Here is a 288,358-nt window from a genome sequence, read left to right as displayed (position 1 = left end):
CTACACAACAAGATACGAATAATACAAACATCAAGTCTGTCCTTCTATATGGTTCAGAAACTTGGAGAGTCACTAAAACAAATATGGAAAAGCTCCAGACCTTTGTTAACAGATGCCTTTCCCAGATATTAGGAATTAGGTGGCCAGAAAAGATAACTACTATCGATTTGTGAGAGAGAACTAGACAAAAGCCCATAGCCCAAGACATCACAAAACGAAAATGGAGCTGGATAGGACACACCCAGCGAAAACCAGCTACCAATGTTGCAAGGCAGGCACTTGACTGGAATCCACAAGGAAAGAGGAAAGTGGGCAGACCCAAGCAAACCTGGAAAAGGTCAGTCATCAGTGAAGCTGAGGGTACTGGAATGACATGGGAGCAAATGAAGAAAGCTGCTCAGAACTGATTTCGGTGGAGAGGTGTGGTTGCTTCCCTATGCTCCCCTGGGAGTGCACAGGATTAAGTCAAGTAAGTCAATATAACTACAGTTAATTTGCGAAGCCATTAATGACTTCATTTATCCACGATAAACCAATGTCATTACAGATATTCTTCTTCTAGCCAGCAGACTGTGCCAAGGACAAAAAGTGTGCTGTTTTCTTCAGTTGTTCAGCACTGCCATACAGGGTGTTGGTTATGTTGGGCTGTAGTGGAAGTAGGGTCTGCCTAAGGTGGATTAGAGAGGGGCATTCAAAGAGGATATGGTTTCAGGTTTCATAAGGGTGGGCGCAGTGTCTGCAAAGGGGGAGTTGTGTGGAGTTTATTTTGTTCAGATGGTAATTTAATAGAGGTGTGTGTCCTGTTCTTAGTTGGAAAATTGTAGATTGTTCTTTGCGGGGGAGGAAGTTAATACTGTCCAGTTTGTTAGGCATAGTCATTTCTTTGTACACATTACAGATATAGATATGTAATGTTTTTATACAAAAACTTTATAAAACTGGTCTGAAACTGTATTCAGTTGATTGCTTCTCCTGTAAATTTATACACCACTTCTCTGGCACTTGGAAACAAAAGACAGCCCACTTTCTATGTTTTAGCATACAAAATAGTATTCTTGTATAATAATATGCAAATAAAAATAAAGAAAAAATATTTAACTTACTTCATCTAGACGGTCAGAATATTTATAATTTTTCACTAGAAAATCCATAAAATCATAAGTTTCCTGCCTTCTCTTGACATAGTCAGCACCATCCTGTTAAATATATACATATATATTCAAACTACTTTAAGGGAAATATTTAGTGTTCATCAACAAATAGAACTAGAACTTATCGTCACAGTATTCAACTAACACTTATTTGACTTATTTTTATTGTAAATAAAATCTTCAATTAAAACATCAATTAACATAAACTTTTTTTTCAAGAAAAAAATTAGTTTAATCCTACAAAATGTGACAACTGACTAGAGTGTGCTTGGCTGGCATAATAAGATCCCTGGTTTCCAAGCTTGGCGAAGAGTGTCATTTTCATTCAGGAATTAAGAACAAAAGAAATGTGAAAAGTTTAAACAGCACTGATGAGTAACTGATTTTCTTTCAAAAGTAATTTGAGTTAGCAAGTGCAATTGCCTAATTTGCCTTCATAAACTGTCCTGAGATCTATCATACTTTACAGATCTTCAAATGTGTTGGTATGGTAACTTTCGTTAATTACACTGACCAGTACATGCTATCTAATTGACTTTACTTGACACCTATCCAATGCTTAACAACAAGGTACACATACTTGTCTGGGAGTAAACTCAGAATGTATCTGATCTAATTTTTGTTGCAGCACTTCTTTATTTTTCTCCATAACTTCATGAGAAGGTGAAAACAGAAGGAATGTTTCAGCTACCTCAGCAGATTTCTCAAACTCACTTTCTGTAATGAGAAAATTAAATTGTTCAAATGTCAGAATACTAGAAATATTTTATTTTGAACCAATCTAGTCTACTAATAACAAAGAATGTCAAAAAATAACTTTTTTTTTTATCAAAATGTTAGAGTGTACACTATTAATAATACTACAATATCACCAGTGTCTATGAATACAACGTATAACTAAAGAAATTCAGGCTTTTTCTTTGCTTGTCAGATCAATATACATATACCAACCTTGAAAATAACTAAACTGAAGGTAATGATACAAGTCACGCAGGAAAAATGGAATAGGCTCTGTGTACACAGTGCTGAGTTTATCTTCACACTGGATGCGACAATTTAAAAGGCCAATAATCAAATCTGTAAAAAAAAAATGCATAATTGATATTCATGATGACAAAGAAATAACTTGAATACAGAAAAGAAGAAACTATTTAAAACTTCTTAAATGTATTGTTGCACACCAGTATTCACAAAGCATATAATGCACTCTAGCCGCTGTGTGGGACAAAACATATAATGCCCTAAAGATTTCTAACCAAAAGTTAAGGCAAAGAAGAAAAAAACAACAGTGTAAAAGTAATGGTTCAGGGATGAGGTCAACTTCGTTAAGAACTTTTGTGAATGGTCTGAATGGTACATTTTTTATTGTTTTGAAGTCATTCAATGAGAGAGGGAGAGAACATTTGTGTAGTAGTAGTGTAGGAGTCTGTGAGACTCATTCCAGATGACTGCTTAGTCATGTGGTATGCGATCTGTGGGGGGTTTGGGCTAAGATTTCATAATCTTCAAATCTAAAGGAACTTCCTAAACAATTTATAAAAATGCATTTCTTGTGTGGTAGTGGAGAAGAGGAGGCAGCCGAGACTGAGATCTATTCAACCTGCATGGCAGAAGCTAGCTGCTATATTTTTGTTTTCTTTCTGAATTTCCTTCAGAAATGAAGATTATTACGTCTTAGCCGAGACCTACTGCATGATGGCAGATAGCGGCAGCAGACAGGGTTCAAACTCCAGACCATTGTGATGTCAAACCAGAGCGCATACCACATGACCATTGTCTTATTGTCATTCTCCCTTTCAGATAATCCTCTAAACAAGGATCCTCATCCACCTTGGATCACCTTCATTGAGTCTGTTTGTCCTACATTTACAACTGGATGTTCTTTTTTTTTATTTATTTGGTAAAAGCAGTGTTAAGACATGAACACATTGCAGAAGAAGAAAAAATACATAACCAACATGAAGGAATGAAGTAAAAGTGCTACCCAAACAGTAAAAGTGATACAGGCTGAGAAGACAGTGCCAAGAGTGGAACAAAGTAGTTAATAGAACACTTGTTACATTTGTTAGACACCTTATTTGCATATTGAACGGGACTAGTGACGTTTGGGATATGTTGGGTTAGAGACCGGAAAATCAGTTAGCGATAGAACACTCCAGGGTAACGACGTGTTTAGTGACAGAGACTTCTACTGTGGCCTTTTATCAGAATAAACCTATGTACAATTGTTCATCAGCGTTGACTACATCTCTTCACTTGTTAAAAACAGGTGTTGTTTTATTCTATATGTTTTTGTTGTTCAACTACACGGAATACACCCGAACATCTATACTCAAACGCTTGCAGAGTAATTTGGTTGAAATCCAACAGTCATCCATAGTTGACTTCAAGACAGCCTGAATAAGCAACATCACAGTGGCGACCCCCGACGCCCGAAGCCCGGATTAACCGAACCTCGAACCGGACCTCGAAGCTGAACGTTTACTCAGGTGAGGGTCGTGCACTCGAAGATATAAGATTTCATCGGAGTACGGCTGAACACAGAATCATCGCAGAGTGACTTTGTTCTAGATCTACATGTTCTTGATCGTACGTTCAACGAGCCGTTAACTCAGGGTGACCTTCGTCAGGACAGTAATCATCGCAACGTCTGGTCTACTTAACCAGTATATTATCAACGCCTGATCTTCATATGCTGAATCGACCTACAACCAGAGAAACCGTTCATTCATAACGGGTGAGAGATCGTTAGTGAACTTGTTGGACATATTTTTTCTTCGTCGTAGGAGCCACATCGAGTATCAAGTTTTACCTCGTCAGTTTCGAGAAGGACAGTTTGCCCGCTGTCAGAAGTATTGTGAGTACTACAAGTTTGGTAGCTAACTAATTCGCTCTGTCGTCTTACCCTTGGAGAGATTCTTGTGGAGCAGTTTGCTCATTGAACCGGTTGCTTGCCACTTTTATAACGGTCACTGTGTTTAACCTTTGGAAGGTTAGTGAAGTAATATTTATCAGTACTGAACATTGATCTATTTAGTATTCGTTGGTCTAGACGATATCTAGACGTGCTGATAGTGAAGTTGTGGAAACAGCTACATCCACTTAATTTCGTAAAAAACCGTTAATCGTGTAACGGAACGTCGTCGGAGGTGACCTTGGTTTCACCTAGTCTACATTGGACAGTTTGGTCTAGTGAAGCAGAGTACAACAGCAAACTTCGTCGTACTACCAGAGTAGCAGCAGAAGCAGTGAACTATTTTAGAAAACCATTATTCGTCAGCCCAGATCGATTCATCGTCAAGAAAGTCGTTATTCGTCAGTCGTCCAGATCAAGTTGCCGTCAAGAGACTGTTATTTGTCAGTAGTCGTCTACACAAGTCAAGTCGTCGCCAGAAGAACCGTTAACCTATTCGTCAGTAACTGTGTACACAAAGTCGTCGGAACTACACATACGGTCATCAACAGTCGTCGAAGAAACTGGGACATTTTGCTGTGGCATATCAGGACATCTGTGGCATTACGTGGGATACTGGTAGCACCGGAGAACAGAGTCAGAACTGGAAGAGAGGCAGTGGAATTTGTTGTGATCTAACATATTCGGGAGTCCGAACAAAGGGATCTTTCTTATCAAAAGCTAAGTGCCATTTTTCTTATTAGTATATGTTTAGATTGCCCTTAGAAATAGATTTTGTCTAAATTTGGTATGTTAGCCTGAGTAAAATTCAGGTGGTGCTGAAGCCTTAAACCCGTTCGGGGTAAAGACATAATTTAGATGAAAAGCTATATTATACGTTTAGGGTTGTAATTTTTGTTTGTGTAAACGTCATATCCGTTGTTGCCTAGTTACTTCGTGACGTTATCATTGTGTGTCATATTGTCATATCCCAACCCATAGCGATAGTCTCATTTAATTATTTCATTTGTTTATATTATTTTAAATTATTTATTTTTATTAATTTAATTAGATCTGTATTTTTTTTTCACTTAATGATAGAAAGTACGGGTAGGATTCTTTTATTGTGAATCAGACTAAAATAATTTTAGTTTGAGCGGTTAAAATCAAATATGATTTTGCCATGAGAATAATGCCGAAACTGGCTATGTAGTCAAACACTGTCGTCTGGCTAAATTTAGATCTACAAATTGTACATCTCTTTGATACATTTGATTATCTAGACTCTAATTTGAGAATATTATTATTAATTGAAAGATGAATGAAGGTAGTACATTCTAGATATATATATCTTGTTGAAGATATATTTGACATTGTATACATATATTTATTTCGTATGGTTGAATAGAACCATAATCTACTCTAGATCTAGACTCTAGACAGTCTTTGAATTTACTCTGGACATTTCAGTCACATCAAATTTTAAAATTGATCATAGTTATTCATACTAATAGTCATAGTGCTCTTGATAACTATAGATCTGAATGGGGTTACCCTGAATGGTATTATTATACATACTATAATATACTAAATTTAAATTTGTGTGATACTAGATCTAATATACAGATTTGAATATAACTCAGACTAGATTTACACATTTACTAAATCTATAGATAGAGACATAACACTTAAAACTTGTATAAAAGTGTGGAAAAACTTAAATATAAAATAAGTTTAAAGTATAGCCATAACCAATATAGGCTAAGTAAAAATATATATAAAATATAAAACACAATGGCTACATCATCATATGTGGACCTTAAGGAAGTTAAGGAAGCAGCTATGCAGGATGGAAAGGCCATGGAGCTAAAAGGAAAGGACTTAGCAGCTTATGTACAGCAAGTTGTGAAGGAAGAAATGGAGAGACAGAAAGAAGAAATAGAAAGGCAAGACAAAGAAAGAGAAAAAATTAGAGAACATGAAGCTAAAATGGAGAAGATGAGATTGGACGCAGCACAAGCCAGAGCCCAAACTGAACAAGGAAATAACACAAATAATTATACCACTCAAAGAGACAACCCTAATTCGCAGACATGGCTAAAGAGAAAGATACAAAGTTTTGATGAACAGAAGGATGGCATTGGTGATTTCCTGAAAAGATATGAGGCAAAAATGTCTACATTTAATATGCCTGAAGAAGAATGGTCTGAAATACTGATAGACTTTGTTCATGGTCAAGCTCTAACAATATGCCAAAATCATGACCATCATATTGATGATAGCTATCAAGTATTAAAGAGAGAGTTGTTGAATGCCTATGGTCATAATGCTACAACTTTTAGAAAGAAATACTTTGACAATATACCATCATTAGGAATAGAACCCCAAACTACTATTAATATGGAAAAGGATTTTTTCAATAAGTGGGTAAAATTAGAAAAAGTGACAAACTCTTATGAGGGATTAAAAAATTTTATTCTAGTGGACAACTTTGTAAATAAATGTGATCCTCAATTACAATCTTTTATTAGAGAAAGAAACCCCAAAACTATAGATGAAATAACAGAGATAATGAGAGTATACAAAAATGCCTATCCAAATAAACCATTTTCTGATAGAGATAAGAGCAAAGTAGATTTAATAGGATACACCAAAGAAAATGTTGATAGAAGTAAAAATAGAAACAGATCAAATAGTGGAAATAGAAAATATAGTGAAATAACCTGTTTTAAATGTCAAGGAAAAGGTCATATAGCAGCTAACTGTAGAAGAGGGAATAGTAGGTCTGGAAGTAGAAATAGATACAATGAACAAAATAACAGTAGATATAGGAGTAGAGATAGAAATGACAGGGGAAATTATAGAAATAGGAGTTACAGTAGGGAATACAAAAATAAAGGTGCAGATAGGGTATATTTCATGGAAGGAAATAGGAACAATTTTGCAGTGTACCCAGGGTTTGTAGATAGAATTCCGGTGGAATTAATCAGGGATTCAGGTTGTAACACTTTGGCAGTAAAAACTAAATTTGTCAAACCTCATTGGTATAAAGGGTTTACTAAGAAAGTAGAATTAGCAGATGGCACTGTAAGGGAATTTAAAGCTATAAGAGTATACATTGAAACTCCATTTTTCACTGGTTATTGTGATGGCATTGCAAGACCAGAAATGAGATATGATATGTTGGTAGGAAACATAAAAGGAGTTAAAGAATGTTCAAGAAAAGAATTAGAAGACTGGCAAAACAAATACAAAAACATAAGACAAAATCATGAAAACATAGAAACACAAAATATAACAAGTATGATAATAACAAGATCAATGGATAAACAAGATGAGAAACAGAAAAATACAATAAATGTAATAAGTAATGATAAAGAAAAAGAAACCAGTAATGTAATACAAATAGAAAATACAGATGTTAAGGAAAGAGAGATAGAAAATGAAACACAAAATAGTCTTGAAACACAAATATCTCAAAGTGAAAAAGAAACAATACCCAAATTTGCATTAGAACAAATGAATGACAATATTATTGGGAAAATTTATTCAAGAATATCAGATAAAAACAATAATAATCCAATGGAGAAATTTTGTATAGAGAATAAAATATTATTTAGACAAACAAGTAATGATAACAAGAAAATAAAACAACTAGTCTTACCACAGAAATATTGGAAAGATGTTTTAATCATGACACATGATAATAATTTAGCAGCACATAGGGGAGTAAAGAAATGTTATAGGAATTTGTCAAAACAAGTATTTTGGCCCAAAATGAAAGCAACAATCAATAAATACATAAACTCATGTGACATATGTCAAAAGAGATCTAACAAAAGCCTAGTGAATAAAGCACCCATTCAAGAAATGGATGAACCTACAGAACCATTTCAGAAAGTATCTATTGATTTAATAGGTCCTTTAATTCAAACTGAAAATAATAACAAATACATTCTAACAGTAATAGACATGTTTAGTAGATATCCAGAGGCAATCCCATTATCAAATACAAGTGCAGAAAATATCATTAATGCCATAACTCAAAAAGTAATTACAAGACATGGTATACCTAAAATTATATTGAGTGATCAGGGATCTCAGTTTAAGTCAGAACAATTTAAGAAATGGACTAAACAATATAACATACAACACATATACTCTTCGGTTTACCACCCAGAGAGTAATGGTTTATGTGAACGATATGGTGGTTCATTAAAAAGATCACTAACAAAAATAATTCAGAATAATCAGAACAAGTGGGATCATTACATTAACTATGTACTATTTGCTCATAGAAACAACATCCATGAAGCAACACAATTTTCACCATATGAAATAATACATGGAAGAAAACCCAGAGATGAATTAAATGTTTTTAAAGAAAATCTAATAGACAATGAGAATAAATTAAATAATGACAGTGAAACAACAATCACAACAGAACTGAAAGAAATATGGACTCAAGCATATAACAACAATAAGAAATACAAACAAAGTGTTCATAAGAATCTAAATAAGAAAAGACAATTGAAAACACTAGAAGTAGGAAACAATGTATTAATATTGATAAATGACCTGAAAAATAAAATTGGTAAACAATGGAAAGGTCCATTTAAGGTGATAAAGCAAATTAGTGATGTGAATTATCAAATTGAAATAAATGGGAAAAGTAAAACATATCACATAAATAATTTGAAACTGTATCATGATAGAGAAGATGAGTTAATACAAAACATTCAGGAGGAAATAGAAAATACATTTTCAGAAAGAGAAGAATGCTTGATGATAATAACAAATGAAAATCACAATGAAAATGATATTAAAGAAATACCTGTAATAGAAACAAAAGAGAATCAAACTTGGCAAAAGATTAATCTTAATAATTTAACTAAGGAAAAGTCAAAAGATATAACTAAAATAATACAGGAATACAAAGAAATTTTTTCCAGCATACCAGGAAAAACAAATATTATTAAACATGACATTAAAGTAACAGACCCAAAACCTATCAAGCTTAAGCCATATAGAATACCGCTACATTTACAAGACAAAGTAAAGAAAGAAATAGACAATTTACTAGAATCAGGTATAATTGAACCATCAACATCTCCTTATGCTTCACCAATTGTGATAGCCAAAAAGAAGAATGGAGATATACGGTTATGTATTGATTATAGGAAACTTAACAACATCACAGAATTTGACCCATATCCAATGCCAAATATAGAGGATATTTTACATAAATTAAATGGAGCAAAATTTTTTACTAAATTGGATTTAACTAAAGGTTATTGGCAAATACCTTTAACAGAAAATGCAAAACCTTACACAGCATTTGTAACACCATATGGTATTTTTCAATGGAATTATATGAGTTTTGGATTAGTAAATGCACCAGCCACATTTAATAGAATGATGAACATGATAATTGGAAACAAAGAAAATGTTATTTGCTATTTGGATGACATATGTATTTTTAATAATAGTTGGGAGGAACATTTGGTAGATGTAAAAGAAGTGTTCAAAATAATAAAAGAAAGTGGACTTACAATTCAAGCAGAAAAAGTAGAAATAGGATTGGAGGAAATAATTTTCTTAGGACATAAAGTAAATAACAACATGATTAGCCCTATTGAAGATAACATAAAGAAAGTACTTAATATTGAAATACCTACAACAAAAAGACAAATTAAAAGCATATAAGGAATAGTAATTTATTACAGAAAGTTTATAAAGAACTTAGCAGAAATAGTGAATCCATTAAATGACTTACTTAAAAAAGGAAAACCTCAAAAAGTAGTTTGCAATGAGGAATGTGTGAAAGCTATTGACAGAATTAAAGATGTTTTTAGTCATGAACTAATATTAAGGCTGCCTGATAAAGACAAAATATTTTATGTCACAACTGATGCATCTGGTAATGCTATTGGTGGTTGTTTAATGCAGAACTATGATAACTTACATCCTATATTATATGTAAGTAGAAAATTGTCAGAGGCCGAGAAAAAATATAGTGTCATTGAAAGAGAAGCCTTAGCTGTAATATGGGTAATTACTAAGCTAGAGAGCTATCTAATAGGAAGGAAATTCATACTATTAACTGATCATAAACCTATTCAGTATATACAGCAAAAGAGCATGAAAAACAGTCGTGTTTATAGATGGTTCTTATCACTACAGGAATATAAATTTGAAGTGAAAGCTATTAGTGGATCTGTGAATATTGTAGCTGATCTATTGTCTAGAATGACATTGAAATGAAATAAGTTTGTAAATAAACTATGATTATATTGATTATGTAATATATATTAATATATTGACACCATTTATATGTTATGGAAAAGGGAGATAAGTAAATTTGATGTTAAGCATTTAAAAGTAAGTATGGATATTTTTTTTTTGTGTGAATCATTTCATATATCATTGACGAAAGTTAGTTCTATGGAAAAGGGTGAGTATAAAAGAAAAATGGACAAAAGCGTATAAAAGGGTGGTAAGAAAAAATTTATTGAATGTGTAAATAAAGTCTATAATTGTTTTTTTTTTAAATATTGTATTTTATCAGATTACTGCCAGTGAAGAACATTTGTGAGTGTATGACGTGCCCATAAGATGCCACATTTTCCTCCATGATGAACTGTGTACTAATGAAGATGATTCTGGAATGTTATGATGAACTGTGTACTAATGATGATGATTCTGGAATGTTATGAACATTGACATTGAATATAAGGAACTGTCAAGTCAAGATGAAGATGTCAAGATTTTATGTTTGTTTGTCTTCCCCTTAAATTGAAAATGCCCTTGTAAGACTTGACAGTAGTGGAAAAATATTGACATATTTTTTTTTCAAGGGGGGGAGGAATCTGTTAGACACCTTATTTATATAGGTTAGTTATTTAGCGACGCACCATAGAAGACGCATATTGAACGGGACTAGTGACGTTTGGGATATGTTGGGTTAGAGACCGGAAAATCAGTTAGCGATAGAACACTCCAGGGTAACGACGTGTTTAGTGACAGAGACTTCTACTGTGGCCTTTTATCAGAATAAACCTATGTACAATTGTTCATCAGCGTTGACTACATCTCTTCACTTGTTAAAAACAGGTGTTGTTTTATTCTATATGTTTTTGTTGTTCAACTACACGGAATACACCCGAACATCTATACTCAAACGCTTGCAGAGTAATTTGGTTGAAATCCAACAGTCATCCATAGTTGACTTCAAGACAGCCTGAATAAGCAACATCACACATTACAGGCTAAAGCACATGTCATTAATTCTATTTCTACCAAATTAGTGTGTTTATTACATAGAAGTGAAAACAACCTAAATGAAAAACACTAACATATTTATATAAATGAAATCTTTCAATTGACAAACAATGGCAATAAATCAAAATGGTAAGAAAGTATATCTTGATGTACATAACAGCAGTACTTGTTGTTTTTTTTAATGACATCTGTTAATAATTCTTAACAACCATATTAAAAGTCTGGAACATTGAAATCTTACAAATAAAACACATTTTTTAAATTTATTTTTGTATAACTCCTCTTTCATGATACAGCATGTTTAGTGAGCTATGGTCCAATCTCTTTTGTGGACATGTGGGTAGAGGGACTTTCTTGGAGAAAGGTTTCTACGCTGCATATAGGAGCTCAGCAAACACAACATTGGCATTCAAACTCAAATCCCTATGATAGGTAGCCAAGCAGTTTATGCCACTCAGTGCACATCACTTAATTACAAAGAGAAGGGAATTTATTAAAGGCTATACAAGATAAAAATCTAATGAGGTATTTTCTTACTTGCAACTGTTGTAGCAAAATCATGACTGGTAATCTCCCCGTGAGCGTCACAATTGGCATTACATTTTTCATCTTGTTTCCAGTAGTCATCCAAGCATTGCTCTATCCAGTAAATCACATCTTTCCACTGCTCAGTTTTATAAGCATGCAGACCTCGTATGTAATATTCCTTGTAAATGAAACATGTTAAATTGGTGTAGAATTGTTTGCCAAAATAAATAAAGTAACATTTTTCAAAATCTTCTGAAATCATTTTTTTTTTTATAATTTGGGCAACTGATTTGAAAAATTTTAGAATATATTTTTTTAAGGGAAAAAAAAAAGGGGGGGGTCAAATAAAATGTCTTGAATTAAAAGATATTAGTTAAATTTGCAGAAGAAATAGATAACACATTTTTGCATTTCTGGATTGAGCAAATTTTGAACAGCCTCTCACCTATTGATTCTATTAATAACTGCTTCTAGAGTTTTGATTTACTTTTTGTGAATTTGTAAGTATAAAAATGAGATTATGAGCACAAACATCAAACAGGTTAATCCTAAAGAAAGAATTATTGTGGGATTATTGTTATAGAACTCATCTACTACTGCCAAACTGAAAGTCACTATTAAATAATCCGCTAACTGAGTTTCAGTTTAGTATATTGTATATTAATAAATAGAATATATATTTTTTCTTTCAAATTATTAACTTATTTTCAACAAAGGTAAATGATATTAAAAAAAAAAGAAAAAAAAAAAAGAAAATTTTTTTGAAAGCATTATTATATTACTAAAGTCTCCATTAATCCCAAGTCCAGGGTAAAGAGACAGAAAAAGAACAAAAAAGAGGGTTTGAAGAAACAAAAAATATATTCCTTTACTGAAATTCCTTTTTTTATGTTATCATATTTCTTAATCATTAATACAGAAGTGAAATAGTGATCCTAAAAAAATGTTTCTTTTCTTACTTTGTAAGGTAACATTTCTAAGTCAATAAAATCATCTTCTGGAACTTTCACTGTATCTCTATAGAACACAATATTCTTTGTTGTATCAGGATCATCAGGGTTTGCTAAATAGTATGTATAAGCAGCCGAAGCAGCTTGACTGAAGCGATCCAGCTGACAACAAAAACAAACAACATGTACAGCTTATGTTATTTATAAATAAATATTGCCTAATGGTAATTTTTTTTTAATAGGATGTATTCTTCAGCATATAAATTTTACATTAAAAACGTAAATAAAAACATTTAACATTCTATATATAAATTTCTCAAAAGATACGTTTTGGGGAAATTGAGTTTTCCAATGAAGTAAAACCCAGCTTTTTCAATATACATAAAACTAGCCTTAAACAATGGCTAACCCCCTTGAGTTGTTACCAGGCTTAATATTGTTTACTATGGCTGAAACATCTCCATTTTTTGTTTTTTAATTTCCAATAATCAAACCACATTTTAACAGTCCCCCTAACATACTTTTTAGCCCGCAAATCATTATAGGTCCTATCTGTTACAATGAAATGAAACAGCCTGCTCTCTTTCTCTCTCTCTCCCTGTTCCATCAGTTTCAGATCTAGAGGGAAAAAATGCATTTTTTAAAGGTCCCAAGTGAATTTACCCTTCCTGTTCCCCAACTACACTTTATTTAGGCAACATGTCCTCAAAAAAAAATATTAATTTGGTTTGATTAATTTATATTGTTTATTTGACCCTTTTTGAATGTAAAGAGAAGACTGTGCTTTAGAGAACAGTACTCTTATCTAGACATGTACATGCAAGATGTCATTATCATTCCTTTCTCTCTCTCTCTCGAAAAAAAAAGAAATAGACTCTAGACTTATCCTTTTGATGCAATTAGGCTAAGTTTTGTATTTTAATTTAGACAGTGCCTAAAAAAGTAGAAATGATGTAAGGCAAACTAAAATAAATTGACTTGGGAAAAAGAAAGAAAATATGCTTTTAAAATACAGGAAGTCTTGTTATTTGATTATTTTTATTTATGCTTTAAATATAGACTGCATCTTTTGGGGGAAAAACCTGAAAAAAAAAATACAAAGGTTTAATAGAAAGCTTGCGGTTTGTCACATATAGTGGTGCTTACGTTGTAAATCTGCCAAAACTATGTCTTAGTGAGCACCTAAGAGGTAAAAGGAACCCGTGTACGAGGATTCTTGAGAATATGTTTGACAGTTTTTTTTAAGAGATCTCTTGATAGGTGCATACATAGATGAGTGTTTTATATGTTGTGATTGTGATCAAAATGTTTGAGAATGGGCTATTAGTAAGGGAATTCTAGTAAAGCATTACAAGTTCATCTTTAAACATGAATTTAATGACTAGGTCTGAGTCAATGCTGGTAGCAAGAAATCATGGACTTGCGATACAAAAAATCATAAGTTTGCTTAATTCTTTAATTAAAAACTATCTTACTAGAAATAATATCTAAGAGCAAAATGTAATGGTGTTGGTTGAGGGTAAGTCGTAAGAACAGACCCTATAAATATATATGCCTTCTATTCTAGAAACCAACCATGGTTAGAATGGATTTTTTGTTTACTTTTTTTCCTAAAAGGTATATATATATATATATATATATATAGCTTAGTATTAAATTTTGATGTATATAGAAAGTAGAGAAGGTGATCATTTTTAAATTATCTTTGTACTAAACAGTAATACACATCCTAGATTTGTTCTGCAGGATTATAAAGAAATGACCAAAAAAAAAATTATTTTAGATTAAAAATTTTAATTATTTCATGAAAATTAGCAAAATTTTACAAAAGAGTTTATTACAAAAAAAAAGTTTGTTTTCTAATGTTTATAATAACTTATTGAAAACTTAATAGTTATGGGGTCTGGTGTTGGAGAGAGAAAAGGTGCTTGCTTGATAAACTGAAGAGCTCAAGTTCAAACCCTGCTGTAAGCCTGGGCTTTTATTTCTGGAATTTAATACCTTTTTTTCAAGTTCCCCTTGCTCTTTCTTATCTTGATTAAAAAATATAAAGCAACATGGAATTTCACAGGCTGCATACCCTCAAAAAGTAGAAAACTGCTTGCCACAGAAATAAAAGGTTATCTTTAATTTATCTGCTCCAAAGACCTTCACTCTCAAAAAACAACATTACATTTCCTTTTTTTTCAGTCCTAACCCCCCATAACCTCCTGTGACATGATACATTATATGTAAAAAGCTCATTCTCATTTTAAAAAAAGCCGAATTTTCAACCCATCTTAGTAATTCGCTATTTTCTTTTTACTTGATTAGATCAAGTACTGTAGCATGATGTGGTCATGTGATAGGCACTTTGGACTGTTGTCTCGATGGTTCTGGGTTCAAACCCTGCCTGCTGACATTGCAGAAGGTTTGAATATAACAATCTTTAACTCTGCAGGAACATACGAAACATTTTAAAACAAAATAATAAATCAGAGTCTAATGTAAAACTAATGTTATCATACTTGATGTTCTTCAAACTCACCTTATAATTACAATACTGTAAATACATGTAAGGTTTTCGTAACTCAAAAGCAGTTTCCAACTTCTTTGTAATTTTTGGATGTGTTTTTAATGTTTCATTTTTACATCGTCTGTAACAATCTGCTAATGTCAGAAATTTAACATACGAAGCATACTCTGGAATATTAACTGTAAGATTTGACAGTTTGTAGGAGCGCAAACCTTTGCTACAATTAAGTCTGCAGTTTGTTAAAACTGATTTGTAATTTTTATAATCTTTTATAGCTCTTTCTATTTTGCTTGCACAGGAGTACCAAAGCTGATCTTCATAAGCTATTACACCATCTAAATAAAGTTTATCAAATGATAGTTCTGTTTCTTGTAAAACTAAAACAGTTTTTACTTCATCAATATCTTGATTATCATTCTGATTCTGTATTTCATTGTTTACTTCTAGACTCTCTAGATCTTGGTCTAGGTCTCGATCTGCATTTTCTACAGCTATATTATTGTTTTTTTCATCTACTTGTAAAACAACTTCATCTCCTAGTTTAGCTGTAGCATCAATGCCAGTTAAATCAAGGTCTAGATCCGTCTCTTCACCTTTATCAGATAGCTTTTCAACTTCAATTTCAAGAATTTCTTGCTGAGGTTCGGGTTGTTCAACTTGGTCTTCTTGAATTTGAAGTTCTTCGACTTCGTCTGCTGCCAAGACCATGACCGAAGAAAACACAACCAGAACAAAAAAGACAGAGAAAGACTTAAAAACAAACATATTTAATAAATAGATCTAGATCTCTATTTATCTATTTGTATAATTAAAATAATATTGAGTAGATCTAGATTTGTTCATTTAGTCTAGATTTAAATTTTAACAAAAAATCACTCCTTTTAGAACTTTCTGTCGAGACTTTTTTTTTTCTATGGATAGTCTCCCCTTTCAAAGCCCACGTCAGCCACTCACTGACATATAGAAAGTGTAAAAAAAGAAATCACACCTCTAAAAAGTGTATTACCACCCACTGACACTTAATTTGCCCTGGACAAGGAGTGTTTGAGACTAGATCTGTTACTCTAAATGCTCTAATAATAGACTAAGAAATATTGCGACACTTTAAGAACCGCTAAGAATAAAAACACTGATAAATCTTCAACCAAGTAATATTAAGTGCTCCCCCCGGTTTTTTTTTTTACCTGTCCGTCTTTGGACTGTTTGTCACATTTAATCTATAAAAACAAAAAAACTAAATAAGCACCGCCGAAACACAAGCTCACGTTTGTTTCTGTCGTAGATCTTCTCGATATAGGTTAGCCTTTTTTTTTTCAAACAGTAAACACCTTTACTTTTAAAACTAAGTAGACGAATGCATTTTATTTCTTATTATTTCTTAAATTGCAGCCGTAAATGTTTTCTTGATTTGACGGGCCCCAACCAGAAGACGCATATTTTAATATTGGTCTAAACAGGGTTAAATAGCATCTCGGTTTTATTATTTGTTTAGCAAATGTTTCTTTTAGTAAACTCTATAGCTTTGTTGTTTGTTTGTTGTTTTTTTTTTGTTTTGTTTTTTAATTATTTCATTAATATGGGATTGCCTCTCATTTATTGTAAGCACATAATTTTAAGAGGCCAACATGAACATGTAAACCCTTTTTTTTTACGTATGATCTTTTCTCAAAGATATATTGGACTACCCTGAGTTACCATTTAGAGCACTTGTTGTGCTTTTATATGGAGTATATATATATATATATATATATATATATATATATATATATATATATATATATATATATATATATATGGAGGCCAATTCTACACGGTTGAAAATCCATTTTCACTGCATATCCTCGTCTTGTGTGAAATTGGTGCAAAAGCAAAGGCTACCTCCTGGTATTCTAAAAACACTGCATGTTTTCTGAGAACGAATGTATAGTAGACCTGTACAATTAATTTTTAAAAGTATAAAAGTGCTAGTTTCGCCATTACATTATCTTGCAATTGTTTACGTTTTGTTGTAGTTTGAACTATGACATCAATGTATGTAAAATGTGTCCATATATAATAGTCTTCAGCAAGGGCGGACTGGGTGTCAATATCGGTCTGGGCTTTTATGTACGCCAACAATCCAGCCCATAAATTGTATAGGCCTATCATATGATGGGTATCTATTATAACCAACTGACCTCAAAATCATTAGGTTTAAGTTTGATTATGTATCGATAAATGTACGCATCCATACAGTGAACTCTATATCTTTAAAAGAAGCATAGGCCTTATGTTGCTTTTTAATCGCTCAGTGTTTATAGGCCCTAAATAAAAGGATTGAAACTACAGTGTTATAGTGGCATCCATTCGGTGCTTTTGGTGGCCCTACCGTCCCATTTGGATTCCGGTTCATCGGGCATTTGCCCCAATGCCCAAATAGCCAGTGCGCCTCTGGTCTTCAGATGAAATAGGCTACATCAGCTCAGAAAGACACAAATTTCTATTACTGATGCCGTCTTACAATTTGTGCATTACACCAAACAAAAAACATTATAACTATAAGAAACCAAAGTGTACATTCACACCAGACTCACTCATAGTTTACATGTGACAAAGTTTATACCAGATTGTTCTTATTTAATGATTTGATTGCCAGGGGAACAAAAGAGTGTTTGTGTCTGTTTGTCTTTGCTATCGGTGTCTTGTATCTCTTTTGTGATGGTAAAATCACAAAATCCTGACACAAAGGGTGATTCTTTATTTCGAAGATCTTGTTAGCTTTTTTATAGATGTTTGTTTCAAACAACTGCCCAAATGGGTTTTGTTTTTTGCCAATGATTTGACCAGCAGCATTTAGGATTCTATAAAGTTTATTTTTATTTTTGATGCTCAGATTGCCATATCAGGCAGTGATATTGAAACTTAAAATATTGCAGATATGAGCGTGATAAAACATAGCCAAGGTCTTTTCGCTAACATTAAACGAGGACAGTTTTCTCAGAAATCGTAATCTTTGCTGCCCTTTTTTGCTTATATAATCAGTATTTGCAGTAAAATTTAGTTTATTGTCTAGGATAGTACCAAGGTATTTAAAGGTTTACACTATTTCAATAGTCTCTCCAGCTACAGAAACAATATCATTTTCCTTCTTTTCCCTACAAAAATCGATTATCATTTCTTTGGGGTTTTTTTTACATTTAATAATAAAAAATTTATCTTTACAGTATTTTTCAATGTGTTCTATTTCTCTGAAATACTCATTTACGTCTGAGCTCTCTTCTCTGACAGTCACAGAGCAGAAAGGGAAGCACTAGCACTAGCTGCTACCATGCTAGCAAATCATCCAAGTTCCCCTCACAGTCAGATTGTCTTTCTAACAGACGCGAAAACAACCCTCCAAAGCTTGCAAAACTCTGATTCCCCTTATATTAAAAACCTCAGAACAGCACTTATAAAGCTCAACAACAACAGCAAAAAAACTGTTATTCAATGGATACCAGCTCACATACAACTAGCAGGAAATGAGAAGGCTGACACACTCGCCAAGAGTGGGAGAACAAACTCACAAGTAAACTCTGCACTCTATCCAGAAGAAATGAAGAAATTAATTGTACATAAAATTCACAAGAAAGATGACGCTTACTATAAGCTATCCCGACAAGACCAACGTCTAATCTTTCGACTCAGGACCGGACACAACAGAATGCGACAACACATGTTCCGGAAGCTCAAAATTGGAACCAGTGAAATCTGCCCATGTGGAGTATCACCAGAAAATGCCGACCACGTCCTCCAAAACTGCTCTCTCTACCAAGAGGCCCGTATAAGACATTGGCCCCAAATCACCCCAATAGAAAGAAAACTATATGGAGAGCTCCCTGATTTGGAAACCACTGCGCAGTTGATCTCATGTATTGGTCTAGTCATATGAACTCTCCAACATAACAATGAGAACGATGAAGAAGAAGAAGAAGTCTGAGCTCTCTGAGAGCAGGGCAAGAAGAGCCGCATCATCAGCGAATTTTGTGAAGGAGCAAAAAGGACTATCGGATTGAAAATTATTGGTGTACAAAATGAACCACAATGGCGATGTCACAGCCCCCTGGGGCTCCCCTGTGTTAACTATGCGTGCATTTGATATAACATTGTTTACCCTAACCCTCTGAGATCGCTGGGTCAAAAATTCATTAGCCCATAGTATTAGACTATGTATGGACTAATCTTCAACGATTTCATCTTTTCAATCAGTAAATGAAGTTGTATAGTGTTAAAAGCTGATGAGAAATCAATAAAGAACAATCTTATATAAGTGTTCGGTAAGTCCAGATGTTTGTAGAGACAATTTAAAATATTTAGGATGGCATCATCTACACCTTTATCCTTTTGGTAAGCAAATTGTAAAGTGTCTAACTTACTACAAAGATCATTCAGAAGAAACATTTTAACCAATTTCTCTAAACATTTAGACACAATGGAAGTAAGTGAAAAGGTCTATAGTCATTCATTTCCTTGGGTTTGGAAACTTTTGGCACAGGTACAATTATAGATGACTTCCACACAGGTGGTATCTCATGGTTTAGTAATGAAGTAGAAAAAATATCTTGGAAAGATTCAGCTAGTTGTTCAGAACCTTCTTCTAAGATTCGCCCTTTTATTCCATCAGGCCCACCAGCTTTCATTGGGTTGACGTTTTTGAAAATGTTACAGATTTGCTCTTTAGTAATCGCTAATTCTAAACAGTTGTTAACATTGACATCCCCAAGGACTTTGAGTCTTAGATAATTAAAATATTTCGTGTCGAAGCGACAATAGAAATCATTTAACTCGTTGGCTAATGTTTTTTCGTCTCTTGTAGCAAGATTATTTTTACTTTTGACTTGTGCTCCTGACATTTTGTTCATGATGCCCCACGCCTGTCTCATTTCACTTGTCTTAATCGAGTCTTCCAGCCTGGTGCGGTAGTTTCTCCTCCCTTCCTCAAGAACGACGTTGAGCTTTCCTTGAGCTCTTTTCCTTGTCTGTTATGTATCTGAAGCAATTGTTCCTGTTTGTACCTGTTACCAGTAGCCTACCTCAAAGAGCCGGACGGATCTTGACAAAGTCGGATCTGCGTCCGAGCCTGTTGCTGTGGACCTTAAAGACCTCTGCCTATCTGCTGGTGCTTACGAGGGAAATTCGAGGCTTGACAATTGCATCCAGAGGCTAAGCATAAACTGTACGTGTGGCGCATCACACAGAGACTTTAGATGCCAAGAAAACCACCAACAAAGTATGTGTACTTCTGCCATCATCATCGACATTGCCATAGACGAATGTCAGTCAATCCAGGTTAAATCTGAGCTGGCAAGACCGAATTTGAACTTGAAGCGACCTATCTCCTGGACGTGAGACTGTTAGATGAGGATGACCGCGGCGCATTGGACTTCGTTTGCAACGTGGCTGCATGTGAACCTGATCCTCCCTTGAGAGGCGTCTGTCGGGAGGATCTGCTGAAACAGTGTGTCCGATCAACGGCTGTGTTGAAGAAAACAGTGCTGGACTTTATATCTTTGTTTGTCAAACTGCCATGCCATCGTCTCAAGAACAGCCTGATCAATTGGAGAAAGAGAAAACGGCACTAAAGGAAATCAGTGCGGATGACTTCGTGGGAAACACGTTCCGTCTGTGGCTCCCACCGATCGACCGCCACCTGAACTGTCAAACCTCTACTGCACTGTTTCTTTTCGGGAGGAAAAGTGCTAAGAAGTGGGCAATGTTACAATCCCGCTATGCACACCGCCATCTAAGATAGGGCAGAAGGTGCTCACTATTAGAGACTAGACGGATGTTGACAGTAGAAGAGAGAACGATTTCCGACCAAGTGTAGAGCTGATGAAGATGCTGTGTTCAAGGCAGATGTCCTATGTGTTTGCCATGTCTCCATAAATAAACACCTATACCTCGTTGAGTTGCCTCCCTTTTTTCAGTTATTGCAATATATATATATATTGTAATAACTGAAAAATATCTTATATAATACAGACGTTACTTCAAAAAAGAAGATGATTACGTCCTACGCGTCATGCATTTAGTCATGCATATTAACCAATGACTTAAATTCTGTCAAGTCACTGGTTTTCCTGGCTAGCTCAGGCAACCCATTCCATGCTCTAATAGCACTAGGGAAGAAGGAGTATTTGTACAAATTTGTCCTAGCATATGGGACGAGGAATGTGCCTTTATCTTTGTGTCTTTCAGAGTATTTTATTAAATTTTGTTTTTGTATTTGAAGATTATGGTTCAGTGTTTTATGTATGGTTGCTACTTTACTTTTGAGCCTTCTGTCCTAAAGGCTTTCTAAATTTAGTGATTTTACTAAAGGTGTTACTCTAGTCCAGTGGTTCCCAAACTTTTTTGTCTGGTAGACCCCTTGTCATGTTTTCTGGTTTTCGGTAGACCCCCTACTTAACTTGTATTGGATTTCTGCAAATTCATCCAAACATTTTGAAATCAAATTTCTAACTGTAGTGAGTTAAAGACTGAAAAAGAAATTTAAAACTACACATTAAGTTATAGAGATCTATTTTTATTGATAAAATTCAAATTTAAAGTAATTAAAATAACAATTTATATTTTTTTGCACATCTATTATCCGTTGCTACGGACAAATGTTTCATGTAGGATTTTTTTTTGTTCTATGAAGTAGTCTTTCAAACATTAAATATTATTCAATCAATTTATTAATTTGCCTTATGTATCATTGTAAAAGTTTTCGCAAAGAGCAGTTTCTCGTGTATTTCTTGATCTTTCACGTGTGGCTAAAATATTGTTGCGCAGAACTGTTTTCACTAACAGGAGAAGGGGTGAAGGTGAGTACCTAGTGAATATCTAAACCAGTAAGCTTTCGGCAGGAAGGGCTCATTAGACTTGGCTTGCAGCCTATCTAGCAGAAGGAAAACTGAATTCAAACTGTGCTGCCTTGCAGCTATACCCGAACATTGGAAAGGTTTCGTGGGTCCACCCTGTTAAAAATAAGGAGCCGTCCACCCTTAGGCAGTTTGCAGCACACAGCGCTACACCCTTCCAGAGTCTGTGACGCCGATGACCCCAAACTGTATATATGTCATTTGCAAAGAAGCTTTTAATTTTATAACTCACGCCACAGATGGGACCTTGAACTGTATTGTTGCTTTAAGAAATTCGTTTAATATTATCAGATGTAGGTTTTTGTAACTACAACGGTTGGTAAAATCAATGTTTTACATTTAGTGTTTTCTGTATTTTGATATAAGTAAAGATATATTGTACGACTCTCGCAAACCATCATCTTCTTTAAATGATGTCGACGAGAGATTTTGTGGGTCTATTCTTTATCTTTGAGTGTTCTAAAGTTTATCAAATCTTCATCTATTTTGTTAGGGTGGAATTGTCTCAAATGATCTTCCTGCGTCATTGGTTTCAAATCGTTATAAAAAGGCAATTAGTATGACGAGAAAAGAATAAATACCAATTTTAAATAATCAATGCTGTACAGTCTACATTCTTTTTGTTAGACACTAGTTACATGTAAAAAAAAATTAAGCTAGTTAAATAAGTATTGAAATTAAATATAACAATTTTTCGTTTGAATAGCAGGATAAATGTTTAAAGGATTAACTCGGGTACAAATCAACAAATCATATATTAGTGTATAAAAGAATTACATTAACTTGATGTTAAATTATCGTAGACCCCCGTGGACATCCCATAGACCCCCAATTTATGTTTTCTCTTTCGTAGACCCCTTGGAAGTCTTCGTAGACCACTTTGGGAATCACTGCTCTAGTCAAATGTGAATATTCGTTTGTTATGAATCTCACTGCTCTATTTTGTGTCTGTTCCAGTTTCTTAATGTTTTCTTGAGTTGAGGGGTCCCAAACGAAGGATGCATATTCTATTATTGGCCTAACCAAGGTTAAATAACATTTTAGTTTTATGTTCTTATTTGATTTATAGAAATTTCTTTTAATAAATCCTAATGCTTTGTTTGATTTTTTTTTTGTAGTTTCATCAATATGTGGATTCCATGACAGTTTTTCATTTATTATAACACCTAGGTATTTTGCGTTTTTAGTCTGTGTTACTGGTTTGCCATGAATACGATAAGTGGAATTAATTTGTTTTAGTTTTTTTTTTTTTACTCTTAACAACTGACATTTTTCTGGGTGGCAAGACATGCTCCAATTTGATTCCCATTTCTGTAATTCATCTAATTCTCTTTGTAAATTATCTGTGTCTTGTGTTGTTTTTATTGTTCTATATATTATGCAATCGTCTGCAAATAATCTGACTTTTGTTCCTGAAGTATTACTTTGGTGTGAGGACATTATGTTTGTCTAAGTGGTTTATGATGTTGCTACATATTATGTGTTCTAGGATTTTACATGTGATGCTGGTAAGTGATTCTGGTCTGTAGTTTCCTTGGTCAGATTTTTCTCCTTTTTTAAATAGGGGGGTGACATTAGCTTCTTTCCAGTCCTTTGGTACTCTGCCCTGGTTAAGTGAAGCCTGAAAGAGTATTTTGAACACTGGGGCTAGCTCATTGCTTAGTTCTTTGAGTAATCTAGCTGGATATACCATCAGGTCCAGACGCTTTATTTGGTTTGGTGTTGGCTAATAGTTTTTGAATTCCATTTTCTAATACTACTATATCTTCTATGTTGTCTACTTAGTTCAAATTCAGTAATATGTCTTTGTCTCCTGGGGCTAAGAATGCTGATGCAAAGTATTTGTTTAGGATGTTTGCTTTAGTTTCATTATCATTATGTATTATGTTATGTTCATCTTTTAATGGCGCTATGCCTGTTGTTTCCATTTTCTTAGACTTAATGTATGACCATAGGTTTTTGTTGTTATCTTTAGATATTAAATTGTTTATGTATTCACTCTGCAGCTGTCTGCTTACTTTTTGGGTTAAGTGTTTAATTTTTATATACTTTTTGTAAACTCTTTCTGCATTAATTTCTTTAAATTTTCTATATTATATATATATATATATATTATATATATATAATGGCGCCTTTTTCAATGTGGGTAAAAAATTATTACTTTTCTTGTATTTTAACGTTTATTAACCCTTAAGATGCGTGTGGTAGTTTAGCCTCTAACCATGAACATTGTAATTTCATTTTGTATGTCTTCATTGCCAAACAGCTCAGCACTTTAAGGGTTAAAAAAAGCACTATATATATATATATATATATATATATATATATATATATGCCTATATATATATATATATATATATATATATATATTATATATATATATATATATATATAATTTTTTTCGCCCGGGGGGTAGGTCGGGGGGGGGGGAGACCCCCCAAAACCCTCCCCGAAAAAAAATCCTGGCTACGCCCATGTATATATATATATATATATATATATATATATATATATATATATATATATATATATATATATATATATATATATATATGCCCTATATATACATAGAGAGAGAGAGAGAGAGACTAGATTTATAAGCCAATGTTAACTAGGATTTTTACAACGCTGTTCTATTTAAAATCTTATCTGTAACGTGTGTGTATCCATGTGAATCGTAGGGGTAGATCCGGCACCGTTATAATAGCTTTTTATTGCAGGTCAGAGTTTATCCATTTCTCCAATCCTGTTGTTGGTTTTTAATTATCCTACACACGTACTTCTTCCTGTTTACACGGAGATACCCTGCCCCTCCCATCCTGCGTATGCGAATTAGCGGTGCACTAATCTAAGCCGACTATTTTTTAAGTAGGATTTTAGAATTCACTTTGATTAGATACAATTGGCAATTCTAGATCTAATTTTTAAATTAACCACACAATTTTGAACTGGTAAGTTTATCTAGATGTAGATCTAACTTAAAAACTTACAAGATCTAGGCAATCTAGTTATCTAGCCAATTTACTAATACTAGACTACTAGACTAGACCTAAAAGTCCTAAGACTAGTAAGTAATACTAATCTAATAGTAACTAGTGATTACTAGTGTCAGTAGTGACTAGACTGTCACTAGACTACTCTTATTAATTATTAATGATAATAATATTAATGTTATTACTTATAGTGACTATAACTTATACTTTATAGTCACTTATTATGAGTATGACTTATTATACTCTAGACTAGTTGTAGTTAAAGTTAAGTTAGTAAGTTTGTAGTAAATCTAGATCTAGACTAGATCTAATAACTAATATAATATTTAAATTTAATTTAAGATCTATTAACTATTATAATTATAGTAAGACTACAAGATCTAGATTACTAGATATATCTTTAGCTAAGTATTCTTTGTCTAAGTCAATCTAAGATTCTAAGACTTAGTCATCTTAGTCCTAAGAGATTCAGATTCTAAAGACTCTAGTCTAAGTCCTCTCAAATGACTAAGAATCTCACTTACTCACTACTATGGACACTATGGTCCATGGCCATGGTAGTAGATCTAGAATCTAGTGTCACTAGTGACACTAGTCTCTCTCATTCTACTAGTTACTAGTGTTACAGTGTGACACAGTGACAGTGAGTCAGTGGAGTGGTCAGTCACCCAGTGATGCCCAGTGTTATGGTGAAAATATTAATATTATGTGATCATGATATATTGTATCTAGATCTATATTATTTATAATGTATATATATATTATTATATTATAATCCATGTGGCAAGTTTGGCACAGAAGAAATAAATGATGAAGACAACTTGTAGGCCAATTTAGATATATTTATTGTACACAAAAGTCTTGTGAAATTCTACATATGTTGTCACTTTCTTTATTCCGTTTGTCAGGAAGCAAGCCTTTCCTTTTTATATTTCATATATATTTATTGTCTGGTATATCTGATAAGTAGCAGTATATAGATCTAGTGACAATCTAGTCATTGTATGATTGTAGTCTACATCTAGATTAAAGATAGTATGAGTAGATATAGAGCTAGATATATTATAATACTATATATGTGTGTTTGTATATATATTTGGTGTGTCTCTAATTTACAGTTTAATTTTAGTGATTAGTCTGTCCACTAATACTACTATCTTAGAGACATCGTTATAGATTTAAATATGTCTACATTACTCTAGCCTAGACCTATAAAGACCTCTGATGATATGATCTGATCTTTTAACTTAGTTTATTAAAATTGAGTCTGTCAACTACTAGATTTAACTAGAGTCTATATCTAACAACTAGATCTAAATTTTAGAGATCAAAAGTCTAATAATACACAAGTGAATGACAAGTGCTAGCTAGACTCCTGGTGGTCTCACTATCCAAGTTACTCTACTAGCCTAGTCTAGCAAGACTGAAACTATTTAAATAGCACTATAGTTATAATAGATATAGAACTAAGGCTTCAAATGGTGTAGAGTTGTTTCACTTTAGGGTTGTAGTGTCCCAATCCTTTCTTTATTGACAGAGTGGCTTCTGCTTCAGCTGTGAAGGAATGTTTTCTTTTGACTTGTGTGAGACATAGAACTGGATTCTCAGACCATATAGACCAAGTAGATAGTTTTATATACATTGGGAGTGTAGTCAGTGTATCAGGTGGAACAGATGAAGACATTCATATAAATCTAGCGCATCAGGTATTTACACACCTAAAACCAATCTGGAAATCTCCCCACATCTGTAACAAGACTAAAATAAGAATCCTTAAGGCAGTCCTACTGTATGGTTCTGAAACATGGAGAACAACTGAAGCAACAACAAAAAAGCACAGACCTTCATCAACAAATGTCTAAGAAGAATCCTAAAAATACACTGGTACGACAAAGTAGAAAACACCAAACTGTGGGAGATGAGTGGGCAGAAAATTATAGAGGTGCAGATCTTAGAGAGAAAGTGGAGATGGATTGGTCACACCTTTAGAAAAGATACCAACAATAAAGCTAGACAGGCCTTAGAGTGGAACCCCCAGGGCACAAGATGTAGAGGAAGACCGAAAAGAATGTGGTGACACAGTGTACTAGATGAAGCCGGAAACCATTTAAAAACTAGCAAGAGACTGTTTAGAGTGTTTTTACTGAGGCCCTATGCTCCATGAGGAACGCAAAGGAAAGATGATGATCATCATTCACTAGCATCACATGTAAAATACTAGAACACATAATATGTAGCAACATCATAATACACTTAGATAATGTTCTTATTCCATACCAACATGATTTTAGGACATAGGTAATGAGAAACTCAACTAATAGGTCTAATTGAGGATTTTTTTTATTTAAGGCTTAGATAATAATGAGCTAATAGAAGCCATTTTATTTGACTTTTCATTTGACAAAGTTAATCACCATAGCTTGCTTTAAAAAAAAATATTTTGATATAACTGAATTCAGGATTTCCTGAGAACAAACATAATAATAAATGGCTTAAACACCAGTAACAATTAACTTATGAGTATCTCGAGAAACAGTCTTTTGCACCCTTTCTCTTTCTGATTTATATAAATAGCCTACCAAACTGCATAAGTTCAAGAACAAAAGTTAGATTATGTGTAGATATATATTGCATAACATATAGAACAATGAAAACAACACAAGGTACTGAAACTGTATAAAAAGAATTAGAGAAAAGGGCGTGATGTGGCTGAAAGTGTTATTCTTTATTTTCTTTTCTTGTTTAAACTTAGACTTCAAATGGTGTAGAGTTGTTTCACTTTAGGGTTGTAGTGTCCCAATCCTTTCCTTATTGACAGAGTGGCTTCTGCTTCAGCTGTGAAGGAATGTTTTCTTTTGGCTTGTGTGTACATAAAATCTGGCAGCTGAGCCTGCTGTGTGCTATAGGTCTGCTCTAAGATTTGTGTTCTTCCAACAGTCAAGTGATAATTCGTACTGAACTTGGTGATTTTGAAGCTAGTTGTTTAAATATTTTCATTTTTTTTTTTCATTCATATCTTCTCATCAATTTTGTTTCTGGGATAAATTATTGGAAAATATTATTAGTGAGTAACATTGATGATTACATAATTAGAATCTAATGCACACTTAACTTTAATACTTTGCAAGAGTTTTCACTCTAGGAGGCAGAATAGTAGAGCTTGGTTGACGAGGCATGGGTCTTTAAGTGTAATTTTTGTATGGCGACAATGATTATGTTTTTCTCTTTAAATTTTAGTAAGCCATTGCAGAATTCATTCAGCCAAAATGCACAACGGGCATTTTAGTAGGAAAATAAAAATGGCTTTCCATTAAGATAAACAATGAGTGATTTATAATGAAAGAAGAACCACGTAATTGATAAAATTAACGAAAACCTTACTTTGCTGTGAATTAGCGGTTGGGGCATGCTGGCTGAGTGTTAAAGTGTTTGGTTTCCAAATCAAGAGTTCTCGAGTTTAAATCCCAATGAAGACTGGGATTATCATGTTTCTATGACCGACGATTAACGATGGTGTCATGTGGCTAGCACGACGACCACCCGCCTTTACTTCCCTAGTGTATGACAGGACCAAAAAAAAGTATTGTTAAATCAATTACCTTCTCAATACTTTCATAGCGTAGCTTAGCAAGACTTTATTAGCATTGTCTTTCTGTTATTATTCAGACTAAAATAATTGCATCACAAAAACAGAATCCTGCAAAAGCCCTGGTCGCAGAAATCTGGAATAGACCACCTACCTCTTCGCTTTACATTGAGGCTAATGAGGTTGAGTAGCTTTGTTGATGAGATGGTGCAGTTTCTTTGAGTCTCTCATATTCATGTAGGTCAATATAGGATGCGGTGCAGACTTGTAGCTCGTGCAAAGTGTGCACTGGACTCATGCGCCTTAAATTATAGCTTTTATATAGCGCTACTTTCATGCTTATAGCATGGTCAGAGCGCTATGGTCCAATCTCGATGGTGGATCAGTGGGGGGAGAGGGTATCTGGTAGGTTTTTTCATGCTGCCTTTAGGCGCTCAGTAAACACAACTCTGCTCGAGACGGGTGTCGAACCTCAAGCCCCCTTTATAGGTGCCAAGCCACGTTCTCGACCACGCTTCCCACTTCTACAGATAGGAATTACCGAACGACACCTACAAATGGCGAGCATCATTTTGAGTTGCAGTTTTTGTTTGTTTGTTTTTATTTACAATCACGTTTGGCACCCAACCCTCTTGGCACACATGACTAAAAAAAACAACAACACACTACTTGCCAACTCTGTATGCATGAACTGACTTTAAAACAGTGATGCAATGTGTGTGTATGATTCATATTTATTTTTATAACCGGAGGACCTCGTCGTCATCAAAGTATTATCATGTATGATCTTGACATAATGTCTTGGCATACCTCTTGTCAGTGGTTCTTCATTGGCCTAGATTATGCTGTAGGATAGTTTAGTAAAGTTCCATGGTTGATTTATCTTGGCAGATTTGTGCCATCGTAAACAATGAAATAATTATTATTATGTAGACGCTCGCGTCATCAGAGCTGATGCGATTTTATGGTTTTAGGCCAAAAGATGACACCTGTGACTCAAAGTTTATGAACTTACACACGAATGAATTGCCAAATATAGACATGTGATATTTTTTCTTGGAGGGGACGAGAAGACGGACTTACATGTTAGTAAGTTTCTGTTCACTGCATTGATGCGTCACGTTGTCCAAAAAAAAAAAAAGATGAAGATGTTCGCTGACAATACGGACGAGTTAAACGTCACTGGGGTCAGTATCAGTCGATGCCCCCCCCCTCCCTTTTTTTTAGAGGCGCCACTGCCCCCCTCCCTTTTCCAGTCCACATCAATGCAAAATGAAAGCTACTGCCAATGTTCACAACAAACAAAGTCACACCAATCGCCTTCTTGGGATAATCTCTACCGACCTAATTTCTTCTACATCTGATAACGCCAAGAGGGGCACTTGACTTAACCCTTTAACATTAATTGACCATTATGACTCGTCTTTACTCACACCGATGCACACACACAAATGTTGTTGTTTTTTATTACTACAATTGATATCTACATTTTTTCTTTCTGAAATAATTGTATTGTTACTAAATGTAGCAGTGGTGTAGCTAGGAATTTGCCTCATTTGGAGCACGGGGGTGGGGGCTTGACCTCTTTGGGGTTCTGCATTTTGCTTAATATTTAATGTAAAAAAAAATTCGCACACTCATTTGGGGGCCACATTAGTGAGGAACCGGAAGATTTTCAAATCCCCCCCCCCCAAATCCTAGCTACGCCACTGGAACGTATTTTTTTTTTTAAGATTATGGATAGGAAAGGAGAATTAGTGGTTGAAAGTAGTATTGAAGAATAATTTACGAACGTACTGGTTAATATTGTTGTCATTCACTGACCTTTCAAAGATCGAGATTCATAAAAGGGGAAAATATCATTGTAACCCCTTCCCCCAACTGGACCGCGTAAGCAGCGGCGTTATTAGAGGGTGCGGTCCGCACCGCGTGTCACCCATATGGGTATATTTAGGGCCTGTGAGGTACGTTCTGTAGAAATATTATTTTACTCAACTTCCAAATTCTCGATTTCTCAGCGAAGTTGATCTTTTCCCCTTCTTTTTCTTTAACGATATTATAATGACAGCTAACGGTAATGATATGATACTAAATTGTTAATAACTAATGCGGATTTATTTATTTTTTGGTCATTTGTAGGTAGTATTATCCTCTCTTGTATTTTGAGATAAATATATTGCATCATAAAATATATCTGTCCGTGAACTTAGTTTGCAGTTCAAGGGTTCTAATACATTTACAAATAATTGCATCGCCTTTCGCCCAGCGGAAGCATTTTTTTTTTTAAATTACCGTAATGCGTCGGTGTATTAATTCTTGCTATTAAGAAAGCACGCAAAAAAAGTACTTGATGTTACGGTGCATAAAATAGCTTTTCTTTTGTGTCTTAATGATTGAGCCGTCGCTGTATGTTATTTGTTTAAAATGAGTGTTTTTATAGTCTCCGTAATGCTCATTCCACAAAGCTCTGCTGCCCCTCGCCCAAAACCCCCTGGGCGTATCAGTGTTATGAGGACTGGAAACTTTATGGGGTCTTGCCCTATTCCCCCCCCCCTCCCAAAAAAAAAATCACTTTTCCGTAGCCTACCTTCGATGGGTGCCGAACAACACACCATTACGTTCAAATCTATAGAGACACTAAACATGTTTCCGTCATATGACTCCATTGACCTGTGACCTGCGTCATTGTAAACAGCTGTTAAAGTACAGTCATGTGGCTTGCTCACTCTCAAGTCTCCTCGTGATGGGCTCTTAAAACCCGTTGTTGGCATTGTTGTATAACTTCACACAGAGTCATTATGTTGTTATGATTGCTCTATTTCTTTCTTACATGAAATTATTTCACTGGCTGAGAAACTAAATGTTGGTATCAAGGTAATCACACATTTTATACTAGATAGCAACATTTAAGGATAGAATTAGGACCACATTTTGTCCTCGAATGGAAACAAGATTTCGAAGAATTCCTTGAAATATAATTGATTTTAAGTATTATTATTAAGTATTATTATGTCACTTTGGAAATATCCTTCAGATGTGCTTACAGCGAGCCACCCCTGTTGGAGTATGGGCCGCCAACAATAGATCTCCTTAGCCTCCTGTCTTTGACAATCCTTTCCATCTTGTTCCAGGTGTGACCAAACTTTCAAGTTCACGCCTCTAGTTTCACTCTCTCCTGCCCTATGGTTTTGTTTTTTTATGCTTAAATACAGCACATCTTGATCTGATAGGCCACTGGGTCGTCATTAGTTTATTATTTTTAAAAAGTATTGCCTTGTTCGTGACTAGATATAGATTTTAATCAGATTGTGAAGTACCACTGGTTTCATTGCCATTTATCATCCAGGAAGTAAACATAACAGGTATACGAAGGCTAAGTGTGCAACGAATAGGAAGGGGGTTGGGTAGTACACTGCCATTGATACAAGTCATAACATATTATACAATTCTTAGCAGGCCTTCTCTTTATTGTGTCTGATAACGACTCTTGGTATACAGTACCCGGTACTTAAGTTTATCAGTTTTATAACCATCAGATTTGATAGAGCTACGTGCACCAAGTAACTGAGGCCAAAAGAGAATAAGAATCCGTGGCACTTTTTTTTTAACGCGAGGAATGCGACAGATGGATTATTATGGCAGCACTTCTGTCTCTCCTTTGTCGCACATCCCACTTCGAGACATCTATCCCTGTAGTTTTAAGGCAGTGTTTCTCAAACTTTAAACTTGTGATGCCCCCCTCCCCAAGACAACAAAAAGTACGTTTTCGCCCCTTCCCCTTTTTTTGACCAGCATTTTTTTTGTGTGTTTTAGAAATGTATTATCTTGGCATTGTTGTTAGTCTAGATTTATTACAAATGTAATTACATGACTTATCCAAACTAATTAATACAATTACACTTCGTATAAGCTTTGTTTTATTTTTTAAGTTTTTAAAATGTTTTTCTTGACAATGCTGAACATGTTATCAAATCAACCGATTATATTTCTGATTCTTTCGTTAGCTAATTCACTTGTACAACCTTGGTAATAAGCCTATTGTGACATCCTATTAGGCCAGAATTAATCTCTTCCGATAGAGCCAGATTCTCCTCGCTCAGGGCGTCCATCACATCAGCTTGAGCTGGTATGGAATTTCAATCAGGGCTGGCCTTAGGCCACTGCAACGTATGCGGCCGCAGTGGGCCCCTCACTATCATAGGCCCCGCGCTAATTCTTGGTGTCAATTTTTAAATTAAACCATTATAACGGGGTTTTAGAAGCCTCCTGATTTTCCAGGAGTTCCTGGAAATCTCCTGAAAGTACTAAAATCTCCTGAAAACACATAAAAGTCTCCTAAAAAAAAAATTGTGATCATTAAGGCATATTCTACCAAATACCACCAAAACTACGGTAGAAATTTTAGCTAATCTGTCCACTAATGGAAGATACACTGCTTTCCCAAACTACTTTGTTGGAGAGTATTTTTAACAATACCCGTAACAATAGCATCTGGTGAAAGAAACTTTTCGCGCCTCAAACTAATAGAAAATTACTTGAGGTCAACAAATCGCGAAGATGGATTGAAAAATTCGGAAATTCTTGCTATTCAGCGTGATATGTTATAAACATAGCTTTGATGATATACTGTATGACAGTGTTTCTTTTGTAACAAAATTGGTTGCCGGTACTCAGTGATTAGGTGCCGGTACTCAGTGATGGATCGCCTAAATTTTAACAACTAATAGATTAATAATATACGTTAAAATACAAGAAAAGTAATATTTTTTTTAACCGGTGCGTACCGTCACAAAACAAGCACTGCTGTATGACTTCGCTACATGCAAAGCTGTAAAATTTGATCATGATTTTGTAATTAGTAAAGAATGAATAAAATATAAAGACGAATTTATTTTCTAATACAGAATCTTAATTTTCACTTATTATCTTTATCCCTACCCAGACTTGGCCCTGCGCAATCCGTTTCACATAGGGCCCCGAACTTGTTAAGACCTGCCCTGATTTCAATGAAGTCAATCTATTGTTGGATGTGCTAATTAATATTAACTTATTTTTTGGTCTGCTTTTGCTTAAAAGATTGTTATTTTTCAATATACATTTGTTTTGCTTGTGTACACTCTTAGTTGTAATGGTGTTTCTTACAACCACCATAGTGAAATGGCCAGACCTTGTTTTTAATGACTTAACTGTATAAAATTTAGCTCTTGTGATATGAAGAGAGAATAACCCTTGAGGGATTACGGGCACGACATGGCCTAAATTGTGCCGATGTGCCAAAATACCAAATACCAAGCTGCAGGATTTTAACAGCTGTTGGCTAGACATAGTCGATAAGGAAAAATATTTTTTAAATGTATTTTTGAGTTTTGGAAATGCAAACAAGAAATGGTCTGAGTCATTGGCGTAGCTGGCCATGTGCGGGCCATTAAGGGGTGAGGGACATCAGGCTAAGGATAAATTCTCTCAGTAAAAAAACAACACATTCTATTATGTATTTAGTTTAGGGCATTTTGAAAAGAATTCACTGCTTCTTAAAGACCACTGTGTGCAATGACATTAATATCAATATTTTGTTTTATTCAAAGTATCTTTTTTTACGTTTTTTCTTCTTTACTAATTAGTTAATGGTAATACTTTCATGTCAACAAAATTAAGGGCGTTGATCAAAGTCTGGAAAAATCTGGGTGGCTCGCATAGTAGATGTAGAAATCGGCATCTCAGGCTGAAATGGTTGGTAGGTAGGGATTGAAGGGCACGAAAAAAGTTAGAAATCTGAAAAGAATCTTGGATATCATTCCTTACAAAGCCTACAAATACTGACTACTGTGACTAAATCAGCTGCGAAGTAGGTTACCTGACCCACTGGTAAGAAAACAAAAGACAAGTCAAAGCCTACAAATACTGACTACTGTGACTCAAAAATAAATTGCTATCAACGATGACATATTTGCGACTCTCTCATTTGGAAATGGATGGGGAAAAAATAATTTGTAAAAAATTGTTTATAGTTGATAGTTTTGCGAGCAAGAAAGCACGTAAGATGTATTTCTAGTATATTTTGTTAATATTTTTGTTGCAAATTAGTCATACTTTAACAATGGATACACAATAGCTCGAAAAAAAAGCATGTCTTTTCGTTGCTTCGTTTATTTTATTTTATTTTAGGGTACAGGGGGGTGGGCATATTAAGGATCTGCCGCACTGGGCATCATATAACCTAGCTACGCCACTGGTCTGAGTGTCTAGAATGAATTCTTTTGAGCATGCAAATATAGACTTGTTGAACAGTGTCATAGTACACAGCTAAATAAAAAATACTTTTTTTCCCCGTTGTACACAGAAATGTTTAAAAAAAAAACATATTTCACTACTTATTACTAAATCAAGTCAAAGTTCAGGCTAAAGTATGTGTTGGTCCTTTTTTTTTTAACTTGCCATCATTTATCTGTAAGATAAATTGAATTTGGGATTAGATAGACAATGAATAGTTTCTCCTAACATGGGCTTCATAACTTTGAATGTGTGCCTTTGTGTAGGTGTATGTAGTTCATAAATACATTTAAACCTGAGGAACAAAACAAAATCTAGAACAGAAACATGTCTAGCTGTTACACTGCTGGTAGATGTCGAGCGTGTGTGAACCTGTCTTCTTTGTGATGTATTAAGTTTCCCTTTCAGACAGTGCGATCTATTGGGCAGATGATGTAAACGTCATCTGTTTCTGTGGCCCACGGTTAATGAGGGTGTCTACTGGCTAGCACAACGACCAACCGCCTTTACTTTTCCCCCAACTAACGTCAGTTAGGCCTACCCGTTAGGGCTGGATGGATTTAGAGGCGTCCTAATGATCCCGAAAGTAAAAATCCCAGTCTTCCCCAGGATTCGAACTTGGGACTCAACGTACTTTGACCAAAACAAAAACCAAAAAAAAAAAAAAAGCATTGATGTTTGTGTTTGAAAATGAAAATCAACTTCCACTGTGCACCAGTACAGAAAACGTATGGGCAGACCAGGTCAAGGAATGGACAGAAATGTGAGGGTGCTTTTTGTCGAACCTTTAGTTTGATTGGACTGTTCAATGATGGAATTATTTTTTTTTTAATTTAACTGTTCTGTATTTGTGTATGTCTGCCTTGACACTCAGTCTGCATGTATGTCTGCCTTGACACTCAGTCTGCATGTATGTCTGCCTTGACACTCAGTCTGCATGTATGTCTGCCTTGACACTCAAGTCTGTATGTATGTCTGCCTTGGCACTCAAGTCTGCATGTATGTCTGCCTTGACACTCAGTTTGCATGTATGTCTGCCTTGACACTCAGTCTGCATGTATGTCTGACTTGACACTCAAGTCTGCATGTATGTCTGTCTTAACACTCAGTCTGCATGTATGTCTGCCTTGACACTCAAGTCTGCATGTATGTCTGCCTTAACACTCAGTTTGCATGTATGTCTGCCTTGACACTCAGTCTGTATGTATGTCTGCCTTGACACTCAGTCTGCATGTATGTCTGCCTTGACACTCAGTCTGCATGTATGTCTGCCTTGACACTCAGTTTGCACGTATGTCTGCCTTGACACTCAGTCTGCATGTATGTCTGCCTTGACACTCAGTCTGCATGTATGTCTGCCTTGACACTCAGTCTGCATGTATGTCTGCCTTGACACTCAGTCTGTATGTGTAACTGTTTTGAAACTCAGTCTGTATGTATGTCTGCCTTGACACTCAGTCTGTATGTGTAACTGTTTTGAAACTCAGTCTGTATGTATTTCTGCCTTGACACTCATAATGGGGGGGGGTCTTTTCTGTTTTTGTCTCTCTACTGATAGATATGTTCTCTGCCTCCAAACGTCTTGTCATTCCAAGCTAACACATCGCCATTTCATTGTCAAACAAAGACTCTTGTCAGACAGTTACAAAAACCTGCTTTTATAAAAATGATTCATAAATAAATTGAGAAGGGGCGTGTCCAAATCTAAATAACCACATACTTCAATAGTTTCATGTTGAGGTTGTAAGTAAATATGGCGACATTTGAAAGACACTGTAATGCTCTTGTGAGTGATGTGCGTGTATGTGTGTGTGTGTGTTTGTCTTTGTCAGCTGTTTCTGGAAAGCTTCCTTGTTCAGTCATTGATTACATATTTGTATTGGATTAGGATTCCATTCACTGGAACAGCTCTTCATTTTTCACTTCACGAGTATACTTGTGTACTCAAGTTAATCTTGGTCTTTTAATTAGTTTTTATATATTGGCATTGCATGTCAAACGCCTGGAAGTAACTGTACACAATTTTAAAACGTAAACTTTTCCAATCGCTGGCTTATCTTTCTGATCAGGTTCCTGGTTGGTAATGCTTCTGGTCATTCGTCTCGAATAAATTTCTACCTAGTGCAAGATAAAAGAAAGTTTTAAACGTGATTCCATGTGTCTGGTATGCTGTTGTTGTTTTTTTTTTAGGCATTGAACACAGGTCGACGTTACTGTATTAAATGAAAACAAACTATCCAGTTTTTACAAAGCTTATATGAACTCAGAACTCACTCTTTCTGTCTGGTCAAAAGTTTGTACACGTTATTTCTCCGACACCCAATCTCGGATCAAGATGAAATTTCGAACAATTACATGCATTTCTTTTACCTGATAACACAAGAATCAATTAAAAAAAAAAGTTAATTAATTATTGGTAATAAATTACTTTGTTTTGTATCTCAAATAAGGGAATGAAATAGTACTTGACTGAAATGGTGGTATAAGCTGAATTAGTCCCCTTTATATTAGGCTTCCATGTTCATAGACTCTACGTTAGTAGAGTGGTCGCTGTGTTGGCTTGAGTTCACGCGATAATATAAAAAAAAAACTACTTGTTACTTGTCGTTTTAAATTATTTTCCACTTATATGCATAGTAAATATATTTTTTCTCTTTAAAAAAATAAATTAAACATTTATTTATTTATTTTGTAAATGTAGTAGTTAGTATGACAGAACTTATATAACTTAGAAATAAAATTGTAAATTTTTTTTTTGATTAAAGATCTAAAACCATTTGCATATATGTACTGATAGAAATTGTAAGTGTTGCATTCCATTACTAAAAAGAATGTCATGCTTGTTACTATTAATAGTGAATAGTTGTAAAAATGGTGTATTATTTATGAAAAAAAAAACTGCTTGCATAATTGATTGTAAAAATTAGATTTTTGGCTTTCAGAAAAGAAAAAAGTAGCCGTTACTTCAGAACTTTGAATGGTCTAAAATATTATGATGTCGAATTTTCACTATTTTTTCTAGTTTACGAGATCTAAACGGGACGGACTGACAGACATTCCACACAAAACTAATAGCGTCTTCTCACCTTTCAGGGGCCGCTAAAAATAGTATTAATCGTACAGATTTATTGTTGTTAGTCTAGATTCTAGATCTATTACAAATTTAATTACATGAATGATCCAAACTTTGATGCAAGTACGCTTAATATAAGCTTTGGGTTTTTTTTTAAGTATTTTGTTGTTGTTGTTTTTCTTGTTTTTACAGTTCGTTTATGTAAAGAAAAAAAATGCATCATAAGCGAAAGACAAGATGGTCACTTCAATTTAAACCAAGCTGGCGAAATTTACTTATATGTCAAAACTGATCTTAAGTCTTTCAAGTATTATAATGAATACTTAGTGACCAACTGAATAGCTCCTTTATTACCAAGCTTGTATCAACTCCTTCCGACTGTCTGTGTCTTTGGTCAAAATCTTGTCCATGTTATTTCTCCCACTTCCCATTCTCGTATCAAGTTGAAACTTTGCACAATTATTCATTGCCGATGACAACACATAAATCAATTTAAAAAAAAAAAATTACGAGAGATAAGCCTTCCAATAGCGAGAGATATGGCAGCGATTGTACAGTGCTCCTACCTCGCCACATCGCGAATGGGACTCTTGTCCCAAGATAGCAGGCGCGTTGAAGTCGCAAGACCAGGGGATTTACTTACGCAATTGTGTTCGGTAATGATGGATTCAAAATAATGGATGCAATTTTACTCATGATAAACGATGTTTAAAAATATATAATTTAGCTTGTTTTTGTGGGTGTCTCATTATACATTTGAATGTTTGTATTCTCTTATCCTAGTATCATGTTAATAAACTATTGCTTGCTTTGAGTATCACTCAGACAGCTAGAATTTCGTCTTTGGATAATGTAACGCTAATTTCTGAAGTACATAAGCATTTACTTACTTGTTGGCTTCACTTGCCAGTTTCTGTTCTATGTATTTATTATCATACGAGTTCGCTTACTATCTACATTTAGATTGTAAAATTTATTTTAAAACGGTTTTTACACACAAGTTAATACCTTAATTTGTCAAAATTATTTTTTTGTGTCAAATGGAACTTATGTTTAATATTTCTGTGTACTCTTGATCAAGTAGCGGTGTCATGTAACACATTTAGAATCATTACATTTTAGGGTGTCATGTAACAGACTTAGAATCACTGCATTTTGTGGTGTCATGTTACCGACTTAGAATCACTGCATTTTGTGTAAAAGACTTAGAATCACTGCATTTTGTGTAAAAGACTTAGAATCACTGCATTTTGTGTAAAAGACTTAGAATCACTGCATTTTGTGTAAAAGACTTAGAATCACTGCATTTTGTGTAAAAGACTTAGAATCACTGCATTTTGTGTAAAAGACTTAGAATCACTGCATTTTGTGTAAAAGACTTAGAATCACTGCATTTTGTGTAAAAGACTTAGAATCACTGCATTTTGTGTAAAAGACTTAGAATCACTGCATTTTGTGTAAAAGACTTAGAATCACTGCATTTTGTGTAAAAGACTTAGAATCACTGCATTTTGTGTAAAAGACTTAGAATCACTGCATTTTGTGTAAAAGACTTAGAATCACTGCATTTTGTGTAAAAGACTTAGAATCACTGCATTTTGTGTAAAAGACTTAGAATCACTGCATTTTGTGGTGTCGTGTAACAGAATCACTGCATTTTGTGGTGTTGTACAACAGACTTAGAATCCCTGAATTTTTGTAGTGTTGTATGACCAACTTAGAATCACTGAATCTTGTGAAGTCGTGTAACAGACTTAGATCACTGTATTTTGTGGTGTTCCGTTGTGACTGAGAACCACTGCATGAAATGATAGATTGCTGAAAGTAATTGATTCAATATTTAAAAACATAACAGTTTCATTTATCTTTAATATTGATCCATGGCTTTCATATGATTTTAATATTTTTTCAGCCACTAGCGCTTGAGGCCAGAGTGCGTTCTTAGTTGAAATTAATTTATGCTAAATTAATTGCAATCCTTTTTAGTTTCTGAAGTCTAATTATAGATCACACCCTAACCTGTCGTGTCTAATTTTAGATTATTTTTTTTATAGAAATGAAAGGTAGGGCAGTGTCATTATTATTCAACAACTTCTGTTTTGTCTAGACTTCGAGACTTGTGAAGCTCTGACTTAAATGTATGATTATGTCCTCCTGAACTGTATTTCATCGTCATCCAATCTCTCTCTCTCTCTCTCTCTCTCTTCCTCTTCCTTAATTCATTCAGTTCTGCTACAAGAAGTACAGATAAGTGTTATCGTTCTTTGATGACCGTGCAATGTACACACACACACACACACAGTCATTCTGTACGATTACGTCACGACGACGAGTTCCGCATGTCTGCGATACGAGGAAGTGTCTGCTGATACCGTCACACAATAGTCTGTCTACAACTCTTAGTCCACATTCAAGTTAGCCAGACGTGAATACGTTCACGAATCACGAGTCTGTAGAAAACGATTTGTTGCCTTGTATTTTGTAAGCTATAAACTTGACATTCCCTGCGAAGTTTTATAGATAATGTCTAGGGCTAACATAGACTATTTCAAAAACTAAGTACTGTAAATAGTTTTAATTAATATATACGGTTACGTTCGTGTTAGTATACACTTGCTACAATGTTATAAAAATATATTAATTTTTGACGTGTATATGCTATAATAGTTTTAACACACGCTATGTTAGTTTTAACATATGCTGTATTAGTTTTTAACATATAGGGTCTTCTACAGTCGTTATAAAAATATGCTATTATTTTTAAACATACGCCATATAAGCTTTAACATATGCTACATTAGTTTTAACGTGTAGGTCCTTGTTGCATTCGCTTTAACATAATCTATATTCGTTTGTCCTCCTACATTGATCTTAAAATAGATTACATCCTTAAAGGATATATTTGAGAGTCCCAAGAAATCGAGGGTCTCTGTGTGTCAAATTTCACAGTTATCTAACACAGGACGTAACACTTGTGTCCGTCACACGTTAGGGCTTCCCCCCCCCCCTCCTGTATTCTCAATGATGTGAAGATAAAGATTGCTTTTGGAGTGGCCCGGTTTTGATTGTCTGCGTTTAAAGCTTCTGGGCTGGATTAGTTTGGAGTGGCTCCGTACAGGGGAAACCATAATATAAGACAGAACGTTAGCGTGTTTCGTTTGGACTTAGGGATTTAAAAAAAAAAAAGGTATGGCTTTCTTTCTTTCATCGTTTACATACCGCTATTAACCTTTTCTTAACTGATATTTTTTTTTGTAATTTTAAAACCATTTTTGAATTGTTCACTATTACATATAGATCTCGATAGAATTAGGATTAAATAGTTATAGATATATTGAATTGACTTGGGGCTTTTTTTTTCCCCTCTTGCTTATAGTAGTCTTCCTTTTTAAAATTACAATAATAACAAGTGTTTGTTCGGAAATAAGACAACCTGTCATAAAGTTAAATATACTTGATTATGCTCAAATCTAGATCTTGAACCTGGCACTTCTCAGCCAATGCAGTTTTAAAGATTTATCTGTCCATCTATACTATAAGATAATATAGATTGATCAATTTTCTTTTCAGTTCATTTTCAATTCAATTAATACCATGAAGAATTTATACGCCTTGTAAATGTGTATATAGATTTTTTTCCCGCCGTGTGGGGTTGTTTCCTCTCTTGAGGTGTAAAGACAACACAAAAAAATATCTCACAAACTTAGAGCCCAATTAGTTCGGTCCAAACTTTCGAAGTTCTTGAATCCTAATCTTGTTCATGATGAAACTGTTAATTTTAATTTAAAAAGAAAATAGCTTGCATCAATATTCAAACATACATAGTGTTCTAGTTTGTTAGTTTGTTGTTGTTTTTTTTTCTTTAAAAATATAAAGGTCAATGAGGTTGTTGAATTAGACTAGAAAATCGCACACGTTTCTATGAGAACGGCATCGAATGGTCTTATATGGTCATCACAAGGGCCAACACCCGAAACGTTTCTTACCCAAATACAGGTGCCGGTACTCAGTGATGGATCGCCTAACTTTTAACTATAATAAACGGTAAAATACAAGAAAAGTAATATTTTTTCCCCACGTTGAAAAAGGTGCCGGAACGCCGTACCGGTGCGTACCGTCACAAAAAAAAAAAAGCACTGCCCAAATATATGTTGTTGTTTTTTGTAGTTTGGTACTGGCATAGCTCATAGTCCTGACCACAGTGTCTTCATCGGGCCTCGAACCATTATACTTTCAATTAAAAGATAAAAGCTTTTTTCTCCGCTCGACCACACCCAATGTTGTGGTAATTATATTATAGTAAGAAATATTACACATGGCATATTTTCCTAGACGCATGCTCCTCTATTTGTTGTGCAGCGTTTTGAACTCAGTTGAAAGTGAGTTAGTATAGTTTAGATGTAAAGGTCAACACTGTGTCTTGGCCATAGGATAAAAGAGGTGAGGCTTTACGAAGTTTTACCTTTAAAAAAAACTGGGACATGAATATGCGTGTGTGTTTGGTGTAAAAGGGGGCGCAAGACAGAGTAGGTCACATACCAGACAGTGTGTGCATGCCTGCGTTTGTTTGTTTGTTTGTTATTTGTTTAGTTGGTTTGTCCGATTATATTTTTAGTTGTTTTTTTTTAGACACACACACACAGACACGCAAAAACGATGACTCATAATGTCGGCCTATTTCACAATAGAAATGTCTACCTTGAGTACACGGGAGACCAAGCATGACAAGAAAATGTATCAAGTTTAAATCTAAACAATTCAGGCCTTATCCTTGATCCTTGTGGATTCTTTTAGAAGATTAAAACGTAGTTTAACAAAACGTTTTGAATATATTTTTAATTGCATCAGTCTTTTTTTTTTCCTCTCCCTTTTTTTTTCTTTCTTTCTCACTTTTTCTTTCTTTCTCACATTTTCTTTCTTTCTCACTTTTTCTTTCTCTCTCACTATTTCTCTTTTTATTTCTCAGTATGTCTGTTTAAGTAGACTAGAGCATTCATTGTTTGCCTCTAACCTTTCATTGGGTTTCCCTATTTGAATGCCTCTATCCATTAAGTGGGACAGCCCACGAGAGAGGATTGCACTCAAATTCTCTGTCAAAATCCTTTAACTATGGCATGAATTCATTCTATCATGCAGCAGTCTGAGCACTGCACCAATGCTGACTGTCCATCAATTAAGTCTGATAACTGCAGCAATGCTGACTCTCCATCAATTAAGTCTGATCACTGCACCAATGCTGACTCTCCATCAATTAAGTCTGATCACTGCACCAATGCTGACTCTCCATCAATTAAGTCTGATCACTGCAGCAATGCTGACTCTCCTTCAATTAAGTCTGATCACTGCACCAATGCTGACTCTCCATCAATTAAGTCTGATCACTGCACCAATGCTGACTCTCCATCAATTAAGTCTGATCACTGCACCAATGCTGACTATCCATCAATTAAGTCTGATCACTGCACCAATGCTGACTGTCCATCAATTAAGTCTGATCACTGCACCAATGTTGACTGTCCATCAATTAAGTCCGATCACTGCACCAATGCTGACTCTCCATCAATTAAGTCTGATCACTGCACCAATGCTGACTCTCCATCAATTAAGTCCGATCACTGCACCAATGCTGACTCTCCATCAATTAAGTCTGATCACTGCACCAATGCTGACTCTCCATCAATTAAGTCTGATCACTGCACCAATGCTGACTGTCCATCAATTAAGTCCGATCACTGCACCAATGCTGACTCTCCATCAATTAAGTCCGATCACTGCACCAATGCTGACTGTCCATCAATTAAGTCCGATCACTGCACCAATGCTGACTCTCCATCAATTAAGTCTGATCACTGCACCAATGCTGACTGTCCATCAGTTAAGTCTGAGCACTGCACCAATGCTGACTGTCCATCAATTAAGTCCGATCACTGCACCAATGCTGACTGTCCATCAATTAAGTCTGATCACTGCATCAATGCTGACTGTCCATCTATTAAGTCTGATCACTGCACCAATGCTGACTCTCCATCAATTAAGTCCGATCACTGCACCAATGCTGACTCTCCATCAATTAAGTCCCTGCTTTCAATGTGTTTGCGAAAGAAGGGGGTGGTTTAACTTATTTCTCTTATCTGCTCATCTCATCAATTCACTTCTGTATAGACTTGTATGACTTTAAAAAAAAACCACACGTTTTAGCATGAGAGAAATATGAATTCTGTGTTGAGAATGTATTATTCCAATAGAAACAATGGAGCGGGATGTCCCTCTCCCCCCCCCCAACATCTTTTGTTTCAAATTGTAAAGCGATGCATGGAGTTAATAGTCATGTTTCTTGTTATGGATTCATACTGCATAGTACAAATATTATTCGCGTCTCTGTGGGAGTATATGTATGAGATTTGCCATCCCTTGCTGTTAGGAGACATCCTACTAGACTTATGACGCATTCTTTTTAGTTGGCATAATATAAGAGTAACATTTGACAGGCATCAAAATGAAAATGTATACAGACATCAGCGGAAGGGGGCGGGGGTACAAATGAATTAAAATGAAATGATCTTCAATCAAAAAAAATATGATCGCGATTCCGCTGAGCTAGATTATGTAATCATTTGAATGTACGACGGTGTAACAATATGAAGGGAAATCGTGAGGAAAGAAGTGTGATATGTTAGAAAAAATAGTCCAACAAAAAAAAACTTACGAAGGAACTTTTCTTTAAAAAAGGTAGTCGTGTTACAACTCTCAATGTCTTGTTGTTTATGTTTCACTTTCGGTATTTTTTGTGAATGTTGACTGACAGCTGTCATCGATTGGTCAATACTTGTCGCTTGTATGATGCTCAATACACACGTGCATCAGCACACAGGCACGCGCAGAGAGGAATGAATCTACAGCGAATGTGTTTGTGTACAAATACCTGAAATATGTTACCGACGATGTGTATTGTGTGTGTGTGTACACTTTGTGGTCTGCAGTAAGCTTGAGAATTCTAGTCCACACTTCTCATGGTGTCAACACAGTTTTGTTATTGTTTTAGTTATGTGTTGTCTAGGATAGTGACGTTGCGTTTCTTTTAAAGCATACATTCTAATGTACACTGAAAGCATACATTATAATGTACATTGAAAGCATACATTCTAATGTACATTGAAAGCATACATTCTAATGTACATTGAAAGCATACATTCTAATGTACATTGAAAGCATACATTCTAATGTACATTGAAAGCATACATTCTAATGTACACTGAAATCATACATTCTAATGTACACTGAAAGCATACATTCTAATGTACACTGAAAGCATACATTCTAATGTACATTGAAAGCATACATTCTAATGTACATTGAAAGCATACATTCTAATGTACACTGAAAGCATACATTCTAATGTACATTGAAAGCATACATTCTAATGTACACTGAAAGCATACATTCTAATGTACACTGAAAGCATACATTCTAATGTACACTGAAAGCATACATTCTAATGTACACTGAAAGCATACATTCTAATGTACATTGAAAGCATACATTCTAATGTACACTGAAAGCATACAATCTAATACATGTCATAGCAGATGCAACATAAAGCTTGACAGATGAAAGAGTGCACTAAGTGATACGACCTAATCAATAGAAATGATTTCGTGAAAGCAAAGAGCTATTGCCTGTTTCGAACACTGCGATTTTTTTTCTCTAACATATTTAGTTGCCTTTAATGGAAAGGAATAGAGAAAGACGGTCAACGAATCATGTATGGTGCCCCAACGGTTCAGCAGACTAAGGAATAGGTAAAGGTGAATGGAGCTTTAAAGGGTCTATTTAAACTAAAGTCCTGATTTTTATATCCAGAATATTGGCGTTTATTTTTTTTTTTAAATTGGAGAAGTAAGGTGGTTTAGATTTGTTTCCAGGCTTTCTATTGTTTTTATAACCAGAACATCCCCATTCCGTTTTTTTATTTCAATAAACGCGTTCATAATTTAAGGATCCCCCTAACATACTTTTTAGCCCGTGAATTAGTCTTCTGTTACACCAGGACTGGATGTAAGACACTGCAAGACTACGGCTACAAGGGGGCTTCCACATTTCAAAAGTATACTTTTTTTTTTAAATTAATGTGCAATAAGAAAATATGAGAAACGAAACGAAATTTGCAAGAACCCTATTTACTTTATCCCAAATGTTGCATGCTTTTAGATTAATTCATATTAGATTAAATGCAGCAAGAAGGTTAGGGGCCTCCACAACAATTCTACCCAACATCCCCACTTACTAGAACCCGGCGCTAGGTACACCAATTCTTTTTGTGTTCGAAATTTTCGTATGCACATCGGTTGCATATGTATATGTCCCTTGTGTTTGCTATTATTGGTCTTGTCCTCCCACTTGCTTCAGATGTCTGTTGGGTTCTTCACACTGCGCCGCCCCTCGATATGCTGGTTTTTCCCTGTTGAGGAATGCCAGGTTCAGATCATGCGTTGGGTCAGGCTATTGATGAGCCGGCGTGAGACTAAATGAGGCAACCGACCTGCGGTGTAAAGGGAGCCCCTACTGGCATATTGCTTCCCGAGTTATTGCTGTGAGGCGTGGCTTTTCATTTCATAACTTACTTGTATTTTTAATCACGTAAATGATGTAATCGCCGTGTATGTCATTGATACCCGCTACATGTTTGAAACCGATCATCTCAATACATTTCATGAATTAAATAGTTAAAGGCGTTCCATGTGTGGTCGTGTGCGTTCCGAACTGTCGTCCCGGGTTCGAACTCTGCCCGCCGCCAACCCCCGGAGTCCTGCAGGAGGTTTGGGCTAGGGTGACGTCATCTTCATTTCTGAAGGAATGCTTGAAACTCAATTCACGTTTGTTAGTCGTTGAAACTTCAGAAAGCTGTCAGGCCCAGGACGCAAGCCTTAGGTACGTGAGAGCTAACCTGAGAGATACATTCTGTCATGTTGGGGGCACAGAATTTTTTTGGTTTATTTACTGTGTGTATTGGAAAGGGGGGGGGAGTATAAATGGCATGACTTTGTTGAATAAACTGGTACCACTGTGTACATATCATTTAGGCTTTACCCAGTGATAGGCCTTCTTGTCTTTTAAGGCTAGTACCTTGCTTTTTTTTTTTTTGCCCGTAGCCTATACACGTTTTACTTAGTACGAGGTGCAATCTTACATTCATGGAATCAAAATGTCAAGGACGCGTTCATAATGCATTTTTTCTCTTTATCACTAATGATTATCTTGAAGTGGTTGTAATGGGTTTGAGATAATTGGGCCGCTCGTGTTTGGTCCGCAGTCCGGCCTCGCCGTTTGTTGTGTGTTGTCAGCTATTGGAATACTGGGGTTTTGTCTTTGTTTTATTCCAAATTCTCAACACGGACTGATCATAAACACATGGTTTGTCATTTAGCGCTTCCTTGAACTTTTTTGTTTGTTTTTTTTACTCCGCAGACTTCTAAATCTAGTGCTTTTTTTGTTCATGTAAAAGCTGGATAGATTTATTACAGTTTGCATCATTTGCAAGTCTCGTCGCCAATCATTAGTGTCATTATTGTAAAATGTATACCGCTTCTTTGTTCGTTTACGAGATATTCCTCTACTTCGTTCTGATTTTAGTTGGATATAAGTTTATCTTTGTTTTTTTGTAACTTTTTTTACTATACTTTTTTTAAGCTAACAATAACCAAAGATAATTAAAATATGCTATAGTTCTAGATCAATTTACTGGAGACTTATGCAGTGACTTAAAAAAAATATTCTTTTTTGTGTGGGACTACTAAAAGCTTACCGAACTTACGATTGCAGATTCTATGAACTTTTTGTTGAAGATTATTTCCACCGTGAATATTTTTCTTTGTTTTAGATGTTTTGGACATTCTTTCAGAATTTGTAAAATTATTACATGCTAGTCCAAACCTCCTACAGGTTGGCAGGGACGACAGTGGGTAGTATTTGAACCATATTTTTTTTTACAAATTAATATTAATAGCAATTATCCACTCACTATGCATGCTTTCTTTATATAAAATAAGTCTGTGGGAGTATTATTAGGGGAAGCAGGTCATAATTGTCTAATACTTTCCCCGTTTTTCTTTTAAAATAGTAGACACCACGGTTGTTAAATGTATGGCATAGATCTCTTTTGTTTTTTTGTATAATTATAGCTAGGCCTTCTGTCAATAAATTATTTCCTTTTTTTTTTTCCTTTAACAGTTTTAAAGCTCTGGAAAACAATAATTTGAACAAATAAAAAGAGAAATGGACTTTGAAAGCTTGAAGAAGAGATGTGAGGCTGCAGGTCAAGGTCATCTCCTACAGTTTTGGGACAAACTTAATGAAGAGCAGCAGCAGTCACTGGCATCTGAAATATCTCACATCAATTTAGAAGTTAGTCATACATCATGTAACACTCAAACATCAATTTAGAAGTTAGTCATACATCATATAACACTCAAACATCAATTTAGAAGTTAGTCATACATCATACAACACTCAAACATCAATTTAGAAGTTAGTCATACATCATATAACACTCAAACATCAATTTAGAAGTTAGTCATACATCATATAACACTCAAACATCAATTTAGAAGTTAGTCATACATCATATAACACTCAAACATCAATTTAGAAGTTAGTCATACATCATATAACACTCAAACATCAATTTAAAAGTTAGTCATACATCATATAACACTCAAACATCAATTTAGAAGTTAGTCATACATCATATAACACTCAAACATCAATTTAGAAGTTAGTCATACATCATATAACACTCAAACATCAATTTAAAAGTTAGTCATACATCATATAACACTCAAACATCAATTTAGAAGTTAGTCATACATCATATAACACTCAAACATCAATTTAGAAGTTAGTCATACATCATATAACACTCAAACATCAATTTAAAAGTTAGTCATACATCATGTAACACTCAAACATCAATTTAGAAGTTAGTCATACATCATATAACACTCAAACATCAATTTAGAAGTTAGTCATACATAATATAACATTCAAACATCAATTTAAAAGTTAGTCATACATCATGTAACACTCAAACATCAATTTAGAAGTTAGTCATACATCATATAACACTCAAACATCAATTTAGAAGTTAGTCATACATCATATAACACTCAAACATCAATTTAGAAGTTAGTCATACATCATATAACACTCAAACATCAATTTAGAAGTTAGTCATACATCATATAACACTCAAACATCAATTTAAAAGCTAGTCATACATAATATAACACTCAAACATCAATTTAGAAGTTAGTCATACATAATATAACACTCAAACATCAATGTAGAAGTTAGTCATACATAATATAACACTCAAACATCAATTTAGAAGTTAGTCATACATCATATAACACTCAAACATCAATTTAGAAGTTAGTCATACATCATATTACACTCAAACATCAATTTAGAAGTAAGTCATAAGAAAAACATATTCTAAGGAAAAAAGTTTTATAAAATATTTTTTTTTCCTTGCTTCTTTTGTTCCTAATATACAAGTTTTTATGATGTAATCTGAATGTTTTCCATAGAGAATTTTAAGTTTTCAATAGTATTTTATTTGATATTGATATTTGATATTGATATTTGATATTGATATTTGATATTGATATTTGATATTGATATTTGATATTGATATTTGATATTGATATTTGATATTGTGTTGACCAGGAGGCCAATGAATATTTCCAAGAAGCTGACCAATCCCTCAAAGAAAACAATGAGAAAATAGATGAACATCTTCAACCCTTGGAGCCAGCTGTTTGTGGTAGTGTAGCCAGAAGTACAGACGAGGTCTTAGACAAATACAGAAAAATTGGTATGCTCATTTTAGAGATTCAGTCTAAACAAAAAAATATAAAATATATTTTAACAAGAATTCTAAGTAATCTTGGGCATGATGGCCAAGTGCTTAAGTACTTGCCTTCTGAACTGAGTGGGTCTCAAGTTGGAATCCCAGTTTTGACTTTGATTTGATTCAGGATTTTTAGGACGCTCCTGAGTCCTCCATACCGTACATACATTGGGGAAGTAGTGGCGGTTGGTCATTACAAACAGATGAGCTTTACATCATCTACCCCATAGTTTGCAAGGTCTGAAAGGGGTTCCTTTACCTTTACCCTTTACTAGTAAGTAATAAAATTAATACACCTAAAGATCATCAGTCTTGGCACCACTGCTTTAGATGTTATGGAATAAAGTGTAAACCCTAGGTATTTTATTAGACATTAGATAGTAAAGTAAAGTTTCTTTTTCAGACCTTGCTATCCACGGGGCAGATGATATTAAGGTCATCTGTTTCTGTGGCTAATGGTTAACAAGCTGGGTGTCATGTGGCCATAACAACATCCAACCGCCTTTACTTTCCCCAACTAAAGTCAGATACCCATTGGAGTTGTGTGGACTCAGGGGTGCCCTGAAAATCCTGAAATTCAAACTCCCAGTCTTCACCAAGATTCAAACACAGGACTCCAGGTTCAGAAGCCAAGTGCTTAACAACTCAGCCACTGCACCCCCATATGTTTTAGAAGCTCTGTGTAAATAGGTTGCCTATTATTTATATGCATTTTATATTTACTCGAGGAAGAGAATTGATTTGGTTGCTTCAGATTATCACTCTGTTTGAGATAAAATATGATATGCAGAATAAGGATTTTCGTCCATATTTCCTTATTCGCTGTTGTAGGTCTGACGGCTATAGGCAACAATGAAGTTGCTGTACTACTGCTAGCTGGAGGTCAGGGCACAAGACTGGGAGTTCCATACCCGAAAGGAATGTATGATGTGGGTCTCCCTTCTGGGAAAACTCTGTACCAATTACAAGCAGAAAGAATATTCAAGCTGGAACAGCTGGCCAAACGAGAAACTGGTCAAACCTGTTATGTCCCTTGGTAAGCTAAAAACTGATATCATTCACAAGAAACCTTTTTATGTAGTTTTATTGTATTTCAAGCTGCTTATAAATTCAATTTTAATAATGTATGTATTGTTAGGCGCTTCCGCACTGTGTTTCATGAAGATAAATCAAACGAAGGTAACATTCAAAATAACGAAATCCAATAATACAGGCAATATAAGATAGTCGACGGTGATAGCAATTGTCGAACATGACATTTAATAATAATGAAAGGAACTGTTAAATATCATCAAGCTAAATCTCTACTTCAATTACTAAAGCCGACCCAAAAGTCTTCTGTTTACTTCCTAAATGCTAGTCTTGTTTTTTAATTCATTCAGTCATTGTCTCTTGGTCAAAACTTCACTTTACTTTAATAAAGTTCCTTTAACCTTGAAGCCTAGTAACATGTGCGTGCAGCTCAACTAAAAGAACAGGTTATAACAAAAAGAATTAGTATGTTCTTATAAATGATCAATTGACTGTCACTTTCATATAATAGTCCTGGCCATTTCCCTAATGTTGAGGGGAATAAAAGTTGCATAAAAAACAAAATGCACAGATTAGAAAACACAAGTTAGGAAACAAGAGAAGATTGGCAGACTAGATAAGAAGTTGGTAAACAATTTTTTTTTTTAAATGGCCCCTATGCACATATAGTGCATTTACTTTAGCAATGTACAGCTTTAGACCATGATCTTTTGACCAATTTATGAGGTTCTACTTTAAATATTATAGATCCAACTTATCTGGTGATCAGTGGCATAACTAGGGATTTGGGGGCTTGACCTATTTAGGGGCCCCTGCATCCTGACATTCGACATTGGTGCAGTAAATAAGTAAAATTACTGAAAAATAATTATTAAGACTCTTAATGAATAATACCTTTGTTTATTGTCGAGATAATGCACAAGCTAGACATCTTAATTTATATCGCCTCAGATCGTGCATTCTGTGCAGCAAAGGTATCTATAACATCATCTAGATTAACGCTGTCTAGCAAGATCGCATGGCAGTGGCATATTATATATTATTAGCTAAGCCATTGTTTCTGATATCCACAAGATTCACACTATGATGAATCAAACAGAAAGAATAAAAGTATTTCTTTGAAGCAAGTTTACAGCTCTCCTACATCATTTCTATTGTCATGAAAGCCTCTTGATGCAAACTAACTTTAAAACTGTTTATTGAGTACAGACATGAATATTTATCCTATTGAGTCAACACATCAATGTTTGCCAATTTTGAACTTCCTTCTTCAGGTACATCATGACCAGTGAACACACCAAAGAAGCCACAGAGAAATTCTTCCATAAAAACAATTACTTTGGTCTGCAGAAGGAAAACATTATCTTATTTGAACAGAGTCTGCTCCCTTGCTTTGACTTCAATGGGAAAATTATATTAGAATCTCAGTCCAAAGTAGCCCTGGCACCAGGTATAGTACAGTGGAAGAATTGTGAGGTACATTTTAGTCCACTTTGGACTAGAAAATTGTTCTTTTCTAGATCCACACATCACAAAAATACTAAAGACTACTTATTGATATTAAGCAAATAGTTTTTATTTGGTTTCTTCTCTGGGCCACACCATCATGTGTCAATTCAGATAGCTGCATCTCATATTGAGGAAGGAACATAAAGTGCTGTTGGTCACCCAACACTCACAGATTTTTAGAAAATGATTCAGAAACTACAAAATTTCTGCTAAATTTGTTAATTTCTTGAAGCAATATACATGTTTGTCATCCTTTCACTTGAAAAAAAAAAGCACTAAAATTTGACCCATTTCCCCCCTCATGTTTCCCAAAGAAAAAGAGCTACACAAATAGTTGTGTGGTCCTTAATTATACAGATAGCTGTGTAGTCCATAATTTTACAAATAGTTGTGTGGTCCTTAACTATACAGATAGTTGTTTGGTTCTCAATTTTACAAATAGTGGTGGGGTCCTTAACTTATGCTAATAGTTGTCTGTGCTTAAGATGGCTGCCTGGTCATGTGGTATGCACACTGGACAATCGCTCAGTCCTCTCAACGGTTCTTGGTTCATACTCTAGCTGCTGCCATCTCCCATGGTCTTGTGGGTTTGGGCTAGGATGTAGATTATCTTCAATTCTGAAGGAACATCTGAAACATGTAAAACATTTTACAAACAAATAGTTGTGTGGTCCTTAACATAAAATCATTTGTTAATACTTTTAATCAACTTGTAATTAATCATTGCAATTATCTGTTCGTTATCTCCGCTTAAAATCTCTCTCTAAAAAACATTTGTTGATTTGTAGTTACTTTTGTCTATCAACCTTGTTGAAAAACAGCTTTGTTGAATTCCCGACAGCCAAAAAAATAAATAACATGACACTTAAGTTTACTTTAGTTTTACCAAATACAAAGATTAGTCCTATTAATATTTCTTTTAGCTCATCAAGTTTCATTAAAGGTGGGAACATCTGTTTATATTGTTTTGAAGTCAAATGATAAAACTGTTATAGAGAACAGACTTCTTCAGTGTTTGGGATGTTATAGTCTTCTCACATTTTCTCATTGTTTCTCTCTTCAGCTGGTAATGGAGGCTTGTACCAAGCCCTCAGGAACCAAGGAATGCTTGATGAAATGTCTGCCCGGGGGTTGAAGTATGTTCATGTTTACTGTGTGGACAATATACTGGTCAAAATGGCTGACCCAGTGTTTGTGGGCTTCTGTCTGTCAAAGGATGTTGAATGTGGAGCCAAAGTAAGATTCTTTGTTTGATTGGAATTTTTTTTTTTTTTGGGGGGGGGGGGGGGGTTACACATTTCTCTGTGTGAATTAAATGTTAAAAAAGAATCATTATGTAACTAAGATTAGGAAAATGCTAGTAACAGTTTTACAAAAAAAGATTGTTAAACATTTTCAGAACGTATATTATTGTAATAAAAATTAATAAAGATTTTTAAAAATTTGATTTATAACTGTTGGGAAACAGCTGAAATGTAGTCCCTGTAAAAAAAAAGGGTACTCATTTTTTAGCGTAAAAGAATAGGGGAGCAGATGATATAAAGCTCATCTTTTTATGGCCAGCACAACAACCAACCTCCTTTACGTCCTCGATGTATGTTAAGTAACCATTAAAGTTCTGTCAACTCAGGGGCGTACTAAAATCCCAATGCTGAAAATCCAACTCTTCACTGATTTTCAAATACTTTACATGTCAGCCACCATCACCATGCCCCATAAGTAAAGCAAAAGATAAAACATTAAAATGTCAAAAATGAGTTCAAAAACATCAGTCAGTTTTGAAGTTTATTGTGATTCAACTGAAATAATACAATGATGTTTCTGGATTGTAATTTAGCCGACTTGATGTTTCAGGTAGTAGAGAAAACTCTACCCAAAGAAGCTGTGGGTGTTGTGTGTAAAGTGAATGGCAAGTACCAAGTGGTAGAATACAGTGAGATTACTCTCAAGACTGCTGAGAAGAGGACAGCAGACGGCAGACTTTTGTTCAATGCTGGAAACATCTGCAATCATTTCTTTAAGGTTGATTTCCTAAAATTTGTTTGCAAGTAAGTGACCATGATAATGCTGTCAAATTAGCTTAACAATATTTTTTTTAGAAAGAGAGCCTTGACTTTTAAGTTGTAGAACTAAAGCTCTGGTTATGAGTTCTTATAGAGACTAGAATTTTGAGTTCAGATTTCAACTTCTGTGGCTTCTGGTTTCTGTTAGAAAGATTAAAAGAGGTTGGTCATTGTACAGGCAATATGACACTTAGTAATTGTTGGTCACAGAAATGTCACCTGTCCACCTAAAATCAGTCAATAGAAGGCATTAAGCCATGAACAGTTACACTTGCTTTAAAGACTCAAGCTCTGACCCTTACTGCCTATGAGTGCTTGGGGCTAAACCTGACAGCTGTGTGTTTCTCATCGTAATATAAATAAATGTACTAGAGCATTTGGGAATCCAGTTGTTGGTTTCATTATAATTTGTACAGATATAGAATAAAACCTCAACAACATGTTATTTCATTGTTCCACTTTTGCTATTGTTTATTGACATGAAGAGATGAAGAAGGAGTGGTGACCTTTGCACTTAGTACTCTTGAGAATTTAGTTAGAGTAAACAAAATCTTTCTTTGGGTTAATAGCACATTAGGAATCATTAATTGAAATTGGTTACAAACATTAAAGTTTAAAAAAAAAAAGGAAGAATATTATGTACTTACATAAGTTAACATATAACATTAGCCATTAGTTGTTTTTTTTTTTATATTTTAGAAAAGAAAATGAATCCCAGCTAAAACATCACGTGGCTAAAAAGAAAATCCCATACATTGACAGTAATGGCCAGTTACAGAAACCAGATTCTCCTAATGGAATTAAAATGGAGAAATTTGTCTTTGATGTTTTCCATTTTGCTCAGTAAGTTTGAGCCATAGTTTAATTTTGAAGTTAAAAATAACAAATAGTTACATTTTATTTTAGGTGTCTCTTAGGTTTGATCTTTTATTGATTTCATACTATCCAAACTCAAAGCATATTTCATCATCATCCGTAAATGAGGCTTGTGTAATTTCTTGTTGTTTGGTGATTTTTTATTGTCAGGAATAGCTTTAATTCCTTGGCCTCTGCAGACTCCAATATCAACTTAAAATAACAGTTACACCCATTCTGTAACTCAACCTGTGAGTTTCTGCAGACTCCAATATCAACTTACAAGTAATAATTACACCCATTCTGTAACTCAGCCTGAGTTACTGCCCTTGATAATTTTAATCCCCATGTTATACAGTTAGTAAAAAGAGCAATTCTAGTCAAAATAAAATTTAAAAAAAAAACACAATAAATAGATGATCTTGAAAATCAGTGTTTCTCAAACATTTACAATTGGCATTTTCAGAAACAAAACAAAAATAGTTTCAAAATTCTGATGTATGAAAGAGATCTAGACTAGAATTGTATTGGCAAATAGGTTTTGAAATTTCCTCTTTAACAGAGCTTTTTATATTTTCATGATATGTCAATTGATTTAGAATACAATTTATGAAACATTGGTTTCACATATGAATTTAAGCCAGACTGCAAATACAAATAATTTTAGGCCCCTTAAAAAAAAATTCTGCCCTTTGTGGCAGAAATTCACACCCCACAGTTTGAGAAATGCTGAAGTAAAGTTTATCTCCATAAAGATATTCATCAAACTATTGTTTCAATAACAGTAGATTTCTGAAGGCCCATCCCCTCACAATAAAATGAGTAGTTGATCTACAACGCATCATATCTAAAGACAAAAACATGAATAGGTGATCATTTTTTTGGAGGGTTGGGGGGTTTGTCACTGAAATCAACATTGCAACTGCTTTGAGAATTTAAAAGGTCACATATTATTTATTGGCCCTATCTGAATTATTATTGGTATGCATAAATCTACTTTCATGTAAACATAAGTTTGGTGAATGTTGAGTTGGCATAACTTTATGTATACACATAAATATTGGTGAATTGTAGACAATGGTAGAATGGGTTACATATTTGTCTTGTAGTTTGTAGTATAATCATTTGGGAAGGAGCGCAGCTTTTCTGACACATTGTTTTGTAAACTTCCCTAGTAAAACCACAAAATCTCTAGTATGAACATATTGAATTTCTTTTTTTTTCTCTTTCTTTTGATTTAATTTCTTTTTTGTCTTTTTGGTTTTATGACATTAAAAAGAGAGGGAACAATCGTAACATAACATGTATTAAATATATGTTATATGAGCTTTTTAATGCAGATACGCTTATACATATAAATAGATAAATTATTGATTATCATAGTTAATAAAAACAGTGGTAAATTTCAGGCATACAAAAGACTGCCTCGATTAAAAATTCAAACTTTAACTATTGAACATCCATGATGAATCTGCCGTAGTTACCACTGTTTTGAAATGCTTTCATTAAACATTCATATACACTTTTAGCTGGTTTATTTTTTACTAACGGGGTTTTTTTTCTTTTTTTTTTTTTTTGTTTGTCTGTCTGTGGTTTGTTTTATGTTTTATCTGCATTGTTGTTTTTTGTTGTTGTTTTTTTTTTCTGCTTAATTTTTATGCCTGCTTTATTCTGCATGGACCACAACTAATCATTAACTCATCACCTTCTTATTTGCTAATATCACATAATTTGATTTGATGCTTGAATTTTAATCCATTTTTGGGGGGTGGTTGGTTTGTGCTTGTTGGTGAATTTAATTTTGTTTAACAATTTTGGAAATTCTTTCTTTTTGTTCTAACCCTGCATAATCAACTACTAAAATTTTTTATTTCTTCCAACTTCCGTTTTTTTTTTTTGTTAATTTAATTGTGGTTTAAATTGAAAATAATTTTTTTTATTGTAAAAACAAAAATGATGAAATTTGTAAAATATTTGCATTTTGGTCTTGACTGTTGATTCTGCTAACACAACAACAAATGCCGACACCTTCTCTCTCGTTCTTGTTAACCCTGCCCCCACCCTTTTCACCTTGACCTTGTTGTGCTTGGTTTTGTTTTGTGTTTGTGTGTTTTCACCAATGTGCTAGGAATTTTGCTGTCTGGGAGGTGCTTAGAGAGGATGAGTTCTCTCCCCTGAAGAATGCAGATGGGCAGCCAAAAGACACACCCACGACATGCAGAAATGACCTAATGAGCTTGCACCATAGGTTTGTGCTTGCCGCTGGAGGGACATTTGTCCATTCTGATGGAACACCCTATACAGACATACAAAGGTTAGCAATTATTTTTATTTATTCTTTGTTGTATCTGTTTCTCTTGTGTCTTCATATATTAAATGTCATTGCTGAACATATTCTAACATAATAAATTTTTATTTGATCAATATTTTATAGCTTTTCAGTTAAGAAATTTTTTTTGTTGTTTAATTGGTACCACTAAATATTTTTGCTAATTTAATTTTTTGTTTCATTTCTAAAATGTTTGTTAAATACTTATAAATTATTAGTAAAAATTAAATGAATCAACAATTATTAGAGAATAAAGAGTCCCTGTAATAAATCAGGTCACTTATAGAAGTGGCTGTGTGTCATTTTGTGCTATAGATCAGAACATTTAGGATATGTCAGTATGACCCATATTTTGTTTCTTTGTCACTTCATCTGGGATCAAAATTCTTTTTAATGTTTTTATGGCTGTATTAATTATAGATACAAGTCTTGCATATTAAGTCATTTAATTTTAAACTTATATCATTACCATTCCAACATCTAATCTAAATCTTTTTTTTTTTGACATATCCTTTTTATCTGCTGTGCCAAAATGTAACTTTATTGAACAAATGTTTTGCATTTGATGCATTCTGATATAGAAACATCTTTATGATAAAAATATATATAATGTTTTATAGAACGTATAAAATAAATGCATATTAATGCTCTTGGTTTATTTATTTTTAGATATATTAAAAGTGTATGGAAATGGGTAAATAAATATCTGTCAGCCATTAGATAAAATTTTCAAACAAAATGTTTTTCTGAGAAAATTTTTTATTTAAAGTTTGCTTTAGTAGACAAAAATCAAGAGTACATAAAGCAATAAATAATAGATTTATGGATGAGTAAATTACACAATTGTTTGAAGAAATGTGATCCTTTTTTTTTCTCCTGTGATATGCTTTCAGTGAGAGCCAATCATTGTTGGAAGTTTCAATATGTTGTTGTTTCATGTCTTTCAAATTGTTACTATACTAGATCTCTGTTAACTTTCCAAAATTAATTATTAAATTAAACCAGTTCTTCATTAGAAATTTGATTAAAGGACCAACTTTATTTTTTAAGATAACTGGTGCTTATCATTTAGAATTTATTACTTTGCCAACTGGCTATTTAGAACAGGACACATAATAAGTTAATACTTGTTTATTAGTATAAATCAAAGCTGTTATAATTGATTGATTCACATCACAGTTTAAAAGAAAATTTGACAGCATAATTCAAGTCTTAACTTCCTGTAGTTTAAAATGTTAATTTAATACGAGACAAATGTTGACTATTAACTTTTAACCTTGTTGTATTTGTTAACACAAAATGCATGTGCATGGTTTGTTGTATATTTTATTGTCTTGATTCTTCAGAAATAATAACGTTGAAGAAAATGGGTGCAAGAGGTAAGTATCTCTTCTGTTTTTCTTTTAACATGTGATGCTCCCCAAAACTATATATATCGTGTGTTATGATACTGACCTAAACTACAGAGATGTCATTCAACATTAAACATTATGTCATTGGTCTATCAAACTTGAACAATGTATAAGATCAAGTATATTAAACAAAAATTCAATTAACTGCTAAAGCTCTGACCATTTATAAGTTGGTATATTTATGTATTTATTAAGTTAGGGTTATGGTTAATTATCCTAGTACAGATAATTTCTGTCTATAGTCTATAACTTAATTATGAAAATGTATTTATAAGTATTAAATTAAAGATTTCTTAATCACTTTCTGTCCCTTTTGTTCTGCCCACTTTTAATTTGAAGAAAAGTTTATGTAAAACCCACTTTAAATAAATGAGAGAGTTTACACACATAATTATTATTTCTAAAGCTAATTTTACTTTTCACTAATTATGACATTTAAATTAGAAAAATGTACGTGTCCTTAAAAATTTGCTTATGTTTTAGGAAGCATTACAACTCAAGAAAACAATGACTTAAAACTAAACAAAATACTTTTAAAATTGCATTGTATTGTTTTAAATTTATTTTTATAAAGCAATTGAATGTTTCATAATGATGATATATTGGTAAATTAATTGTAAAATAAGAGGCGCTATTATTATAATGTTAGCTGAACTGAATTCAACCAACTCTCTAATATGGAATCATGTTTAACTTTTGACTTTTCTTGTGTGCATAGTCAGCAAAGTCAAGATGAAGAAGATACCATTATAGTTGAAGTGTCCCCTCTGGTCTCGTGTTATGGAGAGGTTAGTAATGATCCTTCATTATCTATTTGTAGACAAAGTTTTATCATAGTTTTATTACATTGAATTATCCAAGTTCCTTCCCCCTAACCACCTTCTCCATCCTTTCCATTCTATATATAGCATAGTCTATCAATAACTAGTTGGGAGGCATCTTGAGGTGTGTAAATACTTATAATGCTGTCAATTCAATGGTCTTGATTTGGAATGAATCCCATTTCAGTTTGAAACATGGATGTTTGTTTCAGTTACCACCTCTGATACATGGCTCATATGATATTAATAAGGGAAAGTAAAAGTCTGTTTGTTCATCATTAGCCTAGGCACTCTGATTAATTGGATGCAGTTTGACATGAGACTCGAGTCATCTTTGAGTCATCTTTTCTAATGTTAAAGTCAACACACAACTAGTCTAGTCCTATTTTAAACATAATTCCTTTGATGCTAATACATTTTCTGGCTTCCTCTGCTTTGACGTCATTTCCATTCAAAACATGCATTAGCATCACTCTACACTCATTCTGCACTGTACGCCAAGTATGACTTATTTAATTCTGATTTACTTACGGGCAATAAAGATTATTATTATTATTATTATTATTACATATATCACTAGTATGCATTTATCGAGATTATTATACTATCCATTTATCTCTACTTTATAGAATGTTTTTTATTTAGTACTTTCCCCATGCTAGCTTCTTCTTCTTCTTGAAACTGTCAGGTAGAGTTGAGCCTTTGGCTCTTGGATCTCTAGGCCTGAATGAGAACAATGTACACTGTTCTGTCTAGCGGGTGGGTAAGAGGCCGCGTACACTAAGACCCCCCTCCATTTTTTCTTTTCTATACCAGGCTAACCGTACGGGAGATGCCATTTATGTAACAGCGCCTGGATTGTGACAAGGTTGTGGGAGCTTTTTTACAACTCTGTGCAGTGCAATGAGGATGCTCTTGCACCCCCTTAGACACCCCCACGGGAGTCTTGTTTTGCTACCCTTTAGCCTAATCGTTTCCTCTTACGATCGTTTCCACCCGGGCGCCACTATGAGGCAGGGTAGCATGCCCGGGCATGCTAGCTTAATGAAGTCTGACCTTCAAGCTCCTTTGAATTTAGTCATCTACATTCTACTCTCCCTTGCTAAGTTGACTTGGTAGTCTCTCTAGTTACTTTCTGTATAAAATATTTTATACATTAATTTCTATGAAGTGAATTTTCAAAATAGTACAAATGTATATATGAGTAAATAGCCAGTCTTCCGTGATGCCCATGTAAGAAAATAAAGGAAGAAAACAAAGTTTGGGTAAAAGTAGTTCACACATTGATTGGGCTCAAAAATCTGCCCTTGGGTTAGGAAATCTTCTTCTTCATTCTCATTTTACATATTTGGAGGGTTCAGATCAGTAGTCCTATATCTGAGATGAACCATGCAGTGGCTTCCAGGTCAGGCAGTTCTCAGTATCTTTTTTGTTCTGTAGGAGGGTTTTTTTGGCCAGAGTCTTGTTCGGGCCTCTTGATATAGTTGGGTTAGTAAATTATTATTCCCATTTTTTTTTTGTTTTTTGTATACATTATTACTTCTTAGCCCAGACTTCCTGTGGGACAGCAAGTTGTGGCAGCAAGCATGTTTGATATTGGGAATCCTTTGCATATATGAACCAAGTGATAAAGATTATCCAGTCTTGGGGTCTAGCTTTAAGATATCAATCTTAAATATTTGGGGGGATGGCACAGTTATAGATCCTGAATTTACCTAGCTCAAATCAGGTACCTAGCCTCATCTAGGGAAAGTAAATTCAGTTGGTTATTTAGCTGTCTGCAGAACACCCTCAAAAATAAACATCATCTGTCATGCAGAACTCTTAGGTGCATGGTGGTCTTGTGGTAGCTGAGTGGTAAAGCATTTGGCTTCCAAACTAAGGTGTTTTTAAAACACCCCTGATCCCAGTCAAATCTAATAGGTACCTGACAGCATTTGAGTAAAGTGTAGGTGGTGTGTCATTGTGTAGGCTGCATGACACCCTCGTAGAAACAGGTGACCTTTACATCATCTGCCCTATAAATTTCATGGTCTGAAAGGAGTACTTTTACTTTATGGACGTCAATATCTCAAATGAGATTCGACTTACATTATACACCATATGGAAGTTAGTGAGTTGCAAACATTTAAATTTCTTAATTCAGTCTCAAATAAAATGCTTATGTTCTCAAAATTCTATATTTATGATTTGCATAAATGTATGTCTCGAATTAATTTTGTTCTCAAACAGGACTTGGATGAGATAGTTAAAGGCAAGCACTTCAAACCACCACTAGTCATAGAGCTCGGTGAGGACAAAAAGGTTGTCATTAAGGAAGGAACCAGTTAACAGCATTTGGATCTTAGATTTCATTTAACTTGTACATGTAGTAGCATCAACTAATTGGAAAGGAGTTTAGATTTGATTGGTTCAGTATTTGGCTAAATTTTGTGCTTGTTATTCTACCATTGTTGCTTATTAAGTTAACCTCAGATTTACAAATATACATGTATCAGTGGATCATTACATGAAAGCGTATCTTGCTATGTTCATAAATTTCTGAACTTAAAGTATTAAATTTACTAATTATGCACAATGATGCTGGCAAAGACTGCTGTATTTATTTATTTATTGACTGTGTATCACATTGTTTTAAATTTGTCAAGCAAGTTTATTTGGTCAATTATACATTGTACCTTATGTACCTAAGGCAGGCGAGTTTTGTGATCCCTGCTAGGTTGTCGAGGCCACATTAGTTAAATGATGCCACTTAAATAGCTATTTCCACATTTTATGTATGTTCAGTTCTAAAACATTGTGAAAAATGTTAAACTTTATATTTTATAGATAAAAACTATATGAGATTATCAATTTTATCTAATGGAAACACTATAGCAGGAAGTTTTTATCTTTAGTGGTGCTTCTGATTTTGGTTTGAAACCTATGGTGTGGCTCAACTTGTCCATGATGAAGACAGAAGTGGAAAATGAAAAATTATGTTTTTCTGTTATGCTTAATGTAACTAAAAACCATATTTATAATTGTACCTTTAATCCTTTTCTTTTGCTGTTATAGAACATACCTATCTGTTAGAGTCAAAGATAATCTTTCAATTTTTTATAGTTAATCTCTTCTTTGTATCTCTAAAGAAACAAACAAAACATGTCAGTAGCGTAGAATAGAAGTTATATAAATTCCTATTATTTATTAATCTCTGAAATTTTTCCTTGTTTCCATTTTACCTTCATTTTCATACTGATGGATCTATTTTTTTATTTTAAAAAATTAAATAATCCTTTAACCAATTTAAATACCATAAGCTAAATCATTTTTATTAATAACTGGAGCTATGCATTAGCATGTTTAAATGTTGAAAATCCTTGTCTAGAAAAGATTAACTAGACCAGTTCTGTGGGACTTTGGGTGAACTGCTTCATTTGGCACTGTTTGAGACATGACAGTCTGCATTTGACTCCTGTTGTTACCTTTCTTCTTTCCTGCATGAAGTTTGGGTTATATGGTTCTGCCATCTTTATTTTGTAGCTTTGCTTTTTAAGGTGATAGGAAACATTGGAGTAGTACATTTTATCTTTTTATTAGAAACGATAGGGTCAAGGAAATTTCCTGTCCATTCAGCTTAATGCATTTGCACAGTCTATCTGGGATTGTAAAAAAAAAAATGGTTGGGTTTTTGCCATGATTTGCTTTTAGGTAAAATACTAGCTTATCAAATTATTTCTTTATCATTTCAAACCATTAAAAATCAGCTGGAATTTTTATATCACAAGTGTAAAATATTCACTATTAAGCTTAGCTTTCAAGGCTTGGTTGTCATATATTTTTTTTTAATCAGAAATCTACATTCAGTGCTCATTATTCATTGCTAAATGTATGCTGCAAGCCCATCTCTTTATTAAAAACAAAATGTTTGTCACAAACTATTTTCTCGCCTAATGCTTAAAGTCTTTTACAGGCCTGTTGTCAAATTTTTTAATATATTTTTCATATGTCATGGAATTTATGGTGTACCATATGGGGGACCAACTGTTGACTACGTTGTTATAATAGCAAAGAGATAAATCTGCCTTTGACCACCAGCATCTGGACAATTATTAAGATGTCATGTTACTAATTGTTGTACATAGTAATCAAGGACACAACATGACCTTTTTATTTTTTTTGTATGTTACATTTTTAAATGTTTATATTTATATCTATTTATGATGAACCATTTTTTAGTTGTTGTTGTTTTTTTATATATATTTTGGACTAATGTCTTAATTCAGTTTATTTTTAATTCTGAGATGATTAAAAGAAAATGTTTTAATGCCTAGAAGGAATGCAATATAGTTTGTTGCTGATTTTTTTTTTTCAATATTTATATAAAAAAAACTCCATAGTGCTATTTCAAGTTTATAAGATATATTGTCAAAGTAATAAAAAAGAGCTATATAAATGCTTTTTATGTTAGTCGTGTATTGAATTGAATGACTTTCAGAAGTGTATTGAATTGAATGACTCTATCAGAAGTATATTGAATTGAATGACTCTATCAGAAGTATATTGAATTGAATGACTCCATCCGAAGTGTATTGAATCGAATGACACTATCAGAATATCATTTTGAGAATACAAAGAAAATATTATGACAATTTAAAAAAGAAAAACTTCATTTTAATTAACATTTTATTTAATTAGTTGTTTGGGATTTTTTAGAAATCCACAATTTCGTTGCATTGGCAAAGTCACTTTTCTACTTCGGTGTCCCTCTCCCCCCCCCCCTCCCCCCAATTTTCTACTTTTCTAGAATCTGATGAGGAAATTTCATAATTTGTTTGCTTATTTTCATTATTTAGTGGATAATTTGTGTAATTCTTAGATTTCTGTTTGTTTTTAGACATTAATAATTTTTTTATAGTCAGTAAATCTTGTATAGAAAAATGAAAAGAAAATTATGTTAAACAACAAAAATGATTTTTTTTTAAATATATATTTTTATTTCCTTGACTGACTTTATTTATTTTTGCTTCAAGCTAAGACCTATGTTACCAGAATGGGTCACATTTCTAGAAACTTATTGAAGCTAAGTTTTTGAAGGTTTTTAGTTTGATAGGATCATTGTTTAACCTTTGCTCAAGTCAATATGTTGCTTATGTGTAACTTTATATGTATCTTTGTACTTTGAAAGACAAAAGATCAATATCATACCAATAAAAATTAAATAAAAGATTTGTTTGTATAAAATTTATAACTTTAAATATTCCACAATCATTGTTTTTGAATCATTGAGAAGCTTTTACATTATATAATCTCTTCTGTTCTTGTAAAAGATTCTTGGGTAGAGTTCTTTATGTTAGTGAGAAACCTGGTATAGTGCAGTTTTGATTCCATTAATTAATAAATGTTTGAGGTGGGGCATTACCCTTGAAACCTGATTAAAAAGTCTTCAAAAGGCTACAATGGGTAACAGGAATGTTCTAATGTGGATTTTGCTTATAAAGTGTAGAAATTGTGCTATAACATGAGGAAAAAAACTGAAGTCACTTAGCTCTTTTGCAAGCCATACAACATGCTTGCCACAGAAATAAGAATTTCTATATGGGTTGACCCTTCACTCCATAGATAAAACATAATTTTTTTTTCTTTTTAAAGACTAGCATCCTCTCACATCTCTTGACATGCTAGAGTGGTGTTCACTCTTCTTTCAATGTTCATACCAAAAATTTAATACCTGTTTTAAAAAGTTACAATGAGAAGTTTCTTGTTTTCTTTGTTTTTTAATTATTTTATTTTGCTATTTGGAGCCTTGGCTGTATAAAGTATATCTACTAAATAGTTATTTATATTTTGTCTTTGGCATGACATGCCTGAACAAGGGGTTGGTGATACATTTGTAACAGTTCAAGAGTTCAGATGTATGCTATTGTGTTAGTTATTTTAAAATTGTTTGTATATTTCGGAACTGTGAAAGATTTTTTTTCCACACTTAATTGTTTGATCTGTATTTTGTATGCTGTTGAAATACATTTTGTTTCCATTTATTTTTTTTATTGATAATTGTATTTATAATTTTGTGGGCAAATGATTAAACTATAAAATATCTATATTTCTTTAAAGTGTATTTCTAACTTATTGATGCATTAGCTTATTTCATCCTAAAAATCACAAATTAAAAATCCCAGTCTTCATCAAGGCTCAAACCCAAGACCTCTTGTTTCAGAAGTCAGGCACTACAACACTCAGACACCATGCTCCTTGCATCTTATTGCTAATCTAAAATAATTCAACAATTTAATTCTAGTGATCTTATAGATCAGGATCATGACTAACTAGACTAAGCAGAGATAATGAGGGACTGACATAGTGATTGTGGTATTATACTTTGCTGTCCAATCCAGAAAGTAAACCATAGTCCAGCCAACTAGAATGGATTAAGCCAGGGGTGGGAAAATTACGCCACATGCGGCCCGCCAGAATGTTTTAAGCGGCCTAGTTTCCCTTTCAGACCTTGCGGTTTATAGGGCAGATGATGTTAAGGTCATCTGTTTCTGTGGCCTATGGTTAACGACTAACCGCTTTTACTTTTCCCCAACTAATGTGAGGTAACCATTAGAGCTGGGTGGACTCAGAGGCACCCAAAGATCCTGAAATTAAAATTCCCAGTCTTCACCAGGATTCGAACCCAGAAACCCCAGTTCAGAAGCCAAGCGCTTTACGAATCACCCATCGTGCCTTCTTTTATGTGGCCTGCTGACACTTAAAGAAATCAGGTATACTCACACATTAAATATATAAAAATAAATAATTGTAAATATCTGTAGAAATTATTGAAACTTCTGATTCTTATCACTTATAAAGAAGAGGCTAAAAAAACAATGTCTCTAAACATCATTCTAAAAAGTTTTAAGTAAGCAAAGATTTTTCTTATAGGCAATATTTTGAAACATTCAGTGAAAGACACAAACTCAGGCTAAGGTTGGCTTGGAACATGATGGCAAGTGTAACAACTGATGGAACCCGTGCTTCGACTGAGAAATTGAAGGTTTTTAATAAAATAAAGAACAATATCCCAACCATAAACTCAAAATGAGAAAGTTTACACAAAGCTGCATTGAATATCATATATATTTCTTGCACAGTGATGAAATAGCAAAACTTGTACTCTATGTTATTGTTGAAGTACACTAGGTAATTAATAAATTGCATAATTTTTATTTTTTTTTGGAAAATTATTTTTTTAATATTTTATTTGGGGCAACCAAATTCACTTTGCCTATGGCTTCCAATCATCTAAGGCTGACCCTGACTGGCAGTTCCCAGAAGTACTTGAAGATATGGAAACAAAACATTCTGATGTTTGGTAACACAGTAGTATCCACTGGCCTTGCATGGGCAAGGTATTAAGAAGAATATGGAATCTCAAGGAAGACATTATGTTCCATGAAGGACATTGACTGTGACCTTGTTACTAATAATGAAGAGTTGAAGACAGATTTCATGTGTATCATCGGAAGCATAGCAATGTGGTGTTTGCACTTTTCAAACAAAGCTATTCCATTTCTTTAGGCAAGTGATAACAAGTTTTATCATTTTCCTTTGCTGAAAGGTGAAACTATTTCTAGTGTGCAAGACTTATTTGGATTCCTTGATTGTAGAATTTGAAAGCAAATTTTGATACTTCAACAACTAGGAACCAGTTTTCAATACCCCAGCTCACCATTTAATGCAGACGCTGATTCAACTCCAGAGGACATACCTCCAAGCAAATTATGACCTGAAAGAGGAGTTTCAGTCAGTTCTTCCGCAGGAGTTTCATGGATGCCAGAAGCTGTATATCCACACTTGAAATTACTTTGCTGCTAAACTTTCATATTATTTGGGACCACATTCATCTGTGAACAAGCTTATTGTTCAAGTGATAGAACACTGATGCTGAGTGAAAGTAATTTAACAACTGTGACAAAAAAACAACAACTAGTATGCTAACTCCAATGTTTCAGAACTGTCATTTGTAGTGAATTGTGATGTAAAAAGAAAATAACAAAATTCAAAAAAAATATTATTAAAATTAGTTCAAGAATTAGCTAGCTCTTATTGTAATTCCTCAACTGGGAGTGTAAAAATATATATGTGACCCCCCCAGTCGCAATATTTTGTTTATGAGGCCCTCGATAGAAAAAAAGGTTGCCCACCCCTGGATTAAGCCATTGTAAACTGTGTTAGCCACAGTTTCTTAAATCCAGAACTAGGTGATTTAGATCTTCACTTTTTGAAAGGGGTAGCTGATAATGTCACGAATACCCTAGAAAGTAGTTTAAAAAACAAAGTCAATTTCACTCATCATACTGGTTTTTTATGGATACCAGTATTCACAATGTGTAACATTAGCCACAGGAAATACTGCATTTCTCATTAATTTTCAGACTTGAAGACAAGCCTTATAATTATTATTATTAACCAATGTAGCAATGCCTAAATCAAAACTATATTTAAAGTCACAAAAATACTTTGAAAATGAGTTCTAATGTCTTCAATTTAAAAGTAAAATGTTTCAAATTATTTATTTACAGTTTTCAATATTAAATGTTTGAATTAAAGAACCAGATACTTAATGACAGATGACTCACTAAACACCTAACTTTTTGACCTAATGTTAAGTTTTTTGCAATTAGACATGAATCTCTGACTTTGCCAATGTAAACAATACTGCGAATGAAATTATTTCAAAATTTCAGGTTCTGGTACACGTCAACAAATTGGTATTGGTTTCAGTTTGATTCTGTGGATCATTATCACATTTTATACAACTAAACCTTTGTATTACTGGATCTATGAAATGTAACATTTTTGTCAATTACACTTTCCTCAGAAAGACTCTATAAATAAACAAAATATGTCAATATTATTTTAGGTTTGATTGTTATGTATGCAAAACTTCAAGATCTATTTTGAAATAAAAAAGAAAACTTTGAAATTCATTTGTAACTTTATTGCACAAAAGATAACAGGCATTCATCTATTAGACCAGACTAAATGAAATCCAGTCACTCAAACAGCACAACAAAACTTTGATGAAAAAACTACTTCAATCATGCCATACAACAACAGACGAGGCTTCCAACATGCCTACTTCTATCACATAAAGAGAAGGAAAAAAAAGCTTTTTCTGTACAAGACAAAAATATAACAAACTGATTAGTGATGCAAGTTGTTCACTCAGCAATAACTTTGCAAGCTTTCAATACTTTCACAAAAAGAAATTTTAAGCATGTACAATATGTCCTTATCTTCTTGACCTGTCAGGATAACTTGCCTAAAAAGAAATACTATTTGTTAGAATCATAGGTGCTAGAACCATAGAACACTAATTGTATTCTAAGGCATAAAAAAACCTTCACAACATTAAGATTTATAAATTCATTTATAAGTTAGTCAAGGGCTTGTATCTCTTTCTTTAAGTTTAAAGGAAATGACCTAAAAAAAACAACAAAGTTAAGCCCTTAGAACTACTACAATTTGAGAAAAATGAAAGTTTTATTTGATATGGAATGTTTTACATTGAGTTCAGTAATAAAAGTTTCAGCATAATAGTCATCATTAAACAATAATACAAAACTTCCTCTGCATGTACCTTTAACCTGATAAATACATTTGTCTATGGGACAAGCTGTGTGTGACACTAAAGCGGCTCCAAGCTGAACCCTGTATTTCATGGAAGAACTATATACCTTAGTTAAAAACTGTCATTAATGACCAAGGTCAATCATGAAATAGTTCAAGATGAAAACATTTGTTTCTTGACTGAATATAGTCAGATGACAGTTAGTAACATTTAATGTAGAGAGCACATTTCCTCATTTAGGTCCACAAATACATACTAAGATAATATATATAAATATCTGTGCTAATGATCGACAAATATTGAAGATAATTCAAAAAGTGAGTGAATTGGTGCCAAATGTAATGCTTAGCCTTCTTTTGAAACACATCAGCAGGGTAAATAGAGGGACCATGACCCCTTAATCCCCTGAAGAGGAATCCTTTGGGTGCATCCATTGTCTCTCTACACAGGAGCAATCATTTCATTAATTGATGAATTCGACTACTTCTAAGAAATCATAACATGAACACAAAAGATCCAGAGAACAAAACTTGTACACAGTTGAAATTGAAAAAGAAAAAAATGATTGCATACTTTTCTAAATCTAAAGGTCTTATACAAAACAAATTGGTTGTGATCAGCCACTTAAAATGATCATTAAAATGATACAAGCATGCCTAACATGAGCAAAGTTTAATTGATGATAGATTTTAAATAAAAAAGTAAACAAATGTCATTAGTAGTCCCTAGTTCTTGGGCTTTTTTTTTTTTTTTTTTTTTTTTTTTTTTACAATTCCTCTATTCAGATTGCAAATTCATGGGTGAAACTTGGGTGGACACATTCTCAAAAATGAATTACTAGCTATTTGGCCACACAGGGAAAACTCTAGTTTGACATAATTTTTCAAATTTGGCTAGTCAATCTTTATCTTGATAAAGACTATTATGTGTTCAGATATTTCCATATTTAAGAATTTAATAAATTAATAAAACATTTAAGAAAATGTGTGAACCATCTACTAGGTCTATATCTAAAGGCCTATCATTAGAATTTTATATACCCTGACTGAATAAATGTATACACCCTTAACCAGGATTTTTGTTCAAGGGGAGAGGGAATTGGGGTGGGATAAAAAAATAATACATTTTGGTTTAAATTTATCATTCTTTAGTCATTGAGAGTAAAATATTCACTCTTCCGAAAGTCATCAGCTTCATAGAGGAATTGTATTTTTTTAAAAGAACTTTTTTTTTATTTTACTTGCTTATTTTGTTAAGGGTTCTATCGTTTTTTTTCTTATTAAGTCTTTCAAAAAATAATTTTTAAAATATAGTCCTAACTACAAATATTTGCAATACAAAACTGCAAGGTTTCTCTTTTAAAATGTCAAGACTCTTTTTATTTGCTCTCCTCAAACTGAATAATTCAGGATAGTGGTTCTCAAATTTCAAGTCACTTTTGCTAACTTCTTTTTCCAAGGCACCTTTTTTTGGCTTCAAACAAATCCACACCTGATTAAAAAAAAATTAAAAAAAAAAAAAAAAAAAATTGGTACAGTCCAAGGTAACATGGTGCATTTTGGAAACCACTGACCAATTGGTAGCACATTTACTAACAATTTAAAAAAAAAACACAATTCTCCAGCAAAAGGTTTTATATATATATTATATCACATTTGTAATAAGAGGGTTTAACTTTTAAAAAAGTGGTACAGGTTTATTTGAAATGGAGGGAAAACAATGACATTACAAACTGAGTTTCAAATGTACAAAGAAAATACAGAGATTTACAATGGGCTGGGGCAAACTGTGGGTGATAATAGACACGCAAGCCTTTCTCACAAACAAGTCTATGTATGTCTATCATTAGAGCCAAATTTGGGAGATACCAACTTCGACCTTTCAGTTGCAAGTGCATTAGAGGAATACGAAAAGCAATCCCCAGGCGCTGATGTTAGCAGTGGCTAACTCGTATTGCCCATTTTCAAGTGCTATCAGTACAAAAAAAACTCAAGTGTGTCCAATGTTTTCTCTCTGTGCCAAACTCACGGAAAAAATAAACAAATAACCCATGATTATGACCATTAGAACTGGGATCAGCTAGCCCATTGGCTGATGTCTGACAGTTTGCCCATTCGCTGTAAATAAACTGCTTTATGTAAATTCCAAAAAGATAATGTTTGAACTTATTTTATAAATTTATTTATTGATAGAAATCCTTGCTATTTTATAGAATCACTTTCAAAAAGACATTCAGATATAAAATCTGTAATTGTAGGACAACTAATTTGTACTCAAACAAATGCCCAAAAGCATGACAAAAATATTAATAAGAAATAATGGTATTGAATAGTTAGTTATACAACGTTCATAATGAGTATATCAGTGTTTATCTAGTGATGGCCCATTATGAAAAGGGGAAAAATAAATACTCTAGAACATAAAAAAAAGACAACAAAAATCTTCAATCTGTTTGATGATTCAACATAAAATTCACAGAACAGAATCATCAAAAACATTTTTAGTCACAATTATAAATTTTCTTTTTAAAAAAAAATCGCTTATTGAAATAAAAAAAAAAGAAAATGAGTCATCTAGAATGAAAAAACATTCTCTAAATAGGGAGGATCCAATCAAATTGACGTTATGGAAGAATTTTAAAAAAAAAAGGTCTTGTTACAAGCTCAAGAGTAAAATCACAACAGAAAACAGGGCTAGCATTCATGGAATTTATATATAGGAAGGTGAAAACATTCTTTTGTCCATTCATTTTGTTATCATGTTATGGTTCATGTCACACAAAACTTATCTATCAAAATAAAACTATTTCAAAAACAAAAAAAAAAAAAAGATTTCTAAAATAAATATTTTGTCTATTATATCATAACCAAAAAAACTTTTTAAGTACATGAATAAAAAAACAAAATGTGTGTATTCTAAAACTCAAAACTAATTTAAAACTTTTTTTTCCTAATTTTGCTTTTGGGTTATTACTTAGACCAAAACTAAAAATAACATTTTAAAAGATACTGTATGAAATGATATATTTCAATGACTAGACCATGATAACTATGATACTAATGATACTCTAGGCTGTGAATCACTTGAGCGTGAAGATCAAAATACAAAACATTGCATTCATAGCATAAAGAAATAACAGGAATTCATCATCATTTCTCTTTTTCATCTTTCTTTTCGGCAGCCTCCTTGCCACCGTCTTCTTCCTCCTCATCCTCTTGGTGCTGTTGATAGCTGGTCTTGCTGTTGCCACCTCCGTCAGATAATAATGAAGGATTGTGATGTGATAGAGCAGCTTGATAGTTTTTACGAATTTTGTCAGCCCGTCGGAAGATTGTTATTTCCTGTCAAAAGCAAAAAAAAAAAAAGGGTAATGTTTATGTAGATGAAGAATGGCTACTACGAATAACATGGTATGGGCTATGGAGACAGAGCACAACAAGTATTTATGACAATACGTATTAAGAAGGGATGCTATTATTTATATCATCATAAAAAGTTAACCTATACAAGTGTACTTTTATAGTATATGTGGAGATTTCACTATGTGACAAAGTTAGCTGAACGTTGTAGGTCATTAGCTCAACAATATTTTAGAAGAACATTCAGTTTCACTTCAGCCCAAACCTGCTGTTTAAAGTATCGCCTCTCCTCCTCATCAACCAGCACTAAATTCAGATAATATCTGACAGAAAATTTCTTGTTGATGTCTCTCATGGTCGGTGTTAACTCATAGCCACTCAGAAACAACCTAATTGGTATGGACTCCCCTGGAATAAACAAGAAGAAATGTCTCATAATTTCTGGCAATGTATGGAAACCTAGCTAAACTAGGGATTATAAAATGTCATCATTTCACAGATAATTCTAAAATGCTCTAAAGCGTTTGGTTTATGTAAGCCTGTCATATTCCCTTACCTCGTACTGGTGCTCCATCCATAATTTCATATTTGGCTATGGTTTCATTCTCATTAAAAGTATTTGGTCCTGATAAAACAGAGAGGAAAAAAAGAAATGAGCACTGTGTCCTACTGTATGATTTATGGTCCTAAAAGTCTTAATGAAATATTATAAACTACAGTTATTTTGTTTCTTTAAATTTAAAACTAGGTCAGCAATGCTAGAGAAAGAATGTAGGCATCACCATTAAACAAGCTAAGAACTATATTCAAATATATATATACATATATATATATATTGTTGTAACTCTGCTCCCAAGCCACACTGATGGTGCGCATCAGAGCGCCATTCAACACAAATTGTAGAAGACATGTTTAGACAGGAAGAAGGACTGTTGTGGATCTGGCTAAAGTTATGGAAGTCTAAGCTGTCTTGACTCAAGAGATCGTCCTTTGTGCTATCTATGAACTGTGTTGAGGACCTGGGGCGGCACTGGGAAGTGTGTCGGTGGTCTGTATTGGTATTTAGGTAGGAAAGGACTGGTGTCACTTGAGATAGGACATTCTGGGACTTGATGGCTGAAGTCCATGCCTGTTTGTACTGTCAATAAATACCTAGTTTATTGTTACCTCCTGCCTTTCATTGAAAGCCTGCCTTAGAGTTACAACAATATATACATATGTTTTAATTTACAAGATATACTCATATGCTTATAAGTGAAAATTTATTTTGTAAACAAGTGTGTGAAATATGAACTTCCCCAAACAATTTATTCATGAAAGATATAAGATGAAGGATGTAGAAATTATGTATGAAAAGTTTAAGCTAAATAAATATTATCTTGGAAACAGTTCAGTTATCATGCTGTTAAAATTTTCTTATAATTTAGCTTTTTTTTTGTCTTTTTAAAACTACTTGGGGGTCAAACATAAGACAAATTCTTTAGTTAAAACTCACAGATTTTTATTCTAGTCTTAGTAGTATGATATATACAAAAGCAATTTTTTAAAAATGCATTGTGTGAAAAATTAAGGTTGGTTGATAGGTTGATAAGAAAATATAAGATTTAACAAAAAATGTCATTTACGTTTTTAAAAGTATCCAATAATAAAGTAACTTCATTTTATATCACTATAACATGAGACTAAAATTTTTAGTGCTAATAGTCTTAAATAAGGCTAAATCATTTAATTTTTTTCATAATTCATGGGAAATTATTTTTTTTAATTTAGTGAAAGCTTTTCATTGTTTTTATAACAGCCAAAAAAAAAAGGCAATAAATTTTAATATGCTTTTTTTTTTCAATAAAAACATAAAACTAAAAAAAAAAAATTCTACAAAATATTAAAAACAAGCAAAAAAATACAATGCTAAAGAGAAGTAACAACAACCTAATACTTATATATTAGAAAATAAAACCATCTTAAAAAAGAAGAGCTCAAAAATGAACTGCTTCAGGCATATTGGGAAACATCTCAAAATCTGAGGTAAAAAAAGGTATACCTTAGTATGTAATGCAAATTACCCACATTAGCAAGAGTAGAGGAAAATGAACACTGGCATTACAGGGACCTTCCCCCAGCCTCTCTGTCCATGTCCAATGAACATCCTATGACCTAACAAAGACACAAAGGTGCAACTCTCACTTGTAAACTGGCTATGTTCCTAAATGCCTGAAGCAGCATGCTAGAAAGGAGGGCAAAGAACCGTACAGACCATTACATAAAGCCAAAAAAAAAATTAAAAAAAAGAGAGAGCCATCATGCAGATTTGGCAGAGAATCTGTTGCACTAATTCCATGGCCACTAGGGGTGGTCGCCAATGTGTGTGTGAATGAGTGTACCTGTGAAAGTGAAAGTACCTGTGCCTGTGGTCTCACGTTTTATCACTTGCAACTCCATATGTTTGATTTTGATTCGCACCAACAGGAAGTAAATTTTACCAACTATCACATCTTTTAAATGGTATCTGGAGACCAAAGGAAATGAACAACTACCTAAGACATAATGCATTGACAATATTTAGAAAGAAAAGATGGGTGCAAGAGAAAGAGTTGTGTTACACTAGAAAAAAAAAAAGTAAAAATCTGTTTAAATTTATTGTGAAAATGAATTTTACAAAAAAAAAATTTCATTTCATAACATTAAGTGAACCATCAAAACGAATATTTCCATTCATGCAGATAATACTAAAAGTTCAATTTTGTAAATTAGGCAAGAATTGATGATATTTATAAATGATTGGTAGTCTAAATTTACTATTCTAAATTCTCTTATAATTTAAATACATATTTGTAGTCTAAATTTACTATTCTAAATTTTCTTCAAATTTTAATGCAAATTTGAAGAAGATAAGGTGAGTTTTTTTATTACTTATCTAACCAATTAATTAAAAAAAAAAACACTTTAAATTTCAAAAAACTTCCCCTGATATTTACTCAGATGAGCCATGTTCTTATTTGAATTTATCAATTTAGCTAATAAAAACTAAACTAAAGGCTGAAGAGAATTATTTCACAGCTGTATGGTTTAAGAAAAAAAGTGAATTCATTTCTCTTTTTTTTTTTTTAGTCCTTCTGAAAACATTAAAAGCACACAGAATGAAAAAAAAAACAAGTGACACCGGTGAACATCAAACATTCAGTGAAAGTCCATTTTAGTCATCGTCTGACAGCACTAGAGCCCATCTAATTACCTGCACCGGTGGTTTCCCTTCGAACTATGGCCAGCTCCATGTATCTTATTTTGATCCTCACTAGCAGGAAATAGATCTTACCAACAATCACATCTTTTAAGTGATATCTTCATTCAAGGCAAGCACAATGAAAAAACATGTTTTACTTTAATTGCTGAAGTAGTTTTTGTAGTGAACTAAGTAAAAAAAAAAACTCTCAGCCCTGACGTTTCATAAGAATGGTATATCCATAAAAGGCTTTATGTCATCAGCTAAACAACCAACCGCTTACTGCCCCTAACAGATGCTTGGGTACCCATCTGTGTTAGGTGAACTCAGTTAGCTCCTCGAATTCAGAAATTTTAAAAATATATCTTCACAAGAGGCTGAAACGGCTAAGTAGCCTAGGGATCTACTATGTATACCGTTACATCCTTAACAAAATAAATCCCACACACCTACCCCTCTACCACCCTTATGAAACCTTAGGCAGACCCTACTACCATTACAGCCTAACATAACCAACACTGTGTGGCAGTGCTGAACAACTGAAGAAAACAGCACACTATTTTTCCTTGGCACAGCCTGGAAAAGAACTTACAGTTCAGCAGCAAAAAGCTGGCTACTAGAAGAATTACATTACACATGAAAGATTCTTTTTTTAGAAATGCCATTTAAAGAAGAGGATCAACACTGTAAAGATACTTCTTTGTTAGAAAGAGACCCCCCCCCCCCCCATCTTTAATTAACTTTACTTAGCTCCACTTACTTGGACTTGTTATATTCAAATTCAATGTGTAAGCAGTCTTCAATACCAACTTCCATTTTGATGCTTGAGTTCATTTCAGGGTACTGTGACAAAGTGTGAACTATAATGTCCTGTTCTTTGACCGTGTCAGATATGCGTTTAACAAGTGTCACCCGTAGAAAGTATCTGAACAAAAAATGGATTAAAGTATTTGAAGTGCAATATCCTTTTTTATTATATATTTTAATATTTATATCATTTTGTTTTATCAATTAATTCTTTTTATCATTAATTTACTTTTCCTAAAAACTAATAGTCATGCATTTCATAGTTATCCACTATCCAAAAATGTACAGACAGACCTTAAAATAGCTAATTAGGTTGTACGAAAGATTAAAAAATTTTTAAAACTTCCAAAAAATGTATTGAATAAGTTAAAAGCTTTTATGAGAGTGGCTGGTAGAATTTTTAGTGAGTCTAGTAAAAAAAATAAATCATATTGTCAAAATTTAGTAAAAACTTACACTTGAATAGGATTTATAAAGCAAGCTACTTACCGTAATCTAACATTTGCTCCTGTGTATGATTCATAAGGCTTTTCAACTTGTGAAAATTCAAAATTATAATTTGTACTTTGAGTAAGTTCCCCTGGCCTTGCCAATTCTTTGACCAGAGATGTAAACTCTTGGTGATTTCCTCTGTCATAGTACAATTCTTAAAAGACAAGGGAAAAAATTACTTTGAAAAAAAAAAAAGGTCTTTTATCATATACAAACTATTTAAGTTTTCAATTTATTTTTTATTTTAATAAGTATTGAACAGTTTTAAAAAATGGAATTAATGCAAGAAGTCACAAATACAATGAAATGCCCCAACTTTGCCAGGAAAAACAAAAAACTAGCACAATTTCAATCTTTCATTAATAGGAACTAATTTAGCACACGGATAAACAGGCAGAATAAACATTAAACACTAGTGCTGTCATTCAATGTTAATGTTTATGCCTTTTATTTGTTTCAGCACTTAGCTATGAGACATTATTAATTTTCTGATGGAACCTCAGTACATTTTTAAAAACAAGATAAAAAGAAGGATGCACTTTAATTTTCCTAACTTGCAACAGAAAAATTATCTAAAAAGCAATCCAATCTATATTACTCACCTATTTGTCCAATAAACTCAATTTTAATTCCTTGATGTTCTAGCTTACTGCCACTTTTCCGTAAATTAACATTCACCTGAGAAAAAAATTAACTTTCATTTTGACACAAAACACAATATTTTTGGAGAAGTTAAAATTAATTTTATTTACGCAGCATCAAAATTTACTATTAATCTCTTTTTTTTTAAGCAAATGAATTCAGTCTAGAAATGAACACTGGCTGAGTGGTTAAAGAAGGCAAGTGTTGGAATCCTGACAAGATTTAAAACTGTCTCTGAGTTTGATGCTCGCTAGTTCCCCCATGTCTAATGTTATTATGTACCATACCCTGAGATGGTTGAATGCTGTGCAGACCTAATTAAAGTTTGTTTTAAGAAATAGTAGAAACAACCATCCTGCAGGAAAACATTGGAAATGGGCAAAAAATAAAAAGGTTAATAATTAATTGTTACTGAGATAGAAATAGTGGCAGACAACAACAAAAGAAAAAGGTGGCAGGATGATGATCTAAATCAAGAATAGAATCTGCACAAAGTCCCAAACCAAACCCTAACCAAATGAGATTGTGAAAGTGTAAGCAGTGTGACTAATGTTTCTCCTATCCCCCACAAACAGAAATGCCTTAATAATGTGTAGATCAGGTCTACATGGATAAGTATTAGCATAAGTACTATTTAACTAAGTAAATTTCTCACAATCCTATTTATATAATGTGCTAACTTCCTCAGTGAGATTATAAAAAGCATTAAAAACAAAAAAAAAGGATAAATAAATGAGCAATGGGTTTGTTGGTTGCATAATCTCTTCACCTACAGACCATATGGAATTTAATATGGAATTTAATATTAAGAAAGAGATCAGTTTAAATGTAAATTACTATCAGTTTTTTAAGTATTTCATATTTACTTCTAGTTAGTACTCTTTCTCACAAGTCTATAATAAGTGCACATTTGATCACTATAATTCTAAAGTGCAATCAGTTTTCTCCAAGTTCAAAAAGTATTTACTTTTAATTTAAGGCTTATGTTTGAGGCTGCGTTGTTTCGTTCTTACCTCTAGACTTTTTTGATACACTTTATTTAAGCTTACAAAAATATAATTAAAAGAACCTAGATGCACATTTATTATGGTTGTGCAATGAGAGTTAAGAAAAGCAATACAGCATATGATACCCTTAATTTTTGACATAATTTGTCAAACTGAATAGGCCCCTTAAATGGGGCCCTTATGTGCATTACCTTCCCTGCCAATAGAGCATATAATAATGTATGCATCATTTTTTTATGATAAGCAATGTAGTTAATTAAGCAACTTAGGTTCTCTAGATACTTTGCAATAGTCAAATAAAAGATAAACCACACAATTCAAACACACTACTTGCCGTTTAAACTTGCAGGTTATATAACGATTTTTAGACTAAGACTAAGACTGCTTTATTGATCCTTACGGAAATTTGTTGTGATTACAAGTACTCTTTTCTCATATAAGGACAACACAACAGAAAAATACACATAAATACAACAGACACAACATAAAGAGTTCATTCAGCCACTACACACAGGTATCTTGGTGCTTTTCATGTTCCCTGATCAATGAGTGGCGGTGATAGAGTCTGACCGAGTGAGGTACAAACGAGTTTTTGTACAGCTCCATTCTTGTTTTGTTTGACAGCAGTCGCCCACTTCGCGAAGACCTGACGTAGTTCTGATGGAGCGGGTGGCCGTTTCAATTTTTCTTAGGCACTTTTGTTCAAAAAGTTCCTTTAAATGTGGTAATGTTGTGAGTGTAATTTTTTATGCTTTTTTTATGATGTTTTCTAGACGTGGCAATTGTTTAGATGAGGTGTTGCCCTGCCAACAAGTTATTCCATATGTTAGCAGATTTTGTATAGTCGCACCATAATCTTTTTGTTTAGCTTAGAATTTTAGAGTGACCTACCTTGCCAGACACTGTTTCCCCATCAAAATAGAGATAGTATTTTTCTCTTTTCCCATCTTCTGTCTTGATTTCTGCTGTTCTTCGATTTTCTTGACCATCTAAGACTATGTCAATTTCTGCACTCTGCCCAAAGCCGAAAAAGCTCTGAAATTTTGAATGCAAGAGATAAAAAATAAAGTTAATGTTCAAAACAGTAATGCTTGAAATGTTGTAACTTATCAAACAAAGCAGATTTTTAAAACATGTTTCATATGCTGCCAGTGAAATCTGCCCATGTGGAGTATCACCAGAGAATGCCGACCACGTCCCCCAAAATTGCTCTCTTTACCAAAAGGCCCGTATAAGACACTGGCCCCAAAACACCCCAATAGAAAGAAAACTATATGGAGAGCTCCCTGATTTGGAAACCACTGGGCAGTTCATCTCATATATTGGTCTAGTCATCTGAATGCTCCAACATAACAATGAGAACAAAGAAGAAGATATGCTGCATAGTGTTTAGCAAAGGTGACAAATTATAGAATCAAATTATAAAACCTATTCATTTTGATAGATTGGGTTTGCAATCTTATCCATACACCAGTTTTACCTGCGTACTGGTATGTAATACCCTATATTACTGGTCAATTGATATTTGATGTACTTATAAAAATAAAAGGTTTTATGGTTATCTTTTGTTAAGATTCAAATTTTTAGCCAACTCTACAATTCTCTACATAACCCTTGTTAGCCACAGAAACAGATGATCTTTATATCATCTGACCTATTAGATAGATCACAAGTTCTAAAAGGGGTACCAAGTAAAAAGTTCCCCTTTCAGACCTTGTGGTCTATAGGGCAGATGATGTAAAGGTCATCTGATTTAGTGACCTATGGTTAATGAGGGTGTCGTGGCCAGCACAATGACCAACCGCCTTTACTTTTCACAACTAATGTCATGTACCCATTAGAGCTGGGTGGACTCAACACAGAGGCGCCCGAAGATCCCTAAATTAAAAATCCCAGTCATCACCAGGATTCGAACCCCGGTTCGGAAGTCAAGCGCTTTACTGCTCAGCCACCGCACCTCCTTAAAAGGGGTACTTTAGTTTTTAAAAAAAAGGGAAATTTATTTATTTATAACTTTGTCAACAACATGTCACCCAGTTCATGTATTACATCTAAACATGTAAACCAAAACTGCATTTTCTTTAAAAGAAAATATTCTAAAAGCTTTAACAGTAGCCACTCAGCCAATATGACAGATGTATAGCAGCAAACTAGCCAAAATAATTTGAGTTGGTAAAGAGAATAATGGAGAGGAGGAGAAAATGACAGCTTCTTTTTTACTTAAAGAAAGAATTCTAAGACTTCCGTTTGCTTTGTCTGCTCATTTTACCGCAAAAAAATTTTGTCAGATAATAGTGCCTGTTTTTAATGTTATAAAATTATTAGATCTAGATTAGCTCTAGAGTCTAGATCTATCTAGATAAATCATAATAATTGAATTATCTTTTTTTAAATCTAAAAATTAGAAATCATAGATCTATAGTTTATTCTATAGTCTAATGTCTAGTAATATATATATATATATATAGATATTATTTAAATATTTATTTACAAATATTATACTAAATATACTACTATATAAGTATAAGACTAGTTTTTAGTAGACTCTAAGTAGACTTAGTAGTAATGTAGTAGATATATGTCATTTATTAGTAAATCTATAATCTAAATGTAATCAATGTAATCTAAAAGACTAGATCCAGATTCTAACTAGGTTTTTTAAAAAATATTAATCTGTTAGACATTTAAAATAGTCTAGATCTAAATATATCCAGTGCTTTTTTTGTGACGGTACGCACCAGTATGGCACCAGCACCTTTTTCAATGTGGGGAAAAAAGTATACTTTTCTTGTATTTTAACGATTATTATTAATTTATTAATAGTTAAAAGTAAGGCAATCAATCCATCACTGAGTACAGCCACCTATTTTTTTTTACAAAAAAAGCACTGACTGTATCTAAATCTAAATTCACTGTAAAATGTCACTAATTGACTAAATCTACATGATTAGGTCATAAAAAAAAAGTTTTAGTCTTTAAATCTTTACAGACTATAAAGTCACTATATTGTGATTATATAATATACATATATCATATACTATAATTATTATAGACTATTATTAAATATCTATAGAGAATCTAGATTATTCTAGATTCTAGATCTACTCACTACTCCTACTGCCTACGGTTAGAAACGTCATATGACTTCATTTTATTGTAACTGTAAAACTATTACTATTAATACTAATAATAGCTTGCATAATATTTATTATATAATAAAAAGATGCATGACTGAACTGTAACTGACTGAAGATAAGAGACAAGACTTAAGATCATGTCAAGGATGGAGACAAAACTCAAAAGAGTGAAAATGTCAAAGACAAATGGTCATGATGATGATGATGAATGATGGTGTAGTCTAAGTCTAGATTACTAGATTAGTCCGAGATCTATTATTCTAACTGTAGTTAGACTCTAGACTAAACTAGATTCTTTAGATTGCTGTGATCTAGATCTAAGGTCCATCTCTCTAGTCTAGATCTATCTATACAGATTTAGATAAGCGAATGCACTTTTAACTTTAGACTTTAATGACAGTGGCTTTGATTAGACTGATTAGTTTCGTTTGGTCTGGTTTGTTGTCATTTTTTTTTTTCGCCCTCCCCTTTTTTTGTTTAGTTTTGCAATAAAGAAAGAAACGAAATGTCAATTTTGGAGACGTAAAAATAACCAACCATTGCAAACTTTATGTGATTTTAATATAACGAAGCAGATCTATGTGGAATAGAAGTATGAAATCACAATTTCAAAAGGAAGTGTATATCCAAAACAAGCGCTACCATTTTGCAGGGTCCTCCTACTGTGTAAGACGTAAGGGAATAATGTCGAAGTTTTTCTCGCTGATTACGAGATTTGCCGAAACTCAATAAAAGTTATTCTAATCCTCTAGATTTGTAGTCTAGAATTTAAAATCTAGATCTTTTATGTTTTTAATGATAAAAATCAAAATTATTTCACTAATCGAATTTTTTTTTTCAAAGTTTTTATTTCAATTTTGTAGAATATTTTGATTGCAGATTTCAGAAATGATACATTAGAAATGCTTGTCTATCTTTATGTAGTTGTTATTGTTTTCACATTCATTGACTAAATAAACTACCAAATATAGAAATATATGTTTAGAATCTAGATCAAGGCTATTTTCTGCATAATAATAATAATAATAATAATAATAATTTGTAAATATGAAGGTTCATAGTATATGAAAAATAGTTCTTATTATAATCATATGTATTAGTATTATAATTAAGTATATCTTCCTTTTGTATGATTAAATGATTAATGATTAAAAGTTGTGTTTGGGTGCATCCAAATGACTACACTCAAGATCAAACAGTGATTCTCTCGGCCTTTTGTGTGGCTCTTATACAGGAAGCATTCACCTACATCTAGATCTATATAATGGGCAACGTTGACATTTGAAAGCAGGATTACAAATAATGATGGTGCATTCCGGTCTATTGCAGTAATGCCCTAAATACGGCCGCGGGCCAGATCCGGTCCTCGACGTGGTGTTATTCTGCCCGCCGAAACTTCGCAACAAAATGTAGAAAATGTAGACCCCTGTCTTTCTCTATGTTTCTTTCATTGATTTCATTATAGGCTATATTTTTCTAGTATTCATTTTTTTTAAATAAATCTTATATAAACTCTGTCTGGTAAAAGTTTGAAGGAGGGATTCCCGCTCAGAAGTCTGGTCGACAACTGGGAGGGCAAGAGACGTCTCAAAAACCGGCCCTGCTTCATGCATGTGGCGCGTGGGCTGGTCAGAGAGATGAATCTACCGACAGAGCGGGCTGCTCTTTCCCGTCCGGTTCCTTCCCCCCTGCCAAAGCTTTCGGCATGCCGACGGTACAGAAGAGCCTACTTGACCCGGAGGTGACAAAGCGGTGCGATCCTACACTGCTACTACAAGCAGCCAGAGACCATCGCTCCGTATTCGGCTGGAGTGACCACTATCTACACGGACGGATCCGTGCAGTCGCTTGAGGGCACTGTGAAAGCAGGGTATGGGGCGGAGGTTCGACTCTCTGGTAATCCCGAAAGTGTGGAGCTGAGTGGACCCTGCAATGGGAAAAGCAGCACGGAAGCTGAGATGGAAGCAATGCTCGTAGCATTGAAGTGGGTAGCGGAAAGAGTCGGAAATGGATCCACGGCCTCAGCGGACGTGGTCATTTTTACCGATTCAATATCTGCCCTTGATGCCTTTGAAGGGCAGCTTGCAGACATCGGGAAGGTGGAAGCGCTCCTCGCGGTGGTGGAGCGTCTTCTACAGCTCAATGTAAATAGTTTTATACAGTGGGTTCCATCCCATTGTGGTCTGGTCAGTCATTAGAGGGCTGACTTTTTAGCGAAGGCCGCGGCGTCAACGTGCACCCAATATGATGAACCGTGCACCCTCACAAGTGTACGATCCCTAGCCGACACCCGTTTGTTGGCACATTGGTACGACAGTTGGGACGCTTCCGACAAGGGCCGAGAGCTACACAGGCAGTTGAGTAGACCAGACCGAAAGGACACGTGTTGGGAGCTCTGCCGTGTGGAGCAGGCAGTTCTAGCCCAGTTCAGAGTCGGACACTGTATAATAGGCACGTACTTTGGACGGTGGAAGGAGAGCTACGACACATGGTGACGCCACTGCGTCGAGGACGACGAGACAATAGAGCACATTCTTTATGAATGCTGAGCTCTGCATGGGGGACGATCGGAAAAAGGAATTGAGAGAGAGAGAGAGTACTGGTCCGTGAGCGGCAAAAGGTCTGTCCTTGTACGGAGACAAGGCGACCGTACAACTCACTGCCCGCTTCCTCTTCCGTGCTCTAAGGGAGTAATCTCAGCACGGTTCGTTACTAATGGGGTTTCTGATTCGGTAAAAGTTTGAACATGTTTTTTCTCCCACTTCCCATTCTCGCATCAAGTTGAAACTTTGCACAGTAATTTGTTTTAAAAAATAACCATTAACTATTGGTAATTCATTATTATGTTTTATATCAAATTGAGGGAAATGTCTATGCAAAACTAAAATAAATACCAGAAATAAAATCACCATAGGAACATGGAATGTGAGATCACTACGAGACGAAGGGAAAGTTGAAGAGCTCACACATGAACTTAACCGACTCCGTTTCAACATCATAGGACTCTCTGAAATGCGCTGGAAAAACATAGGTGAAACAACAACTGAAGATGGCCATAAACTGGACTACAGTGGACTACCAGATGTTCACGAACAAGGAGTGGGATTTCTTGTACACTGGAACTACAACAACTGCGTTGTGAATTGTTACCCTATCATGGGCGTAGCCAGGATTTTTTTTTCGGGGGGGGGGATTTTTTTCTCCCCCCCCCTCCCCCGCGAAAAAAAATATTATTTATGTGTGTGTGTGTACATCATCTTTATTACATTCTGACCCTTCATTCTTTCGGAAGACGTTTATTGTGCCCTAGAATAGGTTCTTCCTGGAGTTAGTGGAAAAATTGTAGATTCCCCGCCTTTGCCAGCAAGGATGTCTGGGGGGAGCGCTAGGAGCTTCCCAATCGCGATTTCTGGTATTGAAAGCCAACAAAATGCATATTCTGAAATATCTACAGTGTATTTTCCTGCTATTAAAAAAGTTTTGTTTCAAAAAACTAATTTGCTATTCTTACTGACTTAGACCCTCCCGAGCTGGTCGTCGCATTTGAGGTCAAGCTGTTTCCATAAAAATCTGTCACTGGTAATGTGTGAAGCCTCTTCCCACCTGCTCTGAGGACCTACATGAATGTGTGGCGCTAAGTTGTACTAGGATGTCATCGCAACTCTTATTATGCGTAATTCATTTTGTCGGAGAACATGCCCCGCAAACCTTATCCGACGCTCTATCACAATCTTACTAAGGGGTCGATTCCCACTTCGGCATTGGATTTCCTTGATTGTGAAGCGGGTCTTTCCAAATCAAGTCAAACGTCTATTGGTAGAAATTACGATGCGCAGGTAAAAAAAAATGCGGGTTTCAGAGAGTAAAAGAGAGAGAAAGAAGGAAAGAGAAAGCTGGCCTTGAAATTCCATTGTAACAGTTACACTAATTCACGGGCTAAAAATGTATTTTAGGTTTATGACCCCCGTTTATTAAAATTTAAAGAAAAAAAAAGGAGCTTTTCTCGACATGATAAACAATATATAGCTCGGAAACTATAGAAGTCAACGGGCGGGACGGCCCAGCTATTTATTGCAGTGAAGAGGCTACTGCCAGACAGTTTAGTGTTGGGGAGTTTATTTAATCTTTGCTTATATTTACCAAGAAAGTCCTGAATTAATTTTTTATGGTTATCGTGGCATTCTGGTTTATTCCAAGATATTTATAAAGTGTTCCATTCCTTGATGCCTTCAAATGCACTGTTAGTATTAACAGTATTAATGCGAAAGTAAAAAAGTCCCTACTTCGATGGGCGGGACATGTAGTCCGCATGCCAGACAATCGCCTTCCCAAAACGACTTCTGTACGGGGAGTTTTGTGCAGGAGAGCGCTCTTGTGTGGTCAATACAAGCTCTATAAAGAGCTCCTTCAAGGAGTGTGATATTGACATTCACGGCTGGGAAGCACTAGCTCTCGATCGCTCCTCATGGCGTGAAGCTGTGAGTCTCTGAGTCTCGAGATTTGAAGCAAGAAGAGTGGTCAGCGTGAAAGAGCGCCGAACCAACAAAAAACTTAGTGAAGAAGCCAGCATATCCGCAACTGGCCAAACCTACCCATGCCACGTATGCGGCCGGCTTTTTAAAGCAAGGATTGGACTTTACAGTCATCTTCGAGTTCATAGGATATGAGAAATGTGCTCATCTTCAATCACGAAGGAAGAACTATATAGTGTTGGCTGCCTTGCCCTTTTTAATGCTTATGATACCACACTTATCCAGGCAAAATGACATTTAGATATCGTCACTAAAGCGTTTTACCGTTTTAATTAAGGCGTGTAACTTTTGCTCGGTTTCTGCAGATAGCTTTAAATCATCCATAGCCTATATAATAAGTGGTTCACACATTTTGTACATTTAGTGTCTATGGCCATATTACAAGATCTTTGGGGTTCGCAAAGACCTTCCTTCGGGGAACAGTACCAGAGAAAAAGAGGAAGAGGCAGACAGAAAAAGCGATGGTAGGACAACATAAAAGAATGGACGGGCCTGCCTTGAAAGAGGTTCCAACTAAGGCAAAAGACAGAGAGGAATGGAGAAAGACCGGTCGACGAATCTTGCATGGTGCCCCAACGGTCCAACAGACTAGGGGATAGGTAAAAGTAAAAGTGTCAACCCTAAAACCGTTTGTAGTGCCATAGATAGTGGGTTAATCACTAGGCAAAACCAAAGCGGAGATAGATAGTCACCCTTTTATATACCCCTTCTTATGTGCACAGAACCTAGTTTATCACGATTAAGGTGTAGATTTATCTTCTAATTACCCATACAGACTTTCAATAGTTTTTTTTTTTATTCTTTGTTTTATTCTATGAATTTCCAGGGTTTTTAATAGCCAATCATGCGGAACTGAATGGAATGTTTTTTGTAGTGCTGTAGCACATGTGTAAGTTTCTATTTCTTCTGTTAGCTTGCTGCAATATAATGTCATCTTTAGTTAGCTGTCAGTTAGCTAGTCATCCCATCGACATTTCAATGCAACCTAGTTGTTCCTCTGCTAGTAGTTTATGGGCAGAGCAAAATGTATAAATTTTACTTTTTAATAGTGAAGTGAACTGCCAGACAAGTGATAGTTTGATGGCTGATTCGGGTCACCTTTTTTATGGAGAGGTGCCCTCCCTTCAGCGAATTCTATCAGCATTAAAGACGGATTGATATTAATTCGTTAAAACTTGATGTTAGTGGCTAGCTGTAAGTTTTTTCAGCCTAAAGTTGTCTATATTGTAATAACTGAAGGGAGGCAACTCAACGAGACATAGATGTTTATTTACAGGACATCACAAATACAGTTAGAACAACATGTCTTGAGCACAGCATCTTTATATCAGCTCTCACTTGGGCGGAAATTGTTCTATCTCTCATGTCAACATCCGACTTAGTCTTGTCACTAATAGTGCGAACTTTCTTTCTGCACTAGCCTGGATTGCGGTGCGCATGGCAGAGTTATAACAATATTGTCTGGTCCAGGAGCAGTCCTGTTGTGAGTTTTCGATATAGCTGCTGAGACTTCCTCAGTTGTGAAATCCTCGTCAGGCATTTCTGGTATTAGGTATTAGGTTTACGGAAAAACTGTTTTCCTTTGTGTTGAAATAGAGCATTATGCTCTTTCCTTTTGGTGGTTTCGTTGTACCGTAGCGCTTTAACCTAGCTCCCTTTAGTTGACCTTTCTGTCTTAGCGTATCTTTCAAATATAAGAGGCGTGTGTGGCTATCATAGTCCGTCAGTTTTATTCCAGTTGTTCTTAATGCAGTCTTCATTTTGTTAAGAATTTTCGTGGAATGGTTGTTTCCAAGATATTGTCCTATTGTATCCATTGGGCTCCTCAGCTGATTAATATTGTCATCAAGGCGCCTTTTCCATGCTGGCATATGTTGTTGTTTTTTTGGTTCCTGATTAATTGGGCCTAGCTCGAAGGTCTTTTGTCCAGAGAGCTCCGTAACAGACACAGCAGTGCAGTATGTAGTGAGGTGTATCCTGACAAAATTTATTGGTGTTTCAAAATGGTCATTATCATTATTATTATTATTATGTTAGAAATGAACGAGTAGTCATTCTCTGGCGCTGCCAGTGTCGAGTTTCGCTAAAGAGAAACAAAATTCATCGTAGTCCCTTTAACAGTTTCCACTGAGGAATTTTCTGGTGATGTGGCAGGTCTGCAGCAGTACCGCCCTCTGACAGGCAACAAAGATGTTCCTAGGAATGTTAAGGGCCTTGAAGGTGTCTGTGAGGTCAGTTGTTATTATCCCCTCGGTTGATTTTTATTATTATTATTATTATTATCCTTGAGGAAATGTGTTTTACAATTGTGCATAACTAAAAAAAAATAATTAGAGCAAACGATTTGTACGACAGCACACAAATTTTACATTAATACCCCAGTATCTCTTAAATATTAGGCACATACATGCGAAATGTACAACGATATCAGAAATGAATAGGCTATTTAATTTAAAAAGAGCATCACACTTGAGAAAAGCACTAAATTTAGAAACAATGCTGACTCCATGAAATATCAGGGAAAGATTTTTTTAAAGTATCATAAATACCTTAATATAGGCCCCCTATATAAAATTTAAAATACAAAAACTAACCTAATAAAAAACTATTTTAAAATTCTGTGAACTTTAATTTTGAAAAGAAAACTTGTTTTCTTTTTTAAATTTTAATGTAAATAAGTGTTTCCTAGATTTTGCATCCACACATTAAAAAAAAGAAAAAGATGCAATCAACGCAATACATTTTATTTTTTAAATTAATGATTTTAATTATAATTGCCGGGATAATTGTAAAATAAAATGTCTGACACCTCAAAGCTGAACATCTTTTCCTAGTGTCTATAGATCTAGTTCGCATGGCGAGAAACTAGGGTTAAACCATGGTTAAACCAAAGCTCTATATATAGGCTTATATAGGTCTGTGTATTACACTTTCTGTTATGTTAATCACCATCTCATTAACATTTGGCAGAAAGTTATTGTTATTGTTTTATATAGACTCTAGAGACTATAAGATCTAGAATCAAAACACTAATAGACCTAGATCTAGCTAGGCAATGTCTTTTTTTTTAAATAATAGGTCGTTTTGTGTTTTTTTTTTTATTTTTTTTTTTTACAAATGTAAACGTTTACACAACACAACGAGCAAATGGAGAATCCAGCCGGCGTCTTGCCGAAACAAACTTGACAAGTTGGCAACAACAATCAACCGGAAGTGAAAGTAAGTGCTAACTACAAACTGAAACGATTATTGTTAATAATTATCAGGTATCTAGATCTATCAGTAACAATCTGTAAATGTGTGATTTCCCGAATACATTCTTATATTGTAATTTTCTTTATTTGGTTTTCATTCTTAAAATCTTCATACTAAGATTTTAATTCATGTACGCTTGAGTGATTAAAATTTTAGACTAGCCTCTGTATCTATTTTTTTTATATAGATCTAGACTCTAATATTTATATTCTTATCTTATAAAGTTATATATAATACAGACGTAACTAGATCTGGACGTCTAGTAAAACGGTCTAGATATATATCTAGATAAGTATTAAATAATTAATAGTACATCTAGTACTAGATCTACTATTCTGGTAATTTCCCTCTGCCTCTACTCTTACTAAACTAAACTCTTAGCGGGGGCGGCCCCGGTGGGCTCTTACGAAAAAAGTTTTATTTAAAGTGGAAACTCCGATGGTTTTGACAATTTTTGATATAATAAATTAAATAGATCTATGTGTTTTGATTTACAAATAATGAATATATAATTCTTTTTTTTCTTCTTTGCAATAATAACTTAGTAATTGATGTTTTTCCGACATAATTTTCCTGCGCATCTAAAACTTCAAACAGTCAGACTTTCACCAGGTTTCTATGTGACGTCACAAATGCGTTTTAATCTATCCATTGACTTATTGTATAACAGGAGACCATACAGCAAAGTTTACATTCTCGTAAAAGAAATATATGTTGGTCTATGCAGTTAGATCTAGGATCTTGTAAGCAAAGAAAAAATGCGTATTAAAAGTAGATTTACAATAATTTACATGCTTGACTAACCACGGCAGTGTGTATTTTCTTGCCAGACCACTCAACACACAACAAACACTATCGCTTCCAAGGTTGTCTTGTCATGACCGACTACACATAGTCTCGACTAACCTTACACTGACCAGTTTGTTCGAATCAGTCAGACAAACGATCTATTTACTTCTTGGGACAGGGAGAGGCTTAGATGAAAATGTTGTTTTTTTTTCTTGAGTTGATTATCCTAATGCTTTTAGATCTATATATATATAACTGTATTATAGCTCTGGACTAGGCCGTCACTAATCTAACAGCTACTGTAAGAATGAAGCGATACAATTGGTCAAATCTAGTTTCTCTGTCAGTATTGTTGAGGGAAGTGACGTTTGACATGGTCTAAAACAAAATCCCGTTTTTTTTTTAGATGTCAAGAATTTACTGACTAATTTATTAAATATAAATGTTTCTAAGCATTTAAATAAAAAATGGTAAAATGTTTACTATTACAACTTTTTACGCAGAATTTAAATATGTCAATAACTCAAATTTGAAAAACCATCAGAGTTTCCCTTTAACTTCGTTAAGCGCTGCTGCTGCAATTTTTTCGGTAGAATTTTTATAGCTCCGTAATGATTAGTCCTAGGAAAAATCTACAAACATCTATAAACTTGTCATCCATTTGTCAATAAAATAGCTAGATCTATATTGTTTTGTTATGTTATAATCTACATAGTTACAATAAAATATGATGTTGAAGAGGGTCAGGTCAATGAGGTCCAGCACTTACAAAGTTACATTAATTAACGAACACCATTCTCCACTCTGTACACTAACGAACTCTTCATGTTATTTATTGTATTTAATAGTAATAATAATAATATTATCTTCAATTTTTATTTTAAAATCAATTTCTTTTTACACCAACTCAAGAGTCAAGACCGACAAATTAGTGTCACTTTTCCCTCTTTTAATTGCTCCCTTCTCTGCTAACGCCTAAACCCTCAAATTTACAAAGGCGTCAAAGGGATGAAAGCAGGGGTGCCACTTTTCCGGAATAACCCGGAAATCCGGGTTTTGAGGGGTCCGATTTTTCTCCCCTCCAGGTTTGCCTTCTACAATTTTGTTACAATCCCAGTTTTTAGTTGATTTAGATTTTTAAAAAATTTCTTATCATTTCCCCCGTTAATTTTAGTTTGCTAGTTCCGATAGCGCTAGCCACCATTTTTAAGCAAAATCGACTAGTCTCATATCTCGCGAATCGGAGACTTTCACTTTGCATGCGCACTAAGCTTTATTAACCAGTACAATATTTTTTTTTTAAAGTGTAAACATTCTATAGATCTGAGGTCCATTTAGATTTTCTTTTCGCTGTCTGTGTCTGTCCTCGGCCGCGGATTTTCTTTTGGTCTTAAATGTCTATCCCGCTGCCCTTGTGAGTGATCTCAAGCTGTCTCTTTCTGAGGCCGCATGTAACCAGGTGCTCTCTTCTATGTCATCTAAGGCAAGTTGACGCCTTAGCCGGTCTTTGAAGCGTTTCCGTGGGGTGTCTCTGTTACAGTGAGTTACAGTTACACCAACCACCTTTTATCTTACCAAAAAAGACTGCCTGGAATCTAGATTCCAATACTATACTATAATATTATATAATTATTCTAGTTAAATCTAGTAATTAGTAATTGACGTATAGATCTACTGATCTAGTTACAATCTAGTAACTCATAATATTATTATGATTATTAGTCATATGATAAACTTTAATTAGTAAACTAGTATTAGTATCATATAGTCAACTTTTACTAGACATTAGGTACTAGTATTAGTCTTGATTAGTCATCATCAATGCCCAATCTAATAATTTAATGTGACCTGTAGGCCATTTTATTTTCCGACACTCGTGTCGTGGGCCACATGAACATGACCAAAAAGGTACAAAAATGAAATAAAATCAAATTAACCTGTTCTACGCTTGTACTGACATTTTGGCAGACCATGTGTCTATGAAAGCATGTCGCTGGTCATGGCCATATTTTGGGCATCACTGCTCTAGATTCTAGATCTAGAAATTCTAAGTTCTAATTTTAGCTAGAGACATGGACACTGGAGTCTAGATAAATAAGATCTACCACTAGATCTATTACTAGCACCTGAAATCTCAGTATCTAGATCTTAATCTAGTTACTACTTAGTAGATCTAGTCTACGTCTAATCAAGTTGACTCAATCAAGGACTGTCTCAAGTGCTACTGTTTATAGATCTTGTATTAGTAGATCTAATTATTTATTTATCTCTTGTCTATAGTTGTTAAGATATTTTATACTTAAATCTATAATAATCTATATTATAGTATATCTATATTAAAATTTAGAATATTATTATTATTATAATTATATTTCATAATTATGTCCACAGTTTACACTGATTGTTAGTGTTAATAAAAAAATAATTATATTTAATATGATTAAAACTTGTTATTTAATATGATTCAGAATTTACCCTAAATGGTCACTTAAACTAAAACAGGCTTTGCTTTTATTTAATACTAGTATTTTAAGTGTATGCCTCTAGAATGCTGTATTGAATATTAGTCTAGATTCCGACATCTCGATCTCGTTTTGTGTTCTTTACTGTACTACTAATTCTAGAATAGAATAAAATTGTCTCTAGATTCCGTTCATATTGTAAACTAAATTGAAACTTGTAACCTAGTAGAAAGGCTAAAATTAAACTAGATCGTGTCTCTAAAAAAATTATCAATTGCACATATGTAGAACTCTTTCATTTAGTATAGATCTAGCTAGTTATTTTATTATTATATAATAAATGTCAATGGTATTTTTATGAGATCATTAATTGATTCGTTACTAGTTTGTTTGTTTTTTATTTCAGTCACAGATTAAAGAATATTCAGAAATGTCCATCCATCCTAACCACACAATCTATATTAATAATTTAAATGAAAAGATTAAAAAAGATGGTAAGCATTTCTTTGTAAATGTTTGTTTTTGTTGTTTTGTTTTTTTGTTAATAAACTGCTGAATAGAAAGATATTGTTGGAGCCTGACTATAGAATGTAGTGTTAAATTTTGCATATATATATATATGAGTTTTGTTATGTCTATAAAATTAATGAATTTTCCCTTTTTAAAAAAAATTGCTTTTGTTTGGCACATTTTTTCATGCTTATTATAGTCCCAGTGTGCTATGGTCCAGTCTATTTTGTAGACATATGGTGGAGGTTTCTGTGCTGCTTTAAGGCGCTCAGCAAAATAGCTCAGTTAAAATCCCCTTTTGGTCTCTTGCCCCCCTTCATAGGTAGCCAAGCTGTTTTAAACCAAACAGATCACTTTATTTATATTATTATTATTACCATGTCTTTATTTTAATATTTTCATCCTAAGTATTATATTGGTAATGCACATGGCTCCATTTCTGACACTTTTTGGTTTGGTTTTTCTTTTGAAAAGTTCAACTTATGGTCAAATTTCTTGACTTCCCTGAAAAGTTCACATGTAACGTAGATCAGGTCTTGTTTAAACTAAGAATAGTGATGCATTACAACAGATTTTTTTTTATTATTATTATTGCTCGATGATTGTTTCAAGACAGTTTCATTTTCTTCCAATGTTAAACTAATACTGAGCCTTAAAAAAAGGAACCATGTTTGTCAATTTAACAAATTGTGTTTAAGAATGTATTTGGTTTAGAAATTTAAAAACTTATTTTATGCTTTTTTCTTTTTTTTCCGAACCTAAATGATTATTGTATGCTTTTTTTTTTCTTTTTTTTTCTAACAGAACTCAAGAAGTCACTGTATGCTATTTTTTCACAATTTGGACAAATATTAGATATTGTTGCACTAAAGACATTGAAGATGAGAGGACAAGCTTTTGTTATTTTTAAAGAAATTAACAGTGCTGCTAATGCATTGAGATCCATGCAAGGTTTCCCATTTTATGACAAGCCTATGGTAAGTTGAGATAATAATAGAAATGTGACATAAGCTTTAAGGGCATTTGTCTAGTTGAATTTAGTTGTTTCTGTTGCCAATCATTCAAGTTGTTATAGGCCTTGCAACTTAGGTACTTCCTCTCAAAACAATAGTGATATGTATTTGAAAATTATATGAACTTCCAAGCAATGCACAGCACCACGTACATGGCTAACCTTCAGAATAAATTTTTTTTTTAGAGAATCCAGTTTGCTAAGAAAGACTCTGAAGTTATTGCTAAACTAAAGGGAACATATGTAGAACAACCAAAAAGACCAAGAGAGAAAAATGAAGATGAAAGTGCCAAACGTAAGAAGAAGAAGTAAGTAAAAACTTATTCGATAGACGTTTTTAATTGTTTGTTATCTAACAAATTATTTGTAAATTAAAAGGTTATAGGAATTGTATACTTTTGAGTGTTAGGTTTTATTGTTCACATAGAGACTAATAACCTCTTATAGACTTGTTATAAGATATAATACCTCAAGATTCACAATGGTTGTCATTTTTGTTTGTTAAGGTCACAAGGAGCATCAGATGGTGGCTCGTCTTCACTACCTCCACAAATAACACCAAGACGTAAGTATATTCTTAATAAAATGTGTTTACTATCCTAATTAAAAACCATGGACAAGAGTTATACTAAAATGTAAAGTTAATAGTTTATGTAAAACAGTTTAAATAATACATACTCTAATGACTATAGTTTGACACGTAGTAGTTGGGACCAATAGGGGATTTCCTTTAGTGACTTGACTGTACATTAAAAAACTTAGAACGGAAATAGATGAGAGACAGAATAAAGGTAGAGACTCACTTCAGCATGGTTTAGGACAAGACATGCTTTTAGTTGTAGTGACATTGGACTATGCTCTTCTTTTTGGAATAAATAGTTTGGATTTTGAAGAGGCAGTTTTATCTTCAATCTGTTTTGTTTTGGTGTGTTAACTTCATCATAGATTTAGATAAAATACCACTACTTGAACTCTCTAATATTGACACTTAAGTAACAGTCAACGGTATAATGCATAATATACATTAGCAATTTCATTTTGTTTTTAATTTACACTTAGTGTAAAAGCATATATAAATGAAACAGTTAAGTTTATCCTTAAGAGGCTGCTCTGATGCCTTTAATCATTGGAGAACCTAGGCATCTTATCAGAGATTTGATCAAATAGCAACGTGGGTATTGTGTGATTAGCATATTGATCAACTTAGCAATACTTATTGCAGCTGACTTCTACCCATTTGAAGCAGTTTCTTTATTTAATTCAGAGTAAAAAATTCAAAAGCTCATAAGATTAGTAGTCTTTTCCATTATCAGCAAAATACTCTACATCTCCACTGCCACCTAGACTAGCATTAGTTTCTGTAAACTTATTTTTTTAAACTTTTTTTTCCCCTTTAAAGCACCACCACAAATCAACCCATCAGCACCAAATGCTCCATCATTGCCACAGACTGCGCCACCATCTATTAGTGCAATACCAGAACAACCCCCCAATCAGATTTTGTTCATCACTAATCTGCCAGAGGAGACAACAGAGATGATGTTGTGCATGCTCTTTAACCAGTAAGTGGTTTTAGTTCACATATAACATTTATTTTAGATGTTGTATTAATACCTTTAATCTGAGTTGATTATTCATTTAGATAAAAAGTTTAAAACTCCAAGGAGCTTCTAAAATTCTATATTTTCTCCTTTAAGTAAAAATCAAATTTGAATGTTGAAAAGTGTAATGCAAGAATAACATACACAATTAACATACACTTTAAGCATTGTTAGGTACCTTGCCCTGAAATTTGTTTTCATCTTTCATGCATGAACCTAATTTTTGTTTCATTGCAGATTCCCAGGCTTTAAAGAAGTCCGTTTAGTGCCGGGTCGCCATGATATAGCTTTTGTTGAGTTTGAAACAGATGTTCAGGCTGGGGCAGCTAAAGATGCCTTGCAGAGTTTTAAGATTACACCAACCAATGCAATGAAGATTACATTTGCTAAGAAATAGTTTTAGATTTTTTTTTCTTTGGTGTTTTTTAAATTTTGTTTTTGTTAATTAATAAATATTTAGCAGTTCTAGTAGAGTTCAATTATCTCTTGGGGGACATTATTTTGTTTCAGGTAACTCAACATTTGCTGGATAACATTTTCATAATCCTGTTTGATCAGGTAAACTAGATTTAATGTGAACAGTTAAAATGTCTTAAGATTTCTCAAAGTGAGTGTATGGTACTTACCATGCAGATACAGTTTGGTTTTAAACAAAATTCCACATTGGGTTGATGTATGAGAGTGCAAAATCCATTTTTAAAAGGAAAAAAATGTTTACTCTTAAATGAATGTGTGTCAACTTCAAGATACCCTACCACAAACCTGTCACATTGACAATGGGGTTTACTGCAGGTTGATGGTGTAAAACAATTGTTAAAACCAATATTTCATTCAGGTTTTAGTACCTGGTCCTTTATTACAAGATTATCTCAAGTACATAAAAAAAACGATACAGTAAAACTTTCAATAAGTCCTTTTTAAAATAACCTTGAGAATCTGAAGAATTATTGATCCCTAAGTCTTTGTCCAATTTGTGCTGGCCATTGATATGAGCTTAATTTTTGATATGCTCCGCTGTACCTCTTGCTTTTATGTTTTCTGGTACCATATATTGTTTAGAAATGTCCTGTGTTAAAACTCTTTTACTATTCCCTTTGCAACAGGTAAGCAAATAACTATAAACATATGGTCAGGATAAGACTCTAGCATCAGTAACTTTGGACATAAGATAGCTTACTTCAACTTTGAGAAATTTTAGTCATTTAGCATGATGGTTTTGAAAGTGATATGGAAGCTGAATATAATCAGCATTGCACTCTACCAGTACACTGAATTTTTTTTTCCTTTTGCTGAGTGTTTGGCATAGCACCTAGACTTGTGACCATGCAACAAGATGATTTTGTTGTAGAGTTACAAGTCAATCGCCACTCATACCAGCATTGCACTTATTCATTTTTTTTTATATTTTTTTTTGGCTCATCTGTTGTTTTTGTTAATAAACTTTTTTACCAAGATTATTATTATTATTTTTTTTTTTCAAATGTCTGTCAATTAACTAAGCTGTTATTATACACAATTATTGTGATGAGGTTAATACTGTAAGTGAAAATAAAGATCCCCATAGCAATGGAGGGCAGTGAAAGTGTTACTGTAATCAATTAGAACATGTGGGTCTTCTCTTTCAAATTGCAGTCACTAGTGAACTGCTCTTTGATTTATTTTAAGAAACATTTTTAAAAGGCTAAAATTTCACCCATTCCTTAGTCTGTAGGAGCACCACGCAAGATTGGTCCTTGCCTTGGATAGAATCGTCTTACCATTGCTTTTTCTTGGTACTGTTCCCTGAAGGGAGCTCTGAGGACCTTGAAATGTCATAGAGCAGGGGTATTTTATGCTGCCAGTGGACACCTACAAATTTTAAATATAAAAAAAAAATACTTATAAGTATCTATATAAATCATAGAAACTTCTGATTCCTATCAATTATGATGCAGAGGCAAAAGCTAGATTGTACATGTCTTTCTAAGAAGTTTAAAGTATACGAAGAATATTTTTGAAACACTCGTGCTATGTTTAACAACTGATGGAGCCCGTGAAAGTTGATTGAATAAACAATCTCAAACAAATATTGACCCAATTATCTCAGGGATCAAACTCATCAGAGCTAGGGCAGTTCCAAGAAGTATTTGAAGACTTGGAAACAAAACATTTCGATGTTAGGTACTAAAGTAGTATCCGCTGGCTTAGCATCATATCATAGGCAAGATATTGAGAAGAATATGGGATCCCAAGGAAGAAGTTATTATTTTCCTTGAAGGACATTGATTGTAATGTTGGTACTAATTTTGTTCTAATGAAGAGGATGACAGATTGGAAGTGTTTCAACGGGTTGTTTGCACATGAAGTGCATGTTAAAATTTTTCAAACAAAGCTTTCCCATTTCTCTAGGCTAGCAAGTGAAAACAGGTTTTGTCATTTTCCTTTATTGAAGGGTGAAACGAGTTCTAGTGAAATTGGAAATGGTTGAAAAGTACCAGACTTGTTTGGATTCCTTGATTTCAATACCCTCAGCTCATCATTAATAAAATAAATAGAAGTTCCAGTCAATTCTTCCTTGGGCGTTTTAGGGGTGCCAGAAGCCGTATTTTTATACTTTAAAAAAACTGTTGCTAAACTTTAACATTATTTGGGTCCACAAACATCAATGAACAAGCATTTTCTTGTTTGAAAAAAAAAAAAAAGGTTACAAAGACAGTTTGTGTGGAAACAAACTCAAAATCGGCCCGAAGTGGTCCACCCAGGTAGGAAAAAAAAACAGGTTTCAATATTTTCAGAAAGAATATCATAATGAAATTCTATCAAAGGCAAATGACAGACAAAAATGGAGAAAGAAGGTTGATAGATCATGTGTGGTGCCCCAGAGGTCCAGCAGACTAAGAAGGTTGATAGATCATGTGTGGTGCCCAGCAGACCAAGGGGTAGGTGAATGTGAAGTTAGAATGTGAACCTGGCCTAACTGCTGTCTTATAATGAGTATCTAATTGATATAATTGTTTTGTAAAGGGTCAATCTCTTATTCAAAGCCTCAAGAAAAAAAAATTCCGTAGTAAAAAAAATCCTTTAGTTCTGTGTTCCACAGCTATTTTAGAACTCTGCAGTACAAGCGATAATATGAAAAACTACTTATTAATTGTTGTTTTAAATTATGCCCAACTTATTTGCATAGTAAATAGATTTTTCGCTTTCAGAACAGAAAAAATTGGCCTTTTCATCAGAACTTTGAATGATCTAAAATATTATGATGTCCGATTTTCATTTTCTCTTATAGTTTCTGAGATCTAAACGGGACGGGCGGACAGACATGCCACACAAAACTATAATTGCGTCTTTTCTCCTTTCGGGGGCCGCTTAAAAAAAAAAAGGAGCATATCGATGCTGACGGACTGTAATTTGACAGCATGTGCAGTCACAAGTAAGCTAGCCCCATATATAGTTCCAGAAACATTATGCACGAGTGTAAACAGTCAAATACTTCACGTTAAGTAGCCTACAGCTTTACATTTGTGATGACGTGTTGTGAGGCAAGAAGAATAGTGAGCTTTTTAAAAATATTCCTAAAATTAGTTTAACAAACTGTTAACTCTTGTTAACATGTGATAGTAAGTGTGTTTGTGTTCCTTGCCAAAATAGCTACTACAACTCACATTTCTTTTTGTTCTTTAAAGTCTTTTACAATTAGGCCTATTGGCAGCTGAATCAACAACGTCTACCCCGCTTTCTTCATTCATGAGCTTAAGCTGCCATACAGCTGCCCGGCATATATTTACTGCCTTGTTAAGGTCTAAATCTGGTTCTCTCAAAAGTCTTGCTCGGGTTTTCTCATTCTTTCTGACACCAACTATCATATCTTTTATTAGAAAATCTTTTAGCAAATCAAACTCACATGTCTTTGCCTTTAGTTTGATGTCAGTGACAAAGCTGTCAAATGACTCTCCTTCGTGTTGAGATCGCTGTCCACTTGCTATCGTATATATCTGAAAGGATCCCTTGAACCTTTTCCTATTTCTGCTATGTTCCCATTTAATTCCAGCGTTTGTGGCGGCTAGAGTCTGTAAAAGACACACTGAAACAACAATAGTCTCAATTAACACATTACTGTTACGTATCTCTCCTACTATTCAGGCTCCCTTCAAACTGCACCACACGACACAACAAACTTAAAGAACCTCACAACTCAGGGCTCCATTTTGGACATTTCTCACATCAATCACATTTATTTTTCTAATTGGACATTAAGCTTTCCATGTCCAGAAATTTAGCATTGTAGAACGGGAAATAAATTTTCCATGACAGTTCAAGATGTGTATACATTTTTTTGACGCACCCTGTATATATGTGTGGTATCTATTCCCAAAATTTTAATATGCGGCCCTCGATAGAAAAAGGTTGCCCACCCCTGCCATACAGTTTGAGTTAACGTTTTTTGACAGTGGTTAGCAGTTCATTGTGGGGTCCAAGTGCTGTATTTATCCTGTTTCTAATCTTTTCATTCGTGATGCAGTATTTGTGACATATAGGATCTTTCTGTAGCATCTTAGTTCCATTGCCAGGATCCTCTTCTTGAGAGACGCAGTCAGCTTTTGAGATTCACATCACATGCATATAAGAATGTGGTCGTGACCAGGGAGCGCATGTCTGATTTTAGTGTCGAAGACTATGCCTCTGTCTGTCAAGATTTTTTTTTTGGTTGTTTTGTTGAATTTTGCAAGTGCTGCTTTTGACTGCAATTCTGGCCAGTAGTTAAGGTTTGGTCCCTTCATCTGAGACAATAGCTCCAAGGTATTTAAAGCTACTGACACTTGTCAGCTTTTCGCCACCAATGCTACTGTCCCTTTTAAAGCCCTGTTGGCTTATGACCATGTTTTTTCTTTTGGCATTGATTTGTAAGTTAGTAATTTTTCTTCCTCCAATGCTTACAGAACCTTTGTAGCTTTCGAGAGCATCTTCCAATATCCTTTCAAGGAAGATATTAAAAAGAGTTGGTGAGAGTAGGTAGCCCTTGTCTCACTCCAACTGTGGGTGTAAATCATTCCCCAACGTTAGTGTTGAATATAAATGCTTAAAAAAAAAACCCACTTACTTTTACAAGGGAAAGCACCACACAATTACTGACATATTCCTCAGTTCTATATGGTTTATCTCCCCTTTATGTTTGAAAAAATTAATGATTAATTTTTTGATTGATTTCTTTGTCTTCAACTATGAACAATTGTTAAAAATTTCAACTTGATCAGAGAATAAAAATTTAGCCAAGCTTCTAAACTGCTTGCAGATAAGGGTAAGGTATCTAATTGAACAGACAATTTAACAGGAATTCTCTTATTTTTCATGAAAACAAATGTTTTTAAACCAGTGCAGTCATTTGTTTCTAACTTTGCAATTCCTATTTCACCATCAAACAAAAAGAGCACAATATTTTTTGGAAAAAAAAAAAGCTCATAATTTCCCTATTTCTTTATCAAACAAAATTAATTACCGCTAATTTATTAATTTTTTTATTGATTCAAGCTTTGTTAGGAACAATAAATAATTGTGCAAAGTTTCAATTTAATCAGGTAGACTAGGGGTTCTCAATCTGTGGGTTGCAACTCCCTTGATGTTTTCTAGGGTCGCCTAAGAACATCAAAAAAAAAAAAGAAGTTTTTTTTTCTTTAAATAACTAGAAATTTTTGTAACAATTATCCATCAAACAGCGTGACAAAATGCAATGTTTCATCATAGCAAAATCATAGATATTATTTCTATGGTTAAGATTTACACAAGTAATTGAAAAGCACATCTGTTTATTGTATTATTAATGTATAGTCCATGCTAGAACAGATAATAGTTTCATTAAGGAACAACCCAAGAAAATGAGTTAAGAAAACAAGATATAATGACTATTTTTTATGATATGGTTTTACTTCAAAAGTTAAAGTAAGAATTGAGAAACCACAGTGTGTCATTTGTAATGAAGTTCTATTATCAGAATCTATGAAGCCGAACAAACTGAAATATCATTAAATTGAATAATGATTGGATCCTAATTTGTCGATTATACTAAATTGAGTGCAATCTCCTTATCTAATGACTGTTCACAGAATGGCTGACATATCTGGTGATTTATCTCATCATTAACCACCAACCAGCTTTTTTCATGCATCTTGGTTCTTGATGAGTCTCTCCAACTGTCCCCATGTCTTGCCCATTTGCTACCTAATCAAGGAATTATGTATTCCTTGGCTGTCCCCTCTTCCTCTTTCCTTGGGAAATCCAGGTTAGGGATTGTCATATAATGTTGGGTGCAGGCGTGCGAAGGGTGTGGCTCTTCAAATATGTAAAATCCAGCTTGAAGAATTCACAGATGTTGCAAATTGATCATAATTTCTGGTTTATGTGAAGATGGCAATTTTTAAGACGAGTTTCTCTTTGAAAACCTCTTGAAACAACTGCACATGATGTATTGACAAAATATGTTTATTTCTGAGAAATAAGTATAAAATTTCTTGCAAAATATTTGTAGTGTCTGCAAAGATCTTGGATTTCAACTTATGCTACAGAATGAGTCTTTAAAACTTATGTATGAATATTAGTAAATTCCACAAGAATTACGAAATTAAGAGTTTTTAAAATATCTACAAGGCATGCATTCTTAGCACAGTACTGTACGGCAGCAAATCGTGGACAACCTACACAAAACAAGAGAGAAAACTAAACTCATTCCACATACGCTGCCTTTGGAGGATCTTAAAGAGTGTGCAATACTGAGATCCTTGCGAGAACGAGCCCTCCCAGCATCTTTACGGTCTTCAGGCAACGCCACCTGCACTGGCTCGGACATGTTTGCCGGATGGAGGACAAATGCATCCGAAAATGATTCTGTATGGGCAACTTGCGTCTGGCTCAAGAAAAACTGGTCACCCCCCACCTCCGTTAGGTTGATGTGATAAAAAGGGATTTAAAATCAGTAAACATTGATACTGACCATTGGGAAGAGATAGTCTTAGACCGCACTAGTTGGAGAGAGGTGGTGACCAAGAAAGCTACAGACAGCGAGAAAAAAAAAAAGGGCCTTGACTCTTGAAGAAAAGCGGGCCACACAGAAAATGGCCAACTCCTCTACCACGAAAGCTACCTTGAGATGCAATATATGTGGATGGGAGTGTCTCTCCAAAATAGGGCTTCACAACAATATGAAAAAGTGTTCGAGATGTTCACAACTGAAGGAGGCAGATGAAAATGTCATTTATCTGTATTAAATTATAAGAAGAAATATTTAGAGTTTTGTTTTTAAAAATATACAGCTTTAGATATTTTTACATTTAAAGATTTTATAACATTAGCAAAAAACAATTGATTGTACTATTGGGTCGCCACATAGTGGGCAATTGTAAAAAGGGTCCGTAGAACTAAAAAGGTTTCAAACTGCTGAGACAAACAGAGTGTAAAAATAGATCAAATATTATTATTTATCATATAATAAAAAGTCTATTTTGAAATAAATTATTTTATTGAACGTAAGATTAAAGTTGTAAAGGAATGTCAGGTGGTTCTTCATCTGAGTCAAACTCTGCTGTAGCATCCTTGATCCAACTACCATCCCAGTCTCTCTTCCAGCCAGAACTGTGGGTAGAATAAAGACATACATTAAATTATATGGTCATTTGTTGTTTTTAGTGTGGAAAGAATCAACTGCTGCTACTTTCTTTCAATGTAATAAGTTGGCTAACATCCTAATTCAAACAATATTTTAATGAAACTAATTGCTTGCAAATGGGAGATAGTCATATGCAAGAATCTTTGCTAAGTAGCTTGAATACAATAACAAATGTTTGCAGTAAGCCGCTTAAAAATAATATGTAGAGGATGTTTTCAGCAAATTACCCATGACAAGGTGAAAAGTATTAGATCAACTTTATTAAAATGTGTGATGATGATGCATTTTCTTTCCAAATACCTATTTCTCATGCCCAGAAACAAATAAATGATAGGAGATAAACTCTTAGCAGGTCATAAACCAATGTAGAATATATAAAATGAAGATTGTTAGGTGAACAAATTTCACTTTAACATCTATATATTTCTACTGAGACACATACACTTACCCTGAAAGTTGTTTTAATTTGTTCGTTGAATTCTGACCTTGTGTCGTAGCAAGATTAGTCTTTTTAACTTGTGTTTGAGACTGCTTAGATTTTGTAATTTTTGTCTGGGGTAAAAGTTTAGTATTTGAGGTGTTACCATAGACTTGCATAGCTTGGTTAGATGTACTGGAATTGGCGATTTTTCTTTCATCTATTAAGACTTTACTATCAGTATTTTTCACCGTGTCACAAGAAATTGGCACTGTGAGGGTTGTTATGGTGGGTCTGTATTTTGATTTGTAAGGCTCACATCTGACATACTCCTGGGATCTGTCTCTCTCTGAAAAGATGTTCTTTAACCTGTGGTCATGAGTGACTGGAACAGACATTTGTTGTTGGCACATATCTGACCAGTGTGAATGACCTGGTAGGTGAGTTGAGTTATCTGCAGGTGACATGGACTTTTTGAAACCAGTATTTGTCAGAGATGTTGAGACTTCATGGTCATTCTTTAATTTTAATTTCTTCACTCTAGGATCATAAGGCTGGGAGCTTAATATACTTGTATGTTTTGGCTCAGACTGAAATAAAACAAGTAGATTTTACAAAATGAACTGTGCAACATTAACATTGTAAACATATTTATCCCACTATCAATACAATGCTAAAGGTTCTGAGCTTAAACCTAGTGAAAACTGTGAGTTAGATACTAGGAATTTAAAGATAATCATGAGTCTACTATTTATACAGTATTTGATTGCTTTCTAGACAAATGTTTAGGAAAATAAAATAAATAGTTGTGGAGTGCTGCATTGATCACAATAATAATTACCTATACACAAGGACAGGAAGAATAGAAACTTTTAAGTCCCCTGTCACCAGTAAACTAATCTTGAAGTAAGTTTCAGGTTAAAGCAGTAGTTATATGAGAGAAAAGAAATAGACCTGTACTAATCCCTCAAATAATATGATAACACCATAATATTTTGCAAAATATTTTTTTTTTAAGTTCATAAATATTGTTGAGCAGCAATTTTTCATTTTTAATTTTATTGTGATGTTTTGGGAAAAACAATAACCAATTATTGAGATGGTGCACTTTGTGTTAAACATGTATCAAATGTAGCTGTTTCACCTTACTTATTAGTGGCTATTGTGTAGTGTTTACAGTTTATCGCAAGATAATAAGACACTAGTGGATTCAAGGCAAGACGAGAATCTTTTTTGGGGAGGGAGGAAGGAAGAATGGCATAAATTGCAACATCAAATATGCTTACAGAATGTAAATGCTGGTATATGGTATTTAAATGTTTAAATAACATTTTCAAATTTGTACAAACCCCTACCTAAACTGTTTTCTATTACTTATATTACACATGTAGTTTAAAAAGCTAAACCATCTTTTAATGTTAGTCTAGAAATTATTAATAGTTCTAGATGGAAATAAAACCATGGCTCAAACCATCCTAACCCCATCTGCTCCTACCTTTGGAATAAAATATATAACAATCTCTCTGATTGATGGACCAACGTTTAGGGAATATTATAAAATAGTGGAAAGAGCAGAAACAATGCACTTCCAATCGACAGCCTCCGCCCCCCCCCCAACCCATTTTGAAAAAGAAGCAATAGAGTGAGATATAATATACTGTATGTTGCATGATGATTGCTAGGCATTCACCTTCTTCTAGCCAGGCTTTAGCTGTTGACCTTAGATTCTTTTGCTGTCATTGCCATGAAAAAGTAGAGTACTATTCTCAACATTGCTGGGCATAAAACTGCTGTGTGAAGCAAAATGTATAGAGAGAGTATTCAGTGAACTGAAGAATAAATTCAGATGGGTAGACCTACCTGCTTAAGAGCAAAAAAAAAAAAAAAAAAACTGAATGCACAAAAAAAAAAAAAAAAAATTGCTCCTCAAGGAAATAAAATATACGAATAAGCTATAGTAGGAGATGAAGGCTTAACAACATTTAACACATGTGATCTAAATTGAATTACTATATTCCCTATATCCTTATGGCCTCAACAAATGTGAAGTCCATCCATTCTTTGATGCTTCCAATCCTTTTTAATAAGATAGCCACCTTTGCTGTTATATGATCAGGGGGAGTGGCAGTAGCCACAATAATCCTTCTCATTTATTTTTCACCTCCCGGGATCAGTGATGCATCTACACATTAACTATAAAGCCTTGAAATTAGTCATTCTATCGCTTTTGTAGTTAGTGCTGAGTGAAACAATTTGTTAGCTTGAACTTATTTGAAAAATAAAAAAATCCAATAATTTAAAATAGCAAACACTTGACCCAAAGCCCTTCTCACTGGGTGAGCTGTTAATAAGTGCAGGAGGCACTCTCCCCCCTTGTGATTACTTCACCTTCAATTGATAAACACTACATATTACACACTAATAAATGAGGCACACATCCTACATTTGGTGGCATGTTTCAGGACAAGTGTAATAAAGAAGTTCGTCATAATAAAGTGTGATGCAAATACGTCATAATAAAGTGTGATGCAAACAAATGCTTGGTAAAAATAAAAAATAGTGCTTTTACAATGTAATGTTGTCTAGATAGTTAGCATTCTAATATGCCTTCAAGATGAAGATAAGATTTATAATGTAATTTTTACTTCGGGCAAATTAGATTTTCAGAAAGGAGTTTCCTATTTAAAATATGCACCAAACAAACCATTTTAATTAAGGTTGTACCATCCTTAAGATACTGTTCGTGTTTGCGAGCGTTGATGAGATGCATAAGCTCTCTCTTCTTGTTTAAATATATTTCATTATCTGAAAAATGAACAATGAATTAGTTCAATTATACAGAAATTCACATAAAAATTACTTCAGTTAATTCAGTCAATTAGCCATTAAATCAAGCCAGGTTAAAAAGCTTTTTTTCTCTCATATTTCCTTGGGATATGTACTCCAAATTATAAGGATTTAAAGGACTCGCAAGGACAATGGATAAGAAAATGACGAATAGTGTTGTAGCTGAAATGAATCCTTGTTTCACCCTTTACTCTTGATGGAAAATGGCCTAGATGCAGACTTATTAATATACACAATGCATTAATGGCATTATATATTTTAATGGAAAGCTGACAAAAGTTGTTTCCTTTGCTAATTTGGAAAGTCAATTTTCCCCAATGTGACAAACAAACCACTTCTTCTGATAAATTCAAAAAAACCTTGGTCAAAACAATGAAAGAAAAAAGAGGCTGTTTTTGCTCTCTTTTCTTTTTCTTTAGCTGCCAAGTCGAGAAAAGTCAGAGATTGTATTTTAGACTAACTTTTTTTGTTGTGTGTGTGGTGTAAGTAATACTAGAATTTACAGGCCAAAAGAATGTGTATGTGTGGTGGGCATTATAAAGCGGGCTGTTCCAATTCAAGTCAAGCGTCTTTGCAAAGTGCATAAAAAAAAGGGGGTGGCAATAGGAAGAATGAGAGAAAGGGGGAGAAGATAAGGAGAGAGAGATAAGGAAAGAAATTTGAAGAAAAATATAAGGGAATAGCAGACTGATCCAAATCAAGTTATAAGTCTACATCATGATGCATGAGGTGCAACAAAAAAAGGGGGGAGGGCTGCAGATAGTGAGAGAGGAGGATATGGACTGATCGAAAGGAGAGAGAAGTTGTAGAGAGATAAGGAAAGAGAGAGAAAGAGATTTTTTAAAAAAGAGAGAACGAGAGTGGGCTGCTCCAATCCAATATAATAGATGCTGGAATTCATGGTTTAAAAAATATGTCAGATCTTTGAAATGAGGCTTGTTTATTGGAAGTTCCAAAAAAAAAAAAAGGAATGGGTGTGCTGGACCCAAAAAAAACAAACAAACAACAAATACATCCCAGAAACAAATCAATTGACATAGCTGGTGTGTAATGCTAAAACATTTATAGAGGCATTAATAAATACTCACCAAAGAGATGTTTTTTTCCTTTCCTGTGAATGCTAAGCATGCTAACTGTATCAAATATTGGCTTGTGATGGCATACCAAACAAGCGAACCTGGCAAAAAAAAAAAAAAAAAAGAAATTTATAAAGTAGGGGCTACTTGAATATCCCTATCACTACACACTTCACAAGTTCTTAATTTATTTTAAAAGTTTGTACAGGGGGATTCTGATGACTTTTGGTGACCAGTACCAAATGTTGAAATTCAATGATACTAGCTAACTTGTGCAGACACCACTAATATACATTATTTCCAAGAGATTTTATACTTTTTAAAAAAATTGAGTCAACTTTCTCTTATACATCACATGCTGTTGTGGTCTAAAAAGGTTTGCAAAAAAAAAAAAAAAATTCACTTAAAAAATCGCCATCATTTATATACCTCTAAAATACTGGGTATTCTTATCTGTGAATGTAGGATGTTTGTTATCAAAATGACATTAGTTATTTCAGCTTCATAGATTCAGCTTACAGAACGCTTTACAAATGATGAAGTGATTTTTTAAAATTCCAGCTTCAACTATTGCAATAAAACCATATTGTTTCTAATAGACATTAAGTTTTATTTTCTTTAAGTTCTTTTGTTTCAGATACCTTTTCATGGGTTGTTCCATAATGAAAATATCCCCTTCAATAACATTGACTTTGACTATAAAACAATGGTGTATTCTTCATTATAAACTGTAATGAAATAGCTTTTCAATTACATAGAAATAATATATATGATTCTCCAAAGCCATAACATTGCGTTAAGTATCAATTTAAATTGATTTAATCTATTAAAAATAAGGAGGCAAGATAAAATAACGAATGAGGAAAAAGCTGCGAAGAGCAGAGTGCCAGGACATCCGCGCTGTTATCAGCAGCAGATGCCTTGACTCACTTGGTCATGTTCTCAGAATTCCACAAGATTGACTCCAACAAGACATTCTGTATGGTGATCTAACAAGGCAAGAGAGTCACCGGTTACCCACTTTTAAGGTATACTGATGATACACCAGAAGTAGAAAAAAAAGTGAAAGTGCAACAGCGGCTTTTGATTACAGATGCCCAACCTGTGACCGCAGGATTGGCCTCTTTAGTCACATGAGAAGTTGCAAAGAGAAAAGATTGTCTCTCGAGACATAAAATGTCACAGGAATCTATTAAAAATAAAAGTAACTTCTCATGGAACAGACAAAAAAGTACACGTTTTCGATGCTCTTAGGCAAACGCTGGAAAGGGGGTCGTGGCCCACAGGCTGAGAACCTCAGAGCCAGAGGCTAATGTTGACAGGTGTTAGCAAATTAAAAAAAAAAAAGATGGATAATTTTCTAATCCCAGTTTTAGATTAACTGATAGGGCTTGTATATAGTTACCTGCCATTACTAAGTAACTTTGCCTCATCTTCAGGAATATCTTCACTGAAGAGTTCCTTAATCCTCCTTTTCTAAAATGAATTAAAAAAAAAAAATTTCAGGTAGAAAAGAAACGGTGTATGCATATAAAATTATGCACGTTCAACTAACAAATTTGACCAATAAGATAAATTCTCACAATAAAGGTTATTATTACAAGCGGGTGCATGGTGGCTGAGTAATGAAGTGGTTGGCGTAGCTTTGGGTTAAAATCTCGATGAAGACTGGAATTTTGAGCTTTGGGATTTTAATGATGCCACTGACTTCACCCAACTCTAATGGGTAACTGACATTAGTTGCAAAAAGTAAAGGTATTTGGTCGTTGTGCTTGCCACATGACACCTTTGTTAATGCACAATGAATATAAACAATATATATATATGCGCCTTAAGTAGCCAATAGTGTACTTTTATCTACATCAAAATTAGTTATTGGACTTGCAAGCAATATACTAACAATCCATAAACACCAGGCTCATAAAATTATTGTACACTGAGATCCATTAAAGGGGGCTTTATTTAAGTATGGTACATATAGTAAGGATAAACAAATTATTGGTATTATCAAAGCAAAATTATCATGATTACTTTTAACAGCAAAATAGAACAATACTCAATATCAATATAGAGAGTGAACAACACACATACATCCATAACCAGGTTCTCTACTGACATCTAGACTATTACAAATTACCTCCCCAGAACACCTACATTTAATTCTCATGTCCTCCAAGCTCTCAACAAATAATCAGAACTTTCACACAACTCTAAAATAAACACATTCAGTGCAACCCTAGTAGAAAAGGCTCTTATATACTAATGGCATTAGTGCTAAAAATATTTCAATTTATTGTTGCTATTTTTTTTTTATTTGCCAGCAGTTTTCTTGTATAATGATGCACAAAATCATGAATGCATATATCTTAATACAGATATATAGAAAATACAAAAAACATGCATATTCTATATGTAACCCTGCCGGACCAAATTAAACAAAGAACGTTTGGGCCACAAGGCCTTCATCAGCTACAAAACAAACAAAAAAATGACAAACAATTAACACAAAATAGTCTTGTTAAGTTAACTTATCTGTCCGATGTTGTTCTCTATCAAGGCAGAAAAGAAATGAGCTACGCTGGTGTAAAAGCGCGGGTAATCGGAAGGGGGCAGAGGTGTCAGGCAAAGATGAATGGGAAAAGAGGGTAGTGTTAGTGCCATCGTATATTAAATAAAATTGTGCTGGTTGTTGATCCCGTTAGGTTGGAGGGTGCCTGACATGTAAATAAGTTTGTTTTCGATCTGCAGACTGGTGTTTTTGTCGTTGTATTGTTGTATAGCCGTGAGGAGGAGATCAGTGGTGCCCCTATAATGTGTGTTATTAAAATAGATAGAGATGGGCTTAGTTGCAAAATTACGAATGTTTCTAAGGTGTTCTTGGAGTCATGTTTTTAAGGTCCTGCCTGTGTTTCCTTGAGTATATTATAGCATATATATAATGACTCCTCTACTATTACAGTTAAATTTGCCACTGATCCCGATGGTCCTTTTAGGACAGGTGATGGCAACATCAGACAGATAAGTTAACTTAAAAGACTATTTTGTGTTAATTACTAATGATATTATAATGTAGATCTAATTTTTGAGCAGATTTAGAATGTACTAATGATCTAGTTATCTAGTAAAGTAGCCTACTAGATTATAGTTAAAGAATCTGATCATAATCATTTAATCTTATATATTATATTATAGGCCTATATATTACAGACGTTACTATGAAAAAGAAGATAATTACTCCTGTCAATCGAGTCATGCATGTTAACACTGTTAACATCAATTTTATTATTGTCAACAGTTAATCAATGACTAAAACTCTTACTTTGCTAAATGATGCAAGTGTATAAGTATAAGACAATAAGTGTAAGTGTTACTGTAAGGTAAGTGTTACCTGTTGGAGTGTTGGTTTTCATAGCTGATTCAGGCAACCCATCCCAAATGATTAACTTTGATTAAGGCCATTAATTTATTTTTTAAATGATCATTTGTAAGTCTTTAAGTATCATTAACTTAGTTCATTAATCATTAACTAAGTCTAAAATTTAAGCCAAATTAAAGGCCATTAAATCATTAGAATACTTATAATAAGAATAAGTTTAAAGTTATTATTAATATTATGATATTATCTTATACATAATTATAATCTATACTATAAAGTTAATAAAGTAGAATGTTTGGCATATGATTATGACATCATTATGTATGTGACGAATAGAAATCAAAACCGCTTGCCGCTTGACCAATCTTGATAAAACTTGGCAGGAATGTTCCTTGGGTACTAACTTAGACCGTAGTGTATGTATTGTAGCCCTAAAACAAACTATCCACTAGATCTACTACCACACACACTCTGACACTAGACTAGACACTAATTATAGTAATAGTTGTAAACACAAACTTAGACCCGCACGGGCCGCAGGCCGCGGGTAATGTGACAATGTCAGGCTAGTAATATAACTTAAGTAGTACTACTAAACTAGCTCTGTATTAAAGTATAATAATTGGAGATCTAGATCTAATGCTTTGTTATTATTGTAGTAGGAGGAAACTTACTCTAAGTGTATTTAGAAGACAACTATCGTTTCCTTCTCGTTTAAAAGACATTTTAGTCTTCGAGTTGACGTCGATTGTTGTTTCTAAAATAAAATATTTGCTTGTAATTCACGCGAGATTACCTCATTATCATCCGGGTTTTCTAGCCTTACGCATGCGCACTGACATTTGTGTCGTCGTTGAGAGCTCAATAAGCAAAGCTTAGAATTATATTTCCAAAGTGAGTTTAAGGGTTTATACACTCAAATCTGAGGTTTGTTTTATTAGTAATATAGTGTAAATTGCTTTCTTTTAAAAACATCGTTGCCGGGTGATATTTTCATACCCCCTAGTATATCTTTGTTTCCTCCTCTGTCCTTGATTGAAAGCCTTAATTTCACAATTATGGAAGTTAGCTAGACTGTCACTATAATTCTTCTAAGATTCTATAATAATAATACTCAGTTTAATAGACCTAAGAGGCTAAGTGTAGTCTAAGTAGTGACAATAAATATAGTGAATGATTGTGTGCAACATAACAATTACAATAACAACTAACTCTCAGTGATACTGACTTCTAATCATGCTAATCTTCTAGCTTGAATAATCTGATGTTTATAAACTAATATAAGATCTACTCCTACTCTACTCTCTAGTTCTAGTGTAGTGTCTACTAGTCATCTAGTCTAGATAAGATGAAGATCTGTATTACTGTGTATTCTGTAAAAACTTAAATACTAATTACTAGATCTATAATCTAGTCAATCTCTTCAATTTCTAGACTCAACTCTACCACTCTAGACTTCTCATAAGACGTAACATACAATCTAGAATCTAGAACATAGATCTAGATTGATATAAACATAGATCTAGATTCTAGATCTACACTAAGCCCTAGATTAGATACACTTTAGACTTTAGAGAGGGTAATCTAGATTTAGAATTTAGATACAATCATTGTGATTCTTATCTTATATAATACAGACGTTACTTCAAAAAAGAAGATGATTACGTCCTACGCGTCATGCATTTAGTCATGCATATTAACCAATGACTTAAATTCTGCCAAGTCACTGGTTTTCCTGGCTAGCTCAGGCAACCCATTCCATGCTCTAATAGCACTAGGGAAGAAGGAGTATTTGTACAAATTTGTCCTAGCATATGGGACGAGGAATGTGCCTTTATCTTTGTGTCTTTCAGAGTATTTTATTAAATTTTGTTTTTGTATTTGAAGATTATGGTTCAGTGTTTTATGTATTATTGCTACTTTACTTTTGAGCCTTCTGTCCTGAAGGCTTTCTAAATTTAGTGATTTTACTAAAGGTGTTACTCTAGTCAAATGTGAATATTCGTTTGTTATGAATCGCACTGCTCTATTTTGTGTCTGTTCTAGTTTCTTAATGTTTTCTTGAGTTGAGGGGTCCCAAACAGAGGATGCATATTCTATTATTGGCCTAACCAAGGTTAAATAACATTTTAGTTTTATGTTCTTATTTGATTTATAGAAATTTCTTTTAATAAATCCTAATGCTTTGTTTGATTTTTTTGTAGTTTCATCAATATGTGGATTCCATGACAGTTTTTCATTTATTATAACACCTAGGTATTTTGCGTTTTTAGTCTGTGTTACTGGTTTGCCATGAATAAGATAAGTGGAATTAATTTGTTTTAGTTTTTTTGTTACTCTTAACAACTGACATTTTTCTGGGTGGAAAGACATGCTCCAATTTGATTCCCATTTCTGTAATTCATCTAATTCTCTTTGTAAAATATCTGTGTCTTGTGTTGTTTTTATTGTTCTATATATTATGCAATCGTCTGCAAATAATCTGACTTTTGTTCCTGAAGTAATGCAATTTGGTAAATCATTTATGTAAATTAAAAATAGTAGTGGACCCAAGACTGTTCCTTGAGGTACACCTGAGTTTACTGTTATTGGTGTTGATTTACAGCCATTTATTATTACAGTTTGTTCTCTCCCTATCAGAAAGTCTTTAATCCACTGATGCAGTGGACCATTAATGCCGAAATATTTTAATTTTTTAAGCAAACTATGGTGGTGAACTTTGTCAAAAGCCTTAGAAAAATCTAGTAAGATAGCATCTATTTGTTCACTATTATCTAAACCTTTTGAAAAATCATCAATTAGTCCTATTAGTTGTGTTTCACATGATCTATATTTCCTAAAGCCATGTTGGTATGGTGTGAGGACATTATGTTTGTCTAAGTGGTTTATGATGTTGCTACATATTATGTGTTCTAGGATTTTACATGTGATGCTGGTAAGTGATACTGGTCTGTAGTTTCCTCGGTCAGATTTTTCTCCTTTTTTAAATAGGGGGGTGACATTAGCTTCTTTCCAGTCCTTTGGTACTCTGCCCTGGTTAAGTGAAGCCTGAAAGAGTATTTTGAACACTGGGGCTAGTTCATTACTTAGTTCTTTGAGTAATCTAGCTGGAATACCATCAGGTCCAGAAGCTTTCAAAGAACATCAAAGAATCATGTAACTGAGATCTAGATAGATCACTTTTTTATCATCAGTACTGAGTATTATGTGATGTATAATCTGGATCTGAAATAATCTATTTTCTAATCAATCTAATCTAATCTCTGATACATCATCATAGATCTAATTTTAATACAAAATTGTCTCTAGAGAAAGTAGAGTCCTATTCCAGTTAATTAAATATTAATACAATACTATCTTACTATCTATTCTATTTCTAGATTCTAAATATATATAAATTCTAGATAATAATTAACTCATATTAGACCTAATTCTAATTAGTCTGTATTGTATATTAAATAGAATTATAGAATGATACAATGAATGATAGTCAACTCAAGTATCCAAACTGATTGATGTGGATTAGTTGTTACTGATTACTCATGATTACTGATATCTAGTAGATACAGTCTATATTTGATCAAGTATTTTATACTTGTAATATAGATCTAGATTCTGATTCATTTCATGAAATGATTTGTCCACTTTATACACCTTTTTGTTGACTTAGCGAACTTAGCCTTAGTTCACATGGAGGACATTCAAATGTATCCGCCAGTTTTTTGTTAATAGATTTTAAGATTTACTTACTGCTAGCTCTTTTTTAGCCTTAGAATAATCAGATTTTGGTGGTGCAATTTAGTCAAACTCAGGCACAGTACTATGGGCTTAGGCAACTATAGTCTTAAAATAGTGTCTTTAAAGTAATTTAACATTTATAATTGAAATATATAGATCTAGTTTTTGTTGTTGTATTTTTTTTTTTTTTTTGTTATGTTTTTTTTACTATCAATGTCAGCCTTAAATTAGAACCTGAAGCTTTTATTAGTATTAGCTCAATGCATGAATTTCATTTCATCAATGGACTTATTATACACAGAATAGTACTAGAAAGTAAAAGTTGGGTACCCAGCTAGAGCCCATCCCTAAATGTCTAGTAAATCGCTGGTGTTACTGAACAGTTAGCAAAGCTTCTAATATATATATTTATTTATTTAAACAATAATACATTTTAGGGCATAAATTGCATAAAAGACAAACTAAATCATGTCCTCTTTATATGTATTAATATGACTGTAGACACTAAAGTATATTTTGTAATCTGGCTAACTATCTTGCATTTATATCCTGCTGCAACTGAATATTACCGTATGGTGAAAAATGGCTGGATATCCAGTCGGAGCTCAGCTTTATTGTAACCCTACTTAATGTGTCTAAACTTAATATCATGAGATTGAGAGCTCTACCATTTTTTCTTAGTGCTCATGTAGACATAGGCCTATATATTGTGTTTTTTTTTTTTTTCATCACTTAAAATTAAGTAATGGTGATTGAAAAGATTTATAAATGCAGCTTTGTAAAAGTTGAAATCATTATAATTAAACCTACTTACACTATAATAATGATATATCAGATTTATATTAATCCTTTAAACAAATAATTTACGCATAATCATGACAATGGATGTGACATTGATAACATAAAATTTATTGATATCTATATTCGTTTGTGAATAGATTATTCCTTATTATTATTATTTGTTATAGTTGTAATCATTTTTTAGGAAACCTTTAATATGACACCTAGATTTAAGTCACAGAAAAACAATTTAAAACAGCTTATTTTTAAAGACACTTCTGTTCCTAATGAACTGAAAATAATGAAGAGAAGATGATTGTTAAAAAATCATTCTTTACTTGTATAATCAGGTGTAACTAATATATTAAAATATATTGTAATAATATTATAGATATTTCACAGAGAGAGATATGGATTTATTGGTCTATTATAAATATTTGTAAAAGTAAACCATTTATTTAAAAAAGTAAACATTATTTTTACTCAATGATAAGCAAGACTTAGGCGAAATGCAGTAATTTATCTCTGCCCTTGGACATAAGTGCTATAAATAATAATTAGCCCACTATTAATACATTAAGCTTTATCTTTTGAAGTAGCCTTTATCATGACTTTAATTGTTAGAGATGGCTTAAGTAAGCATAATTTTATTCATTGTTAAAAGGCATAGCATGCAGCTGTTTAGCCAAAGGTTTTTGCAGAATCTATATCTAGACTTTTTACTTGACTTGAAGATGGAGTCCTAATCTGTTACACCTAGTTTTACTTTTATTAATGGGTGGGTCTGCTTAGATAATCTTAAAATTAATGCACAGTTCAGCTTAATACTATATATAGCCATGTGTTAGACTGCATCCATGAAATTTTCTTTTTTCAGAATTAAAAAAGTTGCTTGCTTGCTACTTGCTGAAGAATGTCAGAAGAGCCGGCTGAAGTAAGTATTTAGTATAATATCTAAAATTGTGTTAGTTCTTATGTAAAATCTGGTTCATATAATAAGTATGTGAGTTATTGTATTTCTTTCTTTATTTTTTTTTTCAGTGTCCCTTGTGCATGGAAGCACTTGAGATTGACGATCACAGCTTTTTTCCATGTACATGTGGGTATCAGGTAACCATTTTTTTAATTTGAATTTTTACCATTTAAAAAAATTGTATCTAGGTTCATATGGCCGTGTTGGTTGTATTTCACTTACCAAGTGGAAAGACAATTATTTTTTGCCTTCGCAGATTTGTCGTTTTTGCTGGCATAGAATTCGTACAGATGAAAATGGTTTATGTCCAGCTTGTAGGAAGCAATATCCAGAAGACCCTGCAGAGTTTAAACCTTTAACAGAGGATGAGTATGTTGTTTAAATAAAAGTAATTCAGAATGTAATATCAGAGAAATTTTATGAAACATTTAGATAATAATCTTGCATGATGTTTCTATAGATTACAAAACATCAAGAAAGAGAGAAAACAAAAAGATGTTCAACGAAAACAAAAGGCTGCAGAAAACAGAAAGCACTTAGCCAATGTCAGGTACTGCAAAAACTCATTTTTCATTACATTGGTATGCTTATCTCTTAGTGTAGTTAGCGGTAACTATTTGAAGCACAAAAGTTAAGCCAGATCCTGTTTGTCTTGACAGGGTTGTACAGAGAAACCTGGTGTTTGTTGTAGGTCTGTCTCCTCGCTTAGCTGATCCTGAAGTGCTCAAAAAACATGAATATTTCGGCAAGTTTGGGAAGATACATAAAGTGGTGATAAATCAGAGCACTTCATATGCTGGCTCTCAGGTGTGCAGTGGAGACTGAATTTTTTATTAACACATTTTCATTTATTTAAAAAAAAAAACGTGTTAAGATTTGTTTTTTTCAAAGATTGAATTAAAATATTTTTGGACTAAAAAGATTTAAACTTTTTTAAGAAATAAAAATTAAAAAAAGACCTGAAAGCTCTTGAGATGTAAAAAATATTTTGTCATGTTTACATTTCATTATTTAAACTATATTGTTACGAAACTTTCATATACATTATTATCTAGAGAACTGTACAACACAAAGCTCTTTAAAAAAAATTGTTCATTCCCACAGGGTCCAAGTGCAAGTGCCTATGTTACTTATGTAAAACCTGAAGATGCTCTCAGAGCAATTTTAACAGTAAATAATGTTCATGTGGAGGGACGGACATTAAAAACATCACTAGGCACTACGAAATATTGCAGTCATTTTTTAAAAGGCTCACACTGTCAGAAGAATGTAAGTATTTACTTAAGTTTTGAAATGTGCTCGATTGTTTTTCATCTTTAACTTGAGTTTGAAGTGTGTAAGAATACTAAGAATTCCCATCTTGGTTATTATTTGTGTGATTCACAAGACAACAATTCTTTTGATTTGGCGTTTCCTCCATTGTTGCTCATGTTTCAAGAGCTATGGACATTTTGAAAGGTTACGTGTATGCTCTAGGTACAAAAAAAGCTGTGAAAGTTTCAAAAAATTTGTTGCCTTAATAGTTTTTTTCTGTTTCAAATAGGATTGTATGTACTTACATGAGCTTGGGGAAGAGGCTGCCAGCTTTACTAAAGATGAAATGCAAGCTGGGTAAGGTGACATCATTAGTCTATGATTAAAAAAAAGCTTTTCACTGATATAACACATAGCTAATTTTGATAATGATTAATTATATAAATTCAGTTGATTTTGTTTTTAATAATTAAAAAAACAATTATTTTTTTTCAGAAAACATCAAGAGTATGAACAAATGCTAATAGAACAGTTTTTAAATGCTCAGAATTCAGCAAATAACCATCATATAGCAAATAACAAGATGTAAGTTAATTGGGTTTATTTTGGGATAATTAACTTTTTAAAAAATCTATTTTCTGCTGCAATGAAGCTTCATTTTGAATGAATGTTGTGTTTTGTTTTCAGAAAAAAGTCTGTATCACCTCAAGCAATAGAGAATGCAGAGGTTATACCATCTTTGATGGATATGACTGGTGATATCAAACATACATTATCCAACGCTGGGCCTTTATTACCTAATCCTGTTCATAATCATACTGGTGGTGGGGCAGCTAATGGGCATGCTCACTTTAATAATTCAAATTCTGTTTGGCCTGTGTTAGATGGAGCCAGTTCGCCTGCGCATGTAAATGGAACAAAAAATGACCACACATCAAATAATGTTAGTAGAGCACAGGTATTTATAGCTTTTAGAATACTAACCTTTTCTTTTTTTTCAATATTCATCTCAATTTCTTTATAATTTTATTTTTCCATTGTTAGATCCTTTGATTTTTTTTTTTTTTTTCTTGTTTTGTTCTAGACCAAAAAATTTCAGTCTTGTGCATTGTAAATGATCATACTCTATAGCGTCTGTGTTTTATGAATCCCCAAGCAGCAGTATGTTAAATTGTAAAAAGTGCTGAGCTGATAAAGATAGGGTCTTAAGGATGGAGTTGTTTTTTTCCTCCATACATTTCCCTAGTGATATATCAGCTATTTTTTTTATATATTTTTTTAAATTTCATCCTTTTCTAGAAGTTAAACAAGATCATTGAAACCTTGCACCATAAAACATAGTTGAATGTATTTTGGGGTAAAAAAATATACAAGATGCTCTACACAAATAATCATCCTTGAACTTTACCCTGACCATATTTTTCAGTTTTAGTTCATGCTTTTTGTTTTGAAAATATATAATGTGGTCTGTCTAATTTAGTCAAAGAATAGAAGCAACAAGTTTTTATTGTTATTGATGCCCTGCATTGTAAATCATGAACTTTATTAAATGGATTGTAAATCATGAACTTTATTAAATGGATTGTAAATCATGAACTTTATTAAATGGATTGTAAATCATGAACTTCATTAAATTGCTTGCTCACATACTCATAATGGGGCAACCTACTTAAACTTTTGCTTTCAGAAATAAGCCATTATCATATTGAAATATTCCCTGATTCTTAATAGTGTGACTCAACTGGTTTCAGGGTGTGGGCAGTAAACTTCAACACAGAACTAACACCCCACCGGGCAGTGGGGGAGGTAGTAGTGCTAGCCGTGCTGTTGGTAATGGGCGTCAGAGAGGCAGTAACTCTCTTAACAGTTCTGAGGAAAATCATATACAAAAGTAAGTAGAGTCATGTTCTTAGAGAGCCACAATGTTTTTTTGTTAGATTATTATGATGTCTAACTGGAATATAAATAATTTACTGTGAAAGAATCGATCAGCCTAAATTGCACTTGGAGATCTGTTTATTGCATTTAATAAAATTTTTACTTCTAAGACTTCTATATTCATAAGACTCCCTTTAACTTATTTAACTCCCATTACAACCGATTTCCGTTTTGAGGAAAAAATGTCTTTTGAAAAGATATACAATTCTGAATTAAAAACAAAAAAAAAATTTTAATCAAAAAAAGAAAATACCAGTATAATGTTTTTCAAAAAATATTTAATGAACAGCTTTAAAATATAGAAAAATAAGTCTTGTTTCATATATAAACATTAAATAAAAACAAAAATAAAAAATAACTATATTTAGTGTGGGAACTTGTATACTGGTGGGTGTAGGCACATTTGTTTAAATAATAATTATAAAAAAAGGTAAACATATCTGGTTAACACTTTAAAAAAAATTAACTAATACTAATTTGTATTTGTTTCTAGTCAAAAAAATGTAGGAAGTGGCAATAGATCTCCAACCTCTACACCACCTGGAGATGTTGAAAAGAATTCACCGAATGATCAGGTCAATCACAGAGGTCTTCCACTTCCCACACCCAGCACCAGTCAGCCAGTATCCCCCAGAGCAGGAGGCTCAATTACAACTTCACAGATGACCACGCCAAATTCAAATACAGTACCAATCATCAGTACACAATTGCAGGTTAGAATTTGATTGTGTAGTTTGGATCTTTTAACAACAAACTTAAGAAGGAAAAAAAAATTTGTTGATGGTTGCCTTGTTCTCCATGAAACTCTGTACCCTTGTGGTGTTATTTATAGTTCAGATATTTACTTTAGTAATTTTTTACTTTTGATTATAGTCGTAAAAGAACCATAAGAAGAAAAAAAAAGACTTTATAATAGTTTTTAAGTAAATCAGAGTAATATAAGTGTCAAAGTAGTAATATGACTAATTAAATAATTATTTTCAGACAAAACGTAACAACAAAAAAACAAAGTTATCTTATAATTAACAATTGTTTTTATGCAGCAACAGCAACATGCTGACTTGAGCTCAACAGTTGGTGCTATTGGTTCAAATCGCAGGCCTGGTTTGCAAGAAGGCAACAGTGCCCAAGGTCTTTCATTTTTTGGTAATATAGAAAACTCATCTGTCATTCATTACCTTAGTTGATACGAAATTAAAGTGGTCTGTGGTATATCAGCATTCAAATTAACAACACATTTAATCTATTAATGAATCATTCTTGTTACATAATAGCCACCCCATTGTCTTAGTCATATAGACTGTTTGGCCATACAAAAGAAAAAAGAAATTCATGTTTTTTTCTCTTGACAGAAATGCCCAATGTGTCACTAGTTAATCATGAAATGGCTGATACACTCCCTGTGTCAACCTCAACTGATTGGGTAGAAGCATTTGGTTTGAAAAATAAGGAATTACCACCAGAAGATGACTTAGGTCAGTTTTTTTTTTTTGTTTTTAATTCATCTTGTACCAAAGTAAATGTTGGAAGACTTAGCTATATATAAAAAATATCACTAGGCAAGCTTTAATTATATTTTTTTGTCTAAATAGCTCTAAATATAGCCAAGACATGCATAATGTTTCATAAGACTTAAAATATGCTATTGACATTTATATGTACTCTAGATGTATATATTGTGATACAAATTTTCTTTTCGTTATGAATACTTCAAGAAATGTCAGATACTAAAATTTTATTTTTTGATGCAGAATAAGACTATTTAACTAGTGTAGATTTGTATTTCTCTTGCTTTATTAAATTTGTGTCACTCCTTTTTAAAAAAAAACAGCAATATATTTAAATCATTTGACCCAAAACATACTTTGTAGCAAAATTAATAAATACCTTTTACTTGACATTTCATGTAGGTTTTGACCCTTGTGCAGAATCATTTAAGGGCTTGGCAGATTTGATAGAAAAGGAAAATGGAATGCAGCAACAGCAGCATCTTCATCTTTTACAATCAGCACACAGCCGTCTTGGATCTCCACCCCAAACCAGCTATCCCCCCCACCCTTTGTCTCAGTCACCCTTACAAAACAATACTCTACTCCGGAGTCTTCCTCCAGGCTTCTCCATCTCTCACATACAACAGCAACAACTGCAACAGCAGCATTATTTCCGACCTGGTGAGAAACTCAAATATTAGAATAACTAAATTTATGAGTGAAACTCCTGTCTTAAAACAAGGAAAAACATCAGAAGAAATAGTTTTATTTCCATTAAAGAGTAAATTGATCCTCATGATTCTCATTTTTTCTGTCAGCTTTTTAGATTTAAATTTTCTTAATTCTAGATCAAAATGAAATATAAATGTTGTCTAGTGAAAGTATATCTCTGCCATTAGTAAGGCTAAACAAAATATCTACTGATGAACAACTATTACTTTGCAGACCCAATGACCTACTTGTAAACAACCTGCAGGTGCTTTTTTAAATAAGATCTGTTCTCTAAGTCTTGTTCAGAGATGTTTTAAATATTGGTATTTTATAACTTGATTATGATTAATTATACATTATTTCAATGGATATATTTCAGATATATCAAATTCCAAAATGCCAGACATTCTGCCCCAGTTTTCTCTAAATGCACAGAGATTTGCTCCTTTACATTATCATAGTATGCCTTTAGACTTGCATACCCCACAGCACCAACATCAACCTCAGGTACTCACAGATTTTTTAAAATTTTAATGTTGATGTTTAATTTTAATAAGGGTTAATTTAGTAAACCTATTGATTGGTTTTGATAACAAGCAAGTGGTAGGGCACTTGGTTTTAAATTTGAGGATTACAGATGTAGGTTAGGGCTATACTTAGTGTCCAACTTTATTTAACACTAGTTCAAAAGATTATGAGAGCTCATTCCCTTCTTTTGACTGGGTGGCTATAAGGAAAATATAATATAGCTGTTTTGTTTGTTTGTGTCCTCCAGAATAAATTAAGTTTATTTTTTTACAAAGCTCATATCAAATTACTCTGTCTGGTACAAAGTTAGTACACTTTATTTCTCTGACACCCAATCTCGGATCAAGCTGAAATTTCGCACAATTATTTCTTATACCTGACAACACAAGAATAAAAAAAATAATTACCAATTGGGTAATTGAGTATTGGTAATTAATCCTTTCTTTGGCATCTCAAACAAGGGAAAGAAGCTTTATACATGACTGAAGTGGTGGTATAAACTGTTCTTAATCGTAGTGAACAATATATACAATCTTCTTTAGTCATAAGAACCTCACTAGCAGAATGGTTAGCACATCTGCCGGAGGAGGCTTTTAAAAATAAATTACAATAAAATCCACCCATATATCTCTTTCTTTCTCATTTTTAAAAGAAAAAGTATTTTTTAGGTTTTTCTTGGTTTACTTTTCAAAATAATTTGTATATTTTTCATTTATTTAATACTTTATCAAGTGGTTTAACATGTGACTTGAGTTTTTTTTTTTTAAATGTCAGTTGTGTCTAGAATAGTTATAATCATTACTGATAGCCATTTGTAAACAAAAATGTCTCCCTATAAGCATGCAGCTATTACTTCATCAATGAGCAAAGCAAATCAGGTTTTGGCCTAGCTCCTGAAACTAGACAGTCGTCTTTCTATTTCCTCAGAGAGAGTTGTATAATATGAAAGACATGCAAGAACAGCTGCGCTCTATGCTGCCCAATATAAACATCAGCTTTGGTTCTATTCCCCACCAGCAGCAGCAACAACAACAAGCTCAGCAACACCAGCTACAGCAGGTTCCTACCTCACTATTTTCACAACAGAGTCAGCATTTAAATAAAAGTAAGTTGACTATAATTATTGTATATAAATAATATTTTACCTAACTTCATAAATTCATAGACTATATTGTCTTTATCTCTGGATTCACGATATTTTCACTTTATATACCTGCTAAGCATGAAAAAAATTTATCATTTCTTGTGACTTTCATGAAGATTTATTTCTAAATATTGAAATTGAAAAGCCAAATTAAAGCTGAGAAAGAGTAATTGATTTAAAAAAGGGTAATTGAATAAGATTAATTTAAAATAATCAACCAGTGGTCAACATGCTTCATTTATCACATCTTTTATGCAACCTTCATCCCACATTATTCATAATTGCAACATTGCCTCATATAGAGGAATATTCTAATAAAATTGGTTTGATGCTATTTAGCAAAAGAATATTTTTAAAAATAATTTATTTTTTTTTGACACCTGATGCCAACAGAGGAATGGATTTTTCTTTTTGCCTGAAGGGAAATTTTTACTTTTATACTGTATACAATTTCTGACACTCTTTTTATAAAGCATTTATCAAATTAACTCTTTCTGTCTTATGTAGAGAATTAGGTCCTTGCCTAAATAGTTGAGATTAACTATAAAACCTTCTATTTTCATAAGCACTTGTCTAGCTTAGTGGCTAGCATGTCAAGAAACATTTTTAAAATTTTGAAAGGCCAGCACAGAAACCTCCCAGATACCCCTTCTCCCAACACACATATAATTATTCATAGCCATTGAGCATGCTGTAAGCATGAATTTGCTGTGATAAAAAAACAAATTGGTAAAAATATTTCCAATTGCACAAATAATTATTATAAGTGTTGATCTATTACAAATAAAAGTTATAATAATTGATACAAATACACTTGATGTAAGCTTTTTTATATTTTACTTGTTGTTTTGTTTTAAATTGGTTGGGTGGACTCAGGGGGGCACTAAAAATTCCAGCTTTCACAGAGATGTGAATCCAGGACCCCAGATTTAGAGGCCAAGCACTTAAACACTTAGCCACCCCCCTCCCGACTTAAGTTAGGGAAAGTAAAGGTGGTGGGTTGTTGTGTAGGCCACATGACACCTTGCTCATTAACTGTTGGCCAAAGAAACAGATGACCATATCATCATCTGCCCTTTAAATTGCAAAATGAAAGGGAAACTATTTAAATGAAGCTGGGTGCCCCTGGCAACTTTCTAAAATTCTTTAAGGGCGTATGTTTTGGAACGTTAATATCAGTTGACAACTTAAAATATATTGTAAAAAAAAATGTGGGCTAGTAAGTTTCACCAATTACATGCTTCAATGGCTAGTGTCAGTATTTCTAAACAAAAAAATGACTTGTATGATGAAAGATTGTGCTTGTCATATTTTACTCGTTATTCTCATTGTGGCCCAACTGTCATACAATAGTTAATCTGATTAACTTATTGTCTGATTATATTGTTTAATTATTAAATGACCCTTGAGAAAAAAAAAACAAATTTAATCTGATTAGCTTATTGTCTTGTTATTAAATGCCCCTTGAGAAAAAAACTTTCATTTTTCTGATTTTGTTTGTGTGTGTAAGGTTGGCCACTGTCAAGCTCCCCAGACTCATCTCCATGGAATGATCCTGCAATTGTAAGCACCAGCCAATTGACTGAATCTGGAAGTGAGTGCTCATTTTTTTAAATCAATATTTAAACTTAAAGTGTGGAAAAATTGAGAATGGCATTATTTATATTTTTTCCATTATATATATATATATAAATTTATTTTCAAAATTGGAAACCATGCTAAGATTTGCTGTTAGTGAAAAATGATCTTGTAATTAAAGAAAAACTTTTTATTCAGATTCTTTTGTTTGATACACCTTAAAAAAAAAAAACTCTCATGAAAGCAAACAAAAATACTAACAAATGTGAAATAGTTAATACTTTGTGCTCTAAGAGTTGGATTCAGGGTGCCTACTTTCACCAATTCTTTTTAATATCTTCCTTGAAAGGTTATGGGAAGATGCTTTCTGAGTTACAAAGGTTCTTTAAGCATTGGAGGAAGAAGAATTACTAACTTGTGCTTTGTGTTGACATAGATGGTCTGGCAGGGACAGAAGAAGAACTAGCTGACTTGGTGATGCACATAGACAAGACTTCCACAGCATATGGTATGCAAATCAATGCCCAAAAAACAAATTATGACCAATGGATAACAGGGCTTTAAAAGGAACATAAGTATTGGAGGCAAATAGCTGACAAGTGTCAGTAGTTTTAAATAACTCAGGGCTATGGTATCAGATGTAAGAACCAAAGCTGATCTACTAGCTAGAATGCAGCACTTGTAAAACTGAAGAACAATATGGAAAGACAAGGTATAGGCCTCTACACTAGAATCAGACTGGTTATGGCCACATTCTTGTATGTTTGCAAATTTTGGATGCTGACTGCAAATCTTGAGAGGAGATCCTAGCAATGGAATTGAGATGCCACAGAAAAATCCAAAGGCTGCATCACAAATGAAGAAATTAAAAATGGGATTAATACAGCTATTGCAGCCCATGATGTTCTGCTAACTAGTCAAAAAATGCAAGCTTATACTCTATGGCCATATCATATAATCCTTAGGTCGTGCATAGACCTTCTGTCAGGGAGCAGTACCTGACAGAGAAAGCAATGGGAAGACAACTTAAAAGAATAGACAGGACTGTCATTGAAAGAAATTCTATCCAAGGGGCAAAAAACTGAGGAATGAAGAAAGATGATCAACAGATCTTATGTGGTGCTTTAATGGGTGAAGGTGAATTCTGTGTGCCCGTTACACCAATGAAGCTAGAAATCTTACCTTTTATTTAAAGAGTTAATAGGGTCAAGGTATAACAAATTTTTGTTACTGCATTAGACCATATACATGGTTGTTTTATTATCAAGAGGCAATGGATACTTGGGTGCTTTTAGAAACTTCCTTTTGCACCATTCTTCATTAAGGGCATGTTCCTTAGCCTTTGTGTAAATAAAAAGTGTTGTCCATGCATGAATGTCCTGCACTCTCTTAATCTTCTTTCTTTTTATTACCAGGTCTTTTCCCAGAGACAAGTGCTCCTCATTGGCTCAAATCTTTACAGCACCTGACAGAGTCTGATGGCCCAAGTCACAGATTGCCCTTTGTGCAACAGTTTCCACTTGGTGGGAATGGAGGATGGCCCCCTCACACCCACAATCCTCCTCCAGGCTTTAGAGCAGCAGGCCTGGGCAGTCAAGCTAACACAGACACTCACCAAATGGCAGAGGGTATAAAAATATTTTAAAAATGTGTGCCCTTGTTTAATGTACAATATCAATCAGAGGACCAATGATATACAGTATGAAATATACTGTCTATTCTCTGATTAATATTGTGTGTATTGGTTACACTCATTATACTATACTGACTGTAATCAGTAAAGTAAAAAGTGTTTAGTGTGATTATACAATGAAAAACAAGCACACAACTGTGTTTTTCTATACTTGAGGTTTTTTTGTTTTGTTTTTTTGCTTATTTTTTTTTTAGCTGTTTATTATGTCTTTGCTTACATATTTGTAAACAAAATCAGGTTAAATTATTTGCATTGTTTAAATATTTTCACAATATTTATAACTTATTAAAATAAAATGAAAATGTGAAACCCTAGGTGTCTTAAGAAGTCTTTTTGTTCACTCCAAAGAAACAAATACAAATATATACAATGTCATTGTGTAGACTACTGTTGTGGGCACGGGATTGGTAATTATTTGGTCTAATGATGATGGTAAAGCTACATCTAATTAAGGATAGATGTTTTTGCTTGGTGCCACCATAACTGCCAAGCTTCATGCTTGAAATTAGGTCATATTTTTGTTCAAACACTGTCTTGTACAAAATAATTTGACTCAGCCTTCCTCAAATAGATGCAAAAAAGAGCCTGGATTATATGGTGGGTTTATGGGATAACCCTTTCCTTTATTGTAAATATTTACAACAGTAAGCATAAGGAGCTTATGGCTTTTTCCCAATTATTTTACTGTCTACTTATCACTACTGGAATTAGCAAATAAATTAAGTCTTAATCTCAGTTTTATTTATTTTTTTCTTTCCTTTGTTCAGACATTTGTCATGTAATGTGATGCTTCATCTGAATTAGAATAACACATGGTTGAAACTTAACGAAAACTCAAGGGTCTTATTGTTCTGTTCAGTTTTGCTAGAAATTTTGTGGCCTAATGTATCTTATCTAGATAAAGTTACCAACACTACTTCATTGGCACATATCACTTCATTTAATATCTAGTTTCTGTACTGAATGCATTCATCTTAAAAGTTAGAACTTCACACAGCTACAATCTGTAAAGAACCAAAAAAGATTCATTGCAAATATCTTGTAGTTGTGGCGATGTTAATCAAATTCTTTGAAAGGAGACGTCTTCAGACCCTTTAATTTGTTCTTTGTTACAACTTTCAATTTTCATTAACTACATGGGGAGTGATAATTCTCATTAAACTATTTAACTATAACAACAGCTTAGAAAGCGACATTATTTAAAAAAAAATAAAAATTATTGAACTTTTTTAACCTAAAATAATATATTTTGAGTGTGTATAAACCATTAGTTTTAAACTGTTTGCAGTTTCATCTCACGGGTGGAAACCTATTTATAGCAAGAGCTTATCAGTGTACTGCTATACTACAAGACAGATACATTGTGTAACCACAAATAGTAGGCCAATAGCTTATCCAGGAAGGAAAAGAAACATCACCATGCTAATACTAATGTAGTTTTATATAAGCTTGATGTTCAGTTCTATTCTTTCTGTAGTTGTAAAACAAGCAAAGGATTAAATATTTAAGAACTCCATTTCCATGGATTTCAAATCTGTCTTCTACTATCTAAGTCGGAATAATTGTTTAATCCTAAAAAGAAATGATTGAATGATACATATCTGGGTCGAGAAACGTAGTATAAATTGTTAACACTGAACAGTATATAGTTTTAAATGTTCTTATTGCTAAGTACAAAGGTTTATGAAAGTTTACTAGAGTAGTTTTCACACTACATTAAATTTCATTTTTGCTATGAATACTGATGGTGCTTCCTGAATCTGATTAAGATTTGTTTCTTAGCCCCTTATTTAAAGAAGGCCACTTTTGAAGCAAAAATGTTGGTTTTATATAATCAACTAAAAAGTCATCCACTCTTTCTCATATGGTTAGAATTAGTACACAAGCTTTTTTCTCATAGTGCACTTTCTAAACAAAAAAATTCTACCCGTACTTCTAAATGCAAGTTTTATATTGTTAGGCAGGAGGTGGTTTGTTAATAACACCAACTTTGGTAGGAAATAGGAATTCATTATCTCCTAACAGGTATTGATAAAAGCAACTTTATCAATTATGAATTATGATTATTAATTTTAATTGCATTTTACTAACATAAATATTATTTCTTTAATATACCTTTTTTCCCCCCATATTTCCAGTTCTTCAATAAATTTCACATAAGTGGTCTGTTTCTTCTGCAAGTTTATTTCACAACTGTTTCAAGTTCAAGCTACAAGAAAATCCGGATGAAGATTTGGGCTTTTATTAGACAGCCTCACACACAAATAGTTCATATTGTTTTAATCAATGTCACACCTTAGTTGCATCCCCATGTCTTTTTAAGATTTGACTTTTTTTTTTTTTTACTGCAACATTGTGATATTTTCTCTTAGCATACTTTATAATTTGTTTTTTCAACACTTAAGAAGGCATATCATCTATTTTAGTTAAGAGGAAAATTGCTGCTTTATGCAGTTGTTTTTTTTATTTATAATTAATTTTTTTGTTGCCATAATATTGGGAAAAAAAAATACTGTTACATTTTTTTTAATTGTTTACATTAGCATTATTCTTTGTAGGCCTAAATTTGAGATTAGAACAGAAAAAATTAGTTTGGAATTACATTTTGAACATGTATGCTTACTTGAAGTTTATATATATTTTCTTGAATATAGTTTTATTTTTGAACTATACCCTTATTTTCATGGTCAATCTTACTTAAGGGCTAGTGCAGTACAGCCCTATTAAACTCAAAAATTCTATACCATGTTTTGTCTGTGATCAGTGCTGAGTGGAGGCTCAGACTGCCAACATTCATTGTATTTGTAATAATACAATCTACCTTCTCATAATGTGGTCATCAAAAGATTCAGCCAATAATTGGCTGTTGTGCTAATTAATTTATGTTGAATGATGGATGCTGGTTGGAGAGTTTCAAAGATGTCCCTTAAATTTCTTTGCTAAGGTGTGGCTAGATATTGCTTGCACATAACAAGCATTCAAATATAATTAATAAATTTAATGCAGTAAACTATTTTGAGTTTTTGGTTTTATTTTGTTTTAAAGTTTTAGTACAACAAAAAATGTTACAAATAAAAATAAACCAAATTTAGTTTTATGTGTTTAATCCAATTTTTTGGGGGCAAAATTTTCATGAAAAATGTCCTCAAAGAAAAAAAAACATTGTGAAAATAATGAATTTTTGTTATCTTGAAGTTAAAGCAACTGAAGCAAGTATTCATTATGTTGTTCTGTCATTCACTATCACAACACAAACAGTGAAACTTCAAGCAAGAAATCTACTGCTGTTTACATTCATTTGGCTTGCCCTGTGCCTGAAAAATGAAAACAAAAATCTTAATCATCTTGATTTTAAAAAATACCAAAGTCTGTTTCATTAATACTAATTAATATCAATAGAACACAAAAACATTGAACAATTTTACAAAATTAATATAAAATGGTTTTGAAATATTTGAATATTCTTTTAAGGTACAAAAATTTTGAATTTCAAATTAAAAAAAAAAATATCCCATAACTAAGACTGCCCACCTGGTAAGCAACATTTGCAAAAATCCATGCCATATAGTTACTAATATCAATGCAACTTTCAACATTAATAGCTTTTTAAAAATTGTTATTTCATGTTACTCAACAACTTTCATGATTAAAAGGAAGCCAATTTTTTTAAAGCACCACATAAATGAATTCAGAAAGCAGAAAAAATTAACTCATTAAGCCAAAAGAAAAAGAAATAAAAAATTAAAGAAATAATTACAAATGGAGCATAATTATAAAACGCAATCATGCAAGTGTAAAATAAGACAGTGCCACAAAACGTTAAAGTCAGAAAAGTGATTAGCGTACCAAAATGCCTTAACTTAGCATCCTTGGAAACCGCTTAGTTAGAGGCCTATAGAAATGAAAAAACATTTATTCTTACTTTTGAAGAGCGTTTTAGTTAAAACAACTTAAATTTTTACAATACTATTAATGCAAATATCTAGGACAATACACATAAAAATGTTCAGACATTTTTTGAAGACATACTCCATTTCATTTTTCATTTCACTATCATCTAAGCTGAGAGTCAAACCATGATATATTGAACCATTGAAATTGTGGTTATCATAACTGAATTAAAAAAGTTACAATTGAGCTTTATTTTTTAATCAAGAGTATTTTCTTTTTATTATATCATAATTTTGCAAAGAACACTATTTCATACATACTTAGCATACTGGTAACTAAGTAAGATAAATACAATCAAGTGGTAGTTTATAAAAAAAAGACCAATTTTTAATGGGAAAATGGTGAGTTCTGGCTGTGAATCTGGACAGTCAAGTGGTTTGTTTACTTGGTACTATGTTGCTTCTAGGTGGAGTTGTCAAATCATGCCCTGGTGAAGACTGTCCATTATTTGGCTATATTTAATTATCATTTTCTCGCATACAAAATTTGGTCCCCAGTGCTGCCTTTTATATATGTAACATGTATGCATCAATCTTTCAGCACAAGATTCACATTTGTATTTAATATGACAATGTGTTAGGTGTTTTAAATATTTGGCTGCAGAACTGAATTTTGTTTCAAATTCCAATGGAGGCCCGGAAATTTTAATTTGAAATGTCACCACAACTATATTTACCACAAAAACTATGTATCACAAATCATTAAGAGCACATTGAGCCCAATATAACAAAATGGAGGCAAGTAATAAAAAAATAATGTCATAAATAAAAGAAACAATATGCTCTTTAGTCTAGTTGGTATTGGGAAGTTCAATATAAACAGGTTTGACCATATACAATCCACAAGAACTCCTAGGCTTTTAGATCTTTATTTTAGTGCTAAGTAAAGATACACATTATTAACTTAAGAAAATGTGCTTTGTATACAGATACATCAATTTAAATTTAAAACAAAAGTTTTAAAAAAAGCTAATATTTGAACAGCAGTGTAAACATTCACAAATATGTATAAAAAATGTAAGGTACCAAAAAAAAACAAGTTTATGAAACCTTAGGTATAAATCAGACAATTGAAATCTAGCTTATGGACAGATTATTCCCCAGAAGCATATTTTAAAATGTGCAAAGTCACTGAAATAATTATATGTAAGAACAACTATGTAGTGGCTGAAAATAGTGCTTGAATAAATCTCATAATTTCAAGCTAGTAGCAAGTTTAAATATTTGTTTTGGTCATGAGATTTTAAATGTGATATAAAAAGGATGTTAGCTTTATTGTTCTAGAGGAACTAGAGTGAAAAATCAGTAGAAGGTCTATGATATGACTATTTTCTCACACTTAGAATAGTGTGGACTAAAAAAAGTTTCAATAAATTCACCACAATGATTTTTGAATTCAATTACGAAGTATAAGTAAGGAATATAAAGTCCTAATGGTGTAACAATTCAAATGTATCTTCTTACAACAGATGCATGCTATAAGAAAGAACACGTTCAACAAGTTCAAGATAAATAGATGGTATGTTTCATCTACATGTTAATATCCTAATTGTTGCCAAACAATGAAATGATCACATGTCATTTACTCAACTAGTACACCTTTGAAAAACCCAATAGTATTCTGCCAATACTGTACGTTTCCAACTAAAGAAATTATATACTTTCAGTAAAAGTGTGTTGTTTACCCTTAGCATCAGGTGGTTATAAATGCAATCATTTGACCTCATATTATACAAAATCTAACTTTACAAAAATTGTGAAACAGACTTTGATATAAATGTGGCCTTATCTGTGTCTAAGATTTTATTTAAGATCATTTAAATGTTTCACTTACCTCAGGATTAAAATCAGGATCAGCTTCCTCATCATAATCTTCTTCTTCTCCCTAAAGTAAGGGGAAAAAATAAGCAGCATGAAATCAAATGCTTTTTTCTTCTTCTATAAACGGTTTATTTAGAAAAATTTTAAACACAATAATGTGATATCAAAATACAAAGAAAGATGAAGTAAAAGTAAATTAGTATTGAACCAAAAAAAAAACAACAACATTTGAAAGAATTCTTGTTGAATCTAAATATTTCATATTGGATCATGCATAATTCAGATACAAATGTAAACAATAATGAATTATTTAAAAAGAAAAAAAGATGTATATAGTACACAAATTCAGACATGGATATTTTAAATTCTGAAGAAAGAAAATATAACTACATTTTACTTTACACTAATGATTATGGGATCCATTTATCTTTCTTTTTATTACAATTCCCATATTTGCTGTTGCCACACCATGCATATTTGATATAATATATATATTTAATACCATTTGCCTCCCCATAAACCTATAAGTACTTTTTTAAAAAATATAATGCATTCTATACACTGATCAGGATATAAAGCTTTTTAAACTCTAGGCGAAAATATTAAATGTCATATTGAAATGTGAGGATTTTAGGAATCACAAAAGCCCTAATTTAAGACTAAAGAATGTAATAAAATGAAATTTTAAAAATATATTAGCTATCTAAAAATATTTCTTTCAACTATTCATATTTTAAAGGGAATCAAATTGGGAAAATTGTGTCACTACCTTAATGTTGCACCTAATTCAAAAAAAAAAAATGGACAAGACAAGGTGCACAACTGGAACTGGTGCAAATTTTGTTTTAAAATTGTCAAACTTAAGTGGTGTAAAAAATAAAAGAATAAAATTATTTCAAAATTTGTTATTTTCAATATTTTATAAAACGGAAACATCTTTTCAATGCATTAATTTGTTAAACAATAAATAAATGTGTTAATATCAACTGAAAACTAGAAATCTAAACTAGGCTCTCACTGGACTTGGGCTCTGGAAATGAGATGAAACAAGTATTTAAATTGTTGAATGAAATCTATATGAAAGGAAATGACTAGCTACCACACAGGAAACATGAAAGTGCTAAGATAAAAGAGAAATTGAGAGGACTTGTCATAGTCTTACATTTGCGAATGTCTATTTGACTACTTTGTGTAGCTGACATTAGTCCTTTGTTAGTCCACACCCTGCAAATGTAAGACTAAAAGTATTACACCTTTCTTTCTTTTGTTTGGTATTGTATCTATTGATCAAATAAAAATATAAAGGAAAAAGAAGGACAGTAAAGAAGAAACCATTCCATTCAGATCTTCAATGCAATGTAGTTTCCTCATACAAAAATGAAAATCACTTAGACTTTCCTATGTCTAAATAAAAAAAAGTTAAAAAATATTTTTTGGAACAGTGACCTAAGACAGGATTATAATCCTTACTATACAATACCATGTTAACCAACACAATATTGCTTTTCTGACAACAACAGATTGACTTTTCTCATTCACAAAATTGGTTTTATCTTTTATCCAAAATACTAGTCTGAGAACTACTGCTTTGCATTATGGTTATTAAAAATTGGACTGGCTAATAAATTTAAGAATCAGTGATGGGAACAGACTTTGCAAACATTCTAGGAAATTTTCTACGCCCTATGTTTGTGAACCGCTGTTGCAGAGACCTAAATAAGAAGTTGTGGAATTCTGTTTAAATCAAGTAGAATTTACTTTTATTGAGTATTTTCTTTGAAAAATGTTACTAATTAATTACAGTACATGAGCCTTACTGCACACATACACACAAAATGGATGCAAGGCACTATTGTCTGTATCTTTAGATGAGAAAACAGCTTTCTTCTCTTGCCCTTGGCATCTAGCTTTTTAAAGCTATTCTAAGCAGTCTATAACCAGCCATGAGGAGAAATGCATCAGAGAGAGAGAATGTACATTCACAGAAGTGCATATTTTGTAGATTAATTTAAGTTAAACTTGAAGTGTCCTTGTGTAACACTTTCTTGCTAGCAAACATGGCAGTTGTATACAAGAAATGGATCTCTTGTGCTAGGCATAAGTCTAAATCACTGCCACACTGAGTTTTTAAAACATACATTAGTTAAATGATCTAGAATAATTTAAATTTAAAGATATTTTCTTTTACTTTTTTTTTAAACATACAGAATCCATTAATTTAGAGTGGTAAAATTAGTCATAACATTTTTTCTTTTGAAATGTGCTTAAAAAATTAATTTTAATGAGTTCAATAATGTTGTCAATTTGGTGTATTTATTTAGGCTGTATACTGCAAGTCTTAAGAGCATTACATCATAAATGTAAAACTAGTAAAAATCTATTTTAAAGAGTGCTGAAAATTGTGGCCTTTGTGTAGTATTTCTTGGATAGTTGTGTTTAGTAAATAGCTATGCCCAAAGCAAAATTTAAGTAAATTGCAGATCAATCTTTTCAATAAAAACACAAAGACAATTCATGGTAAATGATCTAGCACAGAGATGGCTATATTGTACTTAGTACACAATTGTGTTGAAAAGTTAATCCATGAGACCACAACACTTTTCAAAAAGTAAAATATATTTCATACAGCTAGCTAAGCATAAGTAATTCTTTCTTAGCTAAAAAAAAAAATTCTATTCAGCTTAATATTAATTTAATCAATGTTAACAAAAGGTAATATTTTTAGCACTGTTGATGGGGTTGCATGATGCTGTCATTGAAGAGATCAAATGCCCTATTCCACAATAAGCTTCTTTTAAGACCATTTTAGTTATTCAAAAGTCAATCCACATGCATATTAATTTGTTCATTTATTTTCGTAGGATCATGGTAAATGTTGGAAAGATATATATATGTACAGGTTATAATTCTATTTGCTTTCTTATGCTTTCAGACATAATTAACTAAAAGCACAATCAGTTACAAAAAAGGTGGGTGATTTAATCATTGCAATTGACCAAGACACTGGCCCCAAAACTCCTCAATAGAACAAAACTACACTGAGAGCTGGAAACCGCTACGCAGCCTGAACCCTTCAACATAAAAATGAGAATGAAGAAGATCAATGACATTGTATCTTTACAACGATTAGAACTTACCTCATCATTTTCATCATCTTCATACTGTGAAATACAAAAAAACAGTAGTTTTATTGTATACTGTGGTTATCTTGCCTACTAATAAATGAAAATCTATCATGACAAATATCATCAGTCTTAATATATTTATTTTTATTTATCCCATTCATTCATTATCATCAAACTCCATTTGAGTGAGGGCTTGAGAGGCTCAAATCCTCTCTTGCAAAAGCCCTGGACAGAAACCCTGCAGTCTTGTGTAGTGCATAAATGTCACCATACAGGTTGAGAATTTTTGGTTTCCCAGACCTGTCAAGATGGAGATCAGCAAGTCTGGGGCAGTGAAACAATATGAGGCAAGTTTTCCTCTTCTTCCCAGCAGCAGGGGCACAGTGAATAAATATTTGGCCATAGCCGTGAGAAATAAGAGCCAACAGGACATTTGCCTGTCCTGCACTGTGCTATAATAGCTTGCTCAGGCCTGGACAGCCTCCACCACAGGGAAGTGCGGTCAGGGCGCCTCATGCGCTCCCAGACTCTACAGGCTTTTTGGGACTTGTCCCAGCACTCAAACCACTTTTCCATTTCTGTTTTTTTAATTATAGCCAAAGCATGATGAAAACTTACAGCCTGTTCAGTGGGTGGAATTAGCCATCCATGGTGTTGTCAGTCACACCTATCTGACTTGGTACCAAATTCATTATTACAGGGGTGCCATAGAGTTGTTTTATATTGTGTGAAGCCATGATGACAGTGTTGAAATTGGGAGGCCATGGTCCGGGGCTTTGCAAAGCCTCTAGTACAGATTTCAAGTCAGTGACCACAACAATCTGTGTTGCCCTCAAATGTCCCCCACCGAGTTAAGAGTCAATAACTTTTAAGGCTTCACAGACTGCCATGATCTCCGCATCGAAACTGCAAACAATACAACATGGTCCAAAGATTTTGACTTGAGTGGGAGCCAAGAAAGTCGATGTAGGCTCCATAGCCTGCTCTTCCAGAATCTATCGATGCCGACCCATCAGTACTGGGCTTGAAGGTATTAATGGTCCCCTATGCTAGAATTTGAAGGTCGTTAAACATTTCTGTATTGTTTCTATATTTGCATTGCACTCTTTGGAAAAACATAATGAAGCAACTGAGAAAAACATTTATAATGAACAGTATTAAAGTCAGTGCTGGTCTCCAGTATTATGAAACCATTACCCAATGTCACTGTTTTATTTTGACTGAGAAAGCTATTATTAAATAAGCTTATAAAAACTCTATTAAACAAAAATAATTTCTTACATCTTCAGTTTCAATTGCCTCTCCAGTAAAAAATAAAACTGCTCTTGGTATTATTCTTTCTCGAATAAAATGTCCAATTTCAAAATCTGCTCCTAATAAGGCCTCAGTCTCTTCATCCTAAAAAAAATAATTTAATAATCACTAAACTTTTGTTTAGCAAGACTAATCAGCTTGAGAATTCAACTTATGTTTTCAATGTTGGTTATTGTGATTTATAAATATATAATTTACAAACACTATTTCCAGAGATGCCTATAAGTATGGATCTTGCGTATTTTGTAGGAAAATAGACACAAAAATAAACCAGTACAGTTTTTTATATAAAAATATGCATTTCCCACACAAAAGCATATATTCACATAAATATATATATATATAAATATATATATATTTGTCATGGGAACAGACATTAAAAACATTTTAGCAGAGATGCCAAAATGGAAATGTGTATTTTGAGGGGAAAATTGGTATTTTGCTAAATATAATATACTCAGGAAAGACTAAAAATCATTCAAGCATGTAGCATACAAAAAATGCAGCAATCCTTAAGTTAACACAGCATTTAAGTTATATAAGATATATAATTCTAGAGTTACCGCACGAAAAAGCAAAAGAGGGCTTTGGGTATTCACAAGTAGTATTCACCTGTCACTATGATGGCTGCCTGGTCGGGTGGTTTGCGCGCTGGACTGTCGTTCAAACCCTGCCCGCTCCCATCCCCCCCCCCTTTGTCCTGCAGGAGGTTTGGCCTCTGAAATAAACTACCTTCAACTCTGAAGGAACAACTGAAACAAGCAAAACATTTTACAAACACTAAATAGCAATGCCGGACTTAACCATTGTGACCAAGAAGTCATGGAAAGAGAACAAGTAATCTACTATGTATGTTCACCCGTCACTAAAGGGCAGGGTGGGACTTAACCATTGTGGGGCCATATGTGAAATGGATTTCACAGGGGCAAGTTTGGGTAAGTAAGCGGATAATAAGTGAAATTTAAGAGTTGTATTAGAAAATAAATTCATCTATGCATTTTATTCATTCTTTACTACCAGTGATGGGAACAGACTATGAAAAATTTGTAGGAAATTTTGCACACCCCAATTTTTTAACTGGCCTGTCGCAGCGACTTAAAAAAAAGATGTTGCTGAATTTTAAAAATGATGTAGAATCATTTTATTTCATATTTTCTTTAATGTTGTATTACATAATAATTACACTGTATAAGCTTTACTGCACACATGAACACAAATGCATGCAAGGCACTATTGTTTGTACATATAGATGAGAGGAGAAAGCTCTTTGCAGATGCTTTATGTCTGTGTCCAGGCAGTCTGAGCATTCTATAATAGATAACTGCTTTACTGGTATTGTAACAACTTCTCTCTCAAACAACTATAAAGAGTAAATGTGTTTGAAAATCAAAACATGCTTGAGTTTTGGAAATACTTCAAAAGTATGAGCTACACTTCTGTTTCTTTCGCTGATTATTAAATTTCATACAGGAGAAACTGTTTATTAAACATGATGTCCACCAAAAAAGCTTTGAAAAGCAATTTAGAGAAAGCTGTTCTTAAGCAAGAGAAGGAAGAACAACCAGATGAGGAGAAATGCTTAGAGAAGAGAATGTTTAGCAATAAAACTGCATATTGTGGCTTCCTTATGTGACACTTTTTCACGCTGATACAAGTTTTTTACAAGAAGTGGATCTCTACCACATCTTATCTAGAATATATCTATCTAGACTGATTCAAACCACTCTCGTCTAGACAGAGATCTAGATCTAGACTTATAAGACAATTCAGTAACACAAGATTTTTAAAAAATAAAACTTTAACTGTGTCAAAAGACAAGATGTGCGCATGTTCTAAACAAATCAAAAATCTTATTTCGCATTCTTCCGAAAATGGAAAACAAAAAGGAAAACTTCAGATTTTTTTTGCTAGAAAATATATTTGCCTGCAAATGGACTTAGATCTACCACAAGACAGCATATTTTTTTTAAACATACGCTGATGCGCAAAGATTTAAAAATATTTAGTATTTACTGATCTAAATAAAGCAGAGTTCCTTCCAATGTGTCATTTAAGTCTTTAAATTAATCGGGAATTGATTGTTTAGTTCTAATTCATTGAAATTTCATAGAATCTAGACTAGGTCTAGATCTAGTATTTTACTATGTCAGGCACACAAATTTACGTAAATCTAGACATTCTAGATTTAAAATTTTAATATACATCTATATTATAGATGTTACCTGGTGTTTACTAGACATATCTATAACTAATCTAGACCTAAATAGATCTAATTCTAGATTTAGACTGTCTAGAAATTCCAGGATCTATATCTGTAACTACTTAAATGCAACAATTTCTGCCATCTTATAAAGAGATTTAGGGGCGTTGTGGCTGAGTGGTTAAGCACTTGGCTTTCAAATATGGGGTCCTGGGTTTGAATCTTGGTGAACACTGGGATTTTCCGGATGAGTTCACTTAACTCTAACGGTTACCTGACTTTTTTAGTTGGGGAAAGTAAAAGCGGTTGATGGTTGTGCTGGCCACATGACACCATGCGCTTTAACCGTTGGCCAAAGAAATAGATGAATTAACATCTGCCCTATAGATCACAAGGTCTGAAAGGGGAACTTTACTTTTATAAAAAGATTCATTGATCTCTATTTCTTATTAAAATAATAAAATAAAAAAAGAGGTAAAATTGGCTGTAATAACTTTATATAGATCTATTATTTTACATTCAAGACTGCACAATACCATAAGGATTGTTCAAATATCTTTAAATGGCCTATGCACATTAAAAATCAATCAACTGTTAGTGAAGCTGCCCTAGATCTAGATTAGATTCTTTAACCATCAAATTCAGGAAAGAGTTCTTTCGAGATGAAAGTGAAAAAGGCAGAGGTTTTATTAGCACAAATGGTGGTTGATCTTAATCTCTCTTAGCAGGGCAAAGAGATTCAAACTGATGATGTCTAAGAAAGTATCTTCTGTGGTAGAAATTAAGCTACTGCTCTTGTCACTAGTGACTTAGGTTACATTATTTATGAAAGCCTAAATTCAAAGAATGAAATCAGGGACATTCAAAGGCTGAGTTTGTAAAAGAAAAACTTTTTCATATGCAGAAAAAAGTATACAATTCTAGATTCCTTGCACTCTCCTTCAACACATCTGTTTGTTTTCTAAAAAAAAACTTCAAGCATCAGAACCCAGGATAAATAGCTTTATCTTAAACAGCTAGGGAGTTTTTATTCAGCAATAGCCCAGCTTCTATAACAGAAACAAGTTCATTGACTAATTAGGATAATCTGTATAAAAAAAAAAGATCTTTAAAAATTTTGTAAATAGTGATTGTAGAGGATGCCAAAGGTGCTGACTCTGCTAAGTTCGAAAAGTGAAAAGTATTTCCAGTATCTGCATACCTTATAAAGAAAATGCCTATAAACAAAGCTTTAATAAAACTAGATGTCAATGATACAGCCAAGCAAACCATTGCATCATATTTAAGTCTAAATTCACTTGTAACAAAAATTCAAGGCATAAAATCATTACCAAGTGACAAGAATGGCAACATTCTAACATATTCTAGAAAATTTATGACAAGACTAAATGTGTAATTATTTTGAAAAATGTACAGAATGTCTTGTATAACTTTATGCTGTGTTAATTGTTAAGAAATGCTGCATTTTGTGTATGTTACATGCTTGAATGATTTTGGTCTTTTGCAAGTATAAGTTAGGAAAATACACATTTGCCCCGCAAAATACACATTTACAAAAAATAGAATACACATTTCCATTTTGGCATCTCTGCTATTTCAACCCAAAGAGTCAGATTTATATTCCTTTGCTATTATAATTTCTTAAACACAAGAATGTACACTACATAGTTTACTACAGCATTAACATGAATAGCTTACCATCTCAGATTCAGATCCATCAGGTACTAAAAAATGGGAAGAAAAAAAGTAAAAAAAAATAAGTTAATACACCTGACAAAATATTATTGCAACTGAAATTCAATTTAAAATTTCCCTCCAGAATCATGTTCTAAGTGGATTAATCACTTAGCCTTTTCATAGTACAGAACCATGGTCTTATAATTATACATTAATAACTTTTAATCAGAAAATGTTATATTTGGTAAAGCAATAAAGGGATTTTAATATCTTTTCTTATCTTATATAATACAGACGTTACTTCAAAAAAGAAGATGATTACGTCCTACGCGTCATGCATATTAACCAATGACTTAAATTCTGCCAAGTCACTGGTTTTCCTGGCTAGCTCAGGCAACCCATTCCATGCTCTAATAGCACTAGGGAAGAAGGAGTATTTGTACAAATTTGTCCTAGCATATGGGACGAGGAATGTGCCTTTATCTTTGTGTCTTTCAGAGTAATTTTTTAAATTTTGTTTTTGTATTTGAAGATTATGGTTCAGTGTTTTATGTATTATTGCTACTTTACTTTTGAGCCTTCTGTCCTGAAGGCTTTCTAAATTTAGTGATTTTACTAAAGGTATTACTCTAGTCAAATGTGAATATTCGTTTGTTATGAATCGCACTGCTCTATTTTGTGTCTGTTCTAGTTTCTTAATGTTTTCTTGAGTTGAGGGGTCCCAAACAGAGGATGCATATTCTATTATTGGCCTAACCAAGGTTAAATAACATTTTAGTTTTATGTTCTTATTTGAATACAATTGAATATTTATAGAATCAAATTTTAATTTTGGAGCATAAAATTAACACTCGTCAAATGTCACCTAGATCCTAGAATATATTTTATGATTCAGATTGAATAAAAATTATTTCATAAGTTGTCTATTCATATTTTCACAAAAATTTATAAATAGCACTTTATCAACACAAATGGAAATCTTGAGCTTCTGTCATTATCATTGCTAAGCATGCTTTGAGCACATCCTACTTGGTAAAAAAAAAGAAGGAAAAAATCCAGATGTTTAACAATTGGAAACTATTCAAAACTAAGTTTAAACAATTAAAACCATTTAGGGGGAAAAAAAACAATACAAAGCATCAAAGAGAAGGCACTTTCAAAATGACAAAGCTTATTCGGAAGAGAGAGATAAAATAAATCTATTCATCAAGATGTTGGAATGTTAGAATAAAAAAAAATATTTTTTAATTAAAAAAAAAGACAAACCAGCAGGTGGGTTGAAGAAATTAAAGAAAGAATCTGCTTGAACTTGTTTTGTTACAGTCCTAGTCAAACCACGTCCTTTATGTTTCTGTTTTTTCTTTATCTGTTTCACTGTGACATTTTTGCCTTTGTTCCAATTGATTGTGCACCTGTTTATATGAATATAAAAAGCCTTTTTACTTTAGTAAAACAATATTACTTGGCTAATAATTCAGAATTCATGTAATTATTCTAACTTAAAAAAAATTTTTTAAATATCTGCCATCAATTATTCTGAACACTCTAACAATTAGAAATCCCCTTGACCTTATTTTATCTAGAAAAACACTTATGAATTTAAGGGGAAAAAAAAGACAATGCAGAGATGACTACTAGTACTTTCCGTGTAATTAGCATGGCATATTTAGTGTGGAAATGAACAAGAAAATATATCAGTACTAATGTTCATCTAAAAATAACACATTCCACCAGCACATCACATTTATTTGCTACAGAATTGGACATTTTTCATTGGCATGAGTATTTTTTTATTTAACTTGTAGCAACATGCAAAGATAAGATCTATTATAGATCGAAATACAATCTTGATCTAAATAAAGTAAATTCTTTTAATAATTTAAATTTTTGATTGTTTAGTTCTTAAGAGAGGAGTGTTCTTTCATTGTGTCAGAATGCATAGATTCTTGTGGTTTTAAGCTGATCAGGAATAATTGTTTTTCATTGAATGTTTAGATCTAGCTCTGGACTTTTATAGCATCTAGAACTAATCTAGGTCTAGTATTCACAGTAATTTTTATTATGTATATATTCTATCTTTTAGCACTGACACTAACAAAAAAAAATGGATTAAGCTCCAGATTAAGTTGATCTACTAAGTTTACTACTACTAAGAAGCAGCAGTTTCTATATCTACCATTTTATAAAGAGCTTTATCCATGTCTTTGAAATAAAAACAAATTCAGGAAACCCTAAGGTTAAAGACAAGTAACAGGTATTGCATACATTAAAAACCAATCCAATTGTTAGTAAAGCTAAAGAAATGTGTGCAATCACTAAATTCTGCAAAGGTTTTAATGGCAGAAATGGCTGAGCTAAATCTTCCTCTTAAAAGTGTCGATATCCTGACAATGGGAAACAAAACCAATGTGCCTTGACTCTAAAATTATCTCCTGCAGCAGATCTAAAGCTACAGCTGTTTTAACTGAGCTAGGTTCCATTACTTATGAGAGCCTAATTCAAAAATTAAAATCAGAGCCATTCTCTATTTCTACTGATGAGGGTAAGCTGTACTTCATGAATTTAACCATTATCTATCAAGAGTATTCTAGATTTATTGATGTAATAGGATAAGAGAGTAAAATAACCATCAGAGAAAAAAAAATATTAATCTGAACAAAAAATAATAAAACATTATATTTCAGCTTTCTCACAATGTACTAAACAATCTACATTCTAAAAATATGTGTACTTTAGTGTACACTATTAATAGTCTGTTTCTTTCAACACAATCTCTCATGACTTTTTCTTGAATACTTTTGAACATTAAAACATGCATGTGTAGCTGATGTATAGATAGTTGCCATGTCAGATTATTGAGTGTGCCAGATTATATGTATATACATGTAGATGTTTGATGGTTTTCTAAAACAATTTCAAGCCTCAGAACCCAAAATTCATCTTTAAAATAGTTGCATTACAATAGCTGAGGAATATCATCATTTAATTAAGCCAGATGCAATATTAGAAACTCATTAAATCACTAATAAGAATAATCTGTCTTGTATACAACTTTATTTTGCTAAATGGATTTCTGTCTATCATTATGTTGAAATTAAAATATAACACTTTCCCCTCAAAAATAAATTTTTCCATTTTGGGATGGGGGCGTTTGTGTGCAATGCAACATACAGGTTTTAAGATTTCTAAAGACATATCTCCATATAAAAACTTACCCAGAGCACTTTATAATTTCAGGTCCTTCATAAGAGAATGGATCTTGAGAATCTGGATCATATCGCATTTCATACCGTTTTGTTAGGACAGTGTCTGTGAAGTACTCGTTGGGTTCAAAGTAAAATTCTAATGTAAAACCCTATCAAAAGAGAAGAAATGAACAATGACACTATTGTACATAGTGAGAGAAATAATATAAATGATATACAAATAATATATCATACCACTGGGTCCTTCTCATGAATAACAACTTTGATGTCCTGTAAATGTGTCAAAATAGGCTCATCATGTTCCTGAAAAATACATTATATTCTAAACATTAAAAAATGGTTAAAGAAAGTCCTCATAAAAATAGTTTTGAATCTGCAACAAGTGTGCCACATGTTACTAGATCTACTAAAATGTGAAAACCACACAATGCCTGTGTGACAAATTAAAGGTAGGAAAAAAGAACTAACACTAGAATTTAAAAAAAAAAAAAAAAACTAACCTGCACCATTTCTGAAAGCATTTCAACATTCTTGAAAATTGTAAGCCAAAAGCTAGGAATACCTTTAACAAACTCTGCAGAAAAAAAAAAAATTCTTTTCATTAATGATAAAATGTTTTAGTATTACCTAGACCCTGCGTAAGCATTTATTCAAGAAACTATAAATCTTTATTGAAAAAAGGTAATACCTTGCTTTTTTTCTTCACTATCACCACCGGCCTCTTTAGTGCCTTCCAAAGTAACCTTGTCTTTTAATTCACCCTGTTGAGAATCGGGCTACATTGAACATCAATGTACCCAAATGGCACATCAAAGTTTGCACATCAAATATAATTATTCACAGATAAGTTACTTTTTCCTTAGCCCATCAGGATTATTCTTACTAACAATACAATGGCAGCCAAATAAAGTTTTTCACATCCATTTTTACTCCATTTAAATGCAGAAGAAAAAAAAAAAAGCTCCACCCAATAACAGTTAAAGCCAACAGAAAAAAAAGAAGTACAATTTGAATATGCCATTTTATAAAATTAATATCTAAAGAAAAGTTTATTTGCACGCAAGTTAAGTGTGACTAGAAAAGTGCTACTCACAGCCAATTTGGCATCTTCATCTTTATCCTCATCATCTTCTTCTTCACTAGCCCAATCACAGTCTTCATCTGTAGGTTCTCTAGCTGCTATCAAGATTTCTTTTCTCTTAAAAAAAAAGATCAAAGTTGAAAATTAGCATGCTTCTATTGAAAAAAAAAAGTAACTGAAAAAAAAATATACAAAAATCGCTCACCTTCTCAAATAACTCAGAGTATTTTGGGGCATATTTGAGTTCTAAAGCATTCACTTCTTTATAGAATTCAGATTCAATATGTATGATTTCATTCTGTAACTTTTTAAGTGCTTTAATTCGTCTCTTCACCTCCTTGGGTAAGCTTAACAGAAACAATAAGGAAAACAATTATATTGTGGGATATTGGAACACATTCTGCAAGTTATAAGGTCTTAAAACCATAGGGTATGGGATGAAACATTTGGCCAATTTCTGCCAGCAATTAATGAGGATGACAAGGGCAGTGCAAGGACAGTGATGGGAACAATCTTTGAAAAATTTTAAGAAATTTTGTAAACCAGCGTTTTTTAACTTGCCTGTCACAGCGATTTAAAAAAAAGATGTTGCTGAATTTTTTAAAATCATGTAAAATTAATTATTTATATTTAATATTTTCTTTAAATAATGTTGTATTACATTATAATTACACTACATAGGCTTTACTGCACACATAAACTTTGTCACATGTAAATTGTTCCCCTGGCAATCAAATCATTAAATAAGAACAATCTGGTATAAACTTTGTCACATGTAAATTATGAGTGAGTCTGGTGTGAATGTACACTTTGGTTTCTTATAGTTATAATGTTTTTTGTTTGGTGTAATGCACAAATTGTAAGACAAATTTCCTTACGGATAATAAAGATTATTATTATTATTATTAATGCATGAAAGGCACTATTGTTTGTACATATTGATGAGAGGTGAAAGCTATTTGTAGATGCTTTATATCTGGGTCCAGGCAGTCTCAGCATTCTACTATAATAGATAATTGCTTTACTGGTATTGTAACATCTTCTCTCTCAAACAACTATACAGAATTAATGTGTTTGAAAATCAAAACATGCTTGAGTATTGGAAATACTAAAAAGTATGAGCTACACTTCTGCTGAATCTCTGCTGAGTTCTTAAGCAAGACAATCAAGAACAACCAGATGAGGAGCAATGCTTAGAGAAAGAGAATGTTTAAAACTTCATATTGAGTCTTCCTAAAATGACTTTTTCATGCTGATACAAGTTGTTTACATCATCAAACTTCATTTGAGTAAGGGCTTGAGAGGCTCAAATCCTCTCTTGAAAATGCTCTGGAGAGAAACCCTGCTGTTTTGCATAGTGCAAATATGTCACCATACAGGTCGAGAATTTTTGGTTTCCCAGACCTGTCGAGACAGACATCAGCAAGTCTGGGGCAGTCAAACAGAATTTGAGGCCCGGTTTCCTCTTCTTCCCCGCAGCGGGGGCACAGTGAATCAAAATTTGGCCATAGCTGCCAGAAATGAGCCAACAGGACAATGGCCTTTCCTGCACTGTGCAATAATGCTTGCTCAGACCTGGACAGCCTCCACCACGAGGAAGTGTGGTCAGGGCGCCTCATGCGCTCCCAGACTCCACAGGCTTTTTGGGACTTGTCCCAGCACTCAAACCACTTTTCCATTTCTGTTTTTTGAATTATAGCCAGGGCTTGATGAAAGCTTACAGCCTGTTCATTGGGTGGAATTTGCCCTCCATGGTGGGCCAAGGAGTCTGCAATAGTGTTACCAGTCACACCTATGTGACTTGGTACCCCTTGCATTATTACAGGGGTGCCATAGAGTTATTTTATGTTGTGTGAAGCCATGATGACAGTGTCGATATTGGGAGGCCATGTTGTTTACAAGAAGTGGGCTTTTAAAGCATTAGCAATGATTAGTTATTAGTTTAATAGAAAAAACTTTAATATATATTTCTCACTATAGATCTAGAAATCTAGATCTATCTATAATATTATAATCTAGATCTACTAAATCTAATAACCTGGATCTAGATCTCTAGATCAAATATATTACTATTATTATCTATTTTTTATCTATATATATATATTCTACTCTATCAGACTTATAAGTCTTATACTCAGACTCAGTAACTCACTATGTATGTATACATCATTATGTCTTTAATACTAGATCTAGATCATATAAATAGATCTAGATGTCTAAATCTAATACAATTTGAACTCATGGAAGTCGGCAGGCAGGGTTCTAATTTAAAAAATCTAGGGGGCCATCGTAACAATAGAGCAAAAAGCGGCCGGGCATTATGATGCTCTCAACTCTGATACTTTTTAAAAGTTGGCAAGCAGCCATTGAGCCCATTGAAGACTAGACATTCTAGATAATCTAGAACAAAAGTTTTCAAATTAAAGAAACTAGATATCTTATCTAGAATATATCTATCTAGACTGATTCAAACCACTCTAGACCTAGATGATAGATCTAGATCTAAGTCTAGACATAAGACAATACAATAACACAAGATTTTTAAAAAATAGAACTTTGTCTGTTGAAAATTCCCATCACTGCAAGGACAACATTCTGTTTTTTAGTTTCTAAGCATGTCTTTTTTTTTTAAGCTGTTTAGATCCTTGCCTATAATTAACTTGACAATTTCTATTTGAGCACAACTTATATTTATTAATCTAACTGTATAACAGGATAATTGCTTGTCTTCAAATTCGATCAGAAGCTGACATTTTGAAAACTCCTGACACAAATAAAAAATATTACAAAGCAAGTTAAACCACACAATTTTTTTTTATTTTTTTATTTTTTTTAGAAACAATTGGAAAGTCGATATTTTACTCTCAATGCCTACTAATGGAAAAAGCATCTAATTTGGCTGACTTAAATGAGATCAAAGAAACTGATCACTGGACCGAACATAAGTGTAAAAAAAAATACCTTTGAATATATCCAGAAGGTGATCCTACAATTGAACATAGCTTATCTTGCAGAGCTGCTAACACACCTGGATTTTTCATGAGCTGATTTGCTATTGCTTGACTGTCTCCCACTTCACCTATAAAAAAAAATTAGATTCATGCTTAAATTTGTATTAAAAAAAATATATGTAACTTTTTTCTTCAATTAAAGATAAGCTCTTTATGATTTCAAATTTTATTAAAGTTGGTTCTATTAGAACAACAATGACCTTGAAAAAATAATTTCATTTAATGTTAACAGGTTTTTAAGTTTTATTCAGGGAGTCAAAAACAATTCTCAGAAAAATTGCTGCATATTGTTTTCAGATACCATTTTTTACTGGATATAATACTGTGAGCACTTAAATATTATTGTTAAATACAAATAGCTTATGAATAAAAGACATCTTAATTGGTATATACTGGAATGTCTTTCAACATTTTCTGACATCCTGTGTATAAAGTGCTTAGTAATTTACACACTTTCAGACCTCTATCTAAAAGTGGTTATTTACAAACATTTCCCTAAAAGGGACAATTTCCCGCCCCCTTTTCTTTTTGGAGGAAAAGAAAAAAAATGTAGATGCCATAAAAAATGAATATTAGGTGCCTTCATGTTCATATACATCATTAGGTTAAAAAAAAAAAAAGTTTCTTTTAAAAAAGACAATTTCTCTTTTATGCAGCTGATATTTTTTTGTAAGAGCCATTATTTTGCTATTAACTACTGAATGATAGAAACAAAAATTAAAATCTCCCTCCCCAGCAACTTAAAAAAAAATTTCTACTTTAGCATCTAGACATTTACGTGAAAAGAAAAAAAGTTACCTGTTTCTTCTCCATGATCTTCATCTTCAACATCTTCCACAGCATCACTGGAGGGACTATTTAAAAAAAAAATGACATGAAGTTTTATTCCCAAAATATATAATTAAAAAAAAAAAAAAAAAATGAATCTGTAAAGCAAATGTACTGCTTTTAAACAAAATGTCAATAAGGTACTTACTTTTCTGGCTCAGACATTGTCTGAAAAAAAAAAGTTTTTAAATGTTTATATGATATAAAAAAATTAAACAATACAAGTATGTTAGTCAATATTAAATCATCACATTATTAAAAATCTAAATGTTTTGTAACCCCAGAGTTGAATCCATAGTACATAGCTTGAGAAGAATACAATATACATAGAATAACTAGATCTAGATCTCTAGTCTCTCTTTAGTTTTTTTTTTTTACAACAGATCAATATTATAGTCATTTATATCTAAATTGTTCAGGGGCATTCTTAAAAAATTGTATTCATCTCTCTTATATTTTTCATAAATAGATCCAAAACTTCTAGATCTTTACTTAAAACTTAATTTAAAAAAAGAAAAACATTTAAAATACTTTTTTAAAAAGACATTACCTCCATTATGTAACTTAATTTTCTCTTAAAAATTAATGAATGATTAAAAAACTATGTAAAGTATGTAACATTTTTTTGTTTCACCCCTCTCCCCTTTACCCAAGAAAGAATCATGGTTAGGCAAATGTATAGATCTAGTGCACTTTATAATCTTTCAATACGATGCGCAAAATGTTCCTGAACATTAATATATATTAAACTCAACCATCAGAAAAGCCTTGCAACCTGAAATTTCTGACAGTGATAGTAATTTCAAGAACACGATAGTCCTTTCAAAACCGATGTTGGACCTAGATCTCTATCCAAATTTATATTTATTTCATTTGTTACTTGAAAAATAATAATGCCAATGGCAATGGACAAAGCTATTTTTCCCAGTATGGCCAACAAGCTAGTTATTCTTTTCTCAGCGATTTACATTAAATGTTAATTTCTAGAAAAATCAGTAAAGCCATTTTTTTTAGATCAGTGTCCTTGTTTAGTCCTCCATGAACAACGGTATTGAAATAAAGGAATAGTGTTGGCTGAGTAGTAAAGCACATAGTTTCCATAGTGAGGTGTATCACTTTTGTGTATCACTCACTCACTGGTTTGAATCGAGGCCTAGAGTAAAGTGCGAAGTTCGATTGCATTAAGCCCGCTGGCAGCTATTTTCTTGTTTGGATTTTTATAGCACCTAACAAAACCTATGAAAAAACTGATGGCAGTGATGGTATCTCTGAATTCCTCGTCCTTTTGTCTATAAAAATAAATCTGATTTTATGTATCACTAGGCTTAGTTAAAATTAAATGAGGTCAAAGAGGTGTGGGGTGGGTATCGCCAAGCCTACTTTTCCTCGATCAGATTTCTCCCCTAACTAGTAAGCTCCATCTGGCTAATGGAAGGCTTAAGCAATCAAAGAAAATATATCTAAAAGATGTTTTAATCTTCAATTTTCACTATGACTTAAAAATAGCCATAATCATAAGCCCATGTTTTGAGTTTGATCTCATCATGAACTTAGCCTTTACAAGGAAAAGGAAATCGTATGTGGCGGAAGTGAAGAAAAAAAGTGCATGCGCAGAAGCAATATAGTAGTAATTTGGTAAACATTCAAATAAAAAGTTTTAGCAATAAAAAGTGAACAGATCGAACCTCTATACAAATCGTGACTTCGCACTTTACTATAGGTCTAAAAATCAGTCAACAGAGACTGGTGTCATGACCTAGAGAAAGAGTCTAGAGTCTAGAACTAGATCTAGAATACTCTATATTTATTATTCTATTAGATCTAGATCTATAAATATGTTACGTGCGCATGTTAGTGTAAATGTGGAACGGTGCAGATGCGTTTTGATAGGAATAGAAACTAAAAAGTGATTTTAGTCAGTGTTCATGAAGATTAAATTAATTATAATCTATGACGTTGACGTTTTGTGTTGTTGTATTATTTATTCGAAGAGTCTCTTCACATAACAAAACTTAACAATTTAGATCTATAGATTATATAGTCTAGATCCAGATTCTAGAACCCAGACTAAGTCACTCACAAGAATTTAGTAAAATAAGTATCATTAGCATTAGATCAAGAACATTATGATTATTAGTTAGATCACGAATAATCTAGATTAGATTTAGATCTATTAATTTAATCTATCAGGCATTAGCCTTAATTAGCTAGAATAGATCTATTTCTATTAGAATGATTTGAGGGTTCAAAATTCAACGACTCATTATTTGGTTGACATAAACATAAAACATGTCATTATTTTCATAGGTGAGGAGGATATTCATATTGTTACGAATCTCACTATCCAGGCTCTCTGCAAACTGCACCATACACCACCAACTTCCAGGCTCTCTGCAAACTGCACCATACACCACTTAAAGAACTTGACAAGTCAGGGCTCCAAAATAACGTAAAGGTTTAATGTCCATAAATAACAGCCAATACTGTACAATTGGCAGCACGTAGAACAGTACAAATAGCTATGCGATAACACCGTTCCGCCGTATCAAGTCTTGCACTAGCCTCTCCGTCTCGTTCCGGGCTTGCACTGGGTTCAACAGTTCGGGACTGACTTCACACACTTGGGCTCGTTGTGTCGGACTCGATCACAGACCAAGATCAAGACGCCGTTCGTCTCAACTGTACTTGATAGTACTCTGCACTGAACCGTCGTAATGCTCCGTACAGAACCACACCGTTGAACTGTGCTGTAGTCGACCGTGTTCTGAACTCCTGTCATGAACCCGCTTTCTGAACCGTCTTGACTGCGACACCTCCGCTCTTTATATAGGGTCCCTACTGGCCTTCTAGAACCGGACAGAACGCCGCTCGACCAGGGGTGCCACCCATGAGACCAAGTAAACCCTGAAACCAGAATTTCCAAATTTTACAAACCCTGAAATCATAAACCCCAAACTTTACCAACCCTGAAACGTACCGCATATACAATTTAAGCACCAAAATTTTACGAAAGAACAGTATTAAATTACTACCTAGATCTGTATCATAATATGCCCCCCATGTTTTAAATATGTAATTAGTAAGCCTATCATTATAATAAATAGAGTTTGTGTGTATTTATTGATAAAGCTTGTAATACAAGTTAAGAGGATTTAGTACAATTTTATATTAACAATGTTTGTAAACCCCCCCCCCCCAAACACACAGTTATTTTAAATGATGTTTCTCTCTTAACATTTTTTCCCTCATTATTCCTTTGAAGCAGCCTACTTTAATCAACATTGATAAAACTGATTCCATCAATGTACATGCATGGACCTGTAAATCTATTGCAACAAGATAAAATTGATTTTGAGATTTAGTACAGATCTACTCCAAAATGAACATTACGATTTAGTTTCTAATATTTAAATGTAGACCTAGATGGCTAGAATGTGCTGGACTGCCTATACATAATTATAATTTATTTGTATAAATCTATTGACCAATCGATCTATTTTTTCTAGCCTTCAGGCGAACGCAAACTTACTAATTTAATTCTTCAATCATTGATTCTAGTTCTGATCTAAAAATGATGTAAATATCCTAAATCTAGATCCTACTTCTATAATACTCTAGACATAGGCAAAGGCTCTATGTCTATATGGAACCTATACAAATTTTAAAAAATAAAACACGGAAAAAAAATAATTTCTCACTCGTGAATTTTTTTTTCTTTCTATTTCTAGATCTAGGACTAGCCGGTAGGTACGCGAGTAGATCTAGACTATATCTATACTAAATACAAGACTTTACAGTCTAGATCAGATCTAGATTGATCATAGAAATAGATCTAGACTCTAAATCGAGCCGATTCGAGGCGCGTTTCGTAGATCTAGAAATTCTTTATAGATCTAGTCGAATGTTTACACTTTTTTGTCACTTAAAAAAAAAATAAAAAAATACTGTACCGGTAAATAAAGCTTAGTGCGCATGCAAAGTGAAAGTCTCGCGAATAGCGAGATATGAGACTGGTCGATTTTGTTTAAAAATGGCGGCTCGCGCGATCGGCACTAACAAACTAAAATTAACGGGGGAAAATGACCAGAAATTTCGAAAAAATCTAAATCAACTAAAACCCTGGACTTTTACAAAATTGTAGAAGGCAAACCCGGAGGGGGGGAAAATCGGACTCCTCAAAACCCGGATTTCCGGGTTATTCCGGAAAAGTGGCACCCCTGCGCTCGACGTTTCTAGGTGGTCAGATGACTACAACTCTCGTGACGCTAATGAGCTCTGTTCACGGCGTCGATCCTACCCGAACCATCATGTTGATACTCGTCTCGGACGATCGTCGTAACTCGTCACGGTTGACCGCTCGTCTAGCGCTGGCCTGGGGCGATTTGCGTCGACTGACTACACTCACACCACTACCCCCATCTGTGCCACCACCAGGTTTATAACAATATCATAAATAATCATAGTACTAGATTATTCTAGATCTACTACTACTAGGTCTACTACTGATTGTGATAGTTACTGATTATTTCAATGCACATTGACATATCATCAAAGATCATCGTGATCATTCACATTAGATTACCGATGATTACCTGACTGAATTTTGTATTATTTTCATTTTTTTTTATCATTAGATTCTCATTTAAAATGATTAGAATCTAAGTCTAGTCTAGGGCCTAGCTAGGTGCTAGATTCTAGATCTAAGACTAAAAGTAATATGTAAAGTTCTAAACTAGATCTACTCATCATGATCTAGTCTAGTCTGTGATTATTATGAAATCTAATCATGATTATTATGATTATAGAGATCTAGATCTAGACTCAAGTCAATCAATTCATCAGTAAATGAGTAATCAGACAGTGAGACACAAAGACATATTAGTCATATTCAATATTCAGAGATTCTGAGAGATCTGCTGAGACTCAGTCGTCTCAGTGACACGGTCAGTAAGACAGAGTACAGACTACAGACTCATGTGAGACTGCTAAAATAGATTTAAAAAATCGATCTTTTTTTTTTACTAACACTAAACTAATGGCTCAACATGCAAATTACAAATAGTCATAGAAATTATCCTAAAAAGAAAACCATTTAAAAAATAAACAAATAGCTATATAGACTCAGGAATGTAATGGTTTAAATACCTTACAACTTTCAACTGTCGTGCGCACGAGGAAAATGGTGGCTCGTAGAGAACTATATATGTTTCCGACAATTCTATTGGCTACTAGCATGCATCGTTGAGAGGATGTCCAATCATTTATGCTGTAAGTTTATACTTTTGGAATGTAGAAACCTCCTTGAGCATATTTGGCGGGTACTATTTTGTTTATCTCACCAATATAAAATATCCGTATCGTTATTTTATTTTAAGTATAAAATAAATCTATTGAGTGTTATCTATAAATGCGCTCAAGCTACACACACACACACAAATATATTTCGTCCGATTCATATCTTAACTTGTAAATTAAGCTAAATTAGATCCTAGGCTTAGACTAGTGCTAGATATCGAAATATAATATAGATTCTAGGTTGTTTTTTTTTTTTTTATTTAAATTGAAGAAAAAAGTGCATCGAGCTTCTAGCCCACCGATAATCTGCAAAAAGTATTTCACATATGGTTTCCTTAGAATAGATCTTGATCTAAATAAATTTAATTTGTTAGGAGTTAGGGAATACGAATTAGTATCGGTTTATACTTATACTCAATAGTGAAACCTAAAATTTTCCGGTGAGTTCTACAAAATACCAAAGCGATGTAGCCAAAAAAAATAATTTTTATCACATTAGACCTACTTTTGTTGTTCTATTTATATTTCTACCTCTATTCTTAAAAATTCTTTTATAGATTAACTGGATCGGGTTTTGTGAAACATCTAAGAATTTATTTTTTTTAAATAGGCCTAATTCAAGATTTGACGTTCTATTTCAAAGGATATTTCTCAAGAGAGAGAAAAGATTGAATACTAAAACAAAGTTAGTGTTCATCTTTTTATGCCTAAGCTTAGGATATCATGGCACCTCTTGTACCAGATAAGTAGGATCGATGGGAAGGATGAATATGCTACAGAATACAAACTATAAAATGTGATAACAAGCTTGGGAGAGAGCCCCAGTTCACGAAATTTTGTAAATAGCCTATAAAGGCCTGTTTTAAATGGGATTTAATCTTAATTTCCTAATAAGGGTTTCTTGCTTACTGTGTTGAGTTGATGGAAAGGTCAAGAACAACCCAAAGCCTGACAAGAGTTTTTGCTTGTTTGTTGTTGTTTTTTTTTTTTTTTTTTTTTTTTTTTACAATTATTAGCTTGCAATTTTTTCATGGGTTAAACTAGAAACTGGGCAGAACTTTGACACTGGAGCGACTGGACCGGTATTTCAAAAAACAGTTGTAACTTATCAAAATAACTACATAACTAGCCACACAATGAATACTATGATTTTGACCGTTTGAACTCACAATTAAACTATGCACTCTACTAATAATAAATAAAATAAATGAGAAATGGAAAGGCTCTCATCCAAATCACAAGGAAGATGATGCTTTTTATAAGCTATCCCGACAAGATCAATGTCTAATCTTTCGACTCAGGACCGGACACAACATATGTACCGGAAGCTTAAAATTGGAACCAGTGAAATCTGCCCATGTGTAGTGTCACCAGAGAATGCCGACCATGTCCTCCAAAACTGTTCTCTTTACCATGTGACTCGTACAATACACTGGCCCAAAAACACCCCAATAGAAAGAAAACTATATGGAGAGCTCCCTGATTTGGAAACCACTGCGCAGTTCATTCTCATGTATTGGTCCAGTCATCTGAACGCTCTAACATAATAATGAGAATGAAGAGAAGAAGAAGACCGTTTGAATTTTTCAAAATATAATCATAGGCTATTGATTTACGTCATGAAATTGGGTCTGAGGGAATTCCAGCAATCGACTAGAATTTTTTTATTTGTTGTTGTTTTTACATATATTTGGTAAATAGTTGAATGAATAAATAGTCGTACTTGAACATTTTGCGCACCTTAGCTGAACTTGATTATGTAGTGCTCACTGGTATGACTCCTTGCAATACAATAATGAAGCATTAAAAATCAATATAAAGAAAACTGAGGTGATGAGAAAAACCAAGAAACAACCAACTCAAGAGAAAACCTAGTAGAAACTAACAACTTTATGTCTACCTTGGAAGCAAATCCGGTCCAACAGATTGCGGGGCCCTATGCGAAACGGATTGAGAGGGGCCTATTCTGGGTTGTGATAAGGATAGTAAGTGAAAATTAAGATTTTGTATTAGAAAATAAATTCGTCTTTGCATATTATTAATCCTTTGCTAAGTACAAAATCAGTGTCAAATTAACTTTACGAGCCATCTACAGTAGATAGTAGTTTTTCAATAAAAGCTGATAAACATTCAGATTCGCCTTTTAGATTTACTATCGACTAGCAAAATATCGCTTTTGATTTTTTAAGAGGTCGAGATAGATTTAGATATATAGTAAAGTCACTATTGCGGAACAGTTTGCAGCTACTTTTAGTTTTGAATTTTTGCTCCGTAATTGTTAGACCTATGGAAAAACTAAAAGTACCTAGGCGTTGCCCATCCATTTTCCGATAAAATGGACACATTGTTTAGTTTTTCAACACATATTTAAATTTAAAAATTCAACTCGACTGAGATATGGTCAGTCACAATTACGGAACAGGATTTTTTAAGAAGTCACAATTGCGGAACACGGTAAAAATGTCGGAACAAAGCCTATATAAAGTCTTTAATAATACTTGAACTCCTTACTCTTTACATTTTTTTTTAAATTAAAGCTAAAGACACACACTAGATCTAAGACTCACATTTTAGATTCTTTACCTCTTCTTTAATTGTAATTGACGTCACACTACTCTGATTTTCCTTACAAGGTTTATTTTCCACATTCTTTTTTGTTATATTAATATTATATAGGTCTATATGATATTATGATTTGTCTACTTTTTTCTAGACGTCTGGTAATCATAAATTCTATATTATATCTAATATTATTCACTAAATTTTTTAAATTTATGTATACTAATGCAAACTCATATTTAAATTCCGAAAATCCAAATCACTATGTAAATATTAAGCTAAATGCGCAGTCAAATGAATAACATCTATAGTGTTCCACAATTGTGACTATCTTTAAAAAGGTAAAACCTGGGTAAACACCTCCCAATTTTTTAAAAATTGAATTCCCGAAGGATAGCTATGAAATTACGTTTTTTCACATCCATTTATAAACCGAAAATTAGGTGTATCATGCAGGTGATGGGTCATTATCATTTTTAAAAAGCCTTAAGCCTTGACCTATGTGGTTCTCCTGGTACGTGAAAAATAATGGACGATTCCACACCTGTCAACTTTAACCTGGAGTCAAAATTAATTTTCTGCTGTTAAAGTAAAACCTGTATATCGAAAATGTAGAGAAATGGACCATGCGCAGTACCGTTAGAGTAGTTTAGCAGAAAATTTCAAAATAAAGTAGATTTTAACTAATTTCGACGAGCTGTTCCGCAAACATGCCTGTTCCGCAATAGTGACTCTAATCTCTCTCTATATATATATTTTATGCCAGAAACTATTAAAAGTAAGTTAAGAATTGAAACTTCTTGTTTTGGTTTAAATTCGCCTTATTATTACATTTTTATTAAATAAAAGCTGACAATGCCGTTTTTTTTTAAATTGCTAGTAGGATTGGCGTTTTCCATATTGAATGACTCCCAGAAATGACAATTTGTCTGTTTTTAAGGAGATTGGCATCAGTTTTCAGAAGATTTTAATAATTTCACGATATTTTCATGACTTTTTCGTATATATTACAATTTCAGGAGAATTCCGGAAACCCTTTAATAATAAGTTAAAATGGTTTATTTTAATAATTTATACATAGAATTCTCGCGGGGCCTGTGAAAGTGCGGGGCCCACTGCGGCCGCATAGGTTGCAGTGGCTTAAAACCGGCCCTGCTTGGAAGAATTATAGACAAAGAAGGGTGAGCAGATACAGATGTAAAAAATTCGGACCAAAACAAGGCTAAGCATTCTTTAAATATTTTACTGACGATCTGGCGTCAAAAGCAATGTCCTTATACAATAAAATCAGAATCTTCAACGCAAATGTGAAAGCAGTTCTGTTACGTTTAGCCTATATGGCGCAGAGACTTGGAGCCTGGAGAGACCTTTAAATACCTTGGTACTATCCTAGACAATAAACTAAATTTTACTGCAAATACTGATTATATCAGCAAAAAAGGGCAGCAAAGATTAGGACTACTAAGAAAGCTGTCCTCGTTTAATGTTAGCGAAAAGGCCTTGGCTATGTTTTATCACGCTCACATCTGCAATGTTTTCAGTTTCAATATCACTGCCTGGTATGGCAATCTGAGCATTAAAAATAGGAATAAACTTAATAGAATCCTCAATGCTGCTTGCAAAATCATTGGCAAAAAACAAACCCCATTTGGGCAGTTGTTTGAGACAAACATCTATAAAAAAGCTAACAAGATCCTTGAAATAAAGAATCACCCTTTGTGTCAGGATTTTGTGATTTTACCATCACAAAAGAGATACAAGACACCGATAGCAAAGACAAACAGACACAAACACTCTTTTGTTCCCCTGGCAATCAAATCATTAAATAAGAACAATCTGGTACAAACTTTGTCACATGTAAATTATGAGTGAGTCTGGTGTGAATGTACACTTTGGTTTCTTATAGTTATAATGTTTTTTGTTTGGTAATGCACAAATTGTAAGACAAATTTCCTTACGGATAATAAAGATTATTATTATTATTATTATTATTATAATTGGTTTGAAATGCCCGAACAAAATCTCTAGTTATAGGCCTACCTGAAATCTGTGGGGAAACAACACCGAAGATAAACACCGAACAGACTAAGAAATAAAAAGACTCAAATGGGGCTGAATCGGGCATACAATGCGAAAAACATGAGTTAACATTGCAAAAGGCTCTAGACTGGATCTCACAGTGTATGACACGTGCTGGGAGACTAAAGTAAACATGGGGAAGATCGACAGGCCAAAAAGCTGCAAATATAGTAGGATGAGCGTTGATTCAACAGTTACAACTGAGAGGAATTGCCCAGAACAGAGTCTGAGGGCGTAGAACTTTGCCGCCCTATGCTCCACTGGAAGTCAAAAATCTTTTCGAGAGGTTACAATTACAATCTGTATAGTGACTATATTTTAATCAAGCAGGGCCGACCTTAGTGGACCCCGCACTTTCATATGACCCGCGCTAATTCTATGAGTAAATTATTAAATTGAACCATTATAACTTATAACAGGGTTCCTGCGGCCTCCTGATTTTGCAGTAGCTCCTACAATTCTCATGAAAATGCAAAATATACGAAAAAGTCCAGGAAATTTCCTGAAATATAGACAAAATATTCACTCTGAGGGGTCATTCAATATGGAAAACTCCAATCCTACGCGCGATTAAAAATAAAGGCATTATACAATACACGTAACTGTGGCATCCGGTGAAACAAGCTTCTCGCGCCTCAAACTAATAAAGAATTATTTGAGGTCAACACTTCGCGAAGATAGATTGAACGATTTGGTGATTTTTGCTATTGAGCGTGATCTATGTAGCTACAGAATTTTGATAATATTGTAATAACTTAGGAGGAGATAACTCAACGGGACAGATTTTTATTCGCAGGACATCACAAACACATAATAAATAACAATGTCTGCCTTGAGCACAGCCTCTTCGTAAGTTCTAGACTTGGGCGGAACTTTGTTCTCTTCTTCCTAATATAAACATCCTTCTTAGTCTAGTCTCTAAAAGTGCGCACCTTCTGCACTAGCTGTGGATGGCGGTGTGCATGGCAGGGTTTTAATAATATAGGCCCTACTGTATGACTTCGCTACACGCAAGTCTCGTCAAGTAAAGTTAACTTGGTCGTGATTTTGTACTTAGTAAAGAATTAATAAAATGCAAAGACGAATTTATTTTCTAATACAAAATCTTACATTTTCATTAATTATCCGTATGTCTACTGCGACTGGGTCCCGCGCAACTTCACATAGGGCCCCGCAATTGTTAGGGCCGGCTCTGTAATCAAGAAAGGTGAAATGTTTTCCCTTGATCTTTGTAGAGATTGATTGATTAAACATTTATTCATTTTCGACTATAATGAGGATTTTAACTCTAACAATTAAAAGCGACATTTAGAGTTCAGCCATATTATTTCACAGTTTCTCCGGAAATATCCTTAGGAATACATATTGACTACATTTTAATAACGTATAAAGAAAATCTTTATCAAAATTATTTTTATAGTGTATGAGGCATCAGCTACTTATGGTTAACGGAATATAAGCACTTGAAAAAACAAAACAAATAGGCGCATTGCGAAGCTGTACGTTTTGGCGCAGTATCCTTTTTGGCGTAGAATATGTTGGCGCCATAGACATAAATAAATAGACTGGAAAAAGGAAGTAGCTTCATGTAACTTGAAAACATGTATATCTATTGTATTCGGATTTCCGAATTATGAAAAGTTGCTTGATCTTCATTCTTAGAGATTAAACAAAACTATTGTAATACTTATATAGGTTATGGTTGAAATAGATGACATGAATACTTAACTTTTATACTGCTCATAAATGCTGTATAATAAAGTACACAAAATTGCAAGTCACAAATTTTCGTTTCATACAACTCTTTAATCGGCCAGTCTATATTTATTTATGTCTATGGTTGGCGCTAAATGTTTTAGACACATAAGTTCATTGTATGATATCTTTAAAAAGAATTAAACATGTTTTATATGTATGTTGGTGTCCAACCTTTTTTTAAATATGAAAAACAATAGTTATAACCGAGCTTATATCCAGTCATTCCGTCTGTCAGATGCAAATATTGTACACGTTATTACTCCTACTCCTCTTCTCGGATCAAGTTGAAACTTTGCACAATTAAACTTTGTCCATGACAACACGTTAACCAGAGTGTTTTATATTGAAAATATAGTTAATCGGCGGCGGGCGACCTTTGTCAATAATTACGCATAGCCGCACAAACAAGCAGAGAAATGAGTCGTTCTCTAAAACTTTTAAACTAACAATAGACTAATAAAACCTTCTATATTTTATAAGTACTTTAATAGCTTAGTGGAAAACACGACCTTCCATCATGGAGGCTCATGTTCGAATACAGGATCAATAATTTTGCTTTCCTTTTTTTTAAAGGCAGCATGTAAACCTTCTCCCAGATACTCCCCCCCCCCTTTTTTTAAAAAAAAAGAACTGGTCCACAAAAGTGATTAGGATCATTAGACCAAAGCGCATTGATAATGCTTTAAGCATGTTATATGGAATATGTACCAAATTGGCTGCGGACGATCTGTGACAATAATCATTCACAGTCGCTCACAAGAATAGTGCTCTTAGATCACACTAAAAGGAGTAAGCTCCACTGACAAACCAAACAGTTTATCCTTGTTGGTCAACTAATATATTTGATATTACAAGTATATATTACATTTTGATTCATTAAAAAATAATGAAATGATTGATTCAATATAATTAATGCACTGTTCATTCAATATAAACGAGGTTTTAAAATAAGTATTTTTATATTTAACTTGTTTTTGTCCATTATATTTTAGATTTAAGTTTATTGTGTAATTATTTTCATGATATCAACATCATTTTGTATGGGATTTCATATTGTCCAAAAACTATCTATAAGCGCACCGTATTTCATGTTTTCATAATGCTACCAGATTGTGGACAGTAAAAGTGAGAAAAAAATGTCATCTAATAGGAATCAATTTAAAAAATAGTACCAGGTGACCATACACTATATATTACATATAGTCTATGCTGGTGACCGAGCCTCGCTCGGATGAATAATTAGTTAAGGAAGGATATCATGGGCGTAGCCAGGATTTTTTTTCGGGGGGGGGGGGGTAGGGAAGGGGGGATTTTTTTCTCCCCCCCCGCCCCCCCTCGCGAAAAAAAAATGTTTGTATATATGTATGTGTGTGTGTGTTCATAATCTTTATTACATTCTGACCCTTCATTCTTTTGGAACACGTTTATTGTGCCCTAGAATAGGTTCTTCCTGGAGTTAATGGAAAAATTGTTGACACCCCTCCATTGCCAGGAAGAGGCTCTGGGGGAGCTCTAGGAGCTCACCCTAGAGCGGGGCGGAGCCCCGCCGCCATGCACTATTTCTGGCATAGAATGTCAACAAAATGCATATTCTGAGGTATCTACAGTGCATTTTCCTGCTATTAAAAAGTCTTATCTCAAAAATGTATGTGCTATTTTTACTGACTAAGACCTGCCGCGCCGTTCGGCGCATTTGCCGTCAAGCTGTTTCCACAAAAATCTGTCACTGGTAATTTCTGAAGCCTCTTCCCACCTGCTCCGAGGACCTCCATGAATGTGTGGCACCAAGTTGTACTAGGATGTCATCGCAACTCTTATTATGCGTAATTTATTTTGTCGGAGAACATGTCCCGCAAACCTCATGCGACGCTCTGTCACAATTTTACTAAGGGGTCGACTCCCAGTTCGGCATAGGATTTCCTTGATTTATACCCGATCTCAATAACTAACTCCTAAAATCTGTCTTAGCCATCTTTGTTGAGCCACATTTAGTGTTTTTCAATTTCGGCAGATGACTATTCACTGCACTTTATTAATGGAGCCCCGCAACTGGTAGAAATGTAACCTCTCTGGGATACGCTCTTGGAATTGGGTGACTGTAGTTTGCATTAGATTTTATATCGAAAAACATAAGTATTATCGTCAAATTCATCTGTTAGAGGTTTTAAACTAAAAATCTTAGGACTTTGTTGTAGTTTTTTAAATTCAAAACCCCAATTTAGCTACGATCATAGAATTTGGTAACTGTAGTTTGCTTTAGAGTAATATTGAAGATAGAGGTTTTCCACCTCAAAACGCTCTGTAGGGGGATTTTAAACTCAAAACCATCTGGAGGAAAGGAGTTTAAACTCAAAACCCCCAATTCGCTTGGCTACGCTCAAATAATTTTAGTGTGTAATTTGCTTTTTTTTTATATTAAAGAGGTATTTTTTAGCATCAAACCGTTGTGAAGGGGTATATGAACTCAAAACCCCTTTTGGCAACGCTCATAGCATTTTGAGTGCGTAATTTGCTTTTTTTTTTACATTGAAGATGTATTTTTTAGCTTCAAACCCCGCTGGCGGGGGGTTTAAACTCAAAACCCATATGGCTACGCTATCAGATTTTAGAGTGTGTAATTTGCTTTTTTTTTTATTGAAGATGTATTTTTTAGCTTCAAACTCCACTGGAGGGGAGTTTAAACTTAAAACTGAGTCAAAACCCATTTAGCTACACTCATAACATTTTGAGTGCATAATTTGCTTTTTTTCCATATTGAAGAGGGGGTCTATCGTAAATTTTGGAGGGGTTTTAAAATCAAAATCTTCCTTAACTGTGCACTTGGAATTTGGGGATTATCGTTTGCATTTTTTGTGTGTTTTGTTTTATAGAAGAGGGGGATTTAACTGCAAAACCCCCCTGGTAGGGGGGTTTCAAACTCAATATTTGGGAATATTTTTTGTAATTACGACAATGAACGATGAACGTTTTACATTGTATGTTTTGCGTAAAATACTATTGGCTTGGAAGAAAGTCTTTGCAGTGTAACTTCTAAAATGGTTACGTTCTGACATTTAATATTGCAACTAGTATATTCATTAGAGCTTTAGTACGAAGCATCAAGTGATGCAAAATCTCTACGTTATAATGTAAAAGGTGCACCTTGTAACAAAGTAAAATAGTGCATTTTTTCCTAAGAGACTTAAAAACATCGCGTTAGTATTCAAAAGAAGCGTTATTGTGGGCCACCTCTGTTACGCCGAGAACCTTTCAGCTCAATAAAAAAAAAAGATTTACTTTGGCATTTAATCGTCCCCCATACGGGATACGTGCTCTTCCCAGAGTGACTGTTGGACTATAACAAGTTCATACCATTTCACAAGAATATCGCTGTTTATAGTGCGGTCTTGCCACCGTATGTCCATGATGGTGTACAAATATCTTTGGTGAAGTCTTAGCTACTTTCTATAAAGTACTCATGTCTCAGATCCACAAAGAAGGTTTGAGAGAACCACTGCTTGGTAGACACTGATTTTTGTAGACCGGCGGAGCGATTTATTTCGCCACACTCTCGATTGGAGGCGTCCAAAAGCACGACAATCCCTGATGACATATCAACCTCCCTTTAAAGCAATGTGTCATTTAATACTACGCTTCCCAGATATGTGAAGATGTCTACCACGCGAAGGGATGTCTATGCGCGGTGATCTTTGGGCTGAGTAGGTTTTATTGGGTGACTTCTAGAACATGACTTCCGTTTTACCGAGTTTTATAGGTAAACCACTCCTGTTAAACCTAAATCTACTAAAATTAATACAACAGCCTCACTAAACAAACCTACTAAAGAAGTAACACCAAAATACCTTAAAACCTTAGTAATAAATTTTCAAAGCATTAGGAACAAAACAGCAGACTTAGAAATTTTATTAGAATGTGAGAAACCAGACATAATTGCAGGCACAGAAACTTGGCCACATCCTGAAATTTATAATGCAGAAATTTTCAATAGTAATTATGAAATTTTTAGAAAAGATAGGGCTGATAATCATGGAGGAGTTCTTTTAGCAATAAAAAACACTCTTATAGCAGAAGAAATTACCTTACCTAACTCAAAAAATATAGAATCAACATTTTGCAAAATTAATACCACCTCAACATCCCTAATAATAGGCAGCATTTACAGACCACCAAATTCTAGTTTAGAATACATGCAGGAACTATGTAATCAGATTACTACACTTAAAGAGACAAATAAAAATGCAGTTTTTTGGATTATGGGTGATTTCAACCTACCAGATATAAATTGGAAAACACTAACCATAGATAAACACCAAAACCTTAAGAACATAAATGAGCTTTTCATAGAAACTTTACACAACCTAAGTTTAGATCAAATCATTAAAAAGCCAACTAGATTAAACAACACATTAGATCTCTTCTTAACCAACAGACCTGGATTAGTAGTTGATTATGATATTATCCCTGGTCTATCAGACCATGAGATCATAAAAATACACAGTCAGATAAAAGCAGTAGCCAATACAAAACCCAAAAGAAAAATCTTACTCTGGAATAAATCATATTCCAACTAAATACACATCAAACAAAATAAATAAATGCTGGTTTAATAATAGACTAAAGAAGCTTTGTAAACAGAAGGAAAACCTATATAGAAAATTTAAAGAAACTAATGCAGAAAGAGTTTACAAAAAGTATATGAAAATTAAACACTTAACCCAAAAAGTAAGCAGACAACTGCAGAGTGAATACATAAACAATGTAATATCTAAAGATAACAACAAAAACCTATGGTCATACATTAAGTCTAAGAAAATGGAAACAACAGGCGTAGCGCCATTAAAAGATGAACATAACATAATACATAATGATAATGAAACTAAAGCAAACATTCTAAACAAATACTTTGCATCAGCATTCTCAGCCCCAGGAGACAAAGACATATTACTGAATTTGAACCAAGTAGACAACATAGAAGATATAGTAGTACAAGAAAATGGAATTCAAAAACTATTAGCCAACACCAAACCAAATAAAGCTTCTGGACCTGATGGTATTCCAGCTAGATTACTCAAAGAACTAAGTAATGAGCTAGCTCCAGTGTTCAAAATACTCTTTCAGGCTTCACTTAACCAGGGCAGAGTACCAAAGGACTGGAAAGAAGCTAATGTCACCCCCCTATTTAAAAAAGGAGAAAAATCTGACCCAGGAAACTACAGACCAGTATCACTTACCAGCATCACATGTAAAATCCTAGAACACATAATATGTAGCAACATCATAAACCACTTAGACAAACATAATGTCCTCACACCATACCAACATGGCTTTAGGAAATATAGATCATGTGAAACACAACTAATAGGACTAATTGATGATTTTTCAAAAGGTTTAGATAATAGTGAACAAATAGATGCTATCTTACTAGATTTTTCTAAGGCTTTTGACAAAGTTCACCACCATAGTTTGCTTAAAAAATTAAAATATTTCGGCATTAATGGTCCAATGCATCAGTGGATTAAAGACTTTCTGATAGGGAGAGAACAAACTGTAATAATAAATGGTTCTAAATCAACACCGATAACAGTAAACTCAGGTGTACCTCAAGGAGCAGTCTTGGGTCCACTACTATTTTTAATTTACATAAATGATTTACCAAATTGCATTACTTCAGGAACAAAAGTCAGATTATTTGCAGACGATTGCATAATATATAGAACAATAAAAACAACACAAGACACAGATATTTTACAAAGAGAATTAGATGAATTACAGAAATGGGAATCAAATTGGAGCATGTCTTTCCACCCAGAAAAATGTCAGTTGTTAAGAGTAACAAAAAAACTAAAACAAATTAATTCCACTTATCTTATTCATGGCAAACCAGTAACACAGACTAAAAACGCAAAATACCTAGGTGTTATAATAAATGAAAAACTGTCATGGAATCCACATATTGATGAAACTACAAAAAAATCAAACAAAGCATTAGGATTTATTAAAAGAAATTTCTATAAATCAAATAAGAACATAAAACTAAAATGTTATTTAACCTTGGTTAGGCCAATAATAGAATATGCATCCTCTGTTTGGGACCCCTCAACTCAAGAAAACATTAAGAAACTAGAACAGACACAAAATAGAGCAGTGCGATTCATAACAAACGAATATTCACATTTGACTAGAGTAACACCTTTAGTAAAATCACTAAATTTAGAAAGCCTTCAGGACAGAAGGCTCAAAAGTAAAGTAGCAATAATACATAAAACACTGAACCATAATCTTCAAATACAAAAACAAAATTTAATAAAATACTCTGAAAGACACAAAGATAAAGGCACATTCCTCGTCCCATATGCTAGGACAAATTTGTACAAATACTCCTTCTTCCCTAGTGCTATTAGAGCATGGAATGGGTTGCCTGAGCTAGCCAGGAAAACCAGTGACTTGGCAGAATTTAAGTCATTGGTTAATATGCATGACTAAATGCATGACGCGTAGGACGTAATCATCTTCTTTTTTGAAGTAACGTCTGTATTATATAAGATAAGATAAGATAACCAATAGAAGTGGCAGCGCAATAAAAATTCGTTGACTACGAGCTAGATAACATCAGGGCCGCAGTGGGCCCCGAACTTTCATAATACCCGCGCTAATTCTTTGTGTAAGTTATTAAATTAAATCATTAAAACTTATAATAGGGTTTCCCTGGTCTCATTGTTTTTAAGGAGCTCCTGGAAATCTCCTGAAACTCATAAAAATGTCCTTAAAATAGACAAAGTTGTCAATTTGGGATGTCAATCCTATGGTAAACGCATATCCTACACGTGATAAAACGGCATTGTCAGCTTTCATTTAATAAAAATGTAATGCAAAGATGAATTTAGTTTCTAATACAAAATCTTATTTATCCTTATCCCTACCATGACTGAGCCGCGCGCAATCCATTTCATATAGGGCCAGCCCTGGGTATCATGTTCAGTGTGTGCAAGTAAGGCGTAGAGAAGCTGTGTTTTAGTATGGGTCAGTAGACTTCGAAGCTTGAACACATTGCAATAATTCACCAGCAAAATAACAACAAAGTAAAAGCTACCTACGGGTCTACCCATTTAAAGTGTAAACAATTTATAAAGCCTTTAAAACAAATTTTATTTCATTATTTTCAAACCGTTATAACGGTCGACCTCGATTTTTCCCGATATGGCCAATGAGTTGAGAACTTTTTTCTCATTAATATTCACATACTTTGAAATTTTAAAGAAAATCGTTAGAGCCGTTTTTGAAATAAAATTTATATATATCTATAAATATATATAAATAAATATACATACATACAAGAATTGCTCGCTTATATATATTATGTTTCTTTTTTTTTTTTTTTTTTGCTTTATGTTCATGTAAAGTTGCTAAGATCCTTTTTTTTACGAGTACATTAATTTTACATTACACCGTCTAGACGGCGCTGTCAGAACTTCCGTTACGAACAACTTCCTTTCTTCTTAGAATCCAACATGGGTCGCATGCACAATCCCGGGTGAGAATATTTTTATTTATTACAGCAATTATTAGATATATAATTGAGAAATAATTAATGCAGAAAGAAATTAAGTTTTCATTTAAAGCTCCAAGTATTTTTTCATTAACTTGTTATGTTTTTATTCGAATATAATTGTAAAGACTTCGAAAGAATTTTAACGACCACGCATGCAGGATGATGACGCTCTCACGCAGCAAAGCCTGCAAAGGAAAGCAGACCATGCTGATTTTTAAAGTATTGCTTGTCCAAAAGTTTTGTAACAGATTCACTTTTCTAGATCTAAATCTATGTATCTCTGAGGAAATGAGATAAATAGGATTATTATGAGACTTAAATGTCTTAAATTATTATTAATTCAATGATCAATCAATTCAATCTTTTATTTTATCTGGATCATAAATATACTTACAAGCCAAGGTAGGAAGGTGAAATAAAAAATTTCTTTGAAAAAAACAATTTTTCGTAGTACATCATTATAATACTTTAAAAGAATTTTCCAATGGTGTATAATAATAAATTATGACTGTATTTTTAACAGTTGCAAAGTTATGATTTTTTGTGGCATTTTGACCTAACATTGGGCTGGGTGATTGGTTGACACGGAACAAGTAAAATGAGAGCATCTCGCTGGCTAAGCTGGTTGAGACACCCCCCAGACCAAAAGTTGGAATTCGAGTTTCATAGACCTACTTATTAAAAAAGAAATTTAATCGATGTAGTCATTGTAGTATTAGTAGTAAATTTCTAGCTCACAAATCCTTCATTTATATTTATGAACTTCACTTGTTTAGAAAGTTAATATTGATAAAATAAACAAATTATCAGGTCTATAGAGCTACAAGAAATGTCAGAAGGGTGTGGACAAAATGGCGGTGTTGAGATGGCACAAAATATTTAAAAGTGGGATCAAAATCATCTGAAACTTTTTTTCAAACGCGCTGTAAAGGTTATATATGCGTTGACATGGTATCATATTATACGTGAGGCTGTAGAATGCTGGGTTCGTGCTTCCTGGAGTACTCATGACACAAGTGACAAGACAAACATAGATACTACAGATTGACTTATGCCGTTTCAGCAGACAAAATGTTTATTTGATAACAATAATAGTAATACTGCACTCCTTGTCAGTTACATAAGTTAAGAAACAATCCTATCCGCATAACAGCAGTATCAAATATATCCAATACGTTACAGAGTAGATTACAAATAACGTCCACATCTCAGAGGGTAATACTACAGAATAATACAGAATAACTACTAGAAATACATGTCTCAAAAAGACCACTGGCATCAACTGCCCAAAAGTTACTACCTAACTGAAATTACTACTCGACTTTTCTAAATTGCTACTGTCTGCGCCCGACCAAAAGACTTGAAAAGATAATACTTGGTAGCCCTGTCCAAAGGATACCACTTGACTGAACTCAAAGTAAACTTTATTCATTCTACTTCCTGTTTTCTACATCAGGAATTCCACGTCATTTAACCTCTTAACCCGAGGTGAACATTTAATCAGGCAATGTCAACTGAGACTATGACATGCGCTTGTGTTTAATACACAAAACTATTTGAAGTATTTGAGTATATCCAGAATATATGGCCTGAAGTGGTTTTACGTTTTTATGACAAAATTTATCAAAACTGTAAATCCCATAGCCCTCAATGCTAACCATATTTTCAAGTTTTTGAGTGATGTGTATGAGATGTCGCGGTTAAACTTGGTATAGTTATAGCCAGGAGTGAAAAAAAATTAATGCTAGGGCATTTTCCTGGACCCTGTATTGCTAAAAACAAAAAAGGGGGATTTTTTTTGATAATAAATTTAAAAATATTTAAAAAAATCGTAATTAGCATTAATTAGGCCATTGTCTAAAGTAATCGATAACACATTTTTAAAACTCGTCACATTTCATTCAAAACTAATAAATTTCCAAGTACGGCCTATGTAAAAAACACATAAAAAACGCAAACTCTTTATCTGTCGTTTTTTTACTTCCACACTTCCGGGTTTCTTTTGTCTAGCTATACAAGGTAAGTCTTTCACTATTTCATTCTTTAAAAAAATACTTTTAGGCATAAATATCATTTATTTTTTTTTTATTTCAGTAAGGGTATCTCTAAGAGTGCTCTACCATACAGGAGAACTGTGCCAGTTGTGAGTATACATTTTTAGCTTGCCATTAAAATTTCATTTTAAATAAGCATAAGTAGATCTATATTCTATTTACTATATAAGTATATATATTATAATATATATCTAGAGAGCATAAGCTTATAGATGTATCCTAAATATTATAGACCGTTCAGTCTGCCTGAAATTTATTTTAGTCCCACTTCGTTGCAGTATCCCATTTTCTATTTAACTCTTCTCTCCTTAATTATTTTCCACATTCCGACGGATTTATTCATTTTACTCATATATATTCCACTACCCTTAATAACCTTTTTGTTTGCTATCAGAAAATGTTGTATTTGGTATACAAGTAAAGGAAAATGCACACCAATTTTAGATAAATTAAATTGATGTTCAGACCTGCCTACCGTTGCGCAAAATGCGAATTCGTTACGCAAAATCTCCCAAAAATGACTGTCAGTACGCAAACACGCATTTAACCCGTCGCGTTACGCATTTCGTATCCTTTTTTTCCCCTCTCTTGACTAGCTTACGAGCGGTCACGGAGGTCGCGCTAAGGCTAAGCCGTCCTGTTGGTGGGGCGGGGGAGACAGAAAAAGTGGGGGAACACATTGTGTCCAGAACTATATGTTGATTGGTTCTTAAAAGCAATTAGATTTAGTCTAGAAATGAAGAACGCGAGTGTGAGGGAGTGGCGGGTTGGTACTAGGTTGGTACCGTCAGTTAGCTGATACACCAACGTGACTTTTTTTTTGTAAGTTCATTAGTAGAAATTAGTTATGTTGAATCCCTGATTTGTATAGAAAAAAAATATCGAAGTGCTATCGATTCAAAACACATTGAGTGGCATTGTAGATATCTAGTCTAGATCTAGAATCTAGATAACTTGTTATACAGGAATAGATCTAGCTAGACATTACGTTATGTCATAATTCCCTACATTACTCTACAATCTAGATCCAATTTAGTTGTATGATTTAGATTGACTAGATCTAGATCGATAACATCTACTACCATCTAGTCTAGATCTAAACTAGATTCTTAGTCTTAGTATATAGAATAGATCAAGGATGAAGGTAGGCCAACAAAAGTTTCGAGTAGACCTACGTTTGTAGTGGATCCACGGCATCGGTAACACTCTTGAGCCCAGATCTAGAGATTATATTGTATAGACATAGATCCAGATCTAGTCTAGATATCATCTCTATTGTATTGTCGTATTGATCTATATTCTAGATTTAGATTGTAGATCTAATCATGACATTTAGATCTAATATTATATATATATATATATGACAAAATAGTGGATCGCGTAAGTGTTACGCATTCTGGTGCCAAAATACGCATTTTGACCATCAGCGTTACGCATTTGGACTTTTTTTGGTAGGCAGGTCTGGATGTTTATAAAATGAAAATGAACGTTTATTTGGACAGTGAAACTTCAAAGTTAAAACTTATTGACTGTGGACAAGTCTTCCTTAAAGCTAGATCTGGCAATATTTTATGATTCAAATTAAATAGTCTTTTTAAAAATTTTTATTTATTTATATTCTCACATATATTACTTTTATATTAATGTCTCGAGGGCACTATCCCATGTCACAACCCCGTTAAAAATTAATATAGAAAATATATAGAGCCTTTTTTAGCCCTCGCTCTTTAAAAACCTTTTTTTTCTGTAAAAACACTATTAAAATGAAAAAACATTTTTTCCAAAAGGAAAATTATGCAAGATTTATAAGCAATTAAAAGCATTAGTAAGGAAAGTTAAAAAAAATAACTGACTTTAAGCGTAGACAATTAGGCAGCACAATGTGATAAAATCGACTTTTTTTTCTCTATTATTTAAATAAAAAACAATCATTGAAACATATACATAAATTGAGCATTGTTTTGAAGTATAAAAAATATATATAGATATATATAGATATATATAGATAGATATATATATATATAGATATATATATATATATAGATATATATATAGATATATAGATATAGATATATATAAGTATCATGACATTGATGGTATTGTGTAGTTGAAAATCATCACTTCTTGATATCAGGTGCAATATAAGTCATTAAGACATGCATTTCCCCATGAAGTTAGAATATGTAGATTAATTATGCGACAATAATAATCTTATTGATAAACCTTTAATTTACAGTGGCTTAAACTCCCTGCTGATGACGTAGAGGAACAGATATACAAGTTGGCCAAAAAGGGATTGACTCCATCTCAAATTGGTCAGTGTTCTTGCACTATCTTTAGTTTTGTGAATTCATTGTCCAGATGACCATAACTTTTATTTTAACAAAACCTAATATTTAACAAGTGTTTGTAAACTAGTCACTAACATGGGTGATGTTTTTAAAAAGGTATGCCCTCCTATTCTATGGGATTTCAAGTAACCTGTTTAGGCAATATAAATAGCAATGTTAAAATTAAACTTGATTGGAGAGGTCAGTCTATAGTTATAGATGATATTGTGCATATGCTCAAATTTTATTTGCGGGTTTGAAAGGTTTTTCTTAATGGTAATGCATGTCACTAACCAGGTCAAGGACTTGTCCTAAACAGTGATGGGAATTTTCCGACAATTGTCGGAATTCCGATAATTTCTTCTGGTCCGATTTTCTAGCAAAAAAATCCGAAGTTTTCCAGACATTTTTTTTTTTTTAAATCCGATTTTTTTTTTCAATTTTTTTTTATGAAAAAAAAATCCGATTTTATTATTTTTCCATTTTCGGAAGAATGCGAAATAAGATTTTTGATTTGTTTTGAACTCCGCACATCCGGTCTTTTGACACAGTTAAAGTTCTATTTTTTTTTTTTAATCTTGTGTTACCGTATTGTCTTATAAGTCTAGATCTCGGTCCAGATTAGAGTGGTTTGAATCAGTCTAGATAGATATCTAGATTCTTTAATTTGAATACTTTTGATCTAGATCTAGACTTCAATGGCTGCTTGCCAGCTTTTGAAAAGTATTCGACTTAAACTTAACTTAGACTTAAGAGTATCAATCATGAATGATGCCCGGTCGCTATGTTACGACGTATGTAGCGCTAATCGCCGCTATTACTACAATTCAAGATCTATTATTTTTTCACTGTTGTTACGATGACCCCTAGATTTTTCTAATTTGAACCCTGCCTGCCGACTTCCTTGAGTTCAAATGGGATTAGATTTAGACATCTAGATCTATTATAATAATAATAAGATCTAGATCTACTCATCTAATAGAGTGATACTGTGATAGACCTACCGTGTACCGACCATCTGGATTTATATATATAGAATATACTTTTTTTATATAGTAGTAAGTAGGCCTTCTTAAACTTCTTAACATGACTATAGTGAGTTACTGAGTATAAGCCTGACAGAATGTAGATATCTAATAATAATATATTGGATCTAGAATCTAGAAAAGTTATTAGATATAAGTAGTAGTAGCTATAGATTATAGATCTATCTATAGTGAGGGATATGTATATATTTTAATATAAAACTTATCATTACTAATTTTAAAAGCATGTTTTTCAAACACATTTAATCCTTATAGTTGTTTGAGAAAGAAGTTGTTACAATATCTGTATAAAGCAGTTATCTATTATAGAATGCTCAGACTGCAAAAAGCTTTCTCCTCCCATCAATATATATACAAACAATAGTGCCATGAATGCATTTTGAGTGCAGTAATGCTAAATGAAGTGCAGTTTGTGTGCAGTAATGCACAATGCAGTGTAAATGTTATGTAATACAACATTAATTAAAGAAAATATTAAATTAAATGATTCTACGTAGTTTAAAAAAATTCAGCAACATCTTTTTTTAAGTCGTCGCCACGACAGGCCAGTTCAAAAACGGGGGGGGGGGGGGGGGGGGTGCTTACAAAATTTCCTAAAATTTTTGCAAAGTCAGTTCCCATCACTGCCTAAACTGTAATACATGTTAATTAGGTAATGTTTTAGGACCCAGATTGATTTGAGGCGACGAATCTTTGTTGTTTTTTTATTGCTCTTGTGAATTTTAACATAAATAGCAAGTTATATTTTTAAAAAGCTTATATCAACTAAATCTGTATGGTACAAATCTAGTACATGTTATTTCTACCACTTACCATTCTCACATTAGCTTGAAACTATTAGTCATTGTCCAATACAATACATGAATAAAAACTAGTGGTAGTTTATTAAGACTATAAATTAGTGGTAGTTTATTAAGACTATAATATTTATGACATTAATTGTTCGGTTCTTGCCATGTATACATCTAAAAAATAAAAAACTTGCCTGCACTTTATAATCCAGTTTAAAACAAACATTAAGCTTTCATTTTTGTTTTTGCCTTAACAGGTGTTATATTGAGGGATTCACATGGTGTTGCACAAGTGAGGTTTGTTACAGGCAATAAAATCTTGCGAATCTTGAAGAAAAAAGGTCTTGCTGCCAGTTTGCCTGAGGATCTTTACAGTTTGATAAAAAAAGCAGTAAACATTCGCAAGCACTTGGAAAGGAGCAGAAAAGTAAAGAATTTTTAGTTCTTGTAAAATTTAATTATGTAGGCCCCTCCCGCCCGCCGTTAATTCTACAAATCTATTTTTTTTTAAATACATTTTAAGCTTATTTATAATTTACTAGATCTATTTGTGCAATTTTATTAAGGACTAATAATAATATTACGGATCATGGCCTTACACTATCTTTTTATAATATAGTACAAAATCTTAAAAAAAAATAAAAATAAAACCCTTTATAATTTATAGTTCAAAGATTTGGCATTTAAAAATAAGTGCTGCAGTTAATGTTATCCAACTGTTCATTTGTCAATGATGTTGCTTAATATTTGCTACTCTTGACTATAAGATGATGAAATACTCACCACATACCAAATCTGAGACAAATGGACAGGTATCCCGAGTTTATTAGTGCTATCTTCTTTAATGCCTGTTTAAGTCTACAATTTAGAACATTTTAAATAAAATCTAATAATGTATTCAACAGGTATGTTCCACCTTAAGTAAAATTTAAAACGTTTACTATACCTTTATAATTTCTTATAACAATTACTCCCATTAATCAGTTTTTGTTAATACAACATAAAATATGGTTTTCCCTATTTTTATTTTAAAATCAGAAATTATCCTCAATATTGAAAATAATCTTTAAGGTATACTTAATTTTCCCAACATGTATACTTGTTAAGCAGTAAAATAGTTATGATATTGACAGCTCTTAAGTGCACACTTTTTTATAATTTTGTGTTTTGTTAATATCCTGCTTTTAAAACTGTTTTGAATTCAAGATTATAGTGCATGCAACAAAATATGTTGGAAATTTTGTCTATGATGTCTTATTTGCTACTCTTGATCAGTAACTGATGAACAATTACCACCTAATGATGGTCTGAGACAAATTTGTCATATTTGCTAGATATGTCATTTTCTATTAAGTTTTTATTACTGTTTTTTACTTTTTTTTTATCGCAGGACAAAGATGCTAAATACCGATTAATTTTGGTAGAATCCAGAATTCATAGATTGGCTCGCTATTACAAAACCAAAAAAGTTTTAGCACCAACTTGGAAATAGTAAGTAAATGCAAGATTTATGTAGTACAGACATGCCTACTGTGCAGAACTGTTTTTCTAAATTGCCAAAAAAAAACCCTATTTACATGTTCTGCCATTCTGTGTTAGTTTGAATTTGGATAAAAATAAAAAATTAGCAATGCGAAATGAAAATACTGAATGCAGGGACAAAATATATATGTATATATAGTCTTAATTGTAGATCTAATAAATTAAAGGCCAACTAGTATTGCTATTTAAGCAATAATTGGATATGGTTGCAGAACTTCAACATGTAAATGTTCCTTAAAAGAGGCCCAAAAGCCTTATTAGTGTTTGTCATTTTGGGTCATTGGGCGTAGGCATGTCTAATATTCATATTTTTATTTCTGGTTGTTCAACATGAATTATTTATGTAAAAAAAAACAACTAATGGTAAACTATGGTGTTGGGTGTGCAACTCAGTAATTATTATTGACCATCCATTTTTAGTTGTTAACAAGTTTGTCTATAAAGACATTCTAAACTGCAGAGTTAAAAGCACCAACAGCCATTTATATGGTTGTTCTAAACATACTATATGTTGGAAGAGTAAAAATGGACATAGGCAAGTAAGCAATCATCATAAATCTAGTTATAAGTGACTTTCAATAATAAAACTTTTTTTTTTATTTCCTCAGCGAGTCATCTACTGCATCTGCTCTGGTTGCATAAAGTTGTTCTCATTCATGAAATAAATTTGAAAAAACTTTTTTTTTTTTTTAAATTCTTTTATGTATGTTTGTGAGGACTTTTCAAATTTTATGTTTAGCAATATTTTGTAAAGTCAATACTTGTACTGGAAACAAAGTTCCAGGGTACCGGTACCCTGGATTTAATTGTGACCTATTATTATAAAGAAACTTAAAATAAAAATCAATTGAAAGTCATGTTGCCACAGTTTTATGTATAATACAGCAGGTGATATATTATACATTTTTGAAAGACAAGTATGGTAATTATATTTTACATTTATATATATATATATTAACCGGTAAATCAAAAAAAAAATTGACAGATTTTGCAGTTACAATGTAAATGGATATAAATTGAGATTGTGGTAGCCAACTTAAGTATGTTCCATAATGCTATATCAGGTTCTCTTGTCTAAGTGTAAAATAAAGACAATCTTGATTAAGTGGTTTAGTAGTACTGGTTCCGGTATTTAAGACCAATGATGCTAAAAAATACAGCCACATCAGTGACATCCGGCTCAAGAAGAAATCCTTTCCTTAAATTTTGGTAGATGGATTGGTACTGATAATAAGCCAAAATAGTTTAATAAAGTGGTTCTTTTGAAAGAATTTAAAACAGCTTTATGAAACTCATAAATTAATGTAATCATGGGTTTCTAATAAAAATGGTTCATAATCTATTTCCTTTTTAAAATTTTTTGTTAATGTGGCGCGCGACAAGAGTGTCGGAAATTAAAATGACCCGCCGGCCTAAAAGGTTGAGCATCACTGGTTTAGACCATTAACATTATTTTATACTGGTACCGTACCATCTGATCTAATCACGGCCATACAACGCAGTGTCCAGAGATATGGAACATAATTAAGGTCAGACACCATTAATCCTCCTGATATCAATTGTAATCAATAACACCTCACATCGGATTATTTGACAAATCCACCGTAAGCATCTATCTGAGTATCTCCATTCAAGAATTGATGGCAGACTTCTAAATATTGCCAGAACAACACTAAAATCAGAACCACACTCGTAAGAGATATGATGTCCACGGCGGAGCTTCAGTCACTAATATACCGCTTCTTTCAGGCCTGTTAACGCGTATGGCTCAACCATTAGCACGAAGAATAGATGTCAATGGGACCACCTGCTACAGCACCACCCTCCATCCTCATAGACAACTAGCTATATGACCTGTCTCTAGAATAGGGTACCGGTATAAAACAAAAATGCTTACGGAAGGCTCCATCGATCTTCGCTAGACTACTACCAAGAGTTTGGAGAAACCAGAAGCTCATTGCAGCGACCAAATTGGAGGCATGCGTTCTGAGTACGCTACTGTACGGCAGTGAGTCGTGGACTACCCACGCAAGCAAGAGAGAATATTAAACTCATTCCACTTGCGCTGCCTCCGAACGATCTAGAAAATCATATGGGAGGACAGGAGAGAGTGCAATTCTGAGATCCTTGTGCGAACGGACCTTCCGAGCATCTTTACAGTTCTCAGTCAACTTTCTAGTATTCGTTCTACAAGCTCTGCAATTCTAACTAACTCTCTCTACAAGCTCCAAGTTCTAACTCTACTCTCGCTTCAAAAAATCTCTTCTTTACAAGCCGTACGTTTTCCCTATGTCCCTGTTCAAACACACCACTTAGACACCTTGATTGCCTCACAGTCATCCAGCAGTATCGCATCTACAAACATCTTTCTCTCATCCAGACATTGACACATGCGCACTCTCATCTCTCCAGTCTCCTGTTAGACACTTAGTACCGGGTATTTTTAGTTCATGTAGAGACGCACCATAATGGACGGATTTTGAACGCGACTAGTGACGCTAGGACGTAGTTGGGTTAGAGCAGCAGTTCTCAACCTTTTTAGCTCGGCGACCCCTTTTTATTATTCCCAACTATGCGGCGACCCCCAACAGTAAAATTATATTCGTTCCTATGCCTAAGTAACTGCTTTTGCTATGATATAAAACGTAATACAAATGTGAACATATTGCCAACATATTTTGTTTAATTACGAAACAATGTCATTGCCGCATATTCTTGAAATATATCTATAATATAAAGCAGAAAGTAAGGCTATGTATGTATGCCCCGAATAAAAATCAAAACCGTTTGACCAATCTTGATAAAACTTGGTATAAATGTTCTTTAGATCACGTTAGAGACTGTAGTGTATGCTTAATGTTCCTGCCACAACCGGAGGGCCCTAAAGTAGACAAAAAGTACCTAATTGTATCTCTATTAAATTACATAACTTTTTAACAAATTGGGTAAACCCGTTTTCACAGTATTTAATATTTGATATGAATATGTCGACTGAACGGGTAAACCGATTTTCACTTTCTACTTTGATTTTCGTGGCAAAATTAAAAAAAAATGTGAAGGAACATTTTCCATGTTTGACACAGATCTAAATTCAATCCAGTAGATTAGTAATTTCCAAACTAAGGCCTGCGAGACGCGGTTTATATCCGGCTAGTTTATTCATATAATTAAATTCCAAATAAATACAATTTTATGGCGTGCATTTATTAACTATTCTATTTGGTATCCACCATGTTCATGAGCCATACGTGTGTGACAGTTTCAAAAGTATGGAGGAGCATGGATAGTGATCAGGGTAATAGTAAATTACATAGCTACAATTGTTGTGACAGGTTGACATTGTTTCTGTTTCACCAGATGAGGAATTTTTTAGAAGGTCTTTGCAAGATCACAAAGAATGTCTTCTGCCTCAAGTCTTTTTCTGTATTTAGCTATACTTGATAACTAACCAGCTGGAAAACTCAAGTTACCCAAAAATATATGATTAAAAATGAAAGATGAGGGCGCATTACAGACAAATTGTTGCAAACACCTAATTCAGATTTGTGTTTCTGACATTAAAATGAAATCATTTTTCGCTACATCGCTATTAATGAGTTTAATAAACTCTTTCTGTCTGCGGAACATCTTCATTTTGACTGTGAATGGAATTCTGACAAGTTGTGTAAGATTAGGAAAATGTGATGAAATTTCGTCCGCAAGCATTCACAAATGTTCTTCACAAATTATCATTTGATTTGTTTATCAGGTTTAATGTTATTTTTCTCATACAGAGTTCATACTTTTGGCTACATGGAAATTTTATTTTCGTGACAGTTTGTTTGTCAATGTGAAGTTTCCTTCTGAAGGATCGGATTATTATCAGACAACTCCAGAGGCATGTTTCTTTTGGTTCTTGTAGTGAAAGGTTTCATTCCTTCTTATAATTCTTGAGCTGTGTCTGCGTTACTAATATTCGTCGATTTCGTGAGTTCTGATGACTTTTGGTGACTCATTCAGTATCAGACGTTGAAATCTAGACCGTCATACTGGCAAACTTCCTGTACCATCTGTAGGCCTACAAACATCGTTAATAATTTTCAATATTTTCTACTTTCCCAAAAAATGAATCAACTTTCTGTTATACATCTCGTATTGTAGTCGTTTCGAGAGGTTTGCAAAAGAGAAACTCGTCTTTTGAACTGTCTTCATTTATAAAACCTAAACGTACCTCTACATGACTAGGTCTCCAGGTCTGCTCAGATGTTGAATATCAATATAACGCTGCAGTTATTTAGGCTACAGAGATTCTCATTATAAAGCTTCGTTACAAATGATGCAGAGGAATTTCCAAATTCCCGCTTATACTATTGAAGTAAAACCAAACCGTAAATAAATCAACGTAATATTTTCTGTTCTTAATGTTAAATTTCAATGGGTTCTTCCCTGATGCAAATATTTCATTTTAATACTATGGACTATTTCAACGAGAACCTACTACTAGCTAGAATCTCTGTTCTCTTTCGTCACGACTTTACTTTACAAATAATAATTATGATTTCGCATCGTTGCGCTTTGCTTAAAGTTACAGTAATGTAAACTAGTAAAAAATTATGTATACTGTGGACAATTAACATGTTAAAGATCATTCTGATTTAGTTGTCTATTCTTCAACATCAGCAACAAAAAATATTAACTTCCAGTGGAAAAACTTTGTACAGTGTCAAGTTTTACATGTTAAAATATAGACGAGATAGAGAAAAAAATCCATATTTTCAATGGTCTTAGGCGACCCCCGGAAAATCGTCATTCGACCCCCAAAGGGGTCGCCACCCACATGTTGAGAACTCCTGGGTTAGAGGCTACTTAGAGACAGAAAATCAGTTGGTGATAGAATTTCATAAGGGTAGGACGTAACTTATCGACAGAGACATCGACTGTGGCTCTTTTGCTGGATTAAACCTTTATATGAATTGTTCAACTGTTTGGACTTCGTTTCTATACTTGTTAATTGTGAGTGTCTGTCTTGTTGGTTAGTCACATTGAAATACACCCGCACAAGAAACCCAGACATCTCCAGAGTAATTCTGTGGAAGTCAGACAGGTAACACTAACTACAAGTCAGATAGGCATCACCACACTCCACACTATGTAATCATGCCAAAAGTTCAAAACAAGTCATCTTTTAAACAATATTATATATAATGTTTCATTTCGAGTGTGTGTAATTCTATTTAGGAAAATTGCTTTTTTTTTTAAATAAAATATTTACATTGTTTATTTAGGTTTATTTCATTTCATTTTTTTGACAGTTTTTTTCTTGTAGTCTACGGCTCATCGGTACGGTTTGAAACAATGTAAGCAGTTCATAGTAAATGTGATATCTATTGAATACCAAGTAAATTACATTTGCTAAAAAAATGCATTTCTGCTTAAGCTGGACTAATAGCGTATTGAAAACACGAAACACGAAACAAGAGGAAACAGTTGAAAACTAAAACACACAGTGTAACAAAATAAAGTTTTAATTTGATCTTTTTTTTTTTTTATTTAGGAAAAAAAGAAACATGCATGCATTTCTTATTCACGTGACCAACAATGCAGAACAAGGACAAATAATAGAATTATCATTATGTCGTTTTTCGCCTATTTTCAAAGCACGCCCAGATCCAGAGTCTACATCCCTCCCTCTAAACCTGTGAAATTTTGGTCAGGCAGACGAACATTGTACAGACGTAAAACATTTTTCTACCCTTTTTTTTTTAGGGCATGTTTTGATGTCAAGAAGGATGCGATAGGTAATATTAGGTCTATTTATAATAAATAATAGAATAAAATGGATATTTGCATCATAATTAGCCAAGGGTTAACACACACACACTTCTCTTTTGACGCGGAGTTGCTTGTCGAACCACCTGCTTAATATGAAAGGAAGATCTCTCGAAAAACGTCTGATAGTACAGTTACCTTTAATTCAATAATGGCTTGGGCTTTCAATGGAACAAGCAACGATTTCTAACACGTTATTCTATAAGCATCATAAATTAAAACGTAAACAGGTCGATCGAAGAAGTGTGCAAGGCTATAATATCTAAACACGGCTCTAACGACAGCTAGTCCAAGCTTCTAACCATCGGTTTTAATAAACGTTCTGTTGGTTTTTGTTTTTAAAGTAATTACACAGGTAAGTCTAATGCATTCATCTGATTGCAGGTACAAGTGGGCTACCTAAACCACAGTGCCATACGAATCCTGTTCAGAACTATATTTCACTGTGTCCAGAATTCTGGCGTGGTCACCATGAGTGTCGGGAGCGTATGTACTGGTTCGTGTCGATGCTACTGACTGTTATGAAAAAAGAGAATAAAAAAACAACAACTTATGATTAGGCCTATTAGGCGTTAACGTAGTAAGCCATTTTGTTAGTCTTATATGTTTTGAATGTTCCTTTCAGGTTTGAAAATGATTACACCCTAGCCCCAACCTCCGACAGGACGATCGGGGTTGGTGGCGAGAGGGATTGGAACCCGGGTCCATCGGGACGACAGTCCAGATCGCATACCACACAACAAGGCAGCCATCCATTTGCAATAAATAAAATGAATAAAGAAAATAACACAAGAAAAACGGCCTTTAAGATGTTGATGGATATAAACTGGTTATCCTTCCTATTCATTCAAACTACTGAGAAATAACATAGGTGCTCAACCTTTTTCGGAGTAAGGGTCACAGGCAAATCACCACAGAGACGTCGAGTCTTACTGAGAAATTCTACTTTTGGTCATGACAAAAACATTTTTTTTACTTCTAACAGGAGTCTTATGAGGTAAGGCATGTTCCCAATGGTAAGATTAAGAATCAGTGACATATAAATTAAGAAGCGCTTTACAAGTCCCGAAATAAAAAAAAAATCCAAGTCTTCACCGGAATCCCCGGTTCACAAGTCAAGCGCTTTACCATTCAGCCACTGCGCACTCTCAGTGACATAAGCTCCAGTGAAATACATCTTCAATCCTGCATATATAGGCTTGTGCTTCTCATATGACACCAGTGACCTGTCCACTAACAAATGCAATGGCAATGATTGTCATTGCAATATTAAGTTCAATGTAAATTCTTTTTTTCAGGAAATTTTGTATTAAAAAAAACAAACAAACAACTAAACACGCTAACAGACTATTTAATGTGCACGTTGTTTATCCGTCCGGCCTGCGGCTCCCTACGGTTGTTCAAACGAAAATTGCAAACCTCGACTGTGGCTGACGAAACTGTCAATAATTGCTTTTCGTTGCGATGGACAAGCTGGCGATGAACGCTTATCGTGTTGATGTTCGTCTTCAGGTTCCAGCTCTTGCATCGCTTTAGGATGCAAGCAAAACAGATTGAACTGAGCTCGAAACGTGAGACGTTAATGAAGAAATTAATGTATCAAGATACGGAATATAAAGCCGCCCCGGAATGTAAAGCCGCCCTAAAAATCCAAACATGGATTTTTACTCGGTGTGTCTGTCGACTGCAAATTTTCGGTAAAACCAAGTTTATCACCTAGTTTGTCTAGCAGTGGCCTCGCCTTGCTCAGCATGTCATTTCTGAAGTGTTCTTCAGTATGGTCATGGTGGTTTTCGATGATGTCATTGAGACTGCTGATGTCCTGTTAAGCGGTCACTATGTTACTTAGGAAAGACTTCAACATCTGGGCAACTGGTCCCAGAATGTAAAGACAAATCAGAAACGTACCCTAGGAGCAAGCACTGAGTAACACATATGCAGTTTCACATACAGACGTTTTTCCCAGATTCACCAAACAGTCAAACATCTTCTCAAAATTGTATTTCTGCTTGTATTTTGGTTTCTTGCTGCTGCCAGTTGATCAAACCATCGGTTCGATTAGAACGAGGGCATATGAAGAATTTATATCCTCTGCCTTCGTAGACTGGTGGACGTAGGGCTATTTAGTCTGCCATTTTATCGAGCACTAACACCGACACCTACTCGACAAGAATTTAAAAAATGTACCAAGATGACTGCACTCTTCACTCTTATTCAAAGAAACTTTCACATTTATCACATCGAATGACAGCTTGAAAGCATTTTTTTACATTCTATGCCTTTGCTTACGAGTATGATTAAATGTAAATGAAAATATTAAGTTACGACTGACGCATAGAATATTTCACATCATTTATAGCGCAAAGAATTATAATATAATAAAGCCTACAAGAACGGGCATCAACTCCCAAATAGTTTAGGCTAGCTTTTTTTTTACAATAATAGCTTATCCTTATAACTGAACTTCAGTGCAAGCACTACTTCCGTTAAGCTGCTATTTAGAAGAAGTTAATTGATTAGATGGTGCAAAAAAAAAAGGCTAAAATTTGGTTATTCACAATCCAGTGGTGCTCACGGACACTCCCTTGCACTTGCCTAAGGGCGCCCATGATTTTGAAAAGCTAGGCTTACGATTAAATTGAAACATTTCATGAAATCATTGTTAACTAACTATTTTTATTACCGGCATTATAATTCTCAAATGAACCTACATTTTCATCAGAATCTATTTTATGGGAAATATGGAAAAAAAAAAGGCAGAGAAAGGGCTGGGAAGTAATATTAAACCTAACAAAATTGAAGCCTAATTTTGAAATGTTATTATCAAAGCATCCCACTAATAGGCGTATAATGTTATATAGCGTATATAAACCTAACCCTGTCTATCTTATAAAAAGTTTGTACACATTATTTCTCCCACACCCAATCTAGGATCAAGGTGAAATTTTGAACAATTATTTCTTGTCCATGACAACACAAGAATCAGTAAAAAAATAAAATAAAATAACTAATACGTTTATTAACTAGTAGAAATAAATTATTTTGTTTGGTATCTCGAACAAGGGAAAGAAATTGTAATTGACTGAAGTGGTGGTAATAAACTGAATAAGTCCCCTTTATATACTATGTCTCAGTCTTAGTAAACACACACCTGAAAACTAGGACGAGACTATAGAAACAATAGATAACTCTACAATCTTCCATGTTCATAAGCTCTCCACTAGCAGAGTGGTTACCGTGTTGGCTTGAGAAGCATGAAAGGCTTGAGCTAGGCGTTGGAATTTAGGTAATTTCCCCTTTTTAAATTTTTATAAATGGTTTTTATTGTTAGTCTAGATTTATTAAAAATTAATTACATGATTGATCCAAACTAAATGATACAAGTACCTTTAATATAAAACATTTAAAAAAGATTCACAATTAGCTGGCAGCGGGTCTACCGAAAACTGAAAAACATGGCAAGGGGTCTACGAGACCAATAAGTTTGGGAACCACTGCTGGAATATGCACCGATAGACTTGAAAAAATAAAAATAAACAATCGTACTTGTATCAGACAACCAAATCTATACATTCTAACTTGCGTTAGAGCCACGGGCGTCATTACAATAGTTACCTGATCTACTTCCAGGTCTTTCAACTCCCTCTGTTCTTCTTCAATGAGGTCAAGATAGGTCGGGCCGCCACGAGGACCCACGTCCACTGCAACGGTCAGCGCCACGTAGACCAGGACTTGCAGGATGTAGGACATTAGCAAGAGACCAATGACGAACGGCTCGAGCTGCGGAAAGATTGCAATAAGACATAGTGAAGTTTTCTCTTTGATCTATGGGGCAGATAAGTAAAGTTTTCCCTTTGATCAATGGGGCAGATAAGTAAAGTAAGTTTTCCCTTTGATCTATGGGGCAGATAAGTAAAGTAAAATTTCCCTTTGATCTATGGGGCAGACAAGTAAAGTTTTCCCTTTGATCTATGGGGCAGATAAGTAAAGTAAGTTTTCCCTTTGATCTATGAGGCAGATAAGTAAAGTAAATTTTCCCTTTGATCAATGGGGTAGATAAGTAAAGTAAGTTTTCCCTTTGATCTATGGGGCAGATAAGTAAAGTAAGTTTTCCCTTTGATTTATGGGGCAGATAAGTAAAGTAAGTTTTCCCTTTGATCTATGGGGCAGATAAGTAAAGTAAGTTTTCCCTTTGATCTATGGGGCAGATAAGTAAAGTAAGTTTTCCCTTTGATTTATGGGGCAGATAAGTAAAGTAAGTTTTCCCTTTGATCTATGGGGCAGATAAGTAAAGTTTTCCCTTTGATCTATGGGGTAAATAAGTAAAGTAAGTTTTCCCTTTGATCTATGGGGCAGATAAGTAAAGTAAGTTTTCCCTTTGATCTATGGGGCAGATAAGTAAAGTTTTCCCTTTGATCAATGGGGTAGATAAGTAAAGTTTTCCCTTTGATCTATGGGGTAGATAAGTAAAGTTTTCCCTTTGATCTATGGGGCAGATAAGTAAAGTAAGTTTTCCCTTTGATCAATGGGGTAGATAAGTTAAGTAAGTTTTCCATTTGATCTATGGGGCAGATAAGTAAAGTTTTCCCTTTGATCTATGGGGCAGATTAATAAAGTTTTCCCTTTGATTTATGGGGAAGATAAGTAAAGTAAGTTTTCCCTTTGATCTATGGGGTAGATAAGTAAAGTAAGTTTTCTCTTTGATCTATGAAGAAGATAAGTAAAGTTTTCCCTTTGATCTATGGGGCAGATAAGTAAAGTTTTCCCTTTGATCAATGGGGCAGATAAGTAAAGTAAGTTTTCCCTTTGATCTATGGGGCAGATAAGTAAAGTAAAATTTCCCTTTGATCTATGGGGCAGACAAGTAAAGTTTTCCCTTTGATCTATGGGGCAGATAAGTAAAGTAAGTTTTCCCTTTGATCTATGGGGCAGATAAGTAAAGTAAATTTTCCCTTTGATCAATGGGGTAGATAAGTAAAGTTTTCCCTTTGATCAATGGGGTAGATAAGTAAAGTTTTCCCTTTGATCTATGGGGTAGATAAATAAAGTTTTCCCTTTGATCTATGGGCAGATAAGTAAGGTAAGTTTTCCCTTTGATCTATGGGGCAGATAAGTAAAGTTTTCCCTTTGATCAATGGGGTAGATAAGTAAAGTTTTCCCTTTGATCTATGGGCAGATAAGTAAAGTTTTCCCTTTGATCTATGGGGCAGATAAGTAAAGTTTTCCATTTGATCTATGGGGCAGATAAGTAAAGTAAGTTTTCCCTTTGATCTATGGGGCAGATAAGTTAAGTTTTCCCTTTGATCTATGGGGCAGATAAGTAAAGTTTTCCCTTTGATCTAATGGGCAGATAAGTAAAGTTTTCCATTTGATCTATGGGGCAGATAAGTAAAGTTTTCCATTTGATCTATGGGGCAGATAAGTAAAGTTTTCCCTTTGATCTATGGGGCAGATAAGTAAATTTTTACCTTTGATCAATGGGGTAGATAAGTAAAGTTTTCCCTTTGATCTATGGGCAGATAAGTAAAGTAAGTTTTCCCTTTGATCTATGGGGCAGATAAGTAAAGTTTTCCCTTTGATCCATGGGCAGATAAGTAAAGTTTTCCCTTTGATCCATGGGCAGATAAGTAAAGTAAGTTTTACCTTTGATCTATGGGGTAGATAAGTAAAGTTTTCCCTTTGATCTATGGGCAGATAAGTAAAGTAAGTTTTCCTTTGATCTATGGGGCAGATAAGTAAAGTATTTTCCTTTGATCTATGGGGTAGAAAGGTAAAGTAAGTTTTCCCTTTGATCTATGGGGCAGAAAAGTAAGTTTTCCCTTTGATCAATGGGGTAGATAAGTAAAGTAGGTTTTCTCTTTGATCTATGGAGCAGATAAGTAAAGTAGGTTTTCTCTTTGATCTATGGAGCAGATAAGTAAAGTAGGTTTTCTCTTTGATCTATGGAGCAGATGAGTAAAGTAGGTTTTCTCTTTGATCTATGGAGCAGATAAGTAAAGTAGGTTTTCCCTTTGATCTATGGATTAGATAAGTAAAGTAGGTTTTCTCTTTGATCTATGGAGCAGATAAGTAAAGTAGGTTTTCTCTTCTATCTATGGAGCAGATAAGTAAAGTAGATTTTCTCTTTGATCTATGGAGCAGATAAGTAAAGTAGGTTTTCTCTTTGATCTATGGAGCAGATAAGTAAAGTAGGTTTTCTCTTTGATCTATGGAGCAGATAAGTAAAGTAAAGTTTTTCTTTGATCTATGGAGCAGAATAGTAAAGTAGATTTTCTCTTTGATCTATGGTGCAGATAAGTAAAGTAAGTTTTCCCTTTGATTTATGGGGCAGATAAGTAAAGTAAGTTTTCCCTTTGATCTATGGGGCAGATAAGTAAAGTTTTTTCCTTTGATCTATGGGGTAGAAAGGTAAAGTAAGTTTTTCCTTTGATCTATGGGGCAGAAAAGTAAGTTTTCCCTTTGATCAATGGGGTAGATAAGTAAAGTAGATTTTCTCTTTGATCTATGGAGCAGATAAGTATAGTAGGTTTTCTCTTTGATCTATGGAGCAGATAAGTAAAGTAGGTTTTCTCTTTGATCTATGGAGCAGAATAGTAAAGTAGGTTTTCTCTTTGATCTATGGAGCAGATGAGTAAAGTAAGTTTTCCCTTTGATCTATGGGGCAGATAAGTAAAGTAAGTTTTCCCTTTGATCTATGGAGCAGATAAGTAACGTAAGTTTTCCCTTTGATCACTGGGACAGATAAGTAAAGTATTCCCTTTGATCTATGGGGCAGATAAGTAAAGTTTTCCCTTTGATCTATGGGGCAGATAAGTAATGTTTTCCCTTTGATCTATGGGGCAGATAAGTAAAGTTTTCCCTTTGATCTATGGGGCAGATAAGTAAAGTTTCCCCTTTGATCTATGGGGCAGATAAGTAAAGTTTTCCCTTTGATGTATGGGGCAGATAAGTAAAGTTTTCCATTTGATCTATTGGGCAGATAAGTAAAGTTTTCCCTTTTATCTATGTGGCAGATAAGTAAATTTTCCCATTTGATCTATGTGGCAGATAAGTAAAGTTTTCCCTTTGATCTATAGGGCAGATAAGTAAAGTTTTCCATTTGATCTATGGGGCAGATAAGTAAAGTTTTTCCTTTGATCAATGGGGCAGATAAGTAAAGTTTTCTCTTTGATCTATGGGGCAGATAAGTAAAGTTTTCCCTTTGATCTATGGGGCAGATAAGTAAAGTTTCCCCTTTGATCTATGTGGCAGATAAGTAAAGTTTTCCCTTTGATGTATGGGGCAGATAAGTAAAGTTTTCCATTTGATCTATTGGGCAGATAAGTAAAGTTTTCCCTTTTATCTATGTGGCAGATAAGTAAATTTTCCCATTTGATCTATGTGGCAGATAAGTAAAGTTTTCCCTTTGATCTATAGGGCAGATAAGTAAAGTTTTCCATTTGATCTATGGGGCAGATAAGTAAAGTTTTTCCTTTGATCAATGGGGCAGATAAGTAAAGTTTTCTCTTTGATCTATGGGGCAGATAAGTAAAGTTTTCCCTTTGATCTATGGGGCAGATAAGTAAAGTTTTCCACTTGATCTATGGGGCAGATAAGTAAAGTTTTCCCTTTGATCTATGGGGCAGATAAGTAAAGTTTTCCATTTGATCTATGGGGCAGATAAGTAAAGTTTTCCCTTTGATCTATAGGGCAGATAAGTAAAGTTTTCCATTTGGTCTATGGGGCAGATAAGTAAAGTTTTCCCTTTGATCAATGGGGCAGATAAGTAAAGTGTTCTCTTTGATCTATGGGGCAGATAAGTAAAGTTTTCCCTTTGATCTATGGGGCAGATAAGTAAAGTTTTCCATTTGATCTATGGGGCAGATAAGTAAAGTTTTCCATTTGATCTATGGGGCAGATAAGTAAAGTTTTCCCTTTGATCTATGGGGCAGATAAGTAAAGTTTTCCATTTGATCTATGGGGCAGATAAGTAAAGTTTTCCATTTGATCTATGGGGCAGATAAGTAAAGTTTTCCCTTTGATCTATGGGGCAGATAAGTAAAGTAAGTTTTCCCTTTGATTTATGGGGCAGATAAGTAAAGTAAGTTTTCCCTTTGATCTATGGGGCAGATAAGTAAAGTAAGTTTTCCCTTTGATCAATGGGGTATATAAGTAACGTAAATTCTCCTTATGATCAATGAGGCAGATAAGTAAAGTAAAGTTTTCCCTTCGATCTATGGGGCAGATGACGTAAGTGTGTCATGTGGCCAGCACAATAAGGAATCAAGCCCCTTTACTGGGTGGAGTCAGAGGCACCCCATAGATTCCAAAATTAAAAATCCAAGTCTTCACCAGAATTCAAACCCGGGTCCCCTCTGTTTGGAAGTCAAGCGCTTTACACTCAGCCAGAGCGCCCATAATAAAACGTAAGGCTACAAGAAATCATGTGAGAAGTTCTAATAGAATTGATAAGTTTTTACTTATTACAATTTATTCGACTATAAGTAGCTAGGATGCTAAACTAGAAAACCAGCAAAAGAGATAAAAGATAATTAGTGTGCATTAGACAAAACATCTTTGCACTAGCAAGTGCTTATTGTACTATGAGACCTATATAACACACCAATCAAATTTGGCATTTAGTAGATCTATATGACATGAAAAACAAAAGAGAAGATAAACTTAAACGTGTCACAAATATCTTTGGAGCTAACTTCGTATAGAAAGGCGTCTTGGAACTGATCAGACCAAAGCAGTGCTCGACAAATTGAGACTATTTTAAGGATAAAAATGTATCAGACCATAAAACAATATAACATCTCAAAAGTATATAATAGTCCTCAGCACAACATATGCTACAACTAAACAATGGAGATATAACAGAATTTAATACACTATAACATACTTGAATACACTATAACGGACTTCAATATAAACTTTTATTTGCAAGACATAATGTATCCATCGGGGATTCTGATACCTTAACTTAAATTGGATAGGAAGAGATTGAATTTTGTACTTGACGAGTTCAGGTTGCAGCTACAATGTCTGAAGAGTTTTAATGGATGTGTAGAGTGCAAACAATTTACTTTTTCATGTCAAAACGGTCCGATTTCTTCCAAGCGTAGTTATCGGTGTGTTGACGTCTTTTAATGAAAAAAAAAAAGATATGCTACAATTCGTGTAGCCGATCAAATGCATTACACAATTGTAATCTTGGCCGGATTTTTTTTTTTTACTGTGACGAAGTGTGTGCTTGGAAAGTTGGCAATCGCTTGTCCTCTCCCAGCTTTGGGAGCTGACACTAGACTGACAGCATTCTCTTAGATTTACAACTAAGAAAGACTAAAAACTAAAAAGTTTCATTATGACACAGTAGTAAGTACCTGAAGTATTGCTGGATTGCCTTTAGACCAAGAGTAGTTATAATTGATTTTTCCGGAGTGAGAAATATAGATCATTGCCGCAGCAAACTTTAAAGGAGCTGAAAAAAACAACATTTATGACTCACTGTTATAGATGTATGTGTCATAGAGATGGGAAACGAACCGAACCCGAACCGAACGAACCGAACTCGAACCTCACTTATGACCGAACCGAACCGAACCCGAACTTTGAAACTGCTTGGTACGAACCGAACCGAACAAACCCTCCTTTTCTTAACCGAACTAATTTTGGAATTTTTACATCCCTTTTTAATATTTTGGGTTTAAAAAAAATAATTTACTTCAATATTTTATTTAAATTCTAATGATTCCATTATACTTTGAAAACTTGGGAGGGGGTGGTGGGGGTATTTTGAAAAAAAAAAAAGCGGCGCGCTTTGATCCCCATGGGTTTTTCCGTACGTGCCGACTCTCCCCTAACCTTGAATTTTCGCGGGCTGTTTGCAATATTGGTTTTGAGTCGAATAGGCGCCCTCTAATTAGATCTAGATCTAGATTCAAGTTCCTAGTAAGTAGAAAGTTGACAAATATTGTCACTTATTTGAGATGGCTGTTAGTTGAGAGTAGAATATTTTTTGCCGATTAGAGAGTGTAGATATAAATAAGTTCATTTGTGTTTTAGTTTAAAATAAATTTTAATTATCTTCTATTAAGTGATTTATTTTTACAAAATTTTAAAGTATTCCAAATTGGAATATTATCCGTGGCGTAGCAAGGGTGGGGGAGGAGGAGGAGAAATGTAAAATCCCCCCCGGGCCCCCACTTGAGGGGGGCCCCAAATTAGTGTTTTTTACAATAAATATTCAATATTACGCAAAATGCAGGGGCCCCCAAAGAGGTCCAGCCCCTCCCGGGCCCCCAAATGATGAAAAATTCCTATCTACGCCCCTGAATATTTTTACTATTATTCTGTTTTTGCATTATTGATCATCAGTATTTTTAATGCAGCGTTTCTCAAGCTTTGGGTCCTCTCCCGTGGGTGGGGATGGTTAGTACCTTGAATTGGGGGATGGGGAGACACAACTTCTTGACAAAAATGGGTGTCGTAAAGTGTGTGTGTGTTTTTTCTGGTGGCGGTAAGAAAAGGTTAAGCGATTGATTGGTGTTTATGCGTTAAGGATGATGAAATTAGCGTAGGCTAATGCAATGTTTTGTGGTGACCTAGATTTTGTTTAAAATCAGTATATTTCATTAATATTACATCTCTATCTCAAGTTAAATATGTGAATATTGTAATAACAATTAGGCTATATTGAGTTGTTCACATAAGAACTTTATTTTAAAGTTTATTAAGTTTATATATTATTATAAGGCTTGTCTTCGAGTCCGAAGATTAATTAGGAATGCAGTTTTTCCCATGGCTGCGCAGGCCCAGCTGTGACCTACATATTTTGCCACATCCAGGGCACGCATAACCACTGTTCGCAGGTGGTCGAATTAGTTTTTCTTTTCGCGTCTGCGTTTGTCCTCGGCAGCGGATTTTCTTTTGGTCTCAAATGTGTATCACGCGGCCTTTTGAGTGACCTCCAACTGACTCGTTCTGAGACTGCATGCAACCAGGTGCTCTCTTCTATGTCAGCTAAGGCAAGTTGGCTTCTAAGCTGGTCTTTGAAGCGTTTCCGTGGGGCACCTCTGTAAAGTCGACCACCTTTTAGCTCACCAAAAAAAAAAGACTGCCTTTGGCATACGTTCGTCTCCAATACGAGATACGTGCCCTGCCAAGCCGCAAGCGTAACTGTCGGACCATAAGAAGTCCATCTATACTCTATACTATCCTTACCGGTAAAAATATAAAACGCCTATATTGGTTCAATTGTACTAACTGTTTGTAAGCGACAAACCAACGACCAACTAACAAAGAGAGGGGACATTGAAAAAAAAGTTTTATTTTTAGTGTAACTTATCTGAATATTAGTATAATTACATGCTTGAAAATTAAAATATATTAAGTGAAGATGTCATTTTATCTTCTAATAAGACCTTGTCAACTGTAGACTGCGCGTATGCACAATATGGGTCAAAAGTTTTGAAGAAAACATTTTAAAACATCTCCGCTAGTGTGATTCTTCTGCATTTTTTTGTCTCAGAATAGTCGAATTTCTTCCGTATATTGCAATTTATAATAGTGACGACTTATGTGTGAAACAAAATCCTCGATAGAGACGTCTTTACACGAAGAATATTTCTTTAAAAAGATCACGCCCATTATAGAAGGACGTGCGCAATATGTAGGCCTACCTAGAATGTCCCTTGCATAATTCTATTGGCCAGGTCTGCCTCTTTATTATTAGATTTAATATGGCCCTCGACTTTTTTTTTATTATGATGAATAGTGCGTTCTGAAAGAAAGCACATCGATATTAGCCTTTTTAAAAAATTCGCTTAGCGCCGAGTCACGCCCTGAATTAAACCACTTGCCGACTTGAGCGAAAACCTGCCGCATCTTCATTTCTATCTCCATTAAGAAATTTTTACAACGCTTTAAATGTATGTAGGCAACATTATTTTCGCAAATGTATTGCCCATAGGCCTATTATATATTGCAAAGTATTTGTATTATGTAAAAATTCAAATAAAAAAGTTTTAACTAATAAATTGCATTAAACCTTATAACTTAATTTTGCTATTACATAATTTCATAACATCGAACCGAGCCGAACCCGAACTTTAGACCTGACCGAACCGAACCGAACCCGAACTATACTCGTCATCGAACCGAACCGAACTCGAACTTAAATCTGACCGAACCGAACCGAACCCGAACTTTAAAAGTTGGGTTCGATTCCCATCTCTAATGCATCATAACAAAACTACTATGACTCATTGGACGTTATATTGTTCAAAAGATGTAAAGAGTCTATGGTTTTCTTTTATTGCAAAGCTTATATCAACGTACTCTGTATGTATGTCTGGTACTATGTCATGGAAGTAGCCAGGATTTTTTTCGGGTGGTTAGGAGGTTATGGGGTGTGAACTTGTTTTCCTTTGCACACACATACACACGCACATATATTTATGGACTCAAGAAACTATGGAGTAAGGACATAAAACTATGGAGGGTGGACTCAAGAAACTGTGGAGTAAGGACATAAAACTATGGAGGGTGGACTCAAGAAACTATGGAGTAAGGACATAAAACCATGGAGGGTGGACTCAAGAAACTATGGAGTAAGGACATAAAACCATGGAGGGTGGACTCAAGAAACTGTGGAGTAAGGACATAAAACCATGGAGGGTGGACTCAAGAAACTATGGAGTAAGGACATAAAACCATGGAGGGTGGACTCAAGAAACTATGGAGTAAGGACATAAAACTATGGAGGGTGGACTCAAGAAACTATGGAGTAAGGACATAAAACCATGGTGGGTGGACTCAAGAAACTGTGGAGTAAGGACATAAAACCATGGAGGGTGGACTCAAGAAACTATGGAGTAAGGACATAAAACCATGGAGGGTGGACTCAAGAAACTATGGAGTAAGGACATAAAACTATGGAGGGTGGACTCAAGAAACTATGGAGTAAGGACATAAAACCATGGTGGGTGGACTCAAGAAACTGTGGAGTAAGGACATAAAACCATGGAGGGTGGACTCAAGAAACTATGGAGTAAGGACATAAAACCATGGAGGGTGGACTCAAGAAACTGTGGAGTAAGGACATAAAACTATGGAGGGTGGACTCAAGAAACTATGGAGTAAGGACATAAAACCATGGAGGGTGGACTCAAGAAACTGTGGAGTAAGGACATAAAACCATGGAGGGTGGACTCAAGAAACTGTGGAGTAAGGACATAAAACCATGGAGGGTGGACTCAAGAAACTATGGAGTAAGGACATAAAACCATGGAGGGTGGACTCAAGAAACTGTGGAGTAAGGACATAAAACTATGGAGGGTGGACTCAAGAAACTATGGAGTAAGGACATAAAACCATGGAGGGTGGACTCAAGAAACTGTGGAGTAAGGACATAAAACCATGGAGGGTGGACTCAAGAAACTGTGGAGTAAGGACATAAAACCATGGAGGGTGGACTCAAGAAACTATGGAGTAAGGACATAAAACCATGGAGGGTGGACTCAAGAAACTATGGAGTAAGGACATAAAACTATGGAGGGTGGACTCAAGAAACTATGGAGTAAGGACATAAAACCATGGAGGGTGGACTCAAGAAACTGTGGAGTAAGGACATAAAACCATGGAGGGTGGACTCAAGAAACTATGGAGTAAGGACATAAAACCATGGAGGGTGGACTCAAGAAACTGTGGAGTAAGGACATAAAACTATGGAGGGTGGACTCAAGAAACTATGGAGTAAGGACATAAAACCATGGAGGGTGGACTCAAGAAACTGTGGAGTAAGGACATAAAACCATGGAGGGTGGACTCAAGAAACTATGGAGTAAGGACATAAAACCATGGAGGGTGGACTCAAGAAACTGTGGAGAAAGGACATAAAACCATGGAGGGTGGACTCAAGAAACTATGGAGTAAGGACATAAAACCATGGAGGGTGGACTCAAGAAACTGTGGAGTAAGGACATAAAACCATGGAGGGTGGACTCAAGAAACTATGGAGTAAGGACATAAAACCATGGAGGGTGGACTCAAGAAACTGTGGAGTAAGGACATAAAACCATGGAGGGTGGACTCAAGAAACTGTGGGAAGGTTTCAAGAAACTATGTGGGAAGGTTTCAAGAAACTATGTGGGAAGGTTTCAAGAAACTATGTGGGAAGGATTCAAGAAAATATGGAAAGGGGGACTTCATACGTTTTAATGCTACGCTTAACTATTTTAAATCTGGCTTCTCACATCCGTAGAAATCCGAAAATCTGGACAGTTTTAGAGTTATATTGTAGACCCGCCCGGTGAGTACCAGAGGCCAGAAAAGAACAAGTTGTACAGCAAGCGACAAGCCGCTACTTCCTACACCTACTAGCAGAAGATAAAATGTCACCTGCTGCCAATCTGAAACAAAGTTAACAACAGAAGTAAAGCTCATACAAAGAGTTAGATGCCTATTCTCCATTTCTAAAATTGGGATCTTCTACAGCACCTGGTCAGCACGCGACGTTTTCGTTTTTCTATCGGTTGTTTTGTCGCTGGGCGTATTTGGCGCTAGCAGCTCTGACAATGAAAAAACAACAAAAAACTTTAAAAATACTTTTTTTCCCACTAAAATATACTATAGTAAAATAATAGTATACTCCCCCACCCCCCAAACCGCAAAAAAAGGTTTTAAAAATAGATTACCTACAATCAGTGCTTTTTTTTGTAAAACAAAGTAGGTGTCAGTATTCTGTGATGGATTGCATAACCTATAACAACTAAAAAATTAATAATAAACGTTAATATGCAAGAAAAGTGATATAATTTTTCCCCACATTGAAAAAGGTTCCGGTACACCGTAGCGGTGCGTACCGTCACACACACAAAAAAAAGCACTGCTTACAATGAATGATACAAAACTCTAAAGATGCAATGACTTAAAATAATGTTCGTTGTTTATGACATTTATTGAACAGTCATTCTAAAAATCTATGATTATTACAATTAACATAAACATTTTGTTTTGATAAGAGTAGAACTTTCTCAATCATATTTTGAGCCAACGTGTCTTTTCTTCAAATAAAGTTCCTACGAATCTAGATTGATGTCCGTTCATGCGAATCTAGATTGATGTCGGTTCATGTGATTATAGATTGATGTCGGTTCATGTGAATCTAGATTGATGTCGGTTCATGTGAATCTAGATTGATGTCCGTTCATGCGAATCTAGATTGATGTCCATTCATGCGAATCTAGATTGATGTCCGGACGGAGAGTCCGTGGCCAAGCTCCTGTGCTAAGTGTTGTCCAGCATTTTGAGCTTAAGAAATGTATTCTCTTAGATTCTAAAGCGTACTTTTCTTCCCAGTACATAGCGCATGCCAAAATAAATTAGATAGGAGTCGTTATGACTTTCATGTTAATTTTGTTGGTAGCGCGAAGTCCGCCTCCTTTGTTTTCCACCTTTCACAGCTGGATAGTTTTCAACATTTCTAATTTGCGTTATCAAGCAAAGTGATTATGTCTAGCTTACATTGCACGAACTTCCAAGACAACAGCCCCTTGTTTTAAAGCAGTTTTGGAATACCCTAAACTTGTGGTCTATAGGGCAGATGATGTAAAGGTCATCTGTTTCTTTGGCCTCTACGGTTAACGAGGGTGTCATGTGGCTAGCATAACGACCAACCGCCTTTACTTTCTCCAACTAAATTCAAGTAGAGTTGGGTGGACTCAGGGGCAGACTAAAAAAAAAAAACGAAATTCAAAATCCCAATCTTCACAGAGATTAGAACTCGGGACACCAGGTTCGGAAGCCAAGCGCTTAACCACTCAGCCACACGCCCCATGGTGTGAAGTATAGTGTAACATTTTTTTTGGAATGTCACGTATAAACGTATCTATCTACCGCCAAAGCTTAAAAAAAAATTACTTGTTTCGAAACAAAAATTATTTTTTCTTCACTTTGGTGTCACTCCCTGATGGATGTCATCCGATGCTGTCCACACCACCCACTCACTCTAACGACGCCACCATTTCCGACTACACATTATCACCTCTCGCCCGGTCACATTTCAACACCCGGATCACGAGAGACTATGTGTCCACTCCTACCTGCAATCGACTGCTTTCTCTCACACACGTCATTAGAACAATCTACGGAATTCGAGAAAAACGTGTAGCCACTTTTGTCAGCACTGAAAAACAAAGATGTTTTTTTCTACAAAGAACGAAACAAAGCTAATCAAAAATAAATAAATTAATAAAGCGTATACACCTTTATTCAGATTTCCAAACTCATCGAGGTTGGCATTGTCATAGAACAAGACAACATACTAAATATTAAATTGAGTTATTCAGCGATTAGTTGCCGGCCGAACCAAGGGAGGATGGATAGGTAACCGGATAGAGAGACAGACAGAGAGAAAGACAGACAGACAGATAGAAAGATAGATAGATAGATAGATAGATAGATAGATAGATAGATAGATAGATAGATAGACAGATAGACAGATAGACAGATAGATAGCATTAATTGACATTGTGAAATAGTGAGATTTGTAAGATAATAGGAGAAAGTGGTACAGAACCGAAGAGAGAGAGAGAGAGAGAGAGAGAGAGAGAGAGAGAGAGAGAGAGAGAGAGATGTTATTGTTAGGAGATTAAACAAAATCAAAAGACAACTCACTCCGAAACTCCTTTCGTTCTCTTGTTAACGAACCAGGGAAAGTAGAAAACATTCAACATGTCTAGAGCTGTGACTATGGAGCATACGAGAAGACCAATACCGGCCACGTATTTCTATGGAGTGAAGTGGGACACACATATAATGCATAATATATAATCTGTTAGTCTCCCCCCCCCCCCCCACGCGTGCAAACCTCTGGCAACTGTCTACTATCTCTCCCCTTCCACCATCCCCACCAACTGCAATTGAACTTGAAAAGGTGATACCTTGTAGCGTATACCGCCAATGTAGCAAAGGTTGGGGATACCTTGTAGCGTATACCGCCAATGTAGCAAAGGTTGGGGATACCTTGTAGCGTATACCGCCAATGTAGCAAAGGTTGGGGATACCTTGTAGCGTATACCGCCAATGTAGCAAAGGTTGGGGATACCTTGTAGCGTATACCGCCAATGTAGCAAAGGTTGGGGATACCTTGTAGCGTATACCGCCAATGTAGCAAAGGTTGGGGATACCTTGTAGCGTTTACCGCCAATGTAGCAAAGGTTGGGGATACCTTGTAGCGTATACCGCCAATGTAGCAAAGGTTGGGGATACCTTGTAGCGTATACCGCCAATGTAGCAAAGGTTGGGGATACCTTGTAGCGTATACCGCCAATGTAGCAAAGGTTGGGGATACCTTGTAGCGTTTACCGCCAATGTAGCAAAGGTTGGGGATACCTTGCAGCGTATACCGCCAATGTAGCAAAGGTTGGGGATACCTTGCAGCGTATACCGCCAATGTAGCAAAGGTTGGGGATACCTTGCAGCGTATACCGCCAATGTAGCAAAGGTTGGGGATACCTTGTAGCGTATACCGCCAATGTAGCAAAGGTTGGGGATACCTTGTAGCGTATACCGCCAATGTAGCAAAGGTTGGGGATACCTTGTAGCGTATACCGCCAACGTAGCAAAGGTTGGGGATACCTTGTAGCGTATACCGCCAATGTAGCAAAGGTTTAGTAAAGTTGGGATTTAGCCCCAGATATTGTTTTTTCTGTTCCTTTGTTTGGACATTAGGGGCACCACATGCTTAAATCCGGACCTGCGTATATTATGCAACCTCTTATATGGATGCCTGGTCGTGCGATATGATATGCTCGCTGTACTGTCTTTCGGACTTCTCGATGGTCATATCCTGCCATCTTCCGTCCATCGTCGTCCTGCGATAGGTTTGGACTAGGAAGTAATTATCTTCAACTCTGATATATATATATATATATATATATATATATATATATATATATATATATATATATATATATATATATATATATATATTCTGTGGCATTTTACGTCTCGAGAGATCATCTTTTCCCTTTGCAACTTCTTGTATATATAAATATATGCAACAAACATTATAGACTAATAAGGTTTTGAAAAACATTACTTATAAGCAAATAAAAACCAAAACCAAATAAAATCGACTTCACAATTGACTTATTCCCCCCTTTTAACTTGATGTGTCAAACAATGAAGTACCAGTGATGGCCAAGTTCCCAACCCTTTTGTGCGTGGTTAAAAACATGTCCGTCACGGACCGCCCCTCAGCGGAACAAAGCCTCTTCTGTTTCATACAGGCATTAAGGGTAGAAGTTTTTAAGGGCAGGGCAGCACCGTCTCACGGGCTGGATATGACCCGCGTATCGTTGTTTGGGCATCGCTGAAGTGTAGTAAATATTACAATAGAGTAGATATAAATAGAACTACTTCATTCTTATGTTGACTCCACTTCAAATGGTTAGTCACGATGGTGAAGGTAAGTGCATGTGTTAGCCACGGACAAAAGAACACCCAGAGAGTACGCTAACTCATCCTCCATAGAGCAGTGTTTGTGTGAGCAGTGGATAGTCAACTATGGCAAAAAAACTGCTAGCAAAATAACTGACAACTAACCACTTTTATTTTGTGTGCACATAATCGAATCGACCAAAACTGATTTCAACACCGGAGCTCTGTGTGTCTAAGCAAACAGTTGACAAAATTTAGATCTTGGGGGTGCAAAATATTGGACCCAATCTAAAACCAGCATTTAAAGTGTTATTCTTATTCGGACGCAATAATTGGACTCGGCGCATAAGTTGGAGTAGATACAATGCCTTCTATAGACACTACCATCAACCCTATCAGCATTGTCGCATTTGTACTTACGTGTTTGGGGTGTGTCCAGCCTTTGATATCCATCTTCCTGGCCAACTGGTGGTCCAAGGATCAGTGGAACCGCTCCAGAGTCTACTATGGAATATGGAGCACCGTGAGCTGCAAGACAGATAGTGGGGATTGTGAGTCAGTGCCAGGGACAGTGTTGGCTGGCGGAGAAGGTAAAGATACATTTGTATAACTCATAAGACCTAATTGGTTTGTAGAGCTAACACACGAGTAGTATTTAGTGAGGTCAATACGGTAGCCCGAGCCTATAGACTTTTAATAATACTTAACTCTTTCTCTCCTAATCAACGAAGCCATCGTTGATTTGTCCTCATTAAATTAAAAATTAATAATTAATTTTATAAACTTGACTTTGTGTTATATAACAAGAGCATGCATTTCCCTTTAATTCTATTCCAAATACAACATTTTCTGATAACAAACGACAAAGCTAGTGAAGCCAAATCATAACAGGGGAGTGAAATAGTCATGAACGAAATGAAGAATTTCTTCAAAACGTGGAAAAATAGTAACGGAGAGAAAGAGTTAACAAGCACATTTTATATAATGCTGTTGTCAGTGGCGTAACAAGGTTAAGGGACAGCCTCCACGGCGCCGGAGGGTAGGTATCAAAACACTACATAAAATATCAACTTAACCCATTCTAACCTATTCGAGAGCTTCAATCCGAAAGGAGCATTTGCTGACTTACTAAACTTAAAGAAGGAGCTAGTTGAAAAAAAAATACTTCGATGACGCCATTGTATTATGGTGTGTGTGTGTGTTTCTATGGTGACGGTTGCAAGAGGTTAGCGAGTGCTACAAGTCAAAGACTGTCCACAACACATTGACAACTTAGTGTGTGTTAAATCATAAGTACTTGTGTACGGAAATGCGATTGTTTCTACAGATTGTCCATTCGTTAACTTCGTTTTACATCAAATATAAGTTTTGTATTGTCTATTGGTGACTGTCGTTATGCTAATATTTACTATGTACTGTCGCAAAGTATTGAGATGTTTGGGTGGGGGCGTCCATAGGCCTTGTCTGGAACCCTTGCTACGGTGAAAAGGACACTAACAATAAATAAATATATATTTGCAAACACATTTGGTCTACATCTCAACAGCGCAGTGGCAATTAAGATTTCGTGACTAACGTTTATATATAACTTGATTAGCTTTTAACGATGCTTTGGAAATTTTATCAATAATAGCCGAGAGCGTCTAACAATAGGTTATTACTGCTATAATGAGTGTGTTTTGTTTAGAGCAGTGATGGGCAAAACTTTTTTATGGGCGGGCTAAATACTTTGGGGAAAAAAATTGGCGGGCCAATATATTCAGTAAATAGAACTCTTTGAGAAAAGCTCACAGGGAGCAAGGATCATTTTACAAGTTTTACTTTACACCAAGGACTAGTTTTGATATTTAAGGTTTTTTATTTAAAGATGTCATGATCTATGATACATGTGGGGAAAACAATATTGTTATCGAGGTAGTTTTGATTGAAAATCCCAACAAATCCATTTTTTTTTTCATATATATCGTCATAACATTCTTGATGTAGGTACTTTCAAACAGTGGCGTCACTAGGCCTGCACCCCACTAGTGACGCAACTGCTTTCCAAATTCTGAGACGTTGTACAAAGTCATGAAAACTATCTGGTACGTTTGTTGTTCCCTTCACGAACACATCCATGCTAACTTTTGTAGAACATTCATATAGTCTACATAGTAATGGGGCAGAACTTATATTTACTATTCTTTGAGTATCACTGTGATGGGACGTTTTCATGCATGGATACGACTCACGATGATAATTATTTTAGCAATGAACTTATATTACCAAATTTCTTTTTCTTTTAAAGAACCTAAAACTTGAATCATACGTTATTTAACAAAGCCGCCACCAGAAAGTGTTGTATTACTTCTAGCATCACACAACACAAGAACTTACATGTGTATCCACTGTTAGAGCTCTAGACAATTTTGGAACATTTAGCTAGCCTAATATTTCTTTGTGTACATCTTCGGAGTTTTGTTTTCTTTCATCATCGGCTCATGGATGCATAAAGAATGGGGTTTTGTGTAGCTAACAGTGAAATATCGGGATGTACTCTAGTCCAAACGAACGACCATTGTTTCATTGCACACGAGACACCATCGCTTGTCGAGATATTACTTCAATGTTTCAACTCGTATTAAAATTAAGATTTTTTTTAAAAAATTGTCAACGAAACTGTCATTTTCAATTATTATTACAAAATATGTGTCGGGCCGCATGAATTTTTTTTTCGCGGGCCGGATTTGGACCGCGGGTCGTAGTTAGCCCATCACTGGTTTAGATGTAGGATGTGTGTGTGGGTTGTTAAAAAAATTATGTTTTGTATTTGTTTATGTACTGCTGGACAGTGTTTGAGTTGTAACTAGGGATATTCGATGCTAGACGTAAGTTACGTATATTTTGTGAAACGCTGCGCTAGGGAATTTTTGTTATAGTGGAATATGGACTGCGCAGACCAAAAGTCTAAATGTCGACCATGGTGTCTCAGAAGTCCAAGACGGTTGTGGACAGCAGCTGGCTGTTAGTTTTATTTTGGAGTTTCCATCTCCTAGACTGCCCTTCCGAAGTGAATATAATTTCTTAAGATAGCTTCATCGCTTACAATCAGTGTATAAAATAAATACTTAGTTAAGCTCTAGACCAGATGAAAGCGAGTTAGAGGCCTACACAAAGAAGAGATGAAAATCCGCCATTTCGACGGGTCAGAAACTTGTAAGTTTGATTCATCCAACATTTTTTATTTTGCATTTTTACGGCTGGCTAAAATGTCGTGATTAAGAAGTGTACGCTTTTAGCATATTCGGAATAAGTCAATACAGCTCCGGATTTACGACAACGCGTTTTGGGGCTAGGAATTTTCCTTTAAGGAAAAACAAATGAAGTGCACACTAGAACAGACAGCACTAGATCATCGTAGGAGTGTGTGCTTGAGTGAGTGTCTAACATTTACACTCATTGTCGTGTTGGACATGGAGGTCACCACAAGCGTTGCAAGAGACAGACGGACACACTAAACTAGCGCTCCTCAAAATGTGGGGATCGTTGTCCTAGGAGGGCTCGACGTGATGGTCAAACAGACTTGCTTATGATGAACGAATGAAAATCATGTCCATTCCAAAAGTACACGCACTACTGGCTAGAATGTCTTGGTCCGCCCCAGCCCTTTTTAACATAACTTTATTTGGCGTGCGCGCTTCTTGCTAAAAGAAATAGTCTGTTTTAGACGCCAGGAGAATAAAATTTCGGAATTTCGGAATACATGTGAACAAAACTAGTTATTTATCTACACAATACTTACACTAATTGCAGGAAAACGCTAGGCGCTTTGGATTTAAAGCACTCCACCAGACCCCCTAGCAGTGTAAATGGGTGGTGGGGATCGTAAATGTTTTGGTCCAGGTTGGGGGCTTCAATAGTAAACGTTTGAGAAACACTGCTCTAAACTCAACGGTCTCGAGTGCACGACACTACCGCAACTCCTTGAGTGTGTGGTCAACTGATGATACTTTCTGTATCTTGTTTACACGCGTAATAAAGAGAGTGGTCACGTGACAGTTATTTTTAAATTGAAGGAGACATCCATTAAACAGGAAACGCCTTTTTTGTTTTATTTACACAAGTCTAAATGTTCTATCTAAGCCACAGCTAGGGCACATGACATTTATTTGATCTTAACATGATAGTGAAAGACCTTAAAGATTTAAAAACCGTACACTCTGCCGTACTGTTGAAAGTTTAGTAAAAGAGTTACTTGATCTACTCATTATTATGGGTGTCAGGGGCGGCCTTAGCAGTATGCGGGGCCCTGGGCGAACGTCATGTGCGGCGCCCTTAGCCGTAAGTGTAGACTATACGTATGACCTACCGTAAACTCATCACGCTAACGGTCTCATCGGTCTCTCTCTAACCCTGTAACACTAACAATACAGTAGGTCCGCCTCTAAGCTGTGGGCCTTATCTTTGCTACAAAACATAGAACATGACGAAGGCAACGTAGCTACATTACGTACGTACATTATATACTGTAGGGTAATTGTTCTGCATTAACTGAAGCAAATAAAAAGGAAAACACTCGCGCACTACTAATGTTATGTCTCCTCTCTCACTCTGCAAATTGAAGCCAATATTGCTGGGACAAATTTGTACAAATACTCCTTCTTCCCTAGTGCTATTAGAGCATGGAATGGGTTGCCTGGGCTAGCTAGGAAAAACAGTGACTTGGCAGAATTTAAGTCGTTTTTTAAAAAAATGCATGACTAGATGCATGACGCGTAGGACGTAATCATCTTCGTTTTTGAAGTAACGTCTGTATTATATAAGATAAGATAATAGGACGTTCAGTAAGGACAAAGTGTGCTATAAGAACTACACATACACTTTCGCAGACCCGACTTATGCGGAAGGGCTATACCACTGGTTTTCAAAAAATTACTTTAAAAAAATACTCCCGTGTTTTGTTTATTTTAACATGGTGACACGGGCCACGGCCGTACGATGTCCATGCACAGTAGCCTATTGGGAAAAAACAAACTTAATACGTAATCGCCAAACTTTCTGGAAGCTGATTGGCCGAAATAACTGAACAAGCACATTAACTGGTTCATTACAGGCTAGGCTACAGTACCAAATAAGGAATCCTTCTCATACACCCTTAACCCTTTTTTTTTCCACTGCAGACTAAATTAACAGTAGGCCTATATTTAATAACACTTTTAAAAATTACTTAACATTTAATGAGTTTTTTGTTTTTAAAAGAACAGCGTGTAAACGTTATTAATGAAATGGGAAAAGGTTATCTTTTGGTTTCACGTGTTTATGGATGTCTGGGATACTGTTCATATCCGAAAATAGTGTACGTATATGCTTAGAGCAGCAAAAGTCAAGAAAACACTGTATATTTGTTTATTAATTTCCATTTTTTAAATCAATTATGTTACTACAAATGTTATAAATGACTCTTTCATATACAATTTTCATACTTCAAAGAGTAGTTCAAACTTTATCACTATTCATTTTCCTAATAAAATCCGTTCGGACGTTGATGTTTAAGTACGAAATATACGATTTGGATTGGTTGCTTCCACCTACGTGTTCTTATTGTGAAGAGTTAAACGATGATAGCCTCTTAGAATCAGCAGGTCATAAAGATACTGTCTTTACCGTAACTGAACGGTATTTCGAAATAAAAAATGTATGTTAAGAGCTTAAATGGCAATTGGTATCACAAAGATACTGGGAAAATATTGAGTAACAAGTCCTAGCTTATGAGAAGTGATTTCGTTTTCGAATTTGGTGACAGTTAAATCTCCGATCGCGGGGTCCCCCTCAGGTGCGGGGCCTCGGGCGGTTGCCCACTTGCCACCCCCTAAGACCGCTACTGATGGGTGTAGTTATGCTATATTTTTTTTATACCTAAACTCCCAAATTAAATCTCATATGTTACAGACTTTCCTTTCAAATAAGATAATTAGACGTACATACGATGCTACGTGTTAACTATTTCAAACATGTGAATTAGAGACTTAAAGTCTGCTAAGTCATTGTTTTTTTTTCTGGCTGATTCAGGCAATCCATTCCATGTACTAATAAACTCTAAACTCTAATGGATCTATATAATAGCTATTTTTCTACGTAATTATTTTCCACGTTCGATGGAATTATTCATTTTGCTCATTTGTGTTTCACTACTCACTACCCTGTTATGATTAAACTTCAACAACAGCAATCAACGTTGGTATCTACATTTAGGAGGGAAAGAGTTAAAGGATTATTTGTACATTCAGATCTAGACTCTATATAATATATAGAATGAAACAACTAAGTTAACTTGCTAACCACAATATTAGGACAGCTTCCTGGCAGTGTGTTATGCGATTCGGACTCACGTCTCGATAGTCTCGAGTTCAAACCTCAATCCGCCGTTATCCTCCATTTCTAAAGACATGTCCGAAACGAATAAAATAAAAACAAGAAAATATTTAAAGAAATTGTAAAAAAAAAACAAAGCTCATATTAGGCTTAGTTGTATCGATTAGTTTGAATCAGTCATAGATCTAGACTAACAATAAAAAAAAAAAAACGACCTGAATGTGAACTCTTGGCTGAAGCTTTCTCAAGCCAACACGGTAACCACTCTGCTTGAGAAGAGGCTATGATTATGAACACAGAGGATTGTATAGTTATCTATTGTTTCTATGGTGGTGTCCTATTTATATGTTGTGTTCACTAACACTCAGACAACACCTATAAAGAAGACTAATTCAGCTTATACCACCACTTCAGTCAAGTACAATTTCTTTCCCTTGTTCGAGATTCTAAACAAAATAATTAATCACCAATAGTTAATTAACTAAGTGATTTTAATGTTGTCAGGTAATAGAAATTTCCACTTGATCCGAGATTGGGTGTCGGAGAAATAGTGTGTACAAACTTTTTACCAGACAGACAGAGTGAGGTGAAATAAAATTGTAAAAATACTAAATTTACAAATAAAATTAGGTGTAGATTCTAGATCTAGATTTCTTAATTCTAGGTTTAGATTTGTCTCTAGAATAATATATCTAGATCTAGATTAATACTAGATCTAGATATATAATATACGATTCTAGATCTAACTCTAGCCTAAGCCTAAGACTAAGAAGACATTGATTACAAGCCTTGATTTTATAACTTTTTAACTAGACTCTATACTCTAATCAATGCGTAATGATATATGGCTAAAAGTAATACAATTTGCTTGCTTTTGAAACTGTATAGAATCTAGATTGAAGTCTAGATCTATCCAGTAAGTTCGTAAGGAAAAAAATCCTTTTGTTGATTCCAGTTACGTAAGCACACTAAGAGCGGAAGTACAAAGAACTTAGTTCAGCAGTGATGTCTGGTCGTGCCCTAACCTGGACTGGACAAGCTCGTTTCCTGTTCACTGGTGTGCACACTCTGAATTTAATGTTTTCAATACACATAACGAGGCTGGTTCATTACTATTTAAATAAGCATTTTTTAAACCATGGATAAAAAAGTAGCCATGAATCTTAAAGTAGAACTACAGGGGCGGGGAGGGGAAAAGGAAAATGGGGATTGGTTGCTATGGAGGATTTAGAAAGCTTTCAGGACAGAAGACTCAAAAGTAAAGTAGCAATTATACATAAAACTTTGAACCATAATCTTCAAATATTAAAACAAAATTTAATAAAATACTCAGAAAGACACAAAGATTAAGGCACACAAATTTGTACAAATACTCCTTCTTCCATAGTGCTATTAGAGCATGGAATGGGTTACCTGAGCCAGCCAGGAAAACCAGTGACTTGGCAGAATTTAAGTCGTTTTTTTAAAAAATGCATGACTAGATGCATGACGCGTAGGACGTAATCATCTTCGTTTTTGAAGTAACTTCTGTATTTTATAAGATAAGAGGATCGTCAGCAGTTCCGGTGTTGTTGGCTTTCTTCATTCAACTCAGGCGCCATTTTGCCCTCATTAGCATAGAGGAAAGTAGCTGCCCCTGAAAGAGTCTGTTGGAGAGCTCTCACTAGGGTCGCGGTATACACATTTAAGATCAAAAGAAGAGCTATTGCCTTAAACAGGCGCAGAAGGCGAACATAAAATTAGAAGACATCGGCTTTGTCTGCTTTAGTTGTTGGAAAATATACAGGTCGAAACCGGGTTTGCGTAGTCATATACTGCACCCATCCTTAATCTACAGAATCGAAGACAAAAAGTTATCAATTTCGGAGATGTTTCATTTGTTGTTGTTGATGTTGATAACAGTGGCAACATAGCATTTCTTATCCAATATACTGGAAAACTTTCTTACAAGGGCTCTCTCTTTTCTAGTGCTATTACAACATGGCTAGGGTTGCTAGTATCAGTCAGGAAAACCAAAGAAATAACAAAGTTTAATTGAATTTACGTCTCTTATTAACATGTACGGCTAGATAGACACACTGTTTCTGTTTTCAAAGAGCGTCTGTAATTTATAAGATAAGGGGGAAAATATCTACCGACCTTCTTTTCCATTGTTTCTAAATTACGACTTTCTCCTCCACAGAGATTCTGTTTGTTAGTAAAGTGTTTGCGACATTCACAGTGCTCCTGGCGTTTGTCGCCGTAGTCTTGCACATAGCCTACTTCTTCTTGCGGCATGCCGCCGTTAGAACAGCCGCAGTCTTCATGAACGGCGCTGGAGGTAAACTTTGGCTTAACCACAGAAAAACATGAACACAGGCAAAAACATACTCAGGCCCTTAAAACGGCAATAATAGTATGGCTCCAACACAGACAAACACACACTCAGGCCTCTAAAAAAAGTCGCATGATCCAATAACAACTTTATATTCATTTTTCTTGCTAAGTAAAGAAAGGAATAAAAGAATGTAAAAGTCGAGGATTCGAATCGTGCTGAATCCGGTAATAAAAGAATGTAAAAGTTATGGGTTCGAATCTTGGTGACTCTGTGATTAAAACAACAATTCAACATGTGGCTGCAGGCATGAAACGAGGTTCCACAAGTTCGTCCGACTTTCATTGGGAATCAGCTAGGAAGAGTACAGATGGTGGATTTGGAATCAGCTAGGAAGAGTACAGATGGTGGATTGGGAATTATCTGTAGAGTAAGATGGTAGATTGAGCTGTAAAGAGTACAGATGGTATATTGGGAATCAGCTGTAAAAAAGTACACATGATAGATTGGGAATCAGCTGTAAAAAGTACACATGATAGATTGGGAATCAGCTGTAAAAAGTACACATGATAGATTGGGAATCAGCTGTAAAAAGTACACATGATAGATTGGGAATCAGCTGTAAAAAAGTACACATGATAGATTGTTAATCAGCTGTAAAGAGTACAGATGGTGGATTGGGAATCAGCTGTAAAGAGTACAGATGGTGGGTTGGGAATCAGCTGTAAAAAGTACACATGATAGATTGGGAATCAGCTGTAAAAAGTACACATAATAGATTGTTAATCAGCTGTAAAGAGTACAGATGGTGGATTGGGAATCAGCTGTAAAGAGTACAGATGGTGGATTGGGAATCAGCTGTAAAGAGTACAGATTGTAGATTGGGTATCAGCTGTAAAGAGTACAGATAGTGGATTGCTCTACATAAAATACCGTTATAAACTTCTGTTTAAAAAAATATATCACTTATTTTCCTCTTACGGACATAGGCCTATCGCCTAAAAAAAAACATCAAAAACTGTTAGTCTAGGGGGCATGTCGTTGTTTATGTTTAAAGATGCATTTCTATTAGAAGTTCTTAAATACTTAAAAAGGATTTTATACTAAAGAATGCTCTCTCTCTCTCTCTCTATCTTGCCTCATGGTTCTGTATATAATTGTAGTTCCACAAGATTTCTGATGATCATTCCACTTACTCTTCTGTTTTAAAAACTAGTTTACGAAATTTGCATTTTATTTAATTGGCATTAAAATAGCGCACGCTATTAAAAATAAAACTGGGTACTCAATATATGTCAATACAATGCAATTATCAGTCATTAAAGATTGTCATCTATGACGGAAAAAAAAATTACTAATAGCTTTTTACTGCCTCCGGTGTACAAATCAAAGGAAGTTCTAATACGAAATGTATTCTAAAAAGTTATAGGATCATTTCTGAGCACTTTCACTTTGCAGGATCACATTTTCTAAGCGCTTTCACTTGTAATAGTGTCCTTGACATTGTTTTGTTTTTGAAAATCTCCAATACATGCAACTGTCTATTTTCATGAGAGCATATCCGACTGACTAATGCAATTGGTGCACTTCGTAAAACAATAGTTATTTAAAAACAATATAACGTAGTGTCGTAGAGGCTTAATGTTCACTACCAATATCCTGCTGAACACGATACATTGTAAAATGTTTCCTCCTGCTGTCTTTGATTCGACTTATTTTTCTTACAGGTCTCTTTGGACTTCTGGCCGTGTTCGTGTTTGTAGGATTTTATCACAAAGTTGACGACGACTCTGCCTCAGTGGGCGTGGCATTCTACCTCTTCCTCATTGGCAGCATCGTCTGTTTCGTGGCCGGGGCGTTTACAGCCTGGGCCGCTGTTAGGAAAGTCAAGTCAAGAATCTCGGATTTCGGAGAATGTTAATAACACATGATGTTTTTTTTTGTCTGTTATAATTAGGTGTGCTTATATGATAATCTGCATATGGCATAAAAGTCGTTAAGTTTTTTGTTTTTTTGCTACATTACTTTGACAAACAAAAAACACTCAGAAATATGTTTGAAATTCAGTTACTCAGTCTTGCAACTCATTGGCAGCCAGCATTTTTCTAAGTTGTCTATTTTATTTATTCTAAACGTTTTGGACATTCCGTCAGAAATAAGGATTACTCTCTAGTCCAAACCTTTTGCAAAATGACAGGAGATGGCGGCTGGTTAGATCTAGAAGACTATCGTGACCGAAGCGCATACCGCACGACCAGGAAGCCAGTTTGGTGAAAGTGTCTCAGCAACGCCAGTCGTTTGTAGTGATGGGCAAAAGTTAACTAAAAAGTTAGAAACTATTAGTTTAACTAAAAAAATTGAATTAAGGCCAAAGTTTAACTAGAAGAAAAAAAGTTTAGTTAAAATCGTAGTTTAGTTATTTTCTTTTTGAGTTACTAACTATAAAGTTAAATTACAATTTGTAAAACCTTTCAACATGTGATAGCGGTTGTAAGGCATATCACTGTTGTGTGTTTTCTGATCATGTGTTATCAACAACTTTGATTATAAAAAAATGATGCAGTTAACAACTATTTTGTCAGTCTGCATTTGAAGAGGGTAAAGTAAAATATCAGATGCTGATAGAAGTTATAGGATTCAATATCTGTACTTGAAAAGTAGCAGTATTATAAAATGTTGTTAAACATTTTTGCCAAAAGCTTCTAAGCAGTATTATGAATGGGATTGCTCCAAATTGTTTTCTCTCACATTTGGTGTTTAATTTCTGATAAGCGTCTTAGGTCAATATTTTGTGGTTTTAATCAATTCATTTGCAGCAAACAATAATTTATTAACTGCAAGAATATCAAGTAGGCCTACACCCTTTTTATAGCTTAAACCTTAGATGAAGTTGAAGCGTATAATAGATTCTAGTCTTTAGACTTATTATTGAGATCTAGGTCTAAATTTACAGTTAGGCCTATATAGATCTAAAATGCATTAGGATAACAAACTCTAGAAAAGAACATCTTAATCCACACCCTCCATGAGTAGTAAGTAGACTTAGTAGACTATGTCCGACTGATTTTAACAACCTGGTCAGATAGAAGTCCACATGTTGGCCTAGTGTGCTGTACATGTGTAGTGGATGATACTGGATGATGTCAAGTGGTCAGACAAGAAAATAACACACTGGCATGGTTAGTGAAACATGTACTTTACACTGAAATAATTACACAAGTCAAATGTTTCATAAAACTTCAACAATGTTGTTTCTATTTTGTCGGTTTACTAGAAATGTGAAATTCTAAATTTCTATTTTATTTAATGAGATTTTAAAATTAACATGTATAAGTAAGATTTTCTGTTATATAAGTTAATATAATTAAAAAAAAAATATCATTCTAAAAGATACAAGGGCTATATTTTGAAATTCATGACAAAAACGTTTAGTTTAACTGCTTTATTTTAGTTGAAACTTAGTTTTAGTTTAACTTTTCTAATCTAGTTTAGTTCCCATCATTAGTCGTTTGAAAGTATTTCGTCTAGGACCATCAGTCCCTACCTATATGATCATGTTAAGATAATACATTAAAAAATGTTCACAGTTCATAGTCTTTGATAGCGTTTGCCATCAGTTTTTAAATTAGGCATAACTATATTTCGGTGTGGGCTGAGGGTTGGGGGAGATGTGTAACTCTTGTCTTGCTATATTTATATTTTGTTTTGAGTTGCTACGGCAATCATAAAGCGTCTTTTACTTGTATAACTTTGATAGATAGCCGAACATGGCTGGGAAGTGTATTTGTCAGTTGTTTTAAAATAAAATTGTCAAGATGTTTGAAAGAGTACAAGATCTATTCAGCTCTCTAAGTGGAGATTTTCACGGCAAACTAAAAAAAAAAAAAAGAGCAGAGGACGCTAAATCAATAAATCGAACTGAACAATAATTTAAATAATATCTCAAGACGTTGCAGATGTGCTTCGTATCAACTCTCCTTTTTTTTTACCGCTAGTTAGTTGTCGGATGTTGTCCATTTATTTTTAAAGAATAATAACTAGTTGACCCACGGCGTAGCATACGCCACTATTTTGCAGGGCCGGCCTTAGGCCACTGCAACCTATGCGACCGCAGTGGGCCCCGCACTTTCATAGGACCCGCGCTAATTCTAGGTGTAATTTATTAAATTAAACCATTTTATAACTTTTATCAGATTTTCCGCGGCCTCCTGACTTACCAGGAACTCCTGGAAATCTCCTGAAATTGCAAAATATACGAAAAAGTCCTGGAAATCTCCTGAAATTATTAAAAATCTTTTGAAAACTCATACAAATCTCATGAAATATATACACAAAAATTGTCATTTTGGGGTGTCCTTCAATATGGAAACGCCAATCTTACGCGCGATAAATAAAAACGGCATTATGCATTAGCCGTAATTGTGTAATCTAGTGAAAGAAGCTTCTCGCGCCTCAAACTAATGAAGAAGTACTTGAGGTCAACAATTCTCAAAGATAGATTGAAACATTTGGTAATTCTTGCTATTGAGCGTGATGTAGGAAACAAAATTATTATGATATACTGTATAACTTTGCTAAACGCAAGGCTCGTAAAGTAGTTCTGTACGTAGTAAAGAATGAATAAAATGTATAGACGAATTTATTTTCTAATACAAACTCTTAAAAATTCACTTATTATCCGCTTCCCTAACCAAACTTGGACCCGCGAAATCTGTTACGCATAGGGCCTCACTATAGTTAAGTCCGGCCCTGCTATTTAGTGACTGGTACATAGTAGATTACTTTTTCTCTTTCCATGACTTCTTGGTCATAATGGTTAAGTCCGGCGCTGCTATTTAGGGTTTATAAAATGTTTGTAAAATGAATTTACATGTTTCGGATGTTCCTTTTGAAACACAAAATTGCAGGTTAATTTTATTATATAATGAAATCAATGGATCTTCTTTTGTATTTTCATGTGTCAAAGTAAAAAACTATCTGCGAAAAGTGTAGTTCTTAAAATTAGATCTAGATCTAAATCCTTTCGATCTTTTCTCATGTCAACATTGTTAACCATGGCCTAGATCCATAAATACTATAGCTTTAATAGAGTCGGACAACTTTATTTTTTTTGAGGGTCTTAAGTTTGTTTTAGGGCTACAATACATACACTACGGTCTAAGTTAGTACCCAAGGAACATTCCTGCCTAGTTTTATCAAGAGTGATCAAGCGGTTTTCAAGCCCTAAAACAAACTTAAGACCCTCAAAAAAAAAATAAAGTTGTCCGACTCTATTAAAGCTATAGTATTTATGGATCTAGGCCATGGTTAACAATGTTGACATAAGAAAAGATCGAAAGTTTTAATCATATAGGGCCTAGATATTTAATTTATTCTGTTAGCAAGCTGTGATTTCATACAATTAAATTGAACCGCCCCGCCCACTCGAAAGTTTTGGGGGGTGGGCGGGATTGATGTCATCGTCCCCTGCCGAACTCACCAAATAGGCCAACATTCTAGAAAGGAGGGCGAAATAGTCTAAAAATAGTTAGAAATATAAATAATTAGTATATACTATTAACATAAGTAAAAAATTCGTATACAAATTAAGTGAATTCAATACTAAAATTCGTCCGCCGCGTGGGGTGCCCCTCGCCCCTCCCCTGGATCCGCCAGTGCTCTGATAGCCACTAATACATGTCATACGTGAGGGCTGTCATAGATGCATAAAAGATTGCATTTGGATAGTTTTCTAGCTGGGAGGTATTCATCCAGCCTTTTATACCGCTCAAAGCAAGTCAGTAGTGACCGTTTCCCCTTAAAGTTTAGTTTAGCTTTCCTTAGATTTTTAGAAGATGATGAAGAAAAATATTCCAATGGATTTATCTGTTGTCATCGGCAATTAATAAATGTGCGAAGTTTGAATTGATCCGAGAATGAGAAGTGAGAGAAATAACGTGTACAAACTTTGTACCAGACAGAACGAATTGATTTAAGCTTTGTAAAAAAAATATATTACACCAGAGAGCACATGATGTAAAGATCTTCTGTTGTTTTTATTTGGTGTAAGGTTAACAAGCAAGGGTGTCATGTGATCAGCACAACGACTAATTTACATTACTTTCCACAACTAATGTTAAGTACACATTTTTTAGCTGTATGAACTCAGCGATGCCCTAAAAATCTGAAATTGAAAATCTTAGTGTTCGACGCTTTTCAAACCCGAGACCACATGATTAGCCAAGCCATTCAGGCATTATAAATCCCACTTCAGTAAAGCCAAACAGGGACGATGATAGTTCTTTCTTAAGCTTCTTTACCTCTAACTACCAAACATGTTGGTGGTACGACCGAAGTCAAACCTTTAATCTGATTTGTCACTTGAGCGATCGTACGTTTGGATATGGCGTCATCTGGAATGGATTAACTTAAGACTTTGGAGCGCTGTCATCTTTATACAAAGAACTTTTCGAGATTTGTAGAAATACGTGCTAAAGACATGTTCTCGGTTTAAAGTTGGAGCTGGGTGGGCTCAGAGAAGCCCTAAAACACTCAAAATGTATATTCCCAGTCATCACCAGGATTCGAACCCAAGACACTGCGGCTCGTAAGCCAAGTGCTTTACCACTCAGCCACCGCTCCTCTTCTTCTGGATGTTCGAAAATACAATTATATTTTTATTTCATTCATAAACTACAGTTAATAATATTTTTGATATTGCAAACGATGATATCGAGGGACATGCCTAGCAATAAACAAAACATTATGTCAAAAAATTGATACAAACATATATATATATATTTCGGGGGACAACGTTTATTTTACTCTTGACAAGATTGTTCGTGGAGTTAGCGGGAAGACTGTAAACACCCCCGCTCTTACCAGCCAGCGGAGTCCGGGGCGGAGGCAAGCATTAGTTTAAAACCAACAAAAAAAGCACCCCCCTAGGTATCTACAGTACATTATCCTACTATTAAAAAAATTTAGGTTAAAAAAACCAAATGTGCTATTCCCTGCATTTTATTAATGGAGCCCAGCGACTAGTAGAAATGTGTAACCCCTCTTGGTTACGGGGTTCATGGAATTTGGTGACTTTGGTTTGCTCTAGATTTTATATCGAAAAGGGAGGTTTATAGTCAAAACATCTGTTGGGGGTTTTCAACTAACAAATCTCTTGAATCTGATTGTGGCGCCCCTCTGCGTGTAATGCTGAGGTCAAGGCTCACCAAGTTGCCCCCACACTACTACTCTGCCTATGCTGGTGAGCCGCCTCTTGTTTTGTGAGCTGCTATAAGTAAGCTCTACATGTTTGACTATTAAGAGGATTTGTCACCAGTTGTTTTCTAACAGAATCAAGAAGATGAAGTTTCAAGTCAATGCGGCGATGTTTGTTCTGCTATTCTTTCCGTTTCTCGTACAAGGTATGGAGTTCTGTGATTTATGTATGTTAGTGTTTGTGTATATTTGTTTCTAAATATCAGATATAAATCTAAATAATTGTAAATGTGCTTCCGATGCGGGTAGAGGTAGCTGTAGCGTGACAGTCAGACACATCTGACGCAAGCCAGCATACTCCGAGAAGTCAACCGTAAAGAGGGACGAGGCAGGACCCTAAGGAAAGTATTGCTCTGAACATTGAACGTGAAAATCGACCTTGATAGGTCATGGGATCGTTATCAGTTCAGTTTTGTCATTATTTGGGGGGGGGGGGGTGTGCGAGGAATTCTGTGTACACCAGGTTACACCCATTCGGGATGACTTCAAGTGGGAAAATTTATATCTTAGCAAAAACAGACACATCCACAAAATAACATTTCTAGATCTATAGCCAAACATGCCTATGCATATCTACTGTAGTTATCTAGATCTCTATATTTTTAGGGATGAAAAGATGATATTTCTTTCAAAAACAAAATATCATTTGTGTTTGCTTTATAGTTATTTCATATTTTAGTACTAATAAGTAAAAACGACATTTTTACCAAATTTTAGAAAATCAAATTGTTCATTTAAGGGACATCATTTCATCATGTAAGTCAAGCCCCCCCCCCCCGGGCCCCCAAATATCTAGCTACGTCACTGCAATTACTTAAATTTGGCTAATCGTTGGTTTTCCAGGCTGATTTAAGCAACTAGGGAAGAAGGAGCTTACGAAAAGGTGTAGGGCCTTCACAAACTTTCTGGCAGGGGCCTGGCCGCCTGCACATAGCTAAATCCGGATTTAAGAATAGCAGTTTCTTGTCTTATCTTATATGTTACAGGCGTTACTTTAAAAAAAAAAGATGATTTCTTTCTAAGCATTTTGTGGGTTAATCTAGAAATGAATGTTAATCTATTAATTAAACTCTGCTAAGTCGTTTGTTTTCCTGGCTGATTCAGGCAGACCATTTCATTCTCTAATGGCACTAGGGTAGAAGGAGCACTTGTATGAATTCGTTCTAGCGCATGGAACAAGAAATGTGTCTCTCTCCTTTTGTCTGAGTATTTCATTAGGATTTTTGTCCATTTCTAATTATGGTTCAGTGTTTAATGTATTATGCACACTTTACTTTTTATTCTTCTATCCAGTTTTGAAGTGTCTCTGAGTTTAGTGATTTTACTAGTAGTGCTGCTCTAATCAAATTTAAATATTCGTTCCTTATAAATCTCACTGCCATATTTTGTATTTGTTTAAGTCTCCTCTATGTTTCTTGAGTTGAGGCATCCCAAACAGAGGATGCTTATTCTAAAATTGACCTAACTAAAGTTAAATAACGTTTTAGTTTTATGTTCTTGTTTTATTTGTATTTTTTTTAACCCTTTAAGTGCTGAGCTGTTTTACAATGAGTACATAAACAATGGAATTACAATTCTGATGTTTAGAGGCTAAACTACTACACGCGTTTCAGGGGTTAAAAAACCATAATGTTTTGCTTGTAGTTTATAGAGTTCTGCAACAATTTTTTTTTATTAAATGCAAATACTTTCCAATCAAAATACTCTTTCAGAAACACTCGCTAAAGTCTCATGCCCGTCTCTTGAGGTAAAAGAAAAATTCTGTAAAGTATTAAATAAATGAATGAACGTCTTTTTGTGTCCTCCGAAAGTCGCTTTAAGTTTTGTGTGATCTGTTTGTCCGTCAATCAGTCTGTCCAGTGTAGATCGTAAAAACTAGATAGGTATTCAGAATCCGATATCATGATATATTTACAAAGCTAGTATGAGCTCACTCTGTCTGTCTGTTTGTCTGTCTCTTTGTCTGTCTGGTAAAAAGTTTGTACTCGTTATCTCTCCCACACCCAATCTCGGATCAAGTTGAAACTTTTCCCATTTAAGAATTGGCTTAGACAAGACATAAATAAAAAAAAAGGGATTATCAATTAACTTTTACCGATCATTAAATATTTCTTTGATACCAAAGAAACTGGACGGACTTTAAAAACGGCTTCGGGACACCTTGTAAAACAGACTATTGGATGGGCAATGAGATAGTTCACCAACTCACATCTCGGGTAAAATGACTCCTTTAAACTGGATACCTTTTTTTCTTTTCTCTCTAGCTGTCGTTGTTGTCATGTTGTTGTTGCTGTTGCTTTTGTTGTTACCGTTGTTGTTAATTTCGTTGTTTATGTCTCGGCTATCTTTGTTGCTGTCGTTTCTAAAGCTGCGTGTCAGGGTGAAAGTGCTGATGTGAGGAACTCTAGTTGTCCCAGAAATAACTAAACTGGTAGGACTATGTTAAAATATTTTGAGTTTTTTAAAATGGGAATAGTGAGTCTTTTGCTTTGAACAGAAAACTTGAACTATCAGATACTCATTTGCTTACCAAGTCACAATAAATTTTAGGAAGAGGTCAAACTAAATACCACTGTATTGGGAGGTTCGTAAACAGTGGTTCACATATTATCAGGGCCTCCTCGTAGCGAACCATGGTAGCGCTGCGAAAAGTCTCTAGCAGCGGCTAACTGGGATCTACTCCGTCTACGGTTCTCAGGGCCAAGTGTTAAATCAAGGGGGGTCCAACCCAGTGTGTGGGTGCCTGGTTAAAAGTTGGATTGGGGTGCGCCAGTATGCGAGGCGCGCCCCATAAACGCCGTAGGCTCTAGAAGATACGTTTCCAAATGCACGACATTGCGTCAGTCGCCTCTCTGATGGCGCATTTTCTGGCGGTGTGAAAAACGAGTCTAGACAATCGCTCATTAAACCCACAAGGTATTCGCGGCAGCGCGATGAAGGAAGCTAGCCAGCGAACACGAATTTCTGGGTAGGTAGCACAGGTCTCACCTGTGGAGATCTTTCCTAAATCTAACATGCGACCACGCCCTCCCTGGGTATTTCACTCACATGGCTCTTACAAAATTATCTTATAAACCAGAAGATGGGCATAACTCAATTAGACCCCGTCCATCCGATCCTGGCGACGGGTCGGTGGGCGAAAAATTTGCTACCGTCGTCGATCTCCAAGATGTCCGCCCGCTAAGCATACCGATACTGACTGCAAAAACTTTCAAGGGTTGTTGCCAGGTGGCCAACGCCCCTCAACGCCAAGCCACTCTAATACCAAGTGTGACCAATAAGAGATCGGCAAAAGAACTCAAGAGGGACGGTCCCTCTAGGCCCAAACATGGTACTGGTACTGGGCAACTCAGAATAAAACAGGCAACTGCGGTTAAAGAAACCTGAAATTGAGAGACTTTTGTCTACGTACGAGATGGATGCGCTCTTGGCGCAGGAAGCGGTCAACGCTGGGAGGAAACGCAGTTGTGTGCCCTCGCTCTCGGGCTTCACGGCCTTTACCTGTTCCTGTGTAAAATGTCAGAAGTTTGTCACTTTTGTCAGGAATTCTTTACTTGCTCGTGTGAAGGATTCGACCTCACTGGGATGCGAAGAGACCGACACACTCTTGGTTGAAATCTTTAAGTATGGACAGAGATTTGAAGGCCTAAATGTCTATAATTCACCGCGAATTGCACTTACATTCGATGATAAAAGCCTCTCCAGCACCAACCGCATCATTACAGCTCGGCTACAAGCAAACCAAATCAAAATCACTACTATCCAAGTATATGCCTCTACAGAGGATGCAGAAGATACCATCAAAGATAATTTCTATAGTCAACTTCAAACCACACTTGATGAAACACCCAGCCATTAAGTCTGACGGGAGACTTTAACGCCAAAATCAATCGCAACCGAATTGGCTTTGAATACGTAATAAGATCATATTGTTCTGCAGAATACTTCAGTGATAATGGCGAGCGCTTGATTTCTCTCTTCGTATCCAACAGCCTTTCAATTGGAAACAAATATTTATAAAAAAATTGATCTAGGCTAAAAAGAATAAATCTATTCAATTAGAAATATTTTTTGACCATAGTAAAGAGAAAAGAGTAATTTCATGCTTTTAGCGTTCTCAATACACTATGATCCTATCACTTGTCTAGACCAATTAGAAAGGGGCGGGGGAGAAAAGGAAAAAACTGAATTCGAACTTGTAGGCTAAAGCCTTCTCAGGCTTCTCAAGCCAACGCAGTTACCACTCTACTAGCGAAGAGTCTATGAACATGGAAGATTTTATAATTATCTAATATTTCTATTTCATGTTTGTGTTCAATAAGCTTCAGACGACAACCCTATAAAAGGGCCTAAATCAGCTTAAACCATCACTTCAGTGAAATATTATTTCTTTCCCTTGTTTCAGATACCAAAAATGTATTGAAATAGTAATCAATATGTTAATTTTTTAAATTGATTCTTATGTTGTCAGGTAAAATAAATAATTATGCACAATTTCAGCTTGATCCGAGATGGGGTGTCGCAGAACAAAACGTGTACAATGTTTTCGACCAGACAGACAAGAGTGAGTTAACAAGCAGTAATGGGATGAGATCATTGTTCCAATTTTAAGGGTTAAAATATCGGGTATAAAAAATCATATAATTACAGTTTTAAAAATTAACAGTATGACATTTTAAAAATGCTAATGTTTTTAAGTAGTTGCGAGAATGTTTTCTTGATGAAATATATTTGTTGATGCAGCTTGGCGTTAGAACTTGCTGGAAGAGCTTACAGTACTTTCCTCATAGAGGGTTCTTTCTATACATTTTCAGTGATGGCGAACCTATTTTTTTCTTTTTGGAGAGGGTTATAACAGGTTAAAAGCTTTTAAAACACCATCTTTATTCATAAAGGAAACAGACTTTAAAATAAAATTAACATATACTTTATGTTTTTATGTTTATCTGAAAATACATTTTCCAACATCTTTTTTATATTTTTGTCTAGGGTAATTTTGAATTGAGAATTGATATGGTCTTCAATGGAAGTAGCTATTACGCCAGATACAATAACTTTAATGTTGACAGCGAAGAGAACCAATATGAGCTGACTTTGAATACATTTAGTGGAAATGTCTATGATGAATTTGGTATCCACAACCATATGAAGTTTAGCACTCCAGACAGGGACAATGATATTGATGACAGGCTCTTCTGTTCCCAGATGTTTCAAGCAGGCTGGTGGTACATGAATTGTCACTATGCAAATCTGAATGGCCACTTTGACTCACCGACGCCGCTTAAAGGCGTCACCTGGACCGAACTTACAACAGGCAATTATTCACTGTCTTCTGTTGAAATGAAAATCAGGAAGAAGAATTAAATTTGGCAAAGTCGATCGAGGCATCTCAGAAGTGTATTATTTTAGATAAAAGAAAAAAATATTTTTAAATTTGTTTGAAGCAATCAAAGTAATTATTGATAATAAATTTATTTTTTATCCTTTTATTGGTATATTTGTTTTTTTAGCGCTTCCGCGGTGTTGGATGAAAACAAACCCAAATGGAGGTAACACTGAACGAAACCGATAACACCAGCAAAAGGCCAAACAATCAATAGAGGTAGTCGACTCTAGTGTTGAGCATTAAACACGTTTAATAATCATGAAGGGAACCGCCGAATGTCATCTACTTCTGGTCGTTTAACTGTAATACTTCTTCTAATCATGCCATAACTCCTCCTTAGGAATTAGTTGTAGGGGGAAGTTTTTACTTAGTAACGACGAGAGATAGTTTTAAAAAAGTAACTACGAAATATAAGTCAACATAAACAAGACGCTTTCTGAACAACGTAGCAAGAAGAAGCATTTTTTTAAATAAACGGCTAGAAGTAGATGACATTCAAAAATCTAAAATCGTTTGCATAAATGTGTTAAAAATATGTTTAACAGTCATCTCCCTTACTAAATAGCCTCCTGTGTTTGTTACTATTAATAGTGAATAGTTGTAAAAATGGTGTATTTTTATGAAAAAGCTGCTTGCATATTTCATTTAAAAATTATTTTTTTACTTTCAGAAAAGAAAAAAGTAGCCCTTGCTTCAGAACTATGAAAGGTCTAAAATATCATGATTTCGAATTTTCATTATCTTTTCTAGTTTACGAGATCTAAACGGGACGGACAGACAGACCACACAAAACTAATAGACTATCTATGTCTTCCGCAAAGGGCAAGTTTGTAATTTTTTTCTATAATTTTTCTTTCTCCAGAGAGCATCTTACATTGCTCATTAAAGGAAAATATTGAAAAGAGTTGGTGAGAGTAGGCAGTCACGTCTCACCACAACTGGGGTTTTAACCCTGTCTCCAATGTTATTGTCGAAGTACACTGCACTAGTGGCCTGCTCATAGACGTTTGGGATAACTTTTATTATTTTTTTTATTTTCATTGTACATTTTCTATTGTCGCCCTTAGTGCCCCATGCCATACTCTGTCGGAATCAATAAAAACATATAAGGACTTTTTTTTTAAAGCAGCTCCCGAGATTTCAAAGTTGTATAACTCTGACGGTATTCAATTCATCTTCTTTTTACATCTTTTTCTTCAGTCAGACATCTTGTGTTTCTCGAGGTAGTTCTCCCATGTTTGAAGATTTTGATTTACCAGTTGGTACGCTTTTTTAAAAACTGTCGTTTCTTTTCAGCCCCTCCACAAATTCTTGACATTTTTTTTTCTCTATCCACTTCTTCTTCACTTCTTTCATTTCCTTCTTAATTCGTATGTTGACTCTTTTGTATTCATGGGCTATTTAGGAACGGACAACATTTTCCCTTTAAGCTTTCGACGCTTGTCATCACAGAGTTTACCCAATACCTCAAGGGAAGTATCTGTGATTGCTGTGTCCAACTTATTGACTTGTGTGTCGATAACCTGGTCATTGGATATTTAGAGCTGCAGAGCGTCCACCTACTTGTGCATCGAATATGGCGCCATATGAGGGGGGAAAGTCTTTCACCTTGTCCAGTCAAATTTTTGTGATGTTTCATCCTTGTTTTTGTAACCTTTTTTAGGTGTGATTTAAAGATCATTGTAACAAGGTCATGGTCGCTTCCAATGTCAGCTCCAGTAAAACATATTGTTTTGGCCGTGTGGTCGCTTGACGTAAAGCACTGCGGCATCATGATATACTCGATTGGATTGTGGGTGTTCCCCGTTGGGATTGTGTCATGTGATTATACGCAACTTTTGATGGCATTCTACCTTTCACTATCTTGATCAAATACGTTTTCATTTCTTATACATAGCTATCAGAATCTCAAAAGGTTGGAATACAGTTACTTTAATTTTTTTCATTTTACATAATCTATATTGTTGTCATAATCGTTTTGTTAATAAAATTTCCAGTAGCGTTTCTCAGCATGGTTTAAGTTGTGTGTGTATTCATCGTTGGCGGCCTCAAGGAGCGGTAGGGGCGATCGACCAAAAAAAAAGACCAAAATTAGAAAAAGCATAAAAATGTTTGTTGAAAATGAATTATTTTTCTTAATAATATAAACTAACTAGCAATACTCACCGGCATGGGCGTCTGCAGGATTTTTTGCAGGGGGATGCAAGTCGCCACTCATGGCTCAAAGTCGTAACTGTAACTTTTTTATTACAAAGAATATTAATGAAAAGAAATAGTGCATACCTATGCGATATAAAGTTCACAGTAAATACCTGTTTTATCAAATAAAAAAAAACAAAAAACAACTAACATGTGAGCAAACTATTTACTTTGTTAAGTTGATTCGTGCGGCTCATGCATCCCAACGGTTGATCAAACAAAAAATGCAAACGCTGTCAAAACTGTCAATAACTTTACTACTGAATTGCTTCTGGTCGCGATGGACAAGCCTGCGATGAACGCTTATCAGCAGTGCTGATATTCTTCATAATGTTGCAACTCTTGTACTATTTTAAGATGTAGACCAAACAAGTTGAACTGAGCATCTTATATTGCTTGAAAAGCGAAACGTTAATGAAGAAACTAAGGAATAGAATTACGTAATGTAAAGCCATGATCTGTCATAACTCCAGAAATCAAACATATGTTTTTTTCTCGGTGTGTCTGTCGACTACAAATTCTCAGTAACACCAACTCAATACCCCTTATGTCTGCCAGCAGTCTCGCTTTCCTCAAAATGCCATCCTTCAAGTGTTCCTCAACACGGCCAAGTTGGTATTTATGTCATTAGTGTGACTGCTGATGTGCTGTTAAGCGGCCACTTATGCTAAGATGGACAGACTGCAACATCACGGAAACTGGTTCATGAAAAGATGAATAATTGACAAATCAGAAACACATGAGAAGCAGACACAGATTAACATATATACAATTTGTCAGGTTTCACTTACAGCCGTTATTTTAAAATACGCCAAACAGTCAAAGAATTTCTCAAAGTTGTGACTTAAAGCGCGAATGAATTTGTATTTCTCAGTGTATATCTCACACAAAAGAGGTAAATTTAGCATCAACGCTCTCTCTTTGAAACTCTTATGGAAGAAATAGATCATCTTCTGGATGTCACCAACAGCATTATCCTACGTATATCTGACATAGCATTCCTTGCTTGAACACAGTTTTGAATGCTACCCATCACGGGGCAGAAATCGTAGCCTTGGCCAAGTAGTTTGCTCATGTGAAAAATGTACATAATGTATTCGCTGACAAATGAAGTTGGACACTGGCAGTGCCTCCCTCTAAACAACAATGGCAAAACCAATGAATTCTTATCAAACACATCTATTCAGTGCCTGAGATACCTGCATTTTATTAATGAAATACAAAGAAAATGAAGTCAATTCATGCTGCATTTTGCTAGTATATTTTGATTTCTTGCTGCTGCCAGTGCTCCGTCGATACAAATCCACGTTTTGACTCGGGTGGTATGGGAAGAACTTTTTTGTATATCTCTTCTATCACAAACTGGTGGACGTGTTTACCTGCTATTGTATTTTATTGAGCGCTAACACTGACTGCAACTCCGCAAGACGTAAATACATTTACCAAGTTGACTGCACTCTTCAATCTTATCAAAGAAATTTTCACATCTATCAAATCAAAAGACAGCTGGCAAAGTTTTTTACTCCAAGACAAAAAAATACTTTTATCATATTCAAGTCTTTACTAAATATAATGATAACTATTAATTATATGCAAATGAAAACAAATCGTTAAGACTAACGTGCTATAGAATATTGAATTGTAAGCGAACATGGTCGGACATTAACTACAGATAAGGTTGTTACAGTTTATTACAACAATAGTTTATCCTAATTAACTTTATTTTAATGGAAGCACTACATGTTAAGTTTTACCTTTTTGGTGCATCGGGTGTGCGAGATAAATCTGGTGTTGCTATGCCGATGTTTTTGGAAGGTATAAGATTATCTTTCTGCACTTTATAGCCCTGCAGAATCAGCAGTTTCTAAGCACTTACGTGTATGGCACAAAATAATTTGGATATCGAGGAAGTCCCTAGAATTTCACTTTTAACTTATTAACAAACAAATGGGCAACGAAAGAGCTGCACAAAGGTGAGTTGATACAAAGATTACCTGAGTCCACCCATCTTTGATGGGTACCTAGCTTAAGTTATTTTTTTTCACTTTTCTAAAATTTAATACAATTTAGAGTCCTTGATATTGTTTTGTCTACCATGAAAATATAATATAAATATATATATATATATATATATATATATATATATATATATATATATATATATATATATATATATATATATAATTGAAAGAAAGGAGTATGTACATATGTATGCATGTGTGTGTGTGTGTATTTACGAATGTATATATGTATGTATAGCTATGTATGTATAGCTATGTATGTATGTATGTATGTATGTATATATGTCTCGACATTCAGAAATAACTTTTAATTCATATTTTTTTCTGCTAAGCTGGACGTAATTTTAACATTAGCTCCTAATACTTCTAACAAAACCATGTCAAAAGTCACATCCAATATGACATTGTCATGTTAAATGTCAGATTTTTATAGTGACATTTTGTTTTTCAGAAGTATTCGTGGTTTTATCTTTCCTTGGCATGCGCACAATGTCACACTATTCAACACACAATTCTACTTCATTATCAAAATACATTATGATTATTTATTTTTTCACAATATTTATATTTTTGGGTTTTATTATACGCAGATAAAAAAGATTTAATTTAGTGAAAACTAAATTCTAAATAAAATAGGAATACAAGTAGGCATACAGTTTATAATCAAAATAAAGCTACAATCAACCAACATTGTAGATCTCCAACATCACAATATCAGATAATAATGATAATTATAATAATAATATGATATAATATGCATGCATAAATGTATAAATATAGAATGTTGTTTATTTTACATTTTTACCTTTTATAATTATGACATATACTTTAGCTATACGTGTAGGATAAGTTTAAGTTCAACAAATTATTATTATAATTGTGATATTAGGTTGAGATTATCTTCATTGTAGATTTAGACCAAAAGCCTTGATATCAAGAACATCAGCTCAAAGACCAGTGCTGAACCCATAGTAATCACGTGACCATCTGGAAAGACAAACCTTAGATATCTATCTATCTATCTATCTATCTATCTATCTATCTATCTATCTATCTATCTATCTATCTATCTATCTATTTATCTATCTATCTATCTATCTATCTATCTATCTATCTATCTATCTATCTATCTATCTAATCTATCTATCTATCTATCTATCTATCTATCTATCTAGATCTCTAATCTTTTCTTTCTTTCTTTGATTACATGACAACTAGTTTCTTGAATAATTTCAATGGAAATTTATTGTGAATAAAATAAGATTTAAAAAAATGTCGCCACCAATCTAGTCGTATACAAACATGCGTCTTCTATTTTAACTTAAAGCATCTTGCTGCATGTTATTTATTACTCTTGTTAGCTGCTATATTTAGCATACAAGTAAAACGGTCTAGCTCAGGGACTCTCAACCTGTGGGTCGATTGACGAATTGCCAGGGGTCGCCAAAACCATTGAAAAATGGATTGTTATTGTCTATTCTTCTATTGCTGTGTGTGTTTGCAGGGGGGGGGGGGGTCGCGGCTAAGTGGGGCATTGTAAAAAGGGGTCGCCGAGCATAAAAGGTTGAGAACCGCTGGTCTAGCTTGTCCTATGTCAATAGATAAATGTAAACTATTTACTTGGGATAGAGATGGTGAAGACGTCAGAGGTCATGGTGACCATATTTCTGGTGACGTTGCACACGTAATTTCCTGCATCACTGGTTGTCAGACTGTCCAGCTGTATGGTGTGGTCAAACTGTTGGGCAATGTATTCTGTACCTATCTTCCAGCTGTAATATCCGTCTGTATAATTGGTGCCACAGGCTAGGGTCAGACGACTTCCAAACTCTGGAGTTACAGGGTTCGCTATGATAGTGGGTTTGACTACAGAAGCACCTGAAAGTGTAAACATGAATAATTTATATACAGGCTAGATGTTGTTAAATAACAAAACATATAGCATACAAAAACACCGTGGATACATATTAATGACCTCTCCTTCATAAAGTCGATTCCTCGGAATAACAAGATCGAAGTATAACATGAAAAAAAAAAAGAAAGTTACAGATCTTTTACATGTAGTATTATTTACAGATCAAATTACTGGGTGTGTGTACGGTAGGTAGAAACTTTTTGAATGTGCAGTTAATACATTTCAGAAGCTATTTCAGAAAGGATATTTTATTGGCTGCCTGGAAGACAAAATGTTTTTATAATACCTCTATTCAAGTCACAACTTCATTGACTATCGCTTTCTTGAAAGGACTGTCGCTTTCGGTTATTTCCAAATTAAAGTCTTTTTTGATCCAATATCTACCCACAATGTATTTGAAAGCCAACAATTAGGTGTAATGCACAAATTTAAGACAAATTTCCTTACGGACAATAAAGATTATTATTATTATTATTATTATTATTATTCACTATAGTGTAATGAAAGTACTGAACAGGAGTTAACTGAATTGTTCAAAGAATCAGGGTGTTAATGTTAATTGAAAAAATCACCAAAATGTCAAAGCAAAATATTTGTTTTTGTGAGGAAAGTAGAAAGTGAGGAAGGGGGAGAGCCTGTGGTAAATAGAATGCACAGAGAAAGGCGCATTATCAAGGTTCAAGTTATCTTGTTGGAAATAGCAGGCTCGATTTAACTACAAGGGTAAGGCTATTTCAGTTACTGGAGACCCACTTCTGTTTATCTTCATCTTAGAGGTGGATTCGAATGTAGATCCGTTGTAAGTGGCACTACAAGCAATCAAATAGATTCCTTCAGTCTGTGGTACACTGTACGTAGCTGACGCAGAGTTCTGGACCACCGTGCCATTATTCTGAAATTAAAAATACACACTTTTAAAAATCGAGAGTTTTTATAAATAAGATTTGACGTAAAAAAAAAACAACACATTTTCGGCGTAAAGAAAGGCAACGAGAGCTTTCCCCTCACACAGTGACTGTCAAATAGCCATAAAGCGCTTTGAAACAGCTTTAAACAACATTCCTCGCTAACAAAATACAGTCCATGTCCATCGATGAATCATTGAAAGATTTTATTACATTTATCTGATAGTTTTCAAAACCGTTATTACACATAGCAAGTCGATGAGTCCACTGATATTGCCAAATTGTGCAACTATTCTGGCGTTATTATTATAATTTTGACAGCATTTAATAGGAAAAACAAGAGGAGAAGAAAATCTTGAATGCTAGGAATGCCTTTTTGCGAGAGAACAACATGGATTGAATCAGATGTACTTAACTTAACTCTTTCGCTCCTAATTGACGATGCCAACGTTGATTTGACCCCCATTAAACTAAATGGATTTCGGTTTTATAAACTTGAATTTGCGTTGTGTAAAAAGAGCGTGCTTTCTCCTACAATCCAATACCAAATATAACACTTTCTGATTACAAACAAACAAGTTGTTAAAATTTTATCATATCAAAAATACAAATGAGCAAAACGAATACTACTATCAAAACGAGTAAATAATTAAGGAGAGAAAGAGTTAAGCACAGATGGAGCCAAAAGCACAGTCGGAAGTAATAAAAGATAGTTGCAAGAATTCAAAATGTTGAATTCTAAATTTCATACCCACACCTTCTTACATATACAGAGAGTCTTTAGCAACATGTAAAATAGCCAGTTATGGTACGAAACAACCGAAAGAGTGAATGCACGACTGTTTATGCAAATATGTGAAGAAATGGGAAGAAGTAATAGCTTCATTTTCATGCCGATGCTTATTGGCTGTCTCGAGTAAAATTTCGAAATCAATTATTTGAACTTTGACACACGAGTAAAATTTCGAAATTAATTATTTGAACTTTGACACAGGAGTAAAATTTCGAAATTAATTATTTGAACTTTGACATTACACACAAGTAAAATTTCGAAATCAATTATTTGAACCTTGACACATGCTTCAATTTTTCCTAATGATAAATTAGAGCTGAGAAAATGATTGCATGACTGGAGATGTAGATATAGTCACTGTTTTATAGTGCCTCATTGTACATTACAAGCCAAAGAAATTTCATTGTTTCAAGTTCAAGTTAAATTGAAAGCTGCCTTCGCAAAACTAAATTTATGCAAATAAGAGTCGGTAAGACACGCTTCCCTCCTCCCATCGTGTGTTTATGTGTTTGACATTTGAATATAATGCTGATACTCTGACATGCATAACGCAACATTTGGAGAGTTTGCAAATGGACTTGAACAAAATTATTTTCCTGATTTAAAAAAAAATGAATGGGTAGTATATTCGTTTAAGATTAACACAGCGTCCATGCCAAAACATTAATTAGGTAAAAAAAAGGAACATTTATAATCGGATCCCATACTAAAATTAACAACCAGGGAACCAAATTATGATGATCTGTCATCTCAGTTTCATCCTTCTTATATATCTAAATCAATATCATTTATAATATAACGTTTATTTATATTTTATTATTTATTTGTTTATCTACCAAAAATAAAAATTGTTATTAAAATAAATCCTCTTCTTTGGTCGAGGGGTAGGCCTACTCAACATTACGAAAATTATAGAATGGGTACACATATGTCAAAATTTTTTGGAAACACTGCATTTAGATGAGTCAATCGCAAAGCTGCAATTTTAAATGAAATAAATAAAAATTATGACTACGGCTCGGGGAAAAAAAGTGAAAATCTCATTTGATACATCACTTGGTAAGAGCTTGATTAAATGCGGGGATAAAAAAGAAAAAAAAACAACAACAAAGTTTGTAATATATTTTTGTGTTTTCTGAGTTAACATCAGAAATTGTTGCGCTAAAATGGTCCAAGCCAAAATGTTGGTGCCACAGCGGCGGCACCCAATTGTCGCGTACCGATTTATACGTGTAACTATGAAACAAAAAATATTTTAAAACATTCTTTTTTTTTTTACAGGCAATACCCTCCTTATACAACTTATAAAGCGCTTTATTTGCTTTTAATAACTATTGAATGTTGGATTAAAAAATGGAAGTTACGATTTGAATATTGGAACAGTAAAAAGTAAAAGGACTCAGAGGAATAAGCACAGTAAATGTATAGGATGGACTTCACTGGATCACTGCACAGAACTCGACTATTTCTTTCAAATAAGATCTTCCTCTAAACACGATACTTTCCAGAATCATCTTGTTACACCAGTCTAAAACGTCTGCAATATTTCAATTCAATTCTCTAAGATTCTTTAAGCATCTTAAAATTTCTGCAACTGATTTATTATCACTCTTTATTGTTTTGACCTCAATATCTCCAACTGGCTTACTATTGAAAACAAGAAATAAATACATGATCTAAATACATTTGTATTTTATCCAATTTCGATGTTATCCAAACTGTCTAAAAATAAGGTAAGTTGGCATGAACTACATTCGTGCTATGACAATGATACTGGCCAGTGAAGCCTCCTATAATTAGGCTAAATTTGACATGCGTATTGGTCCGTTTCAGTCCATTTTTAATACAACTCTTTTTAACATAAACTCTTGTTACTATGAGAAAATGTGCATTGTAGACGCCTGCATTTCTGAAACTAAAAAAATCATACGAGTAATTTTTGTTTAGGGGGAGGGTCACAAGTAAAAGTTTGGACCTTAACCTGCTACAACACATTAATACACATTAAAGCAACTATCTTACCAGCCATTGGTAAGTAATTGATGTAGATTCTGTGTCCAAAAACAAAGGATCAGGGGTAGTCTGACAAGTCAACATGATAGCTTCATCCGCTGAGTAAATAAATCCTTCACCAACATTACCATATACAAACACGTAGATAATGGTGGCTGAAATTTAATAAGCAAAATATTTAAAAAAAATAAAATAAAATAACAAACAAAAAACAACAACAACAACAAAAAACAACAACAAAACAAAGCATATATAAAGTGTATCAATTAGTTTGGATCAGTCATGTCATTAAATTTTGTAATCTAGATCTAGAATAACAGTAAAAAAATTGTGCAATTAGAAATATATTTTTAAATAATTATTTTTGTTTTTTTGAGCAATTTTACGATTTTAGTTTTCTCAATACGCTATGATCCTATCACTTGTTTGGACCAATTAGCAATGGGTGTCTGGGTGATCTGGGTAAATACACATGTATTTAAAAAAAAAAAGGGAACGACCTGAATTCGAGCTTGTGGGCTAAAGCATTCTCAGGTCAACGCGATAATCACTCTGCTAGCGAAGAGTCTAGAAACACGGAAGATTGTAGAGTTATCCATTGTTTTCTATTTGTATTTGTGTTCACTAAGCCTCATATGACTACGACTATAAAAGGACTAATTCAGCTTACACCACCACCACCACCACCACCACGGCACCACCACCACTTCAATCAAGCACTATTTTTTTCTCTTGTTTGACATACCAAACAAAATAATTTAAACCCATAGTTAATTAACTAATTAGTTACTTTTTAAAATTGATTCTTGTGTTGTCAAGTAAAAATAATAATTTTGCGAAACTTCAACTTGATCCGAGATTGGATGTGGGAGAAATAACGTGTAGGCCTACAAACTTTTGACCAGACAGACAGACAGACAGAGTGAGTTGATATAATAATGAAAATGTAATGTAATAAAAATGAAAACTTAAAATCAGCTACATATGAAGTTTATTTTGAGTATTTTCAAAATTAATTTTAATCACAATACTATTCTTTTTGTTTAGTTTTCGATTTTCAAGATCCAGTTTGCATTATTTAGAGCGAAAAATAAATAAATGCGGTAATAAAAAAAGAAAACGGTATTGAGAAATTCGGAGGTGATTTAAGAGAAACTAAAAAGAGTATGTTGAAAGAGTGGAAGATGTGGGTGATTTGTATTGTATAACAAAGAACACGAAATAATGTCGAGGAGGCAATATGGAAACATCAATGTTTTTAACTAACTTCTAATAAGTAACATAACAAAAGAGCTTTTAAAATGAATCATTCCACACAGAGGCTGCTAGAGCATGTATTAACATACTGTCAATGACATAGTGAGAGGCGCGATGGCTGAGCGGCAAAGCGCTTGGCTACCGAACCGGGGTCCGGGGTTCGAATCCTGGTGAAGAAAGGATTTTTAACTTAGGATCTTCGGGCGCCTCTGAGTTCACCCAGCTCTAATGGGTACCTGATGTTGGTTGGGGAAAAGTAAAGGCGGTTGGTCGTTGTGCTGGCCACATGACACCCTCGTTAACCGTAGGCCACAGATACGGATGACCTTTACATCATCTGCCCTATAGACCACAAGGTCTGAAAATGGAACCTTACTAATGACATAGTGACTATCATAGCAATAATTTTGTTGGATGCTTGTATCTTGTAGGCCTATGATTCAAACACAATATTAGGCCTACTGTCTTGAGACTGGACTAACACAATGACAGGAACTACTTGCGAACGTGATACAATCAGATGTTTATTCACATGACACAAATCCAACGTCCATGAAGGTAATAGACGAATATAATTTGCCCAGATCACTTTTATTGACAACAGTATATCTACATCGTGAACTTTCTGGTTCACTTGTAACATGGTCGTATCGCAAAGCCCACTACTTGTTTCATCAACTTAATAGACAATAACTTTTGTATTATATGACTTCCCCTTGATTAGAAAACTATCTTGCTACAACAAGTCATTTTACCAACTCTACTTGCTACAGCTACTTGCTACCGCTACTTGGTACACCTCTTTGATACAACTATTTGCTACAGCTACAGCAAACGTTATACGCGCAAAAGTCTCGACACACTCACCACTCACCTATCACTATTCCTTCCCTTGCGGTGGACGAACAACAAAATTAACCTCTTATTACTTACAGCATAGATTACATAGAACAAATTCTAAACAGCTAAAACATTTTCATGATCAAAGCCCCAAAGGCGTAATCTCCCCAAAGCGATTTTTATTCGCAATTACAATCCAATTTTTTAAAAACAAGCTGACATATCGAAAAGTACAAGGTTATACTTCCTTACGTTACTAAGCACTATTTAAACTTTTTCTTTTCTTTTTTTTTTTTACTCGGGGGCAACTCGCCATTACGTGGTACACTGCAAAGCATCCAGCCTGCGCTAGTGCTAGGTATTTTTTATAGTTGAATATGGATTGAACAGACCCAAAACCACTCTTTAGGCCTGATGCCAACCACAGTGTGGCTCAGTAGTCGGAGACGGCTGTAGGTTTCACGTTGGAGTTTCCATCTCCTAGACTGGCTGCCGACTAAGGCTGTTGAGTCCAGTCCGGCCCCTCTCCTAAACTGGTTGCCGACTAAGGCTGTTGAGTCCAGTCCGCCCATCTCCTAGACTTGCTGCCGACCAAGGCTGTGGAGTCCAGTCCGCCCCTCTCCTAGACTTGCTGCCGACCAAGGCTGTGGAGTCCAGTCCGCCCCTCTCCTAGACTGGCTGCCGATCGCAAATATAATTCTTTACAACGGCTTTATTTCGTAGAATCAGTGAGTAGGATAAATACTTGGTGTAGATCTAGACAAGATGAGAGCTATTCGTAAATACGTGACTTAAATCCTAAATATGGCGCCAATGCGGGTTGCACAAGTGAAAATTTAGAGAGGATTTAAGATAAAGTTATAAGTAGGTGATTTGATGCAATTCGACGTTTAGGTTATCAATAGTATTGAAGACAGGCGCAGAAGAGAAAAAGAAAACTTAAATAGACCGCCATCTGACAACGGCATTGTCTGCACGAGTTGGGGGAAAATAATAAAACATACAGGTAGCAACTGGGTTTGCATAGTCACGTGAAACTATGCACTTATCCTTAATCTTCGGAATCGAAAACAATGCCATTTTAAAAAAACTTCTCTTTTTGTGTTTGTGTACATTGCAAATAATACAATCTGATGCGTAACTTGCCTTTGTAGACATTGCATAAAAACAATATTTTTTTGTCAGTGAAGACAGGGACAGCTTGCATGTTTTTATAAAGCAGTTTTTGACTGAATGCGTGTTTATTTTGTGAGTAAAAAGAAAAAAATGAAATGTAGGTAAAATAACATTACGTTATGACGCCAGACTGAAAACAGAAAAGGTGTCCAACCGAAAAGCAACATAGACCCTATATAATACTTCAATACTGAATTAAGATGCCGAAGAAACAAATTCATTTAGTGTATGCAGAATTGTTTTTTCTAGGAGTCTGAGGGTGGGGGAGCTGAGAAAGTGATGCTTACGATTGATAAGAAAGATTGCTTAAGCAAGAAATAGGTTTTTATATATGGGAGGTCGATATAAGCGGGCCCATCAACACGAAGCTAAACTGATTTTGAGGCGCCAGTGTTCCGCCTTTCATCCCTTCTCCTGTCAGTTTGTAAGAACAGGTTCCGCCGGATTTTTGGGAAAATCACACGCGAAGGCCAGGAGCTGGATTTGACTGTCAGAGGCATTTAGAGACGCAAGCCATGGGAACATTTCTTGGAAAGTGGGAGCTTATCCCCACTGGCTTTGACAGTCCTTTGGAACCTCTTGGAATGCCCCTTCCTAATCCACCTTAGGCAGACCCCACTTCCACTACAGCCCAACATAACCAACACTCTGTGTGGCAGTGCTCAACAACTGAAGAAAACAGCATACTATTTTTCCTTGGCACAGTCTGCAAAAGAGCTCACAGCTCAGCAGCAAAAAGCTGGCTAGAAGAAGAAGGGGAAGAATTCAACGTAAAATGCTAGAAACCGTAGTCCGAAATTATTAGGGTAGCGTTAAAATAGGAGGGGGTGGGGTTTAAGAAAAAGTGATATTAAACTTGACTAGAAGTGAGTATGTCTGTTTGACTTTTGAAAGAGAGCCGTTCTAATAACAAGTAACATATACTAACTTATATACTTCACGGGCCCAAAAAGAGAATTAAAAACAAAAAGAAAGTTTTATTGAAAATGAAAAAAAAGGAGTTTCCAGCTAAAATATTATGTGTGAATTCGCAGCATGTAATAAGGAAAAGGTCCCCGGTCAAAAAGTACCACAGAGCCTATCAAATATTTTAAATAATGAACTGAAAATCAGAAAAACAATCTGAGACTATTATTAAGGCCGACTATTGGGTCCTTGGGCACAAGGGGTTGGGAAGTGATACTCGAATTTAATAGACGGTCTAATTCAACGTAACACATATTATACTTATGTGGTCCTTTCTATTATTATTAAAAGTTAATAAAAAAGGGAGTGGTCAATGGCTTGTATAAAGCTTTGGAACATTTCAACGAGCGTAGCCGTAGGCTAAGGCTAGTATCATACAGTTCGTTAACTTAACTATTATTAGAAATATTTGTATTGGTCACTATTCTTATGTAACTAGGAATTACTTACACTATTGGGAAACAGAGGGACTTGTCCCTGTCGCCAGGCGCCCCCATGTACACTACTGACTATCTAATAGTAGGCCTACTTACTGGTCATTAACGGCAACGTGTCAAGGCTACTTTCTTTATTTCCAGAGTGCGCTGAAGTGTCAGTTAAAATGCATTTAACATTTTCCTTTGCTAGGTCACTAGTCATTGTCAAAGGAGATGTTACTTCAGTTCCATTAGATAACTATTTAAATAAACAAACAAACAAAAGACTTTTAAAAGACATCACATCGAACTTGTATTTGCATGTAATATACTTACACATGTAGCATCCAACCATTGATCATAGACCACTATTTGCATAAGGTACTCAATTCATTATTTACAAATCAAAGACTTTACAAAAGTTTAACTAGATTTACCTTTTGTTTCGCAGAAAAGTTTTCTCATTAACATCATGAAAATATCATAAAAAAACAAACAAACAAGAGAAAAGAAAAAGTATACATCAAATTAGAAAATTTCTTATATGTTATTGCTTCATATCGCTGGTCATTTCATAAATCCGTCTGTGAATCAAAGTGTCACATAGTGATAATACTCAGAACCTTATTGGGATCTTGATGCATCAATATAGACATGACAGTTCATAAAGTTGGATGTATCAATGTTTTTACAACATTATGCTTTTTTTCCCAATAAGCTCTGCATCTTTGTAAAAGGCTACTTTACCAACGTCTGTTATAATTTTTTAAAATATTGTTTGAATGTTCGAGAGTTTATTTTGCTCTTGACTAACCCTGTTTATCCAAGCAAAATATGTAGGTCACATCTGGGGCTACGTATCTAAGGGAAACACTGCATTCCTAATTAATCTTTGGACTCGAAGACAAGCTTTAGTATCTTGACTTCGCCAGCGCAAACTTTGAAGACATTTTTATTCGTTTTGTTTCAGCTTCTTTTTCTATCTCTGCGCGCCCCACAATCGAACCGTTAGCACCCAGCCCCCCCCTCCCCCTTGTTTGGCTACCCATTTGGCCTAATTGTTTTCTTTTACGACCGTTTCCACTTGGGAGTCACTATGAGGCAGGAAGGCATACTAAGCATACCCGGGCCCAGCGCCCCCCTACTGCATGTGTCTTCCAACCCCCTTCCCCCATTTTAATGAAATCGAACTGGGGGGGGGGTATTTTCACCCCAATTGAAAACCACTGGTGTAGACCTAGCTGACGGTTAACCGTCGTTTCCTATAAATACGTAAGCCTTATCGAGGTATACGTTGCCAGTCCTTGTTCCCCATGGCAAACTTCTAGTTCCCAAGGGCAATGTCCTATGCGCAATGGCAATGTCCTATTCCAAATGACACTTTACTATTCTAAATGATAATATCCTATTTCAAAGACAATGTATTATTTTCAAGAACTGCATTCGCGCAAATTTACAAAGATGTATCTAAATGTAACTGAGTTACCATATATTTGATCTTAGCTGTATCGTAGCCCATAGGTATGTTGGAGCAGGTCAAAGTAGCTTTTTTACCAGCAAACAAGCTGGTTGGTAAGGCTTGAAACACAGGCGTCACAGTTATTGTTCCTGTTATTAATCATTTGTTTTAGAAATAAAGTAGAGACACAATTTATCTTACAATCAAATTTATCATTTTGTAAGTCCATCAACTTTATTAACACTAAATATAAAAGTATCAAAGCCTTTTCTAAGACAAAACAAAGAAACAAACTTTGTGTTACTTTCTAAGTTTATAACTTGAAAAAAATCTCTTCAATAGAGAGGAATGGAGCAAGACGTTTGACAGATCTTGTGTGGTGACCAAATGATTGAACAGACTAAGAGATAGGTGAAGGAAGATGAAGGTGAACAAGTGTCGTTGTATGCTGTGTCGTGACGAGATACATGGGCCACAAGGCTCAGGCCAAATTTATGGAGACAGGGGACATACTTAAAAGACTGTCTTGAACACTAATGAAAGTGAACGCTAAAAAAAATAAAAAAAAGTAAAGTTCAGACCTTGTGGTCTATAGCGCAGATGATGTAAAAAAGGTCATCTGTTTCTGTGGCCTACGGTTAACAAGGGTGTCATGTGGCCAGCACAACGACCAACCGCCTTTACTTTTCCCTTACTAATGTCAGGTACCCATTAGAGTTGGGTGGACTCAGAGGCGCCCGAGGATCCCGAAATTAAAAATCCCAGTCTTCACCAGGATTCGAACCCCGGTCCCCGGTTCGGAAGCCAAGCGCTTTACCGCTCAGACACCGCACAGTGAACGCTAATGAAATGTTTTCTTTTTCTTAAAATCTTTTTTTTTTGTTATGAGTTTGTGAAGTACTTAAACTTTCATCTTATAAAAGGAAAAAAATCTTTCAATTGATCAATGGCTTGATAAAGAACTCAGTAGTTTATCAACTTTTCAACACACAACAAAGAGAAATGCATAGTATGTTGAAGAGGGACAATAATATCAAGTAAGGATTTATGTCTGATTCAAAAGTTTGCTAGAATATGTGGCCAGCACAATATTAACCTCCATCACATTCCTAGTTGAGGTCTGGTGTCTGTCTATCTATCTATCTATCTGTCTGTAACATCACAGAGTTATTTATTGTTAATTCTTATTGCTTTGCTAATGTTATCGACTCATGGGTTACATTTTTCTATAAAAGTGTCATTACCTCCTTTGGGTATAAGTTTTATTTCCAAAGGTGCACTGAAATCCGAGTCTAAATCACTGCTTGTAGAGCCAAGCTTTGCTTTGCACCTGACAAAATAAATAAAGGTTTATTTATACCGAAATTATTATTTTACAATAATATATCCATATTAAATCAAAATTCATTTATACTGAATTTATAGTTTAAAAGTTATAAAAAAAAAATAATAAAAAATGTCGAAGCTTTTTCTTTTATTTGTTTGTGTTGTACTTTTAAAAATTTACAGTTTAAATGAATATTTAAATATTGTAAACTTTGCAGGGAATAGAAATGCAACTGTCATACCTTTTTTTTTACAAGATCTTAATTTTTAATTTACATATAGATACAACTTTTGATTAAATAAAATTTTTTAATAACCGAGTAACGTAAATCGATGCAATCACCTATACCCTAGCAGTAAAAAATACTCATTACTATCAAACTACATGTTTACTTAATTTTTCCCACATTGGCAGCGGACGCCGATGTAATCGTGTAGTTGATGCCTGTGGTGATGAAAACACCATTATCATAATACCAATCGACGAATTGAGCAAAAGTGTCACAGGTCAGTATTGCACTTTTCCCCTCAAGCACTTCCTTGCTATAGTAATCATTCCACAGAAACAAATCTGGTCGCGGAAATTTCTCTGAGGAAATATTTATATTTACATGTATTACAATATGTTTTTTTGTATTTTTCTTGTAGTCTATATTGTCTGTATTGTTTGTATGGTTTGTATTGTCTGTATTGTTTGTATGGTTTGTATTGTCTGTATTGTTTGTATGGTCTGTATTGTTTGTATGGTTTGTATTGTCTGTATTGTTTGTATGGTTTGTATTGTCTGTATTGTTTGTATGGTTTGTATTGTCTGTATTGTTTGTATGGTCTGTATTGTTTGTATGGTTTGTATTGTCTGTATTGTTTGTATGGTTTGTATTGTCTGTATCGTTTGTATGGTTTGTATTGTCTGTATTGTTTGTATGGTCTGTATTGTCTGTATGGTTTGTATTGTCTGTATTGTTTGTATGGTTTGTATTGTTTGTATGGTTTGTATTGTCTGTATTGTTTGTATGGTTTGTATTGTCTGTATTGTTTGTATGGTCTGTATTGTCTGTATGGTTTCTATTGTCTGTATTGTTTGTATGGTTTGTATTGTCTGTATTGTTTGTATGGTTTGTATTGTCTGTATTGTTTGTATGGTCTGTATTGTCTGTATTGTTTGTATGGTCTGTATTGTTTGTATGGTTTGTATTGTCTGTATTGTTTGTATGGTTTGTATTGTCTGTTATGTTTGTATGGTTTGTATTGTCTGTATTGTTTGTATGGTTTGTATTGTCTGTATTGTTTGTATGGTTTGTATTGTCTGTATTTTTTGTATGGTCTGTATTTTCTGTATTGTTTGTATGGTCTGTATTGTTTGTATTGTCTGTATTGTCTGTATTGTTTGTATGGTTTGTATTGTCTGTATTGTTTGTATGGTTTGTATTGTCTGTATTGTTTGTATGGTTTGTATTGTCTGTATTGTTTGTATGGTTTGTATTGTTTGTATGGTTTGTATTGTCTGTATTGTTTGTATGGTTTGTATGGTCTGTATTGTTTGTATGGTTTGTATTGTCTGTATTGTTTGTATGGTTTGTGAAAAGATAGGTCAGTAAAAAGAAAAAGTGAACGTCCAAGTCAATTCTTAAACAAACAAAAAAAAAAGAATAAAATGTCTTTGGAAGTAAAATGTGTGGCTTAGTGGCCCAGGCCACTTGGCTGTCTATCAAGGAGGGAGTGCTCGATTTCGAATACATCTGAAATGTTTGCTGAGCGCCTAAAGGCAGCACGGAAAGATTCTATCAGAGATCTCCCCACTCCTCCTACAGGTCCAAAAAGTGATTGGACCATAGCACACTGAGCAAGCTATTAGCATGAAAGTTGAGCTATATAACATTAATAAAAACAAGGTTACAAAGACAGTTTGTGTCAACAAAAATATGCTTTTGTTAGATTTGAACCTGGCCTAACTGATGTCATATAATGGTTATCTAATTGTCAAGCTCTTATTCAAAGCCTCAAGGGAAAAAAAATTTCCATAAATAAAATTATTCCTTTAGTTAAGTGTTTCATCTTTGGTGTGTGACTTTCACTCTTACACGATAATATGAAAAAAGTACTTAATAATTAATGTTTAAAATTATGTTCCCCTTTACAACCATACTAAATAGATTTTTTCTCTTAAAAAAAAAGTAAACATTTTTTTTGTAAATGTAGTAGTTAGTATGACAGTACTTACTTAACTGAACAATACAATTGTAAAAAAAAAATATTTAAAAAATACAAAAAATCTAAAACCATTAGCTTAAATGCGTTAAAAATGTAGTAGGCAGCTATCCCCCTTATAAATAGCTTCCTGTGTTTGCTGCTATTAATAATGAGTAGTTGTAAAAGTGGTGTATTTTTATGAAAAAAACTTCTTGCATTATTGATTTTAAAAATTACAATTTTCACTTTCAGAAAAGAAAAAAGTAGCAGTTACATCAGAACGTTGAGTGGTCAAAAATATTATGATGTCGGATTTTCACTATCTTTTTTAGTTTACGAGATCTAAACTGGACGGACGGAAGGACAGACAGACCACACAAAACCTCTAAAATTATATGCTAGATCTATGTCACAAGTTCGAGATATAGCTCATATGTTTCTATGATATGAAATTCTATTTGGATTATGTCATACAATTATGTGAATTATTTCAAGTATTCTCATTGATGGCTGAAGTACCAATTTATTGTGAACTATATTTATTATGATGTATAAATATTTCTTCTGCTATGACAGAGTTTGTTTCTAAATATACATGTGTGGTGGTCATATTACTTATCAGATCTAGTAGACATATGCAACAACAAATATGGCGTGAAGTAGAGCGTTTAATTAATACTGCAGACACACCAGTAATACTAGAGGAGGTATTGAAATAGTACAGGAAACATTCATTTAAGTAAGGCCTTACTGGGTCCCCCTTTTAAAGAGCCACCCGTGTTTGTTACTATTGCTACGAATCTCACTATCCAGGCTCTCTGCAAACTGCACCATACACCACCAACTTAAAGAACTTGACAACCCAGGGCTCCAAAGTAACGTAACTCTTTAATAGTTGAATAAATAACAGCCAATACTGTACAATTGGCAACACGTACACTGTACAAATATCTCTCCGATAACACCGTTCCGCCGTATCAACTCTTGCACTGGCCTCTCCGTCTCGTTCCGGGCTTGCACTGGGTTCAACAGTTCAGGACTGACTTCACACACTAGGCTCGTTGTGTCGGACTCGATCACAGACCAAGATCAAGACGCCGTTCGTCTCAACTGTACTTGATAGTACTCCGCACTGAACCGTCGTAATGCTCCGTACAGAACCACACCGCTGAACTGTGCTGTAGTCGACCGGACTGTAGTGAACCGGGCTCTGAACCCCTGCCGTGAACCTTCTGTCGTGAACCTTCTCTCGTGAACCGTTTTGACTGCGACACCTCCGCTCTTATATAGGGTCCCTACTGGCCTTCTCGAACCGGACAGTACGCCGCTCGACGTTTCTAGGTGGTCAGATGACTACAACTCTCGTGACACTCCTGAGTTCTGTTCACGACGTCGATCCTTCCCGGACCGCCGTCGATCCTTCCCGAACCGCCGTGTTGACACTCGTCTCGGCTGACCGTCGTAACTCGTCAAGGTTGACCTCTCGTCTAGCGCTGGCCTGGGGCGATTTGCGTCGGCTGACTACACTCACACTACTACCCCCATCTGTGCTTCGCTTTCAGAAAAGAAAAAAAAGTAGTCTTTGTATCAGTACTTTGTTCTAAAATATTATGGTGTCAGATTTTCACTATCTTTTCTAATTTACGAGATCTAAACGGGACGGACGGACAGACGGACAGAAATTCCACACATATCTAATAGCGTCTTTTTCCCTTTCGTGGGCCGCTAATAAAAAAGCAAAATATAAAAAAAAAAGAAATTAAAAACGGAAAGAACTGTACATTAAAAAACACAAGAGCATATATCTCAATACTGTACGATTTATTTAACTTTTTAAATACCAAACTACATTAATTAATTAACAACACTTCATTAACCCCTTAAATCTTTTAATTGATTCATGCGTTGAAGGATAATGAATAATTATGAAACATTTTAACTTGCTCCCAGAATGGGAAATGGGAGAAAAAAAGCGTACAAGAATCCAATCGGACAGACAGACAAGACAGACAGACCGAGTGAGTTAATACAAGCTTTGTCATTTCAAAGAATAATAACACACACAAAATTAGATCCATGAGGTTGAGAAAGCTATCACGCCATGAGACATCGAGGCTGAGAATGTGTCCAGACATGGCATAGATTAGACGCATGTCGAGGCATGCATTGAAGCGTAACAAAAGATACGGTTGGATGGCTTGGTGCTTGTCATGGCCGGAAAGGGAGGGTGGTTCCTTGTTTTGGGGGTCGGGAGAAAAAGAAATACCGTTTTTCATAATAATAATAAGGCTTGTTTTCGAGTCGGAAGATTAATGAGGAATGCAGTATTTCCCATGGCTACGCAGCCTCATCATTTGTGGGCTAGTTATATAAAATACTGTTTATAATCATGTGTTTACAGATTAATTATATTGGTATAGGTAAGGCCGTCGATACGACGCTCTCGGTTGATATGATGGCCATATGTTAGTGTATGCCTTCCCAATCAATGGTTCTCGGGTTCCAATATCAGCGAAGACTGAATTTCTTTATTTTTAACTCTAATGGGTACCTTACATTAGTTGGAGCAAATAAAAGCGGTTGGTCCTTGAGCTGGCCACATGACGTTAACCGCCAGCTATAGAAAAAGGTGACTTTTACATCATCTGCGCTATAGGTCGCAAGGTCTGAAAGGGGAACTTCCCTTTTTTTTTTTACATGTTAGTTTTATGATTGTAGTTGCGTTTTTCTGATGTAGCCGCGTGTAAAACTATTGGTGGAATAGCTAAATAGATTCTAACCCAACCAATCCATCGCAGTTGAGCTTATATTATCATCCTATGTAAAATGGTAGAGAAGTTAGGTCATTTTTATGTGTATGAAATTGGACTTTAAAAAATGTCAGAAAATCTGTGACTGTTTTTTGAAGAATATTAAAAACCACACAACATAATGATGTTAAGTATCATTAGAATAATTACATGAAATAACGAAATTAAATCCACAATCTAATCACTAATAAACACAAATAATTTTTTTTTCACATAAAATACTTTTGAACACAAACACACGTACAAAAAATAGAGATACGTGCCATGTAGGTATAATCCAGATCAAACATTTTGCGCCAAAAAGTCCCGTGCCTAAACGACCATTCCGCCAAAACAGATTCGGCAATGCTGCTTCGATTGAGCCATGATTGAGCCATGATTGAGCCATGATTGAGCATACTCCGCATGTTTGTTCAGATTTCGGGCTCAAATTAAACAAAATAGAGCTTTGTAGTTGACTTTGTAATGCGTTTTACTAAGAAATGTCACGCTGCTGTCCAAGGGTCATCTGACAATTTGGACCAGAGCAAGTCATATCAATAAATTTGGTTTTCGTTGTTACTTCTTGGAAAGCTAAATAAATGACATACGCTCATTAATGAAGGTAACGAGAAGGAAGGGAGTGAACTATTGGGCGATACCAAAATATTTATAATTTCAGTGTCGAGTCTGTTTTTAATGCTCCTTAATCGTCAAGTGGACCTAGCTATACTTAGCAAGCCACGTTTTCACATCTACTAAACATATAAAATACTTACTTCCGCATCCGGTACGGATTGGAAAAAAACCAGATACACAAGTGCAGGTCTGTGTGGCACTACATTCTGCGACAGTGTACTTTGTAGCTACGCAGGTAGTGTTACTTTGACAAGTAGTCCCGTACACAGGGTCATATACTGTAAAATGGAAAAATGGAAAACGCAAAGATTATTATGCCTGTATGAGTACCCCGAGAGAGATGTCTCAGACATGTCATAACACCTGTATGAGTACCCCGAGAGAGATGTATCAGACATGTCCCCACACCTGTATGAGTACCCTGAGAGAACTGTAACAGAATTTCACAATGCCTGTATGAGTACCCCGAGAGAGATGTCTCAGACATGTCATAACACCTGTATGAGCACCCTGATTCTTGCCACGGCATTACGGCCTGCGTAGTCCTTCCAGTAATGGCTCCTATAAGAGTTCCACTAACATTTTTTTTAATAATGTCGCCACTGTCGAAAAAAATGGAAATGTGCAATTCAATCTAGATCGAGATCTTGTGCAGTCCAATTGTGCTATTTACAGTCTCTTTGTCGTGCCTATAGGCAATTGAACACTCTTGAACACTACCGGAACACTGGCGAAAACACAGGCAAGCGTGGGACACCTTCAAGAAAAAACAAATCATTCGGACAACATTACAGTACATACCGGAACATGTAGGCATTGAAGGAAACGTGAAAGCTGACTTACTAGCCAAGCTCGGCACCAAACTGGACCCTGCCACAGACATTGGAGCAGGCTCGGGCAATTGTAGACGAATGGAAAAGTGGCACCGGAACTGGGAAAACGAAAGCACAGACAGGAAGCTCTGGGAAAACTTCTAGTCTCTCTAACTCGTACGAATGGTGGGAGTTCAACAGGAAAGAACAGGTTACAATTGCTAGGTACAGAACGGGACACTGTCCAATCGGAGCCTATTTTGCTAAATTTAAACCCAACTTCGATTCACGCTGTAGACACTGCCAGCAAAACGACGAAACGGTTAGCCATCTACTTCACTATTGCGCGATACTACACCCCAAAAATGGCCATTTGAGTGAAAAGGAAACTGGTACGCATGGTAAGCTAGCTCTGTAGGGAGACAGGGCAACTCTGCAACGAACTGCTGCTTTCCTTGTCCGTGTTATCAGAGAACAGATTTCTCAACACAGTGCCCCAGTGCAATCAGACTTACATGGTGACTGCATGATAATTAATTCTTAGCCAAAGGCAGAAACATAATGTCACCGCGTCAAAATGCCAAAACGTGAAATGTTTTTAAAATATTTGAAACGGTTTGTTTGTGTACTTTTTATTAAAAAAAGTGCGGAACGATAAAGTTGAAACATTCCGAGAGCATGCTAGAAACATTCAGCACCATGAAATATCTTTCACTCAAAATCACTAGACTAAGAAAACCCCCTTCCATTCAACTACAGTGCATTATTTGTATTAGATCACACCATAAAGTAATCAATTGTATTTTTTTTTACTAGAATCACTTACATGTGACCAATCCTATCATAAGTACTGCCAATAACATTCTTCGTTGCTTCCAGACAGCTGGAACTGAGCACGAAAATTTGGAGGGTTAACTGTGCGCAACGCGCTAAGCCCAAACCCTTTGAAAACCAAAGGCCAGTGTTTAAAACAAAAACATAAAAAAAAATCGATCCAACGTGACATGGTTGTTGCACAGCCAAGAGTCTCCATACCAACGAGTTCAGACCTGGCTCCAAAAATATGTTTCTTGGAAAACTACAAACAAAATAGGTGTTAGTAGCTGGATTTTGTGCGTGTTAAAAAAGTGCAAGAGAGAAAAGAACAGTTTATGTAGTAGAAATATTTGTACAAAGACATCCAGAAAAGGTTGAAGTCAAATGGTTAGGGTAGCGAAACAGACAAATGCACCAGAGGCATCTTATTGCATTAGTTATTACACTGACCTTAATGCTGTAACTCATTTCATTGGAAAGACACCAATTACGCCATGTGTGAAAGCCTTGCTGTCACGAGCACCTTCACTAGCTAACTACTAAAAATTTAGATGCAAACCTACTATTCAAATAAGACTGTTTTTACGACATATTAAAATCTTTCTTCTAGCATAGACACAAGTGTTCATGAATAATCTAGAACTTTGCAGCTTATATATATGAATGTATGCATGTGGTAGAAAAAAATTATGGAGGGAACTTAATTTAATTTGGCTCAAGAGTTTGGACACCACGTAATGGAAAGATCACTCTTTCATTTTTGCAAGTCGGAGGGACTGGAGTTACCCTACGTAATTTAAGAGGCGAAAAAAAGAGGGGGGGGGGCAATAAGTAGTATTAACCCGTCACTAAATAGCAGGGCCGGACTTAACCATTGCGACCAAGAAGTCATGGAAAGAGAACAAGTCGTCTATTCTGTATTCACCCGTTACTAAATAGCAGGGCCGGACTTAACCATTGTGGAGCCCTATGCGAAACGGATTTCGCGGGGCCAAGTTTGGGTAGGGATACGGATAATAAGTGAAAATTAAGAGTTTCTATTAGAAAATAAATTTGTCTTTGCATTTTATTCATTTGTTACTACGTACAGAATAACTTTACGAGCCTTGCGTGTAGCGAAGTCATGCAGTATATCATAAAAATTCTATTTCCTATGGCATAGATCACGCTCATTAGCAAGAATTACCAAATGTTTCAATCTATCTACGAGAATTGTTAGCCTCAAGTAATTCTTCATTAGTTTGAGGAGCGAGAAGCTTCTTTCACCAGATTACACAATTATGGGTAATGCATAATGCCGTTTTTACTTATCGCACGTAGGATTGGCGTTTTCCATAATGAATGACACCCCAAAATAACAATTTTTGTCTATATATTTCATATAAGGCTTGTCTTCGAGTCCGAAGATTAATGAGGAATGCAGTATTTCCCGTGGCTACGCTGTTCCCAGCTGTGACCTACATATTTTACCACACTCAGCACAGGCATAACAATTGTCCGCCGGTGATCGATTTAGACTTTCTTTTCGCCGTCTACATATGTCGTCGGCAGCGGATTTTCTCTTGGTCTCAAATGTGTATCCAGCGGCCTTCAGCAGTCTCGTTCTGAAGCGTCATGCAACAAGGTGCTCTCTTCAATGCCAGTTAAAGCACGTTGGCGCCTAAGTTTGTCTTTAAAGCGTTTCCGTAGGGCACCTGTGTTACGTCGACCACCTTTCAGATCACCAAAAAAGACTTCTTTTGGCATACGTTCGTCTCCCCATAAGTGCCCAGCCCAGTGTAACTGTCCCTCTATACTGTAAATACCGGCGTTCGCAAGGACATTGCTGTTTGTAGTGCGGTCTTGCCACTGTGGTCCATGATGGAGCGCAAGCACCTTTGGTGAAAGCATTCAAGGGAAGTTGAAAACCGTCTAGGCAGGGCCAGTATATGCTTTTGGACGTCTCCTGGCGAGAGTTTGGCGGAATAAGTCGCTCCGCCTGCCTACAAAAATCAATGTCTACCAAGCAGTGGTTCTCTGAACCTCCCACTCATCTTGTTAACTGGCTATCACACGAGTCATCTTGTTCAATCTATTTTTCCCTCCTGAATATGAGAGTCATCTTTCCTAACAAGAAAGTTTCTCTCTGTTCAAGTATGTTCTAGTCTTGTCGATCGATATTTTATTGAGGTTACCAGGTTGAAATGTGATCTCAAGGATTTCTTAGAACTCATTATTAAAGTCATGGTTGAGTGAGTCCCCATTGCTTGGTGATGTGTCAACATTAGCCTACTAAACGCAAACTTAGAAAAGAAAAGTCTTAGCACTGAAAAATAAATGTATCTTGTAAAATACGGGTGGCGCGTAGCTTTAAGAAACATTATATCAGAAATGTTATATTTTGAATTTTTATGTGTATGTGAGTATTACTAACTTTATAATGTAAAAAAAAAATATAAAAAAATTATCTATTTTTATTTCAATAATGTTGTAATAAACATTCATATTTTGTTTGTCATTGAAAAAAAAATTATCAATCATCAATTTATGTATGAGCAAAATTTGAGTATGAAATAAATGATTCAATTTTTTACTTAAGTTTTTGATGAGCTTCCACCTGCCGTAGACTAAAAAGAGAATTTAGAATTAAAAAAAAAACGAAATCAAAAAGCAAATAAAACAACAACATTGGCCTGAGGGGACTCAACAAAAAAGTGGCCTCCACAAAATAGAAAAATCTATGTTTTTATTTGGTCTAAGGTTAACAATCAAGGATGTCATATGATCAGCACAACGAAAAACATACATTATTTTCCCCAACTAATGTTAAGTACCGGAGGCGCGGTGGATGAGCGGTAAAGCGCTTGACTCCCAAACCGAAGGTCCCGGGTTCGAATCCCGGTGAAGACTGGGATTTTCATTTCGGGATCTCTGGGCGCCTCTGAGTCCACCCAGCTCTAATGGGTACATGACATTAGTTGGGGAAAAGTAAAGGCGGTTGGTCGTTGTGCTGGCCACATGACACCCTCGTTAACCGTAGGCCACAGAAACAGATGACATTTACATCTTCTGCCATATAGACCAAAGGGTTAAGTACGAATTTTTGAGCTGGATGGACTCAGCGATGCAGTAAAAATCTGAAATTGAAAATCTTAGTGTTCGACGCTTTTCATACCCGAGACTCCATGATTAGCCAAGCCATTCAGGCGCCGGATTAATCCCACTTCAGTAAAGTAAAGCCAGTAAAGCCAGACAGGGACGATGATAATTCTTTCTTAAGCTTCTTTACCTCTAACTACCAAACATGTTGGTGGTACGACCGAAGTCAAACCTTTAATCTGATTTGTCACTTGAGCAATCGTACGTTTGGATATGGCGTCATCTGGAATGGATTAACTTAAGACTGATCGCTGTCATCTTTATACAAAGAATTTTTTGAGATTTGTAGAAATACGTGCTAAAGACATGTCCTCAGTTAACGGTTCCCTATTCAGACCCTGTGGTCTACAGGCCACATGATGTAGAGGTCATCTGTTTCTGTGGCCCACGGTTAACAAGGGTGTCATGTGGCCAACACAACGACCAACCGCCGTTACTATTCCCCAACTACTTAATGTCAGGTACCCATTGGAGCTGAATGGGCTCAGAGAAGCCCTAAAACTCTCAAAATTAATATTCCCAGCCGTCACCAGGATTCGAACCCAAGATACTGCGGCTCGTAAGCCAAGTGCTTTACCACTCAGCCACCGCTCCTCTTCTTCTGGATGTTAGAAAATACAATTACATTTTTATTTCATTCATAAACTACAGTTAATAATATTTTTGATAATGCAAACGATGATATCAAGGGACATGCCTAGCAATAAACAAAACATTATGTCAAAAAATTGATACAAACATATATATATATATTGGGGACAACGTTTATTTTACTCTAGACAAGATTGTTCCTGGAGTTAGCGGAAATACTGTAAACACCTCGCCCTTACCAGCCTGGGGGTTTGAAGGAGCGCTGTGAGCTCACCTAGCGGGGTCCGGGGCGAAGGCAAGCACTAGTTGAAAACTAACAAAAAAAGCATACCCCCTAGGTATCTACAGTGCATTATCCTACTATCTAAAAATTTTAGGTTAAAAAATCAAATGTGTTATTCACTGCACTTTATTTATGGAGCCCAGCGTCTAGTAAAAATGTGTAACCCCTCTTGGTTACGGGGCTCATGGAATTCGTTGAGTTTGGTTTGCTTTAAATTTATATCGAAAATTGGGGTTAATAGTCAAAACCATCTGTTGGGGGTTTTAAACTAATAAATCTCTTGAATCTGATTGTGGTGCCCCACTGCGTGTGATGCTGAGGTCAAGATTCACCCAGTTGCCCCCCTCTCTACAACTCTGCTTATGTTATGCCCCTTGAAAGCTCTTAGTACCTTCTGGTGTGCCGCCTCTTGTTTTGTGAGCTGCTAGAAATAAGCTCTATATAGTGGACTATAATGAGGATTTGTCACCAGTTGTTTTTTTAACACAATCAAGAAGATGACGTTTCAAGTCAATGCAGCGATGTTTGTTCTGCTATTCTTTCCGTTTCTCTTACAAGGTTTGGAGTTCTGTGATTTATATATGTTAGTGTTTGTGTATATTTGTTTCTAAATATCAGATGTAAATCTAAATAATTGTAAATGCGCTTCCGGTCCTGGTAGAGGAAGCTGTAGCGTGACAGTCAGACACATCTGACGCAAGTGGGAAAATTTATATCTTGGCAAAAATAGACACAAAAATAACATTTCTAGATCTATAGCCAAACATGCCTAGGCATATCTACTGTAGTTTTCTAGATATATAGCCAAACATGCCTAGGCATATCTACTGTAGTTTTCTAGAAATATAGCCAAACATGCCTAGGCATATCTACTGTAGTTTTCTAGATATATAGCCAAACATGCCTAGGCATATCTACTGTAGTTTTCTAGATCTATAGCCAAACATGCCTAGGCATATCTACTGTAGTTTTCTAGATCTATAGCCAAACATGCCTAGGCATATCTACTGTAGTTTTCTAGATCTATAGCCAAACATGCCTAGGCATATCTACTGTAGTTTTCTAGATCTATAGCCAAACATGCCTAGGCATATCTACTGTAGTTTTCTAGATCTATAGCCAAACATGCCTAGGCATATCTACTGTAGTTTTCTAGATCTATAGCCAAACATGCCTAGGCATATCTACTGTAGTTTTCTAGATCTATAGCCAAACATGCCTAGGCATATCTACTGTAGTTTTCTAGATCTATAGCCAAACATGCCTTGGCATATCTATTGTAGTTTTCTAGATCTATAGCCAAACATGCCTAGGCATATCTACTGTAGTTTTTTAGATCTATAGCCAAACATGCCTAGGCATATCTACTGAAGTTTTCTAGATCTATAGCCAAACATGCCTAGGCATATCTACTGTAGTTTTCTAGATCTATAGCCAAACATGCCTAGGCATATCTACTGTAGTTTTCTAGATCTATAGCCAAACATGCATAGGCATATCTACTGTAGTTTTCTAGATCTATAGCCAAACATGCCTAGGCATATCTACTGTAGTTTTCTAGATCTATAGCCAAACATGCCTAGGCATATCTACTGTAGTTTTCTAGATCTCTATATTTTTAGGGATGCAATGATGGTATTTCTTTCAAAAACAAAATATCATCTGTGTTTGCTTTATAGTTATTTTATATTGTAGTATTAATAAGGTAAAAATGATATTATTATCAAATTTTAGGAAATCAAATTGTTCATTTAAGGGACATAATTTCATTTTCTAAGTCAAGGCTCCCGGGCCTCCAAATATCTAACTACTGCAATGACTTAAATTTGGCGAAGTCGTTGGTTTTCCTGGCTGATTAAGGCAATTATGGAAGAAGAAGCTTACGAAAAGATGTAGGGCCTTCACAAACTTTCTGGCAGGGGCCTTCCCACAGGGCCGGTCCTACAGATTGCGTGGCCCTATGCGAAACTGATTGCGCGGGGCCTAATTTGGGTTGTGATAAGGATAATAAGTGAAACTTATGATTTAGTATTAGAAAATAGATTCGTCTTTGCATTTTTTAAAAATACTTTACTAAGTACAAAATCACTGTCAAATTAACTTTACTAACTTTACGAGCCATCTACAGTAGATAGTAGTTTTCCAACAAAAAGCCTATAAACATTCAGATCTGCCTTTTAGATTTACTATCGACTAGCAAAATATCGTTTTTGGTGTTTTTTAAGAAGTCGAGAAAGATTTAGATATTTGCAATCCAGTGACTATTACAGTAAATTAAGTATTCAAACTTCTTCTTTTGGTTAAAATTCGGCTGATTATTACATTTTTGTTAAATGAAAGCTAACAATACAGTCTTTTTTTAATCGCAGGCTGGATTGGCGTTTTCCATATTGAATGACAAATTTTATCTGTTATAAGGAGATTTGCATCAGTTTTCGGAAGATTTTAATAATTTCTGGAGATTTTCATGACTTTTTCTTATATTTTATCATTTCAGGACAATTCTAGGAACCCTTTAATAATCAGTTAAAATGGTTTATTTTAATAATTTACACCTAGAATTTGCATCGCGCGGGGCCTATGAAAGTGCGGGGCCCACTGCGGCCGCATAGGTTGCAGTGGCTTAAGACCGGCCCTGCCTTCACATACCTAAATCCGGACCTAAGAATAGTAGTTTCTTGTCTTATATGTTACAGACGTTACTTATATATGTTACAGACGTTACTTACATATGTTACAGACGTTACTTACATATGTTACAGACGTTACTAACATATGTTACTTAAAACAAAAAAAAGATTTTTGTTTTTTTTCAACGTATTATGTGGGTCAATCTAGCCATGAATGTTAATCTATTAATTAAACTCTGCTAAGTCGTTGGTTTTCCTGGCTGATTCAGGCAGCCCATTTCATTCTCTAATGGCACTAGGGAAGAAGGAGCACTAACACGAATTTGTTATAGCACATAGAACAAAAAATGTGTCTATCCTTTTGTCTGAGTATTTCTTTAGGATTTTATTTTCTATTTCTAATGATGGTTCAGTGTTTTATGTATTATAGCTACTTTACTTTTTATTTTTCTATCCAGAAGTGTCTCTGAGTTTAGTGATTTTACTAGTAGTGCTGCTCTAATCAAATTTGAGTATTTGTTTGATATAAATTTCACTGCTATATTTTGTATGTGTTTTAGTTTCTTCTATGTTTATTGAGTTGAGGATGCTTATTCTAAAATTAGCTTAACAAAAGTTAAATAGCACTTTAGTTTAATGTTCTTGTTTGATTTGTAAAATGTTTTGCTTGTAGCTTATAAAGTTCTTGAACAATGTTTTTTTTTTCTATTAAATGCAAATACTTTTCAATCAAAATACTCTTTCAGAAACACTCGCTCAAGTCTCATGCCCGTCTCTTGAGGTAAAAGAAAAATCCTGTAAAGTACTAAATAAATGAATGAACGTCTTTTTGTATCGATTTTAGTTTTATGTGATATGTTTGTTTGTCTTCCAGTCTGCCCAGTGTAGATCGTAAAAACTAAAAAGATATTGAGAATCCGATATAATGATATTTTACAAAGCTAATATGAGCTCACTCTGTCTGTCTGTCTCTTTGTCTGTCTGGTAAAAAGTGTGTACTCGTTATTTCTCCCACACCCAATCTCGGATCAAGTTTAAACTTTGCCCATTTATGAATTGGCCTGGACAAGACATAAATAAACAAAAAATCAATTAATTACTGGTCATTAAATATTTCTTTGATGCCATTGAAGGAAATTAATGATTCAGTGTTTATATATACGGCTAAATATGTAGGGTTTCGTCTCTTAGATAATTTGACATTTTATTTGATATTGAATAAGGTAAAAAAAAATTTACTTTATTGAAAAATTGTTTTTTAAGTGCTTTTTATCTTTCTAAGTTCAGATGTAACGGCTATTTGTTTCTTATTTGAAAGCGAAATATATTTTTTTCAAATCCACTATGCTAGCAGTGTTGTTCTTTTTTTAAATAGTGAACTATTCAATACTAATAGTAAAGAGGAGACTATATTAACACAGTAAGCACAATTCCTCTATAATTTGAAATCATTTTTGAAAACCTTTAGTGTGTGTGTGTGTGTGCAAAGCTTATATAATCTCTTTCTGACTGTCTGTCTGTCTGTCTGTCTGACTGTCTGTCTGTCTGTCTGACTGACTGGTACAAATCTACTTCACATTTTATCGCACTTTCTCTCTGAGCAAGTTTAAATTGGAACTGTAAAATATTGTTGATTTTTTTCTTTAATCATTTTTTCGTTCGACTTTAAAAAGGTAAATAAAACTTAAAATATTGACAAATAAGACTGTAGACTTGCAGTTCATTCCCATATATAACCTTTTATACTTTTTAAACTTTTAATTGCGTTTTTTCTAAAATAATGTTTACAAAATTTGTATTACTTAATTAAGGTTTTTCTATCATACAAGCTATTTATTTTTGACATAAAGTTTTCTAGTTTTGTTTTAATAGAGAAAGAATGCATTTAATATGTAAATAGGTTGAAGTTACTATAAAAGAATAATTAATAAGTATTTTCTTTCACACAAGTGGTTGCAAAGAGTTACAGACGGGAAACAAACACAATTATACTAAAATAAAGTTTTCTTCCTTGAGACCTTGAATGAGAGATTTGTTCTGTAGTCACAGATTAATAATAAATTACTGTAGACGTTACTAATTAATAACGATAATAACGAGACTGTCTTGATCAAGGTAGATATATATAACTAACTTTTTATTTCCGTTCGATTCTTTGCTTTCGCATAAAACATAAACAACAAACAATGACGTAATATCTTCTAATATTAACACATCCTTCCTTTTGAAGCTATCATCACATCCTTCCTTTTAAAGTTCTTAATACTTATATTTACAAGGAATTTTGACGACTCGACCACTTCTGGTTGTCTTGACCGGCACAGCAAGTTCTCTAAATGTTGGTTTATAATTGTCTGTTTCTTTTGTTCTAACAGTTTGCTGTTCATTGTCTTCGTCGGTGTCATAGTACCCAGAGATGTCTTCTTCATAGCTCTTGTTTAAAAACCGTTGATTTCGTCTGCATGTTTTCCCATCATTTGTCTTTATGATGTAAGATCTGGGTGATGGATGTTTCTTAATGACGACTGCTTTCTGCCATGTTTGTCCTAGACGAACTCTCACCTTCTCCCCGACAGAGTAGTCTTTAGGTAACCTTGCTTTTGCATCGTACCTCACTTTGCTTTTCCTCTGTCGCTCGTTGAGTAATGTCTCTGCATTTTCAGCTACCGATGGTTTCAATAGTTTGGGATCAGTTGGAATGATGTCCTTGAGTCTTCTACTCATCAGCAGTTGTGATGGCGAATAAAGCAGTCCGCTTATCGGAGTATTTCTATACTCGAGCATAGCGAGATATGGATCTTTCCCACTATTGTATGCTTTGTTGAATATCTGCTTTACGATACCAACATACACCTCACTTTGTCCATTTGATTGAGGGTATCTGGGACTTGATGTTGTTATCTTGAAACCCCATTCAGAAGCAAACTCTCTATATTGATAGCTATTGAATGGCATATTGTCGCTCACTATTTCTTCTGTTATGCCATGTCTAGCAAAAAAATATCTCGCTATTAACACAAGATTGGCACGTTACAAAATAAACAATTAGATAATCATTTAATAGCATCTGTAAAGCCAGGTTCACATTAAACAACTTGACAAATATCAGTTCAGTTAATACATGTGAATATTAACAATGTAATAATTATAACATTAATATATCTCCTTATCCTGTGCTATCAAGCGCCTAACAATTCAGTAAATTCGGCTACACTTTCAATGTCTGTGCATCTCGTCTTTTTGTATTGTCAGAGCTTGGGATGTGTTTGTTTATAGTTTCACATAATAGTTTGTATTGAAACCTGCTCCCTGTCTGAGTGGACCACTTCAGAGGCCCATTTTAAAGTTGTGTTTCCAATCAAACCATTGTAATGACACAAGATGCGTAGAAGTTGATGTGAATCGGGTTTTTCCTAAGTAATGTGACGAGTAAGAACAGAGTAGGATTATGAACAAGAAGAATAACGGACAAGACGCCTAAGAGGACGCTAGGCTAGCGACGACAGAGGACTGTGCCCTTTTTATTGTTTATTAAATTGTTGAAGTTACCAGCCTGCGTTATTAAGTATATTCTTGATTCATTCTGTTGTTGTGTCATATGGACTCGCATGCACCATTAACATATATATACTCATCAACAAAATAGACCATCAACAGATGTGGCGACCCACGACGGCCAGGGCGTCATTTTGATCTACAATCTAGTTAACTTCATGTTCTGGATATATCTATCTACAATTCTACACTTGGCGAAGTGCACTGGAGAAGTACTGGATTAACATTCGTTTATTTCTACTAGATCTACCCTACGTCTGTGCTAATTATCTGGACTGCAGCTGGATTTTGGCATCTTTGTTCCAGTGGATCTAGACTTTCTATTAGAGAAAATTCGAAACCGTTACCAGCGTCTAGCTTTGTCAGCCAGGTTAGATATTTTTAGATTGAACCTGGATCTATATATAGATCTATATTGACTATATTGTGTCTGAATCCAGAACTATTTCGTCCGTGTAAGTGATCTAGGGCAGTCCGTCGTCAGTATACCTCTATCTAAATATATATACCTCAAGACTACTCAAGAGTGAAGATACCTCATTTTGTCAGGTTTATCTATTTATTGTGAGTACGGAAAGTCATCTGAGTCTACATATCTAGTATCTACAAGCTGACCGTTGGATCGAGTCACCTTGTCAGGTTTGTTTTTCAAGCTATTAATTGACTGTTGCAGTGTTGCTGAGCTTACAATCTAATCTACACACGAGTGATGGTATACCCTACTACCACACTGCGTGACCATCTATTCAACTTGTAAAGTTGACTAATTTATATTCATCAAAAGAGAGAGTTGGACTTAGTCATTTTTTTTACCTCTCTTGAGACAGCACCACCAGCTTGTCTCAATATTGACTTATGTTCCTGACCTGAAGACAGAAGCCAGCACCAACAGATCATCAAGTGGAACCGGAACCTTGGAACCTGACCAGAGGACTTTATCTGAGAACCGTACCATACTGTGGCAGCAACAGGAGAGATTGGCCTAACTCAGTACTGCCTGTCGAGTAGCCATTGTGGGAGCACACCTTGCCTTGCCTAAGACAAAGACAGTGGGGAACTTGTGTGGAACTGACCGTTGTAGCTCCGTGGACTGAACAAAGGGGATCTAACTAAAGATAAGTTTAGGGTTAGGGACAGCTTAGGTCTAGTAATTTTAAGATTGAACGTGTAATACGAATTCTAGTCTAGATCTAGATTCTATATCAAGATTCTAGTTCTAGATCTAGATCTAGTCTTATATCTAATTATGGTTGGCTGCCTGGTCGTGCGGTTTGCGCGCTGGACTGTCGTTCAGATTTATCGATGGTCCAGGGTTCAAACCCTGCCCGCTCCCATCCCCCGTCGTCCTGCGGGAGGTTTGGACTAGGAAGTAATTATCTTCAACTCTGAAGGAACATCCGAATTGTGTAAAACATTATCGATCTAGACTTACATCTAGTTCTAGATCTAGAATAAGATCTTGTTCTAGATCTAGACTTAGATCTAGTTCTAGATCTAGACTTAGATCTAGTTCTAGATCTAGACTTAGATCTAGTTCTAAATTCAAGAACTAGGTCTAGATCTAGCTAGATCGAGATCTAGTTTGTATGGCAAATGGCAATGGAGATGTTAATTTTTATTGCGAGGGGAAAGTCTTGCCCAATTTTGTCAAGTCATTTCTAGTTAGCTCACTACCTAAAGAAGGTCAATAATTTATTTCGTGTTGCCAATTTATCTAATTTTGTAATAAGAATAAATCATTTTTGGTTTAGTTTCTCTTTACTACATTAACATGTTATTAATTTTGAATAAATGGATAAGGTTAATAATTACTTAAAAAATATATGTCTACGCTAAATGAATATATGGAGATGCTTTGGCTGGGGGGGGGGGGGTAAAGCACTTGGAACCGGAAGTCCCGTGTTCGAATTCTGGTGAAAACTCTAGTTAGACCACTTCGGGTGCCGATTTCGATTTGTGTTTCCACACAAACTGTCTTTGTAACCTTTTGTTTGGTAGCTTGAGTTACACAAAATCAAATCTCATGGGCCCTTGCCGTCTTATGCCTTCTCGTCCGTCCGTCAGGAAATCTATTATGTTATTGAAAATAATCCCATTCGACTTTCACTCACCATTGATCAAATTCATGGACAGGGGTTCACTTTGAGGAGAATCGAAGTCATCATTTGAAGCTTTAGCTTTGCACCTGTGAAAAAGATATTTGGTTTCGAGCTCTGTAATGGCGACAGAAATGGCAGCAGTAATACAGGCTGAAATTTTCAAAGTTGTATAATATCTCTTCTTAAAAAACAAACTGGTGTGTTGAATAAGTTCAAGGTTATGAATTGTTGTTCTTATGTATATTTGGAACATAATGATAGCTGCCTTAATTATCTGTTTTTTTTTCTTGCGAGTACGGACATTGTAGTAGTAATAGAATTCACTGAAGTAAATGCATCTTGTAAACATTAGTCAATGATATTAATCTGTTCACACACCAAGTTAGCTATTTCTCATGCATAAATAAATAAATACGTAAATAAGTTAATTATACTTCGCTTTGTACTGTAACGCTAATTCTAGTTAAAGGGGGATCGAACTTGATTTGCTTTAGGTTGCTTTTTACCATCACTAAAGAGATACAAGACACTGATAGCAAAGACAAACAGACACAAACACTCTTTTGTTCCCCTGGCAATCAAATCATTAAATAAGAACAATCTGGTATAGACTTTGTCACATGTAAATTATGAGCGTGTCTGGTGTGAATGTACACTTTGGTTTCTTATAGTTATAATGTTTTTTGTTTGAAGTAATGCACAAATTGTAAGACAAATTTCCATACGGACAATAAAGATTATTATTATTATTAAGGGTTGTTAACGGAATAAAAATAATAATAAAACCAACTTAAACGTAATATGACATAGGAAATATAAAAAAAAAATTACCTAAAACTTGCAGATTCCTTAATACTGTCAGCTTTGATAGTGTACCTGCTTGCACTTGATCCTTTCTCAATCATGCCATCTTTCGTCCACTCAAACAAGGTGGCGCCATCATTGGAGGAGCAGGTCAGAACAGCTTCTTTACCAGGTAAAATCTCGTTGCTATAAGGAGCCGATGAATTTATTACTGGTTTCTGTAGTTGTCCTAAGAAAACAATCAAAATATATGCAAGTTGTGCCATCAATGATATTTGAAACAAAATATATACCGCTATTTCGTCCAAGATGTCTAAAACAAAGAACGTGATGAAGAAACCTCACATCGCTGTAAATAATGACAACAAAAAAACAACAACAAGAAAAGGAAAGCTCATCTTCACCATCGTATCTCTAGGATGCAGTGGTAGGAGATCACAAATGCAGCCATTTCTTTCATTTTTTTTCTTATCTTCTTATCTTATAGATTACAGACGTAAATTAAAAAAAAAAGAAGACAAATTAAGTCTTACACGTTCCATTTGTCAGTCTAGTCATGCAAATTAATCAATGTCTTAAACTCTGCTAAGTTGTTGGTTTTCCTGGCTGATTCATGCAACCCATGCCATTCTCTAATGGAAATAGGGAGAAAGGAGTGGTTGTAATAATGTGTCATAGCATATGGAATAGAAATGTGCTTCTATCTTTCTGTCTGAGTATTTTATTTGTTTTTTTTGTTGTTCTATTTGTAAATTATGTTTCAGTGTTTTATGTATTATTGCTACTAGGGACAAAACGCCATTGCAATTTACATTATAGCTATCAGTTACTCTTTGACCATTGAAAAAAACGACATTAGTACCATGTTTAAAAAATGTACAAATTGAAAGACGTAATTATTTTTTTTAATGTTTCTATATTATGATATTTTAGATCTTGCAAAGTTCTGATGCAATGTCTACCATTTTGTTTTGTGAAATCGAACCATTTAATTTAAAATGAATATTGTTCTCAATTTTTTTCTTATACAAATACATCATATTTTATACAAAACTTTATGATACCCGGTTAAGGGACAAAGAAAAATATATATGTCCTCTCTTTTAAATGCTGTCCTACTTACTACCACATCCTGAATGGATAGGTACATAACCAGTGTAACAGCTGCAATTTTTGGTGGCAATATCACAAGTGGCTAGAGTGTACTTGGTACCCACACAGGTGAGGGACTCGGAACAACTAGCTCCGTAGACTGGCTCCAACACTGAAACATAAGAAAGAAAATTTATATGTTAATAGGAATTAATGAAAAACAAGTCACGTAAAAAGCTTTGAAAATATGAAGTTCTCTTCTATGAAGTTGATGGTGGTCTATAATTTCTCATTCATCTATTTCTTTTCATGCTTGAATATTGCAAGGAATATTTTTTCCCAGTGAACTTTGCATAATCAAATTGTTTTATTAACAGTCCTTCTTAATACGTTTCGCCAAATAGCAATGAAGGTATATTTATTCATTACCAAGTAAAAAGAAACAGTGTAAGAATTAAAAAGACGTACGCCAAATTTTTTCTTACTACCAAAATTTAGTAGAAAATAATCAGGTTATACCAGAGTTTTCACTACTGTGTGTCCAATTAGTATTTTTTTCCAAAAGATATACATAACCTGTAACCTAGGATAGGGCCATTTCTAGAAATACAGATCCACCCAATGTCTAGACACATGCGAAGCGTTTGCAAGCTAATAGTAGAAATTGTAACAAGAATATGAAACATGGTACAATGACAATATACATTTTTGCAAATTTTATTCCAAAGTGGAACTGAGTTTTCACGTGACATTTTTGCAATCATCCTTAATCTTCGGTTCTCATTACAAGGTAGAACATCATTGCAAGACTTAGAGCGTGTTTTAGAATTTTGTTTTCTTTTAATATCAGCCAATAATCAAGCGGGGCGTTGGGGCTGAGTGGTCAGCCGCTCGGTTTCCGGAACGAGAGGTCTCAGGTTCAAATCCTGAAAAAAAAAATTTTGAATTTATAGGACGCCCCTGAGTCCAATCATCTCTAATCGGTACCCGACATTAGCTTGGAAGTGGGGAAGTTCAAATCCCTGTAAAGTAGGAACATATTCAACAAAATATTGACCGTTACGTCAGTCTGGGGTCCGTAAGGGACTCTTCTGGTATGTTTAGAGTCAGACAATTTTGTAATAGATAAACTAAAGTGAAAAAAAAGCTACATTTAAATATTAACAATAAATAGAAAATATAATAAAAGCATCAATAGCTAATGAAAGTTTAGAATTAGGCTAAATTCAGATGTACTTAATTTGTTTTAGATTATTTTGCATAATCTTTTATCACATTTATCACGTTTAGATTTACGCAATTAAAATCTAATTCTCCTTAACACTAATACTAGGGACTCAAAGCCGATTTTTCAAAATGGTCACGTAGCACGAACTTGAAATATAGCTTAAAGTTTGAACTTTTTTTCTAAAATTCATAAATTATTAACCAAAGTAGCGCCTTTAAAGTATATTTAAGTAAATTAAATATAAAAATATTAATACACTCCAAGGTTAATATGCTGTTAATACAGGACTGAGTGTCAAATGGCAAGACAAAATACCAGATACTGAAGTCCATCGAAGAGCGGGTCTGCAAAGCATCCACACAATCCTGATGCAGTCCCAGCTGCGATGGGCAGGACACGTCTGTAAAATGGAAGACCACCGTATCTCTAGACGACTCATGTATAGCCAACTAAGCGAAGGAAAGCGCTCGCAAGGTGGTCAAATAAAGCGCTTCAGGGACACTCTCAAAGCTTCTCTGAAGGCGTTCAGCATAGACCCAGCCACCTGGGAGACAGAGGCACATAACAGAGCATCATGGCGTAGCGCTGTGAAAACTGACGCACAGGTTGCTGAGGAAAAGAGAACAACGCTGGCAGAAGAAAAACGCCAGAGAAGAAAAGCAAGGCCAATGACACTAGCTGCAGCTGGAATAACCTGCCCAGTGTGCGGCCGAACATTCCGGGCTCACATAGGTCTCACCAGCCGCATGAGGAGGCACAAAACTCCAGTGCAAAGCCCTCAGCCCTCTGGATGACAAAGTGGTCATCATCGAACCACGATGGACGAACTATATATATATACAAATCAGCTATCAAGCTGTTAGAAGATAGCCTTATAGATATAGAGAAACATTTGTATTTATAATCTTGCATCAGAGCAAGTATCTCAGTGACATGTTGTCGATGTTGATCAAAATTTAATGATTCATTTTTAGTTATCTACTTCTTCACAATTTAAGATTTTATTTTGAATTTAAATTTCAACACATCCAACTTGGTCACTTTTTTCCTTCAGCAAGATCAACCTTATAGACTTGAAGCTTTTGGTAAATGTTTCTTAAAATTGTTTATTTAGCTTTAATTAACCACTTTTTGAAAGATAATATAGTAACTAGTCCTAAGATTATTGTTGTTGTATTTATTTTTGGAAAATACTGTCATGTTCATAATTAGTATAAATTGTTTAAAGTCTTTTAAAAATATCAAGTTTACATAAAACTTACTCATCTACTGATCATAGGTTGATAACAGCATTCTTATCCATTTTTAATTTGAAAAAAATGTATTATTATTTCATCTTTCATGTTTTTGTGGATATTTAGTTAATTGGAGACTAATAGAGAGGTTTTGACTGGATCACGGTCATTTCATCCCTTGTCACTTCATCCCACTTCATCCCCGGTCACTTCATCCCCGGTCATTTCATTCCCGGTCATTTCATGCCCTGGTCAATTCATCCCACTTCATCCCCTGTCACTTCATCCCCGGTCATTTCATCCCCAGTCACTTCATCCCCGGTCATTTCATCCCACTTCATCCCCGGTCACTTCATCCCCGGTCATTTCATGCCCTGGTCAATTCATCCCCGGTCATTTCATGCCCTGGTCTATTCATCCCCCCATTTTTTATCATCTGATCATTTTATCTAACAAAGAGTAATCGTAGAAATCATGAAATAAGCAACATGAAATATATTCATTTTTATCTACATTACAAATAGTGTAACGCAATAGATAAGAATAAAATTAAATGTTCCTAGAAACTATAAAAAATGTAACATTTATATAGATGTCATGTAAAATAGTTTCTATAAGTACAAGCATAATGTAACAATAGATAGGCTATTGTAAGTACAGAATACAATCCATCGATTCATATTGCTGAACAATTTTTGTAATTCTCTTTGCCTATTTAGAACTCCAATGTTTGAAAGAAAGGCTAAAAATGACGCGCCCATTTTCAAGAAAGATCGTTTGAAAAATAAAATAATGTGAAAGATGATCGTCAGGAGTTATCAGCGGCATGATCATTAGTATTCTAATTGTTCTCATCTCTTAAATGATTTCCACTACTTCCACCAAACCTTGGCACGCGCAGAATAATATTATATTACATTCCCCCACAACCAATAAAAGCGTTATAGCTAAGTACACACCCAGATTTACAATATATTATAATATATAGTTAAACAATGAATAAGAAAAATATTTAATTGGGGATGAAATGACCTGGGATGAAGTGACCAGGGTTGAAGTGACCGGGGATGAAGTGACCAGGGACGAAGTGACCGGGGATGAAATGACCGGTCATCGTTTTGAGAATTTGGAACTGAAATCAGTAATCTAAATATAATACCTATTGACTTACTTCATTAATGATAAAAGAAAATATGATCTTGTATTGCAACTAGAGACTATAAAGCCTACACATGTAGATCCAGATCTAGATATTTCTAAATATTTAAATTTCTTTTATTGGACATGTCAGAGCTAGCAAACTAAAATAATAATAATTATATAAGAGTTGTATTCTGAAATGGAAATTATTATTTTTTAAAATGCAGTTTGTTTATAATTAGAGTCTAGATCTATTATATTAGTAGTGTAGAAAAAGCGATGGAATGACAAAATAAAAGAATGGTTTGGCATGTCATGAAAAGAAATTCTATCAAAGGGAATAGGACAGACAGGAATAGACAAAGGCTTACAGTCGATAGATCATGTGGGTTGCCCCAACGGTTTATCAGACTAAGGAAAGGTTAAAGTGAAGTAGTGTATGATGAACTAATAAAATTATCGTAAAGATCAATCTTAAAATGACATTTGGATCTATATAGTCTTATTCTTACTTAACTTTGACAATTAGACATATATCTAGATCTATTTGTAGGGCTTATTAGAATGTGGATCTAGAAAGCCTGCCATAAAAGCTATTAGGTCTGGGCCTTATTGATGGCTACTTTTTGAAGAAGTTTTTGGTTTTAAGTTTAAACGAATAACGTGACGGACCTTCGTTCTAGTTGCCTAGACCACGATTAGATCTAGATCTAGACTAGTCTAGACCAAGACAGAATTTAGATTCCATAGACAAGTCAAAACTCTAGAATAGATCTGTGTCGCTAGGTCTAGAACTTGAAATATAGATCTAGGCCTAGATCTAGTTTTAGACTTCAACTCTTAATGATGCCAAAAGATATAATTTAGTATAGTTCCATGATTTAGTGTTATATTTAAACTACTTTATATATATATAGGCCTATATATATATATATATATATATATATATATATATATATATATATATAATATAGATCTAGATCTAATTAAAAGACCAGATTGACTCAAGATTTCGATAGATCCACTCGATGCCACATTTTGTTGATATTATCAATGAAAAAAAAACGATATTTGATGACTTTCTATACATTTATTACACTCATAATTATTTATTAAACATGTTTAAACATTAGTTTTTTTTATGAACAGTAAATCCTACTCTTTAATTTGTATCAATCACTTTTGGATAATACGTTGATTTGTTTTTTTTTAAATGGGTTTACTTTGGGCTTACTTGCGAAAACATGACCCCTTAGAAACGAAAAATACTTAAGATTTGTTACAAATTAACATTTCATTAACGTGGCGATACCATTTTTTTTTTAATTTAAAATAATAAAACATGAAAAAACAATAAATATCTAATGTTTAACATTTTATTGTCTCTACTCGGATATTTTTCTTACAAATTATAAGTTGTACATTTAATAAAAAGCAATTTCTATTTTTTGATAAGGAGCATTTTGGCTCATTCTAGCAGACTACGCAAACAGGCGAAATCGCTATTTTATGCGTCTTGTTCAGTTTAAAATGGAGGGGGGGGGGCATGTCAACGCTTGTTTTTAAATTAAAATGTATACACTCCTAAAGAAAAGTAGACAAGCTTTTCAAAGGTAACATTAACTAGGCCAACGTGTCTTTATCGCACAGCATTTCAAACTTTTTTTGGATTTTTAACATTTATTTATTTAAAAACAATGTTAATCAATTATTTATTGGTACCATTGTAAAGCTCGTTCACGTTTCGATTAAATGGACATGTTTAAAAAACAACAATTCATTTGTATAAAACGATCACAGCCTCTAAAACAATTATTCGATGCGGTGATGTTAGACGTAAATATATATATATATATATATATATATATATATATATATATATATATATATATATATATATATATATATATATATATATATATATAATTTTAATTTTTATGAAAGGACTTAAGATAACCTTTCCGACGGTACCATTTTTACAGTAATCAGTAATCGAATATTTATACTTTAAGATATGATAGGGGGGAAAATGCCTCAAACGTCTTACGCAATTTAAAAAAAAAAACGCGATTTTTCTTCGGTTTTGGGTCCCTACTAATACATTGTAGTGAGTAAAGTCACAATAATCAATGACACAAGTGTGCATTATGAGCTTATAAATACTCACAAGGAGCCAGTCCAAACAGAAAGAGGGCTATAGTTGTCATAACTGTAGTCCTAGTAGTAGCAATCAGCTTGTAAAGTCTTAAGATCTCACTGCTTCTATTGGACTTGAGGTTTCTTAATGCAGAAGTTGGCCCGCACAATAGCTTTTAGAGTAGGAAGAGTTCACTGTCACGTGACATGACGGTCTCCAAGCCACGGGTTTCGAGCCTTCTACAGACAGACATTGATTGTTTACCTAATAAGAAAGTGTTTTTTTTCAGTTTCCGTTACCTGCGCCGTTCTCAACTTGGGTTCAGGGGCGTAGATAGGAATTTTCCATCATTTGGGGGCCCGGAGGGTTTGGCCTCTTTGGGTTCCCTTGCATTTTCCGTAATATTTAATAATTAATGTAAAAAAAAGTCATTTGCCCCCCCCCCATCCTTTCTCAAGCGGGGGCCCGGGGGGATTTTCCATTTCTTCCACCTCCTCCCCCACCCTAGTTACGCCACTGGGACATTTTTCGTATTATGAAAGTAATTCCTTTTTGTTTTCAACTAAACTATGTTTGTATGTCAAATGTGGCTAATAAACAGTTTAATTTCAACTTATTAGGATATCAATTAGTGTTGCGAGGAATCTAGGAATGAAGCTGGCAGCAGAGAGCCTCTGAAAGAATCGGAGAACTCCCAAGCAGTGGTGTAGCATCCATGGCGCGAATGGGTTTAATGAACCCGGGCTCAAGACCTTTGATAGTATTACATGAGTGGGGGGGGGGATGATGGTGAGAGTTTGGTTAAGAAAATAATGTCTTGCACAGGGAAAACAAAAGAAAAAGGGAAAGGGTCGACAATAATAATTAGGCATAAAGCACTAGCGATCCAGAACTTTTGAGTGTTGGTGGGTGTGTGTGCAAACATTTACTTTTAATTTGAGTTGGAGTTCTAACTGAACCTAACGAAATAAGATCATTGAAAAGATATAAAAAAAAGGGCACACATTTAAGGCCCAGATGATTGCCTCTGTAGAAAAAAAAACGAAAAGAAAACTTAAATAGACTGCCGGCAGACAACGATAACGACTTTGTGCTGCATCAGAGTGGAAGAATATGCAGGTGCCAGCTAAGTTTGCATGACAGTTTGTGAAACACTGCACTCATCCTTTATCTTCTGAATCAAACACATTGCTATTATATCATTGTTGCAGGGGCGAATCCATAACTTTAAACTATAATTCCAGTAGACACTTACCCTCAGTTTATGCGTTTGTGTGTAACACAAAAAAAAAAGATGAAGAGGCCGAAATTCAAAATTTACAGCTTCCACCTTTCACTTGTGTTTGAGATCCACTTTCTATAGTGTGTTCATCGTGGTTCTATGATGACTGCATTTGTCATCCAGGACGCTAAGGACTTTGCACTGCGTTTTTTTGTCTCCTCATGTGGCTGGTGAGACCTATGAGAGCCAAGAATGGTCAGCTACACACTGGGCAGGTTAGTCCAGATGGCCGTTACGTCGGTGGCCTTGATTTGTTTCTCCGACGCTTTTCTTCTGCCAGTGCTGTTCTCTTGTCCTATGCAATTTGTGCGCCAGTTTTCACAGCGCGACGTCATGACGCTCTATTATGTGCTTCCGTCTTCCAGGTGGCTGGGTTAATGCTTAAGGCTTTCAGAGAAGCTTTGAGGGAGTCCCTGAAGTGTCTACTTTGTCCACCTTGTGGCGCTGTCTGTGAATGATTGCGATGCCAATTTGGAACGATAAATATTAGACAAATGAATCTTCTTCAAATTGCATGATTCAGTGTGAAAAGAGGCTGCTGCATTCATCACAACCGTCTCTATGTAAAAGGAGTGCTTTGATACCACATGGTGTTTTGAAGAAAACTTAACTATCTAAGATAATACGTATCTCTTGATGTGGAATAGACAAGGCATTACTAAAAGTACAAAGCTGGGATCTGTCAAGCTGTCATTATTCCACAGAAATGTGGACAGTATACAGAAGTCATGCAAAAAAAAAAAAAACAAAAAAACAACAGCAACAAAACAAAACAAACTAAACAACTTCCGCATGATTTGCCTCAGAAAAAAAATGAATGTTAAATGGCAAGACAAAATACCTGACACTGAAATCCTCCGAAGAGTAGGCCTGTAAAGCATCCACATAATGCTGATGCCGCCAATCAATCACGTGCATACTGTCACTGTCTGAAACATTGATCTTACCAATTAATCGAAGATAAACTAGTATTCGGTATACATCTGGGGATGTCGGTAAATAGGTACATTATCACGTGACAGTTGCAAAGTAACCTCGTGAAAGGCACAAATTCATTAAACTTGGGTTTGAACCCGGGACCATCGACAGTCCCGCGCGCAAACCGCAAGACCAAGCAGCCATGTATTTACATGACAGTCTCTGCTAAAGAAAAATAAAACTTTCCAAGTACTAGTAATATTCTCTTTAAGAAGGTGTTCTAGTTCCTGATTTTTTTTTTCACTTATGACACCCTCTCAAGACTATCACTACTTTCCTCGTCTCATGTTTTAGAGATCTTTCTGTCTATTTGGAGTTTAAAAAAATCCGAAAATGAATTTAGTGCATGATGTAGGATGCCAAAAAGAAAAGAAATGCACACAGCTAAAGGGGAGGATAATCTACCATGACCTTCATTACAAGACAGCAAGAGTTAAACAGCAATGACATCGACTGACCATCATTTGTCTTTTTATTTCTATTTTCAAACCAACCTTGACAACTGTCTTACCTATATAGACTTGATCTGAATCTATATGCTCTGTTCATTTTATTTCTTACAGAAACCCAATTTTTTTTATATCAAACATGTAGGCCTCAATGTAGACTTCACTGCAGACATGAATGTAACATATCTCAGCATTGTACTGACTGTAAACATTCAAAAAGAAGAAAAGACATGTCCGGTCACGAAACACTAATAAAAATGAAATTAAAATGCCTGTTTTCTTCTTGATTGAGGTATGGAGCACTGCTTATCAAATTTTATGAACAAGTACCACTCGCTGAGGAGCAGTAAATTGAAGTACAACTTGGTGAGGAGCAGTAAATTGTTGTACCACTTGGTGAGGAGCAGTAAATTGAAGTACAACTTGGTGAGGAGCAGTAAATTGAAGTACAACTTGGTGAGGAGCAGTAAATTGAAGTACAACTCGGTGAGGAGCAGTAAATTGAAGTACAACTTGGTGAGGAGCAGTAAATTGAAGTACCACTGTCTTTTAATTGTTACTTTTTATCCATGTTAAGACCCGTGGGCTTGATTTGACCCATGAAACGTTATCGGGCCCCTAGAAACCTCTGTCACAAAACATAATGAAGTCTCGGTTTAATTTAATTTTTTATTTTCGCTGATGTGGCCCTAGACAAGAGGGTTGGACATTTATTTGGCCCTTAGATTGAAAATTGTTTGGCACCACTGTGTTAGAGGTATCAGGTTACATTACGTGTACAAAATTGAAAAGAAGAAGATAGCGCGAGAGAAACTTTTATAAGAAAGTTAACTCTTTCTCTCCTAACTGACGATACCAACGTAGATTCCACCAGAATGTGTTAAATAATTTTGGAGAGAAAGAGTTAACTTTCATGTAGCCCAGGTAATTTTCTCACATTGGACAGCCTGCGATTTTTCAGGTGACGACAATGAACATAAATTTTTATTCCTGTGAGACTTTATGTCTATTCCTTTTCTTTTAGTTGTCTTCCTGTCTCTTTCAACCAGCCCGTCACCGTTGAAAAAAACAACAACATAATACCTCGTTATCGATATCTAAGAAAAAAAATCTTTCTATGAGATATGTTAAAAATAGTGCACGCAAACGAAATTGCATTATAGAAAGAAGCAAAGTTACATTTCTTCTTGTTTGTTGTTTGATAAGATTATTAAGATCAGAGTTAATTTTTAGCGGCCCCCAAAAGGAGAAAAGACGCCATTAGTTTTGTGTGAAATGTCTGTCCGTCTGTCCGTCCGTCCCGTTTAGATCTCGTAAACTAAAAAAGATAGTGAAAATCTGACATCATAATATTTTAGACCATACAAAGTTCTGATGCAACGGCTACATTTTTTTTCTGAACGCGAAAAATCTAATTTTTTAAATCACTTATGCCATGGGCGTAGCCAGGATTTTTTTTTCGGGGGGGGGGGGTGGGGGTTAAGTTTCAATATCACTGCCTGGTATGGCAATCTGAGCATTAAAAATAAAAATAAACTTAATAGAATCCTAAATGCTGCTGGCAAAATCATTGGCAAAAAACAAACCCCAATTGGGCAGTTGTTTGAGACAAACATCTATAAAAAAGCTAACAAGATCCTCGAAATAAAGAATCACCCTTTGTGTCAGGATTTTGTGATTTTACCATCACAAAAGAATACAAGACACCGATAGCAAAGACAAACAGACACAAACAATCTTTTGTTCCCCTGGCAATCAAATCATTAAATAAGAACAATCTAGTATAAACTTTGTCACATGTAAATTATGAGTGAATCTGGTGTGAATGTACACTTTGGTTTCTTATAGTTATAATGTTTTTTGTTTGGTGTAATGCACAAATTGTAAGACAAATTTCCTTATGGATAATAAAGATTATTATTATTATTATTATTAATACGCTCTTGGAACTAAGTGACTGTAGTTTGCTTTAGATTTTATATCGAAAAGAGAAGTTTTATCGTCAAAATCTTCTGTTGGGGGTTTTCCACCTCAAAATGCTCTGTAGGGGGATCTTAGACTCAAAACCATCTGCAGGGGTTTTAAATTAAAAAAAAAAAGCCATCTGTAGAAGAAGGGTTTAAACTCAAAACCCCCGATTGGCTTGGCTACGCTCAAATAATTTTAGTGTGTAATTTGCTTTTTCTTATATTGAAGATGTATTTTTAGCACTAAACCCCTCTGAATGGGGGTTTAAACTCAAAACCCCTTTCGGCAACGCTCATAGCATTTTGAGTGCGTAATTTACTTTTTTTTCTTACACTGAAGATGTATTTTTTAGCCTCAGACCCCCCTGGCGGGGGGTTTAAACTCAAAACCCCTTTGACTACGCTCATAGATTTTAGAGTGAGTAATTTTCTTTTATTTATATTGAAGAGGTGCTTTTTAGCTTCAAACTCCACTGGAGGGGAGTTTAAACTCAAAACCCCTTAGACTACACTCATAACATTTTTAGTGTATAATTTGCTTTGTTTTTATTATTAAAGAGATATTTTTTTACCTTCAAACCCCGCTGAAGTGAGGTTTAAAGTCAAAACTGAGTCAAAACCCATTTAGCTACGCTCATAACATTTTGAGTGCGTAATTAGCTTTTTTTTTATATTAAATAGGGGGTTTATCGTAAATTTTAGACGGGGTTTTAAAATCAAAATCTTCCTTAACTGTGCTATTGGAATTTGGGGATTTTCGTTTGCATTTTTTTTTGTTTTCTTTTAAAGAAGAAGGGGAGTTAACTGCAAAAACCCCAGGTAGGGGGTTTAAAACTCAAAACCCCTAGTAGGGGGTTTTAAACTCAAAACCCCTAGTAGGGGTTTTTAAACTCGAAACCCCCTGGTAGGGGGTTTTAAACTCAAAACCCCTTTGGTTGTGCTGGGGCAAGTGATGGTTTAGTATTAAAATCTCACCTAAAATAAACAAAATCAAAGCAAAAAATCATTCACTAAATTCCGACTTTCGGGGGGGGGGGCCCCCTGGCTACGCCCATGACTTATGCAAGCAGTTTTTTTTTAAAGAGAAAAAGCTATTTAGTATGCATTATAAGTTAGACCTAATTTAAAACGAATAGTAATCTTCTAAACTGCATTTTCTGTAACATATCCTTAATCGGGAGAGACTCGAATTATATTAAATTGAGGATTCGAATAAGAGATTGAGTCTTTTCAAAACAAATACATCAATTATAAGACTCTAGTTAGGCCAATGGAGGTTCGAACCCTGGTGAAGACTGAGATTTTCAACTTCGGAATCCTTGGGCGCCTCTGAGTCCAGCCAGCTCTAATGGGTACCTGACATTAGTTGGGGAAAAGTAAAGGCGGTTGGTCGTTGTGCTGGCTACATGACACCCTCATAAACCGTAGGCCACAAAAACAGATGAACTTTACATCATCTGCCCACAAGGTCTGAAAGGGAAACTAGTTAGGCCAGGTTCACATCTAACTTTGCATTCACTTTCACCTATCCTTTGATCTGCTGTACCGTTGGGGCACTACACAAGATCTGTCAACCTTCTTTCTCCATTCTTATCTCTCATTTGTCTTTGATATAATTTCATCAGGATGTTCTTTCTGAAAATATTGAAGCCTGCCTGGGTGGACCACTTCGGGGGCCGATTTTGAGTTTGTGTTTCCACACAAACTGTCTTTGTAACTTGTTAAAGAAAGTAGAGTTTATTGTTTAGAGAGAAGAGTTTATTATTTAAAGAATTTTTTTTAGATGCGATTGAAATAAAAACAAAACCAATTCTAATAGCATGAATTAAATAGTTCTAATCTTTTTCTTTTTTTTTCGTTAGAAAGAAAGCGAGAGAGAGAGAGAGAGAGAGAGAGAAAGTAATGGTACTAGTTAACATTGTTAAAAAAATAACAACAAAAACAAACAAACCCGGATAAGTAAAAGTGCTACTAAAATAAACGGTCTGGGGCGCATTATGAGGCGGGTTTTTCTAAATCAAGTCAAAAGTCTATTTGGGAGAAATTACGACGATGCGAAGGTAAAACAAAACAAACAAAATGGAGAGAGAGAGAGAGAGAGAAATATGGAGAACGGGCCGTGAAATTTTCTGAAACAATTACACGTATTCACAAGCATAAAAAAGTATGTTAAGTTGATTGTTAGAATTAGACCCGTTCATTAAAATAAAAAAAAAAGGGGGATGTTCCGACCATCATAAACAATATAAAGCCTGGGGAAAAAATCAACGGGCGTAGCAGATGTGTACTGCTATTATTGATATAATTAAGTACTATAACAAAAGAAGAAACGCATCATTCTATAGAAGAAGCACATTCTTTCTTGTTTCTGAAAGGTCACTATATAGCAAAGTAAGGAACAAAGAAGATACGTTTTTGTTAGTAAGAAGGAGCAGTGACAGAAAGGAAGCAGTTTGAATCTTAGTTGGTAATTTTTTCTAGTGTTACTTTGATGACTATTTGCTTCTCTCTTTATATGTTTTATTTCTTGAACTACTCAGTCTCTATTTCCCTCTGTCTTTCCTCTCAGTCTTGTTAGTCTCTTAGTTCACCTTTCTCGCCTCATTTCTTTTCGCTATCTTTTGTATCCTTGTACATTTTTCTTCTATCTTATCTTATCTTATTAACTACAGACGTCAATTCAAAATAGTAGTGAATTACGCCCTTCGCATTTCGTGTGTCAATCTAGTCATGCATGTTAATCAGCGACTTAAACTCCGCAAATGTTTTGTTTTTCCTGTCTGATTCAGGCAACCCATTTTCTAATGGCGCTTGGGAAGAAGAACACCTCTATTAATTTTTCTCTTCCTAACCCTTGTCTCTATTTCCCTCTTTTTTTAAACTAGTGGCTTACTCTTTATTCGTATCATTCTCTTTGTCTTTTTTTCTTTCTTTTCTCTCATTATCGCCTTAGTTTAGTTTGTTTTTCTATTTTGTGATTTTCTCTCTGAGGATCTTTCTCTCCCTGTTTTGTCAATATTTCCGCCATAAATATATAACTATTTAGCGTGATTTCTTTCCATTTTCAATTTCTTTTCCATTTCTCTCTAACTCTTCAGTTCAATGATCTTAAAACTAGGTAATGTCGTTTCTAGAGTAAACAAACAGACAGAGTAGACAAAAAAACAACAACAACAACAAAACAACATAAAATTTTATTTTGGATGTCATTAACTTTTTAACGCAGATATCACCTTTCTGCTAACAGCCAACTGTCACTGATGTTATACGGACCTGCATGTCTATTTCCCTACAGGGTTTGAGATCAATCATCAACGACATACTTAAAATATATCAACAGCAGCAGGTAATTATTCTCTTGATTCTATAAACATATATGTGTCATTCAATTTTTATAGTTAATGAAATATAAGTCAGTATAGAGAATATTTATTTAATACGTGTATGCTATTTACATTCAAAAACCGGAGCAAATTTTTATTTTATTCCTACGTAGCAGTTGCATTTCATTACCATGTATACCCTGCCTCTTACCGCTCTGACATAGCATGATAATAAGACTACATTTATTGAGTGTGTTGAGTGGAATTAAAAAAAAAATAGAATAGAATACTCGAGTGAGAGCGCGTTACAATGCCAGAGTGATAAAAAAATGGGGTCCCTCCAAAAGCTATGAAATAATTAAATATTGGATTACGTAGCCGAAGAAAGGTTATCGATTATATGTAAAATCATTTTATTAGGGGTGAAAGAAAAGTTATACTCGAATAAAACGGACCGGTCCAAGTTATAAAAGGGAAGGGGGCCATGGCAAAATAAAGCCTGGGCCCAAATCAACGGGCGTAGCCGGTGGTTAACACTAGTTAGTTTATATTATTAAGAAAAGTAATGAATTTTGAACACAACTTTATGCTTTTTCTGTAAAAATTCGGTAGAGTGTGTTTGGAGTAGGGGTGAACCGGGTAGTAGCTCCGAATTGTAACAGAAGGAAAACAAGGTAGCCGTGTTTCAAATGTATTTGAAATGTTTTATTAGTTGAAGTTCCATTTCTACGCATTTACTTTCCTAAAACATTTCGAAGTGTCAAACTTTGAAACATTGATACAAATTAGTATCTAGTTCTACGTCCATTATTTAACAGTAAATAGACGGAATATTTATTTACTAACATTTTTCTGGCCTTCTATGTAGCAAAGTAAGATACCAGCGCAAATATTTCTAAATGCGCGATAGGCTTTTTTTGATAAGAAAAATTCCCAAAGGCCATTCTAGTCTCCAATCATATTGGAAGCACCATCATAGCTTTAGGCTCTAGTAGTTTATTTAAGGAAAAATGGGGATCATTCATTTCTTTTAGCATTTGTTCAGTCAAATTTGCAGACGTCTGGTTCTCACAAATATGGAAACCTAGAAATTACTTTCTTTGGATGTTCCGTTATCAAAGATCACTAAACAGCAAAAAAATTACTAATTTGATCAACTTTTTGTCTTGTCACGAATGAAAGAGAAAACTGTGCGGAATGGATCTTCTTTAGTACCGGTATTTTTTCCAGAACTGCATTGCCCAACAGGTCTAATATTTCGTTTTGAATCTGTGGGGCTTTGTTTTCCTGCCAAATGTCAATATTCATAGCAATTTTCTGAGGTTTATGTATAAATATGATGGTGTTAACTTTCTTTAAGAGCTTAATAGCTCACCAAATACCAAGAATGGGTCGGTGAAAGACACCATTCCATTCATTTAGTCATCCCTCTATCTTCTACATCTTTGTTATAAACGTTCACCCCAAATCTATTTCCTCATTAATGGAAATAGTTTCTAACATATTTAATTTTAACGATTCCAATATAACACTCTGATGTTTCTTTGGCTTGCTAAATATTTATGTTATTTTCATTTTTTAGCACCCCGTAAGGGGAAAAGCCGCTATTAGGATTGCGCAAAATGTCAGTCTGTCCGTCTGTCACACTCAGATCTCGGAAACTATATCTAGAAAACCAGAAATGAAAAATATTATTTCACCATGCGATGCGGCTTGCAAGGTTCAGGTGCAACGGCTACTTTTGGTTTTAGCAAACCGTTGAATTTATAAAATTAATTATGCAAGCGATTTTTTCATAAAATGCACAAATTCTAAAACAATACATAAATGTAAGGGAGATAATGTTACATTATGTTAACAAAGAAAGACAATTTTTTTGTGTATTTTCAGTATCGCTAAGTCAAATACATCTATAAAATGTACAAGAAATGTTCACAACAAATATAAATATTAGTTAACTGTGTTTTTTCTAGTCAACTAGCTGATAAATTAAAAGAAAACATTTATGTTTGTTTATAAAGGCTGAGAATGCACTTTGTATGTAAAAATCACACACATTTAAAAAAAATTGACTTTTTATACAGAGACTTTCGTGCAGTAGCGTGACGCCACAGCATGACACGGTACTAAACTAGTTCCCTAAAATTTTTTTAAGAATCAGATTTTATTTATTTTTTGTTTAGTGCCTACATCAGGATAAAAAGACGCTTATTTTTGTGTGTTTTGTCTGTCGGTTGGTCTGTCCGTCACGTTTAAAAAAAATGCTATTGAAAATCTGATTTAACCTTTAATGTTCCTTCCAAAACATTGCAATAGTTTTAAGTATGTATAATAGATTGTTCCTGATGATTTTGTGAAAAACAAAGCAATGTCAATGAATGTTTGTTTGCTCCGGTTTTTGAATGTAAATAGCATACACGTATTAAGTAAAAATCTCTATACTGACTTATATTTCATTAACTATAAGTTTTTCCGGATTTTGTTTTATAAAAAATAAATTATGTCAAATGATTGTTTGAAATCGCATCATTAACTTATATATAACACTTATATTTTTGGAAAATACGTTACTATAGTTTAATTATCGATATCAAATTGTTTCGTATTTTCAACTTAAAATAAATTTATGTCAAATGATTTTTTTTTAAAACATAGACAATAGGCTGTTCAGGATTTAAAAAAAATAAAAGTAATTTACTTGAAACGATTATTGAAAATCACTTTTTTAGTTTTATTTTACTTTAAATTTTCTTGCTGAAACATAACACAAGTTTTTTTTTTTAATCGATAAAGAATGTTCCGGATTTTGTTTTGAAAAAAAAAACACCCTTCTTTACTTTGTTTTAATTTTCCTACAAATCGTAGCAAAAATTGTTCCGAATTTTATTTAAAAAATCTACTAACGCCAAATAACTGTTTGAAATCCCTCTTCTAATAGACAAAACAAATAATCTTCTTCTTATTTACGAAAATCGTATGTTCCGGATTTTCATCTAATTTTCACACGAGACCTTCCTAAAAATGTATTAGAATTATCTGGAGTTATCTTTCTCTCTCTCTCTCTCTCTCTCTCTCTCTCTCTCTCTCTCTGTCTGTCTCTCTCTCTCTCTCTCTCTCTCTATATATATATATATATATATATATATATATATATATATATATATATATATTAGGGGTGCAACGGATAGTACTTTTTGATATCCGACCGGGGCCGGATATGACCGGATAGTAAAATTTGATATTCGGCCGGGGCCGGAGCCGGAGCCGGATACCTAAGTGTCTTGTAAATATCTTGTATTGCTGAACATTTTACGAAACTGTTAAATCACATACCTATATTGTTTTTTTTTCCCTTTTATATACCTTATTGTTTTAAACTCTGTTACTGATTGATTTATTCAAACTTAACAGTATTTCTAAAAATCTGTATAGCATGAGTGTGTCTATGTGTATGTACGATGCCACCAACTGTAAAGGATGTGTGTAGGAAGGTCAATGTAAATAATGTTAATATATATTTAACTAGTTACTAATATAAATCTCATAAGTAAAATACAATCTGCCTTGTATAGTGGTCGGTTGTGTGTTCATGAATTTCAGACCATCAACTTGGTCAGATATACCTAACACATGTAGCCCTAGTGGAGTGTGTATAGTTGTTTGTGCTAACCATCAAGCATTGTTTTTTTTCCTTGAGCATACGCACGCAATAGAGTTGGGTGTCAGTAAAAAAAGATAAGACATTGGCATAATCAGTAAAGCGTATAGATAAATTATACCCGTCCACTAGTTAGAGGTCATGAGAACTGGCGGATCCAGGGGGGGGGGGCGGTAGGGGCGATCGCACCCCCACTCGGCCGGACGAATTTTAGTATAGAATTCACAAAATGTGTATACTAATGTATTACTTATGTTAATTATATATACTAATTATTTAAATTTCAACCTATTTTTAGATTATTTCGCCCCCTCCTTCCAGTATTTTGGCCGATTTAATAGGGTCGGGAGGGGGCGATGGCATCAATCCGCCCCCCACCCCCACCATAAACATTCGAGTGAGGGGCGGTCCTATTTATTTGTAGAAATCATAGCTTGCTAACAGAATCAATTAAATATCTATATAATTAAAAATTGTTATTGGTATTTTAACCGGTCTTTATATTATGTCGTTCACCTGTTGGCCGATTGGTAGGGGAGGAGCGAATACCTCTACTGCCCTTCCCATCTAAACCCTTTGGGTGGGGGGGGGCGGTCCTACTTTTATGGAGAAATCATAGTATGTGAACAAAATTAGTCGAATATCTATTTAATATAAACAGGTGGAAGTGCGATACATGCAATCACCTTCCCACCATCGGACAAACCAATACTTTTTCTTTTTGTATTACAGTAAGAAACTACAAAATAAAAACAATTGATCACTAATATAATTTATTTATGCTATAAAGTAAATTCTAATATCGAGTCGCCCAACCCCTATTCTTTAATGCAAAATGCAATCATTAGCAGAAATTATAAAAAGGAGCGAGGATTAATCGTTTTTATTTTACCGCCATTCCCCTTTCCAGACAGACTTTGTGTAATTTCACATGAATTTATCATAACTTAAGAAAGACTTTGCTTTGAAAAAGTTATAATTCAAACCAAATTTTTCAATATAACAGTCACGGTTGAGATGAGTTCAAAACCGAGATAATCTTTTCCTAGACGACTTTTTTCAACATTTACTCTATCTCATATTTTTCTAGTTAAATAAATTTAGGATTCTAACTCACAATTTATGCTTGAATTTTATTGAATATTATTAATCGAATTTTTTTTTTCGGCGGCGATCCTCAAAGCCTTAATCTAAATATGTGGGGTATCTTATCTTTTCAAAGAACAAATCGGTTGTATTTCCAATGTATTAAGGGACTATAAATTCATATTAATATATTTTTCCACATTATTCAAAGGTCCTTTATAATAGAATGAATAATGAGCTGTAGGTCAGGAGAATGCGTTACTGCAGTGAAGAATGCCAGAAAACGCTTTTAGCTTCGAGGCTTCGCCCCGTACCTCACTGATGATTATTAGGTTGTAGATGTCAGGAGAATGCGTTTCTGCAGTGAAGAATGCAAGACAACGCTTTTGTAGTCGGGGCTTCGCCCCGAACCCCACTAATAAATAATGAGCTGTAGATGTCAGGAGAATGCGTTTCAGCCGTGAAAAATGCAAGAAAACGCTTTTGGCGTCGCCCACTGATAAATAATGAGCTGTAGATGTTAGGAGAATGCGTTTCAGCCGTGAGCTTACAGCGCTCTCCCAGACCCCCAAGTTTGCAAGAGAAAGCCCTCAACATGACTGTTTTTTGTTCTGTTTTTTTTCGCCGAAGATTGAGAAACAGTCTTATTTTATTCTCATATGTCGAATATATATATATATATATGCTGTACGCACGTTTATGTATAGGGTTAGGGTTTACTGGACGTTAGGGTTAGGGTTTGGAAAAAAATCGCCCCCTCCCCACTCCAAAGTTCTGGATCCGCCAGTGGTCATGAGTTGTTGTTTTTTTTTACACTCCAGCATATTGTTTCTTTGTTTGCTAGATCTAACTGCGGTATTATTATTCAATTTGTTTTATGCGATTTTAAAATGTACTGTAAGGTTTTCCGTTATTTATTAAGTCAAAAGAATTCAACAATGAAATTAGCTTTCTTTGTAAAGATTTTAATACAAGGCAAAAAAATACACTCACGCAAACATGCACATTTTTGTTTTATTTTGTTGTGCAAAAAACGTACGTAAGAAACATCTTCCTTAATTATTACTTAATTATTATTTTATTCGTGGTTTCGGTAACTGTTACAAAAGGGAACGATAGTAAGCCTATGGATGTCAGGTGTGTAAAAGTCGTCCTAGCCTGATACACAGTGGCTAAGTACGCGTCTTAAGTAAAAAAAAATTAGTAATAACAAGGAGTTAATTGACTGTCACTAATTATTAAGAATATTGTTATCAAATCAAGACACTTAAATGCAGGAGTAATATTCAAGTTAACACGTTAGAAAAACTATTTAACCGTAATATTTATTGAAAGTGTAATATCCTTTGTTAGCACGTTGTGTTTTTTCATTCTGGCTTAAAAATTGCCAATGTCTATCAATAAATTGGGTGTCAAGGACCAAAGAAATAAAATAAAGAGTAGGGGGGTGTTTAGCTCTCCATTTAAAGATAGCCCTGGTCGTGCCTTCTACAAAATAATTAGTTACTGGCTGTCACAACGTGTGTTGTGGTGCCGGGGATTTTACTTGAATTAAAATAGTTGAATAAATGACGATCTAGGATTCACAATAAAAGATTCTTTGTTAAAACACAACTTTAGAACTTTATTTAAATATAATACGTAAGTACAGCTTATGTACAAGTTACAGATCAACAAGCACAAATAATATTACAAAGGCTTTAAATCAGAGCTCTTAGAAAACGCGACTGTCTACTAGCAAATTCTTTTCTCGACTCCCGTTCTTTCTTCTCTCATCAATTCTCTGGCGCTAACTCTTTTTTAAAAAATGTCTTTATTTATTTTCAAATCAACCAATAGATTTGCAACATCGTAATTACGTCTCGGGTAAAACCTGAGGCGCTGTCAAGGATCTAGATTTGTGGGGTAATTCCTGAGGCTCAGTCAAGGGTTTATATTTCTATTTACACACAAGCTTTTAAATGTGAAATATACAAATAAATCTATAATGGCATCTGTGACACTGGCTTACTGGGCTATGTAATCTCGCGGTTTGTGCTCTGTGTAGCTAAAGGTCACTCGTTTAGATGCGTTTGATCTTTAGTCCAGCTTACTAATTGAAATTTATGTTCAAGTAACTCGGCACACCTGAAAAGGTGTGGCCTCTAACCCAACCACGTGATTAAGATTTTTCTCCAAATAAGCAAACTCTTTATCCGGAAAACCGTGTAGATGTTTGGCTTGTAGTCCAGTCCCCCCCCCCCCATTAGGATTAACTACTAAGAAAACAAACATAGTTCCCTCGTGTGACCTCTAGAGAGTGCTTACGTCCATCGTATCTGACTTGGTGTCACCTATCAATCAATGAACTCAATGTGATGAACGAAACAAATAAAAGGGGGAGGGAGTTGTTCATCTTGAAACATACCTAGTTACCTTAGAGGTGTGGCTTTTGTAGTCCAGCCCCCCCCCCCCCTAATAAAGATTAACTACTAAGTAAACAAACTTAGTTCCCTCGAAAGGTGTGACCTCTAGAGAGTGTCAATACGCTGACATTAAACCTACGTCCATCGCATTTAACTTGTGGTCACTTGCCTGCTTATGAAACACCTGCCTATAAAAAAAACTCAATGTGATGGACTAAACAAATAAAAGGGGTGGGAGTTGTTCATCTCTACCTCTGGAGATATACCCGCACAGCTAGACAGACGTCTATGTCTTCCCAATGGTCAGTATCAATGTTTACTGATTTTAAATTCCTTTTTATCACAGAAAAGAAAAACTTGTCACTCCCACCTCCATTACGTTGATGTGATACATATATAACTCTTTAAAGGAAATGCTAGAACTTGGTATATCATTGTCTATGAACCCTCGTCAGCTTGCATACTGATAAAGATAAAGATAATATTTAGTTAATTTAGGTCGAGTGACGTAATGAATGTTTTTCTTTGACGTCATATTTAATTAATCATTTAAATGAAATGCTAAGAGAAATCGGTGCATTAATGTCTATGAAACCTCGTTAGGATTCTCGTATTAAAACGACATACTAGCTAGATTTAGATCTAATATAGATTTTTTCTAGATTTTTTTACACTAGATCTAGATTGTTGATTCTAGATCTAGAATTTCTAGGTCTAATTTAGAATGATATAGGCTAGATCAAGATCTATAATATAAAAATCTAGACTTAAAGTGTAGATTTTGTTTTCCAAATGTCAATCAATCTCCAAACGATGGAGGTCATCTCTATTAGACGTGCGGACCCGCAGAGGAGTAGATATTAGCTTAGACCACTAGCTTGTCAGTGGCAAATGTAAGCTCCGAATGAAACGCCAACCAAAACTAGCCACACGACCCCGCCCATTTCATATAGACTGCAGCACAGTTCCAATTGAAACTAAAGAACCGCTTCGAGGGTCTTGCAGATATACTGGCCCTTGAAGAAGAGTGGGCTAACTCCACAATTGAGTGCGCGGAAGAAGTTATTGGAAAGAGGCGAGGTTCATACATGGAACGGTGGATACAAAACAGAACATGGAAATTGAACGATAAGAGGAAAGAGGCCAAACGTAGACGAGATCAGAAAATTGAAACACAGGATCGCAGCCTAGCGAAAGAAGCTTATAGGGAAGCAGATCTGAAAGTAAAGAGAAGCTGTCGGCAAGATAAACGGGACTGGATTGAGCAGATAGGTCAAGAGGCACAAGCAGCTGTAAGCAGAAATGATACAAAAACTTTCCATCGTATTGTCCGAGATCTCAATGGAGCAAAAAGTGGACATGGAGCACCGATAAAAGACAAGCAAGGCAAAACTTTGCTAACGAAAGAAGAACAGGATGCAAGATGGGTAGATCACTTTAAAGATACCCTTAACCAACCGTCGCCAGACCTGTCTCCGGACAATGATCTCAAGGTCAAAGCAGACCCAATAACTGCAGAGGAGATTACCATGGCCATTGCAGTGCTAAAGAATAACAAAGCACCAGGGTGTCATGACATGGTGTCAGCAGAAATGCTAAAACATGGGGGACAGTGCATTGTAAACAGAATGATGGATCTCTTTAATCTCTGTTGGCGAACTTCAAAAGTCCCTGAAGACTGGCAAAAAGGAGTCATTGTAAAGCTTCCAAAAAAAAAGGGCAACTTGGCAGACTGCAACAACTGAAGGGGCATTACTCTCCTCTCTGTCCCGGGCAAGGTTTTCAGCACTGTTTTGTTGAGACGGCTTCAACAGGCTTCCGACGAGGCAGATCATGTGCAGAGCAGATCTTGGTTCTACGAAATATCATAGAACAAAGTCATAGAACAAAGTCTGGAGTACCAACAACGGCTAACGATCATTTTCGTATACTTTAAAAAAGCGTATGATAGTGTCCACCCAGAATCACTAAGGAAAATAGCTAGAGAATACGGCATCCCAGAAACTTTTGTCCAGATCCTACCACACGTATACAGTCAGCCTAGTTGCTGCATTAAAGAAGGAACAACAAAGTTTTTTAGCATCGAGACAGGTGTGAGACAGGGGTGCATCTTATCTCCCTTCCTTTTCCTCCTAGCCATCGACTACATAATGAGGAGAGCAATGAACCAGACTGCCTTTGGTAAATTGACCTAAATTTACATAAAACACATCGCTTATTATTATCGTTACCAATTCAAGAACTGCTGTGCGTCTGCTAAGGCGGCCAACATTTTAGTCATTATTATAATATAACCTGAAGAGCTAACACTCCTTCCCGTCACTATGGAGCGATCCACTACTACTACTGGTCGTTGTAAGTGGGAATGTCATCGCAACGTAAAATAAATATTTAATAGTAGGCAGATCTGCACGTGTGGCATTCTGAAAACTCCCGCGGCGCACCTGCAAATCTTCCGCGGCACACAGTTTGAGAAACACTGAGCTACATGAACGATCCCTTTGTATTGAAATGATTCTTGAATTCTCATTGCTGTTTCAATATTTTCAATATCTTTATATTGTATTTTTAAAAACGCAGAAAAGTGAAAAAGAAAATCCATGAATTTTAATGCGGTAGTAATTATATTTCTCACATAAGCTTCCATTAAATCACTCTGCGATTACATTCTTCAGAGACACAATCCAGATATGAGAAATTAAAAAGGTCTTATAAATAAAAAGTGAAATTATATCATTTTAATCTATTTCATAAGATTAACACTAACTAAAGAATATACTCATACAAGATTTGAACAAAATAAGATCAAGAAACTTCAAATTTATTTCAAGCTGAACAAAAAACAATGACATTGTATAGCGTTGTCTAATAGGATTCGAACGTGGACAATCCGTTAAGGCATTGATACTCAACCTTTTAGGCTACAGACTTTTCCGACGTATGGGTCACGTGCAACGTCAAGACACCCACATACCCACACTCACTCACAAAGAAACAAACAAACAAAATTCTTGAGTACAATAAAACTAATTACTTATTACTTTATTATACACTGTTTGTAGAATCTTCAATGGACACGATTGTAATTAGCTGTAAATGACCTCCGTGACGAAGGTTGATATATCGCTGCCTAATTTACTCTATATGGATAAATTTAGTGATAGTAATAATAATGATAATAGAAAAGATAGGGCTGATAATCATGGAGGAGTTCTTTTAGCAATAAAAAACACTCTTATAGCAGAAGAAATTACCTTACCTAACTCAAAAAATGTAGAATCAACATTTTGTAAAATTAATACCACCTCAACATCCCTAATAATAGGCAGCATTTACAGACCACCAAATTCTAGTTTAGAATACATGCAGGAACTATGTAATCAGATTACTACACTTAAAGAGACAAATAAAAATGCAGTTTTTTGGATTATGGGTGATTTCAACCTACCTGATATAAATTGGAAAACACTAACCATAGATAAACACCAAAACCTTAAGGACATAAATGAGCTTTTCATAGAAACTTTACACAACCTAAGTTTAGATCAAATCATTAAAAAGCCAACTAGATTAAACAACACATTAGATCTCTTCTTAACCAACAGACCTGGATTAGTAGTTGATTATGAAATTATCCCTGGTCTATCAGACCATGAGATCATAAAAATACACAGTCAGATAAAAGCAGTAGCCAATACAAAACCCAAAAGAAAAATCTTACTCTGGAATAAATGTAACCTAACACAACTACACCAAGCTGCACTAAACTTTCAACAAACATTCTTATTAGAAAAAGACATTAACCAACCAGTCGATGACCTCTGGAATTTCATTAAAAACGATCTTAAAAGCATAATAGAAAATCATATACCAACTAAATACACATCAAACAAAATAAATAAATGCTGGTTTAATAATAGACTAAAGAAGCTTTGTAAACAGAAGGAAAACCTCTATAGAAAATTTAAAGAAACTAATGCAGAAAGAGTTTACAAAAAGTATATAAAAATTAAACACTTAACCCAAAAAGTAAGCAGACAGCTGCAGAGTGAATACATAAACAATGTAATATCTAAAGATAACAACAAAAACCTATGGTCATACATTAAGTCTAAGAAAATGGAAACAACAGGCGTAGCGCCATTAAAAGATGAACATAACATAATACATAATGATAATGAAACTAAAGCAAACATTCTAAACAAATACTTTGCATCAGCATTCTCAGCCCCAGGAGACAAAGACATATTACTGAATTTGAACCAAGTAGACAACATAGAAGATATAGTAGTACAAGAAAATGGAATTCAAAAACTATTAGCCAACACCAAACCAAATAAAGCTTCTGGACCTGATGGTATTCCAGCTAGATTACTCAAAGAACTAAGTAATGAGCTAGCCCCAGTGTTCAAAATACTCTTTCAGGCTTCACTTAACCAGGGCAGAGTACCAAAGGACTGGAAAGAAGCTAATGTCACCCCCCTATTTAAAAAAGGAGAAAAATCTGACCCAGGGAACTACAGACCAGTATCACTTACCAGCATCACATGTAAAATCCTAGAACACATAATATGTAGCAACATCATAAACCACTTAGACAAACATAATGTCCTCACACCATACCAACATGGCTTTAGGAAATATAGATCATGTGAAACACAACTAATAGGACTAATTGATGATTTTTCAAAAGGTTTAGATAATAGTGAACAAATAGATGCTATCTTACTAGATTTTTCTAAGGCTTTTGACAAAGTTCACCACCATAGTTTGCTTAAAAAATTAAAATATTTCGGCATTAATGGTCCACTGCATCAGTGGATTAAAGACTTTCTGATAGGGAGAGAACAAACTGTAATAATAAATGGCTCTAAATCAACACCGATAACAGTAAACTCAGGTGTACCTCAAGGTACAGTCTTGGGTCCACTACTATTTTTAATTTACATAAATGATTTACCAAATTGCATTAGTTCAGGAACAAAAGTCAGATTATTTGCAGACGATTGCATAATATATAGAACAATAAAAACAACACAAGACACAGATATTTTACAAAGAGAATTAGATGAATTACAGAAATGGGAATCAAATTGGAGCATGTCTTTCCACCCAGAAAAATGTCAGTTGTTAAGAGTAACAAAAAAACTAAAACAAATTAATTCCACTTATCTTATTCATGGCAAACCAGTATCACAGACTAAAAACGCAAAATACCTAGGTGTTATAATAAATGAAAAACTATCATGGAATCCACATATTGATGAAACTACAAAAAAATCAAACAAAGCATTAGGATTTATTAAAAGAAATTTCTATAAATCAAATAAGAACATAAAACTAAAATGTTACTTAACCTTGGTTAGGCCAATAATAGAATATGCATCCTCCGTTTGGGACCCCTCAACTCAAGAAAACATTAAGAAACTGGAACAGACACAAAATAGAGCAGTGAGATTCATAACAAACGAATATTCACATTTGACTAGAGTAACACCTTTAGTAAAATCACTAAATTTAGAAAGCCTTCAGGACAGAAGGCTCAAAAGTAAAGTAGCAATCATACATAAAACACTGAACCATAATCTTCAAATACAAAAACAAAATTTAATAAAATACTCTGAAAGACACAAAGATAAAGGCACATTCCTCGTCCCATATGCTAGGACAAATTTGTACAAATACTCCTTCTTCCCTAGTGCTATTAGAGCATGGAATGGGTTGCCTGAGCTAGCCAGGAAAACCAGTGACTTGGCAGAATTTAAGTCATTGGTTAATATGCATGACTAAATGCATGACGCGTAGGACGTAATCATCTTCTTTTTTGAAGTAACGTCTGTATTATATAAGATAAGATAAGAAGATAAGATAATAATAATAATAATAATACATTTACAATGATCTTACAGCAGAGAGAAATGTATAAATAAGCTTTCTTAAAGAGGAATAACCTTTTTGTTTGAAACTGAGGTTGTTAGGAAAGAATGATTATTTCCCTTCCAAATAAACATAAAGGGATGAGGAATGTATTTAGATTATGGAATTTTTTAGGATTGCTATCATTATAAGGCTTAAAAAAAGACATCTAACTACGTGGGAGCTAGAAACATATTGTCAATATGCGCACTGACTATAAACACACCAGATTACATAACATCTTTATGATAATCTGTAGGCCAAAGTGGAGATAGCTTAGCCACAGCACGGGGCAAATATCAGTGAGGTTTCGGTTAAATTTATCATTCTTTAGTTAGTAAGAGTAAATTAAATCGCTCTTACGAAAATGTCATTATCTTCATAATGGAGGAATATTCTTTTTTTTTTTAAGT

The 288,358-nt window shown here is 34.5% G+C and overlaps 14 protein-coding genes and 2 long non-coding RNA genes across 41 annotated transcripts in view; 8 read left to right on the top strand and 8 right to left on the bottom strand.

Moving 5' to 3' along the window:
• Positions 1-16,243, bottom strand: part of LOC106069840 (prolyl 3-hydroxylase 2-like) — a 39,266-nt gene extending 23,023 nt beyond the window's left edge. For 3 of the 6 annotated variants that reach the window (XM_056043565.1, XM_056043568.1, XM_056043566.1), the window contains exons 1-6: positions 15,331-16,243; positions 12,813-12,965; positions 11,863-12,031; positions 2,103-2,228; positions 1,732-1,868; positions 1,104-1,196 (exon numbers count right to left, since the gene is read on the bottom strand). In XM_056043565.1, coding sequence (XP_055899540.1) covers positions 1,104-1,196; positions 1,732-1,868; positions 2,103-2,228; positions 11,863-12,031; positions 12,813-12,965; positions 15,331-16,083 — 1,431 coding nt within the window. In that variant the 5' untranslated portion in view covers positions 16,084-16,243. The remainder of the gene's footprint in view (positions 1-1,103; positions 1,197-1,731; positions 1,869-2,102; positions 2,229-11,862; positions 12,032-12,812; positions 12,966-15,330) is intronic. The other 3 variants (XM_056043569.1, XM_056043567.1, XM_056043570.1) reach the window with 1 other exon arrangement.
• On the top strand, positions 4,964-11,118 carry LOC129928635 (uncharacterized). Its single transcript, XR_008780088.1, has 2 exons — positions 4,964-5,371; positions 10,613-11,118. It is a non-coding gene; the product is annotated as an uncharacterized LOC129928635 (long non-coding RNA).
• An 8,737-nt stretch (positions 16,244-24,980) lies between the features above and the next one.
• LOC106061083 (UDP-N-acetylhexosamine pyrophosphorylase-like protein 1) lies at positions 24,981-65,745 on the top strand. Of its 7 annotated transcripts, none has more exons than XM_056043571.1 (12): positions 24,981-25,153; positions 48,352-48,525; positions 49,849-49,996; positions 50,864-51,068; positions 52,339-52,514; positions 53,637-53,809; positions 54,428-54,621; positions 55,336-55,479; positions 57,614-57,805; positions 59,167-59,199; positions 59,951-60,020; positions 62,286-65,745. In XM_056043571.1, exons 2-12 carry the CDS (start codon positions 48,397-48,399, stop codon positions 62,382-62,384), a joined length of 1,563 nt encoding a protein of 520 aa, XP_055899546.1. In that variant the 5' UTR covers positions 24,981-25,153; positions 48,352-48,396; the 3' UTR covers positions 62,385-65,745. The 7 variants fall into 7 exon arrangements, with proteins under 7 accessions (XP_055899546.1, XP_055899552.1, XP_055899548.1 ...); XM_056043577.1 differs by having other exon boundaries at positions 24,982-25,153; positions 57,620-57,805; XM_056043573.1 differs by lacking the exon at positions 24,981-25,153 and adding an exon at positions 31,522-31,655.
• LOC129928636 (uncharacterized) lies at positions 27,900-31,579 on the bottom strand. The gene is made up of 2 exons (XR_008780089.1): positions 31,452-31,579; positions 27,900-28,230 (listed from the first exon to the last, which is right to left on the bottom strand). It is a non-coding gene; the product is annotated as an uncharacterized LOC129928636 (long non-coding RNA).
• LOC129928568 (protein psiR-like) lies at positions 43,255-44,241 on the top strand. The gene has a single exon (XM_056043218.1). It carries the CDS (start codon positions 43,255-43,257, stop codon positions 44,239-44,241), a length of 987 nt encoding a protein of 328 aa, XP_055899193.1.
• Positions 65,746-69,009: 3,264 nt separating the features above from the next.
• On the bottom strand, positions 69,010-83,101 carry LOC106061081 (vacuolar protein sorting-associated protein 26B-like). 4 transcript variants are annotated; one of them, XM_056043580.1, is made up of 9 exons: positions 82,964-83,101; positions 80,076-80,219; positions 78,138-78,213; positions 77,533-77,689; positions 76,997-77,161; positions 75,398-75,522; positions 73,573-73,641; positions 73,282-73,424; positions 69,010-72,998 (listed from the first exon to the last, which is right to left on the bottom strand). In XM_056043580.1, the coding sequence occupies exons 1-9, from the start codon at positions 82,964-82,966 to the stop codon at positions 72,807-72,809; spliced, it is 1,074 nt and encodes a 357-aa protein (XP_055899555.1). In that variant the 5' UTR covers positions 82,967-83,101; the 3' UTR covers positions 69,010-72,806. The 4 variants fall into 4 exon arrangements, with proteins under 4 accessions (XP_055899555.1, XP_055899556.1, XP_055899553.1 ...); XM_056043581.1 differs by lacking the exon at positions 75,398-75,522 and adding an exon at positions 76,249-76,355 and having other exon boundaries at positions 82,859-83,018; XM_056043578.1 differs by having other exon boundaries at positions 82,859-83,018.
• Positions 83,102-90,017: 6,916 nt separating this feature from the next.
• Positions 90,018-96,947, top strand: LOC106060644 (U2 small nuclear ribonucleoprotein B''-like). 3 transcript variants are annotated; one of them, XM_056045081.1, is made up of 7 exons: positions 90,018-90,119; positions 93,766-93,853; positions 94,674-94,846; positions 95,068-95,189; positions 95,388-95,446; positions 96,281-96,443; positions 96,720-96,947. In XM_056045081.1, exons 2-7 carry the CDS (start codon positions 93,790-93,792, stop codon positions 96,877-96,879), a joined length of 741 nt encoding a protein of 246 aa, XP_055901056.1. In that variant the 5' UTR covers positions 90,018-90,119; positions 93,766-93,789; the 3' UTR covers positions 96,880-96,947. The 3 variants fall into 3 exon arrangements, with proteins under 3 accessions (XP_055901056.1, XP_055901057.1, XP_055901059.1); XM_056045082.1 differs by having other exon boundaries at positions 90,019-90,072; XM_056045084.1 differs by having other exon boundaries at positions 90,096-90,180.
• Positions 96,948-102,924: 5,977 nt separating this feature from the next.
• On the bottom strand, positions 102,925-112,650 carry LOC106062048 (sodium channel modifier 1-like). 2 transcript variants are annotated; one of them, XM_013220307.2, is made up of 6 exons: positions 112,510-112,650; positions 109,865-109,935; positions 108,472-108,560; positions 107,241-107,341; positions 104,567-105,126; positions 102,925-104,084 (listed from the first exon to the last, which is right to left on the bottom strand). In XM_013220307.2, exons 1-6 carry the CDS (start codon positions 112,558-112,560, stop codon positions 103,985-103,987), a joined length of 972 nt encoding a protein of 323 aa, XP_013075761.2. In that variant the 5' UTR covers positions 112,561-112,650; the 3' UTR covers positions 102,925-103,984. The 2 variants fall into 2 exon arrangements, with proteins under 2 accessions (XP_013075761.2, XP_013075762.2); XM_013220308.2 differs by lacking the exon at positions 109,865-109,935 and having other exon boundaries at positions 112,510-112,627.
• Positions 112,651-130,006, top strand: LOC106062047 (CCR4-NOT transcription complex subunit 4-like). 5 transcript variants are annotated; one of them, XM_013220306.2, is made up of 20 exons: positions 112,651-112,762; positions 117,231-117,287; positions 117,395-117,463; positions 117,583-117,695; positions 117,787-117,876; positions 117,986-118,133; positions 118,431-118,595; positions 118,870-118,937; positions 119,076-119,165; positions 119,268-119,523; positions 120,332-120,471; positions 121,012-121,231; positions 121,562-121,664; positions 121,871-121,993; positions 122,429-122,689; positions 123,099-123,226; positions 124,175-124,352; positions 125,902-125,985; positions 127,385-127,597; positions 129,801-130,006. In XM_013220306.2, exons 2-20 carry the CDS (start codon positions 117,267-117,269, stop codon positions 129,809-129,811), a joined length of 2,481 nt encoding a protein of 826 aa, XP_013075760.2. In that variant the 5' UTR covers positions 112,651-112,762; positions 117,231-117,266; the 3' UTR covers positions 129,812-130,006. The 5 variants fall into 5 exon arrangements, with proteins under 5 accessions (XP_013075760.2, XP_013075758.2, XP_055901052.1 ...); XM_013220304.2 differs by having other exon boundaries at positions 119,268-119,538; positions 121,562-121,649; XM_056045077.1 differs by having other exon boundaries at positions 119,268-119,538; positions 124,265-124,352.
• A 743-nt stretch (positions 130,007-130,749) lies between these two features.
• Positions 130,750-155,149, bottom strand: LOC106062050 (nucleosome assembly protein 1-like 1). Of its 3 annotated transcripts, XM_056045080.1 has the most exons (17): positions 155,021-155,149; positions 150,024-150,043; positions 149,846-149,901; positions 148,998-149,115; positions 146,242-146,383; positions 146,049-146,153; positions 145,644-145,731; positions 145,456-145,529; positions 145,190-145,258; positions 144,965-145,104; positions 143,016-143,161; positions 141,771-141,796; positions 137,840-137,956; positions 136,571-136,594; positions 133,447-133,497; positions 131,509-131,554; positions 130,750-130,976 (listed from the first exon to the last, which is right to left on the bottom strand). In XM_056045080.1, exons 1-16 carry the CDS (start codon positions 155,108-155,110, stop codon positions 131,543-131,545), a joined length of 1,278 nt encoding a protein of 425 aa, XP_055901055.1. In that variant the 5' UTR covers positions 155,111-155,149; the 3' UTR covers positions 130,750-130,976; positions 131,509-131,542. The 3 variants fall into 3 exon arrangements, with proteins under 3 accessions (XP_055901055.1, XP_055901053.1, XP_055901054.1); XM_056045078.1 differs by lacking the exon at positions 131,509-131,554; XM_056045079.1 differs by lacking the exon at positions 131,509-131,554 and having other exon boundaries at positions 145,644-145,716.
• A 13,870-nt stretch (positions 155,150-169,019) lies between these two features.
• Positions 169,020-177,735, top strand: LOC106073802 (40S ribosomal protein S13). Its single transcript, XM_056043820.1, has 6 exons — positions 169,020-169,097; positions 171,210-171,258; positions 173,406-173,484; positions 175,594-175,763; positions 176,727-176,827; positions 177,487-177,735. The coding sequence occupies exons 1-6, from the start codon at positions 169,075-169,077 to the stop codon at positions 177,518-177,520; spliced, it is 456 nt and encodes a 151-aa protein (XP_055899795.1). The 5' UTR covers positions 169,020-169,074; the 3' UTR covers positions 177,521-177,735.
• Positions 177,736-182,361: 4,626 nt separating this feature from the next.
• On the bottom strand, positions 182,362-208,368 carry LOC106073804 (uncharacterized). The gene is made up of 8 exons (XM_056044693.1): positions 208,336-208,368; positions 201,533-201,640; positions 199,346-199,458; positions 198,772-198,854; positions 196,924-197,079; positions 192,052-192,149; positions 186,302-186,466; positions 182,362-183,202 (listed from the first exon to the last, which is right to left on the bottom strand). The coding sequence occupies exons 2-8, from the start codon at positions 201,563-201,565 to the stop codon at positions 183,086-183,088; spliced, it is 765 nt and encodes a 254-aa protein (XP_055900668.1). The 5' UTR covers positions 201,566-201,640; positions 208,336-208,368; the 3' UTR covers positions 182,362-183,085.
• On the top strand, positions 201,119-211,780 carry LOC129928789 (uncharacterized). Its single transcript, XM_056044694.1, has 3 exons — positions 201,119-201,702; positions 209,646-209,783; positions 211,505-211,780. The coding sequence occupies exons 1-3, from the start codon at positions 201,477-201,479 to the stop codon at positions 211,696-211,698; spliced, it is 558 nt and encodes a 185-aa protein (XP_055900669.1). The 5' UTR covers positions 201,119-201,476; the 3' UTR covers positions 211,699-211,780.
• A 7,380-nt stretch (positions 211,781-219,160) lies between these two features.
• Positions 219,161-222,493, top strand: LOC129928782 (ficolin-1-like). Its single transcript, XM_056044649.1, has 2 exons — positions 219,161-219,247; positions 222,021-222,493. Exons 1-2 carry the CDS (start codon positions 219,212-219,214, stop codon positions 222,393-222,395), a joined length of 411 nt encoding a protein of 136 aa, XP_055900624.1. The 5' UTR covers positions 219,161-219,211; the 3' UTR covers positions 222,396-222,493.
• A 5,730-nt stretch (positions 222,494-228,223) lies between these two features.
• On the bottom strand, positions 228,224-247,112 carry LOC106078778 (uncharacterized). 3 transcript variants are annotated; one of them, XM_056043770.1, is made up of 9 exons: positions 246,960-247,112; positions 245,462-245,599; positions 240,097-240,292; positions 239,622-239,707; positions 238,405-238,526; positions 237,036-237,177; positions 232,273-232,418; positions 229,306-229,444; positions 228,224-228,515 (listed from the first exon to the last, which is right to left on the bottom strand). In XM_056043770.1, the coding sequence occupies exons 1-9, from the start codon at positions 246,994-246,996 to the stop codon at positions 228,250-228,252; spliced, it is 1,272 nt and encodes a 423-aa protein (XP_055899745.1). In that variant the 5' UTR covers positions 246,997-247,112; the 3' UTR covers positions 228,224-228,249. The 3 variants fall into 3 exon arrangements, with proteins under 3 accessions (XP_055899745.1, XP_055899743.1, XP_055899746.1); XM_056043768.1 differs by lacking the exon at positions 246,960-247,112 and adding an exon at positions 246,165-246,219; XM_056043771.1 differs by lacking the exons at positions 240,097-240,292; positions 246,960-247,112 and having other exon boundaries at positions 245,462-245,598.
• A 12,137-nt stretch (positions 247,113-259,249) lies between these two features.
• On the bottom strand, positions 259,250-267,119 carry LOC106078220 (uncharacterized). Its single transcript, XM_056043217.1, has 4 exons — positions 266,912-267,119; positions 261,173-261,313; positions 260,077-260,278; positions 259,250-259,331 (listed from the first exon to the last, which is right to left on the bottom strand). Exons 1-4 carry the CDS (start codon positions 266,949-266,951, stop codon positions 259,250-259,252), a joined length of 465 nt encoding a protein of 154 aa, XP_055899192.1. The 5' UTR covers positions 266,952-267,119.
• Between the last annotated feature and the right edge of the window lie 21,239 nt (positions 267,120-288,358).

Source organism: Biomphalaria glabrata, chromosome 10 (genome assembly GCF_947242115.1).
Source record: "Biomphalaria glabrata chromosome 10, xgBioGlab47.1, whole genome shotgun sequence".
NCBI classification, from domain to species: domain Eukaryota; kingdom Metazoa; phylum Mollusca; class Gastropoda; family Planorbidae; genus Biomphalaria; species Biomphalaria glabrata.
This window is presented reverse-complemented; position numbering and strand designations above follow the sequence as displayed.

What these genes read in the sequence shown, in the direction of transcription:
- LOC129928568 (XM_056043218.1), top strand. Translation starts at nt 43,255, where the DNA reads ATGCAGCAGTCTGAGCACTGCACCAATGCTGACTGTCCATCAATTAAG.
- LOC106078220 (XM_056043217.1), bottom strand. Translation starts at nt 266,951, where the DNA reads ATGACAACTATAGCCCTCTTTCTGTTTGGACTGGCTCCTT. An exon ending in TCTGTTTGGACTGGCTCCTT is followed by an intron (nt 261,314 to 266,911) that starts GTGAGTATTTAT and finishes CTTATGTTTCAG; the next exon opens with TGTTGGAGCCAGTCTACGGA. An exon ending in TATCCATTCAGGATGTGGTA is followed by an intron (nt 260,279 to 261,172) that starts GTAAGTAGGACA and finishes TTGTTTTCTTAG; the next exon opens with GACAACTACAGAAACCAGTA.
- LOC106062050 (XM_056045078.1), bottom strand. Translation starts at nt 155,110, where the DNA reads ATGCTAGTAGCCAATAGAATTGTCGGAAACATATATAGTTCTCTACGA. An exon ending in ACTCTGAGTTATTTGAGAAG is followed by an intron (nt 146,154 to 146,241) that starts GTGAGCGATTTT and finishes TTTTTTTTTAAG; the next exon opens with AGAAAAGAAATCTTGATAGC. An exon ending in TTCATGAGAAGGACCCAGTG is followed by an intron (nt 145,105 to 145,189) that starts GTATGATATATT and finishes CTCTTTTGATAG; the next exon opens with GGTTTTACATTAGAATTTTA.
- LOC106078778 (XM_056043768.1), bottom strand. Translation starts at nt 246,204, where the DNA reads ATGTCTGTGGCAGGGTCCAGTTTGGTGCCGAGCTTGGCTA. An exon ending in CAGCTAAGATCAAATATATG is followed by an intron (nt 237,178 to 238,404) that starts GTAACTCAGTTA and finishes TTATTTAAATAG; the next exon opens with TTATCTAATGGAACTGAAGT. An exon ending in CACGTTGCCGTTAATGACCA is followed by an intron (nt 232,419 to 237,035) that starts GTAAGTAGGCCT and finishes ATTAAATTTCAG; the next exon opens with CCACCATTATCTACGTGTTT.
- LOC129928789 (XM_056044694.1), top strand. Translation starts at nt 201,477, where the DNA reads ATGCCTTCTATAGACACTACCATCAACCCTATCAGCATTGTCGCATTT. An exon ending in AGTGTTGGCTGGCGGAGAAG is followed by an intron (nt 201,703 to 209,645) that starts GTAAAGATACAT and finishes TCTCCTCCACAG; the next exon opens with AGATTCTGTTTGTTAGTAAA. An exon ending in CTTCATGAACGGCGCTGGAG is followed by an intron (nt 209,784 to 211,504) that starts GTAAACTTTGGC and finishes TTTTTCTTACAG; the next exon opens with GTCTCTTTGGACTTCTGGCC.
- LOC106061081 (XM_056043580.1), bottom strand. An exon ending in AGGTACTTTCACTTTCACAG is followed by an intron (nt 73,642 to 75,397) that starts GTACACTCATTC and finishes CTGTTTTATCAG; the next exon opens with GACCAAATACTTTTAATGAG. An exon ending in GGCGATACTTTAAACAGCAG is followed by an intron (nt 72,999 to 73,281) that starts GTTTGGGCTGAA and finishes TGCTTTTGACAG; the next exon opens with GAAATAACAATCTTCCGACG.
- LOC106073804 (XM_056044693.1), bottom strand. Translation starts at nt 201,565, where the DNA reads ATGGATATCAAAGGCTGGACACACCCCAAACAC. An exon ending in AGAACGAAAGGAGTTTCGGA is followed by an intron (nt 198,855 to 199,345) that starts GTGAGTTGTCTT and finishes TTTGTTTTTCAG; the next exon opens with TGCTGACAAAAGTGGCTACA. An exon ending in GCAATCCAGCAATACTTCAG is followed by an intron (nt 186,467 to 192,051) that starts GTACTTACTACT and finishes ATCTTTCCGCAG; the next exon opens with CTCGAGCCGTTCGTCATTGG.
- LOC129928782 (XM_056044649.1), top strand. Translation starts at nt 219,212, where the DNA reads ATGGGCAATGAGATAGTTCACCAACTCACATCTCGG. An exon ending in TTCACCAACTCACATCTCGG is followed by an intron (nt 219,248 to 222,020) that starts GTAAAATGACTC and finishes ATTTTTGTCTAG; the next exon opens with GGTAATTTTGAATTGAGAAT.
- LOC106062048 (XM_013220307.2), bottom strand. Translation starts at nt 112,560, where the DNA reads ATGTCTTTTAAACGAGAAGGAAACGATAGTTGTCTTCTAAATACACTT. An exon ending in GTCTTCTAAATACACTTAGA is followed by an intron (nt 109,936 to 112,509) that starts GTAAGTTTCCTC and finishes AATTCATTTTAG; the next exon opens with AAAAGGAGGATTAAGGAACT. An exon ending in AGGAAAAAAACATCTCTTTG is followed by an intron (nt 107,342 to 108,471) that starts GTGAGTATTTAT and finishes TTCATTTTTCAG; the next exon opens with ATAATGAAATATATTTAAAC.
- LOC106060644 (XM_056045081.1), top strand. Translation starts at nt 93,790, where the DNA reads ATGTCCATCCATCCTAACCACACAATCTATATTAATAATTTAAATGAA. An exon ending in TCCACAAATAACACCAAGAC is followed by an intron (nt 95,447 to 96,280) that starts GTAAGTATATTC and finishes TCCCCTTTAAAG; the next exon opens with CACCACCACAAATCAACCCA. An exon ending in TTGTGCATGCTCTTTAACCA is followed by an intron (nt 96,444 to 96,719) that starts GTAAGTGGTTTT and finishes GTTTCATTGCAG; the next exon opens with ATTCCCAGGCTTTAAAGAAG.
- LOC106062047 (XM_013220302.2), top strand. Translation starts at nt 117,267, where the DNA reads ATGTCAGAAGAGCCGGCTGAA. An exon ending in CATGTACATGTGGGTATCAG is followed by an intron (nt 117,464 to 117,582) that starts GTAACCATTTTT and finishes TTGCCTTCGCAG; the next exon opens with ATTTGTCGTTTTTGCTGGCA. An exon ending in AAAGATGAAATGCAAGCTGG is followed by an intron (nt 118,938 to 119,075) that starts GTAAGGTGACAT and finishes ATTTTTTTTCAG; the next exon opens with AAAACATCAAGAGTATGAAC.
- LOC106061083 (XM_056043571.1), top strand. Translation starts at nt 48,397, where the DNA reads ATGGACTTTGAAAGCTTGAAGAAGAGATGTGAGGCTGCAGGTCAAGGT. An exon ending in TATCTCACATCAATTTAGAA is followed by an intron (nt 48,526 to 49,848) that starts GTTAGTCATACA and finishes TGTGTTGACCAG; the next exon opens with GAGGCCAATGAATATTTCCA. An exon ending in TGGTCTCGTGTTATGGAGAG is followed by an intron (nt 60,021 to 62,285) that starts GTTAGTAATGAT and finishes GTTCTCAAACAG; the next exon opens with GACTTGGATGAGATAGTTAA.
- LOC106073802 (XM_056043820.1), top strand. Translation starts at nt 169,075, where the DNA reads ATGGGTCGCATGCACAATCCCGG. An exon ending in ACAGGAGAACTGTGCCAGTT is followed by an intron (nt 171,259 to 173,405) that starts GTGAGTATACAT and finishes TTTAATTTACAG; the next exon opens with TGGCTTAAACTCCCTGCTGA. An exon ending in ATTGACTCCATCTCAAATTG is followed by an intron (nt 173,485 to 175,593) that starts GTCAGTGTTCTT and finishes TTGCCTTAACAG; the next exon opens with GTGTTATATTGAGGGATTCA.